This window comes from Erithacus rubecula (genome assembly GCF_903797595.1).
Source record: "Erithacus rubecula genome assembly, chromosome: 8".
In the NCBI taxonomy this organism is placed as follows: Eukaryota; Metazoa; Chordata; class Aves; order Passeriformes; family Muscicapidae; genus Erithacus; species Erithacus rubecula.
In genome coordinates, this window is record NC_136659.1 from 18,507,590 (window position 1) to 18,795,947 (window position 288,358).

Here is a 288,358-nt window from a genome sequence, read left to right on the forward strand (position 1 = left end):
AAAAATGAGGACCTTTGTTCCTTAGGGACAGAGAAAGTGCCAAAGAAATCTGTTTGCAGCCAGGCAAGTACCAAGATCTTTGGTAGTTAGAGATGCAGCTGAGGTAAAGCATACTTGCCCTTACTTTGTGACTGTGTCTCCAGGATACAGGAGGGCACAGGGGCTTCTAGTGTGGACCAGACAGCTGACCAAAGGCCAACTGGAAAGGACAACTGCAATCTGTTTAATCTTTCTCCACTTTCTTCTGCCTTCCAGGTAAATAAAAAAAAACCCTCTCTCATCTTTACATTGTTAAACTCCACCAAACTCCACTGGCCAATTTCTGCAGATGAAATATACCTGGGGTGTTTTGGAAGCTCCTTTACTGTCTCTCTACTAGTCTCACTTGTTCAGTGGCAGTAACCAAAAAAGCACATGATTCCCATATTCTTGCTTCTTGTTCCAGGATGCAGTAATACAATTCCAGGTTGAAAGAGAGAAGTTGTAATATGTCACTAATCAGAAGACCTTAAGGAAACTTTTGGCCACACTGCCAGCTGCATTGTGCAATTCTGGCTCTGTGATTTCTGTTCTGGACCAATTCACGAATCTCCTCAGCTTAATGTTTCTCACATTCATGTGGTCTGGAGACCCACCTTTGATCCAGCCTTCTGGAAATCTGTACTTTAGTTATGAATATGCATTAGATGTTTGGGAATTATATCAACTACGGCTCTCTTTTTCTTAGTTTGAAATTAAGTGGATTTTTAAAAATTTCTTTAAATCATTGGAAGAAAATACTTCACTGGCAAATAATTTCCATTGTTTTAGATACTATGAAATGTGATGTGGCTTATATGAGAAACTTCATGAACTTGGGGCTATTTTCTATTTGTTTGTGTGGTGTTTTTCATGTGTTGTAGAGTTGAAATTAATACTGGTTCTTTGTACAAGATGCATGTTACCTAAAATATGACCTTTTAAAGAAACATCTGCTCACAACACATATATTTGGAAAAAATAAGTGGTGAAGTCCAAATGCACGTTGCTACTGTGAATCCTCATGAAAACAGCTAAATCTACTCTCCCTGAAGTTTGATGGCCTTGATGCAAACTGAAGTGGGCCTTAGGTGAAGGAAATGTCTCAAAAACAGTATCTTTAGAGAGACCCTCCTGCCATTAATAGCCTGTTAAGAAAGGAAGCCTCTAACACACACACACATTGTTGCTTGGTGTAAAACTAAGGTTCAGTTAGAGAAATGAAGCACTTCAGATTGTAGAATACCAAAGTTGGATTAAATCTGAAGAGTTAATTGCTGCAGTTGTGTACTTGTATTATTATCCAGGCAGAGAGACACTCTTTAGTTTTGTATGACATAGATTTGTATGACTCTCCATTTCTCTACCAAAAAATGAGCACAGCTTTAGTATGTTTAAAATGTAGCCTTGCTTTACTATGATTACACAAAAATAACAAAAAAAGCTTGTCATGATAAAGGCATAGGATTTAATGATTAAACTTTAAATGTGAAATTGGAAGCACAGCTTGTAACTTAAAATGTTTTCTATGTGGAAACACCTGGGTTTATCCAAGGACAGATTGACCACAAGATTACTAAATGCCAATGGCAATTACAGCTTTATTGGATAATGCACTGGGCAGATCCTTAGCCTCTGTAAACTGTCCTGGCTCCCAGAGGTTCAGAAGAGACAAATTTACAGATCTGACCCACATTTTCCTATAGTGAATGTATATATGTCTTTTTATTTTCCTTAATCCTCAGCTTTCTATCTTTATCAAGTCATACATCAACCCTGATGTTTCTATCTGTCTCTGAAGAACTGCAAGAGTTTGGACACTAATTTAGACTGAACCTTGGTCAAAAATGAAACCTTTTAATTTTTAACTTCCTTACTTAGCAGGTATCTTTAATAAGTAAGCAGCGTAATTGTTAGTTCTAAATGACACTGCTTTTTTTTTTTTTTTTTACACTGCTAAATTTAACTGCTTTTCTGAGTACTTGCTTAAACTAAAAACCAGGCAAGAAAAGACATCCGAAACTGTGTTTTGAATCAAAAGTGGAGTTGAATGAACAACAGCATTGTCCATGTTTTCTCCCTCTAACCTTCTAACAGACATAGTCTCCATCTTCTTAAACATGCATAATCAACTAAAAGTCCCTAGGTCTAGTTAGGTCAGAAATAATGTGCTGCCAAGAGGAACAACCAACAGAACGATGAGAGAAAGAGATGTGTTGCACCCACATGGGCAATTCTGGGTGTAGTGTGGGAAAGCCTTGAGGAGTTTTTATTCTTGAAGTCTCCAGTCTTGAAGAAGTCCCATTTAATGCTGTCCAGCAGGGCAGGGTCCCTTTAGTTGGATGATGAGGCAACATGGTAAAGTGAGAGGAGAAAATTTTAGATGAAGAAAATAGAGGATAGCATTGTCCAGTGCTGACTCCTTCGTTACTATTATTCAGTAGTAAAATATCTGGGTTTATCAGTTTATAAGTCTCTAAATGTAAATTTTCTCTTGTTAATGCAAAGAATAGTGGGTGGGAAGGACATGACATGCTCACTGTCCATCTCATTTCCACCATTCCTGTTGGAAAATCCTTCTAGCCTCTCACCTATGGGAACTACAGACTTGTAGAAATGGTGATGGTGAATGGGGCAGGGGCACATTTTCTGGCTGCCATCTGTGAGGGGGTGAAACTGGTAGGTGCCTCTCAAAGCTTGCATCCAGGTCACTTCAAACACAGTGACAGAAGACTACACATAGCTCCCAGCCTGGGGTTGCAGCTCCCAAGCACTCTGAGTATTGCTGGACTGTGAACTGCTTTAAACAATTCCTCTTCTAATTAAGTACGGTCAGTCTGTGTGTTGCCTTTGCAGGCACCCATCTGTAGAGATCTGCTTGCTCCTCTCTGAGGATCCCTTCCTTCCCTCCCCATCGGCCTTGTTGGGAGATTAAAGCAGCAGCGGCCCCATACACAAACGCAGCTGGTTCCGTTTGGTCAGCCTGAGCCTTGCTGTGAAACCACGACAAGAATTCCAGTAAGTTGGCAACACTGAAACACAAAGAAAACAACAATAGGAAAAGACCTTCCGTGCAGAAAGGAATGTTTCAGGCACTATTCCCCTACAGTGAAAGGAGAGAGGGTGGGAGGGAGGAGGGAGATTTGAAGAGGGCATGTCTCCCCCTCCCCCGGCAGCTCTGGATCTTGTGATGGAGAGATCTTATCCTCTCTTTGTGATTCAGAGGTGCCAGGAAGCTAATTGAATATTCTGATCTGCCCCCAGTGTTTCTTGTGGCTTGACCCCGGTGCTGTGTCGTACCACTACACCAAACAGCCCTGAACCTGCATAAATCACAACCTTGCAAAAGCCTATGCTCCACATCTTCTCTCCCCACCCCCCCTCTTTGCTATCTTGATAGATAGAAAGCCTTTACGGAAAGGTTTAGAGGGATTAGCGTCCCACAGGACCTGGAGAGAAGTCACAGTCTGCTAATAAGCAGCAACATGTTCCTGTGCAACTTCTGCAGGAGAAGTACAGACACCTCTACTGTTTTATTGAAATTGCAGTCCATGGCAAAAAGAAAACGAGTTAAGGTTTGAAATACTGCTTAAGTTCTTTTGCAGTATCAGCAAAGAGCCACTGCAATATAATGAGCATGGCATGATGCTAATGCAAAAGATATATGGTATTTATAAGGATATCATTAAAATTAATCTTACAGACCCTCTTGGAAGACAAATAGACCTATCATCTCATGGTATGTATGTACAGTAGTCACTGTTGACAGGCATGTGTATGTGTGTACACATATGAAGAAAGAACAGCTTGGCATAACAAAATTTTCTACACGAAAGACTATTTTTGACTAATGCTAACAAAATAATGATTTAACTTAACACATTTTGTATATGATGTTTCTGATCCTGCAGGCAAAGCCTCCAAAATGTTTTTCCTTTTTACCAAGGCTGCATTCCAGCCTGAAGTGTTAGTGTGTCTTTATCTTTTCCCTGTGATCCTACCTACTGCTCTTCCGTTGTTAGTGGGTATATGGCTCCTGAAATGGCAGAAGTGAAACACAAGGAGATATTTCTTTGTGGGCTGCACACACTGTTGGAGAGTTAGAACTAAAGGAGTGTGTCTCTAGCTGATATCTTGAGAATTCACAGCCAAAGCACTTTATCAAATTGGTTTTATCTGCTAAGAAAGTGCAAAAGTTTCATCTCTGCAGTTTTCCTTTCATTGTATTTATGTCAGGAGTACAAAGTTCTAAGCTTTACCTCTGCATTGGTGGGTAGATGCTGGATTTTTTAATCAAAAATACTTTTTTATGTTTGGAGCATGCCTATGGGACACTAAAACCTGTGACATATTTCACTTGCTACCTGCAATTCCCAGAACTACTCAAAATAGATGAGCACATTAAATACAGCACCAATGGACTCTGATACAAAGTCAGCAAAGTGCAGGGTCTTGGAAGCATCTTGGCTATCCTGCGAAGTGTGGAAGGAGGGGCAGAGGCAGCCTGTGGCTGCAGGGCCTGGAGCAGTGCCTGATTCCCTCATGCTGGTTCCGGGGCCGCTGGGTATAAAGAGCTTTATGCAATGTCTGGAGGGTGGGAGTTTATAGAAAACGCGATGTCTCAACAGGCGAACACGCCTTTCTTTTGCTACTAGCAGGATAAGAAAAAGACACCAGGCTCCTTGTGCTGCTGCTGTGCAGATCAGCACCCCGGAGTCCAGGAGGCAGCTTCTGAGGAAGCTGGAGCATCCCAGCCCAGATGGGACCTCACCATCGGATGGATGGAAGAGCAGCAACTGCTTGCAAACTGCTCATACTATTCACTGCATGCATAATGCAGGGCAGTTGCCAAGGTAAGCGCTATGCTTCCAGCCTCTCCGGAATGGGAATTGCACCGCAAGGAGCACACCCCTCCTCAGAGGATTTTTATAAGAAAAAGACCAAAGTGCCTGAAAGTAGAGGGTTTTTCGGATAGCTAGGGGAGACAGTTGGCTCTTTCCAGGAGTCATTTGATGAAGTCGGTTTCTGTTGTGGAAAAGTGGGTAGTGCCTTAAAAGCACTGCAAACACCACCGACTCTTTAACTTCACTTCATCTTGGTTTTAAATTATCCTAGGATGCTTCCTTTGATTGTCTTTCTGGTTTGTACAAACTTTTTTTTTCATAGTTGTGTAAGATAGCAACACACAAATGTGGCTAGATTTTGTGGGACATCTCAGACTTTGCAACTCCATGATCTAAACTCATGGTTTTGCAGAAATGCAAGCAGGCAGGTTTTTCTGTGGGTCCTGATTACTGACTTTGAATAAGGGGAAAAAAAATCATCACCCCAGACTTTTCGCATTTTTTGTTTGTGGTCTTTGTGCCTTTCTTGCTACTGAAATACGGGTGGTTTTACAGAGCAGAGTTCACCTGCATTCCAAGAGCTGGTTTGGTGACCACTAAAATTGTACCTAGAGTTGTTTTTGGTGAGGAGTGCACAGGCTGCAGCACTTGCACGTAGACAGGACGGGCCGGGGGCTGGGGGTTATTCATGGACATGCTTGTGTACGTGTGGTATATGCAGTCATTTTCAGAAGGCTATAAGAAAGAAACAGATGCTTAGTCTGGAGCACAATAAGCTCCCCTCAGTCGGTCTCAGACACAGATTTGAAGTTGAGAGAGGGAGAACTTTTTCCCTGGGCTTTGCTGTTGCTAGGCGACATGGAGGAGCATGTGACTGGCCGGGCAGGCTGGATGCCGCTGCTCGGGGCTAATCTGCTGCTGGCCATGGAGCAGCCGAGTCCCCCGCCGCCTGTGCTGCAGCCCATCTCCCTGCCTGCCCCTTCCTCACGCTCCTCAATTGCCTTGCGTTGCCAATCAAACCTGTCTTGTTGGAGCAAGAGTGGCTGAAGTGCATTTCCTTCACCCCACGTATTGACCTGCAGTCCTGCTGGTTCTGTGTCTGTGTATTACGTGTGGGTTCAAATTGTTAATCTGCTTTCTTTGCTCAACTCTTAGTTTAAGCTCCTTAGACAGAATCAACTAAGTAATTATACAGCAACTGCTGCTTGCAGCTCCCACTTATGAACAGGGAAATAAGAGATAGCTAATGTGCTGGAGACCTGCAAAAACTCCAGCCAAAGAGGTCACACTGGGCAGAATTAATCCTGTGTACTATTATTTTACATTGGATAGAATGGAACCTGCAGTGCAGATCAAAAATTTTTTTTTTTGTTCTACAGCTGCTTGTGGTTGTCCAGAACGTACCTGATAAATGACATGACAGAATAAGCAGAGAGAGGCTTTGAACTAGTATACATAGGTAGTAGAAGTACAGAAAATTTTTACTTTTATGATGTTCCTCCCCCTCTTTCTCCCATTCTCCCCTCCCCCCTTCCTCCACGGTGGTATAACTGTGGAAATCAAACAGTATAATTTTAGTAATGGGTGACTGATACTAGCAAAATACCTGGATATTAGTTTTGCCTATACTATGATTATGATAGTGAAATATTTGGTAACCTTATGTTACAGCTCCTTAAGTGATGAGATCATGTCAGACACTTATTTTAAAATGAAAATTTGGAGAACCATGAAAGCAATCCCAAGCCTTAGAAGGAAAACAGTGAAAATCTTTTATCTTGCCTAATCCTCAGTATTTCCAAAGGTCCTTAACTGATGTATTCTGAGATTTTGGTTGGTAATATGTGAGTGTCCCCAGTATAAGATGGTTGTTTCTAGAAGAATTTCCCCAAATCACTTGCTCAAATGACAGTACTCTTTGTCAATTTGCCTAATTCTAGTTTTACTGAGACTAAACATAGTGCTCATAAACAGAATAAAAATGCTGTGTTTTGTAACTGCCAGCAGCGCAGGGCCTTTTTCTCCAGCCTTTACTCTATAGGTCTTCATGCCTGTGGTGTAATTGTTGTCAGAAAAAAGTGTAGCTGCAATCTAAAAAGTAGTTAAATGAAGGTAGTGTCAAGCAGAAGCATCATGGGACTATTGCTTACGTTTATTTTGAGGGACATCAAAGTGCTTCACACTCAGTTCATAAAACTAGAGACAATGGGTAGATGTTAGTTCACCAAATTGGGTTTGTATACTGAATCTCTGCAATGATAAATCATCAGCTTGATGCATCCCAGGCAAATATGACTAAAATTTGTTACCATTATGAGGTCCCTATTAGTCTGAGAATGAAGGCTATTCTAATAATGAATGCAGAGGTAGTGATAAGATATCACAGAATTCAGAATGAACATTTGCATGATGTGTGGCAAGCCATTAAGAAATAAGTATGGTCAGACCAAGTAGAGAAGAGGTACAGTAGTTCTTTCTGGAAGTCATGGAGAAATATGCTTTTCCATAAAGCACTGTAGGAGTTCAATCTCCAAATTAATAATTCAGTGTTTTTTAGACATTGTGTTCACTCAAAACTTTAATTTGTCTGTAGGATGATGTACAGTGACATTGCTTTGGGCAACAGGTCAGAGTCACTATCCATACTTCCTTGTACAGCACTGCACACTTTTGAATGACAGAGAAACCTCTCTGTAAGATTCTACCCCTGCTAAGACCTAGAGTTTGAAGACTTGAGTACTGGGGACTGAGGATTTGGAAGTAATGAGAAGGGAAAAAGGATGGCAAGAAGTATGAATATACCAATGCAATCCTGACATACAATTTCCTGGGTTTTGTGCATTTCACTGTTCATAATCCTGCGCTAGTACAATTTTCTTGGTTTCTCTTGTACTCACACAAAATCAAGAGCAAAAATTGCACTGAGTGTCCATCTACCTGTTTTAAACTGGTTGACCTCTTGATGCCTGACAATTTAGAAGTATCTGTCAGTGAAACACATTATAGTCTTTTCACATTGTAATGAGTTTTTCTGTGCATTAACAGGAGTTTGGGGCTTTTTTTCCTGGTTCTTTTTAATGAATAGCCCACTTCTAGTATATTTTTTGAATTTTCTTAATAATTCACTCTTTTTCTGTATTCTGTTCAGTAAAGCATATCAGGTATTTGCAAAGTAATCAGCTAAAGCAAAGAATGGGTCAAACCCCAGAATTTTAGTTAAATATTGAAAGCACTGGTTAGATTTAGGGTCTATGCCAAATGCTAGAATTACAGTAAATAATTAAGCTAGAGGAGTGAAGACAAACAGAGGCAGAGCATCCAAGGAGATTTAAACTAAGATAAATGTGTGGTGTGTGTGATGCTTCTATTTCCCTGTAAGACAAACCAAAACCTTCTTTCATAAATTGAGCTGATTGGAAATTTGAGCAATGAAATCCTACTTTAATCCAGATTTACTTGCCATGTGTTTTGCAGGAAATAGCAAAGATTCATTTGGGGGAAAGGTAGAACTGCAATTTCATTGCAGCCTTTTAATTCTTTTCCTTTTGTGCTTCCTAGGTTGACATGAAATCACTTGTACTCTTTGGAGCCTTTCCCCTCCATGCACCTTCTTGCACTCTTAACTTCTCCTTCTTTAATGCTAAACCTGGAGGTGCTTCTGCATCTGAATACTCTTCGTTTTATTTGAGGAGTAAGCAGGCACATTGTAGATGTAGTTTATTTTCTCTATTATTGGATCTATTCAGTCTTCTGCAATACTTATTTTTAGATCTGAGTGGTTGTGATAATTTTTCAGATAGAAATATATAGATATGTAACTTGAATCACACTGTACTATCACTTTTTTATAAGTGGAAGTTGTATCTTTGTAGAGCTTTCAGAGATCTGCTTTAAAACATACTCGAACCATGTAGTACTTTGGATGTTTCAAAGGAAGTTACACTTTCTAGAAGTTGTCATTGTTGAAAAACATTAAAGGTCCCTTCTAACTAAGGATCTGTAGGTTGACTTCTATTTAAAAGGTAGTGGATGTTTTTATTCCACTTTGTCTAACTAGGGGGATAATCATAGTTTGTCAGTTTCTTTTTAATAGTTTATACTGAATGTGGCAGATAAAAGAGCTGTTTTTTAATTATTAAAAATGAAAATTTATATAATTTGTTAATAATATGCTATTCTTAAAAATACCTTGAACTTCTTCTGGATGAAAGAATAAAATGGTTTCTTCTGAGTCATTGCAGTGTAATTCCTTTAATTTCAAAGAAATTACCCTGAGTTGTACTGAACTGAGACAGAAAATTTGATTCAGTGAAGAGTAAACATCTCTTTAAATAGCTTTTTATTGCTTGAGCTCCATTTTGAAGTCAATTTTGTTGTGATAATGTTCATTTTCTTAGCAGCTTTTTTTCCCTTGACACAGTGCATTTATATAACAGTTGAAAAAAAAAATTGTTTAATGCATAAGTATAGAATTGTTAAATGAACTGGATAGCCTTTCATATATTCCTTAAGCTTTTACTGTTGGTTCCAGGGGTTTTAATGTTTTCTTTGTTTTGCAATGCTTAAAGTGGATTAGAGATCAAAGGATCACTGTTACAAGTTTTGTTTTGGATTAGCAAAACGACATATAAAAGTTGACTGAAATGGTTCTATTTCTATGACCTGTTCTATTTTATTGCCTTTGTTTTACAATCAAGAAGCCAGATCTTCAGCAAAAGGCCACTGTTTACAGCAACAGCATGTCTGCCCAATTATTTTCCTGCACAGCCAGGTCATGATACTACACCCTGCTGAGTCAAGCCAGAGAATGGGGAATTGGAATTACCTTTTATGGGGATTGCAAGGTTATGCTTTTATGGACCAAGAAGGCTGGGGCTTTATTTGTGTTCTGTGGTATCTTTAAAAAAAAAATTAAAAAGAGAAGGCATAGCCCACAAAGATATCCCAGGAACTGATACATTCAGTGGTGCATTTAGAATCTAGGTAATGGTTTTTATCTTCAGAAACCATGGTGCACATTATCAACTCAAATAAATATACCATAGAAAGTTCAGTTTACTTTGAGGAAGCATGAGGTCTGCAGAACTGGAATACAGACATATGTGAATAACCCTTCCCAGATTTGTCCTAAAGAAGGAAATCTACCATGGAAAGTTCATATCATTCAGTATCCATTTTGATCTGATCAACCCCTTATCTTACCTTGTCATCTAAGGGTACAGTTTCATGAGAAGTGATGAGCCCTATGGACAGCTAGTTCACTGCTCCTGAGAGCAGGATGCTCACATTCATCTTCCTTCTCTATTCCAATGTCCCATGCCCATGTTGCTGACAACCTTGAGTTGTTGGTACCTTTGTGCCACTGTTCACTGGACCTTCTCTGAGATGCTTTCACTTGGAAACCTGTGGGAAAAATAAACCAAACCTATGCAATTATGGCCTAGGGATCTTAAGCAGCATGAAGAAAGAAAGCCCTGGTAGTTACTGGAGTTCAGAAAAGAAAGGGAACCTTGGCATCATGTACAAGGACAGATGTTGGAAAGAGGGTGAGAAAGAGACACTCCATTTTCCTATGGTAAATCAGTCTGGCCATGCAACCACTGTCTAATGCTACTGCTAAAAACCTGACCATGCTGGTAACGAGAGTAGTCCTACCAGGGCAAGAATGAACAAGTGTTAGTGCTGCTGGAAAGCCTTTTGTAAAGTTGTCTTGAGTAGACAACTTTTTAATTCTTGGCCTATGTAACTTTTTCTAATAGGAGTTAAGAACTCTCAGAGACTTGAGTTCTGTAAGACAGTAGAGGAAGGGAGAGGCCCAAATAATCACCCTGTTAAAGGGAAAAATCTAGTCTTTAAGCAGCCTGTGTGGAGATATTGGCTCTCTGGACAGCAATATAACAGGTGTGCTTGCAATCTTATCCGAGCAGACATTGTGAAAGACTGAATGGAACAGTATTGCTGTGAGGAGGAGATTACAAGTTAAAGGTTGCAGACCTGTAGGCAAATACTTGCAGTCCTCTGAGCAATGTGAATTGTATGTTTTGTGTTACCATTGAGATACTTGGGAGACAGTGCATGCCTTTCCTGGAGTTTTTTGTGCTTGCTTCTGGATGCAAGGACATAGGGTGCAGTACATGTACTTTTCTGTTTCCAAGCACGTAGGAAGCATAGGGCTTAAGCAGCTATACCAGCTAGAGAAGTTCTTCCCTACTATTAACCTCTGTCTCTGGAATATGCTTAGACTAGCTAGCTAATGTAATTTAATTATTTAAAATATTATGCCCAGCAGCCTCTAATGAAGGGAAGTCACAGCAGAATCAAGCATCCTTAAAAGGTCAAAATGGGTGAGTAAATCTGGGAGTTAGAGAGTTTGGATGCTTAAGGAAATTATAGGTAAAATGCTTCCATTGGGAATATTTAGGTCGTTTAAGAGAAAACTATTTTGTGGAGCACATCAGTCCACATTGTTGTTTCAGTTCAGGTGATCCTGGCAGGAGGTGTGGAACTAGATGATCTTTAAGGTCCCTTCAGACTCAAGGCATTCTATGATTTTATGGTCCACCATTTACTCAGGCCTGCATTGACATATGGAATTTCAGGAGGCTTGATAAGGAGTGATCAGCCATTAGCTGCTAACTGAAACAGAGTCACTACTGAGCAAGGGGGAAATGTGATGTGTCAATGCATCCAAAGGAATATATGTACTTCCCAAACTCTTGGGCAGTAGTAAGCAGCATAAGAATGCCTATCTAGGCATGTGTGGCATGTGTTCTATCCATTCTGTACTGACACTTCTGTCCTGCTTTTTTAACCATGTTCCTACGCGTTTAGTTTGCAATGAGTAACTGTTGCACTTTTTGGAATTTGTGCAAAATTACTAGTGCCCTGTGAAGCTTTGGGGCACAGCTTAAATTCCTTGGGTTTTTTTAATTTTTATTTTTAAATCTAGAGTCCTGCTGCTATGATGCTAAAGAATTTTGTTGTGGATATGGGTTCTGTGGTACAAAGACAGAAATAGCTTTCATTTTATGTGGTTACCATGTTTATTATCTGTAAGGGAAAGTAGTTTATTTTTTGCATGGCAGGTTTCATTTTTATTTAATAACTTGTAATATCAAATTATAGCAAGGTTTGTAATTTGACAGTTATATGCTGCATAGCCATTTTCATTCTAGTAATGATAGAGTAAAGAAACACAACATTGACACAATTTCACTGTCACAAACTGCCCAGGAAGGCTCTTACTGAGGCGGATTCCTAGTGCTACAATGACTCATCAGCTTTCAGGGGAGCATGACAGAATTGAATGCAGGTCATCATCTCAGCATGGGGTCTAATTTTGAAAAAAAACCCACTGCACATTGGTTGGAAAATTTATTTTTGAAACAGTACAGGTTTCAAAACAATAAAAGCTTCCTAAGAGTGTTGTTTTATCATCTGCTGCTGCATATCTGACTTTCTCAGTGATATTTACTGTACATGTTCTCTCTAAGTTGTTTAAGCACTTTTCTCTCTCTCCCCTCCACGCCCCTACTTTCCATGCACTGTATAGTTGTAAATACATCCCAGTCTCGAAGATTTTCCTCTTTGGTCATATTCCCCCCCAACTTCTGTTACCCAATTGTTATTCTACAGCAGCCGTGGGGCCATTAGCAAGGTTCATTCTTATGAAAATGCTTGGGATGCTTCCTTCTGTGAGTAACTGAGGCTGTCTTTATTTCTATGGTGTTTGCATGTTCTTCTTCCTCTTTATGTCATATGGTCAATTAGAACAGATTTTTGCATACTTAATGTGCCATTAATGAAAAAGAAGCTGCTAAGATTTAGGAGAGTTGGGATGTGTATACTTCCCTAGAGATTCACAGTGCTTGCTTCACTTCCCTAGCTAACACAATCACAACTGATTTATGTGGATTAAGATACCTAATGTCAAGACAACAGGTTGGGTTATCCAATTGAAGGCAAAACATTTTCTTCACATGCAGTGTTTGAAACATATTTTTATATTGAGAAGGCTAATCTTTCTGCAGCACTGCAAGTATTAGTTCTCTTGAATTTGGCCATACAGCTAATAATTTTACTAAAATCTCTAAGGAGTACAAATAGTTTTTGTTAGTGTCCTCCTGGAAAGTACTTTATATACAGTTTAGATTAAAGAAGGTGTCCAAGTAAAATTAATGGCTTACCCTCAGTTATCACTGGAGTACAAGAAATTTGTCAGTGACTTAAATGAAAGAAGGAACCTGGTCTGTTCAATTTAAAGAATATTTACTTTATCAGTAGGAAGGAGTATCACCTCCTGTCTATTAGAATTAGTCCTTGCTTAAAAGGATTATTTCTTATTCCTGCCTTGTTATGGGACTAAAAAGATAGGAAAAGCTTATTTATTGCTTAAAAAAAGTGAGTTAAAGCAAGATTATAAAGTAACCTAATTTTTATTATTTGTTTGTAGTACTGTATGATGAAAAAGATACATAATAGGGATATGTACTGTTTGTGAGCATGTATGATAATAAACTGTCATGGTTTTAAATTTAGAAAGTTGGGTTTTTTACATTTAGGATGAATGTGAATAATTTTAAAAGATTGAGTGTCTTTTTATTTTTTTCCCCTAGAAAAATTGGTTTGAAAGTGGTAATGTGGAAACCATTGTTATTTTTTTTGGAAAACCAGAGCCTTAAGAAAAAAAAAACTAAAATGGAGATTTGTTTTTTTTTGTTTTTCACTAGAAGGTCCATATGTGGTATATAAAAAAAAATAAAAAAAATAAAAAAAATTATTCTCTCTATTGGTTCAGGCTTAAACTTCAATAAAATAAAATTGAATAGATTTGTTAAGAACTAATTATAAATAATTTCCACTTTTATCAGGCTGTTTGCAATTGCTGCTTTTTCAATTAATAAAACTGCAGTAAGGTAGAGGAGATGAGGATTATGAATATCTTTAATGTTGCTAGGAGGCATTTACAGTGTCATTCCTTTGAACCTGTTGTCTGCAGGAGACCTGAACTCTTTTTTCTTTACAGGAAAGCTTTCAGTAGATTAAAATCCTGAATTTCTTTAATTCTTGGATTTATGTTGTGGCATTAGCATAAATTAATCTATAGTCCTTTTATAACTGTATCAACTGAAAACAAATAGTTATACATTGAATAAAATGATTTTAAGTATTTTTATCAAAGATTTTGCATGTGAGCACTATTAAAATGATATTTGATGTTTTCGTTTTAACAATTGCTTTAGTTGATAAGTATCTGTATGTGCAAGTACATGCAGACATAAAGCATAGAATATAATGTGGATTTTGCTGGGTTTTTTTCCTGCTTGGCAAGTAAAGGCAAACATAAAAATATGCTGATGCTGTAGAGAAACACAGTAGTGTTTCTAACTAAGTCCATAATGAAGGACTATATTTTCACTTTTGTTATTGAATTTTAAAATACTTTAAAAAAAAAAATCGGGGAGTAAAAATTTCAAATGGAGGTATTGGATTTTACCTGTCAGGGTAGAAATTGTTAAATAGTTTGATACCCATCATTGTGCTGAACACAGAATGTGGTTTACTCCAAAATAAGTCCAGCTGGTACTGGTGAAGAACCAGACCTTTTGCTTCATGTTCAGTCCTTTATCATTTCTACCACTGCCCCTTGCCTCCTACCCCCAAATAATGAGACATGCACCTTGTTTCTTGTACTGTCTAATAAACACACCAGCAAAACAGGGTGGGCCTCTCATGTATTGTTACTTTTTTTGAGTGCTAATAGATTAAAAATAGAATAGGAATATGTGTTGGTGAATGGAAGAACAGACCCAACTGAACTCTTGACATCAGTGCACCCCTGGGAGTTAGAGAGCTGTTGTCTTTATGCTGCAAAGTGTCCAGGGCATGGCCCTTTTTGTTACATGATTTTACCGTGCAAGGCACAAGGAGTTCTTAATCAGCTGCTGAGTCTGTAGATGTTATTTCACTAGTAATAATCTTGTAATATGTAATTGGATGATAATTCAGTAGAAGAAATCCTGCATATCCCTTTTAACTGTATATCTGGGACTTCAGTTTTTCTGCGTCAGATTGTCCCTTGACTAATCTTCTGTCTGCCTATCAATCTGTCTATAAAAGTCTTGCAGTCATGTGAATTTTTACTGTCTTTTTGTTGATATTGTCAGCAAAAATTATTTCTTTAATCTAATTTAGAGATATGTATGTACAAAATATGTTTTGTTTTGCAAGGGCTTAAAAACTGGAGGTAAATCTTTTACTGCTTTGTGTAAGACCTATAGATGTTTGTGTGGTCTGTGGTTTTTTAAAATCTGAAGACTTTGTATTAAATCTAATGAAGTTTAAGGAGTGTAGAAAGACTAAAGGTTGAATATCATGCTGAGATATATGAAAGCATAATTTCATTAGACTATATTTTTCTTAACTATTAAATAATATTTGTTCATTCTCCTATTGTAATTGCTAGCAGAAATTTGCTTTTCAGTATCATAGGGCATTATTTGAAAATAAGCTAAGGTTATTTCTAAACTTTGAATTTTGCTTCTTTCTACATTAGTGAGGAGAAACAGAGAAGGAATTTCCAGAGGTTCAGCCTTCCCTCCTTGAGCACTCCAAAACCTTAGGCCGTTTGACATGTAATTAGCTAGGCAAAAATCTGACATCAAAGTGGATGGAAGATGATTCTTCTGGATTCTTTTACCTGCATGGCCTCTAGAGTGGGCTGCTCTGTTTAGGGGCCAAATGGGAGAGTACTCTTTTTTGGAAGCCAGAAAGGGAAAAAAAGGAGCTTTTCACTTATTTTTCTATTTGTAAATTTTGTGTGGCAAAGATGTACAGTCTGTTTGCACTTACTTATTGAAATACTGAAGATGCATTACAAATGTAACTGTTCAGTTGAAAAAAATATTGCCTTGAAGAGCATTACTCTTTTAGATGCAAATAAATCTGTTGAGAGTGTTGATTCCTAAAGTGTAAAGTAATTGCAGCAGTGTAAGTTTGATTTCTGAGTGGACAGTTTGAGAGTGGTACAATCTGCTCTGGGCTTAATACATTCCTCATTACTTTAAATTCTTCATTCAATCTTACGTGCTAACGAAATGTTAGCAGTTCTCAAAGACATCATGAGCACAAGGAAGAAAGAAAGAATGAGAGGTTTTGGCCTATTCTGTGTAGTCAGAATGAGCAGTCATGGCCCTTAATCTGTGGATGACAAATGTAATTCAGATGTGTAGTCAGAATTAAAAGTATGAGGGACTTCAAGGTTAAAATAAAGGCAGCTAGAAAGTATATGAAGAGAATACAAAGGACTGGAACTGCTCAGGAAGGAGCTGCAAGGAGTGAAAAGTAATGCAGAGGGGTGAAGAGTAAGGCTGTTTTCATTCCAAGTCATACATAATATTCTGGTTTTAAAACAAAAGGATTGAATTTTAGCTTTAATTCTGAAACTAAATGTTTCTACACAAAATGAATCCCTGTGGAGGTTGGGAGGGTGTAGTGGTACCTTCCTGTTGAAGGTGGTAGCCCTATGGGTTAAAGCATTGTGCTGTGAAATGTGTGATGCTATTAACTTCTCTCTCTTCTGCTGGAATTCTCTATGACTTAATGTGACATTGAGTAACACTCATTAGTGGTGAGAATGTAGACTACCATTCTCTAGTGGCAGTGGGGTTTGTCTTTAGCAGTGGTCTACCATAGGATTATTCATTCATATGCAGGCAACAACTGATGCAGCAAAATAAGGTGAATAGTGGTAGATGATGCAGTTATTTTTAATAAATTAAAAGTGAATAAAGGTATTTTGTTTAGTTAGTAATGTGCTCAATCTTTCCTCTGATAAAATCACTATGTTGTTCTATTCCAGTGGAAAATGACTACCTGACAATCTTTCTGCAAGAAGCTTTCCCAGAGCTAGTAACATAAGCCTTCTTGTTTTACCTAGGCAAATTCTGAATCTGAAACATCCACTGACAGTGTCTTAGAAGAGAATCCCAGACACAGAGAAAAATATAAATTCAAGTAATCAAGTTAGCATGAAGCCCCAGGATAGTAATTATAACAAGAAGTTTAGAAATAGTGCTTTGGTCTACATTTTTCCAAGCATGTTTCTGATCTTTTCTGTGCAATTTCAGTATTACATTGGTTTATATTAAAGCAAATAAAATATATTTTTTATTTCTTTGGTGTTTTCCTGAATATTAAGCAGCTGAAACAGATTTTACCTTTCAAAATTATATTTGTTAGTGCACAGAGATTCCTAAGGTCTGCCATGCATTTTTGAGCCTGTATTTTAGCAGTGCTTTAATCACAGTCAGAAGACTGAAACTGAATTTTAGTAACAGTAGAGCAACACCAAAAATTCAGTAATTTCTGAAACTTTCAAAAGTCACGCAAATTCTGTTTTATTAGCAAATTCTAAGCATGAAAACGAAGACCGATTACTGTATCACTAGTTTTTAAGCTCAATGTTTATTTCCTTCCTATTTCAGTGTTTGTCAGAGTAAATCTGAATTTCTATGGAAATTATCTCATTACTGTTATTTTTTTGTAATATCTGACTGATATTACAAATATCTGATCTGAATAATGAGCTGCTTTACCATTTATAAAACACCACAAAAATTTATTGAAAAAAAAACCTTCCATAAAATTACTAATGACTAATTCTTCAGTGAATTGAGGCTTCAAATAACACCAAGAAACCAGTGAATACCTCTTGTTTTCTGACAGTTTCTGCTCTTGCTGAAACCCAGGTGCTGCAGGCTCACATTGCATAGAATATACCAAATCTGATTATTGCTGATATGGTTATTTTTCTGTCATTCTGGTTATTTCTCCTGGGTATTTGTAGCAGTAACTTCTTAATCATGTATTTTTTCCCCTGATTACTTTCTCCTTTATCAAAGTTAGAATTGTTTTTGCTCACAGATGAAACACAAGCTTTTTAGAACCTTTGTGAGAAGTGCCCTTGATACTGCAGATCACTTTTACTTCTTTCATATTACTGATTTTCAAAGATTGTTTTTTAAAAATGAATTTACATAATTATCTGCTAGGTAATTTTCTTTGTTGTAAAGATCATAAAAAACAGTGACAATTGAAGTATTAGTCTTTCATAATATTTGTAGGTGTTTCAGAGCTAGGTGACCTAGGTGTAGTTGTTATAGAGAGTAGCAGAATTGTGACTTGCAGGTTTTCTGTTAACATTCAGTTACCATTTCTGGTACTGTGCAAAAACTGCTGTGTTTATACTGCTTTTAAAAAGGTTTATCAGTGTTATCACCTCATTTAAATCACTGTAAGGGTATGTTTAACTGTAAGACCTTAATACAAGATAGGTAAAATAAATTATTGTCATAACATAGTGTTTGAAAGTTTTTTAGCTAGTTATTATTTAGAAATAATATACAAATTGCTCATATTGCTTGTTTATAAGTGTGTTTCATTAAAAATCCTTATCATGTGGATGCAGATTTGATTCTATGTTGTAAATTATTTTTTAAGTGACTATTAATATTTTTGATAGCCATAAAATACTAAATATACAAGAAGATGAAGTAATTGTTTTGCATAGTAATTGCAATTGATAAATGTTGGGTTATATGTTGAGCTTTAACTGCTAATCTCATATGAAAATGTTGCTTTGTAGGGCAAAATTCAGGGAGAGGGCCTGGGATTCCAGAGTGAACTTGTACATTCCTTCAGGGCATTTTTGCAAGGGAGGTTGTTGTGTTTTAAAGGTAGTTGATAAGAGACCTGCACCACCAACCCCAGACCTGCACCACCAACCACCACCATGCATTAGTCTATAGAAGGTATTTGGGTGAACATACTCCTGTACCACTCCGTACCACCATTTATCCAAGTGAAATTTTTGACCATTTGCAGGATACATTATAAATCAGGGTGTCACTACCAGACAATCAGATTTGAACATTCCTTGCATAAAGTAGCTTGCCTATATCCCTGAGGAATACATCACTTAACTATGTTTATGTGACAGTGTTGATATGCCTGGTTTTATATGAAAGTTAGGTAGTGTGTTATTTATGTAATCATGAATTCACAAAATAGGTGGTGGTTCCTTATGTATACTGAGGTTATCTTCTCTGGACAAATCACTCTGAATAATTGAAACATGTAATTTTATTATATGGTCATTAATTAAATCAGGAAACAGGTTGAGTTTTTTTGCTTTTTGGGTTTTTTTGGTTTTTTTTCAGAATTGGACTTTGCTACTACCTCAAGTGTTTTCCGTGTACCCCTCTCTGGGATACTGACAACAGATTAACATGGAACAGAGCTCTGTTGAACCTAATTATATTGTAGCTCATTGTTTTGAGGATCTATAAAACTGTTGCCTCCCTTTTTATGAGGCTGTAGTCGCAAGGAAAGGCCATAAAGGATGCCTTTTCTCTTTGCTACAGACTGGAGATTTCATTAGTTGACTCTAATAAAGGCCTGATCCAGCTGCATTTACACCTAGGAATGAATGCTTCTTTATCAGGTCTTAATCTTCACTGGATCAAGCAGGAGCAAATGACAGCAGGATAGCTTTTGATCTGCCGTAAATGTCTGAAAGCTTCATTTCTTTTAAAATTATTTGCCATTCAAATCTTGACTCAAGACATGCTTTTCTGTACTTCAGAGGAAATATTTTAAGAATGAGAGCTTTTTTAAAAAGTAAAACAAAACTGAGATCTTTCTTTACTTTCAACCAGTTACCACTGGTTTCCACATCAGCTAAGAGGACTATTATTGCGTGTTTTTAAATCCTCATACACTTCGAAGAGCACTAATATTTAGCATGTTTGGCCCTTAGATATAATGTAGAAAATTATGCCCCAACTTTATTTAAAGTCTATGCTGCTTGGGAATTTAAAATTGATATATTCCTGCTAAATAGGCTTCTGTAGTGTGTGTACTCTTGTTTGAATTATTTTTTCCTTTTTTATAACTATAACTTTTTTATAACTTTTCCTTTTTATAACTATTTTTGTTTTATTTGTATAATATACATTGGAGTTTTCTAGCAATTTATTTGGAGATGTTCTGTAATACTTGAAGATGGTTCTTTGCTTTTTTTGTTCGTTTGACTGGGTATATAGAGCTCTTTTATATATATACTTTTAAATATCTTTGTAGTATCTTTTGTATTATGTTTTGCATTATTTTCTCTCCGTGCTGCAAGGCAGTGGATAAACTAGAGTTCTGGATGAACTTGTCTGTTTTTACGTGTCTGTACTGCTGAGCTGTGTGCTGCTGTTTCCCCAGGGTGCGAGCGGGGGCAGTTCCGCTGCAGCAACGGCCGCTGCATTCCTGCGGACTGGAGGTGCGATGGGGCCAGAGACTGCTCGGATGATACGGATGAGGCTGGCTGCCGTAAGTGAGACACATACAGAGCAACTCTTGGTAGTTTAACAAATCAGGAGATTCCAGTGTGCTCAGCTGTACCTATGGTACAAGAATTAATGTTGAATTGGGAAAAAACTACTAGTTGTCATGAGATACTGCAGAATCTGCTTGAGTCATATTCCATGAGCTCATTTGGCTTTGGTACACAGAAAATCAAGTAGTGCTCAGCTTCTAACATGACTAAACTTTTCGTAAAAATCTAACAGTCCAATAATGCAGTTTCATATTATGACTAATGTTCTAAGTAGATGTAGAAATGTGTTCTATTACTGTAGTAATCCTGAATATTGGATGTCTATACAGCTATTAACTGGCATTGCATGTGAAAAATCTTTGGACTGGACAACTAATGGTACCTACTGTGCCCAAAGTGGAGTCATGCTTAGTTGTCTAGAGTTGATTGTGCTATGTCAGCATCTCAGGGACAACAATTTTATTCATATGGACTGTAATATCTGTGCATAAGGATTCTCTCAAGCTGAATGAAAAAGTTGTGAAAACATAGAATTTCGCTCCACAGTCTGTTTTCAGGAACTTGCCTGTATTTTACCTTCTCAGTTCTAGTATCTTTTGAGTCTTGTGGTTTGGTGCAATTATCAGACACTTACAGATTAGGCCAATTTTTGCCCATCAGCTGATAAGGGATTGAGAGTAATTTAGATCTGTTCTCTTTACACTGTTATTATTTCTTTGCTGCTTGACCCACGTAATAATTGGAAGCCATTGACATGGCTTGGCAGTCTGACTTATTGCTTAGCACTTTAGCTCCAAAAGAAACTAGCGTAGTCCTGGGCGAAGAATGCCTTTAAACTGGTTTAACAAAATGGTATTGTCCCACAGCAATAATGAAAATTAAACTTTATTAAAAAAAAATTTACAAAACAATATGTTAATATGCTATGGGTAGTGGCGCACGAGTACCTAGCAAGATTGTTTGAAACTGGTCTGAGGTTAAATTCCTACTAAAAAGTTATTCTTTGGTTCTTGAAGTGGGACTTAAAAAAGTATGCATGAGGTACATGCCTGTAGCATGTGATCAATTTTATCCCTTTAATTAGTTTACTACTGATGTTATCTTGTGCTTTTCAACTCTAAATCTGCAAATTGTTTTTATTTTCTCCCTTGACAATTTGGTTAAATTGACAGTTGTGGTTGCATATCATCCCATGAGCACAAAGTGTTTCAACTTGACCTTCTATTTCTGCAAAAACACAGTCCTGAGAACAGAGATGGTCAAGACCAGAGTCCTGTTTACTGGACTGTTTTGTACTAGGGTTTCTTTCAGGAGTATTAACTAGGGATGGAGTAAGCTGTGACACAGTTTCAAGCATTAATTTTGATCTTTCTCTTTGATGGTTCCCTGTTTGTGTATTTGAAGAGTACAGAGTGGAGCTGGAACAACATTCATCTTGTTCTGACCTTCACTTTTGCCTCGTGAATTCACAGGGAAGAATCATGAGCTTGTTTTGAGAGATCATGTTCTTACAAGGGATAAAGCAACTGAGGTAGAGTGAGAGCAACTGAACAGACCCCTGTGAGACTGGGGAAAGTAGTGTGTCTGTATACAAAAGTGAAAAAAAAAGAGCCAGAGAGCAGTTCAGAACCTGAAAAGTGTTTGGGGTCTCCCTTCTAGAGGAGCTCGTGTCTCCAAGGAGGATATAAGGCTGAAGAATCTATGCAGGAGTTTACTAAGCTAAATTTTGCCTTTGAGCATCTTTTTGTGGGTCCACTTTTCCGTCTCTGGTCTGCCTGTTTTTTTTTTTTTTTATCTGTTAAATGCTTCATGTGTTTCATGGAAATTACAATTCATTGACACTTGCACCTTAGAACTTCTTTTCCCTTATGCAATTGTTTTCTTTGAAAGTGCTTTTGCAGATGTCTGTGAAATGACATTTTTTTTCATTGCTTACATTAGCACAACCTACCTGTGAGGGAAATCAGTTTCAGTGTCAGACTGATGGGGAATGTATTCCACAGTCATGGGTTTGTGATGATGAGGAGGATTGTGAAGATGGCTCAGATGAACATCAACAATGTCGTAAGTATTTTAACTTCCAGTGTTATACCAACTTTGTGAAATAATGTAATTTACATAGCAGCATATTAAGAACAGACGGAAACAAGCCCTCTGTAAATGCAGAAGTCTCTCTAAAGTATTTCTAGAAATAAAGTAATCTGAAGTCTGAAGTAGATAAAATACAGAAAATATGTCTAAAAAGATCTTTCCAGGTCTTGAAATCTGAAAATTGCTTATGTTTCTTTTAATTAAAAAGAGAAAAATATAAAATATAAAGTGTATACTAGTTTTATACTTGATAAAAAATTTAGTAATTTCAGAAATGGTGAAATATACATATTACGGTATCTGCTGTATTCATTGGTTAACAAAATTTACAGCGCATCTCAGAACTATATGTAACAAAACTTAATTATTTTTAGACAACTTTGAAATTTATTTGTATATAAACCAGGAGGAATTATCAGTAATCAGCAAACATTGATAAATATTCTTGTATGATTTTCAGCAATGCTATTTAGTAGCATTATTATTTAATTAATCTATTTAATAAATAGATTATTTAATTAATAGAATTAACAGAGCCATTATTTCTCACACTCAGAGAGGAGAAATATGTATTATCTTGGTGTCTGGTGGGAGTCTAGTCTTTCATTATCATTTGGTCAGCTTAAACTCAGAACATAATTCTGATAAGTATTTAGCTTTAAGCATGCTAAACAGTGTATTACTCATGTCTGAGTTGCTGTTTTCAAGTAAAGTGTTTAGTGTTTGTGCAGTTTAGATCAAGAAAATAATTTAACATCCTAACTTCCAGAGCCATAGGGTTTGCTCTTTTCTTAGTACTGATAGACAAATTAAATATGTTACTCTGGCTTAGAATTTCATGACTAAGCATTTGAAGGGCTCTAAGTGCATGCCACAGTGGTGAGCAGTGAACTGGGGTGATTACTGCACCAAGTTACATTCTCTGCATTGTTGCAAGAGACAAGAGAAAAACTGTAGTGTTCTGAAGGATGGTTTTTCTGCCATTTTTAGTATTTAAAGTTACTCTAAGTGAAGATAAAATTAATTCATTTTCATTTTGATAGTGTGTATAATTTTTTGATAACTTCTTTGAACTGAACAGCTCTGGAGCTACTCACCAACTCCTGGGGAGGTTAAAATGTTCATTTTGAAAGGATTTTGCTTCTTCCAGAATTGGTTTTTGCTTTTGTATCTTGATTCCATCTTCATCCATTGAGGATGGAAAATTTTGAATGATAGATAACTACCTTTTGCTCCCCACCTCCTCTGAGGTGTCAGCACAGCTGCTGGTTATGTTTTAACTAAAGAATCTGTAGATACAAAATGCAAAGTGAGCAACAGCTCTGAGTTTGACTTTGAACTGGGTCACTGTAACATTGTTCACCATGTACTGGTTAATCATGAGTGTCTATGTGCACAGTGGCACTGTGCTGCTGCCATTTTTGAGTCACCTCCTGGTATTTGGACGTTTTGTTCTAACACTATTATCTCAGTGTTTGGGAAAGCTGGAGGAGATTTTTCTCCTTGAAATATTAAAATTTTTTCTTGGGAAAACTGGCTGACAGCTCTGGAAGTCATACATGCAGAAATTTGTTTTACTTTACTATCTGGCTCTGGTTTTTCCTTGTAAGGCTGGTATCCCAGTAGCTGATCTTATTTTGGGAACACTGCTGACAAAAAACGTTATAGAGAACCCCTGTAGAGCAGCAGATGACAAGATGCCAATATATAGACTGGGATGATGTTGAGATACAACGTAAGTTTGAAAGAAACGAATGTGCAGGTGGCAGAGGGAAGGAGAACTTAGTAGGAATCTTGCCCTTCATCCATATCTTTACAGATTTGTTAGTTTACCTAAGAACTGAAAGTGTAGTTTAGTTGTAGTAGAATCAGAGTGAACAGTTTTATGTGGTTTCTTTTTCCTGACAGCTGTCAAGATGAGAGGCATAATCATTCTCAATTCTCTATTAGTTACATATGCAAATTATTCCTGACTGTTGAGGCCCAGGCTGTATTAGTGCCTTACCTCCAGCTCTGCTGTGTTTACATTGTGACATTCCAGTTGACTGAATAACTTGCAATTACTGACATATTTTGACCTAGTAAATAAAATAAGAGAAAACTTTAAATCAGGTGGAATTGGTAATTTAATATTTTAGGCAGAATAATTATAGGGAGGTACTTTTTACCCTAGAGGTCAATTCTTCAGTGGAGAAAAGCAGTGACCTCACAGACTACAGGAGCCCTCCCAGAGCTATGCTGTCAGCTATGTGCTTGTCAAATGTTCTTTCATCCCCTTGAGTACACGAGATATAGGGGGAGAAAGTATTTTACTGATATTTATGAGAAACATGAAGCAGTTAAAGAGGAAGTAAGATAATTTTCCTCGTTAAAAGCCTTGGTCGCTAGGGAGGACTGACTGTGTGCCTGTTTGCTGCAGCGGGGAGGACGTGCTCGAGCCAGCAGTTCACGTGCTCCAATGGACAGTGCATCCCGGGCGCGTACTGGTGCGACCGCGTGCAGGACTGCACCGACGGGACGGACGAAAGGGCCTGCCGTGAGTCTTAATCCCTGCACAGATCGGGTTTCATCTCATCTCTCTCTGCCATTTTAATACATTTGTAAGATTAAAGGGATTGTTGATAGACAGGATGACCACAATATGCTTTTTGTTACGAGAGTTTCATTTCAGATTCTTCTGTGTATTAGAGCTGATGTTCTGATACAGATCTGTTACCACAGAACTGAAGTGCAAACTGCCACCACAGGATCAGGTCATATTGTTTCTCATTGTCTGAAAGATAATTAATATTGCACTGTAGAAAGGCAACCATGTGTAATTGTCTTATGGCTTTGGGACACTCAGAGCTAACTTTACTGAATTTTTAATGTTGCTTTTGCATACTCCATAGGAAATCAGTAGTAGTTATAACCTGTACAGAAAAGCAAAATTTTACTCCAAATGACTTATTTAAGGAGATTTGATCCCTTCAAAAGCATTTTATTCTAAACTGCAGCTTCCTGTGGTGATGATTTAGTTGTACTGTATTCAGATGTGTTGTTTATATTGTGCCAATAAAATGCAGATGGACAAGTAGTTTTTTTCACTCCAACTTCCCCAGAGTTGAGGCTGCCTGTCTGCTGACAGTCTTCCTAAATTCTGGCCTAGATTGAATACTGATGGAAAGGAAAGCTGGCCACAGAATAAAGGCCACGTCTTTCATGATTTTGTCTAATACCTACACAGGAGTGTGTAACAGGCACATCTGTTCATTGTTAGTCTTAAGGAAAAGTTTCATACATCCTGAGTGACATCTAACATGCAAGCTGCTATTCCAGCTATTAGAACGTAGTGTGCCTTTGGGGAACAAACATAACTGTAAACTTCATTTAGAGCCAGACCCAGGGCAGGAGATGGGGAAAGAGGCTGAGGTAGTAATAGATGGACAAAGAAGCAAGAAATGAAATTTTTTTATAGGCTGTGCATAGGGGAAGAAAGGGCATATGCTGTGTAAAGGAAGACTATATGGTCATCCAACTTCCACTGTGGTCACAAGTGGCTAAAATTGTCCCTATGTAGAATGAAAGGGGATTTATGAGTATATGACACTCTGTAATAATATGTCGTTAAATCATCCATCTTGAAATTTTTCATGTGATAGACCCACAACCACTTCTGAAGTCACCAATACAAATGGCTAAAGGCCAAGATCCAAGGTATTCTGTCTCATTGCTGGAAGAATATGTTCTGTAGATTGACATTTTTTTCTCTTAGAGTAAGAAATTAAGTTGGTAACTTAATTTAGCAAATCTGTCACACATGAAAAAAAAATCCTGAAGAAAAGATATCTGTTTTTAAAATGTATTATCAGTGAATTAAAGAACTGGAACTGCTGAGCATCTCTGAGAAACCTGTGAGTAGTCATTGAATACAGTGTGAAATAGCCAGGTGCCATGGTTTGATTGTTATAATCCAGTAAATTTGTATCAGTCTGGGAGTGGAGTCCTAAGGATGATACTTAAAATTCTTTCTTCAAATTAGAAGCTGCTGTGATGTTTGAAAATTGAAGTGCACATTTTATTTCATGTTTAACATTCTCAGCTAGGTAAATTAAAAAGGCAATGAGGAAAGAGCTCTCTGGAAACAACAGTAGCACTCCACTGCTGTGTGGGAAAGGCAGTCATTGCTGCATCAGCAAATAGACCCCATGACTGTTGTGGGGGCAGCACATTTAGCCCCAAGGAGAGGGACTGCCTCCTATCATTCAACAGCCTCTACTCTGGTTTATGAGAGTATGTGTTGACAGTCCCTCTGAGACAGAAGAATGACTGTGACTTGGAACCTTGAAAGTAGGTTGGACTAGTTTAAAGAAATGTGACAGTGCTGAAGACAAAAATTCAAGAATGTAATTACAAGATTCTTGAGGAAGGCTGGTTAATTTTATTGCCTTTTTGTCTTTGCAAGGCTTGGAACTTTCAACAGAAGCCATAAAATAAAATTTACAGTTTGGTGATTAACTGTATAGTACAGATTAGTGTAAGTGATTTTTGGAGCAGATTCTAAGATTTTCTTTGAATGTTCATTTTTTTCCCAGCATTTAGTGTCTTTCCTTTTCCACATTATGTGATATAAACAAATGTAAGAGGAATAGTACTATTTTGGTCTTTTCATTTTTCACTAAATTTCTTTTATTTAATTTGAACTAAAAATCTTCATAAATAAAAATGAAACACTCATGAACAACACAAGAATAAAGCTATTTATAATTGATTTTGGTGTTTCATGGAGCATAAAAAACCCGCAGACTTAGGTCTCTTTACTTATGCTTTGCAATCACTCATCTGTCTGGAAACAGGTTTATATTGTAGGGAAGATAAAGTTTTATTCTTGAATAATTTACATTATTTAAGAAAGTAGTCAAATACAAAATGTGAGTCTGCAATTAAACATGCAAAAAAGAAAAAAGAAGTTTAGAGCCTTAGTCCATTTTATTGCTAATGGGATTAACAGCAAGGGAAAACTACCCATGCAGAGGCTAAGATAAACATCAGAACAATACTTCAGCTACAGGTCATACGAATACTGCACTGAAGCTGTTTTGATTTCATAAAATTATGGCTTTTAATTTTTAAATGCACCTGTCAGGCTGTTTTTTAGCTTTTTTAAAATAGTCAGCAGATAGCAAATACTTTAATTTTAAAACTTTAGAAACATGGAATGAAATGACAGACTATTTGGGGTAGCAAATGCTTTTTGGGAGTAGGCAGCCAGTACTGGTATAATTGTTCTGTTACTACATACTTTATTTCTTTCACTTAAGATAGAATTCTCTCTCATGCCTCAGCTTCATTGTTGAAAAATGAAAATCCCAGCCATGTCCATTTTGCTTTGCTGTGGCAGAATAACCTCTCTGGATACTGCTCTGAGTACTATGCTGAGGCTGTGAGGGAGAAAGGGGCAGTGCTTTAAAGACATATTGTGCCAAGCTAGTGGGCCAAGATACACTGGCTTTTTTATTCTAATTTTGGTGTTGAGTTGCTGCCATAGGTCAGCTGCCTAACTGAATTCCTGCCTCTTGTTTGCTATGCTAAATAGCTGTTGTGGTCAGGAAGTGGGCAGCCAGTTCTGGGATTAATTTGTGGAGTCCAGGGTGAAAGTGAACAAAGATCAAGAACTGAAGAGATCCTGAGGGGTGCAGTCCAAGAAAGAAGAGAAAGGCCATAGTCAGAGACTAATATTCTGGATGTTGGACAAATTACATGTAGCAGCTATAGGAGAAGGGAGAAGTTCAGGCTGAAGGAAGTATCTCCACCAGGAGGAGTGTGGGACAGGGAAGTAGTGAATCTGGAGCAATCTAAGGCAGGCAGCCAAAGGCTGGAGTCTCAGGGATCAAAATCTGCACTTAAGGCCCGGAATGAGGGTCTGGTCTGTCTGCCAGCTCTGAAAGCATCTCTGCTATGAACACTGCCTGGTATCATGGAGCAGCTCTTGGGCTTGGAGTGAGTCTCCCTCCTGGTGTCTCTGGTAGGCTGTGAGCTGTCTGGGCAGTGCTTTAGCCACTGCGAGTGACTCGTGGCAGTGAATCAAACAGTTTTAATTAACTTTATTTTGTAAAATGTTTTTACATGTTGCAGTAAAAGTCACTTGTTAGTAGGAAATTGCCTTTTTTATTTTCCTTTTATTTCTACTGCTTGTAACATGATTTAGGGTTATGCAAGCTTATTCTGCTGACTGTGGGACAGAAATCAGCTTGTGCTAAATCAAATACTAGTTGCAACTATTTCCTGTTGCTGTTTTTTCTGGGTTTATTTCCAGTTTGCAGAACAGGAGTATTAGGCAGAGCTCAAAATAATGTAGGTTTAGCAATTCCTGTTTCAAACATCTTCCATGGGTTTTTTGAAAGGTGCTATTTAAATATGTTTGCAACTGTTGCCCCAAAACAGTTACAAGGAGTAAGATGCTTCATCTATCATTTGTGCTGGTGTTTGCTAGTTATTTATATTTTGCAACTGAAGTTTGATGCAACATGCATCAAGAAGACAGATTGTGTAGAAGTATTTTGACTAAGACAATGCCTGAGAGGAGCAGAGAGAAGAAGAGCTCCCTTTCTTCCCGAGCATTGGAATGAACCTAGATGAAGAACATTCCCCCAACTTTCACAAAGCTCATATTCTCTTCTAGGAATTGTCATGACTATGGAAACATTTCTTCTTTTTAGTTTTCTGTAAAATTAGCCACGGGTTGTGGGAAGAGACAGTAAAGGAAACAGTATTTATGTTGGAGGCTATTGACCATTCAAAACAAGGTGAAAGAAAACAGTGTTTATACTTTTTTCTGTCCCCTCACTTTTCTCTTACTATTGTGTTCATATTGTCTCCTTTCACTCTCTTGTACAGCTATATTCTCAGACCTCCTTAGATGCAAACCACCTACCTTGTTGTCTTTTTAACTCAGAATCTTATCCTTCCTTTAAACCAAGATATTTTGTTGACACTAGATGTATATGACCCATTATAGATTAATTTCATGCTAATATAAAAGATTTTTTATTTCAGACTACCCGAGATGTGAACAGTTATCCTGTGCAAATGGAGCATGTTTTAATGCTAGCCAGCGATGTGATGGCAAAGTTGATTGCAGAGATTCTTCTGATGAAGCCAACTGCAGTAAGTCCCCTGTGCAGAGTGATCCCAACCAAATTTGCTTTATAGACCTTCATTTGGAGTTAAACACTGTGCTTTTCTGACAGATTTTCTGTATGTGTTTCTGTGCTAAAATCTTTTTCAGCACGTGGATGTACCAGTACTCAGTTCCAGTGTGCTAATGGAGAGTGCATCCCACGAGCCTTTATCTGTGACCACGATGATGACTGTGGAGATAGGAGTGATGAAAACTCTTGCAGTATGATGTTTCTTTTTTTTTTCCCTACTTTCTTAACTGTTTACTGAGACCTAGTTCAAGCAGATGGCAGGAAACAGATTGCTTGGCTGTACAGCCATCAAAAGCTAATCACTGTTCTACAAGTACTCTTTTGTATAGAAAGATGAAAATTGCAGTGCTACTTTGATAGAATTTGGCTTTGATGCTAAGTTCCTGGGTATGCCATTATTATTTGAATTTGCTGGATTGAGTGACAGTCTTGTCATTCTTAATACATATAGTTACACTTATGTTGTTGTCATCTTCTTAATTTCAGCATGAACCAAAGGTAATTCATACCTAAATGAGAAGAAACAAGTGTTTGCAATATATACAAAATATGGAACTGCCTAAATTTTTTAGGAGATATAATATATGATCATATATGAGACAATATTGTTATTTTTAACTTTTTAGCCACTTAGAACAGTTAGATTTTCTTACGTTTCTTTTCGTAGCTTATGCAACTTGCAGAGGCAACTTCTTCACTTGCCCGAGTGGCCGTTGCATTCATCAGAGCTGGATTTGTGATGGAGATGCTGATTGTGAGGACAATGAGGATGAAAGAGGATGTGGTAAATACTATTGCTAACTGCCAATGGTATTTTCAGAGGAAGATGACACTATAATGTCACGATCACACAGATGACCTACATCTATGAAATTTGGATCAGTCAAGATGTTCTGAATAAATTTAATTTCTTTTAGAACCTTTGAATTCCACCTCAATTTTTATTTATTTTTTTAACTTTTGCAGTATTTTTGTTGTTGTGTGTATGAGAATTTATGTGATACTGAGTATGATGCAAACTAAGTTTAGCACATAGCAATGCATATATATTTTCTTTATATATTCTCTTTTATATTTTGTTTTGGTTCTTCTGCCAGTGGAGATTTTTCAGGTCATCTGTTAAGACACATGAGGCTTCTAATAACCAAAACCCATTGATTCAAAATGAAATTAACTCAGATCCTGCCAAGATTTGTCATGTGAGAAACAGAAGCTTTAATGAATGAAAGTGTGAATGAAATTTCTTTTTCATTGGCCTTTTCTATGGTGAATATTATTCTCTTTATCCAGACAGCATTTATGGGTTTTGGAACCACAAAATTATAGTTCCATTTCTGGTGAACTGGTTGTTTTAAAGCTAAATGGTATTACTGTTTCTAAAAAAACTAGAAAACTAAAGGTATTCATGTATTGTCTACCCCAGTATCACTGGCATTGTAGTTTGAACATAAAAGAAAGCATGAAAAGTAAATATAGATGGTGTTTCTTTATAGTCTTTTCCAGCTGTGTGCAAGAAACAGAAACTGGATATTGAAGGATAGAGATGCTTTGGGAAGCTGTTACAGAAGAAAGTTTAGTATTTGAAACATACTCTTCATTGTTCTTGTTTTTCTTTCCCACAGAAAGTGGTCACCGTGAGTGCTACCCAGGAGAGTGGGCCTGTCCTGGATCAGGGCATTGCATTCCAATAGGGAAAGTGTGTGATGGAACTGCAGACTGCCCTGAAGGAGAAGATGAAACTAACATCACTGCAGGCAGACACTGCAGTATGTATTAGAATGAAAAGCATACACAGAATAACAGAAACATCAGCATTGACATCTCTTTACATTCACCTTTTGTCTCCTAAACAGTACTGAAATTTTGGAAGCTTACTATTTTCATTGGCACTGTTCTGACTGGATGATCTGAAAGAGGCATATATGCTGCAAAGAAACTATTTATTTTTAAAAATTTGTACATGAAATTTCACAACTAAGGATTTTAACTTGCTCTCCATATCCTAAAATATGTTCAGAAAGTCAGGGAAAGGTGTGCTATATGCATTCTTTGTTTATATATCTATCCCTTTGTGTAAGTATAATGTAATTATTTGTGCTGATCAGGACACAGCATTGAATCCTAAACTTTGACTAATTCACTATAAAGATTAGGATTTTTAAAAAAATTTTTTTACCTAGGATGTCTATTTCTCCAGTTAGTGGTACACTGAATTTTTTCTGTTGGAGGCAATAAGCATGCATAGTTCCTGTTAATTTCACTCTAATCCTACAAATACCAAATCCCTCTGAGGACAAGGACTGGTATATTTTAATTTCTAGGAAGATTAAAATTCCTATTAACAAAATCATGCCTTTTTGAATAGGAGGGCAATAAGGAGATGAAACCTTATTGTAAAAATCACCTCTTTCTTTGCTGAGTGGTTTGGTAGTTATGGCAGATACGAGCTGCATAGCAAGGCATTTAACAGAAGAAACTGAGGAAAAGGAAGATGATGACTTTCAACTTCTCCTTTGTGAAGTGTTTTGCAATCATAACTTACTCAACTGTCCCTGAATTGTTTATTAAATAGTAGTAGAAGGAAAAGGAGAAGTAGGGAATGGAAAAAAAAGAGAGAGAGAAGGAAAGGATAAAGAAGTATTTGTCCATAAACATAATGCAAACAGTATATTCTAATACATTGAAATTATATACATATTCTTCTTAATATAACATAGTAGGGGTTTTTCACATAGAATAGTAAATGATGAGGTTATGTGCCAATAGATGGAGCTCAAGGATATGTTGCTCACAAGTAGGTCTTGTGGATCCAGGGAAAGTTTTGGTGCATTGCATGCAGCTGGCTTTCTCTGGTCACCTTTTTATACAGCAACAGCACTTGCCATTGGTGGTACATATAAGATTGATGCTTATCCTTTAACACTGTTCTAAAAACCTACTAAAAACAGTACCTTCCCTTCTGTGTTCCACGCCTTTGCTTGCATGTATGTATATGAATGTGATTTTGTGGAACTTTGTACATAATTTTCTCTGCAGATTAGTTTTAAGAAGCTGTACCTGAAATTGAAGGCTCACCACAGAAAATATTTCAGCTTTATAACTCTTAATAAGGCAGAAAGCTGTTGTAGTGGTAATAGGTGTGTTTCTGAAATAGTTTGCTTGCCTTTCAGACGTGTCACGCTGCGCTGCGCTGAGCTGCCAGTATCGCTGCCATTCCTCTCCATCAGGAGGGATGTGCTATTGCCCTGCAGGATATATAATAAGTACCAATGACAGTCGCACTTGCATTGGTGAGTCAAGTCCAGGGTTTACAGATATCCAGTACCTTCTCACAACCCATTGGGAAAGTTTGGATTCCAGGAAGGCAAGTTAGTTCGAATGGGGTGGATGTACTGGCAAATAGAAAATCTCAGGAGTCAGCAAATGTGAAAATTTTAGTAGCGCAATGGCAATGTGGTGACACGGAAACAAACCAGAGAGATATCACAAAGACCTCTTTCACTTTGACCTAAAGACATAGTGACAGTATGATTAGGTTTAAAAATATGTATTGTTGCATGGCTGGTTTGTTATAAAAAATTTTTACTGGTCTTTAAGTGTTTACATAGAGTTTATTTCTGCCTCAATGATGTGTGTTGCATGCCTGGAAAAACAGTTAATGATATTGAATTGTTTGTTGGTTTTGGAAAGTGGCTGTATATGAAGACAGCATAACATTGTACTTGAAAATAAAAAGGGTGTTCTGTATTTGCACTGTGGAAAGGTTGTGTCTTCTGTGGGGTTTCAGTATATACATAATTTACATGAAAAAAATATTTGCAAGAATGCAAAGGTAACAGTAAAGCTGCTGTAACTTGGTAGCACAGATAATTTATCTCAGTAGGTGGCAATTGAGTAACTTCAGAATCATGAAAGTTAGCACGGCCTAGTAAAAGAAAAGGGGTAAATAATCTGTTAGGAGTTTTCAACCCAAGCTATGTGTTTGCGCTATTAAAAGTATTTCAGATGCTCAGTCTCTAATGAGATTCTTATATTTTTGAGAATACTGGGCTGTATAAGCTGCAATGGCAGAATGGTTGCTCTTTGTAGAGACAGAGAAATAAGGCACAACGTTTCATCAATTTTTTCATGCTTTTGTGGGAAATACATGAAGGACACATTCCTAAACCTGGTGCAGCCTCAGTGAGTCTTCTGTTGTTTTTTGGTAGCCCTGTAAACCTAGTTATCAGATTCTAGCTTGTAAATCTGAGTCAATGTATTTTGGTTTGCTGAAATCTAGACATATATTTGTAGTCAGAGCAAAACTTGGCGTGAAGGAATGGCTGACAGTCAGTATTGTATAATTCCAGATCCAGTACTCTACCTATATGGTATTTTGCATGCTAAAGGAGCTTTTTCTTGCTGGTTCTGGTGCACAGACAGCTTTTAATTGTAATCAGATACCTGTTAGCATGGTACTAAATCTGAGCTAATAAACAGGGCCTTCAAGTAGGACTTAAAGGCTTAAGCACTGCACTAAAATAAAGGTGGGGCTCACCTTCAGAGTGAGCTTAAATCCAGCCAAGTGTTTGTGTGTGCCAAGTGTAGAGATCCTTTGTAGGAAAAATACTTTGTAGACATATTCTGTATTATGGAAAGTAGACAATGATATCCCTTCAAAGATTTTTCCTTTTCTTCCGGCAGGTGTGGTTTAGATTTTTTTTTTGGTTGGTTGATTGGTTAGTATTTTCCCGGGGGTGGAGGGGGGCAGAAGTATGAGTAGGTCCTTGGGCAGGAAACACAGGTTTTTTGTTATCTGGAAATACAAAACTGAAACGTTGTGGGAAAACATGCATACCCTCTTTCTTCATGCTATAGCTTTGCAATAGATATAAAGCAAGCAGAGAGGACAAGCTTGCAGCTTCTTAATTATGACATAGATTTTTTACAAAGTATTTTTTATAAATATGCCTTATTCCCTTGTCAGATTTTGATGACTGTCAGATGTGGGGTGTCTGTGACCAGCTGTGTGAAGATCGTGTGGGACATCACCAGTGCCACTGTGTGGAAGGTTATTTCCTAGAGCATCACCGGCATTGTCGGGCCAACACTTCAGGTCAGTGTACTTCAAGTGTCTTGTTGAGCAGATAGAACTAGGTAAAATGGGGTTGTTTAATGTCTGTGCCACACAGAACTCCTCGATTTTAACTCTGCCCTTAAGGATTTATGGTTAGGATAGCTTTCAGAATATCAGCAAACGTCAAAACTCTGTTTCTGCTGGCATGTATCAGTTGGTGTTGATTGCCTCATCAGGGTTGCTTCTCCTCTAGTCAACAAATGTCTTTTAGGCTCCATTGCTTTTTCAGCACTCCTGACTTCAGAGTTGGGAGGTTATTGCCAAAGCACTCCTGAACAAAAAAATTCTTGTTTCTGTGAGAGACAGTTTTCTATCATGCTCTCTATGGAACTTAGTGCTGTCAAGGAATCAGGAAACCTCATTTTTTTCTAGAACTGTGCCAGAAGATGGTTTTGCTGAATGGTGAGATCAAACACTTAACTGTGAGAAAAGCCATGGTCTTGGCTTTAAGTGTCCCAGAGTCTGAACTCTGAAGAACACTTGTCTCTCAGAGCATAGTTCCTCATCAGCTGTGACTGCTGCTCCTGACCTCCTGCTCTGTTCTGAAAGCAAGCCCCAGGAAACTCTTTGTGGAGATGTAATGTCCTAACAGGCCTTTGTGTAAGGCAGGTGTTCCTGCCTGTGGAGAATCAGTGGGAATGGGAGTTCCTGCTTGGAATAGCTGATTAGCAGTCTTGTTTCTTAGAAAAGCAAGAGCTTTTCAGTTCCCTTCCCCTTCCTTCTTTCTTCAGCTGCATCTATGGACCAGTCTTCAGCTCACCATTTTCTAAGTATTTCAGTCTTATAAATGGGACAATTTAGTACTTGCTATAAGTCAGTTTCATTGAGTTCATTTTAGCTTTAATAGAAATAGTCTTTTGGTGTTAGCACAGGGGTTTGATAAACTTTGTACCTGATAGGGCTTTAAATAGTATTCCTGCCTCATTTGCTTGAAGTGTACAAACAAAAGGCAAATCACAGCAAGTTGGTACTCACATAGAAACATTTATATAGGTTATAGTCTGAGCATCTATTGAAAACTTTGTGTCTAGTGTGTATAAACCAGTATGTATATATTTCAATGCCCCTTTGCAAAATATGTTGCCTGCAGAGTAATCATATCTCTGTCACCCCTTCTTTCAGCTGGTGTTGCATCAATTATTTTTTCCAATGGCCGTGATTTACTGATTGGAGATCTTTATGGAAGAAATTTGCGTACTTTGGTGCAGTCACAGAATCGTGGGATTGCAGTTGGAGTGGACTTTCACTTTTACCTGCGCAGAATCTTTTGGACAGACACAGTACAAGATAAGGTTGGTAGAAATTTCAAGAAGAATGTATTTCTGTGTACCTGGAAGTAGAGAACTGCAAGAGGCAGAATGTGTTGATAGGCCCTCAGTTTTGAGAGCCAAAGCTGGCTGTATTTTTGTTTTCTAACAAAAAAGCTCCTTGAAATGTTTTATGTTAATGACTGCATTTTTCCACTATACTATTACATGTGACATATTAAACAAAGAATCCTATTATATGGGAATGTCTTGAGCAACTTTTAATTTTACTTGAGATTGAGTCCAAAAAACTAATTAAGAGAAATAGTAGACATTCTTTCAAAACGGAGCAAATTTTTCTTGGTAATTTTTGAAACATGATCATTTAAAATGTACAAGCTGTGTGCCTTCCAAGATGATAAAAATCAGATTTCTTCATCTACTTCAAATGGCAGTGTAATTGAACTTGAATAACAAATATTGACAGTATTTTGTGTAATGAGCCAATATTGTGTTACTTTTTTTTTTTTTTTTTTTTTTTGGGGAGTAATAATTTTATCTTCAAGATACAGTAGAGCAAAGTCATTAAAAGAAGTCTGGAGATTCTTGTGGAAGTTGGCTGGCACCCTTGCTCTTTTTTTCTGTACATAACTTAGGGAAACCAAAGAAAGTCTTAGGTCAAATGCTGAAACTTCATAGTCTTTGTCCTCACATTGATCGTCATGCAGAGTGAAGGAGAATCTGTGACCTGGCTTTGCTAATGCCACTGATGGATCAATTTGGTGTCATTATTCTTCCATTATTCTGAATCTACACATTAGACATGTAATAAAAACTATAGTTCTTACCACAGTGCCATGCTGGTTCTGTAGAAAGAACATTCACTGTGTGGCTGTTAAGTAGGACAAGATTTATATGTGCAGTTTTTGACTTGTTCACTGTTTTGGCATTTTTATTGTGGCTGCAGTAGGTTCCTATTGCTGCACTTGCTTTGTCAGTGGCTGAATGTAGTCAGGGTCAAATCTGCACTTTTATGAGACAGGAGATTTATTCTGTCTTTGTAACAGGTATAAAGAAAAGGTAATATGGGGGTTTTTGCTGCACAGCCCAGGTGGCCAGGACTGCCTTTTTATCTACCCAATATAGTTTAATCCTAATTAATTAATTAAGATTAATTTATCTAATTAAGTCCTAGCTAGAATATCCAGATGAAAACATTTGCATTTAGAATTTTCTTAAATGATGACTATTTCCACCTGATGTCTTAAAATAATGATATTACTGGGGCATTTTTTGGTATTTTTTCTTCTTTTTTAAGAGTAAGACTTAAAGTAAATCAGAAAATTGTGGGTTGTGTTTTGTGTCATCTTTATCTCATTTAGTGTACTGCCAGATAACCTAATGCCCATAAGCTCTTTCATCAACAGGGTTTCCAAAGAACAGAGTAGACAGTTAAGTGGTTATCTTGATTATTGTTACTTGGAACTGAAAAATATTTAAAATGATACAACTCTTTCAGTTCTTATTTTTCTTGCATACATTTACTTGGTAATCTGTATTTTCATTTAAATGCATTCCAAATCTCATGCTGTTGTTCCAAAAAACCAAAAATAATTCTACCTTTTCATATTACCCAGTGTTATAATCACATGATTACTGTATATGTAAAATGATTGTGTTTGGACTTTTTACTTCATGTAGCTCTGAACTTGCTTGTGAAATATTTTATTCTTCTTGAGCAGGATGCTGTTAAAATTAGCCTTAGACAAAAGGGACACAAGCTGAGACCTCCTTTCTGTGAGGATGGACATCTTTTCCTTCATTTAGCTATTTCCCCTTAGTGATGGCTGTAGTAAGAGCTCCCCTCTTGTTTCTGGCCACTGTTGAGAGCTTTACCAAAGTGTGAGCATTTGTTTTCAATCAATAAAAATACTGAGTTTTGCTAGATTCCATTAAAGCAAAAGCACTTTCCTCTTTTTTTATTTATTTATTTTTAAAAAAACCTACTTGCTAAATGGCAAGGCTGTTTTAGTCTGTTATCTTGTCCATTTTGCAGAAATGCTAGTTGAAGGCAAGGCTCCTGCAATTTTTTCATTGGTTTCCAGATTTTTGCAAAAAATCCTAACCTAAGGTAGCCTGTTATGGATTGGTGATCAATGTGATGATAAAAGACAAATTCCACATGACTTGTGATTAGCAAAACATCATGTGGGGACTGACAATGTTTGTATTGTTTTCAGGTTTTTTCTATTAATATTGATGGCTCTGATTTCCAAGAAGTTTTAAATATTTCAGTTGACACACCTGAAAATCTAGCAGTGGATTGGATTAACAATAAACTGTATGTGGTTGAGACCAGTGTGAACAGAATAGATATGGTTAACTTGGATGGAACAAACCGTGTGACTCTTATTGCTGAAAATCTTGGAAATCCTAGAGGAATAGCACTTGATCCAACTGTTGGGTAAGTCATACTTATCAGATAATGGTACACTATATCAGAAATCCCCTTATCCCCATGTAAAAGGAAGACAACTAGGAAACAGCAAGAGGATCATTTTAGAATCAGATATAAAATCTTTTGAACATTTGCATTCTATCCTAACATTATTCTGCACCTTAACTTATGAGAGGACTCTGCAATGCATTAATTCATAATGTGTGGAATCTGTTTCATGGCTGGAGTTGTGTGTATATGAGCATCACTGAAAATGGGACCTGTGGAATTGCCCTGCAGAGGAGTGTTATCCTTAAAGATTTAAGTTGTAATACCATCCACACATCTACTGTCTGAAATAAAGAGATGGAATGAAGCCAGGAAAGTTAGTGTCTCCTAATCCATATGCTTCAGAAGTATATGTGAGCCATGAAAACATGGATCTTCAGAAAATGGGAAGAGGAATTTCATGCAACTTGTAGTCATGGCTGCTGCTTTCATGATGCAACTATTTGTCACTGGTTTATTTCTGGCAGTTAACTTAAGTCTGTGATTTAATAAGGAAAATTAGTATTTCTGAGGTTTTTTGGGTGAAAGCATGCATCTTTATGGATTTATTCTCTAAAAGAAAGTGAAAATTATTTTTGTGCAGAAAGTATAAAGTATGTTTTTGTAGGATGCCAGCTGAGAAACAAATTCTGTTCTGAAAGAGTGTTGGTTTTAATTCTATGTGAAGTGCTGGGGTTTCTTAAGAAATTTCAAGGAAACATGACCTTTTTTTCTTTTTTGTCTCTTTATAGTTATTTGTTTTTCTCAGACTGGGACAGTCTGTCTGGTGATCCTAAAGTGGAAAGGGCTTTCATGGATGGCACAAATCGTCAGGATTTGATAAAAACAAAATTAGGCTGGCCTGCTGGAATAACGCTGGACATTGTATCAAAGAGACTTTACTGGGTTGACAGCCGGTTTGACTACATTGAGACTGTAACTTATGATGGACTTCAAAGGTAGGTGAAATATTATTCCTTGGAGGCTACACTGATTATTTTGTATCCAGTGCAAAAAAAGATTTCTCTAACAAAACAAGATACACAAAGGATGGAAATTACAACATAATTAATGTGATGCACCTCTGTCTCTATGGTATCATGCTCCTTCCAGACATTCTTTAATTCATCATTTTTTTCTCTTTTTAGACCTTGAATGGCTCTTGCCCTTATTTTATAATGTACATTTTACAGTCCACCAGTACAGTACATGTTTTTAGAACATTTGCTTTCTATTATTTTAAAATTATATATATTATTTTCCATCATAATTTTTTTGCATTTTTAATGAAAGAATTTATATGAAATATTCCACTTCAAAACACTAATTTGTGTGATAGGTATTAAATGCTTTTCTTACATTTTATAAATCTTAGCTGTCAAAAATTGTCATCCTTCATGCTATTATAATGCTGGGGAGACTAAATCACAGCATGCAAGAAGGAAGTCCTTGAGTTTTTATGGGACTGTATCTTACAGCATAGTGTTATTTAGAAGCCTGTTTATCTCTGCATCTCTGATTAGTATCAGTTACTCAAACACAAGAGAAAAATATCCCCTTTAGCATACCTTCTATGTATCGACTTCAAAAACAGTCTTCTGCTCATTTGATAGGTCTATTGTTCAATGTATTTTTTCACTTACTGAATTATAAAATTAACATTGGTATCTTTTCTCCTCTTATCTTTACTCACTTGTGTTTTCTTGGAATTTGCTAACACTTTTCCTCTATTTTCACTGCTGTGTCCTGTAGGTTGATGAACTATGTATGTTTAGCTTTATCTCTTCAGTTAATTTGATCTTTTTCATTTGTACTTCAGTGGCTTTGCTGTTGAAACAAAAACCAGTGAACGAATTAAAATATTGTATACTTTCTTCTCTTAATGTTATTGTCTAGGTAATATTTGGTAAATGATTTTAAATTATCTTTATAACAGGAGAACAGTAGCTCATGGAGGTTCACTGGTTCCTCATCCATATGGAATCACTTTATTTGAACACAATGTTTATTTCACTGATTGGACCAAAATGGCAGTGGTGAAAGCTAACAAATTTTCAGAGTCTAACCCTCAAGTGATCTACCAGTCTTCACTGAGACCTTATGGAGTGACAGTTTACCATGCTGCCAGGCAGCCATTTGGTAAGACCATAAGTAGATTATGAAGGGAGATTTAGGAAGTGTGTTATCAACAACTGGTAAAAATTATGAGACTTTTACTTTGCTGTAAGGAACTGCAATTATGATGCATAAGTTTGTATTGTAAAACTGGGCTGATTTTTATCACACAGTTGTTTCATCCAGCTCCTGTAGCTAGTGAACTTTCAAATGCAACATTCAAGAGTAGGGGGAGATTTATAAATAGACTGATACCTGCTAGAGTCAAACCTGTGCATTTGAGTAATATTAGTGTTTAGGACTTTTTTCCTCAACACTCCAATCAATGCAATGAAAAGGCTACCAGCATTCAATTAATTCTGTGAGATATAGTTCTGAAATAGGTCTGTGTGCAAAGACTATAGCCTGTATTATGGCCTTAATGCTATGTGCTGAGTCTCTCTGCATGACCTGAATTCCTGAATGATGGTTACCTCTGATGTGGTTTTGGTGCATTTCACAGTAGAACTGGTGGGGTATGTTTTCCATGTGATGTAACTCTCATATAATGCCCATGATTTATTGTGGATGTTGAAGAAAATCCTGAAAAATGAAGATAAATTATGCCATTTGGTTAATAGAGGAAATTATAATTCTATCTGTATTATTTTCCAGTAAGAAATCCTTGTGGAAGTAATAATGGGGGATGTGAACAGATCTGTGTTCTCAGCCACAAAACAGATAATGATGGCCTAGGTTATCGCTGTAGGTGTATCCTGGGCTTTGACCTACATGTGGATGGACGACACTGTGTTGGTAAGAAAATGCCTTACAATTGTTGGAAGTAATGTTACTCCATTAACTCTAGAGCTGTTTCTGGAGCTTCTTTCATCTCTTCGATAGCTTCAATATACTGAGGACTTTTTGTATATTCACCACAACTCTTTTTGATGCCTTTAAAGTAGTCATTTCTGCTGATGTTCATTTCAAGCCACAACTTAAACTCACCTTCTTTAATGAGGATTTTGAGTTAAATATGGAATATGTGTAGATAGCTGGGCTCTTAATCCTGAAATCAAGCATGAATGCTTGCTAATATACAGATTTTGCATTAGTTTGAAATATAAGCCTGCTTTCCTGTGCAGTAGTATGCAGCTTAGGTTGGTCTCTTCCCTTTGAATACACAGCAAGAATATGAGATTCAGTTTTGGAGCTGTGTGTTTCCATCAGCAATTTTCTGCTTGCTTCTTGAGTGCAGAATTGTCACTGATGCATGTTTGCTATGACTGTCTACTGAGAAAGTGTGTCATATATGCTGTCTATAATCTTAGTATTTGGCCATTCATTTATCTCACTAGCTCAGGTGTTGTTTAGTTTTATGGTGGCTCTACAGAGCCTGTGAGTTATTTTTATAATAGATGGTTATAAAGAGAAGAGTACAGAAGATGATTTCTGCTTCCATAGGTATAATGCTTGATTTAAAAGTGTGTTGGGACCACAGTAACAATGAAAGAGGAATATTTGACCACATCACCTAATATTCTGGATTGGGTTTTGTTTTTCTTCTTCAGTTTTTAGGTCTTGTCAGGACTTAAATCCCTTTTTACTCATTCTTCTTTTTTCTACTTCCAGGCTATTTTTAGTTGTCAAAATAAAACAAAACTTTTCTTAATGCTCAGGCGTCTCCCCTTGTGAATAAGCAAAGTCGTGTCTGGTGTTTCCTTTTGCAGCTGTGCGCCAGTTTTTGCTGTTTTCGTCCCAGATGGCAGTGCGGGGAATCCCATTCAATCTCTCCACCCAGGAAGATGTGATCATACCTGTAACAGGAAGCCCTTCATACTTTGTTGGAATTGACTTCTGTGCTCAGGATGACACCATTTTTTTTTCAGACACAAGTAAAGACATGATCTATAAACAGAAAACTGATGGTTCAGGTGAGAATCATGCTTGGGAATTAGAGTAATTATGGTAAGAAGACTGCAATATATGTTTTTCTAAAAAAAAAAAGTGACAAGTCACGTTGTGAGATACACAGATAAATCTCAGTGTGACTCCAGTAACCTGGAAAATGTTCCTCAAAAAAATGTTTGTACAATTCATATTAAGCTTGTTGAATTTTCTTGTTGTTTGACAAACTTGCTGAATGTATTTGGGAATTGACTATTTGTAGTACTTCTCCCAACTAGTATTTGCCCTCACCAGTCTCATATGCAGGCAAGTATGCCTTTCAGTAGTATGAAACTTTGTTTCTGTTCTAATTTCCCTATCTGGAGAGCAGGATGTTTGCTATGATACTGTAATACAGAAAAAAATTAACTTTGTGAGATTTTTGGAAATTCTATTTGTGCTAGTGTAAAGAATGTTTCTCTCAAATTTATAATGATGATCAAATGTCAGCATATAGTCTTCTGTGCTTGCTTGCTGTCTTAGGTGAGTTTAATGATAGACTGCAGTTGACCATTACTAGGCAAAGAGTAGGTAAATCTGGCTGTTGAGCAAAATGCTGTTACTACATTGACCTTACTGACCTTCATTTTTAAAAGTCTCAGTGTAAACTTAGTGACAGATTTTCCTCTGACCTTTGACTAGTCTTTATTTCCTCTCTTTTGCAGTTGGGCTCCTGGACATACACCTTCTTTGTTCAGAGCAAAGGGCACACCTCCCTCCCCTTGATTATTGGTCTTTATATTAAGTAGCACAGAGGTGGCATTTTTACCAAGGGGCAGCACAAGTTTTGTTAATAGAATACTGCACTCTTGTTATTTCTCCTGTTCCTAAACATTTGCAATTATTTTGTGTGTTATAAATTCTAGGAAGAGAGATATTGACTGCTAATAGAGTGGAAAGTGTTGAAGATTTGGCTTTTGACTGGATCTCAAAGAACCTCTACTGGACAGATCCTCGGTACAGGAGCATTAGTGTGATGAGGCTGGCAGATAAATCCAGGAGAGCTATTGTTCAGAATTTAAATAATCCTCGCTCAATAGTAGTTCATCCTGTTATTGGGTAAGTTTAGATTCTCATTTTAGATGTACAAATGTATGGTTTAAACAGAACTGGTGAGATTAGTCTTACATCTGATGCAGGATTTTTGTTCTTTTCAAAATACCATCTCTTTTCAGTTGTCTTGTCTTTATTTTGTTTGTTTTATTTCAGCCTAGGATTCAGCACCCAGAGGAAAGGGCATAGTGAGAGGGATTCCACTTGGCAGCAGTGCTCAAAAGAACTCTCTTTACGAGAGCTACAGTTTTTCCTTTTACTCCTGTCCATTGATTAAAAGGCAAAAGAACTTGGTTTCTTTGTATCAGAAAGCTGATGTATGTTTCTCATACTTGAAAGATGAAGTTTGCTAAATTGTTTTTAATATACTTTCAATTCTCAGACTGCTAACATTGGTTCTGTAGTTTCATCTCTCAGTATTTCTTTATTTGAAACATATTGGATACTATTGTCTGTATTTGATACAGACCTTATAATATGTGACTCCACACACAAAAATAAAGCCCTGCTTTTCTTTGATGGAAATGCTTACTTTCAAATTCCATACTCTGTGTTCTTTGCCAATGCCAAGACAATATTTCTTTCACAGCATAGTTTGGCTTCGTAATGTCACAATACTGAATTTCTTGATTCTTGGATGTTGATTTTCAGAAGTAACCAAATACACTATTTTGGAAGTAATATCATAAGAAAAATGTTGAACTTGGGTCCTTGGATATCCCAATATGTTTTGTTTGCTGCTTTATAAAATTATTTAACAATTACTTCAAGTCTTTGACTGTAAGCATAAGTCAAATGGATCAGGAAAAAATTCTTTGTTGTATTCATGCTGGAAGATATATTTTTGATTGATTCTACTTCTCTGCCAGTAATTACATGAGAGCTTTAATGATTTAAACCTAATTATGTATATTTTATATCTAAAGGGCCAAAATACTTCCAAATGCCCTGCTAGTTGTATATAAGATAGATATTAATTGTCAGTATCACTGCCAATAGAGGAGAGGGACAACATGAAATGGTATTTTTTAAATTATGTGAAGGATGTGATACAAAGAAAAATGTTAATGCAGTTTCAAATGTTTGCTCTGTTTAATCACATCATATAATTTTTTATGTGTCTTCTGACATGTGTCCTTTCAGGTATATATTCTGGACAGATTGGTTCCGTCCAGCAAAAATCATGAGGGCGTGGAGCGATGGATCCCATGCCTTGCCAATTGTCAATACAACGCTAGGCTGGCCTAATGGCCTCGCCATTGACTGGAGGTAAGGGCAACCCAGAACACAGAGAAGCTTTTTTTGAGCAAACATCTTGCTTCCTTTAAACTGTTAGTGAGTGAAAATAAAGGAGTTATGTGAGATTGCATGCACTGGCACTCTCTTCTTGAAGACCTTATATTTCAATTGGTTGAAAAGCCCTAAAATGTAAGGTTTTCTCAGAATCCCTCCCCACACACCCCAGTAGCTTCTTGTAGGTTTAATATTATTATTTAAGAAAAGGCTTGTGCTTCATAATGGACATAATGTCACTTAAAAATGCATGACATTTTCATTATTTCTAGTTCTCTGAGGTTGTACTGGGTGGATGCTTTTTTTGATAAAATTGAGCATAGCACCTTTGATGGGCTGGACAGACGGACTCTTGAACACATTACTCAGATGACTCACCCCTTTGGCCTTACTATATTTGGAGGTAAGTCTGGCATTGAAAGATATTAGATTTTTCTTTTCATATGGTGATCTGTGAGTTTGTGACATAAAATGACAGAGTTTTTGTAATACTGGTTTTCCCAAAAAATCACTCTTGAAAGCTTCTGCTAAAAATATGTATGTAGTACTTCTTGCTTGTTTTTAGAACTGACTTTAGGAATATTTGCTTTTAAATAATTTTAGACAGGTCAGATAATTAATGTAGTGCAACAAGTCAGATACACTGTACTAATTATAGCTTCCAGGGTGAGCTATTCATGCTAAACAAAGTGAATCACCACTCCAGGGATGGTCAGCATTTCAGGATTTCTAATAATTATACGTAAAGTTTATCACAGGATTTATGTTGTGTCTGAATATATGACCAGTATATGACCCTTTTTGATCATGTATAAAAATATCTTCAAAAATACTCTGAAATTTAGTCTTAATGAGTGACTTAAAAATGGCATGGAATTTGAAATTCTAGTTGGATTTGTTATATGTCAATTTCAGTAACATTTGAAAAGGTGTTCCTAAGTTATGTCTGCCTGTGACTGAAGGCTAACGTTGACAGCATTAAAAGCGGTGAAGGCTTTTTTTTCTTTTTCATGGAACAATTATGAAAAATGGTTAAATTTTCATGAAAAGTTATCTAGGGCTTTTTTTTGATGCTTGATATTTTATGTCATATATAATATATTAAATATTTTTCAAAACAGGTTATGCCTATTTTACTGATTGGAGACTTGGTGGAATAGTTCGAGTGAGGAAGTCTGATGGAGGAGAAATGACAATTATTAGGAGGGGCATTAATAACATTATGCATGTAAAAGCATACGACGCTCATTCCCAAATAGGTGAGCCCCTTTCTTGTACAGAGGGAGGATGTGAAATAGGGAATAAGAGACAAAATGTCAGGAGAGCAGATTTCCAGTTTCAGTTCTATAAATGGCTTCACTGAATCATAATTAACATGCAAGGGAGGCAGCAAAGGCACTTGTGTGTTTCACTGCTTTGTGACTGGATGCAATTTCCCTCTACCCCTTCTGTTACTTAATAACGGAGCAAAATGAAATTATGATTCCATTGTGTTTTGTGTAGTTGTATCACCAACTACAACTTCATACTTCTCCTTTTATGGTAGAAGTTTTAGTTAAACTAAATTATTTATTTAGAGGAATTGGGTAAATGCTTATTAATCAAATTACTATTCTTCAAGTAATTACTATGTATAAATCACTAATTTTTTCTTACTTTGTTAAATTCTATGCAACTCTATGATCTAAGCCAAGGATTTGTTATTGTAGTTAATTTTGTGAAACAGCCAATGCACTCATCAAACATATGATTAAACCTAGGGCTCACTGACTACTTGGTATCCAAAGATTGAATCTGGTTTCACAGCTTTGGTCAGACAGAGGTTCTCATTTGTATAGTATACTTATTTCCAGACAGCTGCAGAAAATTGTCAGAAAACTGGATGAAATTTAATAGCATGTTTTTGGCTTCCATAAACATTTGTGTCATGGAAGCGTGTATGGAATGCAAAACTTCTTTTATGTCACTTCTACTGCTGCTGTTGATGAACTTGATCTTGTTTTGCAGTACGTGCAAAAGCAGGACTTGCTATAGCATTTATTTTCTTAGTTATTATGCATTTTTAATAGTTCCCAAGATGTTATGTGTAGTGTGTATATTGATTTTCTCTGTCACTTTTTAAGGCTCTAACTACTGTAATAGAGGAACAAATCCCAATGGAGACTGCAGCCATTTCTGCTTCCCGGTGCCCAACTTTCAGAGAGTTTGTGGGTGTCCTTATGGCATGAAGCTGGCTTCAAATCAACTGACATGCATTGAAGATCCATCCAATGAGCCACCCACTTTGCAGTGTGGCTCTTACTCATTTTCCTGTGATAATGGAAGATGTGTGCCTCGATACTATCAGTGTGATGGTGTTGATGATTGCCATGATAACAGTGATGAACAAAACTGTGGTTCTTTAAGTAAGTAATCCCTGTAATCTGCAGACAGTGTTCCTGGTTTGCAGTGCAGGAAATTTAGTGAGTCAATAGGGCTTCATTGGAATAAACTCCAATTTTTTAGGGTTGCATCTGTGAACAAATCCTGAAATCTGTCTGGGAGATTGGTTACTATAGAAGTTCCTTTGAATAATTACTTACTTTGGAAATTATATCATAGTAATACAGGATTCAGTACCAGCCACCTAAACAATTCATGCCAATATTTATATCTCACTATTCTCAAAATTCAACTTACAGAGTTACAAAAATTTATTTTCCAAAGGAAAAAAAGCTGTCTTTATTCTTAATTTTTTATAAATTTTGAAGATATTGGAGTATCAATAGCTTGCCTAATTTGGATACATGGAGAGGACAAGCCATTTTAGTAAAGATGAAGACACTTCAAAAAACAACACTATAAGAAAAATAACAAAACCATATACACATTACCTAACCTTCCTCTAAGATTAAAGCAGCACCTTTTATTTCACTTAACATCAGGATAAAAGATTTGTTTTTCATATTTGGCCTATGCTGACTTATTTGTTACATCTGGATTTTAACAGTTAAGTAAATTAAAAGCACATTGGTCCATTTCCTGGTTTTACAGTAAAGAGTCTCGCACAAAATACTTTGTTCAAGTAAATTGAGAGAACAGTGGGATAATCACAGTTGATAAGGCATTAAAGAGAAGATACTGAAGATATTGAAGAGGCTTTTATGACCTACCTGGTGCTTCTTCAGAGTTAATTCTTTTAAATCACAAACAAGAAAACAGGACACAGTAGTAAAATGTACTCCCTAATGCATAGGACTAACTAGTATGACTGAGGTATAAACTTTCTTATTAATGAGCCATTTTAGAATAACTAGAATATATTTTGGGGAAAATATAACCAAATTATTACTCAAAGAAGTTACTTTTCTTGCTATTTAGATTGTTGTGAAGTGCTTAACTGTTGAATTTTTTATTGCTTCCTGCAGTTTAAAAAAAGTTTGTAAGTATTCTGTTCAGTTCTGCACCATGTTGTGTTACAGACATTTTAATTCTAAGCAATGAACACTTTAGAATTTGATATATATTTTAGGCATTCTATAAGTGTAATGAATGTGCTGATAACCATTGCAGGAAAAGCAAGTTTTGGAGGTCTTTATAAATACTTTTTGAATTTTTTTTTTTATTCAGACAATACTTGTGCTTCTTCAGCTTTTACCTGTGCCAGTGGACAGTGTATTCCAGGTCGCTGGCACTGTGATAAACATAATGACTGTTTTGATGGCAGTGATGAATTACATTGTCCTACACAAGGACCCTCTTCATGCCCTGCAAATCAGTTCACCTGTGATAATAGAAGATGCATTCCAAGAATCTGGCTATGTGATACTGATAATGACTGTGGTGATGGCTCAGATGAAAAAAATTGCAGTGAGTATCATGACTATTTGTTATTTTTATAGTCAACTGTGCATATCTACATAAATATATCTGTTGATATAAGGATGATAAATTAAATTGGGGAAAAAACCCTAGTCTCTAAGATTGCTAGTTGCTACACTATATGCTGCAAGTTAGGGATAATGTTTTTCTACTTTCTCAGCAATATGCTGATTCCAAAAGAAAGGAAAGAAGCACATTTGCATTTATTGTCAATCTTAATAGCTTTCACAGGTACTTGTGAACCCAGGCAATTCCAGTGTCCAGACCATCGCTGTATTGACCCGTTCTATGTCTGCGATGGAGACAGAGACTGTATAGATGGTGCTGATGAGCATGACTGCAGTAAGTGTAACTTTCTTTGTTGAAAGCCTCTTTATTGTTTCCTCACACTTGCCCCCAAGTAGTATTTGGTGACCTCATATTACCAGCTCCATGACAGCAGAATGCATAATAAATCTATCCATAAATTAACCCTGCTTGTGATGCTTTTGATCTCTGGGCTGACTGTGGAGGGCTGAAATCTGTTTTCTCTGAATTACAAAGTCACTGCATTTTCTGTATCTCAGGGAAATGATAGTCTTCAGTGGAACTGATACCATATCAGACTTAAGCACTTGTAGGGTAAATCTGGCACAGTCTAGCTCTGTAAAATAAATAACATCCAATATTTTTCAATTTTGTAGTATACAACTGCAGTGCCACAGAGTTTAAATGTCTAAGTGGAGACCAGTGTATCAGCACCTACTACCACTGTGATGGTGTTTTTGACTGTAATGATCATTCAGATGAGGCTGATTGCCGTAAGTATATTGATGCTGAAAGACTTCAGTTATTAAGAGATACTTCTGGAAATTTCCTTTAATCTGCTATGGCAAATTCTGTCCTTGCAATCTTATTATTTTTTTCAGGGAAACTTGTCTTTAAATCATTTTCCTGAGCAGGAATTTCAAACATAGGTTCTAGCACCAGAATATAGTGCAATCATAGAATGGCTTGGGTTGGAAGGAACCTTAAAGATCATCGAATTTCAACCCCCCTACCTTTCACTAGACCAGGTTGATCAAAGCCCCATCCACCTGGTCTTGAACACATCCAGGGATATGGCATCCACGTCTTCTCTGGAAAGCCTGTTCCAGTGCCTCACCATCCTCCCAGTAAAGCATTTATTCCTGAAATCGAATCTAAACCTCTTTTCTTTTGGTTTGAAGTAATTGCTCTTTGTCCTCTAACTACATGCCCTTGTAAAAATTTTCTCCCCATCTTTCAGTACCTGAAGGGAACCTATAAGAAGGGTCACAATAAGTCACCCCTAAGCTTAGTCTTTTCTAGGCTGAACAATTTCAATTCTTTTAGTCTTTTCTTGTAGGAGAGGTGCTCCATTCCTCTAATAATCTTGGAGTAGACTAAGCAGACTGTGCTGGCAAGAGTAGATGGTCTAAGCAAAGAGAATATGCATTCCTTTTGGCTATAACATTTTGTTTTACTTGGCATTTCAGTCTCAGGATTTTAAAGTAAAATTAAGTCTATTGATCTGAAAAACCTGATATTCATGAGAGTTAGACTAAAACTATTTTTTGAGTAATTTTTTACACTAAAATTAGTTAAAATGTTACAACACAGGGTGGTGAAAGAGAAGCTGATTTTCTGTAGCTTTGGAGAGGTACATAGGTATAAATATGTGCTTGCTCAAAGTATGACAATAGTTGAATTGCCTTGTTGGCCAGATTATGAAGTAGGAATTAAATTGGTCACATTTTGAAATGTCATGTAGATTGACTGATTGAGTCTGTGGCCTGATCTAAAAGCAATACAGTTCTTAATAGCACTGTACCTAGTTGTATAAGAGATGAACTGAACATAGTGATGTTGATTCTCTGTCTAAAATTGAAACAGCTTCTGAACTGTTGAATGTCACTGTTCTAGCTACAAGACCACCAGGGATGTGCCACCAGAATGAATTCCAGTGTCAGTCAGATGGCAGCTGTGTTCCTGATAACTGGGAATGTGATGGCCATCTTGATTGTGCAGATGGCTCAGATGAACATCACAGATGTCCTGCCAGAACATGTCCTCCATCACTTTTCCGCTGTGATAATGGCAACTGTGTGTATCGAGCGTGGATCTGTGATGGGGATAACGACTGCAGGGATATGAGTGATGAGAGAGATTGTCCAACTCAACCTTTCCGTTGCCCCAGCTGGCAGTGGCAGTGTCCAGGTCACAGTATCTGTGTGAATCTCAGCAAAGTATGTGATAATTCTGCTGATTGTCCTAATGGAGCTGATGAATCCCCATTGTGCAGTAAGTTACTATTTAGTATCTGCTATAGACTATGTGTTATGTTGTCAGAAAGAAATGGAATATTCAGCATGCTCAATTTAATGTCAAAATGTTTCTAGCAGAAATGTTAATAAGCAGTGTAATTTCAGCTCAAATTTCTAAGTGGAACTTACTTTCAGTGAAAAGACACTACAATGATGACTGAGGAATTAATTTGCTGTGTCCAGTCTTGTGCTCTGAATTCCAGTGTGACTTCCACCGAATTTAGATTTTCATATAACTACATGGGAATGCCCTTTGTGTTCCTGAACACATTCACTAAAGCAGAGTATGCTTTAAATTCAGATGAAATGTGATTCAGTCCTTAATATTCTCTTTTAAATTTTTAACTTCAAGAATCATTATTAAAATCAAGAAGTTAATGCGTAGCCAGAATTTGTCTTTATGTTGATTATGAATTGATTTAAACATAATCTTTTTCTTTCCTTCTTTCCTCCTTCTTCTCTTTAATCAATGCACATTCTCAGATGAACCCCAGCCAGGTATGATTATAAACTATTTAAATTATTATTTATACAGCTTTAGGTTTGGAGTGGTAAATTTTTGTGTATTTCTAGCTATTTTTGAAAAAAAGTTCTTGTATGTACTTTGACAGCCTTCTGTTTGGTGATTGTTTGATGGGATTCAGTACATGTGATGTTGTTACCTGCCTTTATGTGCACTATGTATGTTGTATTTTGTATAAGGACCACAGTCCACTCTCACACTGCATTACTAATGATTCCACAGTCCTTTTAGCAGCAGTCTTAGGCTAATAATGCAATTGTAAAGACTTAAATTTATCATAGGAAACCTTTGTTGACTATTTGCTTATTTCTTTCCCCAACCTAACTTCAGATCAGGAAAGCTGCACTGACAATAATGCTGGCTGCACTCATGAATGTATTCAAGGACCTTTTGGAGCTCAGTGTACCTGTCCTATTGGATATCAGCTTGCAAATGACTCCAAGACCTGTGAAGATATTAATGAATGTGACCCTCCAGGCTTTTGTAGTCAGCACTGTTACAATGAGAGAGGGTCTTTTAGGTGTTACTGTGATGAAGGATACATTCTAGAAGCCAATGGGAGGACTTGTAAAGCAGCAGGTGAGAAACATTGATTTTAGTCTGAAAAATGACAGCAGTGTCTGAAAACTGTCCAGCTTTGTCTCAGTTTGAGAGACAGGTGTCTGCCAATGTGGGAATCTCCCTTGGAAAATATGACCCCCTTCCCTCCAAATTATTATAACTTTGAAAATAAGGGCTTTCAGGCAAAGATTTGTGAAAAGGAATAGCAGTTCTTTATTAATATACAAGCATATGTATATGTGCAACAAGACAAATCAGACCAGGAACCCGGTAGCTGCCTTTTCGGGGCCGCGGGCATTTCCCTTTGGTGCAGCTACAGGCACAGCCCGCAGGGGGCGCTGTGATTCTGGTAGGGCGGTGCTGGTGGTGCTGTGATTCCCTACAGCCTGCAGGGGGCGCTGTGGGGCTGGTGCTGTGATTCCCTGCAGGGGGCGCTGTGGGGCTGGTGCAGTGTCTCCCTGCAGGGGGCGCTGTGGGGCTGGTGCTGTGATTCCCTGCAGGGGGCGCTGTGGGGCTGGTGCTGTGTCTCCCTGCAGGGGGCGCTGTGGGGCTGGTGCTGTGTCTCCCTGCAGGGGGCGCTGTGGGGCTGGTGCTGTGACTCCCTGCAGGGGGCGCTGTGGGGCTGGTGCTGTGACTCCCTGCAGGGGGCGCTGTGGGGCTGGTGCTGTGATTCCCTGCAGCCAGCAGGGGGCGCTGTAGCGCGAGCGCAGCCGCGTCTCCCTCACGGGGTGATGGCGGGGGCTGGAGGGCAGAGTGGGCTGCAGCAGGAACCTGGGAGCAGCAGCTGGAATGGCAGGGATGAGCACACTCCAGAGTAGCAAACGAAAAGTATCACAAACTCTGCAGTTGTAGCAGGAGCCATGGGGGTTTCCTGACATGCAGTAGTGCGGGGTTAGAGTGAAGTGAAAAACCTGGAGCAGTGGCAGAATAACGGTGGGGCTAGGCAGTGGCGGCCCAGCGCTGGAACGCAGCCAGGAGAGGCTCCTTCGGAGGGGGCTCAGGGTGCCAGGTTTCCCCCTGAGGCACACAGGTAGATGGTTGAGTGATAGGGTGTGAATAAGTTCCCAGTCCAACACAGCTGCTCATACAAGCAGAGGCTCACCCACAGTAAGTAAGAAGCAGGAAGGGGCTGGGTGGTGGCAGTGGCAACAGCTCGACCATCCTCCTCCGATGCCAACAGTAAGAGCAAGAACAGCTCAGCCCAGCCCAGCCCATCACCCCCAGCCAAAATCTCGTGGTATTGCTGCCCTTCCCCAGAGAATGCCCCTCTGCTACTAGTGCAGCCAGTTGCACTCATCCCCCTTCTCCTTGGCTGTATCCTTTGTCTCTCTTAAGTACCAGTCGTTACTGTCTCATAGCAACAAATGGGAGAAATTCCCTGTGAGAAAGCAACAAAAGGAAAAATCCTAACCCCCAACACTTTGCCATTATGATATTGTTCTCTTTTAAAAGAGCTAATGTAAAAAGCAACTTAGAGCTATTCAGGGCAGATGACCTTGAGAATTAAAGTTGTCAGCTGAAGGGTTAATTAGAAACTAATATTTCATTGAAATAATATATTTTAATGAACACGGTTATTTTTAGCCTGCAATGGTCAAAAATAATGTTCTGAAGAAAAGCAATGTCAGAGACTTGCAAGTTATAGGCCAGAATTAACTATTCATAAAGTTCAATGCTCATGAAGTATTTAAATCCCAGCCTTTCATAAGGCTTACATGGTCCCTATGCTACACTTTGCTCTTTTGTAAGCAGCAAACATCACTGATATAGCCTAGATGCCAGTTGTTCTCTGTCTCTTATGCAGTACTCTGACAGGGTGGAGGAGCCATATACCCAGTGGAATTTGCCTCTAAAGGTTTCCTTGTTTAGGGATATACTCAGGTTGTGGAAGACCCTTGCATTTTTCCTGCACATAAGCTTGGCTGTTACTAATGGGGAGATTTTTGTAATTTGCTACTCTTTGGTTGTTTTTCAGCATGTTATCTGTGCAACCTAATTACAGCAATCTATAGCTTTCCTGTAATTATTTATTCTCCCCTGTTCTCACATAGTCTAAAGGGGGAAAAAAGATGGGTTACAAAGGAGGGAGACCAGGCTGAGTATATTAATGGGAGGTACCAAAAGCTTTGGGAGTTGTAGGAGTGGTAGATGAAGGGGGTTTATGGAAGAATGAATGTTGGATGTCAGCAAACTGGTTAGATGATAGGGAAGAGGACCTAAGATCCAGATAGGAACTTAGGGAAGTGGAAGTGTGGGAAGTGGAAGGGAAGTGTGTAAAAAGAGTTATGGGGAAAAGCTAAGCTACGTTTAAAAGTCAGCATGGACTGACTGAATATGATACTTTATCTTGGTCTGAGAATTGATTCTAATTTGTCCTTTAAATATGTACATCTAGATACTATGGTTTTGATGCTATAATGTCATGGTAAATTACTCAATGTTTTTTTTCCTCCCAGTTACTCAAATAGCTCATTTAGGTTTTCTTAATTAAAGTCTTAATAGCTCATCTAGGTTTATCTTCATTTCTATTCCTCTGACAGAATCTGGGAATCTTCTTTTGCTGGTGGCAAGTCGTAACCAAATCGTTGTGGATAACATCACTTCTCAGTCACACAGTATTTATTCTCTGATTCGGGATGGGACAAATATTGTGGCTATCGATTTTGATTCAATCACAGATCGTATCTTTTGGTCTGATACAACACAGGATAAAATTTGGAGTGCTTATCAAAATGGGACTGACCGAAAAATAGTAAGTTTCACTGTGTAAGTTTTGTTGTCTTTTATGGAGAGAAAATGAAGACACTGTATCTTCAGTTAACAAAGAGGAAAAGGGAAATCCATATATAGTAAGAAGAGAGATAACACAGATCAAGTGAAACAATTTTGTAAATGCTAAGCTAACATTTCATATAGATGTTTGAAAAAGGAAACTGAATGCTTTTAAGAAGCCCTTTTTAAACATCAAAATACTAGCTCCTTTTCTTATTAGTAAACTCTAATTTCTTCTGTAGACCTGCTGAAGTTAGTAGGAGTTTTAGGTTTATGCTTTGTGATAATTTTGAATATGTACATCATGATTCAATCTGCATAATAGACCTAGAAGATACTTGAAACTTGGTTCATAATTTTCCATATCTATATAAATGCAAAGGGTAAAATTTAATATAATATTTTCTTTTCTCCCCCCTCATCTGCTTTTTTGTTATTACACAGGTGTTCGACAGTGGTGTCACTGTGACTGAAAGTATAGCAGTAGATTGGGTGGGTCGTAACCTTTACTGGACAGACTTTGTTCTGGAAACAATTGAAGTCTCCAAAATGGATGGGAGCCACAGGACTGTGCTGATTAGTGAAAATATAACAAACCCAAGAGGACTAGTCTTAGATCCTAGAATTGAGTAAGATTTTTCAATTTTTTAAAAATTATTTTATGATGTGCCTATTAAAATTTGAGACATGCCCAAATTGTATTGGAATTGTAAATGAGAAGTGGAAGAAACAAAACAATTTAGGTGTTTGCAGAGCTGATTAATATTTCAGGTCATGAGGAATTACTAGTGATATGCTGCTCTGTTTCAGTGTAACGATACGGCTTTTTACCTACAAAAGATTTTCCTACATTTGCTTCCTAGTTAAGTATTAACTCAAAATTGTGATGTATCACTTCAGTTGGTGGTTTACTACAAACTTGACTGTGATTTCCTGTCATATCCCTACCTGCAAAGCCCCAAGTCTAAAATAATTATATGGATTAAAAAGGCACCTTCCCATTTCAGACAGCAAGTGGTATAGGCTTAAAGTGAGGATTTGAACTGTTCATGTACAAAAATTTTACTCTTTTTTTGAGGTCTTCAATGCCTTGAGCTCTGTTTACTGCCAGTTTCACTGCTGTTAAGATTATCAGTGCATACCTGTTAGAGTATAAACCTATATGAAATTATTATGTAGCAACTGGAAAATGAGATTATAATCAACATTAAAAACCAGTGACACCAGTAGCTTCTATATGCTGCTTTATTGACAAATAGAAACAGCAGTAGAAGTAACACAGAAATTTTTAACACAGAACCTACTATAATATCTTAAGTAAGCTTATGTTGCTAAAATAAATTCTTTCAGTATCATTGTGTAGAACTGTTTGTAGAAAGATTGCTTCTATTATTTGGCTAACGACTCTTTATGTAATGTTTCTCAATATGCAGCTAGGTAGGTTTTTTTCCCAGATTGCTAATCTCAAGTTAATTTTTCAGTGCTCATGTAATGTTCTGGACGGACTGGGGCCAAAACCCTCGAATTGAAAAAGCCAGCATGGATGGCAAAATGCGCACAGTGATTATTAATAATAAAATCTACTGGCCCAATGGACTTTCCATTGATTATCCAAATAAACTTCTCTATTTTGCTGATGCTTACCTTGATTATATTGATTTCTGTGATTACAATGGAAACAACAGACGACAGGTGGTTGCAAGTGATCTGGTAAGACATTAATAAGGAACTGTTGTCTTCCCATGTCCCTGCTGATAGTACTTAAAAATATATTATCATTGTCATAGCCTTGGGTGTATTTTTCTTCAAAGTTCTTGAGTGAAGCAGATGTAAAGTATTTTATCTGCTCTCTGCTGCTGGAAAAAAAGAAACTACATATCCTATTCTGTCTCTCAGGAGATCTTCAGTAGGGTCTGGATCTGCATGTAGACTTAGTGCTTTATATCATTCTCATCTGTCCTGTCTGCATGTATGAAATCTGAAGGTGACATCTGACACTGCTACTAGGTTGTACTTTTTCTGTAGGCAAATTTATAACAAAAAGCCTGGAGAAACTTCTGGTGTTTTGTGAGTGATTATTACTATTACACTTGACAGCAGTGAAGGGTTTTGTGCTGCTACTTGCTGTGTGCATCCCTTTTACAGTCTATCTCCCAGTGAAGTGCTGCTGGCAGTTTGTAGCATTGTCCTTGTACCAACACAATAGTGCAGATATTCAGCTGGTACACAGAAACTGGTATCAATAACTGTGAATGTTTTCAATGATTGACTCTTGAGGCTTTCACTTTTGGTTGGAGAGAAAACTAGTGTGAAATAGGAGCCAAGGCAATCTTTCTACTCCTGGTTATCTGAAATCTAGATAAGCCACCTTCTTTGATCCTCTGGTAAATTTTAGGGGAGCTTATCAGGGATGTAGGTTCTTGACAGGTCTGTAATTCTCACTAGACATTTCCTCTTGTGCTCTTGAAAATCTACAGCTGGCTCTTTATCTGTGGGTTCTGCTTTGGGACTGCTTTGTTAATTTCTCATCTCTTAGCCTCACAGGGTCTATATAGTATTCCAGTTTTTTTAAAAATATTTTTTCTCATTATTAATGAATTGTTTTTAGACAATAGATGATATTTCATTTTTTTTTCTGAAAAATGTCATTTGAGACACAGTTGCTTCATTATTTATTTATTTAAAAATTATGCTCACCTCTGTTATTACTTCATTGCAAGCTTTACAGAAGTAAATTGGTGATCAACCTTGCCTTTTTAGATATTGCAGCATCCACATGGCCTAACTGTCTTTGAAGATTTTGTGTACTGGAGTGACCGCTACACTAATCGAGTAATTCGGGCCAATAAATGGCATGGAGGCAACCAGACAGTTATGATTTATAACATTCACCAGCCTTTGGGTCTTGTGGCAGTGCATCCTGTAAAGCAGCCTAATGGTAAGTTTGTCAAAACAATTTTGGTAATTGTAGTGTTGTGCATTGGAACACCAAGAATTAGTCTTTTCAGCAAATGAGTTGGATTAAAGCAAGCAAATAATTCATGCTATTGACTTGCAACTGTTCAATTTGGTGTTAGGGAAAGTAACAACCTAGGCAGCATTTCAGGATGATGACTAGCCAAAAAGAATAAGGACGTAGTATGGGCCATTTTCTCACACTTTGTTCTGAATGTTTATGCAAAACAATTGAAGCTTTTTTGGGAAGCATTTCAATTTTAAAATATTCTCTTTGTGGCATACTAGATTCAATTCCTTGTGCAGTAATAATTCTTTAGGAAAAGATTACTGTCATCAACCTTTTCTGAAAATACTTCTACATTATTTTAGTAAATGAAACAATAATGATAAATAAACCTCTGAGATCTTGTGCAGGTGATTTCTTACTGCTGAAAGACTGTAAAAACCCCTAAATTACTTTGGTTAGGTAGAGATCTTCCATATCAGAAATTTTATTGTTTCATGGCATGACTTGAAGAGTGAGAAGTGTGTTGATATGAATATTATCTTTCAGCTGTAGTTATATTTCTTGTGTATGGAGTGTTTCCAGCTAATAAATATTAAATATTTTTCTTTTTCTCTTCTAAATACACCCCCATGCTAGGGAAGGTGGAGACTTGCAACTGAGAAAGGCTCTAGTATTTTCAGTGCTGGATTTGTTTTGGAACAAAACCTTCCTCAGACATGTTCAGAACTAAAGCCACCTATTCTCACTGCAAATTGTTCAGTTAGCAGGGCATAGCATTAATTTATTTATCATAACTATGATTTAAAAGGTTTTATTTTACAACCCAAGGTTGAAAAAACTTTCTATACTTGGAGAATTTTTTTCTTTTTCTTCATTGTATTTAGTAAAATTTATAATTTTTTATTCTGAATTATTCTATTGTACTTTATGTGGCCTGGCAAAAAAGGAGGGAATAGAGCATTTGCAGAATAGCAAAACATGCTGATGTTGACAAGTGAAGAAATAATTGCGTGCTGATTAAAATTCCAGGAGCAGTGATAAAACTGTCATCCACTCTCCTAGTTTGTAAATAGTTAGATCTCTAACCAGTTTAGATTCTTTAAACTGATGACATGAACAATTTTCTTACAGTTTGAGTTCTGAGTTTATGCCATTATTTTATCATCATGTTAATTTGTTTTCAGTTCTTGTTGGTTTTTATTTTAGTAACAATTGTGTAAATTCCTGGAACTTCCAAGCTTTTTAGACTAAGGTCTGCTGCAATTCCTAAGAATGTACTCAAAATCTGATTTTTGTTTTCTTATGAAGATTACTCATTCTTAAAAATCCTCTTCAGCAGCAGGTTTGTGGAAGTGATTTAGGTTGAATTTTAGTGTATAGTAATAATAGCAGTCAGGAGAAACCTTCAATGTCTTTTTTTTACATTCTAAAACCTTTGATTGAGAGTTTCCAAGTGATCTAAGAAACTTGGCATTGAATTCCCACTATCTTTGAACAAGATGTTACAACTATTTTGTCTTTATAGTTTCCCCAAGAAGTTTCAGCAAATAATTTAAATCCCCCTTTTAAAAGGGTTATTACGATCAAGGACTGCAAATCCCACTGATTTCCCCCGCAGTTAAAAAAAGTTTGAAATGGAGTTTGAAAATTTTTTATGATGCATAAATGTTGCAAAGACCACTATGATAATGTACTGGTTTTCCATGGAAAATTGTATGTTGTTACAAGTATATTGTGTTGCTGTGGTTCTTAGAAATTGTTTCATAATTTTAATTTTTAAAGAAATAGGAAAACTGTCTTAGTTCTGGGTTGTTGTTGTCAATGGCAATAAGACAGAATATTCTCTCTAGTTGCTTATATTGTTATAGTTGCTAATAGTTCCTTTTTTATTTTCAGGTATTAATTCCTGTGCATCGTCCCCCTGTAGCCATCTCTGCTTACTTTCTTCATCTGGACCACTTTTTTATTCCTGTGCTTGCCCTTCAGGATGGATCCTTTCTCCTGATAACAGGAACTGCATGAGAGGTAGGGCAGTAATAATGAGATGATAAAAAAGAGCTGATATTGTGAAATCCATTCATCTCCCAGGCGAAACACATATTTCTGTGGGCTGCTGCTTATGAAATCAGTTTTGACCACTCCAGACAGACTTCATTTAGGACAAATGGAATATACTTGGCCTAAATGTTTGGAGACTGATTTGGGAAAGAACTGAATCAGAGATTCACATTCTTAATTTGGGAAAAATGGGTGAAATTAATTTTCTTATAAGCTCTTTAAAGAAGCCACACGTTAAAATTTCTCACCACAAGGAATGTTGGAATACATATTGAAGGAGCTTAATATCAGTCAAAATGGAAACATACTGTGGTAAATGTGTTCATTGTAAGTATTCAGCCAGGAAACAGGGATTGTAATTGTAAGAATGTCAGGATGCAGGACTGGAAGAGATTTCTGTGGTCACTGAAGTTTGTTTCTTTGCTACCCTTTACTGCGAATCATACGTTGCCTTCCACCAGTCAAGATCCAGTTTTAGATTAATCTGGGTTCTTGCTCCTAAAATTCACTGAACCTCACAATTTTGATATTTGGAAATCTAATTTTCAGTTCAGATGTAGTCTTTTCCCATTTTATGCCCACTTCTCTGCTATTTTTATCCCTCACAATAAATAGCACAAATAGTTCTTGTTTAGCACCGGTAGGCTTTGTTTTATTTATGTTTCTCAGACTGTATATTTATCTTTTTATATTTCTCTTTCTCATCCTGTGTTTTGCTAAGAAGTAATTAATGATCTTTTGGTTTCCTCTAATCAGACAAGATGTTCTTCCTGGTACTTATCACTCTCTTCAGTCTATCTGAACTAATGCATTTTGAAATTCAGATCAAAATTTTTCATCTTCAGCTTTTTCCCTCTCCAATGTAAAAATGTAGTTTGCCAAATGCAGAAGATGTGGAAACACAGCCTAAAATTACATGATTATATGTGATGAAGCTGTAACAGAACTAATCTTTGCAAGCAAAACTTCTATCAAAAAGTACCACTGAATTTTCTTTAGATAGTCCACAGATCTCAGCAATTTGTAAAAGTCATTTAGTCACTTCATTAAAAAGAAGTCACAAAAATTCAAATTAGTGGTAGGCAATTTGTGACTAGAAATTTGACCACATTGCTTTTGTGAGACGAAGTATTCATTACTAGTTTTTCCATAAATCCTACAGATATTAAGTGTGCTTTGGTGCCTCTCTATATAGAAACCTTCAAATCACTGAAATTTAATCGAAATTATCTTTGGGATGAACTAATACTAGAAATCTGTCAGTCAAAAGATCCTTTTCTTTTAAAACTATAAATGTTAAAGGCCAATATCATGTTCTTTGCCCACTTGATACTTAGCAATGTGCTCTTTAAAGGGCTGTATTTCATTCACATTTTTCTTAGTAGCAAGGGAATTACCAATTTATGTAATCTGAAATGAAGTGTGAATTCATTTAATCTATAACAAAATTGGGATTATTATAGAAATCTGCACTTGTTTGATTATATGTTGGCTTATTGAGAGATCATGATAAAAGAAATGTGCTTTGTCACATGCCAGTGATGAAGCACATGTACATGTAGAAGTTGAACCAATTCTGCCACTGAATTGAGCTATTGACATTTCTTATTTTTATTTTTCACATGTTGCAAATTTCCCTGTGTCTGCTTAGGTACAACTGTGGCCCCTTTATTGACAAATGTTCTGTAAGAGAGAAATAGCAATATCTTTCTGAGAAGCACAATTCTTTAAAACTAAGGGGTTTTTTTTCTATTTAGATTTAATTTATACAGTTAAAACAGTATGTCTACAGAAAATGTCTACAGATTTGAGTAATTTAAAAAATGTTTTTGCTGAAGGTCAGAACACCAGAAAAAGTTATAAAAGTTATACTGATTCTTGTCATTGTAAAATATTTTAATCATTGCTAATGATTAATATCCATTCCAATGGCAGAAAGGTTGGAACTAGGTGATCTTCCAACCCAAGCTGGTTTTATGATTATATGTTTACACACAAATAGGCATTTGTAATTTCTTTGCCAATATTTACTGTTATCCTTATCCTTGCTGTCATTGTTGACTTTAATAGGCCAGCACAATCTTACAGAAGAAAGATTAAACTGATTGCCCAGTGTCTCTACAAACAATGATATTGCTGATCTCCACTTACTTAGTTTGCATATTAAATACTACCAATGTCATTGATTCTAGGATTGCACCCTTTTTAGCTTTATATAAGATGAAGAATTGTTTCCTTTGTTCTTACTTTATTTTAAGCCTCATTGCCGGTTGATACAAAAGATGGTAATGTAGCAATCTGGCTTGAAAACAATGGAATTTGTGTATATTAAAATACTATATTAACATGCACGTATTTATTACAGCACTACATTAATATTATATGGACTATAATTTTTGGTGTAAGTTGTATTAAATTTAAGAATTGCAGAAGTTATATTAGTGCCAATCTGATGAAGCTATACAGGTTTTTTGTACCTCTATAGCTCAGCACATTTGCTCTATTTTCCATCATAAGAATGAGGGAAAACCAGGTTGTATAGATTGCATAGGTGTAAAACTTGAAGCAGTAAGTTAGATTTGACAAATACTTCTAGCAGCCAGAGAGAAGTATGGAGAGTAATTTTTGAGAGGTGCAGTGATGCTGTATTTTGTGGTTTTTCATGTCAAAATTTTTACTGCAAAATTTATATTAATTTATTAAACAGCCAGTAAAGAAAATCCAAACCGACCAAATCTTTGCTCTATTATAAAAGAGGAAATTGGTTACTGCTAGCCCAGTTCCCTGTTAAGTGGTATCTTGTGCCTGTGGGAAGAAGAGGCTAGAATTAGTTCTCCAAAGACCAAAGCACAAGGAAGAGGGGAATCTGTGTTCAGGAGATTCTCTTTCACTTGTCCCTGTCAGATGAGAAATGCAGCTGCTGACTCACTCTGCAGCTCTCTTATGCATTTTCCCAGATCACCTGACGTGTTGCCCTTTGTTAACAAGATTTAAGCATAAGGGTACAAGTTTATCTAAAAGTAAATACACCATAAGGGAGTATGTCAGTTCCCTCGGGTATAAAACAAGTAAACAGTACTGTAGTTATATTTAATAGCCATGATCAGCAGTTGCTGCTGTGACATTGTTCCATGCTTGTGGGTCCTGCTTAAAAGGCATTAGAACCCATTACAGGCAGGTCCTGCAGAATCCTCAGAGCTTTGTCTGGCTGGTTCCCCTTCACAGAGATTTGAAAAAGCAGCTGCACTAATATTCTTCTTTTGTCTGGCAGTGAGTGATCCTGCCTTATTTATTTCCTTCTGCTCAGAATTTGCATTGTGATTGCACAATACTGAAACTTAACATGTTACGGCAGTTTCAAAAACTGCTAACCTCATTCCTAGTGAGGGAACAAACCTCTAAGTGTTTCAAAACATATTGAGCCATTCTCAGCATCATGGAATTTTTGGATAGGAAGGGGAAAGCATATCATAATGCCTTTTTCTTGGCCAGAAGCAACTCTGAATTACTCTTTGTTTTCACAGTTGAACACCCTTTCCTTATTGCTGTGAGAGATAATATAATTTATGGAATTTCTCTGAACCCTGATGAGAAGACAAATGATGCTATGGTTCCAATAGCAGGAGTTCAAAATGGTGTTGATGTTGACTTTGATGACTCTGAACAGATGATTTATTGGGCTGAAAATCCAGTAAGTTAGTACTTCTTTTCAAAATATGCACTAAATTAAGACCTTTTTTATTTTATTTTATTTTTTAAAAGTGTTTTGGACTGATGCTGGTAAGAATTTTGGTAAATAGAAAGGAATGAAGTGGAGGGGTTTTTTGTTGTTGTGTCATGGTTTTTTCAACTTATTTTGTTTATTTGGTTTGTTGTTTTCCTAGTACAAGTAAAGAGGCTTCATCTCTGTAAAGCAGTTCTTATTTTTGTCAGCAGAAACATCTGATTGTTTTTTCTGGCTCAGAGACATGAACACGAAATACTGGAAGGCATTGACAGATCCACACTCTCAGCCCTGCTGTGCTATAGTCCACTCTCTCTCTTCTCTTGGCTTAGGGGTCAATTCTGCAAACACAGCCAGAACAGTTCTTCATGGGAGCAGTGCATTGAACACAGTGACACTTAACATTAGGATGAATGTATGTGCATTTAGTCTGAGCACTTAATGAAGTAGCATCATAGAGAGGCATCCTTTTCTTTAAGTAGAAAATGGTTGCAAACTCACAACAATTTCCAGGTGGTACGTATGAGGCTTATAGATTTAAAAATAAATTTTGAATAGATTTAAAATAATATTGATTTCAAATAATTTGTAATAGCTAATTATAATTGTTTCACTAACTGCTTTTATTGCTGGTCACAAACTAAGAAATTTTATGTGTTCCATAAGGCTAACTTGTCACAAAAAAAACCCCCAAACCAAACAACAAAAAACCAAACAAAAACCCCCAAACAAACAAACAAACAAACAACACAAAACCTCACCAACCAAAAAAACCAAAACAAAAAACCAAACCAAAACAAAAGAAACCCATAATTTTTGTGTATGGATACTTCAAAAGGAAAAAAAATCTATGGCAGCCTGTGAGACGGATGTGATAGGATACATATTGATTCACCAATATGTCTTCACCCTTGGAAACTTAAAACCAATTCTTCTTGTCAAGAAAAGCAGTAATTAGGTCTTAGAGAAGGATGATGGTAGATAAGGAGATTTCTGTAATTATGTTTTAACAGAAACAATTCACACAAGCTTGTTATGTTTTATCCACACAAGATTCTTGCATTTTTCCCCAACCTGCCTTCTTTACATCTTGCAACTCTGAAGTAGATACAATTTAAAAAATAACTAATTTTAAAGTGTATTCTATTCCACTCAGAAAGAAATTACAATTTGTTTAATGATTTATACTTTTAAAGTTAGAATATTTAGTTCAATGATGTATTTAAAGAGACCTATTTAAGCAAACCTTTGCTCAAGAAACTACTTAAGTACTTGGGAATCTGTTTCATCTTCCCTTGCAGTCTGAAAAAGTATTCTTGACAGATGTCAGCCAGCAGACACAGCTGACATACACAATGGTGTAGGAGGTCAAGGGCTCATAAATCCATTAACAGCAAGTTAAATCCTGGCAAGTGAAATGACAGGTGCCTTTGCAAGCCGAGTGTTAGATGTTAGCTCTGCTCTAGGTGGGTCTTGACAAAGCCTGACAAATGTGTGCCTCTGGGCTGTGCCTCTTAACTGTGTCTCTGACCTGCAGGCCTCTGTAGATCCCAAACAGAGCTAAGACCAGTGTCAGTCATGGATGATACTCTGAAAAAAGATATTCTCTGGTTTCTGTGCTCCATTTTTTGTTCATGGTTCTGCTCTATCTCTGCCTTGAGCTGTGCTAGCGTTAGGAAAGATTGCAGTATTAAAGAAGTGCTAGTGTAGTTGGAATAGAGAAGTGTTTTCTGGTCTTGGCATTTTTTAACTTTTGTTACTTCTTTTTTTCCAAGGGTGAAATTCACAGAGTGAGGTCAGATGGAGCCAACAGGACAGTGTTTGCTCCTGCAACTGTTATTGGTGCTCCTGTTGGTCTGGCACTGGACTGGATATCTGCAAACCTGTATTACAGTAACCCAGGGACACAGTCAATTGAGGTAATTATTTAAGAGGGACAATAGGAAAATAAGAGCCTAGATTTTTCACTGCTATGTATATAGGTTGAAATATTTATTGAGTGAAAAATTAGATTTATTTTAAAATGCAGTCTGTCTGTAGGAAAATACTTTACAAACTTGAGCAGAAACTTAAATTCGAACATCATCAAAATTATTGAAAGCTGTATATTCTGGACACTTTATTGGTGCATAGATATATTCTGCAAACTTTATTTGTGCATTATTATCTCTTTTTGTTTTCTCCCTACAACTCCTTAGGTTTAGTGTTTAACTTAGTGTTCCAATGCTTAACACACATCATCTCTGGTTACTAGAGTTACCATTGTTACTATCCTTACTTCAAATCAATAATCCCAATGCATTGCCTCTGATAGTAAAGGAATGCTGCCATTCAATGCAGTAAGATCCATTCCCAAATGTTTTGACAATATATTACGTAGTTTTCTGGAGACAAGCAGTCTCGTAGTATGTGAAGGATAAAATTATCATTCAGAATAGGGAAATGGAAGTGAAATAATATATAATAGAGTAATGACTGTGAATAAACCCAGTCATTAGTGTTCTTGTTCCAAAATATAAATGCCTACTATTAAATTAAAAGGCAGTTAATTTGACCAAATGAAATGGGATGCTTCCTAAATCATAATTTCATCAACCCATTCAGGCCTTGAAGGTATTATGGAAATGGAGAGATTAACTGTTTTTGTAGCTAGGATCCTTCCTTGTTATCATAGGCATGTTCCAAGCTGTAAGCAGCTCCTTCAAGGGTTGTGTATTTACGAAGGGAGATGGTTAGAGTACAAGTCAATGTGCTTTTTCTTCATGGTGTTCGAGAAAGTCTTCACAGTTTCAGCTTCGTGTTGATTTAGGCTTCATCCTTGTAATTTAAAAATGTACCATGAATTCCATATTGCATGGTCTGATAAGTTCAATGTTTGCATAGGTCCTGAAGCTGCATGGTGACATAATGTACAGGAAAACACTGATTACCAATGATGGTACCTCTCTGGGAGCTGGCACACCGATTGGTTTGGCAGTTGATCCAGCAAGAGGGTAAATTTCCAAAACTGCTGTTGTATTTGCTCATGAGTGTGTTCTCTGTATTTTTCTTGTTCAGGGTTTTCAGATTTCATCTTGGATTTGACATGGTTTTGTTTCATATTTCTGCAGAATTTATTTACTCTTTTTAAGCTGTAAAAATAAGTGCATAGCTTCCTAAATTATTATATAGATGTTAATTCTCCTTAATTTACAATATACTTGTATAGTACCATTTTTTAATCAAAAAGAATCTCAGAATATTATGACTGTGAAAAAAAATCCTTGAAAATGGCAACCCATAATAAAGAGAAGTCCAAAGTCTTTCTGTAAAATATCTTGCGATGTCTGACTCAAGCCTAGTAGAAAGACATATTACACAGGGAAAAAGGGTACATGTCAAGAAGCACTAAACATAATTTTTCTGCTTGCTCCCAAAAAGAAAAATTTTCCTTTTTTCTGCTCCATCTAGATTTTTTTCTGACTCTATAATTTTTACTGAAAATGGAAATCAAACTCACTCTGAAATGTTGCAGCTATCTGTGAAACAGAATTATTATTCTCCTTTTTTGTTCCAGTCATAATACTCTAGTGCATTTACCTTCTGATGGTATCATGGGACAATGAATGCGAGGTTATGGATTTCTAAAAATTATTTAAGAGGCATTCCTCTCTTTCATGAGAAGCAGGTATTTCTCTTTGTTGAGAGAACAGGCATTCTTCTCTTTCTCAAATAAGCTCTTTTTCATTGTGGTTTGATTCAACATGACCTCTGTTCAGCATGTGATGAAGTATTTGACTGGCAGAGGAATTGGTTTTAAGTATATGCTCAAGTGACTCTGGTCCACTGATTTCTCTTGCCAGTTTTGCTAACAAATCTGATAATGTCTTTTTTAGGAAGTTGTATTGGACAGACCAGGGAACTGACAGTGGAGTCCCAGCAAAGATTGCCAGTGCAAACATGGATGGCTCAGGAATACAAACCCTCTTCACTGGCAACCTGGACCATGTAGAGTTCCTTACCATTGACATTAGGGAACAAAAGTTGTACTGGGCTGTCACAAGCACAGGAATGGTAGGAGATATTTTTTAAATAATTGCTTCTTTACCTGTCTCTGCATCTGTGGTTCACATGAGTGATTCAGTTACTGCAGTTTTTTCTTATAAATGGGAGTTGCAGGACCAAGCAAAATCTGGATAGCTGTTGCTATTAAATACCAAAAGACCAGAAGTCACATACTGCCCACCTTTTCTTCCTACCTTGTACCTACAGATTTCATGCACAGAAGAGATTTTAGTATCATGTGTTGCATTTTAGTTTTATTTTATTTAATTTTATTTTTATTTATTTTATTATAATACTGAACTGTTAATATAGAAAATGTAATCTTAATTTTTAAAATTATTTCTTAGATTGACAGAGGCAATGTGGATGGTACAAATCGTGTAACTCTGGTGGTTCATCTTTCCCATCCCTGGGGAGTTGCTGTGTATGGTACATTTCTGTACTATACTGATCGAGATTATGAAGTAATTGAACGAGTTGACAAGGCCACCGGTGCAAATAAAGTAGTACTGAGAGATAATGTCCCAAGACTGAAGAGCATCCGTGTGTATTACAGAGACAGTGAGTATTTGCTGGAGGGGTGTTTCAGAGTATTCAACTTGCTAAAACTTGAACTTTCCTTAGAGTGTTTGCTCTTTCAAAAGAAATGCTTTGATTTGGCTTTCAGGAAAGTGTCAGAAACATTCTGCCTGGTTTTGGTAAAGAGATGCTCCACCATCTAGTTAAGGCATCTATTGGCTCATATAGTTATACTAAAGTAGTGTTGACTAAGAAAATTTGTTACTTTAGCTTCAAATTTGTTTTATCTGATTGTTGGCCCCATTGATCTTAGATGACAAGAGACCAGTAAACCCATTGCTAACACATCTGTGCCAAGATGTATTATGATTTAGATCTTTATTTTTCTCAGCTGATTGTTAATGCTATACAAGTGTATGAATTTGGGTGTACATCCATGGGTGTTTGTAATTATGCAGCTGAGATTTTTGTTTTGCCATGTATGTCTTTTGCAGATTCTGCTGGTTCCTCAAATGGCTGCAGTAATAATATTGGAGTTTGCCAGCAGCTTTGTCTGCCTGTACCTGGTGGATTATTCTCCTGTGCCTGTGCTACTGGCTTTCAGCTAAATCCTGATAACAGAACCTGTTCCCCATACAGTTCATTTGTAGTTGTTTCTATGCTCTCTGCAATTAAAGGATTTAGTTTAGAGACATCAGATCACTCTGAAGCCATGGTTCCACTGGCAGGAAGAGGTATGTGAATATTATAATAGGAAAAAATCTTGTCACGCCTAGTATTTTGGTGTTTCTTTCTAGCATAGCACGTATTTTAAACAAGTTAGTTTATATAAAAAGTCATTAATTTGCACTTTTCAAATGATTTCAGGGCGAAATGCACTTCATGTGGATGTTCACATGCCTTCTGGTTTCATTTACTGGTGTGACTTCAGTAGCACCGTTTCTTCTCAGAATGCAATACGTAAAATTAAACCTGATGGTTCTTATTTTAGAAATGTTGTTACAAATGGAATAGGACGAAATGGGATCCGTGGCATTGCAATTGACTGGGTAGCAGGTAAGCACAACTGAATTTAGGAGAATGTTATTCTTTACATATTATAAAGTTTTTGGGCTAACATAAACAGATTCTAATGGAACTATTTTGAATGGAAGTACCATGGTTCTAACTTGTGATTTAATGGACTGACTTTAAAAGAAAAAGAAGTAATGAATGTCTCTTATGCTTATATATGTGTGTGGAGGTGAAAGTTTATCAGAGAAGATATATAGAGCCTTTTCTCTCCTGATGCTTTAGTATTTGTCTTAGGGCTCTCTTATTGTCTGTACGTAGCTGTGTACTACCATTGTGTAAACATGTACCAGAGAAGAATGCACAAAACGTGTCTTATGATGTTGTAAATAAGAAAACTTTTCATCTATCTTCAGATTGCTGTGTACACTTATTATAACTTATAATGCAGAAAAAATATTTTATCTTTGAACTGTAATTTCCACATGTGCTCTTCCTGTTCCTATTAAAACATATTAGAGATTAATTCAAATATAAACTCTTCAGAAAGTATTAATCAACAATTGTCATTAATACTTCAGTTTCATATATATATGTACTGTATATCTGTTTTGCTAAAGTTCTTCAGTTGATTGATAGCTTGTTGGGATATGTTTTAGGGTAATCATTTGCTGTAAACACTTAATTTAGTTTCTGTACACAGTCTTGTGCCATAACATGGATTTCATAGTTGTGTGTTTTAAAAGGCAACTGTACTACTGATACCCATGGCAATCCATGAGGATTTAGAAATTAATTGACTACTGTCAGTGTGGCTGTGGTCATTCTAATTCATCAGATTATAGGCAAATACCTTATGCTTCCTACTACTGATGTATTTATGATGGCTATTCAGTTTTTAGTTTGGTGTTTTAGCAGCTTGTGTTTCTCAGGTATTGATGCTAATATTAACTTTCCTTTTTGCTTTTCTGATTTGGTTTGGTTTGGTTTTTTGTATACAGGAAATCTTTATTTTACAAATGCATTCCTGACAGAGACTTTTATAGAAGTTTTGCGTTTAAACACAACTTATCGCCGTGTGCTTCTGAAAACTACCATTGACATGCCAAGGCACATTGTGGTTGACCCAAAAAACAGATATCTCTTCTGGGCAGATTATGGGCAAAATCCAAAGATCGAACGTGCTTTTCTTGACTGCACCAACAGAACGGTTCTTGTGTCTGAGGGCATTGTCACACCTCGTGGGTTGGCCATAGATCACAGCAGTGGCCACATTTACTGGGTGGATGATTCCTTAGATATGATTGCAAGAATTCAGCCCAATGGTGGTGATGTTGAAATTGTACGTTATGGCAGTCGCTATCCTACTCCATATGGTATCACTATCTTTGGCAATTCCATGATCTGGGTGGATCGAAACCTGAAAAAAGTCTTCCAAGCCAGCAAGCAGCCAGGCAATACTGATCAACCCACAGTAATAAGAGATAACATTAATTGGTTAAGGGATGTTACAATTTACAACAGCAATTTCCAGTCACGTTCACCCCTTGATGTCAACAACAATCCTTGTTTGGACAACAATGGAGGTTGTTCTCACCTCTGTTTCGCCCTCCCTGACATTCAGACACCGAAATGTGGTTGTGCCTTTGGAACACTGGGCAGTGATGGAAAGAGATGTTCCATTTCAACAGATGATTACCTGATTTTTGCTCTTGAGAATGCCCTCAGAAGTATCCACCTGGATCCTGAAAACCACAGTCCTCCCTTCCGCACAGTGAATGTGTTAAGAACTGCTGTGGCCCTGGATTTTGACAGCATAAACAACCGAATATATTTTACACAAAGCTATCCTTCAGGAACAGGAAGAATCAGTTATATTAGTATTTACTCAGGAATTGGCTCTCCAACTGTAATTGCATATGGTAAGTGCACTGAAATACGGTACAAAGTAATCAGATGTTTTAAAAAATCACCTGCAGCAGCTACCAATAGCTCAATAGGTATTTTTATGCCAAAGGTCAAGGTCAACCACTTAGTTAAGATGTCTAATAAAATACTCTTTTTTCTTCCTCATTTTTTTCCTTTTCTGAGATTCTTATTTCATCTTGATCCCAAATGAAATGGAAATATAAAACTGGATAGACATTATTCTGTATATAAAATTATACATAATAAATTAAAATTATATGTAATAAATTAATATAATGGAGTGAGGAAGGATTCCTGCTACTTGAAGAATAGCAACCAGAACTTAAATCTGTGTGAGGGAAAGGTCTTTGTAACACTATTGTATACCCAGGTCTGCCTGATTCCCAAGTATTACTATTCCAGGTTTTTAAATGGACAGATTTGCACCGGTACCAATGGCATTTCAAAGAAATCTTTGTTATAGCCACATTATAATAGTTGAAGAGTGCTGCAGTATCTCAGGAGATTATGCTGAGCTTGTGTGTGTTTACTTGCATGTGCCTAAGACCTGGGGACTCCAGACGGCATAGCCTTTGATTGGATCAACAACAGAGTTTACTACAGTGACTACCTCAACCAGACCATCAGCTCGATGGCTGTGGATGGATCAAACCGCACAGTGATCGCCCGGGTGCCGCGGCCGAGGGCCATTGTATTAGATCCCTGCAGAGGGTATGTGTTCCACTTCGCTTTGACTGCAGGTGAAACTACAATTTAGACCTTGACAAAGACTGCCAGACACTTCCTATAACCCTAACCCTTTTTCTGTTGTACTCCTTGAATGCTTCAGAAGTATTCTTGTTTCAGTATCAAAACATTTTTTGAGAGGATGGGGGCATTACATTAGCAGTTATACTGCATTATAATTAAGAAAGATAAGAAAGAGATTAACTGACTTTACTGGACTCACATAGGAGCTGGAAAAAGTTTTGTGAAGTTCACTGCAGTGGACCATAATGATCCCTCTAGAAGACTCCCTTGTCAGTGTGAGCCAAAATAGAGGAAGATCTTTTTCTGTAGTTTTGCAATGCACACTTCAGTGAAGGACACCAGGGTGGAAATATCACTAAAAGCAGAGTTTGTGAGTTTTGTTTTAAAAAAAATATGAAAAAAAATGTTATTTACAGATATATGTACTGGACTGACTGGAGTTCAAATGCAAAGATAGAACGAGCTACACTTGGAGGAAACTTCAGAACACCTATTGTGAGCACAAACTTGGTATGGCCAAATGGTCTTACCCTGGACTATGAAGAACAGCAGCTGTACTGGGCTGATGCAAATCTGTATGTATTGGTAATATGCTTATTTGTTTACATTTGGATAATATTTTAATAGCTCTATTATTTATTTTTCCTAATTTCTTAGCTGGTTTTCAGCATTTCAGTTGAATTTGGTACTTGACATCTATAGAATGAAAGGAGCTACTTAATAGCAATGCAATGTCAAGTTTTAATATTAATATGAAACTACTGTACAATAAGGAGTTATATTATGTCACAGTGTGGATTTTGTTCTCTGCTTTATGCACTTGTACCCGCTTACATGCAATGCAGGACTTTCATAAGTGTCTTCTTCAACAAATACAATCCCAGTACAGGGATTGTACAGTATTCATTGCTCATGGTTAATGCCTGTCACCTGTGGAATTTGGCCTGATATTCTTGCTGTTGCCTACCAGGTAGAGCTCTACCCTTGAATTTATGCCACAGAATTTCTTCCATCAGCAGGAAAGTTTTCAAATTTGGTTTAGTTTTCTAAACATTCAAATTCACCCATAGTCTTAGAGAAACCACTACAACAATCAGACTTTTCCCCTCTGGTTCTTTCAGCATAGAAGTTCTTTTTCAGACTTCTTTGCTGTATCAGAAGAATGTTCTCTGTAATGTAATAAATCCCAGGCCTGTGTCTCTATGGAATCCTCTGGGAAGAAGGTGGCTGTTTGGGTTTATCTGCATGCAGGAGGGCAAGGCACTTGTAATGGGATGTCTATTTTAAGAGGAATTCAGGTTGTCAAATGCAACATACACTTTTCTGTTACAAACTCTAGTTATTGGAGGTAGGGGAGCATAGCAGCATCTAAAATATTGGTGAACTTTACTGAAAAATGCTGCATGTCAGTTACCAGACTAATTAGGGCATGATTTTATACATAAGTTAAAAGACTTTTTTCTTTTAAGATGTAGTAATTTCTTTGTTATTGTAGGCAGAAGATTGAGAGATGCACTCTCACTGGTACAAATCGTGAGGTAATTGTCAGCACTGCTCTGCATCCATTTGCAATGACAGTGTTTGATCAGCACATATATTGGACAGACTGGAACACACGAAGCATTTATAGAGCTAATAAGTATGATGGTTCAGATCAGATTGTAATGATCATGAATCTTCCACAAAGACCAATGGATATTCATGTCTGGGCAAAAAGTAAGCAGCAGCAGTGTCTGAACCCTTGCAACCAGTTCAATGGTGGCTGCAGTCACATCTGTGCACCAGGTAAGCTGTTATGCTTGATGACTGTAAGTTATTACTGTTGCCTGTATTAGAGTTTAGACCATAGCAATTCTAGTCACATGGGGACACGCTGAAATATTTCATAGTGTTCACAAATTTGTAATACCTATTTTATTTATAAGTGCAATCAAAATTATTGCCATTTAAGATCATGGTATTTCACCACACCCAGTTGTGTCTGAGAATCCTCACAAGTAAAAATTACTTCTCTAACTTAAACCAAAGCATTGTTTTCTTGGGTTTAAACTTTCCTTGTATGAGACATAAAGTAAGTGCTGCAGAATATGCTTACCTTCAGAGTATATACACTTAGTGTATACTGATCAGATGTTTCCTACAAGATATTTTAAAAAAATTATGGTTGCTATTCCCTTATTACATAAGTGTTGCAGAGCTGTTTCATGTGTTGTCGATTTTTGGAAGTTTTGATCCTTGACTTGGAAAAAGTCATTCAGTGCCTGTTTTCATTTGTAGCATCTTAAATAACATTAAAAATCCATCTTGCCTGAAAACAACTAAACTTCTCATTAATTTTGAGAAGAGCAGTTTGTCTGTTGCATGATATTGTGAACACCTATCTTGATTTTGTGGGATAAAGTCTCAATGGATATAGCTGTGATATTTGAAAGCATCAGATGCCAACTTGCTGCTACTAAAAAGGCATTTGGACAGCAAGTACTAAGCAAGTACTAAGATATTCCAAATTTTAATCTCAGTTCCTCTAAGGAACTCTGAAATAACTTTCGTGGGTTTTAATACATTTGAATATGCTTAATTGAGATAAAAATCTGGCTAAGTCACCACATTACTATCTAAGTAAACAGATCATATAGGAATTATGAAAATTTCTTTGCCTTTTCCAGTGTTGATGTATAAAACATCAATGTTAAACTTATTTCCTTTTCTTTGTGTCCTGTATTTATTTTTTATCTGTCAAACATAAATTTAGGTCCAGCTGGTGCAGAATGTCAGTGCCCCTCTGAAGGTCGCTGGTATTTAGCCAATAACAGCAAGCACTGTATCGTGGATAATGGTACCAGGTGTGATACTGGTTTCTTCACATGCCTTAATGGACATTGTATCTCTGAGCGCTGGAAATGTGACAATGACAATGATTGTGGTGATGGCAGTGATGAGTTGGAAAGTGTGTGTGGTAAGCATTTAAAATAACCGCTTTAGAAAGTATGCTCTGTCTTGCCTGTTCTGTAGTCTCTGTTACTTTCATGGTTTTATGATCGTGGATCTTATCGCTGTAGTTTGGAAACGAACCCTTGCTTGCTCACAGTATTTGAGATCTGATTGGCTAGTGGTTTGCTTTAGAATCCAGGAGCATTGTAGTATTGAATTTTTGTCCTGTATAGCCAATTTCTAATTTTTTAATTCAAATATGTATTTTACTTTCCATGCAGTCCGTTTTGCAGCTGTGTTTGCCCTGGCAGGTAAAAATATTGTGATTTTACTTGTTACTTTGTCAGAGAACTTAGATTATATTTTATCCACATTTTTTTCTTTTTAATTTTCTGCAGCTTTTCATACTTGTCAGCCAACAGCTTTCACCTGTGGCAATGGGCGCTGCGTGCCCTATCATTACCGCTGCGATCACTACAATGACTGTGGAGATAACAGTGATGAGCTTGGTTGCTTGTTTAGAACCTGTGACTCCAACACAGAATTTACTTGCAATAATGGAAGGTGTATATCTCTTCAGTATGTCTGCAATGGAGTAAACAACTGCTATGACAATGGCACATCAGATGAGAGGAATTGTCGTAAGTTGAGCCTTTATACCTAGTGCCTATTTGAGTCTGACTCTCTAGACAAAGGAAGAGGGAAATGGGGTTTTATGTGAAGAAATCTGACAAAATCAGCAAAAAGGACAAAAGTTTTTAAAATTTACATTACAGGTACTGTTTAGTGTTATTTGAGGCAAATAGAATTGCTAAGTCCTGTTCTGGAACACCCTACATAGTAAATGTTGCTTTAATTAGTCTGCCTTGAAGCAAAAAATGCTCATGCAATATGTAATGTTAATTCTTGTGAGTAATCCATGGTTTACAAAAAGATGATTTCAGATAACTTCGATTCAGGGTTTATATTTTTGCAGGATTAGACTGGAATTTGAAAATGGCTTTTTACTTTGTGACATGCTATATTAATTATAGTATATTAAATAATCAGGAGTGTATATTGTGATCCCATAATAGTACAGTTTAAAATTATATGCCTTGTAGGAGTTATTAGTTATGTTTGATTTCTTTAAGATGTAAACTGTTCAATATTGGCTACTTTTGCAGATCATGAAAATAACAGCATAACAGTATTTGAAATAGCTCTAAAGCACTTTTGCTTTTTTACTCCCTCCTTAAAGCGGAGCGTACGTGCCAGTCTGGTTTTACAAAATGTCAAAGCACAAATATTTGCATTCCTCGAACATATTTGTGTGATGGTGATAATGACTGTGGAGATATGAGTGATGAGAGTCCTACTCACTGTGGTAAGTTAAAGAGAGTTAAGAGGGCCTTTGTTACTTCTCTGATACTTCTCTTATTTATTGTACCGCTCTTTTTTTTTAATGTAACTCCAACTTCTCAAAGCATCTACTTTTGCAATACTAAAGTTATATGTGCACAGTACTATTAGCTTCTAATTATCAAAATAATGCTTTTATAGGATAAAAAAGATGATACATTTTTGCAGAGTTTTAATATAGCATTTGAGGATTGTTCCTTTTGCTTATTTTTTCTGTATTTTTTATTGTTGTACAAGGTGCTTGGAACTTCAGTATTATAGACAGCTATCTTTTTCCATAACTTTAAGATTAGAATATTTTTCCTTTAACTGAATGAATTTGTCTATGGTCTCAAATTTATTTTAACTCTTTCATGTGGTTATGTATGCTTTAACATATGATTCATTGTTCTTTGTAGCTTCCAGTTAGGATATGGAAGTGCGTAGTTTTCAATCAGCCTTAATTACAAACAAGATTGACTTTGCTAGGACATTTTTATTAGGTAGAAGTTAGGTAGTACTTGTCCTATATAAAATATTATGGATCAATTTATAAAACATAATGGATATTTTCTGGTTGGGATTTAGTTTTAATATTGCCTGAGTAGATTATTTTTGCTTTCACACTTTTTCCTAAAGTTATGTGCCTTGAACTAAGCATGCCACAGTTTTTCTAATATTAGTTCAATTTTTGTAGCCAGAATGTGGCCACTTTTATCAATGGGCACCAGTGTGTCAAGAATATGTGGCTATGGGGGAGGTTTGTTCTGCTTGCCAAAGATGTGCTTTGTTCCTTCTACTGTTTATGTCCCTGCTGAATTACTTAAATTGGAAAGTGATGAAGGGCAAGGAACAGGGAGAGAGAGAATGAGAGATGAAAGAAACACCAAGTGTTAATGAGCAATAGTTAACTGTCTTTGATTTCAATCATTAAAGGCACAGGGAAAAGCAAGTTAAAAGACCAGACTGAATTCTTCTGGTGTTTTGAAACCACCAGAGGGTACAGGAAAGTATTGGTGACTACTGAAGAAGTCGTTGAAACCCTCTATACATGCCAGGATCAAGGGGCTTGGCTGAAGTACAGAGAGCACCTGCAGCATACTGAGCTGGAACTACTTAGTGTTATAGTTTGTTCTTCACTGCCATTAAGAAAAAATTCCTACCAGCAAGTGAAGAAAAATTGGTAGGAGGGAAATTCTCTACCATGAGACACTACTTCCTTAGTGCACATTTTGATTTCCTGTTAAGCACTGAGTCTGTTATGCCTGATTTGAGAAATGGAAAAATGAGTACTCTGAAATGTGGTCATTTTCCTGTGCATATATCTCGAATATAAGTGTAGAACATATGTGCAGTTGCTGCATGCAATCCTATTTCCAGGGCAAATTCTGTGAAATACTCACCAGCTGATACATATGCCCAGGGAGGAAAGCCCAATTTTTTGCATTCAAATATCAAGCTAGTTTGTACAATGAGCTTTTTCCAGAGAGGCTGAGAAAAGACATCCTTCCTAGCATAATTTTTTGTTTTTATTTCTTGGGGACTGTATTTTTTTTTTTTTTGTTTGTTTTTAATAACATGGACTCAAAAACAACTTAAGTTGGAATATTAGCAAAATAAGAAGTCGTCATGCCTAGGTATTTTTCTTCCAGTCTCTCTGACTTGTACAAATAGTGAGTTTCGTTGTACATCGGGACGTTGTATTCCTGCTCATTGGTACTGCGATCAAGGAATAGACTGTGCTGACGGCTCTGATGAACCTGCCTCTTGTGGTAAGTCTGCTCTGAGAAGATACAACATGGTGGGTTATAGAAAATCAGTAGTTTGTCTTGTAGGTTAATCCAGACCAGGTGGAAAATAAATATCTTCTGGATTTTATTCACTGTCGCTAATCTGAGTCACTGAGTAATTTGAGTTCTTAATACTTAAAGCTGTGTATGGAATATGAAGGTTTTAGTTGCAACAAATGATTGCTTTTAATGTGATTACTCTTAATGTTTACCCTCCTATTTCTATGAGAATATGATGGTAGTGAATCAAATGGCAAAAAATAGCAAGTATTTTGGTATTAATTTGCATGTAAAAGCAGATGTCATGCTGTACAGAAAGTGTGCATGCATGTTACATTTGGGCAAAAAGGGAATGTGGAGTGCAGGGGGACAGTGTTGATACAGTATGGGTATAGTATTACAGTAAACCCTGTATATACAATAGAAACTGATGGAAATAAGCAGAGGAGTAGGGTAGGACGTGAAAAAACAGCCGTGATCTCCAGGGAAGAAGAGAGGGACTTAACTGAAGTCACTTACAATTGATATTATAGCATAGTTATTATTCTCACTGTAAAAGTCAGAATAACACAGGCAAGATTCTTTTATGGTTTCAGCAGGGCTGGTAGCTCACTTTGCACATTACTGGAGTTGCACTTTTAGCTTAAGAAAATGTTTTGCATCTTAACTATTTGACAATTGAGCTTCAATTTTGCATTTCACTGTCATAAGCTTCTCCCTGAAATACAGTCCTCAGTACATTTCATGGCAGTGCAGGTTAGTTTAACAAGCACAGTGATTGTGTTAATTTTTAAGTGCCCCAAATGCGGACTTGTTCAAGCGACCAGTTCAGATGTGATGATGGCAGATGTATCCCAGCAACGTGGATCTGTGATGGTGATAATGACTGTGGGGACATGAGTGACGAGGATCAAAGGCATAATTGTGGTAGGTGGTTAACACAAGTAGATACTGCATTTGTCCTGCAGGTGTTTTTTAGAAAATAACCAACCCCCAAACTCGCACCCACAGCCAATTTTTCTACCCCGTAAACGCGCACATTAAGCACGAGGTACAATCTCCCTCTACCTTAATTTTCATGATATTGAATCAAAATTGAATGTTTTATTGGTAAAATATCCAACAAAACATTGTTCTAATTTTGCAATTATTCCCCTTTGAATTGTTGAGTTGAAATGGAGATATAATTAACCTGGGTTGTGGGTATGATCTGGGCAGCTAGAGCAGTTTCAGTAGAGATGCTTCCTGGTGATCATGCATTGTATCTTATGCATGTTAATGCATTACCACACGTCTGTGGCTTAATATCTTTAAAAACTAGTGAACAAAGTTAGCATATCTGTTCAGAGGGTGAACAAAGGGAAGGATGTTCCCTAAGCCTGGTCCTAATTCTTTTGAGAACAGCTGGTTATATTTCTAGTCCCTGCCCTTATAGTATTTCTATGTCTGCTTACTGTCTGGAGCACAGAGTGCCTTGAACAAAATAGGAAATAGAGACTGTTCAGTTCCCAGAAAATCTGGCTGGTGAAGCTTATTTGAGAACCCAGTAAGATGCAGATTTCTGTGTGTGTCAGCATTGCCTAAGAAGTTCTTTGGCTCCCAGTCAGCCTCCAGAAAGAGCAATGCACAGTTTTGTACATGAGAAAGTACTGTGCTGTCTATCTCTGCATGTGCAGCAGGACATGGCTCTATTGTGGATTATGGGTGGATATGCAGGCTGTTTGTGTGGGTGATGGAGGAGGGTGTCACATACACAGAATATAACTTGGTTAGTGAATGTACTTTTCCTTCAGCAAACCGCAACTGCACAGCAGCAGAGTTCACTTGTGCCAACAATCGACCCCCGCTCAGGAGGTGCATTCCTCGGGCATGGGTCTGTGATGGTGATGCTGACTGCAGTGATGCTCTTGATGAACACCAGAACTGCACACGAAGATCTTGCACAGAAAATGAGTTTACCTGTAGTAATGGCTTGTGCATCCGTAACGCGTACAGGTTTGTAACTACCCAAGCAGCTATAGAAATTCCCAAAATTGCTTATTGTGAAGGAGCTAATTCAACTTTTTTTTCCACACCATTTAGCTGTAATTAGATCTAGATATTGTAATTAAACTATTTTTCTGCTCTGCACTTGTACATTAGCTTTGACTTGAAAATGCTCTAGAATTTTCTGTTAATATTCCCATTGGTCACCATTAGCACTTAATCCTTCTTAGTTTTACTGGTAGCCTCTCCTGGGGTGATTCTGTCCAGCTGGTAATACATATGGGGAATATTAGCAGGACTCACAGGATCAGGCTGTATAGTATGACCTCAGTTTCTGAAAGTCTTTTCTGTTGGAGCCGAAAATACTGACTTTCTTTGGAAATTGGGAGAGTGTATCTATCCACCTGCCCTGGAGACAGTGATTGCCTCCTTATATTTGAAGAGAGTGTTCATTCTTCTTCAGATGTGATAGGCGGAATGACTGTGGTGACAGCAGTGATGAAAGAGGATGCATCTATGAACCGTGTCAACAGCACCAGTTTACTTGTCAGAATGGGCGCTGCATTTCCAAAGCCTACATCTGTGATGGGGATAATGACTGTGGTGATGAATCTGATGAGCTGGAACATCTCTGTAGCACACCAGAAGCAACCTGCTCTCCCCATCATTTTAAATGTGACAATGGAAACTGCATTGAGCTGGTTAAGGTCTGCAATCGGTTGGATGATTGCTTAGACAACAGCGATGAAAAAGGATGTGGTATGTATAGATTTATTTGTACTGCCTAATTGAAAAATCTTAGGCACCTTTGAAAAAATACACTCATAAGACAATTCTTTAATTCCAATCATATCTATTCCATGGCTGTTCCTCAGACAATAAAATTATAAGAAATGTGTATTTCATTTTATTTTTGCTTTAATTCATACTTACTGTATGCTCTTTTAATTGACTGTGATGATGAGCTAATGATAGAAACAAAATATACATTATTATGCATTGCCCTTTGCATTTCCAAAATATGCTGTAGTCCATACTTTGCACTTGATGTTTTGTGACAGACTTCAGAGGTGGTAGAATAGTTTTATTTTAGATTATGTTGTTTTCTTTTTTCCTTTATTGCAGCTGCCCACATCCACATTCAGCATTTTCAGGGGGGGTAGCAAGGAGAGACAGAGTATATTGGAAAGTGACTGCACTATTACTCTGCTAGCTGGCTCCTTGAATAGAACTCCTTTCCTTCCCCAGGTGTAAATGAATGCAATGACCCTTCAATCAGTGGATGTGATCATGACTGTACAGACACACAGACAAGTTTCTACTGTTCTTGTCATCCTGGATACAAACTTATGTCTGATAAACGGACTTGTGATGATATTGATGAGTGCAATGAAACTCCATCAGTATGTAGCCAGATTTGTGAGAACACAGCTGGCTCCTACATCTGTAAGTGTGCCCCAGGCTATATCCGGGAGCCTGATGGAAAAAGTTGCCGGCAAAATAGTAATATCTCCCCATACCTTATTTTTAGCAACCGTTACTATCTGAGAAATCTCACAGCAGATGGCCAGTCTTACTCTCTCATTTTGCAAGGACTGAGAAATGTGGTGGCACTGGACTTTGACAGGGTGGAAAAGAGGTTATATTGGATTGATGTGGGGAGGAATGTCATTGAACGAATGTTCCTAAATGGGACAAATAAGGAGGCAGTGATAAGTGATGATGTGCCCAACGGGGAAGGTATCGCTGTTGACTGGGTTGGCAGGTAAGAAAATACATTTTTTGTCTTTCTGGGCTACTGAAGAAATGATGTGTAAAGGAGTTTATCTTAGGGGTTTTTTACCCGCTCCCTATGAAATTCCTGATGAGTACTGAAATAGTTTGAGTTGTGGATGCAGTGTTATACATCTGCTCTGAAATTGTTTATCAGCATCTAAAACATACTTAAATTACTCTTATATGCAGTATACAGAAGTTCTGTCAGATTTACTCTCTCATCAGTCATTTGCTAACAGTTGGGATTGGCATGCAGCTTTCACTCTGCATAAGCAAAGTATTGTAATAGGTAACTAGATCCCAGTGAAGTATGTAAGAGTAAGCCTTAATGAAATTTAGCTCCTTTACCAATGTGAAGTTCATGTGTCTTTTGCTCGTAAAAATGCAGCTTTAACTGACACACTCAAACAACATGATCCACATAATTTTCTGTCAGGAGGCCAGCATATGGGTGAGGTAATTGGAAAACACGTCTCATTACAGTCAATTTTTAATAGTCTGCAGTGTTTCAAAAGTAGTCTGATTTACTGCCACAGAACCTCTGTCATTATGCAGTGGCCACTCTGACAGTGGTTTTGCTGTGTTTCATCTTGCCTTCCAAGGGCAGTAATATAAGTATGGAAAGTTTAAATAATATATATAAATAATGGATCAGACTGTAAAACAATAAGAATTGTTCAAAAAGTCACTTTTGGACCGTAATATGTCTATATAACAGTTTTTACTTTTGTAGAACACTTTGTCTCTAAACCTGTTGGTAATTAATGTTGCAAGCAGCTCCAAATGCTTTATGATTCATGGAGAGGTGATGAAGCAAAAGGCAAATTTTAGCTGAAGTGGTCCTACTGCTTCATTTCTGATACAGCTTTTGAATTATTTCAGCTAGCATTAGTTATGTCTTCAGTCAGTTCTTGTTTGGATATTCTGGGCTGGCTGAAGGACAGTACAATGGTTGGATTTTTCTGCTTCTTTTCAGTGCAGAGAAAGGATTAAAAGGTACTATGAGATGTAGGTTGGAGAAGACTATTTTCTTCTCTTCCCTGGTGGGAATGGTACTACTTAGGGTGATGAAGGCAGAATTGTATCTGTCAGGCTGTTTCTGGAATGACACTGTGGGTGCTGGAGCTGACCAGCTCTGCAGAGAATTTCAAAGTATCTCGCTGTTGATCTAATTGAATTTAATGCTTTGCTTTGATGCAGGATTTTAAAAAATTGTTCCTTCTGTTTGTGTGATTTCTTTGCTTACAGTTGTATGTAGTTCCCAGGCAAAGTAATAGAAGTGTTAGAAAATTCTAGGGTGTCAAACTACTTAGGACTTTTCTACCTGTTTGATCAGAGTAGAGGTGGCAGCATGGAACAGTTGAGGATTCTCTGCAATGTCTTACAGCCCTGGTCTTAGTCCATTGCCTGGATGTCTGTTTTCCTGCTCCTGGCCATTGTTGATAGGGCAGAAGAGGAAGAGCAGTTTAGGAACTTGTAGGCAAATGGCATGTTATTACTCAACTGGGCACCTGCAAGTTTGAATTTGGCACGACTGATTGTGATTACAAAGTGAAAAGGGCAGCCTGGAGCATGGTGTCACTGAAGTATATGTTCCTTGTCAATACATTGCTTCTAGGAGAAAAAAAAATTAAAGATGGTGTGAAGCAAAATAAAGGAAAAAATATATATATTTAATAAATGAACTCTAAAATATTTCAGAAAATTGTACTGGGTAGATGCCTACCGAGATTGTCTCTATGTCTCTGAACTTGATGGAAGATTCCGGAAAAAACTGTTGGATCGGTGTGTGGATGCCAACAATACTTTCTGCTTTCAGTATCCCAGAGCAATTGTTGTTCATCCAAAATATGGGTATGATCTTTCAAGAGTCCTTTTCCTTTCTTTTGTGAATAATTTTGCACTGTTCTGAAAATCTGAAGTAAATTTGGGCTGCTTGCATTTAGATTTCTGTGGTGTTAGTTGCAGCTTAGGAAAAACAGTAGCTTGCCTGTTTTGAGTGTATATACATGGCTCTCAGCTACCATTGAAAGTGGAACTTGGTTCTATATGGACTAAAAAGTTCTGATTGCAAGGCTAAAGAGGTTGATAGAAGTGTGTATGGCTTGCTAGATATTGGGGCTGACTGAATTCAATTGTGTTTTCACAATTGTCTGCTGTAGCAGTTAAACTAAATATTAGCTTTCTTCTTTCTCAATCTCTGTTTTAATTCTGTGGCAGGAAATACTGTATTTGAGGCTTGGCTTCTAATATTTACTTAAATAATACTAACTCTAAGTATTCATTTGAACAGACAGATTTACTGGACAGACTGGGCAGATCGAGCCTATATTGGACGAGCTGGCATGGATGGCAAGGAGAAGACTGTGATCATCTCTACAAAGTTAGAATGGCCTAATGGACTTACCATAGATTACACCAACGACAAGCTCTACTGGACTGATGCCCATCTAAATTATATTGAGTATGTACACAGAAAATATTAAAAAAACTGAACGACCACTCATGTCAGAATGTGGTGGGAGAATTTATAGGTGCTGTAAAAAGAATGTGTATTTCTGTCCACTGAATCTTACAGAAAACTCGAGTCAAAATGTCTGGAGTAGTAGATGATATGGATCATTAGATGACACAGTAACCGAGTTGCTACATTAATTGAAAATTGTCAAAAAATTGCAGTGAAAAGGCTCACACTCTGTACTAAAATATGCAACTTCTCTATATCTAGTTATACAGCCTGAACCAAAGCAAAATTGACTATATAGTCCCTATTTTTTAAAATTCTCTTGTTTCTGCTTATAGATAAGAATTGAGCTGTAACTAAACTAGTTATGTGTTATTAAGTTGTATACAAACCTTTAGAAGATGTCTGAAAGTCCATAAGTATGATATGGAATTTCCTGTTGAAAATTGTGATTCTTCTGTCAATCAAGAAAAATTAATACATTGCTTCTAGTACTAGAAAATTCCCACCTAAATAGCAGTAAAAATGAATGATAGTTATGTAACTATTTCAATGATTTTGAGATACATGATACTGAAATACTTTGAAAGCAATAATTTGTATTTATATGAGTGTTCATATTTGTATTCACATTTACATGCGTATTTAAATTCATATTTGTATTCACTTCTATTCTTCTCTTCATTAATTCTTCTGGCAGCCTTTTCTATGATAAAGTATTAAAGATGTCTTTTTAAAAATGTGAGTTAATTATACGTATGTTTCTCTCTGTATTTCATAATTTCCCCATATAGCAAGGTGATAGTAAAAATGTAAAATCTTGTTAAAGATAGCTCAGCCAAGGAAGCTCTAAATCAGAAAGACATGTAAAATTTAGGAATATAGGAAGCTGGTTTTTGTCTTCAGTATTTCGTTATTAACAGTCTGAATCATCTAGGCAAGCTAGTCTCTTCTGTGACAAGAATAACTTGCTTTTAAGGCAATAAATGTGCAAAATTTCATTGTTCCAGCTAATGTGCTTCTACTTCAGTGAATGTCACTCTATTCCATTTATTTCCCTGAAATAACCTGTTCTACTTTCCTCCATAAACTAAAACAGGTTTGCTAAGGATGGTGATCTGTCTTTATGGAATAAAGAAACTGCAATTCTACATTGTATGTTTCTGGTTGCCAATAATGAAGGACCATAAGCATATGTAATATGTGAAGAGAAAAGTTTTAGCATTTATCTGAATGTTTTGCACAAATTTTTCTTTGTGAAGGTACTCTGACCTGGATGGACATCATCGTCACACAGTATATGATGGGACTCTACCTCATCCATTTGCAATAACAGTTTTTGAAGACACAATATATTGGACTGACTGGAACACAAGGACAGTTGAAAAAGGGAATAAATATGATGGATCAGAAAGGACTGTTCTTGTGAATACCACACACAGACCATTTGACATTCATGTTTACCATCCATACAGACAACCATTTGGTGAGGAAACAGAATTAGATTTGTGTTTAGAAGGTCAGCTGTTGTCTGGGGACTAGTTGTAAAGGACCCTGAGTGTACTGAGCTTTTGCTTTTGCTGAGGGGAATAAAATGCAGAGTGTAAATGTAGGCATCTACATTGCATTTATAAATTCCCTTTCTTTGAAAAGCAATAACTGGTAATGCATAATTTTAAATTAGTAAACATCATGGCTTAACAGCATAGATTTCACTATGAAATTACATATTTCTCCTATGAAATGACTGCTTATCTAGGTTTTTGTTTTCAACCTCTTACATTTAAGGTTTCAAAACAGTATTAAAGAAACCTATTGTAGATTGAAACTTTTATGTTCTGGAATTTATGAAGTATGGTAATATTTATTCTTCTGTTTTACCAGTTAATAATCCTTGTGGCACCAATAATGGTGGCTGTTCCCACCTTTGCCTAATAAAAGCTGGTGGTCAGGGGTTTTCCTGTGAATGTCCTGATAACTTCATGGTCATACAGTTTGGCAATACAGCCCACTGCCTTCCAATGTGCTCTAGCACCCAGTTTCTCTGTGCAGACACTGAGAGGTAAGTCCACTGCTCATCATTGCTTTTTCCATGTGTTTTTGAGCACATATTTTACAGTTTAGTCTGTTCAAAAGGGCAGGAAATTAGAGATTCCTTCTGTTCCCATTATGAGTTTGTGATGTGCTTGCAGAGAGAAGACCAGGAAAAGACAGGAAGACAGGTTTTCATTTTGAAAAAGTACTTCTAGGCTGGTTTCTTATGTAGTACTTTTTTTTCTGTTATAGGCATTGCTAATGTAGCAAAGTTTGAATTGTTAGAAACATGTACTTCCAGAAACCATTTCTTGTTGAATTCTCAAATCTGGATTTTTTTTTTTAAATATCCTTTACAATGTGTCTGTTTCTGCCAAATATATATGCTGTCTGCCAGCATATGGCCCAGGAAAGCCATTTAGCTGATGGGAGGGGCACATTTCTAATCCCTTTTACTGAGATAAAGAGCTTTTGTACTGATGTATCACCCTGGAGCCTATGAGGCAGGTGTGCTTATTGGTTTGCCTTTTGAAGCAGTGTTATAATGATAATCCCTAGTGAACTTTTTGTGCTAAAGTTTGGTTTAATTATTGAAATAGTTACCTCATTAAAAATCTTGTTGGAGATTGGTCTAAAAAAATCAGAGAGGATTACCACAAGTAAACATAAAATTACATCCTTATTATTTTCTGTGAACTTCTTTCTAGAGATCTACCAAGATCATCTGTTTATCATCTGTTTCTGGTGACAGTATTCTGGCATATTTTATTAGCATTTGACATATGAAATATAATACATAAAATTCAAAATGTTTTGGATGTTTCAAGAAATGACACTAAGACAAGACTGTCTGTTTTGCTGTGAAAGAATGATTGTACATCTGTAAAAGCATATACTCAACAAAGAGCACACTGTTTTCTCTTTGTAGGTGTATTCCCATCTGGTGGAAATGTGATGGACAGAGGGACTGTCGAGATGGCTCTGATGAGCCCCCAACCTGTCCACACCGGTACTGTCCTGTGGGGCAGTTCCAGTGTAATGATGGGAACTGCACAAGTTCACATTTCTTGTGCAATACCCTGCCAGATTGCCATGACAGATCAGACGAAGATCCTGTACTTTGTGGTATGTTCCAACAAATAAATTGAAGTGTTTTGCTGGTATAAAACACGTAATCAACATATAAATTTCATAATCACTGTCCCTTTTTCAAAGATGACAAGGTGACATAGACAGATGCAGTCTTTTCTAGTCTTGCACCTGCTGGAGCCATTCACCTCAGTGCAAGCAGGGTAGAAGAGAGCAAAAATGTACTATATCAGAACATAAACACTTTCTATACCTTCAAGACAGATTTGCACTGAGGTAAATTACTAGAGCCATTGTGATTATGAACAAACTAAGGCTTCCTAATGCCCAGGTCAGTCTAAGAGGTGTGCTAATTTCCCCTCTATTCTACTTGGTGTGGTGGGACAAAATTATACCACCCTCTGCATTGCACAAAATCTAGTTTATATGGGAAGTTTTGTTTTGGAGAGCTGTATGTGATAGCTTGTGGAATAATGCTACCTCCTTAAAAACCTATGTTATTCCACATACTTATGTCTAATTTTAAAATGTGTATCCTTAGTTCTCTTTTTGTAAATGATGTCCTGGCAGTTGCAAGCAAGTAATATAAAGCAAAGGGGAAAGCAGTGTGGCTATATAACTGATAGTTTCAGTGCCTTCCATTCCAAAGTGATTCTAAGAATGACAGAGTTAAACGAAATGTCAATTTTAACTGAGTTTCACATAGCTAATATTAAGTGTGCCACAGGGGAATTAAAAAAGTAGAATTGTAGCAGCTGTGAAATGCACTTATTTTAACATACTGGGTACAATAAAAATCAGCTTAGGTCTATGTAATTCCTTTTACTTATTATCTCATGAGTGGGAACAGAATCCTTTGATCTAGAACATCAGTGGAAATTATAATACAAGGTTTTCTCTTGAATAGTTTGACAGTGTATACAAAAGAAAGTAGTAGAGTGGAGTACAGTGAGACACAGAACTTCTGGTAGTATAGATAAGCGTTGACTCCCGTTTTCAGAGCTACCCCAGTTTGCCAGCACTGCTGATACCAGCTTTCAGTGCTTTGCCCTTTGGGAATAGAGGCTATACATTTGTAAGTTGTGTAGTTGATACTAGCATGGTCTTCTGCTATGTTTTCTATCATGTTCATTCTTAGAGAGGCAGGATCATCAGGCAATATACACCTAAGCTAATAACATGCCCAAAGCCAAAATGCCAAAATAGTTCTTCTGTGAAGTGAGTGGGAGACCCTACTTCAATCGTATTGTATGCTGGGTTTACTTCCCTCTGCTTTAGGAGAAGGTAGTATGTCTTGCTCCTAGAAAACTGTAGAGCCTTAGTGAGCTTGTCTGAAGATGCCTCCAGAAACTGTGACATGGTGTTAAAAATGTGTACCTTAACTGCTTTAACTGCACAAGTATATGTAACATTTTTTTTTTTTTCTGGCTTTGTTTTTAATTGTTGGTGTAAACATAAAGGCTCAATTGATATAACAGCAGCAGATAATTTCTGTAAATTTCAGTATCCTAATGGTTGATCTGTATGCTTTCAGCTAATCACCAATGTGAAACTCATCAGTGGCAGTGTGCCAACAAACGATGTATCCCAGAAGCCTGGCAGTGTGATAGAGAGGATGACTGTGGTGACAACTCGGATGAAGATAGTGCTCACTGTGCCAGTAGAACCTGTCCCCCAGGCCAATTTAAATGTGACAATGGCCGCTGCATCCCACAGTCCTGGAAGTGTGATGTGGATGACGATTGTGGTGATAATTCTGATGAGCCATTCCATGAATGCAGTAAGCACACAGCTCTAGTAAAATGCCTGCATTGAAGTGCGCCAAAAGCAGCGTGAACCACATTACTTAATTCCCGAGATCAAAAGTTTCTTGAAAAGGAGTGTTTTCTGCAAGCTAATTGCATTCCTGTAGTAAACAGTGTTAGAAAGCACAGAGGCTATGTGATAATTTACTATTTACTTATTCTTGAAGGGGAAAAAGTTTATTCATGCTGGTCAGATTATTAGAAACTGGCAGCAGCTCACTGACTTTCTTGATGCTAGGATTTTCCTATATGCTCTAGCATCTCTATCTGAGCCAATGGACATCTTCAAGAACTTGTGACTAAGTTTTGCCATCTGAGGACAAGCTGCCTCCTCTGGCTCCCAAGTTTTGGGCTATTGCCAGTGTCACCATCTCTGAATAGTTTAGGGAAAAACACGAGTGTGATTTAATCCTGTGATGACATATTGATCATGTTTGTAGCATTTGCAGAATACAAGCAGCATAGATTGGAAAAGAGAGTAAAAGCAGATACATTTAATGCTTTCTCTTTTACAACTGTGAAGTTAGCAGATAGTTCTTTTTATAATTGAAATAATTGACTATAAGTTACCAAAGGTTAGGAGAGGCAGAATAACAAGAACAGTTAATGGCTATGTAACACAATTTATTTTGACCACTGCCTCTTTCAGTGGGACCTGCGTATCGATGTGACAATCACACACAATTCAGCTGTAGAACCAACTACCGTTGTATACCATTGTGGGCAGTGTGCAATGGAAATGATGACTGTAGAGATAACAGTGATGAACAAGGCTGTGGTAAGTTTGAAAAAGATAATTTCAACATAACTTTGTGCCTAAAGTATTTCTACAATTTGTAAACACCCAGATTTTCTGAAAGCCTTCAGTAATAATGTACCTGGGAAAAGACTATGCCAATGTGTGCTGTTTTGTTGGCTAACTGTCTGCTCTGCAGAGGAGATGACTTGCAGTCCTCATGGAGATTTCCGTTGTGACAATCATCGATGTATCCCACTGCGCTGGAAGTGTGATGGAGATGATGACTGTGGAGATAACTCTGATGAGCACAACTGCAGTGAGTTCTTGTTTTATTTTTAATTAAATAGTCCCACTTTTTACTTAAATATCCTTCTATTTCTATTGAGAATAAGGCAGACAGCTATTAAATGCAACCATTCTTTGTTTTATATGGCAATCTGTCTTTTATTTGCTGAAATACCACACTAATATCAATAGGATGCATCTGGTTGCATAAAAACAGTGATCAATCCAGTCGTCACAATAACACAAATTGCTGTTTTCCACTAAGAAGTGGCATTTGAATTTTGTCCTGTGTGCAAATGTAGTATTATACAGTTTCTTAATGATAGGGGATATTTTTTTTTCTGATTTGAATTAAAAACTCCTGTATAATTCTGCTTTGAAACAAAGTCGGCAATGATTTTCCTTTTTTCTGTGTTGAGAGGGACATAGAATATCTACCATATTTAAAGACTATTTGGGGGAATGTTGTTTTAACATAATTTAATTTTAAAGATATTCCCTCATTATCTGCCCACATTACTTTTATCTGGTTCAATGAGGCAGATGTGGATGCTTAACTCTACATCTGGGAAACTTTTCACATTTTTACATTGATTTTAAATGAAGGTCCTCGTGAGTGCACAGAGAGTGAATATCGTTGTGACAATCTGCGCTGCATTCCCTCCCGGTGGATCTGTGACCACGATGATGACTGTGAAGATAATTCAGATGAACGTGACTGTGGTGTGTATTATCTGAATGCTACCTCTTACATGTACAATAATTTTTTCTAATGTGCTAAATTATTCTGCAAAATTATCTTTGATGGGAAGCATCTTTAAAGAAGTAATGTTCACCCTATCATCTTAGTCACTCCCCCAAAAGTACAGAATACCATAGTTTTAGTAGTCTAGGATTTCCCAGCATTTTTTAGAAGATTATTCTCAAAATGTAAAATGTTTATCTGTCTTTGAACAAAAACACATTTCAACAGTTACTTCTGAATCTTTTCAGAGCTGAGAACCTGCCACCCAGGTTATTTCCAGTGTGCTAGTGGACACTGTGTTGCAGAGCGCTTCAGATGTGATGGAAATGCAGACTGCCTTGATTTCTCTGATGAAGCAACTTGTCGTGAGTTAAAAGCTTTGCAATTGGTGCTCATTGTGCTCACTTTCAGAAAGATTTGCACTTTCCCCTATTTTTAAGTGAGATGACTCCTTAGAAATGTAGAATTCTGCGATGCTCAGTGATCTTAGTAAAAATTCAGGATAAGCATAATATTTTGAATCAGCTTTTTAATATAATAATGGGTTGCCATCTCATGCACTGGTTGTAAACACATTCTTAAGGGTAGGAAATGATTGTGTTTACCAAGTCCAGGAGAAGATACATGTGATTCAGTTAAAATTTTTCAGTATCCCATGAACACTGCAAGATTCAAACTGTTTCAGTTTTACCAAACTCTAACAAGGTTTTGTAATGAGATTGTCTTTTATAATAGTCAAAGTAGTGTAAAATGTCCTAAAGTATCAGTGAACCCAAGGGAATAATACACTTTTCCATTTCTCTTTTCCCTTGGTATATTGATCTACTGTGAAAAAAATATCTGTAGCTTGCCTGGATCTACAGTTGCAGCTGTTTTTCCAGAAAGTATTGTTCCCAGTTGGAATGAAAATATTCCCTCTGTGTTCTATCTACATTGACTAACATCAGCTTTTTGCGTGATACTGATGTGTTGGTTCTGACTTACATGTTTCCATGATTTTAGGATTCAGTACTTGGAAGAATTTCTTCCTCTTCATGTTGGTATTAGGGCAGTTTAACACCTGAGCTTTAAGTAAGAAAGGGCATCTGCACAATATTATCTCCATTTTTCTGATGGTAACCATATCTTGTGATGTAGATCACAGCAATTGTCTTTCAGAACCTGAGTTATAAAACATTTTACTGTTCTTAAAGGGAGAATAAAATGTATGAGAAGCCATTAAAAGGGCAAGGGTATGGTTTATTTATATAGGTCAATAGAGTAATATTTTTGGTTTTTCTTTGGTTTAGTTCAGTTCTTTTCACAGTTTTTACAGAATATGTGTGGGGATTTTTTGCTATATCAACATGAGACCTTTTGGAATTGTGCTTCTTCAGTCATTCATGTTTGGTCCCAGTGAGGTTTTTTTTTTGGTACTAGATTTGTCAATAAAAAATAGAAGTAGCATTTGTTAAATTAATTTGTTTTCAAATGCTTGTCTAATTTTTACTATTAATTTAAACCTCAATTAATTACTTGTAGCTGCAAAGAAGTCTTCAGTCCTTGCAGCTTGTTGTTGCTGTACATCTTTGAAGCACCTCATGTAGTATCTTCTATTATGGAGGAAAATGTTTTTAAAAATGGTGTGGGGTTGGACTGAATATTTTTCATGAAAACGTAAATTCTTTACTGTAAATGAAAATGTCATAACTTCCTTTTTTTTTCAGCAACACGGTATCCTAATGGTACATACTGTCCACCCATGCTGTTTGAATGCAAAAACCATGTCTGTATTCAGCCATACTGGAAATGTGATGGGGATAATGATTGTGGAGATAATTCCGATGAAGAACTTCATCTTTGCTGTAAGAGAGAGGAATTCTAGTAAAATTAACAGTATGCTTAATCTCTACATAGAATAGATCAATTAGAAAATAAATTGTCATTACTTGGGATGAGTGCTAAGCATTTTGCTTTACATGCAAGTTGACTCCATTCTCGGACAGTATTTCTCACTGCTTTGCAGATGTTTGTGTATGTGGTTATGAAAGTAGGGAGAAGTATATCAGAGAGATAAGGTCACTATTTCACGTTTTCAAGTTGATTATCAAAAATAAGAATGTCAGTTTGAATTGAAAGATTAATTCAGATTGTGTATATTGTCCCAGGTGCTGAACTTTCAAAGCTATTAGTGTTGTCAGGACAACTATGAAAATACAGCTGAGAAATCCTGACTTGAGGTCTAATAATTAGGTGTTGGAGATGCTACTTAAAATGGTTTTGTCAGTTATGCACTTAAATAACATGTTGGATATCCAGTCAATTTACTTCATAAACAAACCTAGAAACCTCAGTGTTACATGTAGTTAGAGAATTTGTCTTTGGCCACAGATAAGGTATTGTCTTCTGATAAAAAAATATGTAAGGTCTTAACATACTACTACCAAAATGTATAGAAAATACTTTTTGTCTGAATGCCTCCTCACCTTTTGAAGTATACAAAACATAAAAATGTTCCAAGAGAAAAGTGATGTGAATAATTTGTGACCCAATGGCCTGAAGTATCAAAGTGTGAGTGATTGACCTCTGTGCTTTCAGTGGATATTGCTTGTGAATCTCCATTCCGTTTCCGGTGTGAAAACAATCGCTGTATATACAGTCATGAGCTGTGCAACCAGGAGGACGACTGCGGAGATGGAAGTGACGAGAAAGAGGAACACTGTATGTTCACACAAATCTGAGCATCAAATTCAGTAATTTGGATGTGCTTAATATTTAAAAATACCAAAGGAATGTCAAAGTTAACCATAAATAATGAAAACAAGACCTCACTTTGAAAATATGAACTGTGGCTATTGGTACTATGTATTTATAGCTCTCTGTACAAGTAGCAAAAATCGGCAAACATTTGTCTGAAAAGTAAAGACCAAGATGTTCAAAACAATACTGTATTTTCTTATAAGCACCAGCAACATTTTTTCATCTTATTAGGAGCTCCCCTTAAAAGCAGGAAAGAGTTTGACTATATAGTAAAATTGGGATTGGATGGCCAGCTGGGACTTAAAATAAGGAAATGAATACTTCCTGAAGTTGTGGCACTGTTAAGTAGATATTAACAGTCTTTATATTTAGGCACAGACTCTACAGAAGCTCTCTTAACATTCAATAGGTTTTGCCCTCAGATATCTTACATAGTTCTCGCTGACTGTGCAGTACATTTTCAAGTTTAATTATGTTTTTGGTTGCTTAATATTATTTGCTGGCTTTATTGTACAGTTAATAGTTTATAATACATCTGTAATTTCTTGAAGTCTGCAGTACGTGTATGAAGTATATCATTAAAGGATATTAATAAGTTTGCACTGTTAAAAAGAAAGTTTAGTCTACTATTAACACGAAGAATTTTCCTTCTATCTTTTTTATCAAATAGAAAGACTTTTTTCAGTTCATGGAGATGTGACTAGAAATCAGGATGTTACACCCTGGTTATTTATACAGACTTCCAAAGTAGTCTTGTCACTGTTTTACCAGATGGCATCAGCTTCCCCATTAGCAATGGTATCTCTTGGTACTTCATAGTTTAAACGGTGACAGAGGAATATTTCTTTTCTTGATTGTAGGTAGAGAGCCAACACCAAGACCTTGTAAAATTGAGGAATTCAAATGCAGTAATGGAAATTGCATTCCCTTACATTATGTCTGTGACAATTACGATGACTGTGGAGACCATTTTGATGAAATGGGCTGCAGTAAGTAATAATGTCCATAAAATTAAAAATTACAATGCTGTTGAAATAGAATTTTCTGAAACTGAAAGCAAGGAATGTTTTTTCTTGAATAGCATGCTAAGTATTGTTTTTTAATTAGCCTGTGTGAATTTCTTTATATTTTTTAATAAGCCTGTTCTAGGATTATTCAGTTAGCCACGATAATATTTACTGTTTTCATTCTTTCATTATTTTAGTTTATTTTGGTTTAATTCTCTTCTGTTTTAATCCTTTTGTACATGTGTTCCAAAAACATGGCGATGTGCTACTTAGTGACAATAGAGACTTGGCTTAGTGGGCCTTGGCAGTGCTTGGTTTATAGTATAACCTGATGATTTTAAAGATCTTTTCCACCTTGAATGATTCTATCATTCCATGAAATTCAGTGCTCTGAATGCAGTTCTTTTAGGCTTGGAGTATTTATGCATCACAAGAAAAAGGCTTGATCTTGGTTTGAAATGGGTTGCATTAAAGAGGGAAGAAGATCCATCTATTTCAATCATAATTGTAATATACCAACATATGGATTTATTCATGGGCAGATTCTGAACTGATATATGCTGCTCTAGCCCTGTTAAAAATAAAAGTATATTGAAATGCTTCTATTTTCCTTCTTATGGACATGACCACAGAATTCTTTAAGAACCACAAGTCCTTTGCCTGGTCAGCTCTCCCAGATCCTCTGTACAGCATTTATCATATATTTACTAGCATCCATTTAAATGTAAAAGCTCTGACATAACTTTGAGATGAGAGGTATTCCATGGAATCTCAAAAAAACCCCAAACAAAACCATAACTTTTTATGTCAATATATAAACACCTGCGGTGTGGTAATATGAACATACACTTATAATTTCAATTTGTCAGGCTGTGATGGCATCAAGTGAGAGTGTGCCAAATGCTCACTGGTGATTTACAATCCAGCAGACTTGCTAAACACAAATAATTTGGAAGCCTGTAGTGTAGTCCATTTTGAAGCAGCTGATTTAGGTAATATGGCCTAATGCAATGACTCGATGAAAATATAGAAGTATAAAATGGCTATGAAACAGTGTGAAACAGACACTTCCTGATGTCTACTTTCTGCTCTTTGGGGATAAATGTGAATGCAGATCAGATGGTAACATTTGAAACCTTCCCAACATCAAATATCCTCTCTGATAAAAGTAGAATATTTGTGTATGTATGTGTACAATGAACTTATAAACTTACGCTTATACATGTATATGAAATTGAGCTGTTTAAACTTAATTCAATCTGCACTGGAATGTGTATGTAAAAAGAAGATAATTAGCTTAATGTAAAGTCTTTACCACACATCTGTATCTTTTCCTCATGATCTTCTAGTAAGCACTCTTTATCTAAACTATTTATCTTTTTTGCTTATATAACAGATTTCCATTTGTACTCAAGTACATTATGCATATCTAGAGTATATATGAGGCAGTACAATTCTGTGTGAGCTTTCAAAAGTGTTTAATTTTAATTATCTGTTACGGGCTGACTATTATCCCTGACTTGGCTTTTCCATTGTGGGAATGTATTAAAGTGCAGTTCATTCTGTGCAATAGGCTTTAGATTATGTTTGGCATGAACCACATGTCATCTTCTCTCTAGTTTCCACATGTTAATAATGTAGGACATGATATCAATTGAGAATATTTCTTGTTCAGCTGATGAGAAAGATCCATGTTGGCAAAGATAGGAGTTATAATCAAATCTCTTAAATTCTGCAGTTGCTGCAGATTGGTGGTAATGAAGAAAGTAATTTCTGTTAAAGGAAGGTGTGCTTTAATGATTATGGCTCTTTCCCTTACTCTCTTCACTACTTTTTTAGTTGACAACTCTCTTTAACAATGATTACCTTTGTCTTCTAATTTTAGTTAGGAAAAAAGGAAAGGAAACTACCTTCATCTATCTGAAAACTATTTTCAATTGTAGTAACCAATTGAAGTGATTGTAGTAATCAAATCAAGTGATCAAATGACCAAAATTATTATGCCTCCCCTTTATCGCTTCATTTTTTGGTTATAACTGTATAATTTGCTTGCTTTCTATCTTTCTATCTTTCTATGATCTTTCTTTCTATCTTTTAGATCCTGGAACAGAGAGAACTTGTGCAGAAAATATCTGTGAACATAACTGTACCAACCTGACTGAAGGCTTTATCTGTTCCTGTAGGCCAGGGTACAAGGCCAGTGAAACTAACCGCAACTCCTGTGAAGGTATTTTTAATCTTATAAATGTCTTCTCATTGATAAGCGTTCAGGGACCTGTCAACTTACTGCAGGTTATACTCTCCTTCTGTTTTGTTCTCCAACAGACACACTGTAAGGTGTGTTGTGCCTTATTTTTACCCTGGGTTTTATGTAGATAAAATGTCGTGAGGAGTCTTCTCGAAGGCCATGGTTTGTGGTTTTGTGATATAGTACCTTCCTAGTTGGTGTTTCAGTATGTTTTGATGAGAACTCTTCTGCTTGTTTCTCCTAGCTCTCATGAACAATTTGTGTAGTTTTAATAAACATGATCCAAGGCTTCCCTTCCCTTCCCATCCCATCCCGTCCCGTCCCATACTGTTTCTGAGGACTATGTGTCTTGGCTTCAGCATTTAAAGAAGGCTTTACTCTTGCATCTCATTTTAGTCATGACTCATCTTTTATCTTGTCTTATTGATTTAACGCAAAAATACATGATCAAAAATGCATCTCTGAAGATAAATCTATTAAGAAGGGTTGCAGTAATGTAGTTATTGGCAATATGTACTTAAGACATGGTAAACAGCAGATGAGTGAGGAGAAGTTCTGTTTGATAGCAGATGCTGATTTTAAGGATCACTTATTAGGTCACCTATCTTTTAGGGTATGTGGGTAAGGCACAAAACTACTACTTCATGGAGTAAAGATGACCTGCATAGAATCATCAAGATTGAAAGAGGCCTTTAGGAATATCCAGTCCAGCTGTCAACCCAGCACCACCACTGTAATCCCTAAATCACTAAAGCCTCACCCAGCACCAGATGTAGATGCATCTGAAACACCTCCAGGGATGATGACTCCTCCACCTCCCTGGGCAACCTACTCTGATACCTGACCACCCTGACAGTCAAAGTTTTTTTTCTAATATCTAATCTGCATTTCCCCTGTCTCAATATAAGGCCATTTCCTCAGCTCCTCTCACTGCAGGCAGCATAGAGGAGACCGGCTCCCACCTCACTACATTCCTTCAGGGAGTTGTAGAGAGTCATGAGGTAACCCCTGAGACTCCTAAAGACTAAACAAGAAAGAAATCAAGTTTTAGGAATCTTTTCTCTTCTTGTGTCTAGATATCAATGAGTGTGAGATCTATGGAACATGCACCCAGGACTGCAAGAATTCCAAAGGAAGCTATGAATGTTTCTGTGCAGAAGGCTTTAGGTCTGTGGGTGACCAACAAGGGAAACAGTGTGCAGCTGAAGGTATGTTAACTGATAGTGAGATTGATTGCCACCTGTAAAGAGCAAGTGCAGTACAGCAACTTAATGAATGCAATCCTCTCTTTTATAAGTAGACGATAACGAAAACCAAACCTTACTCTGTAAGATAATGTTATCTGTGTACTCCACCTTTTCCATAATCAGTACTAGAAGTGTTCATCTCTGCTTCCAACTGTAAACATTAGAAATAATACCTTGATTTGGATGCCTGCCTTCATGTCTCCTGAAATTTTCTGCAAACAAAAATTTGATTGTCCTGTGCTTGTCATCAGAAGGAAATTAATGTTGCCTATCCCCGAAGTTTAGATTTTTTCAACAAAGTAATGCATCAGAAAAAAAGTTGCATTAAACTGGCATAAATCAAAGGCAATGTGATGACAGGATGCCATTCATTGTTCATGGACTGATGCACACAAACAGAAGGACTTTGGCCCGATTTCACAACAGTCATCGGCTTTTTATCATAGTGCAGCAACTACCATTTGAATTGGCAGAGTTGACTCAGAAAATAATAATAAAAAAAAGAGATGAAGAAAATAGAAAAAAGTGATCATGGAGCAGCATTATATAAAAAACAAGAACAGTAATGTATGTAGAAAAGTAGTTACATTTTAACAGCTTTAAGAGATAAATGATAGAAATATGGTGTGCCTAGTCAAACAGTAAAATCTGCCTGTGACCAAACCTATGTGCTACTTGGAGGTTTTGAAACCTAAAAATTATTTGTAATATGAGAAATGCTACAAGAAAATGAGGTCTGCAGGTTACCCATCCAGAGGCCTAGTTCGGCAAATATTTTTTGCTGAGCGTTAGGCTGAAAACGCAAAAGGACATTTACATTTCAGTTTCTGCCTGGCTGCCTCTGTGCCTGTGTTAGAAATCCAGTTTTTTGATACCCTTCTTCACAGGCTTTATCCAGGAAGCATTTAGACACACCAAGTGTTGAAGGCTAAGTGATAGAAAATAATACAATTGTAGCTGGTGACAATGACATTTGTCGTGCCTAAATTCTATTTCTGTGTATACCCATAACTCCGCCCTGCTTTGTAGTACAATATCACAGCCCTCATAAATGGGGGCCAGATGGGATGTTATTAGGCTAATGCAAAATTAAACTGTGGCCAGGAGAACATTCACCTGAATATGGAGCCATTAGAATTAAAAAACTTTAAGGTAGAACTTGGACATGTCATGGCTTAAGGGACTGGCAATTTATGTGTACTTTCAAAATTGTTTGCTGTATTTTGATGGGTAAAGTGGAACCATGTAGTGTATAGTGGCATTCTGGTTTTGAGACGTGGTGATATGCCAGCAATATGATGTTTAAGAATTGTTAAGGAATTATATCTGCACAAGATCTATGGTAAAAGGAATAATCAGTGGTAAGTATCTCAACTTTTATGACTTTTGCAAAGCCATGAAGTTTGAATAGCTCTGAAGCTTCAGAAGTGGCCCTACATTCCCTCTGTTTCTTGTACAGATACAACTTGTGTAAATCCAATTTAGTTTTAATTAGAAGTTACTTTCATCTTTTTTTTTTTTCAAAAATGAGTAATACATGAAAATAAATTCATGATTGTTTCCCAGGTAATCCTCCATTGTTACTGCTGCCAGATAATGTGCGGATTCGAAGGTACAATATCTCCTCAGAACAGTACTCTGACTATATTGATAACCAGGAGCGCATCCAAGCTCTGGATTATGACTGGGACCCTGAAGGGACAGGCCTGAGTGAGTATGCTCATACTCAACCATGCAATGGTTGTTTTAAGAAGATGCATTTCTGCAGCATGGGTGTTTAATTTACACTGGAAAGCAAAATCAAATTAGATCAACTGGCCAGGTCTCCACTGAATGTGCCTCTCCCCTCTATCCATTCTCTAGCATCCTTATGGTTTCTTTTAATGCTTTCATTTAGTTGAGCTGGATTTTGATCTGGTTCTCCTTCCATTTTAGTGTGAGTTTAGCTGTAGAATTGTGGCTCTTTAGGATTATGCAATAGAGAATTGTTATTAATTAATCCTTTCATTTCCCTTTTGCCTCTGCAGTTCCCAAACCTGGCTCAAATCTTGCAAGAACTAATCATTATACTAAGCAGGAATGGCCAATAAATCCCTCTGTTAACTTATACTTTTGCTTCTTCCTCAGGTTCTCTTTTTTTGCTATTTCCACAGGGCCACTGTCCAGGGCCATACTTGCTCCTTAGGGTTATGAGAGCCTCAATTACTCTCAAAATCATATGTAAAGGTTTCAGAGCTAAGATCCTCTCTTCTTGAAAAATTTGATATATATTTTTTTGATAATCTAGCTCAAGATGAGTTTTGCATATGATGGATGACTTTAGAATTTACACACTAACACAATGGAATTTAATTGAATGGACATCACTTACCTGAATCATAAATAAATGGGGCTGGTAACTTCACACAAGAGTCTCAGAAAAATTAGAATTTTCAACAAATATGTAATTGACTAGACATTTCTCATCTTTTTTTAAGGTATTGTGTACTTCAGCATTCTGGGACAGGGTTCTGAGTTTGGAGCCATCAAACGTGCTTATCTCCCCACATTTGACAGCAGTAGGAACAATCCAACAAAGGAAGTTGACTTGAATCTCAAATACATAGTTAGTCCTGATGGGTTAGCTGTTGACTGGGTTGGAAGGTAAGTACAGTGGAAAGGTAGAAAAATGCTGTATCTTCAATGTGTCGATTAGTGAATTTGATAAAAAATTTGTGCAAAATCCACTTTTTTTTTTCCTTATGGGTTGTCTCTGAATATGTCTACCGTGAAGGTAGTTCAGAACAATGTAGTAAGCTATTCTTGCCCAGACAGCACATTAATAGATGTGCATGTGGCTGACTGCATCACATATTCTGTGCAACTGGCAGATGAGTTGTGCATCAGTAAAGACAGAATACATGAGCCTTCATGTCAGATGGATTCTTCTTCAGTGACTTAGGTACACTCCAGGGAGCAAACTCTTCACTGTTGGAAGGAAAGTAACCCAACCCACAATGGAATTTTATTTTTATCCTTGCTTGTTCCTTACTAATCCTGTGCTATATGAGCAATACCAAAATAGAAGTAGCTCTGAATTTTGATGAATTGATATATTTTCTCAGAAAATGGTTAAGTTTTTGTAATTTTGTTTCAGAGGCTTTTCTTCCTTTTACTGACTGTGGATATTTTTAGACTAAAACATGGTAATTTTTTAAACTTAATCATAGATGTCTTGAGATCACCCTTTTTGTTTACTAACTTGGGGAACAGCTGGGTCAAAGTTGGGCCTGACTCTTGGGAGTGTGACTCTGATATTTATGGTGCCATTTCATCTTGCAATATAACTGTTAGAAGGACTTGGACAGGCATAGCTGTGGTTCGTGTGGTATAATGTTGAGAGGAACCTCATGTTTGTGGATGAACACTATGAAATGGTGTTTGAAGGATTCTGTTGGAAGTTGAATGGACAGAAGTTATAGAGATTAGTCAACCTTCTGAATGCTATTGCAAGATTTTGGGTAAAAAATTATGAGAAAGAGTGAAAAATGGTATAATTTCTTCCAGCAGTTTAGAGATAGGTATATTAGGGTCTGGGCTAGCCCTCAGGTTATTTTGCTGTTTGCTTCATAAACTGGAGGCACCTAGAAAATAAAATTTCTCTGAAGACAAAAGAGTGTCTGAATTCTGTTCACAAATTCATATGGTAATGAGAGCAAGCATGCAGGATATATATCACAAGCATCCTGGTGAGGCTTCAGCTTCATCTTGGTAAGCAACTTCAGCACTTCAAACATAGTGCTGCACTGATTTCAGAACAATGTTGAAATGTATTTTTAAATACCATGTTTAATTATCTGCACATTATGTAAAATGTTACACATGGTTTGAGACACTTAGTATTGCTGCTCATCTGCCAAATAGAAATTACAGTATTTTTTCACATTCCCAGGCCAGCTAGGAGATAATTTATTCTAGCAGAAGACTCCATGTCATTAGTGAGTGCATAATAATGAGTTTGTTTATTATCTAAGGTGTAAAAAAATTATAAAGGCATGATGATAAACAAAATCCAAGGAAGAGTAGACTGAGTGTCCTGTTTATTAGGACTAAAAGCGTTTTTGTCTGTTGTGAGAACAATTTATTCATAAGTATCTCTGTCAGAAGACAAAAGTCTAGAGAGGAGCTGTGAACTAATAAGCTTAATATCTCCAGAGCTGCTGCATAAATTACATGGCAAATGAATTTTTACTAGTAATGAACCTCATAGTCTCCTGAAAAACAGAGTCTTTAAAGATGCTTATTAGCCACTTCTGCTGCTTAAAAACAACAATGAAAGTTTTCAGTAGCCCTTCAATGAAGATTATTTGATAGGGACCAGAGGTAGCTGCAGAAACTTTTTCAGAGGAAAAAAAGGAGTGAGCCAACAGATGACATTTGCTAAATTTACTGTATTTAGGGTCTGTATATTCTATATAAGTTCAGTAGTCAGTGCAGGTTGTTTATATTAATTTTGTCTGAGTTTGATAGAGTTTTTCTTCTTAATTTTTTATTCCTCTGCCAAGTGTAAACTATTTCATTTCGGAATGTTTTGTGTTTTATGTAATTCAGACACCTTTACTGGACTGATGCAGGGACTAATCGCATAGAGGTGGCAAAATTAGATGGACGGTACAGAAAATGGCTTATTTTTTCTCAACTGGATCAACCAGCAGCTATCTCTGTCAATCCAAAACGTGGGTGAGTACTGCAGGATTTACCAGGATTATTTCCAGTACTATTCAAAACCAGAAAAACCCACAGTGTTAAATTTTTCAGGAAAGACTAAAGGAATGTTTCCAGAAACTTCGCCTTACTAACATTGCAAAGTTTGTGAGCATGGGAAAGCGTTTTGGGATTAGGTTTAACATGGATGCCTGTCTTGGTGGCAAGGCCAGATGGTTCAAATAAAAATCTCTTTTCTACATACTGAAACAGGGAAATAGAGGGAATGTCTCTTCATCAGCTCCAAGCAAAGCAGTCATAGCCTCGTCTGTGGGGAAAAGCAATGCAAATGCACTTGTGCATTCAACAGCTGGGCTTGCTGCAGCTTGGATTAAATGATAGATCATGAGATACAGTGTACTCAGTTGGAGTCCAGCGCATAGCTCCCTGAAGTGACATGGGTGCTACAGCTTTGTTCTGATGGGTGTTCTTTTGGTATTTATTGTTCAGTGAACTTTCTGTGACCTTCCCAGTCACATCTGCAAAACATAGGTTGCTGAAAAGCTTTTTTTTTGTTTTCCATGGAACTCCAAAGGATAATCACAGTGACCAAATTCTAAACCGTATCCACGTCTCATTCTGTCCTTTCAGGCTCATGTATTGGACTGACTGGGGAAGGCAGCCAAAGATTGAATGTGCCTGGATGGATGGACAACAAAGACAAACTCTGGTCTCTGAAGACCTTGGCTGGCCAACTGGTCTTTCTATTGATTATTTGAACAATGATAGGATTTATTGGAGTGATTCTAAAGAAAATATAATTGAATCCATGAGACATGATGGGACAGACAGAACCATTGTACTACATGGAGGTAAGAATACTGTGCAATTAATAGTAACCAAGATGTGTGCTAACATGCACGTGGGCTGCACAAGTAGGGCTACATTTGGGAGCTTTCAAACATTAAGTCTTGGTAGTGTTTACTGCTTTATACAGTGATCAATGGCAGACCAGGTTCAGTGATGCATGGTAACTGGACTCCGTGAGTGGAGTTTGGGACCCAAATAGGAGACAATGTGGAAAAATGGATTCTTGCTTTTTATGTATACTATTAATCAGTGTGGGCACTGAGATATGAAGAGATCAGGCACGTGAGGATATAAATATATGATTGCATGTGTCTCAAAATGAAAGCTATAAATAATGTATTTAAGCTGAAGAGCAGCAGTTTTGTCTGTTCTCTTGGAGATTTGCTTGCTGACAGGCTCTTATTTTGTTCCTTTGAGAAGCAGGCAGTCCGTACAGCCTTGATGTCTTTGAAGGCCATTTATATTGGATAGCTAAAGAACGAGGAGAAGTATGGAAGAAGGATAAATTTGGAAGTGGAGAAAAAGTGAAAGTGCTGACCGTAAATCCGTGGCTTACCCAAGTGCGCATCTATCACCAGCACAGATACAATCAATCAGGTGGGTAATCAGGATTCCAGTGAGCCATTTCTTGCTGTGAAATCGAAGTTGGTCTTTTGATAATGTGCCTATTACTAAATGGTAATATTAGTTTCTGAAACCTAAAAATGAAATACAGGCTGATGAATACTTTCTGCACAACCAAAATGAAATCAACAGTAGAACATCACATTTTGAGTTTCTAAGATATCGCCCTGTCATTTCTCTTTTTCCCCTCCCTCATCAGAATAGTCATAATACATATTCATCCTGGCAAAGTGATCATTCAATACTTGTAGTAGTTTGTTCCTGGTGGACCTCAACAGACATTGTGTCTTCCTTAAGAATGTAAGGATATAAGAAAAGGCAGAGAGAAGGTTTTGTTATAAATGTTGGCCCAACTGACTGTGGAATTGCCCTGCCTTACCTCAGGAATATGCTGCATTGCTTCTTCAAAGATTTATCACTTTATCACTTTTTCAGTGCCTAATCCTTGTAAAGATGTCTGCAGCCACCTCTGCTTGCTGAGACCAGGAGGATACACATGCTCATGTCCTCAAGGGACTCGGTTCCTGGAAGGCAGCAGCACAGAATGTGATGCAGGTAGGATCATTTGTCAAACTGGAAATGAAAGAAGCTTTTCTTTAGGAATATAATTGCATTACTGAATTAGAAGTATGGAGGGATAAGCTAACTGATGCAATAGATATTGATAAGTCAGAACATCTGGCTTTTATTCTGTCATCAGTGATTTGTGGTCATCTTGTACATTTCCTTTATGTCTTTTCATGTAATTTGTAAAATGGATATAGGTCTGTCAATCCAACCAGAGCAGACCCAGCTACAAAACTGGTCACATATTCTGATTTTTGTTTTAAAATTTGAAAATATTTTAAGAATGCATTGATTTCAGAACTAAGAATTTTTGACAAATTATTATTGTTAACAAAACAAAATCAGTATCATAGAAACTTAAAGCTTACAGAACTCAAGAGTGTGGACAGAGATAACTTCTGGATAATTATACTCTAGAACACCTTTTAGGCACTAGAATTTCATGCTTCATTATTGCATTGCAAAAACACTCCTCACAGTGCTTCCAGGAGCACAAATCAAATAGAATTTCTCTGCCTTTACTGAGAACAACAAAAATACCACTGCAGGATTTCTATTTATCTTTAGTCAATAGTTTGCATTCTTAGCTTACAGTGGTGTGGGTGGTAGAGTACAAGATGTCCTTGTACTTGTCCTTGGAACATATCTTCAATGCATTGTGATTTGTAACATTTTGTCTGGCATCTTTCCTATGGTAAATCTTCTCTGAATCATATTCTTTTTGCCCTGAAAGAGAAAATGTCATCACTTTTACACTGCCTTACCTCTAAATTACCTTTTCTTAATAATTATTAGTGATTTTTCCTATTGCCATGTGGTATGAGCTGCAGAAAGAGGTTATAGTAATATGTAATAGTGAATGATTGTATGCAATATGTGTTTAAATTGGGAATCAATAACAGTGTTGATGGCATTTGCTAATTGCTGCATGTTGCTCTGGGGACACTGAATTTGATATTCTTTGCTCAAACTGCTTTACATAAAATGTTTGGGAATTAAGAAAACTATGCTTGTGCAGTGACCCAATATAGCTTTTGCACATACATTTAGTTTATTTGGCCCTATTGCAGCTGCTAAGAAACATGCTGTAAAACCTCTGCCTTTCCCTTTTTTTGTACTCAATTTACTTGGAGGGCATTTTACCTGTAAGAAACATTGTACCAACACACTTTCTTCGTCTGGCTGATAACAATACAATGATATATCTCCATCCTCAATCTATAGCCTATAAACATGGCTCAGATCCAGGGCTTTTCCTATGTTAAGTACACTTTTCTGACAGTATATCCTGAGCTCATACTGATGACTAGTATGATTCTTTTCCCCCACTTCATTCAGTATTAGAATAATGCTCTTCCTCCATGTGTGTTTCCATCTGTTGCTTCTCTTCATAAGTAATTGTGTTCCAGTTTGGCCTTCTCTGTGCAACTTCCTGCTGATAGAATGGAAGAGTCTGGACAAAAGAGAAGGCACTGCTTTCTGAATGGAGAGGTTTGAAGGGTGATGTCGGCTGTATTGCATGAAAAAAAGAAAGTGAGCAGGCACAGCTTTTGAGCTGACTATGCCTACACTCTACTAAGTTGTAATGTTCTGAGAAGAGGTTTTGCTTCAATTAATTTAAGCTGATTTGGCAGAAAAAGACTCAAGAGCAACAAGCACGTGGGCTATCAAAACCAAAAATTCTGAAAAGCAGTCTGTGAGTTTACATATGAAAGAATTATAGAGACAAAAAAAAAAAAAAGCATTATTGGTATTACTTAGTTTGTTGAGGATGTCTTGATAATGCATATGTGGCTTCTGAATTTTGCAGCTATTGAAGCCCCTCCCACAATGCCACCAGCTTGCAGGTGCATGAATGGTGGAACATGCTATATGGATGAAAGCAGTCTTCCCAAATGCAAGTAAGTCTGTATATTTTTAGGGTAGTCCTGCCTCAAACTATGCTGGTTTAGTCTCATGAAACAATTAGACTCTTTGAAATCTGTTAGAAACGTTTCAGAAGGTGTCATACATCTGCAGTAGCATCTTTATAACAACTACAGATAACCACATGCATAAAAATATCAACAAATAAGTAATGTAAATGCATCAGTTTGGGGAGAAAAACCCTAGACAAACCCCAAAACAAAAAACCTTAGAAGGCAAACTTCTGAAGAGTCTAATAAAATGCTATACCCCAAAATTGTAACATTGGAAAAGTGGCTCTCAATAAATGTAGCTTGGAACAGCCAGCAGGTGCCACCAATGCTCCACTGAAATGAGACCTTCTGACTCAGCACTTTTTATTTTCACTTTTAGTTCTCTGAATATAGGAGATGTACTATATTTACATCCAGTCAGTGCAATATATAATTACTGAGCATAGAGTTAAAATTTCTGGGTTGTAGCTAAATGTTTCAGAATATAATCATAAAGCTGAAATCCCAAGCTTAATAAAAGCCATTCAGTCAGCTGTCCTTCTTATATTTACAGATGTTCTTATGGATACACTGGGAATTATTGTGAAATGGGATTGTCGAAAGGAGTCCCTCCTGGAACAAGTAAGCTTCTGAATTATATAGCACTTGACATTTGAGCTAAAGAATGTATAATACCTCACCACAATACCTGTTCAGGGTCAGGCTTCTATTTCTCTGAGCTCTTTTTTTACACTGAACTATGCTTGCTTGAATGTTTTCTTGTTCTTCTGTCTTTGACAGCAGCAGTAGCAGTGTTGCTGACAGTCATACTCATCATAATTATTGGAGTGTTAGTGGTTGGAGGCTTTTTTAACTACAGACGGACAGGCTCCCTTTTACCAGCGCTTCCCAAACTACCAAGGTATGTTTCGAAGGCTTTCAGAGCAGGAGTGTTTGTGAACTGGAAATGTGTATTTGTTTCTGAATATTTCTGAAAAGTCAGGTTTTCTTTGCTGTGTGCCCATTCTGGTGGAGTATGGGAAGTGCAGTGTTGCAGCAATTCCAGTGAATTTTTCTTTCCAGGCAATACCATAGCTGATCATTATTGTGTAACAAAGGACGACTGTAAAATTCTCTGACATTCTAAATTAGCTTTTAAATAATGAGTAGTATAGAAGACTGTTTACCAGATCTGAAGCTGCATATTCAGTTCAAAATTATCCAAAAGACCATAGTTAAATGTTTTAATTTTTTATAAAACTTTGACCTGAGATGATTTGAAGAGATCTTTTAACACGGAAAAGCTGTACTCATCTGCAATGCTGAATTCATCTACTTAAAAATATGGCATGTGTGAACTTCTGTTTCCAGCACCTGAGACAATGCCTATACTGTTGACAGTCATACTGTTGAGTGAAAACCAGCTTTGTGAAATGTCATAAAAATATTTGATGTTTTAAATTAAAGGAAGATGAAGGAAACATATTTTAATTTATTTAAAATTAATTTGTTTTAAATATATCAGAATATGATGCTTTGAATATTTTTAGCTTTAAGGAAATTGTGTTTTAAAATGCATAAAGGCACATCTTCATAGTCCTTGCACCAATTTCCCAGTTAGAGCTCTTAAATCAATCTTGATCTTTGCTATTCAACAATGCTTCCCACATAAGTTACGAGACTCTGCAAAAATGAGACATCAGGTTTTTGTCTGTGAGGCTTGATTTGCATTTATTTCTGCCATTAATATGTATTAGTGCTGCCATTGCTCGATCTTTCTTTAAACTCTGAACTTGTACATTTACAGAAGAGTTAACTCAAGCTATAGCTTAGCTGTTGCTTGTAATATGAGACCTGTCCATGTACAGGAATCATAGCTAAGATCTACCTCTTTAAAATTAAAATGTGTACACAATGCACCAGTTGAAGGAAAGAGGTTTAGCACAAGCCAGACCCAGGGAGGACATACAATTGGAAAGATGGCTCCAGCAGTTCTGCCTTCCTTCAAGTTAGGCAAATCTGACAAAATGAAACTAAAGGTTAGCTGTGGAGCAGATTTGTAGTTAGATTTGGGGATATTACACACTCAGATTCCTGTGTGGGAATGTCCTGTATTAGGTTACTGATTTCTATCTTTCACTCCTCTATTATTTTTTAGCCCAACAATGTGCTTTCAGACAATTTTCAATATCATTTGTGAATGTCTAGCATGCACTTGTATTTTTGTGCATGCACTTATGTATTTCATTGACATAATTTGATGTCTACATGAGCACACAAAGGTATTTGGGATGATTCTGAGTGGGCTAACTTAGGTTAAAAACTCATTAAACTAATAAAGAAACACAACTTCTGATGCTAGCTTGCCAAAATTCAAAGTGATAATTATGCTTAGAACAAGTGAAAGAAACCTGTATTAGAAACTCTCTTTCTGTATAATCTCTTCTAACTTTCTTTTTATTTTTGTTTGTTTGGAATTTTTTATAGTTTAAGCAGTCTTGTAAAATCTAATGAAAATGGCAATGGGGTAACTTTCCGATCTGGAGCAGATGTGACTATGGATATAGGAGTCTCTGGCTTTGGGGGAGATTCTGCTATAGACAGAGCGATGCAAATGGTAAGGTTTAGTTCTCAAATAATTTTTAAATAGTGTGCTTTTAATTTAATTAGTAGTTTATAGAAGGGAGCCTTTTATCTATAAAATGATTGCAAAATGAGAAACGTGTTCTAGTAAAAAGTAGTGAACAAAGATTGATAGTTTCCTGAAATAGCTTTTCAGGAAGGCAAGGACAAATATAGGATGTTCTTTAAAATAATGTGAATTTTTCCAACATTTAGATAACAGAAATTATGTCAATTACCCTCTTTCGTCTTTCAACACATTCATGGAATAGAAAGGGAAGGAGAAGACAAGTGACACTGTTGTAGCAGGGAATATTTTAGGATCTTTGTGTTCCATAGAACAGTTTAAAATGTGTAGTTTTCAAAATCAGATTGTATGTTAGAGCATTCAGAGGTAAAACTCAAGCCTAATCACAGGATTCACTATTTTGTGCAATACAGTACAGATTTGACAATTTCTTATTCATGACATTTCAACAAATAAATGGGGGCATCATAAAATGTAACTCTACTTCATCCATATTTTGTTATGCACATCTGAGAAATACCAGATCCCTGTGTTATTCCCATTTACCACAAGAATTACAATGTAGAAATAATTTTTACTTGTAGGAAAAATATCATGGATATGTTTGAATACTTAGCACTTGCTGCTAAGTATAAGGTGGAAACTTCCTAAACTCATGGTGAATAGATATGAAATTAAACAGCTAAAGAAGATAAGCTCCTGGTATAAATATATGACCTTTGCCTAGATGAAGAAACACAGTCTTTGTTAAAATTAGGCAGCTTGTGTAACAAAACGTCCACATGAACATCTTGGTAAACACTGAAAAAATAGCTTTATGCTTGTATATTACCCCAGATCTTTTTCAAGCACAAAGAACTTCACCATACTTGGCATTTTCTGGCTCAATTCCAACATACTGAAGTTCAAGCAACGCTGTTTATACATTGCCAATAACAGATCTGGATCCAGACTCTACTTACATGGTGTTAGTTCTTACTGTTTTTTTAGAGTATAAATAAAAAATTGTTATGTTCACTGAGAAATAATTCAAAGGGTTTAGTGTACAGCAGTGAAGAACTGTGGGATGTGCCTCCTAAAATTTTAACATCATATATACATGAATAGATGTTGGATATTTTTCAGTGGTGCTATTCTTAGTCAATCAAGTTTGAGGAAGCTGACAAGACTTTACTGTGCTACAAAAAAGCCATATTCTGGTAGCAAAAAGCATGAATCCATGTGGCATGAAGCAGTGGTTTGTGAAAATGAGGCAGGTTTAAGGAGCTAGCTGCTGTTGTATTCCTGTGCTATTCCTTTCTTGTTCTGTCATGAGGCTGTGTCAAAGAGCAGAACAAGTGAGTCTGGGTGGGGTATTGTTTTCATTATCCTCCTACCTGATGTAACTCATCTGACATAAGTAAGGCAACATATTTACTGCTTTGTCTCAAGAAATACAGCAATCTCCTTGCTGAGACAAATGAATGATCCCCATTCTTTTATTTATCAGCTACTGATTATTAATTTGTATGTCATTTTGAAGTCTCTAAATTAAAATATTTATTTGGATATTATTTTTCCTTTGATATCTCTTCTTCTACCTGTTGAAGTTATGATGTGTGAAAGTTGCCTTTCCTCATCATAAAATACTTTGAGTCAAGTATTGAAGTGTGTGTATGGGTTTTTGTCCATCTAGGAAATGAGGTAATGCAATAATCTGTAGTCCAGGCTGCTAAATCAGGGAATAAAAGTAAATTGATTTTGTGATTTTAACAGATGCTAGGTTTTGCCTATGTGAAAGTAAACATGTGTTGTTTCTCAAGATGAAGAGTTTAACTACACATTAATTCCTAGGAGTATGGAGATGTTTATTCCACTGCAGTTTTTGGGTTTTTTCTCCATAGAATGAAAACTTTGCAGTGGAGTCGGGGAAGCAACCAATCACATTTGAAAATCCAATGTACACAACCAGAGATGGTGGATCCAGCACAGCTGGTGCAGTTACGGTCATTCGGCCAACACTTGTAAGATGAATTTTGCCTTGACTTTCACCTTTCATTTTCCCTTATGACCACCTTTTCTTCTTTGAAGAATGTTGATTTTCTTTCTTCTCCTACAGGTAGCAGCAGCTGGTAGTGAGGAAAATGAAAATTTCGAAAATCCTGTGTATTCTTCTGTGATATCTACTAGCCCAAAGGAAACCCCTCAGAGTACAGATGTACCTCCGGTAAGAAATAAAAATACTCTAAGGATGCCTTGTTTATTTTCTGCTCCAGATCAGAAAAATGGAATTGTTAGGGAAGCTGCAGTCAACTTATAGTAGTTCCTTGTCCTTCAATAATTGTGCTTGTGTTGTTTTCAAGACAGTTTTTTCCTCTTTGATGTGCCTGTCTGTATGATAGGCTTCCATGAAATTCCATTAAAATAGTAATTTTTGTTGCCTAGCCTTTTGTGAATACTTCTTTAGCTGAAATAACTTGGTTATATAGGAAAAAAAGAAATTTGTTTTCCATGCTTAGAATTACAACATAGTGATGTAAGAACACCCATCTGAAGTTAGTGAGGTAGCAATCAATACAAGTGAAATCCAACACTGTTACTGGCAGTTTCCTGAGAAGTTTTCAGAAAAATGTATATAGTTCTGATAATTTTTATGTTTCAGGAATCAAAGTGGAGTTTCTTCAAGAGAAAAAAGAAACAAAACACTAATTTTGAAAACCCAATATATGCAGAGGTATTGTTTTTATTATATAATTCTGTTCTACAGCTAATGTACTGCTGGACTTTGTTCCTGCTTTCATAGGATAAAGATTATTGGTAGATTCTGCTGCTATGTGGAACAGCACAGTAATTCCAGTCCAGGTTAGGGACTGAAGTGGTGGTGACCAGTTACCAAATGTCATGCACAATGAGATGTTGAGTAGGCTCAGCTCAGGCAGCACAGCTGCTCCTGACATTAAGCATTAAAGTAGAAGTTTCAGTGTATGGAATAAGTTTCTGGTATTGTATTGACTCAGCTGTACTATCTGCGGTGAAATTAGTATTTCATTTTGTTACAGATGGTGTTTTGCAGAAATAGTTTATACCATGAAGTTTGACTTTAAAAATATTTATTTGCTGTTTCTGAAAGTTAATGTGGGATGTATTGTATATTAGAATATAAGATTTGATTTTATGATTATTGTTTCAGATGGAAAAGGAGCAGCAACAGGACACAGAAAATGTCCCTACCCATTCTCCTTCACTGCCTCCCAAGATTATTCTGAAACGAGACCAACCACTGGCTTACACAGCAACAGAGGATACATTTAAAGACACGGCCAATCTTGTTAAAGAGGACTCTGTGGTATAACTAGGTAACTCATTTAGGGAAAATTAGACACATCCATTTGCACAAATATTTTTTATAAACAGAAGAGTAAGGTTCACATTCAAATGCTTTATAAAAATATATACATCTCTTAGCCAGCGGCTGGAGATGTATGTTGAAACTATGCCTTGTTTTTTGACAAATGCCAATTTCTATTTTTATGAACAATTATCGTGATGTACTATATGTATATCTTTGCACTGAAGCTGTCTGAAAGTAATGTTATAAATATATTGTACATTTGTAAATTTTTTTAAGATTATCTTTTTCAGTGATGTTGCTAGTAGAAATTTGTATGGAATCGGTCATATATTTAGGGCTAAATTAATTATATAAATGCTTAAAACTAAAAAAAAAGAACCAAACAAGGCAAATGTAGAAACATTACTGATTTACAGGGTCTTTAGAGTGTATCTTTTATAACAGCACCTTTTAAAACTTCTACTGGTGCTCTGGGCATCTTTGCCACCTATTTTATATAGTACTGTATATAAAAATGGGTATCTCTTTATCTTGTGTTCAACAAAAGATGAAAGAGTCAATGCAGCATTATTGTGCTGAATAGTTACCTGTGCAAAATGTTGCTCTTACAATGTTTTAATTACCTGAGATAATTTCCACTCAATCTGTAAGACACATAGTTTTCCTCTAGGTTCCAATTAACACAATTCCATTAGTAGTATTCCTATGAAGACTGGATATATTTAGATTTTAGTGCCACAACTAGTTAATGAGCTTTTCTCTTGCTCATTAATGGAATACCTCTGTTCTTGGCTGGAGTCTCTGGAACTAATTTTTACTGTGAAGTTGCTAGGTTTCTGTAACAGCTTATTTCCAAACAGCAAAATATGAAAGATATTGGTTCATTTCAGAAATTCTTCAGGGTTTTTTTTTAATGTGAAAATTTAATTTTATTGACTATTTATTTCCTGAGGTGGATATTAATAGAAAGGGAAACAATTTCTACTAATGCAGTCTTTGTAGTTGTCTGGTTGTTCCTGTAACCCTCCATCAGAATATACTATTGATTTTTTAGCTCTTCTATTAATTAGCCAAGATAGTTTTCACAACAGGAACCATTTGAGAAAACTCTGATTACAGGACCATGTTCTTCAGCATTCCTGGCTAGCTCCTCATGTAAAAGATTCCTGAAGTTATAATCATTGAGACTTTTGCTATTTGATTGTTTTATATCTAAATTCTCAAAATATATACTACTTCTAATTAGAATGCTTGTAATTACATTGTAACATACTCTGATTAAAAAAGCCAACTGGAAAATGATGCTGCTGAATAAGTCTAATAAACATATTATTTTATCACATTCTTATTCCATAATTTGTCTCGAGGCTCTATGTACTTTTTTCAGTTGTGGAGACTTCAGTGCACTCTGAAATGAAAACTACAATGATTTAGATGAAGTCAAATAAGAATAGTGCTTACTGCTTCACACAACTGTCTAAAGTTCTTCATGTAAGAGGTTGTCTTGATACTGACAATTGATCTGTAAGTGTGCCCTATTACACATATTCAATAGACTGGCCTTTGAAACAGTAGGAAACTCCTACTATTGAGAGACTGACAATCAAGGTGGTATGGACATAAGTGATTAAAACCTTATTTCAATTAACTTTCATATCTGATGTCAGAATGTGATGCTTTGGGTTTTTTTGTTCTTTAAGCACATTATGTGTTTTTAAAAGCATTTTTTTCTGAGTGCATTAATGTAGAAAATTACTTAGAGTCTGCAACACAGCTGACACATCTGTAAGGATTTCTTTGAGATGCAAGGAGCTATTCTTAAGGAAAGGATTCACGAGATTTTTTAATGGGACTGATCCTTCCAAAAGACTTGCCTGCAGTTGCATATCACGAGAAGGAGTGACAGTTTTGGGAATAGTCTTTTTCAACTCAAAGGTTTGAAACCAACATTGGTGAAGACTGCTAATATGTCAGCCAAGTATCAGAAATACCTTTTTATTTTTTTTCCCTGTAATAATTTAAATTTTCCAGATATGGAAGAAAACAGTCCCTGGCTTACTCTGTGGATAGGTAATATGTAAGTTTGGTTGTTTAGCATGTCTTAGATTCCTAAGCTTCAACTGGGATTCTTCCTTTCAGTAGCATAGATACTGTGTACCCTTCTGATTATGTAAAATTTAGGGTTTGGTACTTTATACAACAGAAGTTTTAGATTATACTCATAACTTCACTTTTCCCTTGTATTCTTTTTCCTTTATCAGGACAGTCCCTGCTTGAATTCTTAAATTTTGGACTCCTGTTTCAAAGAAAGCTGATTTTTAGAGGTTTCAACAACTGTCTGTAATCTGCAACTGTAGAGTTGATAAATTATACCATTAATTTTTTCATGTACATTCTCTTTAGAGCTGCAAGGCCAGATAGAAAGATTTCTCTCTCAGCAGGTATTTATTATGAAAGGAAGTAAAATAAATTTATTCTTGAAGCCATTTGCTAAAGAATTGAAATTCAATGAAATACTTAAATGTTACTAACACTTTTTACATACTGTCCTTTTTTTGCCCATTGCAAACACACACACACATGCCCTCTCACATACAGTGATGAAACTTCTTTTCTTATGTTTGGAGTTCTGATCTGCACATGGTATTTTTTTAAGCGTAATTGAATTTCACATTAATGATTAATCACCATCACAGCACTTCAGCAAATAAGACCTTTACCCCTTCAATTTTAATATCTCTTGGAGCACTAATTTGTAAGCCTCTGCCCAACAGCTTGAGAGATACAGTGTACAAAAGGCACAGTAGCCTCAGCTTATGTTTTGCCACTCTGAATGCGCTCTGTACAACTGAAAGAATTTACTATAACCCACACGAATGACCTATTTCATCTGATAAATGAAATAATGTTCCTTTTAACTTGCAGAACACACTGAGGATGAAACATACACGAATGCATATTGTTTTTGTATATTCCCCATAAACTCTATTAATATTAGGAAGGAAGTTAAAATATGCGTTTTGATACTCTGGTTGCATAAAACTGTGGAGATTTGATTTTCCCTAGAATTGCATATCTGTAAAATTACTTGTGTTTTTTTTCTGCAGAATTCAATAATCAAGGGTTCAGATACTATAATTGTAATTTCTGGAATATGCTGCAATAGCTGGACTTTGTTATTATTTGACTTCATGTCTTGTGTGAAAAGTATTAACTAGCTTTGCAGCTGAAGATTTTATGAATGCAGATCCTATAGGGGCATAATTTTTTGAGCAACAGCCTCCAAAAACATGCTGGATTTACAAGCCTGCCTGTGAACTCAGAATTTCAGGTAAGATGGGTTGAGGGATGGAGAGTGTCTTCTGAAAAGTATTTTAACAGTCCTGTAACTGGTAGAGAAAAGGACATCTAGTTTTGATAGGATAAACATTTATTTCTGCACAGATGATACTGTTCTAATACTATACATTAATTAGAACTCCACGAACTGATCTCCTGCTCCCTGCTGGAGCTGGAAATGTAATGTGCAACAGCATATCAGACAAACAGCTTGGGGCATAGGAGAGAAACAGCCAGAAGAACTTTGCATCCCATCCAGCTCTGTATCGTGTCCTGGGGTACTTTGCTATCAGGGCATGTTCCATGCATTTTATGACATTAGAAATATCATAGTCACACAGTCTTTCCACTGATGATCTTTGGGCTTTTATATCTGTAAACAAAAACATAATCCTGAAAGCATTTATATGCAACATCTCTGTGAGATTGTTCTTTATATCCAAAAGTTTGGCTACAGCTTTAGGCTTGCTTTAAACTACTGTCTTGAGTGCTGAGAGCAGTATAGCAAAGCAGAGACAATAAAGGCTGCAACACCCAGAAGTCCAATAAGCAAAAGCCTCCCTGGCCTATACTGTGAACCAGATGTTCCAAACAGTATGTGCTGTGTCACACTGCACTGACTTTTCAGATATCACTAAGCAACAAATGTAGCTTATCGTCATAGCAGCTCATTCCCACTGGGCATCCTACCTGTAAGTATTCAGGGACTAAGAAATGCAGCATGACCTCATATCTCACTAGTCTCATGTGTGAGCTAATATCTCAGGTCTCATCTAACATACACATAGTAAAGAACAGTCAGTGATGGGTCCTTAATGAGCATTAACAATGTCTAGTAAATGTTCACAGAGTCACAGATAGACTGATGTTGAAAGAGACCTCTGGCGCCAAGCCCCACTACTTAAGCTGGGTCACCTAGATCAGGCTACCCAGGACATGTCCAGATTGTTTTGAATATCTCCAAAGATGGGGACTCCACAACTGCCCTGGGCAACCTGTGCTCGTCCTCAGTCACCCTCTCACTGAAATGTTCAGCAGGAACATCCTGTGTTTCAGTGTGTGCCCATTGCCTTGAGTCCTATCCCTAGATGGCACTATAAAGAATTTGGATCTGCTGTCTTTACAGCCTCATTTCAAGTATTTGTATATGTTAATGTAATATGTTAATAATATCCCCCTGAGCTTTCATACAATCCCTTTTCTACTTACATTCAATTAAGTATTTTTCTCCATAGGAATCCCTGATCTCAGGAGTCAATCTGTTCCAAAGTTTGAAGAGGTGTTTCTCAATGATATCTGAATTAACTTCTTCTGCCTTAAAGAAACCATGCTCAACAATGCTTACTTTCACTCCAAAATGCTGCATTTCTATCCTGAAGAAAAAAAGAAATAAAAATCTCTCTGACCATCCAATAATGGCACAACTATGAATCTTAAGTAAATTGACAATCTGCCACATTAATATTTGAGACTTTGATTCTTATCTTTGTATATCAGAATTATTTTGAAATGTTCAAATTAGCTTCATAACTAATTTGTTACTTGTTCTGTAAAAGCAGAGCAGACACTGAGGGGAAAAAAAGCAAGTATATTCACAACTCTCTGGGTTGTTTATGTTAGACTAATGCAAAGGATGTAGCAGCTAGGTGCATCTCACTTGTGTTATCATACTAAAACTTATGACAATTTCATATGCTGTTGCACCATTTTAGTTCACAGCAACAGCAGATTATTAAAGTGTCTGAGAAAAAGTAAAAGTGAAAAAAAAATTGGATTAGAACTTTATCCTATGGTTAAATGGCTATGATTAAATTATTAAATATTAAAGCAATAAAGGTTAATGGATTTCCTTGCAGTGTGGTTCTCTCTATGTAATTTCAAATTGCAGTGCAACTCCTTTGGGGTGAAAATGGCGCCTTTGTCTCACTGGGGAGCTCAAGAGACAGGCAGCCGTGTTCTACAGTGTGTAAGGGAATGAACCACATGTACATTAGCCATTAATTTCTATTTCTTTGGGGTATATGCTTTCTTTAAGTAAGTACTCATAATGGTTTGAAATTAGCTTTCCTAGTCGTTCTGACTTGTGAAGACTTGACTCACTGGGCTGGGCTTTTGCTTTCTAGAAGCAGTACAGTACAACTGGTTTCAGCAGAGGGTGCTCAGCTTAATTTTCTGAAGTTACAATTACCTTTGGTAGTGTGGTTGCTGTCTGGAATCGCCCAGCTCAGATTGTTGTGGAGAGTTAGAGCAAAACATACAGGCAAGCATAACTTGCTCAAGAAACTGGATCTATGACCAGGCTATATTTTTGGTTTACTTTCAGGTATGCACTGGATTCACATGCCACATGAAATCTGCACACTAACAACTTGTCTAGGAAATGAAATTTTCAAAGTGCAGTTCCTGAGTCTGTCCATAGTACTGGAGACTTAAATCTTAAAAATGTGACCAGCCCTCTTATTTTCCTTTTCCCCTTTAGGTAAGATTTCTAGAGAAGAATCAAAGTGGGCAAACATACACTCACCCTTCCTCAGCATGCCTGGAATCTGTTGTAGGATTCATGCATGAGTTCCTGGCTACTCACCGCAAGGTGTCAGAGAAAGCTTCCATGCCCCATTTGGACAGACTGTAGCCACCGCCTACAAAAGCCATGAGACCTTTGGCATTCATTAGATTGACAACTCTTCCCTCAGCTTTTTTCAGAAGTGGCAGAAGCTTGAGTGTGATTTCAATCAATCCCAGCAGGCTAACATCCAGGACTGAATGGAAGTCTTCAATCCTCAGCCAGTCAGTGGGTCCTGCAGGTGCTGTTCCTTCAGCATTGCTCACCAAGCCAAAAAGCCCTAGGAGAAATGCAGAATTATTTATTTCAGTGTATGGCAATCTCTTACCCTGGAGTATCATGTGCATTGGGAACCAAGCACACAGTCTGCAAAAGCTTCAGTCAGATGAATACAGTTATCTGGGGTTTATTTGGATGATCTGCTTTGTATACCTGGTAAAATTTGCTGAAGAGCATGGGTAAAGTGTTAAAGGGAAACTATTTTGTTTGGAGATGTGGGCTGCCATGCTGGGCTTTATTATCCAGATCCACTCAAGTATGTAGGCTCCTAATAGACTTGTATTCTTGTGAAAATCAAATAGTCTTCATGGAAGTGGAGAGACTGATATTTCTGGTTTGGGGTCTAAAGGTCTGAACCAAATGTATGGAATTAGTCAGTGTTTCTAAAGATACTAGCTTAGCCCTGTGTATTGATAATAGTGCTTTACTACCTTTATAAATTACTTGAGGAACTTTAGATAAATAGTGACGTTTCCAAGAGTTTGCTGAGGACAGCCTGTGCCTGAGGGGAGAGGCCGAAAGTCCAGCACTCAGCCTCCATAAAGAGTCCCACACATTTGAAGTGAAAGCACTGGCAGTGGCTATCCTGGCTGAGATCCTGTGGCTTTCTACATGTTGGGAGCAAGAGCCTACTGGAGGGGGTAAGTACTAGTAATTTTGTTAAACTTGCTCTCAATCTCTGCATTCAAGAATGGTCTGTAATACTTATGATGAGGCCAAAAGCCTTTTACAAACTTTAAGGAGAAAGTGCTATGGTAGAAAATATGTTTTACTGAACTTGCTCTCAATCTCTGCATTCAAGAATGGTCTGTAATACTTATGATGAGGCCAAAAGCCTTTTACAAACTTTAAGGAGAAAGTGCTATGGTAGAAAATATGTTTTGCTGTTTTAGCATAAATAATAATAAGCCTATTGAATAGTTGGTATAACTGTGTGTTACAACTGGTAGTACAGAGCTGTGGTTCCCTTTGGTAGCCTTTAGTCTGAACTCTCAGTGCTGATAAATGTATATTGCCACAGTTGAGTATAGTTACCATGCAGATTTTTTTAGCACCCTTTGCCAAATCCATCACTGAAATCCCATAGGTATCCAAGGGGAAGATCTTCCTCTTTACAAGAGTGCTCAGAGATGTATGATAAGGGGTAGTGAGAGCTACCTATGTAGCAACTCCACGAAAACTGCCTGAAATTGCAAGTGCTTAACTGTTACAGTCAGTGCAATTGTTGAGTACAGTGCAAATGTCAGACTAATCCAGCCACACAAAAATATACTCTTCTCTTTAATAGATGAGGGCTGCAGAGGCCCTGAATTAACAGTTTTTAATTGAGTGGGCTAAATTTATAAAGAAAATTTTCTGGTACCAGTTAGTACCTTCCTTCCACTGACATTCTTCCACTACACCAGAAAGAGTTTAAAAAACACCTGGGATAATCTGGTTTTAACAGAGTGAGTAAGTAGATTTTTAGGCATCCTGTTGGTGAAAGCAATGGGCAGCATTGCTGGAGACAATATCTTTGAACTGAGAAATGACAGAACTAAGGAATGTGCTTCATCAGTAAGATTAAAAATGTTTCTGCAGTGAGTAGAGAGGTAACAGAAGTTTTAGCTAGACCAGATTTGGTTATATTGAATCATCTTTCTGAGAAGTTGCCTTGTCACTTACCCTTGCCAGCTGTCTGTTCAGTCACAAACACCACAGCCCTGGCAATGCTGTTGGAGTCTGCTAAGTTCAAATTCACTGTCTTCAGTGAGAGTGAAGAGCAGGACTGTAGCTCTTGGCTTCCTTTTTCGGTGGCACATGCAGCAATGACACAAAATCCCTTTTTGTCAAGCCATTTAGCCAGTGAGTTCCCAAGTCCAGTGTCACAGCCTGTTATGAAGACATGCTTTCCGTTCAGATTTCTCACTCTGTATCTGTCTCTGATGATCCAGTAAATGGTAAGAGAAAGTATGGAAGCCAAAATTGCTATGTGCAGTGAGTCTGAAACTGAGAGCTACAAGCAAATAAGTTAATTTAGAAGTGCAATGAAGCAAATGTGCTCAGCCAACCCTCCAACTTCCTGAGACACAGCTCCTGTAAAGGGCTTTGTTTCTGGTTGCAGCCCTTCCAGACCACTGTATGTTAGGAGAGAGCAGGAATAGGAGCTTTGGCACAACCAGGATCAGGGATAATGTGCGCCTTGACAAAATCTTCCATACCTTTCTTTTCAATAGATTTTTGATGTTTTCAAGCTTTGCTGACCAGACTTTCTAGTAAGCTCTGTCCTTTAAGGACATTTTAGACAGAAAGGAATGACCTTATCGGTTCTGAAAGTTGTTTTTTTTTGGTGGACATTGGTTATTATTTATGCTAATACCAAAGAGAGAAATTCCCTGGGGAAAAGGGTGATTCTCTTTGACCTACTTGCGTGATGCTACCCAGGCTGCTTTTCTAATCTGTAACAGTAAGTAGTGACCCCAAGAACAACCCAAGAGAAGTGTAAGCTGCGGTCGTGGATCTGATGACTAATTAATGGGGCTTGTGTTGTGTGACAGTGAGTGATTTGCTCTCTGCCCTTTAGACAAGGTAAACTTTGGGGCAGTGCCTGAGTCTTCTGACACTTGTTGCCTGTTTACCAGTGACACACAGCACAGCAGAGCATACTATATGGGAAGTGTGTTTGTATAAAGAAATGTGCAAATGCATGTAGGTATCACTCTGTTGGAGCCTTCTCCCACTATGTGTTCTGCTAGATTACATCATTACTGCTGGAAGGAGCCTGGGGTCAGGACTGAGAGAAACAGTCTCAGTTAAAGCTTTCTTTCAAGAAAATTCTCTAATTCTGTGAATGTGCAATGTTATCCAAAATATCTCTTTTTTGTTAATTGTGAAGTTATACAAAAGCCAAAAAACAGCCCAAACCTGGCTTCCAAGATCATATCGATTTTTAAAAAGCTGCACGGAGTGGCAAACAGTGCATTTCCAGAGAAAATGTCAGCATGATATTTCAAGAGTATTGATGTATCTTCATAAATATTACATTTGGATTAATAATGTAGTCAGTAAATAGCTAAAGGCAAATTCTATTTTCCATCAAACTTTGATATTTGCCTGGCAAATTGAGAATTTGTGTATTAGAACTTGGATTTTGTGCCTACACATGTGCCATTATAAAAGCAATTGATTTTAGAGAAAAGCAATATGACTGCATTGAAAGCCCTCTAACATCCCTAGATGACTGCAAAGTTCAGCATCCCTCTGCTTGTCTGCACTAAAGGAAACAAGCACATAGACCCTGTATTGAAGGAGGGTATTAATGATTTACTTCTACAGAAGTTTGCTTACACCAAAGAATTTCAGACTGGGGTGAAGTCTGGGGCCTGTGTGTGCTTTGGATTCCTTCACCCCCCACTTTGCAGGCAGTGCAAAACTCCAGAAGTCAGGGCTCTGCAATGGGTAGAATGACCTGCCAGGCATCCTGAGGAAGAACTACAAATGGGAAATTTAGGCACTGTGGTTCTTCAGAATGAGCATTCACATAACACACAGTGGAAGATTTAGATATATCAGGAAGCACACAGAAAGATCATCCAACAGCTCTCCAGAGTCACCCTTCCATAGCCACAAACCTCTAGTTTTCAGTTAATTAATTGAACAAATTGGCCGGCACAAAACATCAGATCTCTTACTATTAGGTGAACTATTCTGCACATGCAGAGCTTTGCACTTCTGTTTCATGGAAAAGGAGTGCTTATTTGTATGCGGTGTAAATATGTGACAATTTGTTTTGTTGGTCAACAGATAATTTAAGATCTTTAGTAATATGTTATCTGAAAAGAAATACACCTCTAAACTCTACTACACAACATTTTGTAGGGAGATGAATGTTGTCTGGTACAGTAAGTTTTAAGCATGATTGTATCTTCTTTGTATGGCTTGCACTTCATATTTTAACCACAGCATCATAAAAGCCCCAGGAAAACAAAACCATTTAAATTCTTAGGTCACCAAAGCAGTATTTGAAAATTGGAGCAAGGAAAGATTCCACATGTTAGGAAAAGCATTTCTGTGTTAGCATTTTATTCTGACCTTGTAGGTGCTAGGATAAACAACAACTGTTAAATTTACTCTAGAAAGGAAGGGACTGCATAATCTCTTGTCTGTGCACTAGAAAACAAATGCTTACCTCTCTTAGATATCCTGCAAATGCATATAATAGGTACTGCTCACTATAACAATAGACACAGGTTCTACTCACATTCTGGAGAAACATCTGCAAGCTCGGTCTTTATCTCCAGGTGCTCATGAGTTGCCTTCACCAGTTATTTATTTCCAGTGTCAAAACATAGAAACAGCCCAATTTGCTCATAAAGTTGAGTGCCAAGACCTGCATGTTGGTTTGAAAAAAATAAAAATCTCATAAATTCTATGTCTAGTAGTACTTTCCTAACTGATGCACATCAGCTATTGCTAATGACTTGTACTGTGATCTCTGTCTATTTTTGGGATGTACTTGGTATTAATCTTCTGGCTAGGCTCTATGCCTACCTCACCTACCTATGTTTTATAGGCATTGCTGGCTATATATAGTGATTTAAAGAGCTTGGGGGACTGTCAAGGCTGATTAAGGAGAACTAATCTACTGAGCTGAAAGAACTGATCTGTGCTTTGTCTTGAAATCAGCAAGAGTTCTTCTGTTGATTTAATAGAGCTTGCTTCAGGCCTCACCCTTTTCTCTTTCATATGAATGATGCTACTGTTGATGTGACTTAATCTCTTAAGATACCTCTTTAAATTACTTTTACTAGTCTAGGGGAAGTTTTTTGATTCTAAGAACAAACTAATTTCAAGATTTCTCAAATAAATGCTCAAATACTACAAACTGTATAAACAGAATCTCTACAGTTTGAATGCCACAGATGCTACCATATGATTGCTGGGTGTCTTGTTTGTTTTATCTTTGGCCTGGTGTCTGGTGGGAACTTCTGATCCAGCTCTGAGTACTACTGCATAAACATGGCTGCAGAATTTCTTTTCCCTTCACATATCTCTTCACTGACAGTGCTGTGCTGTGCTGTGCCAGGTGCTGCAGCAAGAGAGGAGACTTGGGCAAAGACCGTTCTCAACAGCAAAATGAATGAATAAGCTTTTTCATTAAAATTTATTTGAAACTAACTGAATGAGTAGGAAACTAAAACTGAGGAAACCAAGTAAAGTGGTAGAGCTGGAAGTAATCTTGCCCAGTTGAGTGCATGATGGCAGTGGCAGCTTGTCCCAGACTAACTGATGACACATGGTCTGGCTGGTCCCTGACAAGAGCTGAAGAGTTATTAGTTCATCCCCTGCATGGTGGACAGCTCTTCCCCCCAGTTTCTTTTCCTGCTCCCCATGGCTTGGGCCTGGAAATTTTTGCTTCTTTTTCCCCTCTTGGGTGCCCCAAGCTGTGGTATTGGTTGTTACTGTATTTTCAGTGCCTTGGGGCAGTCAGGAGGGGGTGCATCTTGCTGAAGATGTGGGGTTCGACGGGTGGCTGGCAAAAATCTCCTCTCCAGGACAAGCCTGGTGGAAGTGCCTGCATAGCCCTGTCTGGCCTGATTCTAATGACAGGCTCTCTCTGTGGCTGGAATGATTGCAGAGCAGTGCTGCACCAGCATGCAAAGCCTGGCACAGGGAAACACTGCTCAGCCAGTGTCAGGTCAGGGGTCCTGCTACTGTGGGCAGCAATCCTTTGCCATGCAAGTGTAGGAGAAAAATATAAAAGGAGTCTCTCCTTCACTACCACTGTTTTTTTCCCTCAGCAAACTGCTTTTGAACTGCAGAAAGTTATTTCAGAAAGTTGAATAGAATCTTCTTAGCGTCTCAAAAAACACTAAAATGGGGAATTTTCCCAATAAGTTCCCTTCTTCACAGAGTATCCTCGGACTCTGAGAACATAGCATGTGGGGGACCTTACTGGAAAATAAATCATATAAGCAAAATGTGAGCTCTATTCATAGCTTTCTGTTAGCTGGGCATGAGACAGGCTTTTCTCTGCAGAAAGGAGACCTTGGCTGTCTGATTTCCTATTGATTCCTTAGGGATATTTTGTAATGAAATCCCTGACTCTTAGAAAGGAATAAGTGCCTTACCTGAACTGTAATACTGGGGAAGGAAATTTGGTTTTCCAGGGAAAAGAAAGAAGCTAGAGTTATTCCTGATGGACAGGTGAAGGTGTTGTAGCGCACAGTTGTGACTCTGATAAGCAAACCAAAACCAGGTTCTGTGGATGCAATCCCCCAGGACATTCTGACCTTGTGGATGTTATGGCTCTTCCCCCATGAGATGTCCCTTCTAGTCCTTAAAAACCATGTCTAAATATGTTTTCACCTGTCTCATACAGCCTTGTGAACAGATCAGATTTTGCTACTCATAGCACTGAACACTATGGTTTGCATTTTTACAGAATCACTGACTTCTTTTGCTGGCATTTGAGCAAATGAAGTGTCTGGTCCCAAGAGAGTAAAATGTCAGCAGAATCTGGTCCTCCATACAATGAGAAGTAATACCTTTAGGCAACTGATATATTTTCCCGCATTTATAATTTAAATAATTTATTTACAGCTAGTCTGCCCAGTTTTAAATCCTGTTATATTTTCTTATGAATATTAACATTTGCAGTGATAGTGTCTCACAGTAACTGATGGTATACTTGTGGTCTGACAGGGACTGAATTCAACCAAATGAACTTTAATTTCTAAAGATAAAGATCAGACTAGGTGCTGTCATTTCAGTTTCTTTGTTTTCCTAATCAATCTTTTTAACTGAAAAATCTTGGTGAAGAAAAGAGAAGTTTTAGCTTCTAGTAAGCCTCTGTGTGAAACAAGAATTCCAAGGATCAAAAGACAAACAGCCACTGCTCCAATAGTCTTGGCAAGTGTCTATTTCACAGGTCCTGAACAGCAGCTTCATCACTGGAGTTAGCAGAATATAGGGACTTGATTTCTGTTTGATTTCTAAATAAATAAACAGACAATAATAACATAAAAACACATTGAGCACATTGATTACATCAGCAGATAAAAGTTTTTCTGTTTGGGAGTTCGCTCAAAACTACATGCCAACATGAATAATTAATCTTTAACTGAGATTTGCATAAACCTTTCTAGACCAAATATGTGTGGATAGTCATATTGTGGTGCAGATACATTTAAGATTAGCCTTTCATATGACAGTATTTCCAACAAGTCAGAATGGTGAGGAGATATAATGCTAGTTTGCAAGGCTTTCTCAGTGAGAAATGCATTACTTCTTTTGACAAAAATGTCTGGAAATTGCCTCACCTTTTTGAAAATACTCCTTTACATATTGCATTGTATATCAGGGAGAAGCTTGCTCCTAAAAACCTCTTTCTCTTTTGTAATCTTTGCTGGATTACATAATGCTGTTTTTAACAGTTTGGGTTGAACACAACAAACGTTTACTCCAAAAGCTTTCACATCTTTCCTGAAGGCAGCCCAATGATTTAATTGCTTTAGACATTATTATTATTATTATTTATACTGTTGGATTTTTTGCTGTACTAACATTTCTATTTCTGTCTTTATACAGCACTCAGCCCACAGATACATCAAGCTTTAATCATGTTTGTGAACTTTCAGCTTGTTATCCATAAATGAAAGGGGCGTGAGCTATCTTATCTGCTTCCCAGAGTGAGAATGTGCATGTACAGTAGCTGACACTGTATTTTAGATCCCAGTTCTCAATGCAGTAAATCATTAGTTATCTGACTTGTCTGAAGGACTGGCTGGCTGCCTAAATGCAAGTATGTGGAGCCAATTTGCATATCTTAGGAAATCCCTTCTTAAGAGAAGACCTCTGGCTGGTGGTAGGGCTTCTCCTGGCCCCATTTGGTATCTATCAGTCCTAGGTAAGTGTTTTGATATCCAAAATGGTACTACACATTTTTAGACACACAAGTTGCTCTTGTCTGTGTTACAAGAAGCCACGATGGTAGTCCCCAGAATAAGTTTGCTGTGTTCTCTAGACATTTGTAACAATTATGATAATTAAGAGAAAACTCTTCAGAGAAGAAAACTTAGACAGAAGTTATTGTCATACAATAACTCATGGTATGTATTTTTCTAGATGGGTGGGTATGAGACATTTCTAGGTGAACTTTTCATGTTGTGAAGACATCTCAGTTTGAAATTGATTTGGATTGATTTGGAAAACATTTCTGAGCCCTCAGAAATTTGGGGGAAGAGGGAAAATATAAAAATGTAAACCAGCTTGTATCAGCTCTTAGAGTTCAGTGAACCACTGAACTCACAATTTGTGGCTTTGCTCACAATTTTTTGAGGGGGAAAAAGAATAATTTTTGGCCTGAAAACAAGCATAATTAAAATAAAAGCAATTTTTCAAGTTATAAGCAATTTTATGAAGAGATCAAATGTCAAATGCAGATTCGAATTTAGCAATAAGTATAATTGGTACTATGGCACATCATAATGGACCAGATTTAAGACTCAGATTTAGTAGAATCCACCCAGTAGGATCTTGGGCCTTTGCAAGGTCTACTGCAGTACTGCTCCTGCTGAAATCAGTTAGCACCAGAAACAGCAGCAGCATCTTATCTTTCACAACTTGTTGGGTCAGACATATGGGATTTTTCTGGCTTTCAGATTTTTGCAAGTAATATTCCAAAACAGTTACATTTAGATTTGTTCAGTAGAGTGAATTTGTAATTTTGCTTTTGATATAACGACTGATAACTTAGAAGTAATTAATTACATGCATTCAAATTTTAAAACAAAACTACACTTGTTAAGTGGAATTTATTTTATTTGTTCCCTAGCTGGGTAACACAGCATGGGAGGTACTGAGCACTTGTGCCAAAACCCAGATAAGCATGTGAGTGTAAACAGCCCCAATAAAGATTCCAGGAACTGGATTTCTGTTCTGACAACGATGTGTTGATAACCCTGACTTTTTGAGCACATTCCCAAATATTTATCTACCACTAGCTAGATGTATAAAACATCCCACTAGTGAGATTTTCTTTCATGAAAGGTAACAAATACACACTTGTTAAATATCAAGTAAAATAAGCTGTGGATCTGGCATATTTTGAAGAAAACTCTCCTGCCTTTTTTTTCTTGAGCAGAAAATTGAGAATTGGTGATGTGAGACTGAGGCCACAAACAGGCAACAAAAAGTCAAACAAAGCAAGCCGGACCCAGAACTTTTCCCATTGCAGTGGATACTGAAGTAATGCTACCCAGAAAAATGTTTTACTTTACTGCAACCTTTGGTTGCCAATGCTGAACTCTCAGGAAAGAAGGGAGCAAATACTGCCTCTGCCTGTGAAGCAATAAATTTTCACCACTAGGCTGTGGGAGTTTGCCTGTGGTCTCTGAGCACAGGAAGAAAGGTGCAGGTTGGAGCACTTTACCTGCTGAACTGAGGCTGAGGCTGTGTGAAAACATCGATACTGCAAAATACGTTTGGGAAGAGCCTCCTATCTGGGATTATACTCCAATTGATTTAGTAGTGAATCTATAAGTAATTATTGATGATGGATTAAATCCTGCTTAAAGAAAAAATTCAGTTATACTTCTCTATGAGCACTCTTGGCCCAGAAAACAGGAGATGTCTAATGCAATCAACTAAAAAAAATTATTTAAATAGATTTAAAGGAGTACAGAACTTTTTAGAAACTCCTTATGGACAATCCATCTCTTGCAAGGCAAGATGCAATGAAGTTGCACTTACTATGGTCAAATTCTCCTCTGGCTAAGCTTAATTTAAAAGGAAATGGCATGTTTTTAAGAGGAACAGGATCACTGCTTTTATTTTCTGCTCATACATCTGCTTTCTGCTCTGACATAGCAGGTTCAAGATATCTCCATTTTTACTGCAAGCCCTATGGCTGCTCAAGGTGGTTTACATAAATAAGTATGCTGGTGAAATGCAGCTTCTTGTGCTGGCTGAAAGTTACCCAGCATATTGCAAAAGTTGCAGGGAGATGCTAGTTTTTATTGCTTTACTTCCTCAGCAGCATCAGTAGTGAAGAAAGTATAAAAGTGATTAGGTAACTGCCTTGCCTGTATAGCATTTCAGAGTTTCTTTAAGTCAAGGAAATTTTTCTCTTGGCATATATATGCATAAAGAAAAGACCCATTACACAGGCAGGCTTTTCTTCTCTTGCAAATCTTATTAAAATTACCATTTCCCTTATCTCTTATCTGCTTGGAGTTGTCATATTCCTTTGCTGAAGCCTTTGTTTGCCTGCAGCTGTCTTGCAGTCTGGGTAGTCCTTGGCTGTTGTTTTTCAGAGCCAGGGCCAGGCTTGCTTCTGGAAGCTGTGTAGAGACCTGCCTCCCTTGGCACAGAGGGATCCTTGTTCTCCTGGAGTCCTGCCACCCACCCCTACCTGTCCTGAGGCTTTGGTCACACCAGAGAGCCACACCATGTGTCTGCTAATGCTTGTGCAGGGCCATGGCAGCAACCCAGGGTCAGACACACTCTGAGAATAGTCACTCTAGAGAAGGAGGCAGAACTGTATTTCATCACACTCTACATCAGCTAGAACGTACATTAGTAAATCAATATTAAAAAAACAGAGTTTTGGCTTGATCTGTAATCTGGTCAATAAACAAAAATAAAAGCCAATTTAGCTATGCTGAAGGAAAAGGCCTATTTTTGTCATGACAACAAATATGTCTACAAACATGGGACTTAAACTGATCTCTGTGGGCTTTAATCTGTGGGTGGAACATTGCATCAAATTAATAAAAGTGCTGTAGTTACAAGATTTTCAGTTAGAGTTCTTTTCACAGTCTGTTTTATTTCCAGTGTGCTAGGGAGACTGACAGGTCCAGCCTGTCTGCAGCCATCCAACTTTGCAATGATAAAGATCTACCTGCATTATTTTATAGAGGCCACAAACCAAAATGAAAAAACAAAAAAACTCATCAAGAAAAATTATATTTTTCTGTAGTTTTCAGGAGAGGGAGTGATAAGAAGTGTTCTGTGAGAAGCCCCAAAGGCATTTGTTTGGTGGCATTCAAGAGTGATTGGGAAGGCTGAGGCACAGGGAGAGGCAGGTTCACATGGACATGCCAGCTTCTGACAGGAACAGGGCAGGTGACCTGAGGGGCTGCTTACCTGGAGCATGGGGCAGGCACTCTGATAGATGTCTTTCTAAAATAATTATTTATTTTAACATGTTGAGTTACCTAATTTGGATATAAAAGTTGTAGTTTGATTTTTTTAAATTATTTTTAATTTGTAGTGAAAAGTTTGAAAGCCATGTGGTGAGGGGCAATCTTAGAAAACAAAGCTTTTGAGCAAGTTTTAAATCTGAATTTAGCTTAATCTCTGAACCAGTTATCATGTTATTCAGCTTATGTTGCTATGTATGGTGGGGACAAAAGTGTACAAAATTGTCTGGCAAATAAAGTTGCTGATAAAATAATGCTATAAAAATTCTTCCTGTGCATTCAACTGTGAGTTGTTTTCAAGAGAAATGTCTGGTCTCCTCATGTTTTCCAAGTGCCCTGACTTTGTTGTGAGATCGCACTAGTCAAATTTAAACACTCCATTAGATGTCAATGAACTGAAAACATTGTGACCGCATGGTCACTGACCCAGGTGCAAATAGCCAATGCCCAATTGAAAGATTCATTTCTGGCAAACAGGTTAAAATAATGAAAATATACTGGAAAATGGTTGGGAGCTTCACTGACTAATTGAATAGCGTCCTTGCAATTCGTTTATGATCCTATGCTTTTTCACAACCACGGGTGAGTAACAATTAATCCTGTTTATTATTTCAGAGTTAACTGATGACACTTTGTGAACTGAAAGGTATTTGTATTCTTTCCTTTGGGACAATTTAAGCTAAGTGCTTCATTTCCTGTGCACAGTTAATGGGGTTTTTTTGTTGGTTTTGTTTGTTTATTTGTTTGTTTTTGTGGGCATTTTTTAGGGTTTTTTTATGAGGATGTTTGAAGAACAAGACATTTAAGTTCCATTTTGAAGCAAGATATGTCTTTCTGCATAAATGCTATCACTAATGTATGAGGAACCTAACTTTAGAGAAACATGAAGGATAGTGCTTTCAGAACCAATTTGAATTGTTATTTTTCTCCACCCTTTTATGTTAAATAAATATATTAACTGAATAAAGAGATGATTTGAAATAGATTTCTAAGGGATTTGGATCAGGTCCTAATGTTACTCCATTTACAGGATGTTTTCCTTTGTTAGCATTTTTCAAGTATTATTTATTTAAATCTGGATTTTGAGTTACTCAGATTTTTGTATCTCAAAAATCCAGCAACTGCACTGTAACTGGCTAGAGTAAGATGCTATTTCATTTGTGTGCAGTTCATTTTCTGCTACTAGGTTGCATTTTGCACACATATGGGTACTATTGCCTTCTATTTTCTCTAATTTATATTATCTTGATTGTAAATGCAGATCAGCAACAGTATCTTTCAAGATGTTTTAAGTGATCCCAGTTAAACATCCAAACCCTGAGAAGGGTTATTTTAACAACCTAATATGGCATGTTAATGTGCTGTACTAATCCATTTAAGTAAGCTAATGAATTATCCCTATGGAAGAAGACAGTATTTGGTGTGTTGAGCTTTAGAAAAAAATAGGAAAAATGTTTCCTTTCAGAAATGTGGGGCAGTCATAATTTTATTGGAAAAGTAGCACTATTCCAGAAAATTTATCACTAGCAAATCTTTGCAACTAGAATTCTTATTCAAGTCTATCAATCATTGGGATTTTTTCCACCTTTCCTGTTACTTCAAACTGTATCAGCATTCGGGGTTAAAAAATGCTATAATTATCAATTACAAAATTGAGAAAGGTTTGTTAAAATGAAATAAGAACAGTTGAACTATGCTATCTAAATGCTTAATATGCTTAAAATGAGAGGTTGTGAGTGTTTTATACAGACATATAATCATCCAAATATTGATACTTTCAGATACTTGTTGTTACTTCCAGAATTAAATGCCTTGGGATACATTACATTAAACAAAGATTTGGATGAGATCACACTGGTCATACACAAGGATATATTTGGGGACGACTTCTGCAGCATTTTCCCCTGGGTGCATCCTGGATGCCAGGCTTTCCTGGCAGATTTTGCCTCACAAAAGTGCTTTAACAAAAAGCTATTAACTTTGTCCTCATTTCTTTTCATGTGTGATATCTGCTCAGCCTGTCAGTGTGACTATAGGAATAGAACTGTCCAGAGGAGCAGCTCTGGTAGCCAAGAGCAGTGGGAGTGCAGCTGGTGATGATGATGCAGATGTTGATGCAGCCTTGGGGCTCCCACCATTCTCCCTTTTTTTGTTCCCCTGTTGTCCTCTGTCATGGTCCTTCCAGCCATTGCCATCTGGGACAGCAGAAGGCAGGGGCAGGTCCTGCTACTGCCTTTTGACTGAAGCAGGATCTGCCCTGTTAATGTCTCAGCCTCTAAGCTACCTTCCCAGATGCCAGCTCATTTCAGCTCAGCCATCCCTGGGGACAGGGCTGTTTGCTGGGAGCTGCCAAGCTCTGCAGGGCAGCCTCTGTTGGAGGCAGAGGCACTGAAGCCTCAGGGGCCTTGTGCTCAGGGGTGAGCTGGCCACTCTCAGAGGTGTTTTTCTACTCTGCACTTTCACTGAGTCCATGACATCTGTCCTGTTATGACTTGTGTTGTAATCAGTGCTATTGTCCTGAGATCATGAGGGCAAAGGGGGAGTTTAACATAATGTTGTTTTATGTTCACAGACAAATGTATTCTGATATACTTTTTCTCCCAATCCCCACACCCCATCTCTTTTCAGGACTTTTGGTTGAAGTAAATAATCATCATGTCTGACCCAGTAGTTCTGCGTAGCATCAAGAGATTGGGAGAGGATAATTATGCTTTTGACTCGGATGGCAAATGTAAGAAGTTTATTTTTCAGTCACCTCCTTACATTATAAAGGATGTAAAATAGGTGGTGGGTGGCCTAAGTGAAGCAAGTAGTCTACAGAATGCAAAGCAAATTGTCTATGGGATAAACAGTGTTATATGGTACCTGCTGTTATAGGTATGCTCCTCCCAAAACAATTTTTCTGTAAAAAATATAATAATCCCTACTCATGGACAATCTTTACAGGTAAATTAACATGTTCAAGGTATCTATGTAGGTTTTTATAATCAGTACTTTGTTGTATAAGTAAAAGGCTTCTATTGAAGAAAAAAACTTAAAAAATGCTGTCTTTCAGTTTCTTCCAGCAACCACTCACATTTGCAGTCATGCACGTATTAGGCAGAATTCTTATGAGCTAATTCTAAGATCTTAACTAATGCCAAGATCTGTATTCCCTCTTCTTATCAGAGTTGTCCTTTTTTCATTTTTCCTTTGCAACATGCATTTTTACATTTCGGCAGTCCAAATATAGGAAGAGTCAAGGAGAAACATGAAGAGAAATATTTTGAGTTATCTTTGTAAGACCTGAGAAAAGCCAAAAAAAGAGAGGCTGTTAAATATTTACACAAATCATAAAGTATAAAGGAAAGCAAAAGAGTAGCCTGCAATGGAAGCTAAACATCAGTGCAGACTAAGGGGATATGGGCAACTTCTGGAACAGAAAACTGCTCATCGCTTCGATACACTTACTTTGAACTCCCAGGTTGCTATGACTTACCTTGCTGGTTTGAGGAGTTGTTTTTTATCTGCCTGATTGTTTTACACACTTGTTGCTTTTACCCGTTATGAGATTTTGGCAAAAGGTTATCTACTGGCAAAAGACTATTATTCTTTTGACAACTGGCCAACTTGGGCCTATCAAGTGAAGTTGCGTCCGGTTTCTTGGTTTCCTTGGAAATACACTCTCTTTTCTGCTCTGGACCTACCCTTGAATACCACACTTGTAAGTGTAGTTAAGAGACAGATCTATTTGGGAATTTTTTGAGTCAATTTTTCATCACTTGACTCTCAAAAGGAACTTTTTCATTGTGTGTTCTCACCTCAACAGTAAACGCTCAAATTCTTGCCAATGTTTTTCAACTTTTCATTGAGTCTCTGCTTCTTTTTTTTCCCAACTGTAAAATTTCTTTCTTAAATCCCTTTATTCCTCTTTCAAAATTTTTGGGTGCATTCAAAGACAACTACAGCTTTTTTCCTTTTGGGTTAATAAAGTCTTTTATATTCCTTACATTCTTTTCTTTTCTATGAACATCATGTTCTGACCTCTTTTTCTACTTTTTCAGTTTTCACAGTGTGAACTGTTGCTCATCTTTTTTTTTTTTTTTCAGTCAAATTAACATAACTCCAAATTCTTCTCCTGCCTAAAAAACTGCTGGTCCATAGGAGCTGGCCTGCAATTCCTTGCACTGTTGAATAACACTGGTATACTCATTTCCTTCTTCAAACTAATAGATTAGGGATTTTTCACATTTGGAGAGCACTTGTTTTGCTCTCATAATTAATGACTCAGAGAGCTTTTTCACTGGGCCCTTGTTTCTCACATTTTCCTTCCAGTGGGCATTTCCTTTATTTCTTGCCAAATGCTTTGCATTACCAGCCTATAGAAGAAGATTTCTCTGAACCTTAATTTTTCTGATAAACCTTAAAGAATCTTCCAGAAATGGTTTCAAACCACTACTGTTGTTACTTGCCGCCAAACTTAAAATAACCAGATATATTCTTTCTTCACAAAAGAAAGGTTTTCTAACTCCAAATGGTACTTTGTAATAACAGTTTTACAAATTAGAACTTTTCTGAAAAATGTCTGTATTTTTTGGGATACATGTACCCTTATTGAAATAATATTTTTTTTACCATTCCAAAACAACAGAGGGCAAAATCAAACCACTAGAGTAATTGCAAACTAGAGCCAAATAAAGTTATCTTATTAACCCCAAAAAGGAGATGCATCAGCTATTCCCTCAGTTCCAAACTCAGATAGTTTCCATCTAACATTGGGTTCTTGAGAAATACAAGACCCTGGAGGTAATGGAAAAACCTTCTTCCCCTGGGTAGCAAAATGATAGAGGCAAAATTTGTGGTTACAGCAACTTCTTTGTACCTTCTGTGAATAGTGAGGCAAACTTCCTCTGTGTCTGCTCTGTGAAGTAGCCCTGTGCATGCTCAGGGATGAGTCACTAGATGTGAAGAAAGGAAGGCAGAGGTTGAAATGAAAACTGTGGTTCTGAATTTAATGTTAAACTGGCAAGTGTATCATAATTGAGCAAAGTGCATATGCTCAGTGCCCTTAGGTTATCCAAATTGTGTTGTAGTACAAAAGTAACTCTTTATTCATTGTCATGTCAAGTGATGTACTAAAAATATTTTCTACATCAGACCTTCTGATGACACTTCTTTGGGGCCCCTGATAGCTGTGCTTTATTATGTCTTCCACAGCATCTTTTGTAAGGAGGCTAAATCCAGATCTTTTCTGGGGACTAAGTAATTGTTCTACGACTTAATTATATCTTGTAGTATGATTCCATTTCTCTAAGCTATGGTTCCTTAGACAATGTCTCAAGAGCAGACATCAGTGTGACAAATTCATCCTACCCTCCAAGACCACAACTGCTCATCTTCCACAGGATTTGCAGTCTTTAAGGAGTGAAGAGCTAGCACTTCTCCTTTCAGGGAGCAGGCATGGAGTGAGCATTAGCTTAGTATCCTTAAGGAGGCAGTGCCCAAGACAACTAGTTGAGTATTAGAAAACAGCTGGCAATGAAAATTACTTTTGGCAAATGTCCTGAATAATGCTTTTAATGTTCTTAATTCTGGCTATATGTATTGTGGGAATAAGATGTTTTTAACTCAGAAATTATCAGGTCCCATGGAGTTCTAGAGTTTATGTTTCACATGTCTACAGAAGGTTATGTACTTTATCAATAATCATTAACTAGACTGTGCATTTATTTTCCCTCACAGGTAACAGCTTCAAGAAACCAGAGTAAGTCATGTACATGATGGAACAATCAATATTTCTACAAATCAAAGACATTAATGTCATCAGATCAAATTGGTGGAATATTTTCTTTTTTTAAAAAGAGCTGTTGTCTAATGGTTGAACTGCATTATTTGATACAACTGAAACAGGTAGACCAAAGCAGTCCCAGAAACTTCTAAAAACATAAATTCCACAATATTATCTTCCTTCTGAAAATGTTTTTGAGATTCAAATTTATCTTTCTTCAGTGTTTTTAGTTTGATAAATTACTTTTTCAGGAATTTTAATCAAACTTGATTAATTTCTCTTAAAACTTAACTGTGAGATTTCAGAACAAAAGTAATTATCTCAGATACTAAGATTTAAATGTAGAATTCTTCATAGTTAAAAGCTGGGGCGATTTAGAGAAGTTGACCTTCAAATATTATCAGAGATCTGATTGGAATTAAGAGCCTCCTCCTTCCTAGACCTTTGGACAGCTCTGTAACACGCTGGACAATATGTTATAATTTGAGCCAGCTCTTCCTGACACAGTGTACCCAGTCTGGGAGCTACCACTTGAACAGGAAACCAGAGTACCTCCTAATTTTTCCCGTTGTCAGTTTGCCCATCTAAGAGAGCACCAGCCCAGTATTAGAAGTCTGCCACATCTTTCAACACCGAAACACAAGTTCTGTTGGACTTTCACATGTTACACACATGTGATCTATACATACCTGAAGGAAAGTTTCCTTTAGGCTTTCTAGGATCTGGTGTCTGAAAACAGTTTATGAAAAATATAGCTTGAATATTTTCCTTTATTAAAAGCCAAACCAATCCACCACAAATAGATTATCCCTACTCATCCATCACTGAATGTACACAGCTGATGATGATTTCTTGCTATGGGAACAAGAATTTTCTCTGTCTTAAAGGAAGGATTAACCAACAATTTGGGCAGTAGGTTCTTCTTTAGCTGACCTCAAAGAACCCACAATCCGCTTTATATGAGTGTGTTGAGGAGCTGCTTATGGAACAAAGTATAAACCTTTAGAGAATTTTAACCTAGCCTCCATTCTAGTCTCTGTCTAAAATTTCAAAGAACCCTCAAATCACTGGTTCCAAAGAAATCTGAAAGAAACAGCTTGTCTCTTAAAATCCTGGGCAAAATGTCTCAAATAAAATGCAACTTCACAGAAATAACCAAGAGAGAAGAAGTAATAATGCAAAATCTTATCCTTTTTGCCAGAAATTTTTATGCATATGAAGAACCTTTTATAGAGAAGAAAAGTGAAAAGTGAGTTAAGTTCAATTTTTTTATACTTTATAGAACAAAAAAGTAATAAAATGCAAGTTTATAATTTTATGTTTTCTGTTGTTGAAGGTCATCAAAGAAGAAAGAAAACAATGTTCGTGTTGGCTTCTTTCAGCTGGTAATGAAAGCACTTTCTATAAATATTTGATGTGTATTGTGTTGCAGAATAAGTGACAACAACCAATAATGTTTTGGGGCTTAGCTGTGACTAAACTGAACTTTTAAGGATTAAATCTTTTGGCCTGAAATTCTACCAATAAAATTCAGTGAAAATTCAATAGAACCCCTTGTCATCTTTTCAGTTTGGTGTCAAAATTGTCCATTAACTGTCCATTCTTTTTGGAAGGAGGGACCTTTTTTTTATTTCTCTTTTGTGTTCACTGGTTTTCCCTTTATTGTCTTTGCCCTAATGTCTCTTTCCATATATGCTGTAAATTTCCACTCTTTCTTTTCTAAGACACATTATAGCACCTGCAGAACCTGGGCAGGTTCTTCAGCAGGCTATGATTCCTCTTGGCACTCCTATTTTAAAATGTATAGCATTTGATACTGATATTCTATATGGACAGTTTAATCTATATATTTACACCTGACTTCACCAAGGTTCAGATTTCATACAATCATTACAAAGGCAACTTAAATCACTGTATCTTTGCTGAGCTACCTGTGTGAAAACTCTTTTCTATACATTTCTCTCAGATTTAGAGCCAATTCACAGATGCCTGGCTCAGCCAACACGTTAGGATTTTAACTATGGCAACTTGCTCTGAGATGTTTAGTTGGTTTTCTACCACAGCACCTCAGACTTTTGAGAAATTGGCTAACTATTCAGAGGCTCTACATAATGCCCTATGACTTTTTACTCCCTTCGCTCTGTCTCCACTGGAAATCTGCATAGCAGACTATATATATGAATTATAGTTACTATTCTAAATTTCTTACCTACTTTCTGGAATGATGATAATGCAGAATGATATTGAGCTATTAATTTTATATGATAATACATTCATTCACATGTTAAAAGGAAGCTCAAAATAATTTATGAGGCTGTAATTACAGATGTAATTAGATTAGATTGGACAGAGATATATTTTTTTTCTATATTGAAGATAATTCAGAAATTTAAAGAGAATGGGTTTTTTTTTTTGATCCACCTAATTAATCATTACACAACCAGTATGAAGACTGCCTCTCAGCAGAGACCTTTTTTTTTCTTCCCTCTAGTTTCGATTTTCATCATCTACAGAGATTTTAATGATGGTTGCTGGTAGTTTGTGTGCTATTGTTCATGGAGTAGCCCAACCAGCTGTGTTGCTTGTGTTTGGTGCAATGGCAGATACATTTATTGAATATGACATTGAAATGCAAGAGCTGAGAGACCCAAACAAGACATGTGTAAATAACACCATAGCATGGATTAATGGCACTATTCATCAGAATGAAAAGAACGCCACAATAAGATGTGGGTAAGTAATGGATGGATTTGTTTCTTTCCCATTGTTATCATAGCTTGTCAGAGAATACATAGCTACTGAAGGTCCAGTCCACCCTTTAAATCTTACATTTCTATTCAGAAGGCAGAAAAGAGGCATGGTTCTTGTTACATAGTCCTGTTTCTGAGCTGGCAATATTATCTGGAGGGACAGAAGGTCTTCCAGTTATAGTCGTCAGCAAGAATATTGTTTGATTATGATTGCTGTCATTGCACATATATATGTTACATATCTGAGTTCATTAATCTATTTTCTCTGATTACATGTAGGTAATGACTTCTGGTCATTCTCGTCAGGACTTAATTACCTGTAGGTTCCTGCTGATTTCTGAGCAAGTTACCTTCCACCTGGTGTAAATCTAACTTGAGAAACCATAAGACTAGAAACCTGTGAGAAACTTATACCAGTATTACTCCTTTTTTCTTTTTTTTTTTCCTTTTACTTTTTTTCAGGCTGCTGGATATTGAACAAGAAATGACCAGGTTTGCAGGATACTATGCAGGAATTGGTTGTGGCATACTTGTGTTAGGATACCTCCAAGTCAGTATTTTGTTTTCTATTTTGATTTGAAAGTTTGAATCACTAAATAATCTAGTTTATAATAATTATATTGGTTTTAATTGCTTATCTACTTATTTCAGCAAAACAAATGCTCTCATTCTATTTCTGAAATATGTTATCTCTGGCAGTCTGAGAGCTCCTTGATTTGTACATGCATAGCATTGTAAAAGGATGAATTTTACCCACACCACAAGCAATACTTGCTCAAGTGTGGCTACTATGGAATCCCCATGTCACCCATAAATAACAGCTGAAGAGCATGCAGATTCCCAGTAGGCATCTCAGCTGTGTTGAGCCCTGTTTCTGTTACAGAGATATTACAAAGCAATACTAGTGTAAAACTAATGTTGGAGAAGAATCATACCCTACATATTCTGTAGTAATTGTTCAGTCCTTATGACTGAGGTGAGTCAAAAGCTTGGATGATTTCTTCATAGTCTGCTGAAGGGCTTTAGAACCTTTTTATAATTGCAAAAATGACTTGTCAATCTCCTTTCTGAAAACTATCCAAGAATTTTGCTGTGGTAGGATCACTGTCATCCATGTATTGCTTGCAGTTGTAGATACAAAAAAATTTATCCATACGGCATTTATGTAACAGTATAAGTAATTTAACTCACCTCTCCTCCCATCCTATCAGAACTGAGACAAATGCTTGATCCAGAGGCTATATAAAATTGTTGGATTATTTAAAGATCAAAACAGCTATCATGTCTACATAGCCAGAATGTATTTTTACCTGAATAGTAATTTTTATCAATAGCCTTTCCCATTCTAGCCAGATTGCTTTTTCTGATTTTTACTGCAATTTTCAGCTGTTTTGTGCTTTTCCCAGATCTGCTTTTGGGTTATGTCTGCAGCTCGTCAGATACAGAAAATCAGGAAAGCTTATTTCAGGAAAATAATGCGAATGGATATAGGCTGGTTTGACTGTACATCTGTTGGAGAACTGAACACCCGAATTTCTGAGTAAGTAATCTAAGAAACTCATATGCTACAGAAAACATTTTGCAATTCCTTCCAAACACTTCAGAGTGCCAATAATCAGGCATGTGACAAACACCTTTTAGTAGAAATACAGCTATGTTCATGGAAGCATCAACCAGACTGATTTGTTCTCTCATCTTTGAACTAAGTACCATAACTGTTGAACCACAATTATTTCCCTTTCATGCCTTGTCTGACAGCAAATGCGTGTGTATGTGGGTTGGATGGGTTTTGGGGTGGGTTTTTTTCCAGCTTGTCCTCTCCTCTCTTTTTCTTTTGTGCCCAGTCCTTTCAGAGTGATCTGTAATTTGGCTGCCAGTGCACTCTCTCTGAATCAGCTGGGGCATGGTAGAAAGAGCCAGCTAGTGAATGAGTCTGCTGCCAGAACAACATTTCCTGGGAAAGGACAGTATCTTCTCTGCAGTATTCATGCCTAAAAGCCTTCTCCATTGCAAAGACATCAGGTTATCTCACTATACTGCAGGATCTTTGTATGGGGTGATGGTGAAGAAATATGAATGAGGATGGGCCCTCTCCAGTGAAAAGCAACTAACCCAAATGTGGCCAAGACACAAACAAAAGTTATGCTCACCACTCTTTTGATTTTTGTTGCTGTTTTCCAGTGATGTTAACAAAATTAATGAGGCTATTGCTGATCAAGTAGCAATCTTCATCCAGCGCGTAACCACCTTTGTGTGTGGATTCCTACTGGGATTTGTCAGTGGCTGGAAACTGACCTTGGTTATCATTGCAGTCAGCCCTCTGCTTGGGGTTGGAGCAGCTCTCTATGGCTTGGTAAGTGAATTGTGAAAGGTTCATGTTGAGCAATAATGAGTAAGAAAGATCAGGCAGAAAGCTATGAGGATTGGTGAAGCTGATTACACCCCTTTAAAGTCAGGAGAGGCAGATTATGGTCCCAGTAGCGCTGAGGGAGCAGGGAGGAATGGAGGGAGGAGTTCAATAGAGGGGAGGGCTTTGCTGTCACTTTGTTTTCTGATTCCCAGAATAATAAATCCTGCCTCTAAGAGGGGAGTGTAAACATACCTTCTTGAGGGTCCTGTGGATGGGTATTGATGCTGAGACCAGAAGCTGGCCTTTACCTTTCTCAATTACTACACACCTGCTTTAGATGGCTACAAGATACAGGTCTTTATTTCTCTATGTAAACCAGTGACTTTTATGGGTGATAAGTTTCAGAGACATAAAATGATTGTAAACAACTACTCAAACTTAACTCAAACTGTCCCTGCTCCCAGAAGCTGCTGCACCTTCTCCCAGTTGTTCCTGTTCTGCTTCTCCATCCACTTCCTAAAAACTTCCTGTCACTGGACAGGGAAGTACAGTTAAAAGGGAAACTGCAGGATCCTCTGCCCTCTTACCTCCTCTCCCATGCTCAGCAGGGCTGGGTCATTCCTGCTCATCCTCTTCATTCTTGTTGGGTTCAACCCTCTGGCAATCTCATTTCTTTCACATCAGAAACTGCTTGCTATCATTTTGCTATCAAACATCTAATGTAACTGTGATTAATTTCTTGTCTTCGAGCTCTCCTTTAGCAGCTTGTGCTGGTTGCAAGTAGCTGACATGAATAATGACTCATGAAGTGGGAGAGCAGAAGCTTGGCAAGGAATAAAATAAAACTAAAAATGTTTTTCCTTAATTTGTGATTTCCTTCTGATCTTATTCCATTTAAGCTTGCAATTTTCTCTCTTTTCATTCTTATTTCTCTGTACCCATCTCTTTCCAGTCACATACCTACTGTTAAGTTTATCCTCATTATGTGCCTTTCCCGTCCAAGTCTTTGTTTTCAACCATGAAGAACACAGACCCAAGATCAATCTGGCCTGGTTTCCTGTCTTCAAAAGGGACTAATAGATGCATGGGATGGGGTATTTGGAAAGAGGAAGCAAAGAATGACACATTGCACTTTGTAATGATATCTCATTCCCAAGTCAGTGTGGTATCTCTGCGTAGAATTGTAAATAACTACATTTTCTTCCATTAATCCGAGCATTTTTTTGACCCAAAGTAAGCTTTTGGTATCCAGTGAGCTCTTGGTTGCTGTGTAGGGACCTGTTTGGTATCAGCCCACAAAACAAAGCACAATGGTGGGCAACATCTGTTTTTATCCACCCCCACCACTACAGTTACCTCTTCTTCCTGACACTGGGATCTACCACTGTGGTTAAAGGGCTGCTCCTGGCACTTCAGCTCCCCCTTCCTCCCACTGTGCACAAACCCTTAGTCTGCATCTGCTTCAGCCTAGTTAGAGCAGAGAGAGAGAGGGAGGGAGGCAGGGAAAGCAGGAAGTGTCAGCTGCTCTTTCTAGCTACTTGGAGCAGAAAGCTGCTGCAAAACATATGTTACAAAGGTGGATGCCCTGGCACTACAAGACCTAAATGTTTGGGTGCACAGCATGCCCAGTAAAAGCCTGCTGGGAGTGCAGAGGTGAGCCAGTGCAGAGCAGCCAGCACAGAGGTATAGCCAGCACTGCTCATCACTCTCCTTTTCTGTACCTGCAGTTCAGGTGTAACCAGCACTGCTTATGCTTTTGTAGGCTGTGGCAAAACTAACAGGCCGAGAATTGAAGGCTTATGCAAAAGCTGGAGCTGTGGCTGATGAAGTGCTCTCATCCATCAGAACAGTGGCTGCTTTTGGTGGAGAGAAGAAAGAAGTTGAAAGGTTTGTTTGAACGAACTCTAAGGTCTCTGATTTCTTTTTCCTGAAGCAATGTAATGCTGTAATGCACATCACATTCATAGCAATTATACAACTATGATTTATTAGCTTTGAAACTTATATGCATGTATGTTTCAGAAATTTAGGCTTCAAGTAATTTTATAATTTTATTCAAGTAATTTTATAATTCAGTCTATCAGTGAAATAAAGCATCAGCAATATTATCTTCAATTCATGTTTACTTGTAGGAACATTCTGTTAAATTTTCTCAAAAATATCTGTCTGATATATCACTTTTGCAGCACATGAAAAATTTTGAGTACTTTCAAGCCAAGTAGGAGAATTAGTTTCATCAGGACACATTTTTTCTGCAAATTTCTCTTAAATTCTATGAAAACATAACATGGCTGTAGGATGTGCTCTGGTTCTGTTGGCCAAATTCTCAAATCCTGTGTTAATCTGCTAAAACTCCAAATCCTATGGTGAGATATCTGAAGTGTGTTTTTTCTTGTGCTTATTACACTAGAGTAGACAAGAATTTCATGATCTGGGAGCATTTCTGGTTTCAGCAGTGATCTCTCACTTCAGAGTGATTCTGTATCAACCCTATGTGTGGACATTCTGCTGAGTCACCAAAGGTGCCTCATTTGGTCTTGGCTCATTTTGAAATTTCTGTCAAATTGAGTTAATTCTGTCTTTGTTTCCTCTCTTTCTACAGATATGATAAGAACTTGGTGTTTGCTCAGCACTGGGGAATTAGAAAAGGAATGATAATGGGATTATTCTCTGGTTACATGTGGTTTATAATTTTCCTAAGTTATGCATTAGCCTTTTGGTATGGCTCTAAACTTGTCCTTGAAGAAGATGAATATTCACCTGGCACTCTTCTGCAGGTACTCTTCTGGACTGTTCTTTAAAATAATAATTCTGGAACACATATCTGTTCTGGTATCTGGTGGCTACATGGTAATAAATATTATGTATGTCTTTTAAAGATCATTACTCACTATACATATAAGATAACTGGATAAGATAAAAAAAAAAATTAAAGTATTTTGAATATTGCCTATGGTGATCAGAATAATGCTTTCATTTGACAGCCCACTACACAATTCAGAGGCCCCAAACTAGCTTTTCATGGGTCAGCATGGGACTTCTGTGATTTTGGCTTCTCTGAAGAATTTTATGATGAAAAATATTGTGATAAAGAGACACCTAACCAAATAATCTTGTCATGTCTAATCTCTCATGAACGCTTTGTGTTCCTTTGAGAAACCATTTCCTGTTGTTTTGTTTTTACAAAGGCCATGTAAACACGGATGCAGATAATAACACACCTGGCTGTGGCTCCTGCAGTGTGTTACAAACCCACACTAACCTACATGGCACTCATGCATTCACTGCTGCACAGTAGGTGCTTTAGACACCACTGGCCTCAATGCAACAAAGCCAGCATCTACAGGTATTTTGGCTAGTTGCTTAAGCCAGGACTGCCCAAATGGCAGACTCCAGTCCAAACCCAGAACAACTTTTCCTGAACTTTAGTAAGCTCTGGATATTCTGATGAGACATCTGCTTTTACTCCTTCTCTGCCTGTTGCACATCATGAGAGTTCCCAGCCACCTGCAGCATGCAGTGCAAAACTTCCTGCTAAATGGAGCTAGGCAAATTATCCTGAGAACATTGTAAACCTGAGTCATTCTGTTCAAGGAGGAAATAATTTGCACCTGCTCTCAATACCTGTAGTTGATATGAGGTAGTGCTGTGAAAAACAAAGTGAGCAATTTCCTTGCCTTGCTCATGTAGTCCAGTGCTACCAAGACACAAATGGCAAACAGTGGGGAGTGACCCTGTAGCTGTCAACAGAGGGTCTCTCTTATGCTCCCCTTCTTCACAGCTTGCAGTCATCTTTCTGCTACTTCATATTTTCTACCATACACTTCTAGTTTGGCAGGGGCAGGAGGGGGTATTTCTAGATACAAAACATTGAAATATGCTTTTTCTGCTCTCATAAAAAAGACATAAATTTAACTCCTAAACTTAAACAACCTGCCATACTGCATTGAGATGTACTAAGTATTGCCTTCCCTTCCTTTTCTGCCAGGTGCACAGAACATGCTCCTTCATGTTCATGATGGACTCTGACAGGCATAGAACACTCTTGGTTTGAAACTCACAAGAAAAATAGTAGTAAAGCTGAGTGTAAATGTGTGGCATGGTCTCTACATCCCAGCCTAGACATTTGCAGTGTACAGTATGTGTTCTGTAGATTCCTCCACTTTAGCTATAGGGATGTTCCCAGTAAACTTCATTATACTGCAAAGGAGAACTGAATCCTATGTGCTGTTATTTCTTTCTCAACAGTGCTGTTTCCTAGTACATTTTGCCCCATTCATCATGAGTTCTGTTTGTGTTGTATCCAAAAGCTTAGCTGGGTCCTTGATTGCTTCTTAGTAGAATTTTCAGGCAAGCTAGAGCAAACGATTACATACCAGGCATAACATTCCATGTCTCCTCATGTGCAAGGTGAATGTTCAAGCTAGCACCCACAACAAAACAACAAAATGGACCAAAAGCCCACACCAAAGACATTATCCAACCCTTATAACCTGTTCTGGCAGAACTCTTCTATAACTAAAAAACTAAGGAGAAGTAAAACACAGTCTTTATCAGTGTTGGTTGGCATCAACTCTTATAGTTCATTTCTCTGTGAGACAGAGAAAATACATTCTCTATAGCTTATACCTCCTTCAAAAGCAAGTTTTGTGAGTATTGGATGAAACAGGAACTGCAATATACAAAGGTTGTAATACTGTGTTTTAAGCTTCTTTCTATTTTTGCTTACTGGTAAAATGCATCCCTGAAATAATCTACTTCCCACCAACATTTCCTTGTTTCCAGGAAAAGGCATCCAGTCAAACTGAGATGGCTTAAAAATACAACAGTGACATCTTAGTAAATACCTAGATGCATACTTTTTTAGGCAAAGACAAGTACAAGTTGATTTACTTCAGCCTCAAGTAGAGCTGTGAAAGACAGTGAAAATACATTCTGAATTGCATTTCTTTCTTGTTGGCTAATAATGCTCATATAATAAATCACTGCAGTTCAGCAGATGCATGAGAAGTCATAAAGCTCCTGTAGTCTGGTTTGCCTTTCTAAGGTGTAAGCTATAATAAAAGGTGATGGCATATTTTGTTAACTCTTTTTTCCACCTCTTCAGGTTTTCTTTGGTGTTTTAGTAGGAGCATTAAATCTTGGCCAGGCATCTCCCTGTCTGGAAGCCTTTGCCACAGGTCGTGGGGCTGCAACAAACATTTTTGAGACTATAGATAAAGTAAGTAATGCATTTCTAAGCTGTATTAATTTGTAGTGCAAAAATAATTAAATAAGCCCCAGGTGGTGGTACTAGTTTTATCTACTGTGTAAATGAGGAAAAACGAGTCTGATTAAGGAAGAACTGACTGTGCAATAGAAAAGTCTAATGGGATGCACATGGGTTCAAAGACCACATTAAACAGATTTCTTAAGTGGCCTCATTTTGAGCTCTAAAGCTTTACCTCGGCTGCTGCTGTTCCTTGTTCTCATTTCTCCTTACATGCAATTACTTATCAGTGCTGGCCCATGGAAGGTGTACTGGCAGGCAGTAATAGTCTGCAATCAAACTTGCAGCAACCATCCCATAGCTCCCAGCCTCCAGATGGCATCAAATGGTGTGGCTCCCTTGGCATTATGGTGAAGGTGGCCTCTGTCACCTGTCCTAGAGCTACCCTGAGCAAAAATGGGACCAAATGAAACAGGCACTGGCTATGCAGCTGTCATAAATGTTAATCACAGTATTATCTAAACAAATACTTGAAATAAGGTTGTATAAGAGACCCTGAGGCACCACTGAAATTTACTGATTCCTTTCTTGAGGATTCCTTTCTATAGCTTTATAAATTTATTGGTTGGAAAAGAACTGTTGATTTCTGAAAATATGTATTATCTCTATTCACTGACAAGCTTTATTGTGCTGAAAGCTGTGTAAACACATTAAAATGCTGCTTGTCCTCTACAGAGTACATAAGGATATGATAATGCTAGCAGTTTTTAGTAACCCTTCAAACTTCTGCAATAATGATAAAACATACAGATTTCATAAGCTAAAGCTCCAAAATGAACTGAAAATAGAGATGAATTAGGGATGTGTTTTTCTGAGAAAAAATTTAAAATTGTATAGAGTTGCAACAGTAAGGATTGATCACAATATTCAAGATAAGGCTGAGTCATGTAACCTAAGGGTAAAAAAACCAAACCAACGTCAGATTTCATCTGTCTAGAGAAAGGGTGACAAAATTAGATCCATCTGCTTGCCACATTTGTACATTTGTGATTAGACAGTGCAAGCATAACTCTGCCCTGGCACTAAGCCTAGTCATGTTGAGGATCCCATTTGCAGGATCAATGAAACTTCTTCATAGATTATTATCTGAATTTAAGTAAGTTATATTCCTAAAGAGCAACCAATAGTGTAGCTGTTCTTAACATCTTAGAACATACATATTTTTCATTTTAACTTTCCTTTCAATCTGTTAGGCTATATAAAAGACCATGAACATTTCAGTTATCAAATATTCATTGCTGTAGTTTTAATTTACTGTCTGTGTTCCATACTTCAGAAATCTATCCTTAGAAAGTTTTATTTCTTTGTGATTCCTCAAATTTCTCTTAGTTCTCTCTCTGCTCATGTCTAGCAGTCCGCAATATACCCAAGACCTGCCAAAAGTATGTAAAACCCAAAGCACTTAGGAAAACTTCAGTATTTTAGCTCTTAGGACTGGGTGCACAAGGATGGATGTTTTAATTGCCAAGTGGTGAGGCCTGAAGATTTCCAGCAATGGATTGGTTGTTCAGTGCTGTGAGAGAATGTTTTTGATTGAGGTAGTGCCATTTCATTCTTGAGGAGCTGGCTAAACTAGCCTCAATCAGTCAGCTAATCAGTTCCAGCAAAAACTACCTGAAATGGTTGTCTGTGGTATTTGCAGTAAGCCTACAATGAGAAGAGGGTGCATCCTTCTTGTCTGTGCTACCTGCCAGTGACAACACCCCCATCACTCTGGCCCTCAGTTCCATCATGTCCCTTGCCTGCTATCCCTGGGGCAGAGTCTGCAGCTGGCTCAGTGCAGCCAAGTGCTGTTCAAACACAAGTGCCATGGCTTTGCATGGTATTGGGAATATTTACCTACTGCAGTACTGCTGACTGTTTAACAGCAAATAAATAACTCAATACATTTCATCCTAGGAACCCACCATTGACTGCATGTCAGAAGATGGCTACAAGCTGGAAAAAGTACGAGGTGAAATTGAATTTCATAATGTAACATTCAATTATCCATCCAGACCAGACGTAAAGGTAATTATTCATCACCTGTCCTGTGAAGACAATTATTGCAAACAAGTAAAATATCCTAGATCTACCAGCAATTTCTAGATTTTCAGTAGATATTGTTTTCCAGAAGTCAGACCCTTTGTTTAAAAGTAGACTGAATAATCCTTCCACTAAAGTGTTCTTCTGCTTATCATTTGGCTTATTTTACCATTCTGATATATCCACATATTCCTTGCTGCTGAGCATAAATTCCCAGTAATTACAGGCAAATCCACCTGTGTACAGCTTCTCTTATAATCAATGATGCCCTTGTATCAATGTATGAGATAGAACACAAAGTAATAAACTGAATAGTGCAAGAAGATTTTATAAAACACTTCCCTTACCCTGGGGATGCACCATGTGACCCATTAAAATACTAGGAAAAGGACAGGAGTGTAGGCTGTATATCCCACTACTTCTCTACTCCTGTGTTTGAATTGACCTATTCTCTTGGAAAAGCGTATTATTGAGCAAGCATATTAGTGCCATCACTTCTAAAGATGGAAGCACATGCTGTATCAGATTTTTCTACAGAATTTCACTGTAACATTCTTAATATTTATGGTTTAACACACATTCACAATACACACACAGTGCTCTTTAAAAGGAATATCATTTACAAAGTTCTCTAGTGTCATTACCTTGACTAGTTCTTAATAATGAACAACAGGAACAATGAAAGGTCACAATCTGCCTTCCTGTTGTAGAAATGAGTGCTCTGCATCTACAAAGTCTTCAAACAGTGTAAAAATATGTGGCTTTCTTTATGCTCTTTCTTCATAATACTTTTCTGTATTTTGTAAAATTACTTTGAATCTTTAAGGTACACAATATACTTACTTGGTTGTATGATTGTGGGAGAATTAAAATAGACTTGTTTGTTTTTTTTTTTTTTCCTGTCCAGATTTTGGATAACCTTAATATGGTGATTAATGCAGGGGAGACAACAGCTTTTGTTGGAGCTAGTGGAGCTGGAAAAAGTACAACAATACAGCTCATCCAGCGTTTCTATGACCCCACTGAAGGCATGGTGAGTGTCCCAGCCTAGAATGTGTTTCTCTGGCCCCAGAAACTGAAAGAATGGCATAGTTTCTTCTCCAAGGTGGGAAGGAAAACTACTAATTTCCTTTTCATTTCTTCTTTTTTTTTTTTCCTTCCAATTATTTTTTAAATTAGTGAAATATCTGCCTGCACATTTCTTTTATAAGCCTATGCTTAATAGTCTTATAGAAATAATTATGTGAAAGAGCAAACTGTTAGGAGAAAATAAAAATGTGGTGATAAATTTGTGTAAAAAATGGTATCTATAGAAGTGATAATTCAGGAGTGATAAGTGTTTTCTGCAAACACAGTATTGGTCACTTAAACATTAACCCTTAATATCACTTAAGTATATGCAATTACTACTTAGTAATAGCTTGGCTAAGAATATGAATTTGATCTATTCAAAATTTAATTCCATTTATGTGTTCCTATATCAAATAGGAATGCACAATCACATACATGTTGACCTGTATTTGAAGAAAGAAACAAATTATGTAAATAACTTAATCATCACTTTCATGATTACTTTTCACCTTTTAAAATTGATTTTATTTCTGATGCCAAGCAGAAATGGGAGATAAAATCAAAGAGCCCAGCTCTAAGAGCCAGTATTACTGCCACTGCTTTGCTGCCTTCTGTATCTGAAAGCTGATTTTTCTGCTGGTCATGGAAACACAGCATGACAGACCCTTCACTTCCACTGTGTTTTTCTTTGTCTCTGAAGTGGAGGGGACAATGTCCCTGAGTTTTTGCCTAATTTTGTGTCCATGTTCTAATTGCAGATTACACTGGATGGCCATGACATTCGCTCGCTGAACATCCAGTGGCTGCGCTCACAGATTGGCATTGTTGAACAGGAGCCAGTGCTCTTTGCCACCACGATCGCAGAGAACATTCGCTACGGGCGGGATGAGGCGACCATGGAGGACATAATCAAAGCAGCCAAACAGGCCAATGCTTACAATTTCATCATGGCTTTACCACAGGTATGCTCTGCCTTGGAAAGTGTTTGGCAGAATTTGATAAGAAAAAAGAATCTTTATTTCCTTTTGTCCCTCTTAGTGTGCAGCAATTTGTGCTCAAGTGGTAAGGCAGAAGATTAATAAAGATAGGAGGCAACAATCTTTCCTTTGACTACAGTTATGTAGCTCTTAGTACATTTATGGCACCAAGTTACAAAAGTAAACACCCTCCCCCCGCCCCCCCCCCCCAAAATAAAATTCTGAGAAGAATTAGGTCCTCAGGAATCATTTACACAACATTCAATATCATGGTAATGATCATAGCATGATTTAAAAATTTGTATTTTTCATGCATTGGAGGTCTTTTTCTGTTCAGCCCAAAAGCAATTTAGAGCCCAGCCTCTCACTAGCTAGAATTTGTTATTTCCTCTGTGTGTACTCCTGCTCACAAACTCTCCTCCTTGTATAAGCTCTGTAAGCCAGCTGGAGGTTCCTTCTTCTCCAGTTTCTTCCCTAATGATGACAGGTCTTCAATCATTCCTCCTTACAAAGCCCAAATTGCATATTATTGAGCTCTACTTTTCTATAATGTTATTTTGCCAAGTAGCTTCTGAAAATGACATGTTACAATAGTGAATGTTATTGACATGATTCAAGTATCATTAACTAATATTAGTACATTCTCTTTATCCTCCATCTATGCATTTCCCGGCTTCCAGGAAACTATTCACTGAAAGGCTGTTTAATGGCCCCTATTTATTTCATGGAAATGGAGGAATAAAAGAGATTTAGCTCTAAGTGAATATAATTATCCTGTCTCTCAATATGCCAGGCTTTATGTGTTTATTTAATTCTCTACCTGAACCTGATGCCACCAGAGTATGGTATCCATGAATCACAGACACAGCGTTCATGAGTCACAGGTCATCAGCAGACAAGGCCAGCTCACAGCTCTGCTTTTGAGTCATCTGATCGAGAGGGAGTGGGTGATCCAGTTCAGCTTTTGCTGATATAGCTGTTTCAAGCTGAACCAGAACATTTCACCTTTTTAACCAGTGCACGCTTTTGGTGTGAGGTTGAAAACCTGGTTCTGGCAAAATGATCTGGTACATTAGGAAGAAAGTTATTTCATCTGTTTCCCTTTGTATCTGCTGCAATAACAATGTTTTTGTTTCAAGTCTACTCCAAGGACAAATCTGAGACATTTTACCAATACCTTCACCAGAAGCTTAACAGGCTTTTTTCCCTGATCTAATTTTCACTTTTTTCCTTCACACAGCAATTTGACACTCATGTTGGAGAGGGTGGAAGCCAGATGAGTGGAGGTCAAAAACAGAGGATAGCTATTGCTCGAGCTCTAGTGCGAAACCCCAAAATCCTGCTCCTGGATATGGCTACGTCAGCACTGGATAATGAAAGTGAAGCGGTTGTCCAGGAAGCACTTCATAAGGTTTGCTACAGTATAGCAAAAATCAGACTCCAAAGGGCAGAAATTATTTATAATGCACTCTGCAGAGGGTGCTACTGAATTGCTACAAATCAGTGAGAAGTGTTTCTTAATAACTGTTTCACAAGTTCAAGTAGAACCTTAGTATTATGGACTGAGAATAATTTTTTCTTACCTTTGCACATCAACAGAAACCTATAGCTCCCTTTGCCCAGAAAGGGATGCTTCTCTGTAGGCTGTGGATGGAGCTGAAGGCAAAGTGAGCTGAGCCCACTAGAAGGACTCCCGTTAATTTGAGGAGCCTCTAGACTGCACAGCTCCCTGGCAGCATTTCAGTGTGCTGTGCTGGGAGTGGGGCTGTTGTTGTCTCCCCAGGCTCGCCTCGGGCGCACTGCCATCTCCATCGCTCACCGCCTGTCCGCCATCAAAGCCGCCGACGTCATCGTCGGGTTCGAGCACGGCAGGGCTGTAGAGAGAGGAACTCACGAGGAACTCCTGCAGAGGAAAGGGGTTTATTTCATGTTGGTGACCCTACAAAGCAAAGGAGATACAGCACCTCACAGAGAAGAAACAGAAAGTAAGTATTTTGTTTTCTTTTATAAAATAATTTTAAATACCACTGAATGCAGATTTTTTTTTTTTCTTTTAATAGGGACTAGTAGCTGTTTTTTTCTTCTGCTTTTATGGCTGAATTTTCATAGAAGTAATACATTGATTGCCCTGGCCAAAGGGGTTTTGCTGCATATGCACTGAAAGACCTTCCTAATATAAGTCTGAAACATTAGTTCTGGCCTGCAATACCCATCATTTCATAGCTCCACCAAGTGCCAAAATTCCAGTTCTGCTGCATTTGGAATTCAGGCATATTACAGACTATGCTGAAATTATCCTATTTGTTTTGCTAGAGACAGATTTGAATCAAAGCTTCTGGAAATTAAGGTCTAATAGAATGATCCATTGTAGTTTTGTGAAGCATACGTTGCATATGATTATCTTGAAATAAGAGAGCAATTGCAGAGTTAAAATAATTGAAAATGCTCTAGCAGTCCCACCTAAAATGAGATGGTCCTTGGGCTAATATTCAGTTAATTTCATCATGTCAAATACTAATATAAAACTTGTGAAATATGTAGGTTGTGTAGCAAGGTTATATTGCACCCTTTGCCTTCTATGAAGTATTACATTTATAACTTAGAGACTATGCACCTTTTTGCAAAGCCACAGTGTATTTAGGTTGTATTCAATTTTAGCACTAACTTCAGTGCTCTATATACTGTATTTTGCAGCAGCAGAGGATAATGTGGTTGAGCCAAATCTTGAGAATGTCCAGTCATTCAGCAGGGGAAGCTATCAGGCCAGTTTGCGGTGAGTCTTTAAAATGGTTGTACATCTCAATGTTTCCAGACTCTCTCAATGTTTCTACTTCATCCCACTATTCCAAAATCCCAATAGTGCTAACAAATCAGTTTTCTGTGTGCTGTGCAAAAGAGGGTTGAAGGGCTGCAAGCATTTTACTGAGATAGAGTTCTCTTGGAAAAAATAGCTTGAGTAATAATGGTTAAATAGCAAGGCTCTTAATTTTGGTCCTTTCTACCCATAGTACCTTGCCCAATTTTTATCTACTCTGTTAATGTTCTGGTTTTGATATTACTAACATACAGCCTTAGTTGTAATATCTAATGCATTTTCAGTCCAGCCATTTGAAAATTTATTTGCTGTGCAATTACTTGAAAAATCAATGCTATCTACAAGGACATTTTTATTATGGCTTGCACTTGATGAAAGTTAAAAGATTTTACAGCCAGACTGTCTTGTAGCTAGACATTTACTATTTCTTCTAGATAAGTCCATGTCAGGCATATGCAAATGAACACATCTCCTACATTACAGAGGAGATGTTAAAAAACATTTACCTATGTTTTGTCAGAGAGAGAGGTGGTTTGTTTCAGCATCCTGTTTTGCTGAACTGAATTACTAGTAGTGATTTGTAAATCACTGGTAACAGAGATTTGACTTGGTGTCTTAATAACTTATGCAGAGGTAGTAGGACACACCACAGTTTTACTTAACAAATACACAGTGCGTTGTCCATCTAAGACAATGTCTGAGTGGTGTAAGTGGAATATAATTTTGAAAAGTATTTGTCCCAGTTGGTGAGGTATTTTCTTTCCAAGAAGTTGAGAACATATTAAAGAAAGAAAAAGTCTGTGGGATTCCTATGAATTGCTTCAATGCATTCTGATTTAGTTGATATGAAAATTATACCTGTTTTGCAAGGCAATCATTGTTTTTACTGAGCTGTAAAGAACAGGCCATTTCTGTTCTCTTTGCAGAGCTTCACTCCGGCAGCGCTCAAGATCCCAGCTCTCTAATGTGGTCCCTGACCATCCACTGTCTATTGGAGGAGATCCTGCAGAGTCTTCCTATCTTACGCCATCTTATGGAGAGGATGGAGAAGCAAAAAAGGTCAGATCCAATAGATTGTAATGAAATTTCCAACTGAACAGGTTATATTACTCATTAGTGATCAATGTAGCTATAGCTTGTGCTTGTAGCTTAGGAGCTCTTGGCAAGTATATCTTGATCATTTTCTCTCAAATAAAACTACGGCTTCAATTGTTTATTTCTGTATAAACCCTAGGCTACATTTTGGTAGCTGTTTTGATTATTGGTCCATATAAAACTTTCAGCAGAGAAATTTTGCTATTTGCTCTCTACCTGTTGGTAAATTGATATATGCTGTAGATTTAGTTGAAAGACATACATTTATAGAAGCTGAATTAAGTGACAAAAACCAAACTGCTCAGTCTGTGAAATGTAATTAATGGGCACTCAGTGATACAAATAGCACTGCTTCTTGTTCAGTAAATAATAAATTTACATTCACCTAAAAATCATCTGGAGACTTATGCAGAGAGACACCCTCACTGCAGCCTAACCCAGAATCATTTCACAGTTAATGTCCTCATGCAATCAACGGGCATAGAAAGTAAAGGTCAGAAGGCCTTAAAATTACAGAGAATATGTAGGAATATGCACAATGGGTTTCCAAAGTGCCTATGAAGCTCACTGCATCAATTTGCATGGCTGCAGTTGTTCAGTGTAGAGAGCAGCAAATAGAAGTTACCCTTCTTGCTATTGCCAAGCCTCTTCTGTGGATCAATAGAGGGCTTGAGTGCTGCCACTCTGGCACCAGCTCAGAAAAAAGAGAAAATACAAGACACTTCCACCCACTCCTCCCTGCATATTTCCAAAAGATAGGTCTTCACAGTGTCTCTTTTGTCTGGCTGTTTCTAGTCATATGAATTGAGGGAGATGAGCAGGGCTGAGCACACTTAGTGTTACAAAAACTCTGCACAAATCAAACTGCAGGGTAAGTTATAATTTGGTGATGAATATTCTGCCCTTACTGGGCATAATTATGGGAATTCAGCATACAGTCTGAGGATATTTCACAGAAGGGAGGCATAATTACCATGTAAAAAGCCCGAATCCAGCTATCATTCTCTAATTTCTCTTGTTTTAATTATATCACATACCTGTTAATTTGATGCAGTCTGATCAGTGTGGTCACTCATAATCCTTAAAAATAATATTTAAGATATTGAATGAGTGACAGAAAAATCTGTGTGTGAGGAGAGAATTTAAATTTTGGCACTGGGTATTTCATCACACTTTGGAGACGGCTGAAAGGGAATAGCCTGAGTTTCAGTGGCAGGAAGTCTTAAACTGGTTGTAAATAACCTCTGCAGCTGAAAAATTAGAGCTGCAAAAGGTATGAATCTCTTTTTACCCATGGTAAAGGTAGTTGTTTATTTAACCCTTTTGTTAAGTAAACTTGACTTATTAGGGCCACAAAAGAGTTCCAGATATCTCTGCCCTTCCCATCCAAAGTTACAGCAGCTGTTTGGGCCACTAGTTTATCAAACCAGGCTAACTATTTTATCTCACTGTCAAAGGGAGAGCACCACTGACAGAATGTGTTTACTTCAGAAAGCCAACCTGTTTTTTAGGAATCTGTTGTGGAAGAAGATGCCAAGCCTGTACCATTCACCAGAATTTTGAAATACAATGCCTCAGAATGGCCATACCTGGTGCTTGGATCTCTGGCAGCAGCTGTGAATGGAGCCGTCAATCCACTCTATGCATTGTTATTCAGTCAGATTCTTGGGGTATGTTATGGTAACATGTTATTTTAAGGTGTATTTTAGCTCTGAAATACAGGAGAGTGAATGTATTATGCACAATTTGACATGTTTTGGCAAATCTTTAGATCTCATCAAGCAAATGGGGTTAACTTTACCTATAAACAATTATTCAGTAGAGATACAAATATCACTGTCATCAAACTATCATTAGAGCTCTTTAAAGGGGTAAGCTTATCAGCATTTGCTATGTCTTCTTCATTATCTCTTTTGTTAATTTTCCAGGAACTGTTGGGAATGGGTTTCTATACTTGCATACAGTTTATTCTAGATGAGACAAAATGCACCTCACATGCAGATGCAGTGGAGAGAGACACATGCAAAGGTCATTCTCCGCAGAATTTTATTTTACATATTTCAGGCACCTTTTTGCTGCCTGCTCCCAGCAGAATGTCCAGGGAGAGGTAGATAATTGTACCTGGGTTCACAGCCACCAGCAAAGCGTAGGCTTGCATCAACAGGTTTGGAAGCAGGAAGTAGGAATATGCTTTAAACATTGACATTCACTAAAAGATATAATATTATCCAAATCCACTGCCTCTGTTGAAACTTGTCAAGTTCAGCCATGAGTGTTGCGGTGATAGAAAAAGGATTCTTTGCCTTTTGTGTAAAAGCTTTCTGAGGAAATGCTTCCAAGTTGGTGGGAAACTGGAGGGGCATGCCTGAAGATACTCAGTGCTGCTCTGATCGGTGCCTAGGAAAGTGTCCTAAATTTTCAAGAATTAGGCTAAAGAAAACTGAGGTTGAGTTGGGATCCAAACATGAATTACTGAATGTAGGGTGGATTTCCTTAAGGGGATAGGAGCAGCTGCAGATCATCGTATGTGGTTTTTTTTCTTCCTATGACAGATTAAAAAGAGACCTGGTGATTTTTTTTTCTTTAAAACAAAGATTCATCTAAGACAGTAATATACTTGCTCCTGGTAAGACAGCATGGTGTTGGAACAGCTCTTAGCTTGAAACACTGAGGGCTGCTATGATATTATTGTTTTGGTATCTGCAAGATTTGTTGCCCAGGGACTGATGTACAAAGTTAAAATACTTGAAGTGAACTTCCTGTTAGAGAACAGCTATTTCTTTTTCTTAGATTCATGCTCTATTTCCTTTCTATTACTTTGAGGTATGGCTTATTTCAAACAAAAAATAACATGGGTTGACCTTTTAAGACCAGTACTTAAGCTTATTTTAATGTAATTTTGTAGCTGTAATGAAAATTCTTTCACTTTCTACTGCTAAATACCTTGAAGAATTTTGGCTGGTTTTGTTATAGGCAGGTGAATGCCTAAGTTACTTTTAATAGTAAAATCTTACAGATAATAATAAAATAATAAGCTATCTTGCAGATAAGATTGAGAGATTAGACAATTTATAGTAATTTAATTCTAGCTGTGAAATCCAGTGAGCATTAATTTAAGATTAGTGGAGAAGTACAAATGTGAGCTTTGACCTCTATCTGGAAACAGCAGAAATAGTTCAGATAAAGAATTTCAGATAGGTAATCTCCTCTGGTTGAACAGAATCACTAAAGGATAAATTTGGACCACCTCTTTAGCAGCAGCCCACAACATTGGCAGGTATTAAAAAAGACTAGACTTTAAAAAATGGAAATACCACAGAGATTGGTACTGAATGGGGTGGAGGGGCTCCCCTTTTAGCACTAATGCTTTTCCTCAAGTGCCCAGCAGTACCTTAACTTTGTATCCACACTCCTTCAGGAAAACACTGGGTTCCTCTTGGAGCCTACTCATGGCAGCTGCAGCATCTGTAATGTCATGCAGGAAGTTACACTGGGGTATAATTATTTACAGCCTTTCTTTTGTACAGCCCAATAAAGTTGCAATTGGCCCAGAGCAAAGAGGAGGTAAGATGCTGCCACACCATTGCTTTGTTGCTGTGCTGTTTATTACACATCTCTTCTCTGGTTATCATTGCTTACAGTGGAGGGTGAGTGTTAATTTATAACCAGGGATAGGGCACAAATAGGACTAGTGTGTGCAGACACCAAGTATACTGAACTTATTGGTTAAAAGGAGTAAAATGCATTATGTTTTAGTCCAGGCTTACCGTAAGAAAAATAAGGAATTGAACCTTTGCAGGGGGTGAGGGACAACTCTGTGTTCTGGCTTTGGTTGCAGGATGGGTTTCTGCACTTGGCAATTGGGAGTCAAGAACAAACATCATACATGGCAAAACTGATGTTTCTATTTATTTCTTTTCAAAGACCTTCTCCATTCTTGATGAAGAAAAGCAAAGAAACCAGATCAATGGTGTCTGTGTGCTGTTTGTCTTAGTCGGAGTTGTTTCATTTTTCACACAGTTTCTACAGGTAATAGCAGTCCAATTTAGCAATACATATTTTTGGGTTTGCACCCTTTCTTGGTGGGTATCTCTCTCTGCTCAGTCCTTATTTATTCTCATGTACTCCAGGGATACACCTTTGCCAAGTCTGGTGAGCTGCTTACAAGAAGGTTAAGGAAAATTGGTTTCCAGGCTATGCTTGGGCAAGACATTGGTTGGTTTGATGACCGGAAGAACAGCCCCGGTGCTTTGACTACCAGACTTGCAACAGATGCCTCACAGGTCCAAGGGGTAAGAGCTGGCACCTTATGAATCATTTCACTATAGGCACTGATTGAAGGCCTATTTTGACAGGTTGTCAAAGAAATTAGCAACCATACAACCAGCCAGATCAGTGTAAATCAGGTTTTGGTAAGCCAATTAAGCTATTTCTATTCATCACAGACTGCTGCCATGGAACCAATAGTAGTATATGGTATATCCTGAAAGTACAAACAAGAACTCAAAAATCAATGAAATACAGACCCACAATGGAATGGGAAGGAACACCCAGTGCAGAAGTTTGATTTTCTGTTCCTTTCTGGAGATGAATTTGCTTTTTGCCACAATGTTAAATCTTTATTTCAAAAACATGTCAAAATAGTATGTTAGTGACAGTTATTAATAACCATATTTTCCAGTTTTCAGCACGGTATTGTGCATGTTGTGGCAATTTTGATCTAAACTGACAACCCACTTGAAAAACCAATCTGCAGTACTGGCTGGTGCTCCAGCTGGGAATCCTGCAGCCAGTGTCAGTGTTCGAGAAAGCAAGACACTAGCTGCATGCATCGCGCTCCTTAGCGGCTGAGGGTTAAATTATGCACAGCTATATATGTTCCCTATCTGAACTGATCCTTTGGTAGAAGTGAGTCACATGCCATTTTGCTGAGCTGCAGTGCAAGCAATTTTCTAGGAACAAGGAAGGAGATGTACAGATTTCTTTTGTTGCAAAAATTGTCATGTTTCAGCTTGACTGAAGATTTTAAGTTAGTTTTAAAAAACTGTTAACAGGGGTTTTAGAGAAGGTTTCCAAAAGCCCTGTCAGCAGCAATTTCCACAGAATCAGAGAAACCTGCTGCAAACCTCAGAGGCACTTAGAGGGTATCTTTTAATTGAAATAAATAAACCTGTAAACCTCTGACTGACCCGTTCAATAGCCTCCAAAGGGACATTTTTCTTTGAAGCACAGCAGTGCCCTGCACCCTTCACTGCCTGACACAAATCTTACTACAGGTCAGAGGAGGAGGAGATGATGAGCATTTTGTACTGCCAAGTTCATACCCTGCAAATGAGTTTGACTGAAAATCATCAAGGAAAACAAATGTGCATTTTAATTCTAATATACAGCAATATAGTTCCTATTTGGGGTGCTGTTTACTGCTGTGAAAGAAAATTACTTTTGATATATAAGACTACTAGAAAGAATAGTGTTGTTGAAGTACATAAGGAACAAATGCATTCAATAAAGATGATGTCAAAGCTGTATTTAATCTTTTTTCCTTAATAAAGGGATAGGCAGAAATACAACTTTGTTTCATTCCTTTTCAGTGATGTTGCTTACTGATTTTAGCACAGCTGAGGCTTTGTTGTTAATAGCTAAGTTATAAAATGGTCCTAAGTTATAAAATGGTTGATTATTTTTATCTACATGGATAAATGTAGAGGCTAAACAATGTATATAGATAAGTGATTCTGCAGGTAACCAAGGCAACAGATTTCAATAGCTAGATTGTCTTTCTCACAATCAGTAGAAACAATTTTCTGAATTCTTAGTGGAAAATTTGGTGGATCAAAAGAATATTGGACATTTGCAGTTCTCCTCTTGATCCAATCAATTTTAAAGAGTATATTCCAGTGCAGTCAGTAGCTGTTAGAGCCTTATGTTATTTTAATTTACAGTTTTCGAAAATTTAGTAGGAAGGTTTGTTTAATTCATTTTTGATGTACAAATCAATCATGTCTGTTTCTTTCTTTCAAAGGCAACTGGATCGCAGATAGGAATGATTGTCAATTCCCTTACGAACATTGGGGTGGCCATGATCATTGCCTTCTACTTCAGCTGGAAACTGAGTTTGGTAATAATGTGTTTCCTGCCATTTTTGGCTTTATCTGGAGCTGTGCAGGCTAAAATGCTGACTGGATTTGCCTCGCAGGACAAAAAAGCACTGGAAGCTACTGGACGGGTAATGTTATTTAAATACTGATTTATATTTGTAGTCATGAGTAGATGAAAAATTAATCTTTAGGGACCACCAGTAATTCAAATGTCATGAAACTGGCAATGCTTTGTGAATAAGTTGCAATATTTCAGCTTGTTAAACCATTGAAACAGCATTGGGAACTCCCCAACCACAAAACCACTTGCTGCATGGAATGTGACTAACCTTGCAAAAGTTATTGGACTGCAGTGGTGGACACAGATCTCTCAGTTGTCCAGTTCATCTTTGTTGGGTTTTATTTAAACACCCATTTGCTGATGCCCTGTGAATAAGCTGTCCTCAGAAAGCAGTGATACTTATTCACCTAGAAATGCTCACACCTGAGAATGGGGCACTGAACCACAAATCAGTATGTGGATTTTAGAGAGGACAGTTTTGGTGGGTTTTACCAGCCTAAGAATTAACTCTTAGCCCTTCCCATCTTAAGAATTAGGTCCTGACCAATTGCCCTCACCCAGAATGGTTAATTATTTACAAAAGTCTTAAATCAAAATACTTCTTGATAAGGAAACTTCACTAATGAGTCAAGGCAACAGCTCTTATTAAATGGAACAACCCAGCGGCTGTGATGAAGAAGATACTCAATGCTTCAGCAGTTTTGGTGATGATTGATTATGTCTGGTGTTATTTTCTAACTTATTTGCCAGCACTGCATCCAAATGCTAAAAACACTGAATTCTTCCACAGTGATTGCTCATCAGCCATGCTAAACATGGAAAAAGTCTGCACAACCCAATTCACAGTACCTATTATCTGCTCCTTCATATTGAATGATAATGCAAGACGTTGATTCTCAGTTTGGGTCAGGAACAAAAAAACAACCTGAAATTCTGAAAAGGGACTTCTTATTGTCTACATTCAGATATTTTCCTACATGCTGAAAACATTCATAAGTTATAATACCACACTTCTTCCCAAAGGAATGTGTTACATTATTAAGCTACTGTCAAAGTCTAAGCAAATTACAGCATTTGAAAACAATTTCTTAACACAATTACTTGAGACTAAAAGGGTGAAATTAGGACAAAACAAGCCATCAATTTACTTCTGTAGATGAAATTATGGTACTCTTTTTTTGGGACATAAACCCAAATTCTGACTGGCAATAAATTACAACATGAAGCCTACAATTAATAAAAGTTCCACACAAGTTTCTGTGGGGATTATCTCATAATTTCCTGTATTGCATATTTCTATGTGCATAGGCAAGTATTTGCTTACTCTTTGCCTATATACAAGGTAAAAATCTTGGAAGTTGTGTCACTGAAGATTTACATGTTCCATCTCATCAGTCTTTTGGATATCTGAGAGGGAGGGAGGGAGTGTGAGCAGGTGAGGAAACCCAGTCAATTCGAGTGGCTTCAGTTTATGAAACAGAAGTTGGGGAGGCTATCCCTTTTAACTCCTTCTCTGACTAATGCTAAAAGTAACACAATTCTAAAATAAACATATTTAATTCATAAATCCGTGGAACCAAAGAAGTTCCTAAAACAGTCTTTCCTTTTGTGGGTTTCACATTTATTCACATTATGTGAAATAAGTCACCAGTGAGACCATGTGCTTTATTCTCTATGAGTGCTTACAGTAACAGCCCCAGTGGAGCAGGCAGAAATTTGCTCTCAAGGAAATCAATAGATGATTGATTGTAGAAAAGGTTTTCTTTTTAGGCTGTCTGATGTTTGGGCCAGTATATATCATGTCTGAATAAATTTATATATGTCTGAATAAATTTATATATTTCATCAGTGTCCTGAGTTCATGAAGAACCAGGCACTCTACTTTTCCAAGTAAAAATTAAGAGCTTTTACCTATTTTTTTTCCTCCCCAGATTGCCAGTGAAGCTCTCTCTAACATCAGAACAGTAGCTGGGATAGGAAAAGAGAAAATGTTTATCAACAATTTTGAGAAGCACCTGGATATGCCCTACAGAGCTGCAATCAAAAAAGCACATGTGTATGGAGTCTGCTTTGGCTTTGCCCAGAGCATTGTGTTCATTGCCAACTCCGTTTCTTACCGATATGGGGGATTTCTTGTCGACCATGAAGGACTCCATTACAGCTTTGTGTTCAGGTGAGAGCCTGCCCAGGGCCACAAACAGATCTCTAAAAGTTCTGGACACAGTGTGGTGTTCAGTTTCCTGATGGCTTCCCAAGAATGACTGTCCCCCCTTTCCCACAGGGTGATCTCTGCTATTGTCACCAGTGGAACTGCTCTGGGGAGGGCTTCTTCCTATACCCCAAACTATGCCAAAGCCAAGACATCTGCTGCACGTTTCTTTCAACTGGTTGATCGGATTCCTAAAATCAGTGTTTACAGTGAAAAAGGGGAAAAATGGGTAAGAGTGGTAATTTGTGACATCAATCAGCTCACTACAGGCATGGATGTTGCACAAATGATTTAGGAATCAATGAGGATCAATGCATTACAAGAAGGTTATGCTGATTGTAAAATTTTTATTTGTCTTCGCTCTTTTGCAAGCAAGCTCTGTGCTAGACAGAAAAAGTAATATAAAGTTGGCCATTAGTAATTTGACAGTGTAAAATTCCTGTAAATTGGAATGGAACTGATTTGGGTGACTCACAGAACAGCAAGGTCTTATTCCTGCTGTACAGTTCATGACAAACCTACTGTTTTAGTAGGTTTTCATGACTACTGCTGTTTCATAATAGAGGTTTTTCCATTCACATTCAACAGCTGGAGGGGGGGGGGGGTTGTTCATGAGGAGGCAAAGAACTGTTGAGTCAGACAAAATGAAAATGCTCCATTTCTGGTGAATTGAAAATTCAGACCCAGAAAATTGAAATTATTTATTTGATACACAGTGTCTATATTAAAATGAAAAATGTGCCTGTTTGCAAGGTAATGCCATTTCCAATTTATGCCTTTGGCCACTGCCATGCAGGGAAGTGTAAGAAGAGAAATAGTGTTATGACTAATACCTTCACCTCTACGACAGCTACTCCAGTATGGTTTTTTTCCCTTTTCCTGAGATAATTTCATTAAGTGCAAATGTCATATTTTAAAGCAAAAGATGCAAGAATGGATCTGAGGAAGAGTTGTCTTATACTTTACAATTCAGGGTTGAGCCTGAGTTCATTGTTACTTTTTCCTTTTTCTTTTCACCAGGATGATTTCAAAGGAAGCATTGAATTTCTTAATTGTAAATTCACATACCCTTCTCGGCCTGATATTCAGGTCCTGAAAGGACTCTCTATATCTGTCAAGCCTGGACAGACTTTGGCATTTGTTGGAAGTAGTGGCTGTGGTAAGAGCACCAGTGTCCAACTTCTGGAGCGTTTCTATGACCCTGAGAAAGGAAGTGTGGTAAGCAAAAAAAATGGTGTTTCTGTGTAGTGACTCATACATGTGCAGTTTGAGGCTTCATCTCCTTCTCAAAAGGACAGATGTGGATTATTTGGACAGTTCCCAAGTATTATCCCAAACATTCTCAGACAAGATCACAGAACTACATGTCTCACGTGCACTCTCATGCATTATGTGACCATAGGCATTTGTCTTGCTAGTTTCTGTAAGAGACACACAAATGTGTGATGCTTATTATGAGAGCACAAGCAAAATCAAGTCTGAATGGAGTAACAAAGAGCCTAGAACTTGTCTAGATTTAACTTGCTTCAATTACTGATAGCTTAAAAAGCTTTTTTATGTTTTCTTAATGTAAATACTTACCCATCCAGATTGATTTATCTTTTTTCTGGAAAAAATCTGTGTGGTCATCACTACGTCAGGAAGACAATAAAGCATGTGCCTAACCTTAAGCAATTAAATAGTTCACTAGGACTTCTGCTGAGCAAATGATCTAGTACATTTCGTGGTAGGGATCAAAACCATACCACAAAATACAGATCATGCACGAAGGAGTCAGAGATGACCAATTCAACCATTCACTTTAAATCAGCTGTGTTTCTATTTTAATGATATGGTTAAATAATTTAGTTTTATTATATTTATTTGTGTGTATATATATATATAATTACATACATATATATATTATGTACTTATTTATTAACTACTTAGATGTTGCAAGCTATTGTTTCATAATGATGTTTCAAGTTTCCTCCCATTTCCTTGTAGTTAATAGATGGGCATGACTCTAAGAACGTAAACGTGCAGTTTCTTAGATCAAAAATTGGAATAGTGTCACAGGAGCCTGTGCTATTTGACTGCAGCATTGCTGACAATATCAAATACGGCAGCAACACAAAAGAGGCAACGATGGACAAAGTCATAGAAGCAGCCCAGAAGGCTCAACTGCATGACTTTGTCATGTCTCTGCCTAATGTAAGTACCCACGAGGCCTTGGCTGCTCAGTGTTCACTGCAGCAGGAGTTGCTCTGAAGCACAGCTTGGAAACCTCACTCCAAACATGTTTTCTGCTGTATGTTGTTTCTGCATTCCCAGGTTCTGCAAGTGGTCAGCAGTGGTCGCCTTTCTTGCCTCTCTCCTGCTCTTTCTTTAGGCTGTGTACTGGTGCACCTGAATAAAATACTCCTTTTGTATATTTTTTCAGAAATATGAAACTAATGTTGGGGCTCAGGGGTCCCAGCTGTCTCGTGGGCAAAAGCAACGCATTGCCATAGCAAGGGCCATCATACGAGACCCTAAAATTTTATTGCTGGATGAAGCTACATCTGCCTTAGATACGGAAAGTGAAAAGGTAAATGCACAGTGATAATCAATAAGGCAAATTCAATACAATGGCCTACAACACACATTACCTTTTCTGTTCTATAGATATGCCAACATACTCTACTACATGATTGCACATTATTCCACATTGTGAATTCAGCACTTTCACCTTAAATGGTTTTTCCAAGAAGTGCAGGAGGTACAGCTGTAAGAAAAAGCAGCCAGCCCCAAGTGCTCTCAAACTACCTATGAGAGGCAACACTTTTTCAGAAATGTTTGAATTGCCTGGATTTCAACATTCAGTTGACATTTAGCATGTCAGCAGAGTAAAGGCTTAATTCAAGTATTAATTTCTACCTCTGTCAATGTTTAGCTGTCCCTTGTTTGTACTGCTGGTAAACAGAGTTCATGACCCAGCTAAGCACATAAATATCAGAAGCTCTGATTTAGTCTCACTGTCCCTTTTACAAGTGTTGCACAATACGGTTAATTAGTCTGAAGCAATTAGGTTCCTCCAGCTCTGAGCCCTGTTCAATTTGCACATTTTTATTCTGACACTTTGTCTGTTGCCTTTAGACTGTGCAGGCAGCATTGGATAAAGCCAGAGAAGGGCGCACCTGCATCGTCATCGCCCACCGCTTGTCCACCATCCAGAACGCCGACATCATTGCTGTCATGTCACAAGGACTCATCATTGAAAGGGGCACTCACGATGAACTGATGGCCATGGAAGGAGCCTACTGGAAGCTTGTTACTACTGGAGCCCCAATCAGCTGAATTACTGTGATTCTAAATTTGAAAGATTTCTGTAAGCAAGTACTTTGTGGTAGATATGCGTATGCTGGTGCTCCATTCTGCTACAGAGTGAGTGCTCTGCAATACAGTGAGATATGTGGAACCCTGAATGTATGTAGCTGTCTGCGTCAAGCACACTTGTCCGACACGTGCAAGGCAGTAAGTAAGCACTGGCTGATGCATTCAGGAAGTAGCTTACCCACTGATAAGGGAAAAAGAGCCTGAAACTGGGAAAGATCTTTTCTGGTGATCTGGGGAACTGCCGCTATCTGCAGTGAGACTGCACAGTCTTGTTATGCCTAAATTAGCAATCAAGGAAGACTCTGGTCTTATGGAAACTGCTCTTTCTCTAGGTAAGCTGAATGAGTGAAAACAACCCTTTGAATGATGCTGTACATCTGAAGGGATCAAATCTGTCCTAACATTTTGTCTACAGACAATTACAGCAGAGGCCCTTCTTGTGCATACAGAAGCCCCACTCTTTCACCTGCTGTACCACAAGTCCGTGTTGCTTTTGGGGAGGCTGGGCTTCTTTTGCATGCACCTGCAGCACTGCCAGAGCTGTGCCCCTTCAACAAACCAGTCAATACTTACAAATAACGCAGCTCCACAAAAGTAAGGAAGGAAACCAAGGGAAGGAACAAAAGCTGGTGAGAATAATTTCCTAGCCCACCACTCTCCAGCTAACACTCATCACTCTAATTAGCTGTCAAAAAGATTTTTGAATAGGAATAAGTGCCTTGGCTAAATTAATGTAAAATTCTATTAATCATCAGTTATTTAAACCATTTCTATTGAAATGGTGATGGATAGGTTCTTTTTTCCACAAGGTAACACAATCATGAGTGAAGGTATTAAAAATAGGAATAATTAGCTCTTTGTATGAAATGCAAAGTTGATAAACAGAACAACATTATTATCAGAAATGACAAAGGTCAGGAAGGAATTTCTTTTGGGAGAAACTTGTATCTGTCACAGTTTATTATTAGATTTACTGCAAGTTTCACTAAAATATGTTATTGGTTATTATCTGCAGCATAACAGGACTGTTTCCTTTAGTGACTGGGAGAAAAGCAGATAGAAAAAAAAAATATAGATTACAGTTTCAATATTTAAATACTGATTTTAGAAAAAACCAGAGAATAAACTGGAAAAGCCATTCTCCATGTCCTAAAATGTGCACCTGGGCTGGGTGGGGGAATGGGCAGGCAAGTTTCCACTTACTTTATAAGAAGTCACACCACTTCTTATAAAATACTGCAACTCTACCAGTACTTAAATAGAGCTGTAATGGCAAAAGGTTTATTAGGATACATCCCATAATTCCATGTAGCAAAACCCATGTTCAGCTTTTATACAACTCCATTAACAGAATCACTGCCACATACCCTATTGAACTCCCACAGCCAGCACTGAAATGGCAATTTCTCTAAGGAAGTCTATTTCAAGTCTTAACTGAAAAGTAGAACAAAAAGCTGCATTATTTGCTTTAATCTTTTTAGCCTTTTTACATTTCAGAGCAATAAATAGTTTGATGGCTCACAACTGAAACTATTAAAAGAGTGACTATCAATAACCTGCAGATATATGTATATGATATTCAATTAATATTATTATTTAAGGCCACAGAAAAAGGTGGCTCTTCATTAAAAATTGCAATGACTGTATACTTATTTCATAATTCTTTTTCTTAAAGGACAATATTTTTCTGACCCAAATTAAATTAATAAATTGTATTTTTTTACTGGATTTTGTGTTCTAGCACTTCTTCTCTTAGGCTTCAGCTAAGCATGAGTGTCTTGCATCAGCAAGCAAGTACCATGTCTGTGACAAGGGTCTGCTGAGAAGGCCAACTCAAGGACATCAACCCCTGCCTGCACAGCTGCCTGCTGTCTCCCTACAGGAGCATGACCCCAGCTGGGTGGTAGTGCTGCTGCTCTTCAATGTAACATCATCCTCTTTTCAGGCAGCTGGGAAGCACCCAGAGTTAAATTTTGGGAAGGGTGTTACTCCAACAGAATGCACCCACTGTGTACATAAACAGTTGCATGCTCTTTGATGCTACCTCCTGACACTTTGTACCTACTTGCTGTTGACAGCCAATGGATTAAAAAAACCTCTGGTACCTGCGACAAGGGATTGGATTACAGGGCATGAGCAGCACATCTTGATGGAATGCTCAGTGCAGAGCTGGACTGGTCTTGCTGTTGCAGCTGCCTCACCAGTAAAATGTCCCAGTCCTGGGGCTTGGTGACAATATTCCTGAACCATTCCAAAGTAATTTACTTACATCTTTCAAGCCAGACCTGAGTTATTAGTCTTGACAGTAGTTGGTGTCATTTGGTGCCTCCTGCTGTATGCTCCTCTGCATGGTCCATGGGCAGCTATAACCACGATACTGTTTTGGGATAGCACTTGATCTGCAAATACAGCTCCTGCTCCAGCTAAACTCCTCGGGGTAGGAACTGCACATCTGGGCCCAGAGTGCTTCCACCAGGAAGGTTAAACAGGGAATGGGGAGGATATAATGAAAAGCTGCGTGGTAGCAAGAATGCTGTGAACTGAACATAATGACAAATTGTCAGCTAGTTTGCATGAAGAGCAAGGGACAGCTTCATTTTATATAAGTCCTGGCTCATGAGAATGTTTCTGCAGAGAGGTGGAAGTACTTTTGGAAAAGCACTATCCCAATGCTATTATGGGCATCTCTAAGCAAATAATTATTTGGACATCTCTAAGTCAGTAACAAAAGATTCAATTCCTCCTGGGATCCTACTAGGAGGAGCAAGGGGATCAGTCATACAGTTTCCATCCTCTTTAATATATAGGAAAACCCTAATTCAAAAAGTTTGTGGCCCAAACTTAGCTCAGTCCTGCAAGTGTATATGTACTGCATCTGTTCCATATATTAACAATTTAAACAACTGCAAAGGCCTGGTGAAATTACAGCATAAATGTTTAACAATTTGAGCTCTTAGTAAGGTCACATAGTCTATTTAAATAAGGGCTGAACTGTAATTTTCAGCTGCAATAAATTTACTGAAGCCTGAGTAAGGGATATGCAGCCTTATTTCACCGCAACAACTAAATGCCTGGCTCCTAAATTTTCAATTCTAATTCTATCAAAATATCAAGATTCTATCTTGATACTTTTCTATCCCACAACTTTGGAAAAGGCTAACTGAAGATTTGGGAGCCCTCTCTGGAAATTCTTTAAGCAGTTAGACAGATCTCCATACCACAACACACTCAGCTACTCAGAAAGTGTTTTATAGCTACATTATCAGTCAGTTAATTTCTGAAGTTACTACTAAAATCGCATTAAATTTTTTCAGGTTTCCCACTATTCTTTGATTTATTAATGTTTTAATAGTTGAAGAAAAATTAAGAGGTGGATGGGACAGAAAGATGTTCTATATCTTTTTCTCTAAAGAACTGAAATTACATAATTAATTAATAGGACACTCCAGAAAGCGAGAGCCCACGTATTCCTGTGTCTGTGCAGATCTTACAAGAGTACTGCAGATTGCCAGTTGTCATTCTACATTTATGGTTACGTCTTCCCCACGAGAAGCACCAAGATTCTTTAGCAGTGGTGGGAAACAAAGACTCTCACATGATTAGAAACCTAGAAATGTGATCTCTATCCATAACTCCCAGCTTAAAACTGCCACTAAATCCACATGCTGCTGTGAGAACTTTGGACAGCTCTGCATGAGGACCCCCCCCACTGCTGGCTAGGAGGAGCCAGGAACAGAACAATAACTCGACGAACCTGCTACTGTTCTGTGAAGCCTCTGTAGATCGTCTCACTGATAGGGAATAACAAAGCACACAGCAACTTAATCACAGCTGAAATCTTTGTCATAGCTGTCTTTGCTCTTCATTGTTTGTGTCTAGTCCCATTAACTTAATAATTTTGCTTAAGGAGTCACAATTATAGAAAAGAGTGGTTTTAGGTCAGTTGCTGTGGGCAAAAGAGTTCAAAGAACCATTAGAGAAAATATCAGGAGATGTACAAAGCAGAATACTCCTCAGACTGTTAAAAGCAGATGATTAATTTTCTTAAGTCATGGTTGTCTTACTAGGCTCTTAATTAAGGATGCCTGTTTCAGATTTGCTTCTGTAAGTTGTATCTTGTTCATTCCCAAAGGCCAACATCCAACTATTCATCTTGTTTACCCAAGTAAGTAAGATTCTTTCAATTGTCTCCTACCTAATTGGAAGTCTAGAAGCAATATCATGTTTACATCTTCTAAGCCTTATTGCTTTCAGATCACACATATGCAGCCCTCATTACTGGTATTATAGTCTTGCATACTGAGGCTCTATATATAGCTTTTATATTGGGTATTTGGGATGGTATCACCAAAATATTGCTTAAAGATTGTGCACTGAAAGGGAATATACAATAGATGTCCAAATAATGAATAAAATTGAAAGTATTCCCCTTTGCCTATTTAGAACATCCATTTTATACAGGAAACATACATTTAACATATCAATTACTTGTGTGCTTAGTTAAACAAAGCTGACAAGAATATAAACTTGAAGTGATGGTCTGCAACCAAATTTTCATGATTTACACAACTACTAACAGTGATTCAGGCTTGTGACTGCTGATCTGAGAGAATTAGCAGAGAATTACCTTTGCAATACAGAGGCATGAACAATATTCTTGAGGTCATATACTGATATAATTTAATTATTGATAACATTTTTCATTTGTTGCTCTGTGTAGATGTACGGAATCCAAAGATTTTTTACACCATATTTATGCATTTCCCTATCAAAGGTGTGATCTGTATCATTCATGATTCATGTGACCACTTTTAAAAAGTAAAAATGACAAAACCCACACAGTAATGCAAAAATATATTCTACAGAGTCCAATGGAAATAAACTTTTTTTCTCATCTGACTTAATCAGAAGCTGGTTTGCTCAGGAAGCTCAATAAATTAAATCTAAAGCCGTGTTTATAACTATGCTGGCCTTTTTCACAGTGCCTGGGTACACCCCCATAGTCGTAGGGATGTGATACTGTCACACCATTATGTAGAGGTTTAACACACAATATCTATATATAAAAAACAAAATACTGAGTATCACTATGTACAACTGATGCTTGAAGCTTTATCTAGCTAGAGATGGGCAGAACTAAAAGACCACCATATAGCTAAATAAAGATGGTTAATTATACTTTAAAACTTTGTTATAACCCAGAGTATTGGGCCATTTCTAACCATACTGCAGTGCGCTTGCAATATTTCTAGGAATAAAATCAGCAACTAATATTTCTGAGCTGCCAAAGTCATTTTTGAGTGTACTGATTTTGGATGTACTGGTTACTTACCAGGAGTACATCAAAGATGCAGTGGCATCCCCTCGGCTTAAATGAATTAGCAAAACTGCCTTTGCGGAGGGATCTTGAACAGTTCACATCCATCCCCACATTGCTAACCATTCTGAAACTTTACCTAATTAAGTTTCTTTGCAGTTGTCCTCATTAGCGAGTGGACACAGTACGGAACCAAGGCAACCACAGTCAGAGGCATAGCTGCACTCTTACAAAAAGAGAGAATGTAGAACAAATACTCAGTATGAGTAGGTATCTTAACAAAATTATACAGCTGCAGTGTAGCTAAAGAAGCAGCTACACACAGTATGCGAAAACTTATCCTGCAGCTATTTTTACCTTTGCAGCTTGTGATGAACATTTCAGAATTAATTCCAAGACCTAAACCAAAGAGTGCACCTAAGTTCCTCACCAGTCCAGCAAATGGAGTAGTGTCAATGTTTATCCAGTCTGGGTTGGCACACCACTTCTTGGCCTTTGGAACAGACCATAGCAAGTCAATATCAAGAAGCTTGAGGGATAGATAAAAGCCAAGAGCAAAGATGAAAAGAAACAAGTTTGTCTTGATGTACATTCTCAAGCTTGCTGTTTGAATAGCAGGGGTGTGCTCAAATGCTTCTGCCACAAGAATGCCTGTGGATTAGAAACTCAGTGTTACACATTTGTACTTTGAAGAATAATTTTCTACAGTGTCCCAGTGGAATTTGATTTTTGAGGACATAAGAATATATCTATGTAACAAATACCTACGTGTGTGTCTACATCTCTATTATATATATTTATATATACACATATACACACACAATTTACCACTTTTGCAGTACATTACAAAGCCTTTCCTTCCACTCAAAACTTCCACTTTGGAAAAAAAACCAAAACACCTAAATGCCAAGCACTACATGGTTTTGAGATGAAGTATACCTTAAGGCCTGATTGCATGTCCCAGATGATAACCTATCAAATATTAGGTGTAACCTGGAACATTCCTTTTCCAAAAGAGTCCCTCACTCAAAGACTGGCTTCAGCAATGCAACTCCAGTTCCCACACAGGCTTTGAGTATTGAAGCAAAAGACACAGAACACACACAGAACTTATCTTCTCTTGTACTTATTTTATCCTGGTTGTGAAGAGGGAAAGCTGTTAGCCAGGGCTGCCCAGGATGCACTGCATTCATGAAAGAGAACCTTCTTAATGTGCTGGTCACCCTCCTTAAAATCAGATAGCTACCAGAGATACTGCTCATAGTTTGGACTCTGAATAACAATTTATAATATGCTTATAATGAAAAATATGCTTTAGCATCTTAAATCACTCAGGGGAGTTTGTCCTGCTATTTACCTTTTTATTCTGCCCCAGGTCTCTGCATTTGTCCACAATGAACACATGCTACTTTGCACCTGGACACCATTTGAAGTGACCCAAATAACACTCTCCTGAGAGAAAAGATCACAGCCATGTAGGAGCAACTTCCTCTCTGATCTCTTCCACACAGGCAGCAGCACAGTTAAAGATCAGGTGCAGCCAGTACAAAGCAGTCAGAGCTAGTCTAAAGCAGTGTGGGCACAATACAGACAGCATCAACTGGCAGGTTGACAAGGGTTCACTCCCTACACTGTGAAATACATAGGCAGCAGGTAACATTCTACCTCACAAATTTTACCTTCAAACTATTACCAAATCCCCAGTTTTCTAGAGAGTGGAGAGCACCACTGAGGCTGCAAGATGAGTCCAGCTGCTAAAAATCTCTTGTCTTCTCTCATTTTAAAAGAAATTTTGCATGTAAGTTAAAAAGAAAAGACAAAATAGCAGCATTACCAGCAAATACTCCAAGAACAACTTGATGAGGGAAATGTGTTGCTATGAATACTCTTGAGATGCACACACTGATCTGGATAATCCAAAAAATACTCCAGAGGAATGACCATGTTAGCCTAAAAGGGAAAAGGATGATGCTTAAAAATTAAGACAAGGAATTTCATCCACTTATTTACCCCAAGCCCCATCATGTAAGGCTCATACTTTTACCAGCAGAGGTTTACTAAGTAGAACAGTTTAGAATCAAATGATTAAAGAGTTGAAGTCAGTATTAAAACATTATCAAGAATGGTTACAGGAACAGATCTCAGAAGTTTCAGGTCCAAGACATCTCTGTGGTATAACTGATGAAAGTCAATGGCAGATTAAATTAGGACTAATATCTTAAACATCTCTCATCATGAAATCATAACTATATGCAAAAGCTCAATTCTTTCATTACTAAGTTCACACAGTGTGAAAGTAACCTTGTTAGCCTTAAAAAGAGCAGCCACCAAAGCAACTGCAGGAATTTCCCACAGAGCTGAGCAACACATTGCAGTGAATTTCATCAACATTATGTGCACTTGCTTTAAAATGGGTGAAGAACGACCATCAAAGCAGTAAATTTATGTACTAACCAAAAAAATCCAATACATAGTGACAATTATAGAATTAAAAATTTCCAGCACTGAAGATTTAAGACTGATTCAAAGCTATTGTATGCAATGTCTGTAAGTTGATAAATACCAGCTGGTACAAACAGATAAATCCTCTTAATATACTTTTTCTTCAGCTGAAGTAGATCATAATAAAGGTTTGTTGGCTCTTTTACAAAATAGACCAAACTGTGAATGTTAGTTTAATTTAAATCCATTAAAAACCTAGCATTATATATAAAGAAATATCTGAATATAATGAGTTGGAATCATGGAAAGACACTGACCTGTGAAGGGTAACAGCTGATTTATGTTTCCATCTAACTGTGTAGCTAAGTGCTGCTGTGACCATTACATACCAGACACAGGATGATCCCATGGCATGTCCAGATGGGCTTCCTAGTAAAAACAAAAAGGAAATATTCAACTCAAGAATGAAGACTGTGACATCTGTCATACATAAAATGTCCACTGGTTACAGTTACTCAAGCACCTAATAATTTAGAAGGGAAAGGGCTAATAAAGGCTGAAAGAATGTGAACTGCTTCTCAAAAGTTAATTTTTGCCATATGAATTTTTCAGAAGGTTCATCTATAGGGAATCCTTAATACTTGTCTGAAATAAGAAAGGTGACAGCTTCATCATTTTATATTGGTATGAGTTAGAAACTTGATAGGAAAACATAGCATGTTCCCATTACTTGGACTGAAAAATTTAAAAAAGCATCCAGGACTTTCTAAGAGATGTAGCATGGAATGTAGAAGTTATGTATGAGAATCGCATGAGAAAAATTTTGAATGAGCCTCCCCCTAATTAACTGGAGCAATAGAAATTTAGCTCTTTCTAACATTCTAAACCAAAGTACCAGTATAACTTCAGATAATCCTTCCAAGCTGACTTTTATCTGCTTCTGCAATTATCATTATGTTAACGATTGAGAGCTGTGTCTCATTAGCAATATTACAATCCAGGTAATTAACATTTTGAGTAGTTTTGTAATAATTTTAGAAATGTATATGAAGCACAGAAAAAATGTCTTTATGCTTTACATTGCTTAATTTTATACATTTTATTCTGTACAATATCAACCAGATTAAAAGCAGATTGTCAATGAAAATTGCACATGAAATGATGCACTAATTGCTGTACCCACAGGTAGAGCACACAGTAGTCTACCTACAGTACTCTATAACAGGGAACACTGTCTCATAAAGACAACAACAGTGATTTCTTTTTAGTCCAGGTTACAATAATATAGGTGTAATTTTTAAAATTTAAAAAGTAAAATTTTAATTTTACTGGAAGCAATATGAAGCCATAGAGAAGTTCCTACAACTGCAAAAATCACCAAACAACAAGGTATGCTAGCACGATGCAAGGGAAGTGATTTCTAAAATTACTCTGTCACTTCCTTTCTCGTGTTCACCAGATTTACGTTCAACAAATCAAAATAGGGAAAGAGAAAATTAGATCATTGGAATCTGTAAATCTTGGACCTTTACATCTTGGCTTTCTGTGGAGATGAAAGAGAAGAGACAGAGTTATTTCACCATCAAAAGAAATAATTTTGGCTTGAGAATGTGTTATGAACCAGCACTATCTAGTAGTGTGTAGAGTAAAAGAATATTTCAGGGAAGGAGCAAAGCAGTAATGTCTAGGCAGGACAAGCAGAATGATTTCTGACTCCCTGCATTCATTATTGCTATTCTGCTTGGCAGTACCTTTAAAGTTATTTGGCAGTACCTTTAAAGTTATTCTACCAGCTCTTTTGATAATTTCCTAAGAGATGTGCACTCCTGAACCTCAAAATGGAACAAATGTCACTGATTAGGAAACAGTAATGTTGTATGTCAGCAGTGGAAATGCTCTTTGTTATCATCTAGTAAAAATATTTCATAGCTCATCTGCAAATTACTTACTCAAAACAGCATAATTCCACCTTAAAGTTTATGTTTATAAAGTTTAAAGAATAGCAGAGAAAAAAATGGCTGCAGGGTTTTAGTTCAGTTAATTCCAGAAGTACAAACCCAAATTCAGGTCCTAAACAGTTTGCCATGTGTCATATTAACAGTTCCCTCAGTTTTCCCTTTTGCTGAGGCATGGAGTTTGGGGTTCATGCTATCCTAGCAGTATTTGGATCTACTTTTCTCATGTCCATGTCTGCTTCTCTAATCTTTTAATACAAACTGCTATTTAAAAAGTGTGTGAAGTACCATGTAAGCTCACACAATGATTGTGTGCACATAACAGCTGCACTGCCTGCACCTCCTCTTGCTAATGAGAAACAGGTCAGTGACAGTCTTAATGGCCCAGCGTAAGTCTGGGGGTGGGAAAAAATGTGGTCATTATAAGTGCAAAGAAGAAATCAATATGACAGTTGCACCCACTGGACAGAAATAGGAATGACCTTTCAGAAAGACAGTAACAAGAAGAAACGCCTTCTGGTTCAATGAATCAAAAAGAAACACACTGACTGTGACCTGAGCCAGGGCTCGGATCTGCACAGCACTGAATGGGCTCAGTTCTGAAGGCTTTTGATAAGATCTGAAGGACTTTAATACTTTGTGTTAGGTCCCAAATGAAATAACTTGAAAGAGACTGCAGATCACATGACGACCAGGCATTATTAAGTGGTGCCTCTTACAAAGGCTTAAGCTTCTTGCTCCTAATTACAATGGGATGTAATGCAGGATATTGTTAACAAAATACAGCTATGCAAACTCCTTAAACGCTTTCAATGGCATCAACAAGATGCAAAGCACAGAATTTCCACAGTATTTTCTTGCATAACAAATTAAAATAAATTCAGTTAGTTCAAAGCAAGTTCATCTTATTGCACATATTAGGGTTGCACAAGTTCGTTTAGCTTCATCAGTGTTGCATTAGATTTCCATAGAAAAGATAATGAGACATAAAAAATGAAAATATATTGAAAAGGTACATTTCAAAAGTATTTTTCCCCATATATTTGTACACATACTCCCACACACACATTCACTGCCAGTGTCTGGTTCTGTTTTTTTCCCATTAGCGATACATTATGTAATATATTGCTGAGACTATTATTTACACTGAACCACCTACTTCGTTTTTGGAGTTTGAATATTTATTACAACAGTGAACAAGCCCTCAAACTCAACAGCCCTGGGCTCTGTCTTGGAACACATTAAACAATGCATTTTACAAGTTTCATGAAAATTTCCTTCCAATAAGCCAGCTCATTCTAGTAGTAGTTATTTTTGAAGCAAGTCCCCCTCCCTTGCATCTTTTAAAGGCAATGAAGGAAATATTCTTGTTATACAGCAAATACCTACCTATTGCATTTCTTCCTTTTCCTCTACTTGTTATTTTTGTGCTATTTTATACATGAGCTCTGAGATTTGTGTATCATATAAGACCTTCTTAAGTCCCATTCTCTCCCCTTTGAAGCTGCTATCCCTATCAAATGTACCAAGGTAATCTCCAGCATTCCTTACCTGGTCCAGTTTCACATGTTATAGGAAACTGTTCAAGGCATGGGCTTGACTGATTAGGATAAATCATTGTTTCTTGCACCCACCAGTAAGGGCGATGGCCAAATAAAATCCTGACAAAAAATAAAATAAAATGAAGCAGAAATTAAATGAAAATATTTTTACATAAGAAGATCTCAGCAAAGCATGATAAATAATCTTACAAAGAATATGAAGAGATATTTCCAAAGCTATTCTATGATAGTTCTACAGGTTCTTCTCATCTTATTATAATGCTATTTCAAACATATCTTAGATATTTTCATTGTGAATCCCTATTTTATAATTACCAGGGAAAACATACTAGTACATTATTCACATAAAGTTTTCTAAACTTGATGCACATATAGTAACTATTATTAAAAATACCAAATTTTGAAACAAATCCAACTTCTTACCATTTAAATATGAGGTTGAACCAATCACCAATGACTGCCACCCATATCATTTTAGTACCAACCACTTGGTTGAGCTGAAACCAAAGAGGAAAATAAATTGAAAATATATTCCGGGGATCACCAACATGTGACATAAAATTAAGGAAATCCTGGTAAGCCCTGTAGTCCCTCTGTAAATGCTGAATGATAAGCACTCCATTGCTGTGAAGGAGATCCATATTAATGAATTAAACTGTACTTGAAATATAGTAAAGTTCCTTTAATATTAAGTTTCTAGTGACAGAGAATGAGAATCATGGAGGGGAGCTATTAAAAAAGTGAGAGAAGGTGACTGACCTTGCCTTTATATCATATTGGTGTGATGCACCCAGCCACTCCTGAAACACGTGGCTCCAAATCTCCAGGAAAGCATGAGTCTGTTAGCACTGAAAGCTTTTTTGTTTGCAAATGTTAATTGTGGAAGCTAAGTGAAATACATGCTGAGCAGCAACAAATTGTGGGGAAAGTTTCATTGAAACACGTGTGAGTCATGCAATCCTCTGTATGAACAGTTGGAACATGTTTGCTTAAATTTTTTCACAGTTCATTTCTCTGCAGGATGGACATTAGTAATGTACTTCATTAAGTGTTGCCTGTATGAAGGATAGAAATAATACACAAATTACTGATCTTTGCAGAACTGCCACTGAAGCTCTACATCTCACTTTGAAACAGAACTTGGCTGCACCTTATACTTAGCACAACACATTTTTTCAGTCAGGGAAAATGCAACGAGCATCCATATATCAAACACACTGTAGAGCTCTAGATTTATTTTTAAAGCAACAATGTTCTCAAAATACTGAAAAACAATTGTTTCCTTCCTACAAGACACCTGTTAGTCCAGGGCCCAATGCAGATGATGCTCAGCCTCAGCCATGTCTCAGTACTGCCTTTCTTGGGCATTGCTTACATGATGCCAGTCCTATGCCCCTCTGCCAGAAGGAGCTGAAGCCACCCAGCCTGACAGAAACGAGACCTGCTTTGCAAACCAGAGCAAGGTGGGGAACAGATCATCAGGAGTATTTCCCTGAACTATTCCCAAGTGAAGCACAGTGGCTCTCCAGAGCAAACAGCCAAGAGCAAACAGTCTACCACACAGCAGGAGTTTAAAAGATTACAGCACACAATATATTAGCATATCAGATTTATCAATATTAGTACTAATAACTGCAGCATAGAATATTATGTTCATTTGAGGTGGCTCCATGAAAAGAACATTTTCTACAAGAGATTAAATGGATACTAAAAGTCTGATGATACCAACTTCTGATATTATCAGAGGAAAACTTCAAGCTCTTTATCAGGCTCTAATATTCTGATGTATTCATATCTTCTATCAAATAATTATCTGTGCATCTGCAGCAGTGTGAGTCAGAATACAAAAGCAGCTCTATATATGTACTGCACACTTCCCTAATACTCTTTCCATGCACTTCAAGCTAAATTGCACAAGCTGTGGAGACAAAGATATGAACTAAAAGGGGCTTAATGGCTTAAGAGGGCTTCATGTTGTGTGGTCAGGGAAGTCACATGGAAACATTAAGTAGATTCAACAAATACAGCATGACAATTAAATGGACATAGAATATTTCTCTTTTTGACACAATCTCACATTTACTTTAATTACTCTCATTTACTTCAGCTATTAATAGTTTGGTTTCAATAATTTTTTAGCAGATTTAAATCCTATATATTTATTGCTACCAATTGCATTAAGCCATATACAAAACCTTAAAGTTAAAAGTTTCTATGCACCGCTTCTGAATAAATACAATATTTTTCTATATACTAACTGAATTATTTACTTCAACTAGTGTTATGTGATTTCAAGGAAACCCTTGAAATTTAAAATTTCAGGATATTTAAACAAAAAATATTTCCTAGTTTTTTAGCTGAAAATATTTAAGGAGGTTTTTTTCCTGCTAAATTGTATACCTTACTGTTTTTCAGTGTGCAGCAAGGCAACTCTCATAGAAATGAATGGATGGAATTAATTTCCTCTCTCCCCAAGACCATACTTGTTTAGAAATCTCTTTCTAATCATTCTTTATACCTTATTGCTAAAGACAATATTCTTCTGCTACATTTTTTTACTGCAAAAGTATTTTGCCTTTAAAGATAAGCAAGACTTACCATAACAATAAAAAATCACTTTTACACATGTCTGGGTTTAGTATGCAAAAATGTAAAAAATCTTAGGTCTTCCTCTGTTTCTCATTCTAGTTTAGCAAGATCAGTTTTCTTCAAACATGAGTGCAAACACCAGATCAGTTTACAGCTTAATAACAGACATCTTACTTCTAGTACTTGGTTAAAAGAGCAACAACTATAATGAAGCTAAGTCTAAACAACTATTGTTCTATTAGGAATATATATTTTGCAGTACATAAGCTTCCATCAGGATACACATCCTCCTACCAAGTAATGAAATAGATCATTTTACTGTCCCCCTTTAACGGCATCACTGTTAGTCAATGGTATCCAAAACATCGCCTCTGACGCAGGATGTGCAGAAGCATTGTAATAAATTTTTGCATGTTTGCTTTTTCTATAAATTCAAACCACCCTCCCATGTTATCTATGCACTAGGACAGCGATGCATCTGCCCAGGCTGAGCTCTTCTTCAGACAGAACCCCTCAGGCACACTTTGGCTCTCCAGAAACTTTGTAAATTTAATGTTTGAATATATGTCTTGGCAATGTTTCAATAAAGTAACCTCTTTTTGTATAAATGCTGAAGACCTCCTGATAATAATTTTCAGGATTTTGCTGCTGATTCTCATGTTTAGATAAAAAGATAAGCACCTTAGACATAATAAAGACTAACAGCAAGAGAAAAGGATTTCATTTTCTCCTACGTTCTTTCTGAGTGTTTCAGAAGCTCCTACATCCTCACCTTAGAGATATCAGAGCAGTCATGTTTATAAAGGACATTTAAAAAACCTCAGCAAACCCACAATCTACAAAACAGACACCATGGAAGTTTTGGAACAGGTTAGCATGTTTCTGTGGGAGAAGCAGTTTTCACTGTGTCTGGAATCACTCATGATCCCGCTCCATCCAAGAGGAAATCAGTAACTGACATGCAGTAATATCTTGTCCTGCCTGTTACATTACACAACCAATAACAGTCTGAGACACTAAAGACTTTTCAAGCTGTAATAACCAGCCAAGATGGTGAAAAATATCTTGAAATACTATATTTAATGATTTGTTTGACAAAGGAAAAACACTACCTCAATAGACCTTCCTTCACTCCTCTATTCAAAGCACTGCAAAAAACTTCTGTAATCTCCTGAGTGCTTCAAAGTCACTTGAGATAATACATTAAATAAAACTATTTGCTGCATTTTAGTATGGGGAATTTCAGGGAGACCAAATGGTCTATAAAAATGGCCAGAAATTGCAGGCAAATAAGTTTCTAAATTGAAGCTTGCTCTTGTTTTGATATTGGAGAGCCAAGGTTTAGCCTTCATATAAATTACTTCTTAGTTCAAAGCAAAAACCTTTAGAATGCTATCTGTTCATATACTTTTTAATTTATTGATAATTCCTTGATTTGTTATGTTTTCCAAGGCACACAAAATCACAGACCTTTATATATACATGTACATAAAATGTAAAAACAAGAGTCATGCTGATGATCCACTGAAGGGAGGATAAAATGTTTACAGCTGCCTTGCACCTCCATATTAGAGCAAATATTACGTAACAGTCAACAGATGCTGTTAAGTGTTTGCAAGGGAGGGAAAAGCCATCAAAGCAAATATTTTTTGAAACACTGTTAATGGAGGCCTATGTACTGGGCCTAACTTTCTGGAACATTATGCTTTGTTAATTGAACAATAACATTAATTTCCACATCAGTATTTCCATTGACACTGGACCAAGTACATGGATTAACAAGCAATTTACTAAGTTCACCAGCAGACACTGTATACAACAGCTGACAGGTGTTTTCTCAGGTGTGAATGTTTTCTAAGTGGAACACACAGAAGATAGATACACCTTAATTTTTTAATTAGGAAGAGAAGAATATTTCAAGAAGCTTGTGCCCTCTCTCTCACTCATTTTTAACTTTCCTTCTTACCTCATGCCCTTGAGCATTCCTCATTGGACCCAGGCTTCTTTAGGATTGAACTGACCAATAGAAGTTTAGCAATAGTTAACATGACCCAGTCTGCTTCTCTTCATTCTGCCACCTTAATCTGATCTTTCCTAATTAGTATAGTCATTACTCTTTACTATAAAGCTAAGCACACAAAGGCAACAAAACTAACCTGTGCACTGTAACAATAACCATATCTGCCAGATCTTAATACTTGTTTACATTAGTAATGCAACTATATTTCATTCTGTTTATAAGTGCAACTGTATAAATGATACAAATAATCCATGGGACACAATTCTGGCATGCCTATGAAAAAGTCACATCTAAGGAATTTTACTTATTTTAAGTATGAAGAGCTAGCTTTCAGAAATTAGAAGAAACATAAAGAGGATAAAAATTCCTTCAAGTTCCATGAGCTGCAGGCAGAAATGGAACTGAACTCATTAGGGCAACAATCTCTAACCCATGTTTTCAATTCTCTTTCCAATAAGATTCCCAGCCAGAGTTATTGTGCATTGGCTGCCAGCATTTCTATCTATGGAGCCTCTTTGATCAGATTCAGTAGAAGACTGAAGAAGCCTCTGACCTGCACTAGTTTGGGCCATGAGGCCACATTCCTGTTTGTAGTGGGCAAAACCAGTCAGTTTGAACTGAAAACTAGGACTCGTTGGCATGACTGTGCTTCCCTGAAACACACACTTGGTAAACTGATGGTGGACAGTAGTGGGAAAGGTTGAGGATAGGTTATAGTACAGTGCATGTCTCTCAAAACCTCTAAATCAATTGGAAAAGAGATCAATTAAAGGATGGATTCTGCCAGGAAATGTCACAGGCTATATTTAGTCTTTGGTGGGTGAAAGTGTAAAAGAAAGGAACAGGACTACTGAAATCTAGAAAAACTTCACTGACGACCTAACATTTTTGAGCTAGTGCCAGCTACTGTGCAGTGAATCCATTATCTGTGTTAACAAAAGGATTCAGAAGAGACCAGCTGTAGAACCCACCAAAAGATTACGGATTAGAAAATAAGACTTGTTTAGATTACTTTAACTTGTATTTACTCAACTCCAGGGCCTGGGAAAACTATTCAAAAAGTTGTGAGGTCAAATAACAAAGGCTAATGACATCAGGGGCAACACTGAAACTTATATACTAACAGCATGCACTTGGCTAGGCAAGAAATGTTCCTAAACAAAAAAAATCCATAAGGTATAGGTCCATAGTGCCCAAATTCATACATGGCTAGGTAATCATCATTGGACCAGCATGGCCTCAGTACATTTAAGTGTAAAGCAGGTAAGAAACAGGGGTCTATTAGTTCTAGGAATGATGCTGAGGAAACTGTGAAATCTGGAGAACAGCATGCCCAAGTCAGATGATACAGGAATACAGTGGGGTAGAAATGTTCATAGAAGTCTATAGAAGAGTAATGGAACTAATAGTTGGTGGTTCCAGCACAGACTTTGTTATGCATTGCACTGGTGGAAGATAGACATTAATACTTTTAGATAGCAATCCTCAAAGCCAGACTAAATATACATGAATCTGTGTTTATCTAAATAGCACTGGCATTAAAAAAAAAAAAAAAAAAAAAAAAAAAAAAAAAAAAAAAAAAAAAGAAAAGAGTAATTCATTAGCTACGGTAACAAAATTCTTAAAAGTAGCTTTGATAATAAACTGAAGGCTGCTACCTTGGATGACAAACTAGTGTTTATCAAGAGCTATGAGGGAATATAAACGACTGGAGAATCACCAGTCACACTGTCATAAAGAGCAAATTCACTCTGGCAGAGGTTTATGGCAAATGTTTGGTACAGGCAGGGCTACTGTATGGTGGTTTTGTTCACATCAAAAAGGACTGCAATTATCCCTGCAGGTCAGTCTCCCGACAGAACGAGCTTCATCCACATTCTTGAGAGAATTCAGGCTGCGGGAATTAAAAGGCAATTGGGAAACTCACAAAATTAAAGATGGGTCACCACAAGTGCGTTCCGTGAGTAAACCAGACATTGGAAAGAGGCTGTGGCTTCAGAGGAGCGTAAGTGAGCCGAGTTGTTTGTTCAGCACGGAGCAGGCTGCCTCCTTCCACCACCGCGGCAGGCAGCCCCTCCACACCAGCAGACCCGGACAAAGCACCCCAACGAGCACTCTCCGACGGGAACGGGCGGGACTCACGGCGGGCGGGACTCACGGCACCGGCCCCGCCCGGCCCGCCCCTCCATGGCGGCCGCGCCCCTCACGGCGGCCCCGCCTCGCGCTCATTACCGCAGCAACGGTCCGGCGGGCCCGCGGCGCGCTCAGCCAATCAGCGGCGCGCTTGCTGCGGGGCGGGCGGGAGCGGCCGTTGGTGGCGGGAAGCGGCGCGGCTCGGACGCGGTGGGTGCGGGCCCGGGCCCGGGCCCGGGAGCAGCGCGGGGCGGCTCCGGCGGGCGGAGAGGGGGCGGCGGGACCCCGGCGGCGGCCGCGGGGCCTCCCCTGGCCGCGGTAGCCGAGCGCTGGGAGAGTTGCGAGGGAAACGCGGCTCCCGCTGAGCCAATAGTAACAACAAAAACAACTTGCGCAAGAGGTTTGAACGACAGCGCGGGGCGGTAAGACCAGCCCTGAGCGCTTGTCCGGAGTTACCCTGCTGCCTGTCCTGACGCTGCGTCTGATCTCTTACAGGTTTGGTACAGCACTATGGGCAATGCACAGGAGGAAGATGAAGTAACGCTCCTTGAAAGAGATATGAAGGAGTTTTGGATCCAGCTTAAAATCAGTCATGGCACTGAACAGAGAAATCAGACTACAGCGCTGAGAGATTTGTACAAGGAGACTGTAGAGGCTCTTACAGGTAAAGAAGCTCTATGCTCCTATTAACTCTGTTTTTTGCAAGTTGTCATCAGACTTCTTCAGATAACTTAAGTAACTTTCCCTTACAGAGAAATGGTCCAAGAAGCTGAAAGAGGAGGACCTGACCAAAGACAAAATTCGGGAGTATAAAAATGGTACAGTTATTTATTGTGTCCAACCTTTATAAAATTAACTTAATACAGCTGAATAGTATGTTTAACTTTACATTTTAAAAGGTAAATAATAACATCAGAATGAAGACAGAATTAAACCCAAACATAATCAGTAGGTTACAATGTAAATTTACAATGTAAGTTTCAAGTCAAAAGCAATTTGTTGAAAAACTCATTGATGATGCAAAAATATAAAAGTTTTCTGCACAGAGTGTAAGTATTTAAAACAACAGAGTATCAGAATTTTCTGACTGGAGTAGGAAAAGTAAATTTAATGGCTTAGTAAAGCTAAGTATTGTGATGTTATTTATGCCTTTTCCATGTCACTGTTATTAGCCTAGGGCTAACTTGTCTGAATTTTGTAAACTTCAGAATATCAGATAGAAATTATTGCAGCTGTCATATCAGTCAGTGTTTTCATTCTTGGCTTTCTTCATTATCTGTGGTAGCCACCATCTTCATGCTTTGAAGATGTGTATAGTGCTGGCACCACAAACAAATTTAATCTGATTAAAGTATCAGAACAGCTCCACACTTTGTAGATTCTCTTAGTAGTAGCTTTCCTCTTAAGCTTTCTTTTGATGGTCCTGGTATAGTTAAGCTGACTTCTCTCTGCAGCTAAGGTAGCATTTATTCCACTGTGTTTTATTCATATAAATATTTTCAAACTACTTAAGTTCTAAATAGCAGAGACCTACTTAATCAACTGTATATGTTCATACTTTCTTACCTCCTTTCAGAGATTCTCCAGCAGAGCAAATATATAGCAGAAAAGGAAGAGCAGTTGGCAGAAATAAAATCAAAGCTGAATCAAGAAGAAGAGCAGCAGCAGAACTTGACTGACATCATCCAAGGGCTTAAAGAAGAGTTGAGGAAGAAAATGGAAAGTAAGTAAGAAAGGGATAATAAGTAAATTTTCTTAATTGAAAAGGGTTGTTTTCATCACTTGCTCTTTATGGCTTTTCTACTGTTGTAAACGGTTTTTTTATGTGCTTGTTTTGCCTTTGATACTTACGATGGATTTTAAAATTCTAGTAAAATCTTCTAAAAATAAAGCTGCCAAGGAGAAAGTGGAACAATTGAGCAAGATTACAGCATTGTTTAAAGAGCATCTTGGATTGGAGATGCGTAGAATACACGGTAGGTTTCTGTAGTTCTGATACAATGGGATTCATGTTGTGTTGTGCAGTGAAGAGCACATAGCTTACACACCTAATCAGTTGGCTTAGTCCAGCTACTACAATTGTCCCCTAAATAGCAAAATTACTAAAATGCATTTGCCTTGCAAAGAGACCAGGGTTGCTTAATTTGTCAGTGTTATAAGAATATTAATTGAAACTAACATTGTATTGTGATTTTTAGTCATCATTGTGACTCTGCAGTGTATTGTGATTTTTAGTCATCATTGTGACTCTGCAGCAGAGGTTAATGGTGCTAATTAATTCCATTTGTGTTTATTTTAGATGAGCAATTACAGTTTATATTCAGACACATTGACCACAAAAATCCTGACAAGCCATATATATGTACACTTCACATAAATGAACAAGGGGACTATGAAGGTATGTGAATTTTGAATACTTAAATAAGAGGAGTGAATCTGATGCCTGTATTTCAAAAAAGGCGTGGAGTAAACTGCAGTTTAGTTGTAATATTTTATCTTCCAGTTTCTGAATGAAAATCTTGCAATGGTAATACTGTTTCTTTAATTATGTTTATCTTGTTAACTTACATGAAAATACAATTGCTTATCTTAACTGGCCTCCATTTGTGGAGATGCTGTTTACTTTGTATCAAGCAAAGCAGGAGAAGGAGGATATACAGAATAAGGATGCTTCAGAGCAACAAAATGGTTTAGGAATGTGTTTCAGTTTTTGAGTAGGCTATGGATTCCTGGGAATTGCTCTAACAACTCAGGTAGGAGCACAGCTCTGAGTTGGAGGTCAGTAAATCAAAAAACCCATTAAGTTTTTTGAGGCTTTCTCTTTGTTGAACTCAAAAATAATGCAGGTGGAAGCTAAACATAAAAAGACAGCAAACTACATTAGTATTTAGTAGGTGTGGAAAAACACTGATATTGGTTTTTCTTGGTTTTTTTTTTTTTTTAATAGTCTAATCTTTTGCAAATTTGTGTCATTTTAGTGACTTCCTGTACTCCTCCTCTGGACTGTATTGCAGAGTTACAACTCAAACTGAGAGAAACTAACAATTTTTCTGCATTTGTTGCCAACATCAGAAAATCTTTCACTGCTTTATCATATAAACAGTCTGCATGAAACTACTTTGTACCTCTCTTTTTAGCAGTAGAGCACTCTTTTTTCCTTCCTGTGGGTGAAATGGTGTATTTTATCCATGTCTGACTCTTAATTTCTAAATAAAGATAATGAAAGCAGTATTTTAGTCCACTGTTATCTAGATACATTTTGGATCATTCTTCAAATAACAGGATAGCCAACTACTGCCTTAACTGAATGTCTCTGGGTATGTAAATTTTGATCCATTACATGCAATAATGAAGTAATGATTTGTGGTTTTGATTATCCCCCTGGGATAGCAAATAAAGTACCTTCTATAGTTTGTGTATCTTTTCCAAAATGTGGTTGAAATAGGCCTGAAACCTATTTAAAAAAGGAAGCTTAGAACATACTTCAGTTACTTGTGTCATAGGTCATTGTCTTGATTTTTACCCTAACTTGTACTCTGTAGTGTTAGACTTTCTATTCATGCATCTAAATGGTTGGTTTTTTTCTGATCTGTTAAACTTTATCATTGGAAATCTTTTGACAAGGCAAAGCCTGAAGTATAATATATTAAAGTATGAAGTAGAGTGGTGACAGATAAATCATGTGTGTATTTTGAATCTCATCAAGAAGACTAACACTACCACAGGGCTCAGCTTTGATTTAAAATACTCTTTTTCTATCTTGTAAAGTGTTTTTGTTTTTACAGAATATTTAAAAGGACTGTTTTAACAAGAAAGAAAATGCTTCATCTGATAATATACCATGGTTCAAATGAAGTCTTCACTAAGTTCAAGAAGATCTAGAAATTCTAGTGAATCAAAAGCTATAGTAAGACCTAGTAGGCATGTTTAAATCTGGTGAGCAGATCTTATCTGATCAGCTATTCCTAGTACAGTTGGGAATGTTTCCCACTCAGATGTGAACTGTATTCTAAATTACTTCATTTGTCTAAGCTTAACTATGTAGCTTGATGGACTACACCTCTCATCTTCTAGGACTGCAACTTAAAAAAAAAAGTAAAAGAGATAATCTTCCATTTCTTCTTCCCTATAGGGAATAATTTGCTGTTTTCTAAGTAGTGTATAATTTTCCTTGGTGTGCCCTATTGATTTTTTTTTCTTATGTTACAGCCAGATAGACACAAAGAGCAGTAAGAAGGGTAAAGGTACCAACTGATTACACTGCAATTTTGGAATAGAACAGCAGCAGAGAATTACTAAGCACTGTTATAATAACATCTCAGATAAAAAAAAAAAAAATCCACAGTTTCTGCTTTGTCCTTTAACTCTCTGTCCTCTGTAGGAATTCTGTAACTAGCACTGGGATGAAGAGGCAAGGGATGGGAACCTGATTTCAAGAGTCTCATTGTTCATTAGTGGATTTGCTTCCTTTTCAATCAGATTACAGGAATATTTAAGTTGCAGATATTTCTTTCAACTAATTGCTTCTACCACTAAAAGAATGCTGTAGGCATTTTTATGCATGTCAGTAGACTAGCCAGGAGTTAGAAAAAATGTATTGAGCCAGCTCTGCACTTCCTGCTTGTGTCATCTCTCTGAGGCATTATGCCTGCTGTTGGTGTCTCTTCTTTTAGAGAAGCCCTTCCCTTCTGGCTTTTCACTAATGGCACTGCTCTTATATCCAGAATGACTATTCATTTTGAAGCATACCCTTGGCTTTTCACTAATGCCATTGCCCTCTATCCAGAATGACTATTCATTTTGAAGCATACCCTTGGCTTTTCACTAATGCCATTGCCCTCTATCCAGAATGACTATTCATTTTGAAGCATACCCTTGCCCTACTTCTATCTGTGCCAAGCATCTCTGAGCTGCTCTGAAAGTAAGCTTCAGCATGCTCAGCCAAATAGTTTACAGCTGTTGTATGAAAGCAAAAAGACAGGCAAAACACACCCACCTCATTTCCATGATTTCAAATGGTGCTGTTTAATCACTAAGGGTGTATGTGTTGCTCAGACACCCTCTGTAACACGTGATTTGATCATCACACAAGAAGGAAACTGAAATGCCTTGAGTGATGAAGGATGTTCAAACTTGGTGCCATTGTCTTGTTAATCCCAGGCATGAGTAGTTAGTTGGTGACAAAATGAATTTGTCACAATTACTATACACAGAACATAAATATGTGACAACTACTTTATTGAAATATATATTCTTAGAAATCATTTGCTAGAGAAAGTGATGTGCCTGGTTATAAATGTCCTGTCCATATGCCTAAATGAAGAAGTTTGAAATATTTATTGTGTATAATATAAACCTTTACAACTCCTTTTGGAGCTAGAATAATGTACCTGCTTGTATTTGTCAGAGCAAATCTGAGATCTTATTTCCATTAAAACCGAGCCAGGCATTTCAAAAATGGGTTAAAGCTAGAAAAGTGTATACAATAGATTTGCTTCTTTACATTCTAAAATACCAGTAAAACTGGTCTGTGAGTTCCATGAAATGGCCTCATTCTAGTGGAATATCTGTCTTGACATTTCAAAACCTTTGTTTTGAATGTGCTCATAGTGCCTGTAGAACACCACACACCTGGATAATTTGGAGTTTTCTATTTGTTATGAAGCTGCATAATGTAGTGATATGTAATAGTAAAGACAACTAAGATAACACAATAGACTGACCCAACAGATACTGTTATTGGGAACCTGGTGTGCTGGATGGTACACAGATACAGAATGAAATGCCCCAAAGAGCAGATGGGAAAGCTCTTGAGCTCAAAAGCAACATGCAGCCTAGGGGCTGTGACACACAATCAGCTAATGCTGGTGCTCCATTTATTAGCAGGATCTTAATGCAGATTTTAATGAAGGTCAGTAAAGGCTTTTTTCATAAATCAGTTTGCTCAATGCTGAACATTGCTTTCCCTTTCAAAGTGCAACTTAACTACCAATGGTCAAGTCTGAAATGTATGGGCTATGAATTAATGCTGACCATACAGCAAACTGCTGATGTACTGGTGCTCAGCAACTTATCAAATTTATCTCGTGTTGTAAAAATCTGTTGGGAAAGTGTTGAATGTATGTGATTCTGGAAATACACTACAAATTTAAAGACTGCTGGGAAGACAAAGTAATATTAAATGCTAATGGCATGTGTATTAAATGTATTTAATCACTATTGTTTGTATGCTGGCTGGAGGTCAGATTTGTAGATCAATCAAATTACTGTGAGAGTCTTTCTGGCTAATAGAACAGTTTTTTTACACACCTATTCAAACAAGAGTGGAGGTGGCTACTCTTGGATGTTGTTAGGTATATTTTGAAAAGCAAACAAGTATTGGCTACACTTGTGAAACAAAAAGACATGGAAGTGATGCTGTGCTTGTGTCATACTGTCTTCTATAATGTGTCAATAAACTGAATTTATTCAGTACCTTGAAATTGTCTTAATTAGTTTTGTCATTGTAATACTGTAACATTGCTGTGAACTCACTTGTGATTTATAACTTTTTAAAAGCCGTATGGAACTTGACATAACAAACATATGCACACATAAATCAGTCCCATAGGCAGGAGTATGTTTTTTAACTGTGTGAATAAGCTATACTGAATGATTGTGGTATTAGTCTTAACCTTTTTGAAAGCAATAGTTGCAATTCAGTTATATGAGACATTACTGCTAAAACAGGATTGTATGTCTGAAGGGTTGGGAGGAATGGCTCTGAGTGCCAGACAGTGACACTCCATTCTTTTTATCCATATTATCCCTAATCACTCTGACAGCTCTACACACAAAGAACCCTTTAGAGTCTTGAGCTTATTTATAAATAAGTTGTTGCAGCAGAAGTACAGGCAATGAAGCCTGATTTCCTATAGATCTGGGGTTTGTCCTTAAACAGTGCCATTCTTTTTATTGCAATATCTCAGCTCTTCTTTACAGTCTAAGGATCAGAGCCATTGAACCACTCCTGAGTTATGCCAGTTTGGCTCCTGCTTTGCTCCTGCTAAAGGTGCAGGGCACCAGTTGCACCCTGCCTACCCTTTGTCCAGTGGATTGATCTGTAGTTCTCTTACCTGCCTGCTGACTAAGTACATTATAAGGACAGGGATAACTGCAACACAGTATCTCCCTTTCAAATTTGGACTAATTGAGCCACACATTCAAAAGTTTTTGGGGAGACTGACAGAAGCTAAAAATAGTGTTTAGTCATGCGAGTGTGTGGTGGTTTTCATATTATATTTTATATATATATAGTTATGCACTGAAATGATTCATTGAAATAAGATACCATTAGCATCAGTGTGATTTTCTTCCTGTTCAGTCACAGCATGTTTAACAGTGCTAATTGCTACTGACTCACCCGTTTTGTGACTGATGGATAACTCTCTACATGGAAATACACTCTTTGACTGACTTGCCTCAATGGATTATTTTGCACTGGCTACTGGATCATGGGCTCAATTCTTCATTATCCATTATCTTCTACACCACAGCTTCAGCTGGAATAACTGGCTGGGCAGAGAAACAGGTCTGTTAGAACACAAGTGATGTATCATTATTTTGATTCAGAAGCATGCTACACTTCACATTGATGGCAATTGCAATTCCCATAAAGGAATCCAGACTTTTAGAGAAGACTGCATACATTAACCTTTTGGCTAAGTGAGGAATAGCTTGAAGTGATAGGTGACCTTGTGGGTGGTTTACTAGCTAAGTTACAGCACAATAGATTAATGTAAGTGCTTACCTCATAGATTAAAACCAGGCAAATGAATACTTAACTTCCCATGCAAAGCTAAAGAAATTTGCTTGTCTAAACTCCATGTATGGCACAACCTCACAATGGAAAGACAATGCAGTAATTGTATTTTTTTTAGTATTATATTAGCATGACTTACTGGCCAGTATTTTCCTACACTTACTGCAAAGGTAGATAAGCCATTGGATAAACTTGTGTTTCTAAAGAAAAGAGGAAAATCCTCTTCTGGCATGCAATTCTCAACACTGTCAACTGCAACTTTGCAGCAACCTGTCATTTTAGGCTACAACCTTCTTTAAGGTTAATCTACAATTCTGAAAGACTGCTTGGGACTGTAGTACACTAGGGATCACCTTTACTAAATGTTGTGCTAATGGCATCCCATTGAATCAAAATATAAAATTTGCAGTTGATGTGAATGCAATTTTTATAAGATGGTTTACTATTCCCAACTGCTCCTGCTGTTTCCCTTTACTGTTAGCAACCCATTCTTCTCCCAAATAATACAGTTAGCAATCTATAATAGTTACCTGTCAAATTTTACAGAGGAGTTCTTCTATGCTAAACATTAGCTCTCTTTGGGCTGGGTGCTTGGACAAGTTGCAAGAGTAGTGCAGACCAAGGAAAACACTGTCTGTATCTCATAGAAAAAATAAGAAAACAAAAACTACATTTCTAATACTTATGTTTATTATGAAAGTGTCTCCAAATTAAAATAGCCCACAATACTGGTTGGTTCCAGAGATTTTATGAGGAATAATTGTTCTCTGTATTAGAAAAAAACCCCAAACCCAGTCAAATAAAAGACAAAATAACTCCCAAAGTTTCACACAATAACTAAACATTGAAAGGACTTCTAGCTAGTGCATCACTGTATCCAGAACAGTGGAGTTCCTACACATCACATTTCTGAAAGAGTTGCCCAAGCACAGGATTGTCATGAAAACACAGGTGAAAATGTGTCATCTGCCTCACTCTGACTTGCAGCAGTCAACATGCACAGTATGCTAAGAGACTGTGTAAAGTTAAATCCCAGAACAGAAAACAGTTGAAGCTCAGCAGAAGCCATAAAATGTGTTTTGTTGCACCCATTTAAACTTATGTAAGACAATATTTCTTGCCTTTTTTCTGTCATGTGTGATCACTGACATGACTCCCAAAACATCCTTTCATGGTATTTCCTCCAGTTTTTTAATTGAAAGAAATTTTAAAGATTGAGAATTCTGTAGAGACACACTCAAACACTGTGTTTTCATTGCAACTATAATCAGAAATCTTTAAAGGCAATACATGTACACCACCTTTCCAAACCTCCACTAGAGCTTTTCAAAAGAAAAGAGAAAAAACAATAACATTGTCTTACTGAAGTTCCCATTAGGTCTCTGTTCCAAATCAAAACCAGTCAAAACAAGTAATACAAACTGGTTTTGCTTCATGGTTTAAAGGCAACTGTAGTTTGCAGAACACTGAAGTTAGGCCTAAGAGGGTCTACCTTACAGGAAGGGTAAAAAGTATTTAATACTCCTCTCCCACAAATGTCACAGGAAGTAGACAATAGGAGACATACAAAAATGAGTTGTAGCAAAGAGATTAAAAAAATACCAAAGCATCAGCTGTATAAAACCAATGGTAGCCCATATTCCTCTGAGATACAGAAGGCTGTGGTAATGAGAAAATGAATGAAATGGGCATTAGGCTTCCTACTAGAGCAGTCTGTAAAACACTGAGTGTCTCAATCAACCAGCACTGATCATCAGTGACATGTGCTGCAGGGTCACGGCTTTCACCCTCATGTCCTGTTCAGAACCAGAAAGTGATTTTCACCTGAATCAGATACAGATTTAAGACAAGAATCACTTAACTGTAAGCAAAGCTTTAGTGCATGTACTTGGGTCTCAGAAAAAGCATTTGGCATTGGCAATCACATGGTCACAGAATGGTCACAGGCTGAGTCAGGAGATAAGAACCTGCGACACCTGTACCAATTCTGCTGGAATCATTAAATAACAGATAGAAAAAACTACAAAAGGGCAACAAGGAAACAGCATGGGGCACTTTGGTATTTTAAAACTAGCACTACTTAACATTGATCAAAACCCAAAAGACTCCAATGTCCACCCTTGTTGTTTGATCAGGTATTTTTACCATTTTCTGCAATGTTGTTCATTATGAAAAACAACCAAACAAAACAAACAACCTACCATGTATTCTTCTTTTGATACAAAATATGCCAATATAGGAAACAGTACACAAAGGGAAACCTGAATCTTATTTTACCATAATCTGGGCTGTCTAGGAGAGAAGACAAATTCTTACTATTTACTAATAAACCCTATTTTCCTCATTTTTCTACTTTGACATCTCAACCACTGTGTCATGTACTGTACTATAAACAAGGAGCATAGAACTCAAAGACAGAGGTTATAGAGTACAAACTCTCATTTCTAGAATTTCTAAATGACAATTCTACGAAAGGTGTGAATATACAGAACCTTTTAAGGTCTCACATTTACCATGAACCATGCGAATAATTTCAGTTAATATTCTAAATATGTGCAATTAACCTCTAAATACCTGATGACCTCCAAATGCACCTTGCAAAGCTCTTCATCAGAAAAACAAATAAGTTCAAATGAAAGAGGAAACAATTGCATGGCATTTTCTCTGCAGAGGGGAAGATAAAGCCAAAGTTTTTGCACCCATTAGTTAAAATGATGAATTAAAGCACACTGCCATGTCTGATCACTAAATCACTTGGTTCTTCCTGCTAGAGACAGAAAAAAAGTGTGAATTAATAATTTTTATGATAAACCTCTAGCCTGAAAGATCAGTCATTGTTTAGCAAAGGTTAGTGAAGTTCTTAAGGCTTCCTCTTAGCCTATTTCCCCAAATGTGTCATTTGAATCTCTTACGTCACTTACTTCCCAGACATATCTGCATGAAGTTTATCCTAGACTGCTAAGAACAGACTCCACAAAGCCAGGATTTTAAGGAAGAAGTACATCATTGGGTTTTAGCTGAATCAAGGTAACTGCATACATGCTTTAGCATATCACAGATGCAACTTAAAGTTCAAAGGAAGTTTCAATCCCAGATGCACCTTTTAACAGTAAGGGATCAAGGGACCTTGACAGGCTTGAGGAGGGTTGATGGAAACCTCATGAAGTTCAAGCAAGCCAAGTGCAAAGTCCTACTCCTGCATTATACCAGTCCCAGGCACTCCTACAGGTTGGGTGGAGAAGTGATTGAGAGCAACTCTGGAGAGACTTGGGGGTGATGGTTGATGAAAAACTCAACATGAGCCATCAGTGTGCACTCGCAGCCCAGAAAGCCAAATGTATCCTGGCCTGCATCCACAGGAGAGTGGACAGCAGGGCAGGGAAGGGGATTCTGGCCCTCTGCTCTCATGAGACTCCACCCAGAGCACTGCAGCCAGGTCTGGTGTCCCTAACATAAGAAGGACATGGAACTGTTGGAGCACATCCAGAGAAGGGCCATTAAGTTAATAAGAGTATTGGAACAAAGAGGAGTAAAGTTCAGGTTAGCTATTAGAAAGAAATTCTTTACTTCAGGAATGGTAAGATACTGAACAACTTGTCCAGGGAAGCTGTGGATGCCCCAACCCTGGCAGTGTTCAAGGCCAGGCTGGATAAGGTCTTCAGCAACCTGGTCTAGTGTGAAGTGTCCCTGCTCATGGCAGGGGGGTTGGGACTAGATGATCTTCAATGTCCTTTCCAACCCTTAACATTCTATGATTCTATCATACCCTAACAGCATATGTAACGATGGTAAATCATGTCAAGGGTTGTAGCCTTGACCCTACATCTGAATGAACATTACAGAGCATTGCTGAAGAGGATCAACAGGGACTAAAGGCCTCTGGCACAGAGATTGTTGTTGGGGATTTCTCTGTGCCCTGGTATCACCAACATTGCAGCATATGGTCTATGTTGGGCATGTTGACAGTTCACAGCAACACTCTGTTCTTATGTGAGATAAAATATTTTGCCAGAATGTCATTTTTTAACCATTTTGCAGAAGGGAAATGGTTCAGTGGAGGTAGTAATCAACACCACAAAAGAGGTGTATTTAAACTGATATTGTCCATTACAATTTTAGCAGGTCAGATTTCACAAATTATAATCTTAATTTAATATATCCCAGGATGTTTTTATTTTAAAATCTTGGCATCATCTTTATAGTACTTACTACACAGCTGCAAACACCATGGATAGGATACTTTCTATTGCAATCAGCATATTTTGACATGCATAACCTGCCCTGCAGTAACTAAGAAATCAAATGCACAGGAGACAGATGAAAAAAATTAGAGGCAGAGAAACTTTCTGGGGAGAAGGAGATTTAAGTAAGGCTCTCTTGCTCCCTTAGATGTACTTATGGACATATAAACTATGCAGCTGCTGGATTACAGGATAATCTGGCTTTTTGAAAAGATGTTCTGTGGGTAGTAGAACTGACAGATCTTTTCTGATTTACAATTTCTGACTTTTCTTGCCTTTATTCTTTAGTAAGTTGAGGTACTATTTCCACTGATGCCATTCCAACCTTGCTTTTAGCACATTTCCTTCCTAACACACAGACCTCTTTTTTCCTAATACATAGGAGTTTCTATAGATAATAGAAGTTTTAGAAGTTTTCAAGAGTGATCAGTAGAATAGGACAAATCTGTTTTCAAAAGAAAGAAGTGACAGCACAACTTTCTTCAATGAAGTCTGTATAAAATAGTCTTTAAGCATATTTTATGGCATCAGAAACCATGTATATTTTACTATTTGCATAGGTGGAAGGAATCAGAAATTACCTCAGCTCAAGTTTCCAGGTGAACACAGCACTCCAATCCCTTTGTATATAGAAGACATGCTTAAGATTTTTTTCCTGGTTTGTTCCTTCCTTTATTTTTGTAACTTATATATATATGTGTGTGTATGACTGTATATGCGTATATATACACACACACACACAATATATATGTGTATATGTGTATGTATATGTATGTAAGTCTTTGGTCTACAAGCACATTGGTTCTGTGTGCACACACAATACTGTTGAGCAGTAGGTTGCATAGAGTCTGTTACCCAAGAGCCCTGCCTACTTTTGGCACTGCTGTTACAAATCACAGAAGAGCACCCTGCAAGAGCTGTATGATCCTCAGCATCCTTAGCATCTAACTTTGATCTAGAGACTGGAAGAAGTACGCATATAATGCTCATAAAGATGTTTACTTAGGGTGTTACTTTGTCTTCTTTGGGATACTATTTTTAAATCTTGGATGAAAAAGGAATGCAAAATTATTTTACAGATGCCCCCTAATTTTATTTGTAGAGGTGATGAAATACTGCTGAGCATTCAAAGTTTGCTGTGGATTATGTGAAGTGAATTTTGCTCAAGTTTTCACACATTTAAAATAAATTAATTCTAGTAATGTATGACCTTCTGCCTCCTCTCTTTTCATCCTGCCAAGGAAGTAGCAATAATTTTGAGAACAATACCTAGACTGACTGTGTCCAAGGAAGAAATTGACTTTTCATCTGCTGTTTTTTTCCATTACACCTCTGCTCTCAATCAGGTGAACATGCAAGAACAGTTTCAGGAGTTAAGTCTGGATTCAGAATGGTGCATTTGAAGAAACACCTTTTTACATGGAATTTATGCAAAAAACTAAAATCTGTAGAGGTCAAAAATTGAAAGGCCAAAAAAAAGGTAAGAATGAATTTATCCTAAGTGCTGACAACAATGCTTTTGGGTATTTGCACAACAAATCAAGTCTACTTCTAATGCAATTAGCCACCAAATTGAATTTTAAATTACGCTAAAATAATATCCCACAATTACCACGTTTTTTTTTTTCCCAAATTATTTTTGAGGAACAGTAACTGTGATTTGATAAGCAATTTCAAAACCAGTATTTTAAAACACAAAGATAGCAAAAATATCTGAAGCAGATCTAAAATCTATAAAGCTATGTTCTATCTTACTGTAAGTAACAAACCAAGCAACTATTACTTATAGCAGATTCAGCAAAAGCAAGAGGGATGGACAGAAGAGATCTGAGCATGATGCTCTCCATTACTGAGAATCCAAGACACGAAGTTTGAGAATGGATATTCCCTTTTGTCCAGAAGTTCCCAAAAGAATAAAAAATAAATAATATTTCGGACAGTACAAGTGAAAAATACTGCTCCCATTGTGTCAGTTACATACACATACAGCATGCCTACATACACAGAATGGTGTGCTGTCTTCATTCACAAACAGGAAATATGGCAGTGCGCTATCAGAATGATTTGATACTCCTAATTTTTTTCTGATGCTGAAATACATGAATAAACCGCATTCACATAATTTACTTCCAGTAGCAAACAGTTCATTCTGTTGGTGTCTCATGACTGAGCTGCAGGATCAGTGCTCCTCTGAGGAAGTGGCAGCAGTAAGATACCCGTTTGTCCCATTGGCCCCGCTGGTCCCGTTGGTGGTGACAGTGCTGTGCGGGGCCTTTGAGCGAGGTACTGTTTCTTCCTCATCTGAGCTGGACTCAACATCACTTCGGGCATCCTTTGCTACCTGTAGAATGTGGACAAGAAGTAGGCAGGATGTGACTGTAAGGAAACAACTCAGCTTTTTGGTTCCAGAGAATCAGAGAATTCACATATTTTTTCAATTTGAGCTTTGAAGGCAATCTCAGCTCTGGCACACTTCTGTGCCTTTGCCTGCCTGCGCTCACTTCAAACACAGATGTCTGCACATACATACACCACGTGCAAAGGCAGGGTGAGAGCTCAGCTCTGGTGCACTGAGGGTAGAATGGCAAAATGCTCAAGGCAAAGGGTTTTGCAATAACTGAAGACAACAGTTACCGCAACATAAACAATCCAAGCTCCCAAATTCAGCCTAGGCTCAGTCCCTCTGCCCTCCTACTAACTACAACTTAATTTCCTGTCTTCAATTGGAGTGGTGCTCTTTGACCTGGTAATACAAAATGTTCTACCCAACTTCCTTATCTCCCAACTCACTGGAGACCACATGTCTCTAGGGAACAATGCTGTGTGCTTGGAGAAGGAGACATCAGTATGCTTGAAATAAAACTTCAGTCTCTAACTTCAGACAAGTGGTGAGAATGGCACTTGCAAAACTGGACACAGTCCAGTTCAGTCCCTAACACAGAAGTCACAGTTCAACTGTGTGCCCCACTGTGTCACTGGAAAGATGTTTCAGAAACAGATGGACCTTAGTTTCTAGGGATTTCCTGCTAATTTTCAGCTGACTTCTTTGAAAAATCTTGAAAATCTCCAAAGCTAGCAAGAATCCACCAGATGTAATACAAAAATCCAGCATCAACAGAAAGAGGTCTGAAGTTTAACCTGCATGCAGCTCTAAGGTTGCCATTTTACACCTGTTTCTACTCCTGTTTGTATAGCTGAGCATCCCAATTTCTTCATGATCAGTCCACACTGTGCTGGTTGCCACAACTGGGCAATTATAGCTGACTTTACTACAGCAAACAGACATAAAAGGGGGAAACATGCATAGTGAGTCTTTTTCCTGAAGAACAAAAAAGCACTTAAGAACTGGGCCACTTTGTGTAAATTTTTGTTTACAGTAATCCTCCTCTCCTCTGGAAAGTCTTCATGAGAATTCCACTCTCATCTCAGAAAGAGCCATTTGCCTTTGGGGCTCCCAGTGTCATTCTTGCAGTATCACAGTACCTGAGTGACACTATTCTGCTTGGAACAGCAGAAAAACACTTCCCATATAGTTTCCAATAAGTAAAGTTTTTAATGTCAATGTCTTGCAAGCCCACAATCCTGACACCTGGGAAACTGGACTTCAGCTGAGGTCAGAAATTTAGTTCCATAATTTAGAGAGCTTCAATTAATAGGTCACTTCAGTGTCTTTCATATAAAGGGACTTTTATATTGCACCTGGTGGGAGTACAGAAATACACTTAGAATTAGATCCTTATCAGACAGAAGAGAATGGTCTTAGTACACCTGGTCACTGTGTTTCTGCAAGTGTCTAACTCAGCTCTAACTCTGTACAATCTCAGTTTTCTCCTGAATTGTTAGAACTACAGGTGAAGGATTTACAGTCTCAAGTGTGTGTCCTGAATGCTGACAGAACAGATGCTTATCCTGCTGAGATATATATATATAAAATTATATGTATGCACACACACACACTTATCTATCTATCTATGAAAAAAGGGTGCAGCATAAGAGCACACAAATACTACACAGAGTGGGTTTGAATGGTTTTGGGTGATGCATAGCCTATAAGTAAAAAACAGCCTTTAAAGATAGTCTTTACTTAAATATATAAATACAAACAATGATAAATACCAAGCAGAAACTACAAATTAATAGAACTAAACCAACCCAAACTACAAATACCAGTGTTGTCAGAATAAATCTTTTGCATAGTAAATGTAAAGAAACTTACATGCAAGGGGTTCCACTTCCCAGTCTTCCAGCACAGCACAAGGGAAAGGATAAACAAGCAGAGTAAGAGATAGTAGGAAGCAGTCTTTGAAGTCACTTTGAAGGTATAATTCAGACAGGATAGGTGAGGATAATAATTGCTTAAAGCAGTGAAGACTAAAGCATGGCTTCCAGGCAAAATACAGCTTGTGAATGCACTGTCTTTCACAGACTGAGTGGCAGATTTTGGGCTCTGCCAGTGCGTGGCTGAGCTCTCCAGTACATTCATAGAAAGCAATTTTCTGGAGAACAATCCCGTTCACTTTGGGTAAGTCCCACCAATGCACTCTGCTCTTTAAGGGCAAAGTGTCCTGACTTTACAAGATCTGTAAGGATTCTACCATCAGCACATAAGCCCTGTGTCTGCACAGCAACTGTGGGTTGGTGTTTCTGGGAGTGACATCTTCCTGTCAAGTGTACCAGCGATAGCAAGACAGTAAATTCTAGCCCAAACAGTCTTGCTCTGGGAATACTAGAAATAGCTCTTTGCAACACCTCATTAATACCAAAACCCAGAAAAGGCTGTGATCTGTAACTTTGCTACTAGCAAAGGCAGCAGAATTTCACTTTGCTATCACTTCCAGCTGTGAAATTAACATTTTGCTAACAGCTATTGTAATGAAGTGCAGCCCCAAGAAAAGAGTTTACTTGTTGGGTTTCTTTCATCTGATTTCCCTATGTAGTTTAGTTCAGTGTACCACCTTGTGAAGAAAGAAGTGCAGAAGCACATATAAAGGCAATCACTATACAGAGTATTATTAACTTATCTGACAGTCAGGAGGGGGAAAAGTTTCCCAGAAAGGAAAGAAGAGTTTATCTAAAACAAGAGTGTCTTCAGTAGCATGTTATGGATCAGGAAAAAAACCTAAACCAAACAAAATGTGACATGTATTGATAATGAAAAACTTTAAATCATGAAACAGAACCATGCTGTCTTACCTTGCCCTTTGAAATAGCTCTGTAGGCTGCCTTTATGATTAGGTAAGACCAAAAACAGTGCAGAGTTTGAAGAACTATAAGCAGCACATTGAGGACCCATAAGGCAGGAAAATTTCCCAGAGCTTCATACAGTTCAAACAACGTCGTATTTAATATCCTAGGAAAAAAAAGGAACAGAAAAGTAGTAACACTTTTCTTAAGCCAACAATCTCAAAGAAGTTATTTTTAAATCAAAAGTACTTAATTAGATGGGATCCACAGGGACAGTTGGTTTTCAAACTAATAGTGACTTGGACTGAATAACACAATTGTCTCCAGAGAGAAACAACATCAAAATGTTGCTTTCAATATTTAACTTGATTTGTAAGCATTGCGTACAGGAAACAAAGATCCTCAGTGTGCATTTCTTCTCTTCATCTATAGAGCTAGCAGGTGTTGGCTGACTCAAGTAACTCCTTCCCTGATTGGTAACAAAAATTACTGTTTTCCATGTTTTTGAAATAAAGTTATTTCATCTCAACTGACTCCAGGAGGGGTTTGGTGCCCTCATTATTAGCGACTTTTTGCACAAAATTCTATTTGCATACCACTTATGTACAACCAAGTGAGAGGCTTAGCAGTTACAGATAGGACAGGTGGACAATGGAGCAGTGAGGGATGGGAGACCTTATTGCACTTATAAAAACTTATATAAACACTGGGATAAACTTTTTTAGTAGGGCATAAAACAATGGCTAATGGTTTTAAGCTAAAGAGGGTAGATTCAGACTAGATCTAAAGAAGAGGATTTTTACAATGAGAGTGCTAAAACACTGGATGAGATTGCTCAGAGATGTTGTAGATTCCCCACCCCTGCAAACATTCAAGGTGAGACTGGGCAGGGCTCTGAGCAACTGGGTCTAGATGACGATGCAATCCAAATCATTCTATGATTCTAAGAAAACCAGGCAGTTCTAGACATCTGAACCAAATTTTTGAGAATATGAATTTCAGATGCAGGCAGTAAACTGATGTTCTAGTGACTTTTGAAGCTTTGTGAATACATCACTAACTTTCTGCCCAAACACTGTGCCACATCAGGTGATTTCAATCCATCTTAGTAAACAGCCTGAGAGCAGAGTGGAGAACAGACAATAGAAACAATGGCATTTTAAAAAACAAATAATAATCTAGGAATGGCTGTTAATCGGGGGAGAAAAATAAATCAATATAAGGATTTGCCAACCTTCATCCATTTTCCTTGCTGATGCAGAAATTCATTTAAAACTCCACTGCCTTTCTGTTCTTTCCTGCTTGTTTTAAATAACCCATCCCCGCCAGTCACTAGATGGCGCGTTCAGCCCGGCCAACATCCCGGGAAGGGGATGGCACCGGGACCGTGTACCGGGACACTACACCCCGGGAAGGGGATGGCACCGGGACCGTGTACCGGGACACTACACCCCGGGAAGGGGATGGCACCGGGACCGTGTACCGGGACACTACACCCCGGGAAGGGGATGGCACTGGGACCGTGTACCGGGACACTACACCCCGGGAAGGGGTTGGCACCGGGACCGTGTACCGGGACACTACACCCCGGGAAGGGGGTGGCACCGGGACCGTGTACCGGGACACTACACCCTGGGAAGGGGATGGCACCGGGACCGTGTACCGGGACACTACACCCCGGGAAGGGGGTGGCACCGGGACCGTGTACCGGGACCCTACATCCCGGGAAGGGGATGGCACCGGGACCGTGTACCGGGACACTACATCCCGGGAAGGGGATGGCACCGGGACCCTGCACAGGCTCCAGAGCAGCACACAGCTCAGCGGAGAAGTTATGGACAGTGGTCTCAGCTTTTTAATAAACAACCACATTTGCCACAACCTATTCCAGAAACATAAAACCAGTTCAAGTAGTACTAACATGAAATATGTACAGACAACAAATCCAGATTAAAACATTTAGTGGTAATGATTTATGTGTGTAACACCACTGGTCAAAAGTCAACCACTGATACCTAATACACTGGCCTTAACACTGTAGGGGTATTTCACAGTACTTTTACCTTTTTATTTTTGCCTTATACTGCAGAAGTTGATGTTTTATAACTTTCCTACAGCTGTATTTTTACACTGTCTTCTGTTTATGGTGTGAACACCAGAAAAAGACAGTGTTTTTCAGTTTTCAAAGCTCCATCATATTATTGCTTCTGTTGGGTAGAACTCTTCAGTCTCAGCTTTGTGCAATTTGTTCTGCCAGTGGTAGCTCTATTTGTCAGAGTAACACCCCACTTTATAGTTCAAGGGGACACTCATCATACCAAAACAGAGGTGAAGTCAGCACCATTCTGCTTCACCAGTGCTTACTGCAGTTCTAACCATAACATTAAATTCAAACTTGAAATCAACAACTCCTATATATAAGTTAACATTGTTTACACTCAACTATCTTTATGTCTAAAATTTAAATGCTACAGGATTGTAAATGAAGCTTCTGCAGTTTTCTGTTTCTATTTTTATTAACTGGACTAAATTAATCTCTGGGGACTTCCACAGAAGTCAAGTAAAAAAAGTAGCATTACAGATGAACTAGTCCACTCTTGCAGAAGTCAGGAAGGAAACAAGGCCAAAAGGAGTGCTTTCAGTACCAAAAGCAGTTGTATGTGAAAATTACTCATATGTTGTGTATTAGATAGGAAAATAAACCTCAATGAAAAAGCAGATTTGTTTCTAATCTGTTCATGTCTAGCAAACTAAGGACAGGACTGGAATTCTCCATTAAAGCTGCAAAAAGGATCTCATTAATTGCTCAGCAGTACTAAGAGGGTTCAGTGGTCTGATGTGCAGGCTAGGTGTTCACATGGAGCTAAGTTTATGTCTAAGCACCTACAGAGCAGAAGCTGAGTGAACAACACAGAAAACAACAGAAAAAATGGAGGTAAGCAAATAAACTCTCAAAATAAATAATCATTTCACATTAAAAGTCTGAAATGGGAAGAAAAGTCATAAGGTTATGAGTCAGAGTATATAGAGAAATTTTACTTGTAGAGACTGAGGAAGAAGGGGAGGGAAGACAGGTTAGACCACGTTCCATCAATTTCACTGCTGCAAGTATTCAGTGGAAGCATTTTAATCAGCTACACAGATAATAGGAACTGGAAATAGCATGAAAACGGATTACATGGAGGAGAAAGTGCCTATAAAATGTACATGCAAATAAATCTTAGATTCAAATACTCAGAAAAGCACTTAAATCTGTAAACACTCTTGCTGGGACTTTTCAAAGCTCTCCAGTGGTTAAATTCCAGCTTTTCAAAATGAATGGTAGAAACTTTGATTCTTGGACATCTGACTTGAAACTGACTCAAGCTGGACTTGATCTCACAGGGGAAAATTACTTTAAGCTACAAGTGCTCTATCTTTCTGAAAACTTTTGTCAGCATTTCTCAGATCTTTGCAATTTGAAAGCTAGCTTCTGCTTTCAAAAATAATTTCTGGACTGCTTTTTTTTTGAGCCCCTGGAAGAATTTGATAGCTGGAGAACACAACACAATTTCATGGAAGGCATTCTTCCCTCGTTAAATGCATCCCAAGGAGGATTGTGCACCTGGCTATGCAAAGAACTCAGTTTAGAATCTTGAGTTAAGCAGTATGGCTGATGAAATAAAAAATAATTTCACCACTTAAGATCCAATCTACTCTTACAGAAATCTGTGGTATTTTTTCAGGAACAGTGCCACAGTATCTGAGCCACTGGGAGAGATAATCCTGCACTTACTGTACAACTACTCTAATTAAACACTCAGAATAAAATGAACACATCTTCAACAACTACTAAACAATCTCCTGCAACACATCAACAGTAACACAGGTTTTTCCTCCAGTCTCTAACTTTTTATCTAGGCAGTGAAGCAGTACTTGGGGCACTAGAGGCAACAGATCTACACTGACTCATTTACATTACACTCCCTTCCCACAGCTTAGTGGGCCCAAATCCAGGCTCTTGGGTATCAGCTACTAATTCTTGGCAAGTTGATCCCTTGTCTTGCACCAAGGATGAAACCAAAACCTGGAGATGAAGGGAGACAAAGAAAGAGAGGAATGGGTGTAAGAGTAAAATCCTTATTGTCTGAGAACTGACAAAAATGTGATGTGTTTGCTTCTGAAAGGATCCTGAGAGGAATAAAAAGAGGTGAAAAGGAGGATCATGTGGAAGGAGTATGTATTCTTCCAGACAAACAAGAAATTAGTTATAAACTGCAGAATGATGCATAGCAGGATGATGGGCACTATCATCAAATCCAATGGGAGCAGAAACTGTGCAGCTGAAATTACTGCTACTGCAAGTTGTCTTCTCTTCTGCAGCAGTGTCTAGTGACCAACATATTCTGCTGCAACATGCTGAATTAAAGTCACTTCACTAACACAGCACAATAGACAAAAGTCTTAGATATGACCAAGGACAGCACAATATGATACCAGCTTGTCTAAATAATTCAGAATAAATGTTTTTATCTCCATTATGTGTACATTAGACAACAGTATTCTATATTGCACCATAACATTTGTATTGGGACACCTTTCAATACATTGCCAAGAAAATAGGTAATTACATTTATGTAATTATGTAGTTACATTAATTATCCCATTTAGTGCAAATAACTCAACAGTACTCCTACCAGCAATGCTTTAAAGTTTCTGCCTTTTTGGTAATTTTTCCTTTAAAAAACCAAACAATGGCACTTATTCTGCCCCCAAAACATAGTAGGTTATTCTTCATTATACATGGTAAAAAGTGACTATGATCATAGAATAATGAGTCAGGAGTTCTAAATTGTGGATTTAGCTGCTCTATTAACTTATGTGATCTAAGAAATTTTTGAATTTCTTTACACAGTTCAGTTTTTATTAAAGATGGGCACAAAGTATTGGCCACATAAAGATGCTGTGAGAATTATTACTTTGTTTATAGAACACTGTGGACTAGTGGACTTCCTTAACAGATGCTGTAAAACTGACAGGTAGAAAAAAATATTGCTGAGATTCACAGATAAATTAAGAGCAGTAGAGTATGAGAGGAGATGTATATGCACATGTTGATCAGCCACAGGATGATAGATCAGATACATTTTATCAGTTCATCTCTGGGATTTAGACCTTGACTGAAATTTAATAGGACTTCACATCCCAGGCTGCCCTAGTTACTTTTAATAACAGTGCTACAAAACAGATCTTACATACAGATGTTTCTGCATGAGACTTCAAATGAGTTAAACAGTTTTTTACCTGAGAGGTGTATGGAATCACACACAAAACAGTCATCCAATTAAGGAAACTTTGGTTTATAGCACTCCATGTACTGGAGTCCTCAAGCTGCAGTGCAGCTAAATATTTAATTATAGCAAATCCAGTACATAAAGGGCTATACTGCCAAGTTTTTAATCTGAGTTTCAGCTTGGCCAGCTGCTGTGTCTATATCACTGTTCTGCTTCTTGGTTCTTGCTGAGTGGGAGAACAAGCTTGTTTCCCTTTTCAGATCCTGCTGCCTCTTACATTTTCAGCTCTCCAGAGTATCAGTGCATGGCAAATACAAGAGGAGTAGCAGAGACCCACTGTGCACAGAGAAGAGTCAGATGAATCAGTCACCCACACAGAAGCAATGAAGAAGGGAAAGAAGGACTGAGGGAGAGAGAGAAAGAGAGAGAGAGAGATGATCTTTCAACAGCATCTCAGACTGATTCATCAGATTGTTTGGCTGGTGATGCTCATTACCCTTCTTCTTTTAGAGAGCTGACGAAAGATCTCTGCAAAATGCAGTGACAGAAAGAATATAAACTATTGAGTCAGTATTCAGAGTAACATTAAATCCACACGCTTCAATTTTATCAATGAGGTCACCACCACATGGCATTCTGCTCACCCACAGCAGCCCTGCATCAGAGGATTTCCTGACATGGTACTAATACATGCTCTGCTGCTGTGGAGATGGGTGGCTCCTGTCCTAGTACTAATCAGGAACAATACATCTTGGCAGAAATTACAGCCTTGCCACTGAGACTGTGTTATTTTAAGCCCCATGTGCAGATCAATAGGATTTCCAATTACTTAACTAAAATAATGGAGCAGGCAGGAAATTATTCATGTTTGATGTATGTAGAAGAGACCTGATCAAGTTGAGACTTGGTTTCAGCTGTGCTTTTTACTCAATTCCTTCTCATCAGCAGTTACTGTCCATTACCTGATTTTGCAGCCACTGGTATGAATAGTGGCATTTACACTCTTGTGGATAGAAAAAAACCCAAAGATACAAGGTCGTATACACTTTCACAATCCAAACTCAAACCTCAGAAGAGTCCTTCATAGACATCAGGATATGGAGAGAGCTCAAATTTCCTAGCAGAATGCAATTCTACTCAGTAAGATATGGTATCAGTAATGTGTTATGGCAAAATGTTTGTGTAAAGGCCCATGATAATAAATCACAGGTACTGAAGAACTATGTTAAGCTAAGAATGACACTTCCAAATCTGAAAATCTTCAGGCACATATAAGACTCATGGTTCCCAAAGAGGAAAAGCATTTTTTGTAAATTATAGTTTCCAATCTTTGCAATACACAGTATCAGAGTATAAATAAGCCATCCTTCTGCCCCTTTCCGCTGACTAAAAATAAGTGCAGTTGTGTTTACCTATATGCCACATCAATGTCTGTGAAATCATCCCTAAACAGTTTTCAGTTTAATCCCATTTTCTTAATAATTACTGATACTTTATACTTTCAGAGACAATATGGGTCAAACTCTGCCATTGTGCAATACTGATGAAACCTATAGAATGTGCTCATTGACATGGGGGCTGGGTTTCTCCCAGGGTGTTCAGCCCCAGTGACTTCCTCCTAGCTGAACACAAATGAGGTACCAACTCCATCATGGCTGTTGATCATGGTGTTCAAAAGTCATTTACTATTTCAAGCTGCTAAGTTAACTTACTCTCCTGCTTTTGCAGAGCTATGATTTTTACATCCCACACACATCAGAAGCTTGCAGTAGCATTGTTCTGCTTTTGTATTGACTCTGTAGCACCACAAAATATGTGCCAGTAACAGCAAACCCTGGTGCTAAAAATATCTCTAAAAGAGAAGAGAGAAGAGGCAGAATGTTTGCACAAGCTACCCGAGCTGATTTCAAGTGGCTAAGATGTCTGGCCACAAAAAAACACCCATGCTGCTTCTCTTGCCCTGATACATTTATGCTTGCCAGAATAATTCTGAGCATGCAAGTGCCACTGCACAGGTATCTGTCCTGTTTCCAACTGGAGCACAGGTTTTAGACTGGACAGTTTTCTTAATAAAAAAAGAAGTAAGAACACAAGCGAGTAGACTATCCTTGAAACAGAAAGCATTATTATAGCCACAAAGTAACGTCTGTAGAAACTAAAAATTAGGATAAGAATAGTTTTGGAAGTCTGATGAAATTTTTTTTATATATTTTTTTCCTGCTGGGATCACATGAAAATTTTAAAAACAGCAACACTGAGCAAATGCCACTTTTTGTTATTCACACTGGAAGCCCATAATGGTGAATGACACCTCTAACCTTTCAATTTCTTATAGCTTCCCTGTAAATAGCTGATCAGTGTTAAGCTGGTACTCCAAAGATTTCATCCTTGTTTCTTGGAAAACTCCAGAGGCCTGAGTTCACAAATGCTGTAAAAAAATTGAGGAAATAAAATAACTAGGCATTGGAAAGGATAACATCTGACAATGTTTTGTCAGAACCAGATGGGATGACATTATATACACTCTGCTAAAGAGCTAAGACAAAAGTTGTGAGTAAATTTATAGAAACTTAGTTAATTAAACCTTCTTTTTAACCCATAAATTGAATTCTATTAATTCTTTGAATATACTATTGTTATTTTGCCAAAACCTTGCTATTAAATGCTCTTGATAAACTGATTGATTATAAATTGCCTGCTGAAACTACAAACAGACTGAAATGTAAGCACATCAGATAATTTTTGCTAGTTCTATAGCATCCACTCCATGACAGTATGAATAGCATTAGGAATCAAGTATCAAAATCATAATTTATTATTTTGGTATCTGCTACCCACAAACAACTTATGATTGTGCTCTGGTTTAGACAATATTCTGAGCAAAATGAGCTTGAGACAGTGTCAGAAGATATTATTTTATAAAAAAGTTATTTTATTATGCTAGCTAGGCTAGAAAGATTTACAATCCAACAAGAGTAACTAAAATCATTGCAAAACAACTATGTTAATTCAGGGTGCAGACAAGGTCTGGGCACCTGGGATTCATCTGGCTACCTGAATTCCTACTATGTGAAGTACCTAACCAGGTTCTTGCTCTGACTACTGCCTGCATATTGCTTTGGCACTGTAGGGTGATTCTAAGGGTAGGTTGGAGCTTTCTGTTTTACCGGTATGCTCAGAGGAGTGAAGCAGGGTGATTCTGCTGGGGTCCACACAATACAAGTACTCCAAGGACCATTCAGGAGAAAATGTGCCAGGAAAGAAAACCAGCATGAAAGACAACAGTTCAACTTCACTGCTTGATAAGAGCTGTACAAACCCAGTCAATATCAGCTAAAGAACAAAAACCAGGAAAAAGAGAGGGTCAGCAAATCTTTGTAGTAGCTGCTTCTCATGAGGGTTCTGCACTACCCCATTTGCTCAGAGAGAAGCTGATTCCAGGATAAATTAGGGACAGGGCTATGTCCCACACTAGTGCTCAGCCAATGGTGGAACTCAGGAGGAGCTGCTCTGCCAGTCATGCAGAGATGACTGCAAGTCTGGTAACAAGTAACTAAGGTTCATTACAGCTCACCAGAAGGGAAGTTAATTGTAGAATTGTTAATTGTAGAATCACACCAGGCTTGTCTGGTTCATGCAGATACTCACTGCCACGTAAAGGCAATTAGATATCAGCCATGAGCCAGGCTGTGTGTACAGTCATGAACAAGCTTTAAAAATGAAAGAATAGCAAGGAACAAAGTTGTTTTTCTGAAGATTGGCTGACCCATACATACATAAGGTACATTGGCACCAAAACCTCATTTAGCATTTAGATGAGGAGACACACACCTGGAACAGCTTTGAATTTTAACAGTGAGAATTATTTTTTCCATTTTTTTCCCCAGAATATTTCCAGACAGACTCACAAATAGAAGATCCAGCTAAGATGGCATCAAACAAGACTATACCAAAGCCAATACAAGACTATAATCAAAGTGGTTGACTGTCCATCTTCACAGCTTTTAATGTGATACAATACTCTGGACACTGACAGTGTATGAAGAGATCAAGAACAGAAGGGCATACATAATACAGACCACCTGGAATATAGCAAATTTGAGAACTTGGGGGACAGCATATGCAGAATATAACCTCTGTCCTTTGAAATCTGCTTCAATCATTTAAATCTGCACCGTTAAGGCACTATTTTACATTTTTCAGAGCATTCATGTAATATGTCCATGCTAAGACTCTCAAGTCACATGAATGCCAAGGCTGCTTCTTGTGTCCTCACCTTTTGATAGCAGTACTTGTCAGCAACACTTCCCTGAAACACAGGTTTTTACCTCCCAGACAATATAACTCATTATAAAATTAATCAAAACAAGTGAAAAACTCAGGAAAACTGCATGCTAGTAACAAGTCAGAGCAATTTTAAAGAGCCTGAATTTAACTGGCTTGGTGCCTTAACCTGGTAAATAAATATAAAGTGAGAATTTGAAGTAACTGCTTTATCAAGTCTGATTAGACTAGCCAAGGGCTCACATATTTTATATTAATTTTTTGGTTGAGATTGCTTTCATTCTTCCTACAATCCTGTATCACCTGAGAAGGCAACATGCTCCCCCTGACTCATGGAGAGTTGTGTTCTATGTTGTAATTTGCTAGAACAGTGATTATGTACAAGTGGGAGAATTTCACAAGCAAAATGTCTTGTCAGTGAAAATAGCAGCTTTACTCCTACATTCACTTAGCAGCAGGAGGCAGAAAGTATCCTGGGGTTTTTGAATTATTGCTGAAATGAACTCCAGATGCCTGCAGAAAGACTGCTAAATACGTACCTAATTGCCAGATCCTTTTGTCTTAGCCCCGCTGTTAAACATCCTTCAAACAACAACATTTGCTACATTCTGAATTCTTTACTGTCACCTTTATGCAAAATTAAATGGCACTTGTGCAAGTGGCAGCACAAGAGCCCAGCAGTGCTTCGGAAGTGACCTCTCTGGAAGCCTGTCTGGGGTATTCACCTTCCTGCACGGGGGAAGTTTTCTTATAAATTACATCCTTGCTTTAACAGTACATGCACACGATTTTATACCTCACAGCTTTCATGCTAGAAGAATTTGCATATTTATGTAATATTAATCAGGCACCAAATTTTGCTGTTTTAAACTTCCAGCAAAGGAGAGCAGAACTATACTTCCTGGCCTGCTGCCACTCCAGTGAGTCATCTTTGCTGACATGCAAACTTGCAGGGTTGAAGATTCAGAATTGCTGTTTCATAGAGGAAAAGGATTTGGGAGACACAAGCTCATGTATCCCATGGTTCATCCCTCCTAAATCTGACTCCCACATGCATTGCCTACAGTACAGCTGAGAACAATGAAACTGCCTCTGGCTGTATCTAAGGGTAACCATTAGGAATACATACATCAAGGCTTTGGTCTTAATTGGAAATAAAATGGTCTTAAAAAATTAAAGATCATATATAACACATTAAACTATTTGCATATTCAAATAAATAAATGTATTTTTCATTGATTAAGGGATACGCTGGTTTGAGCTGGCACAAATGTAGTTTTCTTCATGGTAGATAGTGCAGGGCTCTATTCTGGATTTTGCTGGAAACAGTGTTGGTAATTCCAGGATGTTTCTGTTCTTGCTGAGCAGTGATCACACAGAGCAAAAGCATTTTCTGCTGCTCACACAGCCCTCAGTGAACAGAATGGAGGTGCACAAGGCATTAGAAGGGGACACAGCTGGGACAGCTGCCCCCAGGGACACTCCACACTGTATGGTGTTTCCCAGGTCACCATTACACATAGAGAGCCCTGCTGTCCTGGAGATGGATGAACACCTACCTGCCAGCCCACAGGAAGAAGTGGATGAAAGCCTTGTTTGATTTTGCTTGTGTGCACACTTATTGCCTTAACCTACTGAACTGGTTTTATTTCAGCTCATGAGTTGTCTCACTTCTACCCTCCTGATTCTCTCCCCCATCTCACTGGTGGGAAGTGAAAGAGCAGCTTCGTGAGGCTTTGTTGGCAGCTGGGGTTAAACCATGAAAAGGCAGAGGGATCATCAGTCACTCTGGCTGTGACAGGGAGTACACAGCACTGTCAGCTGCTGCAATCCTGTCAATGGAAAATCCCTGGCTCAGTTTTCCTTACACTCTCCCTTCATGCATTTCTATACTGATAATACACATTTTGAGCTTTCTCTTTTCTGTGCTAAAAAGTCCTGCCAGTCTCAACCTTTCCTCATGTGAGAAGTGCTCCAGTCCCCTGATCAATCTTGGTGACTGTTTGCTGGTCTGTCTCCAGTAGCTTTGTGCCTCCCTGATACCAGGGCCCAGAACTGGACACAGTGCTCTGCACGTGGCCTCACCAGGCTGGTAGAAAGGCAGAGTCACTGTCAGCCTGCTGCCCACACCCCCCTAATGCAGCCCAGGGTACCACCAGCCTTTGTTACCACAAGGGCACAGAACTGGCTCATGTTCACCTTGGTGTCCACTGGAACCCCAGTTCCTCTGTGCAAGGCTGCTTTCCTGGTGACCAGCCCTCAGAAAATACTGGTGCAGGGCTCTGCACTGCTTTTGCTGAACTTCTGAGGTTCCTGTTGGCTCTATCTCCAGCCTGTTGAGGTTCCTTCCCTTTGGATGGCAGCACATCCCTGTGGTGTATCAGTCATTCCTCACAGGTTGGAAACATGAACAAACTTGCTGAGGGTGCACTCTGCCCAATCATCCAGTAATAATGTAATTACAAGCCAGTAATTTCATCATAGGTTATCAGGTTGGCCAAGTATGATTTCCCCTTTCCAAACCCATGCAGTCCTCATCTGACTGAGCCTTCCCTGAAGCACAGTCATGTACTGCAGTCTCCAGTGGTAGAAATACACTGCTGAAATTGGATCCTTCCTCCATTCCTCAGTATAAAACAGAAATCAAGGGAGAGGTGAAATCCTATGAGCAGAAATGCCACCATTTTTCCTATCTAAGATTATGGAAGTAGAAAACTAGCATATTCCATTTACAGAAATTCAGTGAACGGCCCAGCTGGCTTCAAGGAAGGACTGAGGAAGTGAAGCAAAACTGCTTAAGAAAGAAAAAATTGCTCCTTGAAGAAAATAAGTGTTTCTACACATGTAGTTTGTGAGTCTATCCATTTTCATGTTTTGTCATGTTTGTTCATCAACTCAAATCACAGTAGGGACCAGGCATTATGATAACATCTTTGGAGTCATCAATTGCTAAATGAGACTTTTATGTTGTAGGATTAAGAAGAGCTGATGACACAGCTCCCTAAGAGTATCTTGGTCTTACCCTGTTTGCATTAACAAAATCACAAAGAGATATCAGTTGAAAGGTTTGGAAAAGAAACTGTAGCAGGGAGGTTGACATTGGCATCTGTAAACCCTCTGTATATCTGAATAAGGAGCTCGGTGGTAATCTAAACTCTGCAAAGGGTACAATTTCTGGCATTCTTGGTGCTTCCCAAGAACAAAACTGTCATTGTTATCTTCTGATGCAAGACCTCTTTTACTTTCCTAGAAATATACATATCTGTACTAGTTCTGTTTATAAGAAAGAAAGGATTAAGAATAGAAAAGAGCCAAGGCAAACACCTTCTCTTAGCCCTCTTCATATAAAATGAAGAGGTTGCAGAAAAACTTCAACACATTTTTACCATGAAGAACATCCAAGTGTTGCCTAAATAGCCACCTGCCCTCTGGATGAAAGAGATCCTAGCTAAAGACTCAAACATTTATGTTCAATCTGTGTGCATGCATGTCTGTGTGCCTACAAGACAGTGTGAGCACATGCAAGCAGCTGACTGTCTGGGAACACATGAGATTACAGTAAGAGCTGTGAAACCACCTAGACATGTGTTACACAGCTGCCCCAGGAACCCCAGCTCAAAGCAGAGGGGGAAAAGGAGTAGCCTGCAGTACTGCAATCTGTAATTGCATGGCAATAACATCCTTATACCAATTTCAGCAGGTCAGACTTTACTGATTCCACTGTGCTTTTCTTTAAGCTGCAAGTGTTCTTGAAGCATGTACTGAAAGCTATTGAGAATATCCTAGCTTCAAGCTTAGCTGCTGGTCGGTTTTTTTGGTGACTAATAATTTTCATTTTCCTTTCATTTCTTGCCAACACAGCCAGCCATCTGCTAGTCTGAAGCTATGCTGTCTCCAACCCACTTCTACCTTAAAACCAGCAGAAGCCCCAGATGTTTCTAATCTCACACACAGTAAACAAAATGGCACTCTAGCAAATAGGCTATTTCAGCACCTGGTTATGTCTGAAATTCTCCCTGGTGCTTTGGGAAACAGAGTAATGGCAATGAATCATGTTCAATTATAACATTGTTACTTCCTAATTTGTTTGGTCCCTAGTGTTTGAAGGAAACAATGTCCTTACTCACCATAAGGGATATATGCCAAGCCTACTGACAATGAAGACAACGGCAAATGTAAGGAACAGAAGGTCACTCAGTTTTTGACACTTGCAATAGTTTGCCATTTTGGCAGCCTGCAAAAGAAAAAGATGTCTTTTTACTTCCATGAGGACAACTGAGTTCTCTTGTACTGTGTATAAGCTGTAAGAAAAAGAAATCAAATTTTAATGAAATCATAACATTTTCACTGGGCCACCTCACAGCGATCTTTGAACTCCCTCCACCAAGCAGCTGGAAAATATCCTCTTTGGAAAAAAAGAAATCAGACTTCATAAAACTAGAGTATGTATTTAATTTATTTATTTCGCATTCAATTTCATTTTTGAGATTCTACAATTTCAGATTCGCAAAACCCTTCTAAACCTTTTATTGAACCCCAGTGTGTTTGTAGTGTCTTTGTCTCCAAACTTTACACCTGCTTGTGTCTCACCTTTGTATTTTCAGCATCCATCTACCTTCCATGTACCCCACACTCTCTGACCTTCTAGTAGCAGCTATACATAAACTTTGTCTCAATTCCTCCAGCACACCCCATACACCACCTTTTTTTAAAGCATCTCTTCTTCCTTTTCTGCCTATACAGAATAGTTTCCACCTCAAAGATTACAATCCTCCCTTTCAAGTCTCTTTCCAAGGCTCTCTTTTCAGCTCCTGCTTTCCAACTTGTTGCCTTATGCTTATATTTACATGTTTTTCTCACTTTTTTTCATGCAGTCTTCTGACTCCTTCCCAGTGAAGGACTCACTAATTCATTACTCTTCTCTGAAACTGCTCATTAAAACACTGATCTTCTCAGAAGTTTCTTTATCTTTTTCTCCCAGAAGAACATGGTATATAGAGAAGGAAGCTTGTTTTAAGATGTGTGTGCTGCTTCCACAGTGTTAATATGTGCAGTTAATTATTTTAAAATAACATCTGCTTTGAGATAGGCACAATCTTTCTTCACACTTTCTGTCAAATGTATCCAGAGAGTCCACTTAAGTCACTGGGAGTCCATTCAAAGCTCTGTTCTGAGGTGACCTGCATCCAGCTCCCAATATCCCACAAGATACTTGTGCAGGTTTTCCAGAGTACTAAGAGGGAGCAAAATTACCACAACTATGCATACAGAATATGATTCTGAATGCAGAATTCAAAACAGAGAAACAGATAATCTGGATGCCAAAACCAAACCCACACTTTTGGATGTTACCCAATTTCTGCAATGTTCCCACTAAAAACCTGAACATAAAGAATATTTCTCACTAAAGAAACCAAGTCAGGAAGCTCCAAGAACATAAGGAAAGCCACCAATGCTGTGAGGAAAACATAACCCTTCTGAGTCAACTCTATTTTCTAGAGGACACAAATGAATTCCCCAGTAGTTTGTACTCACAGCCTAGTTTCAAGGAAAAGAGAACACTTTGGTGCCAACATACAAAGAAGAAGCATTACTAACTTCCTTGCTTTTCAGATGACAGAAAAATCAGTCCAGGAATTCTGGATGTATTTCCATGGTGGCAGTCTAAAAAACTGGTTTCATAGGGCACCAAGCTGATATTACAATAGCAACTTGTAGTAGTATCGTGTCATTTCTCAAAAATAATACAACTATTGGGACACTGGTTCTCAAATAACAAGCAATAATAATTCTACAAATTATAGTGGTAAAGAAAGACCACAAAAAAAAAGAGGAGTGAATATGTTGTTGTTGGATGGAATTTAGCCACCTAAGACAATAGAACACAATTTTCTGAGTTTAAAAACTGTGACAACAACTGAGTAACATAGCACTACATATTCCTGAAAATAGTACTATGGCTCTTCCATACTTCCAGATACTTTAAGACCTGTGGAAAAAATCTTACCTCCAGTACTCTCACCAATGCACACCAGATTTTGCAATGAGAATAACAAAAAATGCTGCTTTCCAGCTTTCCAATGGATGTGTTTCACTATGAAATGGTAGATGGAAAGAGTCTAGTGGCCTCCAGAAACAGCTTTTCATTTTTACAAATATGTAATAGGTAACACAGGTCAGGGGGACAACTGACCCATCATGACAAGCTATTTAACCAACTTCTTTTTTCCAGTTTGGCAGTTTTCTTCCTCTGCACTGACTTTCCCCTCAGTAATGTCAGGAGTATGCAAGAGTCCATCTTCTCTTATAAGGCACCAGAGTTGTGACCCACTGCCCTGGCAGAAATTCCAGTCAAACCAGATTGAAGAACTGACTAGAAAGGCCACTTAAGTATGTGCCCATGAGGAAGCATATCTGGTCAATGTTTGCAACTCCAGTGAGAATGCCAACAATTAATTCCTCTTTGTCTTAGTAAATGGACAGAGGGTGAAGTTTTAGCTAGCCTAGTACAGCTGCTCTCCAGTGTTTTTATAGTTCTACAGACACTGGTCTGATCTAGAATAAACATCTTTAAGCACTTCTTTCTGGTGGTGAGAAAAGAGGAATGAAGAAAGTTTAGGTGAAGTCACAGCCAGCTATACACATTGCTAAAACAGAAAAACAAACTTGCAAAGATGTAATTATTTTTATCACAAAAAATCCACATTCTCTTTTGATTTTTATCTCAGGCAGCATGTGCCTTCTGTATTATAAAAGATTAAAAAATAAAACCATATTTACAGCACTACTGAATCAGAATGGCAGAATCTTGGTTTTGCAATAGGTGACTCATGCAGTGAGTCTATATTCTTGCATAACAGGTATCCTTGCAGATACTTGAATAAAAAATAATTTCAGACAAAATAGTTATTAACTTTGGAGGAGAGTTCAGAGACAGCCAAATTCCAGGATGACCCAGAGCTACCCAGTAACGGATGCAGAAAAAGGATGACAACATCTCTAAGTTGCCACGATGGAAGTTGCAGATCATATTGCCTTAAAAGAATTTCAATCATCCTTTCTTCTCCAAACACAACTGCTTAGTGTTGGTACTGGGATCCAGAGGCATGGGAGCCTGGAAAATCAGAGGTGAGCTCACTGGCCACGCCCAAATAAGCCACTGCATTGTCCAACATCCTCTGCCCAGCAAAGCAGAGCAGAAACACACCATGAAACCTTGATTCTTTTGGAGACAGGGTTATTGCTGTCATGGTTTAAGACCCAAGTGACCCACTTTCACCACTTCCCAGATTTTGCAACTTCAGCTTTTGATTTTACCACGTTATATTTAACAAGTATTGCAAGTAACCCTCTCTGGCATGCAATGCATTACCAGCCTCTGCTCTGTACAAGCAACATATCAAGGGATAAACCAGCCTGAAATCAGAAGCAAGTGCTGCTACCAGTGCAAGATATTTAAGCAAGGAAATACACCATATTAATCACCATTACCACCTTGAACTGGCTTAGGAAACACTTGTTCTGCACAGCAAAAAGATTCTACCTGCTGACAGGATGACATAAGAATTATCTCACCTCTAGGACAATATCAGCCACGTCATGGAGACATAAGATCAAGGTTCCCACTCGTGTCAAATTGGTTATATATGAGAAGGTAATCAAGGTGACTGCTACAATGTGATGTGTAAACATGATTCCAAAATCCTAGAGCAGCAGAAGCAAGGAAAAGACACAAAAACAAAAAAAAAAAAACAATGAAGCAAACTGATATTCTGTACTTATATTAAAAAATTCTGTTACTTAAATCCAGCATTATATTTGTATCCATTTATATTATATCCAGCCCTCCAGAATTAAGGCCTCTGTCACCCACATATGTTTAACATGTCACACTCACTGACTGAACTGTCAACTGGCCATTGAGCATTAGTGCCACTGAAGGGCAAAATAACATCTTCATGGTTTATATTACACATCAACAAGGAAAGGGAAAGATCTGCAAAATATATGCAATCTAAACTGCTTCCACTGAAACAAAAAAATCAGTTCTGTGCCTTTCTTTACCAAGAAAAGTGTCTTTGAAGAAAGAAATCTAGTATCCAAATTTAGCCAAATATAATGTAATTTTCTAGAATCAAAACTCAGTATTCAAGAAAATTAGCAGCTACAGAACATTTTATTCTTGGAATGAGTGAACTGTCATTCAAAAAAGAAAAAAAAAAATAAAGCCACAGAAGCTCCAGGAATTGCCAAATGCTTGGACATAAAAGGTGTGAATACACAGAAAGGTCTCCTAGACCTTTTACAAACCTGTTAAAACACAGTGTAGACATTTTATACATTCCTTTAAATGTACCTGTCAAATATTTTTCTATCAAAAATACATTAGGTATCCAGGAAGCATGCAAATAAACCTTACTGCTCTTAAGTTTCATCAGGTACTGGTGAAACTAACCAAATTCCCTAATTCTTTTTTTAAGTGTTTTACAAAACAGAAGTATGGGAAACTGGAAAAAGATGATAAAACACCAATTCATACTAGGTTCCAGTATTTGAAAATGAACACTCTTAAGGGAGAATATCATTACAGCAACAAAGCAGATATTTATGAAGCTAAAAGCATGGCATTATAAAACTGTAGAAGTTGATACACAGTTCACTGACTTAATGCCAATAGTAGGTTTGTGAAGCAGTCAAGTTTGCTCACACCTCCAGTCAGGCAAAGACAATCTGGTGGAATTTGTAACACCTAAATAAAGATTAACAAGTATTTGAAAGTCAAAAAAACCCTGGAAGTAATTTTTGAAGTCATCAGTTTGCTATTAGGGAAGAATAAAATGGAGATGGAAAATAGCAAGTAAAAAACCAGTGCTGGAGTTAGGCCAGTGCTGAGGGCTGCTGCTTCAGCAAGGACACACTGCACCTCTCCCTTCAGAGAAACCCAACTACATGGAAAAAAGCACTTGGCTGAATGCCTGCAGTGCACAAGACTGATTGGGCACTTCTGACCATCCCAGAATACAATGCAGCCACTGCTGCTGAATTTAAAGTATCTAAAATGATAACCAAAACTTAGATAAAAATATTCCTTTCACTGTAACATGAAAACATCAACAACTTACTCAGGTTGAGACCTGTTAATCTACTCCATACATGTCAATTGTGAAATATTACAATAGCATCTGATATTAGCTGGCAAATTTCCTGCTTCCTGTTAAACAGATCCCTATTTCATATGGGCACCATTCCACACACTGCATATTGGGTGTATTACAAGGTTTCCATATTTTTTTTAAATGAAGCCTTCTTTTAAGAGAGAACTACTATGGTGTTGCAAGAACTTGTTTCTCTGTCAAGATAATGAAAGGTTTTTGACTTGCTATTACTGCACTGCAGATGTTGTGCTCCTGCTCTCTGCTGGACACTGCACTTTCTCAGACACAGCAGGTGCTTGAGACACCACTTGGATCTGGTGCTCTGGGCTCAAGCATTGCAGAGCTGGGGCTGGGTGCTCTTGGCTGTTAGTGATCCACTTCCCCACCTCCGTGTCCCATCCTATTTCCACAGCAGGTTGCCCTAAAGTTTTTCAATAACAACTCATTTATATATAACTAAGAAACAGATCTGGCCCCTGCAGCTTAATATATTAGTCAATATTACTCTTGATTTAAATTCATCTCCACATCATACAGCTCCCTTGAGCATTGTTTCTCTCTATCTTGGTTTGTGAAACAGGGAAGTTACACCCACTTCAAGCTCAGAATGTTTAGCATCAACAGACAATGCAAGCAAGCGATTTATATTCATCATAAGTATTCATTGTAAATAGGTTGTTTAATTTACAATTTATCCTCTCATATGGATTTAAATTGTGTGGATGCTTTCTTGAGATTTCTACCTCTGGAATAACCTGGAAATCCCAATAGAAGAGTGTGTTTCTATACAGGTAGCTCTGGCATAGGACTGCCAGGAATACACTGTGGTTCTAACAACCATGTAAGTTTATTCAGGTCCTAATCCATCCTTCATTTAGTCTTTTAAGAGCTATGGTCCTGCTAAAATTCTAATAAACAGGAATTTTTACATTAGCATAGCCTACAATAATTTATTTAAATGACAGCTGAGGGAAGGCCATACAGATATTACAAAATCCTTACAAATTAAAAAAAAAAATATTTTGAAACATTAAAGCCCCTGCAAGAATAGCTCAATTGACTGTTATTACAGAGTTACTGTTGTGCTGTTTGTTCTGCTATGGACTAAGATACTCCTCAGAGGAGAGACTTGGAATATGGAGCAGATTGCAACTAATTCTGGAAAAATATTTCTATTTGGACAGAGTCTTGTTTTTTTTCATTAACAATCTTCTAATAGCAAAGGTCACTTGCATGACTGCAAGAGTAAAATTTAAATATCACTTTTTAGTATTAAATGTTTTTGCTGTCCTTTTGTAGAAAAAAACCTGAAAGCCTGCATTGATCTCACAAAGTGATATTGTAAATTTATACTGTGAACCCTTATGAGGCAGTCTTACTCTTTTCTTGGCATTTAATTGTTTAACTCTTAGAAGAAACAGTACATCTACCAGACACTACCTGTTCAATTCCATTCAAGTCACTGCATGAAAGCAGAAGGTTCTTTTGGCTTCTGCTATTTGCCCTTCGATATTTTCTCCAGGATCCTCTTTCCATGTGCAGAAAAACCTCTCATTATAGTAAACAAGGAACAGAGGAAGACAATACCAGTTTCTCAGTGATTAATATCTGCAAGAGCTGAACACTAGAAACAACTGTATTTACAGTTCATTGTACATTTAATACAAGTATTCCTCCAGTAAAGAAGGATATGTTAAAGCTTAAAGCTTTTGGTGCTTTTAATCTCATTCTTCTTACCTTTCTTTTAACATCAATGAATTGAGAAAACATTAAGGACCAGTAGAATGACAATTCAACCATGTAGTAGTAATGAAGGTCAGGCATCAGTGGCTGAAAGATGGAGATGAGAAAAGGTTAATAGAGTTTAATTGACATTACAGACAGCTGCAGTCTATAGTCTATAGTCTGTGTTTAATCACAGGGGATTATTGAATTATACATAAGCATCCTATGTAAAAAAAAAAAACAATATTATGGTTGCCTCTTTCAAACTTTAATGCCTCTGGAAAAATAAAGTTCCCTGACATACTCTCTTCTAATGTTTTAGCCCTGACAATACTGTAATCCAAAAATTATGTTGCTCATTTGGAACCCAGAGCAAACCAAATTCTGAGTATTCCTAAGTATGTTTTGAAAGTTTACTTGAAACATCTTGCTATATATCCATAATGTGGGTTTAAAGCATAGCAAAAACAACAATGCTACAGTAGACTAGAAAAAATAAATTAATGCCAGTATATAATATCATCAGCTCATGATGAAAATGTGGGCTTTGAGCAGGGCTCTCTAAAACAGAAATGTGTACTTTTGAAGAATTTAACCATTTTCTGGGGACATACTAACATTTGGAAAGAAAAAAATAAAATAAAATTCTCTGGAGCTTTTGGAATTTAATGTGTGGAATTGAGCTATATTCATCTTTCCCATCTTGAACTCCAGCAAGATGAGAAGAATCTAGTAATGTTATAAAATGCTGAGTAGCCCATTCACACGAACATACTGAAACAAAGCTCCACCATAATAAAAACAGAGCTCTGCAGAAATGTCATGCTTGTTTTTAGACAGCACTGTAACTTTTACCTGATATGGATACCCACTCCAGCACTGCCTCGTATTCCACAGCCAGGGTGTCTGAAAGAAAGAAAAAGCAAAACAAAGGTCTGTACACAGCACTTTGTGCTATGTTAAGTGTATATATTTAATACCAGTGAAGTAAAAAATATATGAACAGCTTAGAATTCATGTAAGGCAGTGCACATCATACATTTACAGCACTAAATGCTTCCCCTAGATCACAGTTTTTCAATAAATCTCACTGCCTGAGAAAAGGCATGTTCTTGTTTCCACCATCAGGTGGAGCAGCTCAGCTCAGGCAAACCATCATACCAAACTCATCCAAAATAAAATAGGTGAGTGTCAAAGGAAGAAAACAGACACTAGGCAGAATGTTAAAGCCCCAGACTGAGAATCAGACTAGGTAAAAAATTATTTTTGGATATATCCTTTAATGAAAAAGAAGATTAAATAAAATTTTCACACCCATACCCCCCAGTGCTCCTGTAATGTAAAGAATAATTCCCACAGTAACCTGAAAGGTACACCAACATTTGAAGCAACAGATCTCCTCCAGTTTCTGGTATATCTCTCTCAAGGATGCTGTAAGAATGAGTCCATCCTAACTTATCCTTCCCTCCATTAGAAATAATTTCTTCATGGAACCAATAAATTGGTCCAAACATCTCCACAGTATTTACTATGCTATATATGTTCCCCTCATTTAATGCAATTAAAAACAAAAAACAAAAATAAAATAAAATAAAGTTTTTGGAAACAGCCATAGCACCTCTGCAAGACAATATAAAGAATCTAAAATATTTCTCCCTGACAGCTGCCTAAATTAGATCCACACAAATACTCTAGGATAATTCATAGTTTTAGCCAGGTTTGAAAAGCTGTAACTGTCTTTCATATCATATTCAACAAAAGATAAGAAATGCTTCCTACCCAATTATTTTGCTGCCTAAATTACAGGTTCTAGCAAAAAATGCATATTTTTCTCTTTCAAATATTATGACATCTTAAGCTTCTTCATAGAGATGCTTGCTGCAGATAGAACTACAGATAGAGAGGTTTACGCACAATTAAAATGCTGATTGCTAAATAAAATAGGCCTTACTTGATGAACCTATAACCACAAAGCCCTAAAGGGCATCACAACTGACAAATGTAATATATGCATTAAGCCTCAAAGACCAATACAGCAGAACATATGCCCCTTCTGAGCCACAGAAGGATCAGAAAGCCATGCTGCCATCTCAGCCAAAGTGCTTCTGAGCAGCTCTTTGCAAACCTAATGGATCCTCTGCGGGCAAGAGCACTTAAAATAGCAGGGCTCCCACACCACCTTCTTACCCTTCTTTTCTCCCCAGACTCTACCCCCCGTGACATGCCTTGGCATCTCTGAGTTGCTCTTAACAGCAGCAGGGCACTGTGGTTATGCTTGTCCTGGAGGGTTTTAGGGAAGAGGTAGAGCAGGAGCTTGGTTTAAGCACAGCCTTCCTCTCTGACCTCCACAATGAGCCCTACACTGCACTCAACACCTACATGTAAACCACTGTTAGAGTTGGACCAAGGAGAACCTTATTTAGTCCTCTGTGAATCTCACAACTGTGGAATATTCTGTAGAGGCTTCAGCAGGAAGCAACAATCTTAAAAAGCTCACATGGTCTGCAGTGTGAGACCTAAAACCTTTAGTGAAAGGTGGATTAATTGTAAGGGACCTAAGGCCAACATTCCAGAGTTCAAGTGAGTCTTGTGTGTGCTCATAGGACATGTCTGCAAACTTCCTCACAACAGGCAAGCTCACCATGAAGTAGAGCACAGCTCTGACTGGAAGTCCTGTGATGGATGAGAAGGAAAAGTCAGTGACTTGGCTCCCCAATAGATTCTTTTTTGATGAACATAAAAACATGCTTCTGTATTTGCCACCTGCTGAATATCCAATTTTCATTCTACTTCTTATTCTTGGTATATAGTGTCTGAGGAAGGGAGGGACATGAGGGGATTGGAGAAGAAAGGAAATACAAAGATCCTCCTAACAAAAAGCCCCCCTCTTTAAGCTGGAAACATAATACTATAAACTTCAGTACCAATTATGCCAGGCACAGAGCAGCAGCCCTACAATGCTGACACCCTGCCTTACAGAACATAAACAAGTTCAGATGGAAACTGAAGCTTTATCACACTTAGGTGCAGTGCCAAATGAATGCAATAACAGTGAGAGAGGATGTAAACAGCTGTTCAATCTGTTGAGATTTACAGTATTAAAGAACAAATCACCATAATTCCCTTACAGCAATATATGTTAAAAACTCCAACAAATCTCTCTCCAACTCTGTGATTAAATAGAGTAATTTTAAAGAATTCCTTCAGAAATAAAACTTCTCTTGAGACAAGAGAATGACTGAGGATTTTGTATAAAAATCCCCCAAAAACCCTTCCAAAATTATCTCTGATGTTGCATGCTTAGCTGGAAGCTTTGGGTTGTTTTGTATCCATTGCCTCATTCACTTATCTCTAGATAAAGTATCTAACTGGCCCCTGGCTTTCTGAAAGCACTAAGAAGTGAAAATCTCCAGGTCTTGATCAAAATGCTTCTAGTATCTAGCATGTGAAAGGTCAGTTTTGATAGTAAATGGAGAAAAAAAACCCAGTACAATAAAAACCTTCCCATTTATGAGTATCACAAAAAGCTGTTATGCACCTGATTTAGTCATGACCACGAAGGCATGGTGTAGCTCCCAAAGGGGCTTTTCCAAAATTCTTAGGTAAGTAAGAAAATTTTTCTGACTTTTCCACCAAATGAAGAAATCCGGCTGCTGGTTTTACCAGAATCCAGCATGTAAAAAGCCAGGAACATCATGACCAAATCCCCACATTTCACTAGAGCCAATTTATGTTCAAAACATATTTCAAATCAAAATAAGACATCCTTAGTCCAAAACCAGAAGATTTTAAGTTGCTTTTGAAATTAGAGAGCTTTTGAACCTGTAAAACAAAACCAACACAATACAGAGCATTCACTGTGCACATGTTCACTACTCTGCCAAGATTTTTATCTGGCTCGGTTAATGTGTTTGAATAGAATTTTGTATCATTTGTCTCTGACAGGTACAAGCAATATTAAGTGGAACGGAAATTAGCACTATTAATTACAGTCAAGATAATGCATATTTCGAGCAAAGCTCTACTGATCTCATGTTTTGGGGCAGATATAGGCAAAGATGTCAAAGATGTCTCACTGCATTCGTACTTATATTCATCAAGTTGCAGCAGGCCCTTGCTCTTCACAGAAACAAGTGGTACAAAGTAAGGCCAGGAGATTTCCTCTTCATTAGTGCTCACTTAGCCCCCAAAACGCTGAGTGCAATTTGCCTTTACCCCAGGAGCAAACGCCCACTGCCTGATAGACGTGTACAGTGCAGGACAGCCATGCAGCTGCCTTCTCCCAGCACAGACAGATCAGCAGCTCCTGCTCACAGGGACAGACCCCTTGGGTGCCCCGAGCTTCACAGCTCATCTGCCCAAGAATGCAACTGCAACAGCAGAGGAGGAGACCACCAGCTTTCTGTTCACTGCAAAATGCAGCAACATTTAACACCTTTCACACATTTTTATTATCCAGAAACTGAAAGCCTTTTAATCAACAATGCCTTTCATAACATTAGCAGAAGGAGAAATATTCATAATGAACAGGTTTTTTGGGGTGCTGGCTAGTAGATTTTTTGGTTAGGTTTTGTTTTGCTAGCTCGTTTTGGTTTTGTGCATTTCTATTTGCTTAAATTAAATAGTATCTCAAAGCTCATTTTCCCCCCAATTATGGCTAGGGATTATAGCAATTTTTTTCTTTTTCAATGTATTAATAAACGTTCCTCTTACACATCACTTGGCTGAATAAGCACTTGCTTATAGGTGAATTGAATTGCTCAATTTCTTTTTTTTCCTGCAACACCTTAATCCTCTTAGCATAGTAGGCTGGATGGCTGCTGACATTAGAAAGAAAGTTAAGACTACCAGACAACACAAAAAACATCCTTCCTTACTTTCCTCTGCCAGGTGCTCTATGTTCTACCATTATGTTCTACTCCATCCATGTATGGAAGACCCAAGAGATGTTAGTCTTTTAGATACATATTCCACAATGATCTGGGCTTCCTTCCCCATCTTTTTACTTGGCTCAATTAAGATCAGCATAACTGTGGACTACTGCAGCCTTTTACTCTTAAGGAGCATATATCTATGAAAATATTTGCTTTTGCATATAATGTACAAACAAATACATTCTTTTCCCTCTTAATTAGAGAAAAACTCATTGGTATTAATTGTTGTAAAACAAGTCACCATTTTACAAGTTACAGAAAGTGACCTTCCCCCCCGCCCCCATTATAAATATTTTGCAGTTTCTTTCTCTCCAGTAGAAAGAAAATAAAACTCCTCCTCATTTGTCTTGATTTTCAGCAAATTTGTCAAGCAACAACCAGAACTTTCTGAGTCAGCTTTTCAAAGTTTCTACCATCTTCCACTAAGTCTGCCTGGCCTCCAAGGACTTCAGATTTATGTCTTGGAAACTCTCTGATTTCCTACAGATGTGTGCTTTTTCCTACTATCCTCTGAAAAACTGCCCTGAATATAGCAACATCCCTTGTTACTGTTGTATTTGTTTTGCTACTACTTGAGAATTTTTCATACTCAAGTTTCAATGATTCAGTTTGCAGTCTCTACTGGTCCTGCACGACAGGCTCAGGGCACAACCTTAGCAGCCAATGATGCCAAAGCACAGGCTGAGCCATGCAATGAACTGACACTGCATCAGCACTGCAGGTCACCTACACATCAGAATTATCTGTGCTTCCCTCCATCCACAAAATCACCAGGTTCTGACAAATTTTGTTCCCATGCTGGGAACAAACAGAACTCAGCAAAACAACAAAATCCATGGCTACTGTTTTGCATCAATTTGTGCATGTTCTTCCTTCCAGTGACTGTTAATTTGGTTTAGGATGCAGTTGCTTCTCACACCAGGAATAGAATGTTCATAAATCCTTCACAGATCCAAGCAGTCATTGGTATTTCTTGGCATAGCTAACTACAGCAGTGAAGACAATATGACACACTGTCAGTGAATCTCCTGAGGTTCTTTTTTCATATATTGTGACTAAGCAAGCTGTTTTAAGTTTCTGCAGAACTGCTTTTTGGTTTTTTCTCCAGAGTTTAGTTCTTTGTGTCTGTAGAAAAAAGGTTTCAGGGGAAAAAATGCTTCTGCAATGAAGAGTGCTCAGTGTTTCCTCTCAGCAATCTGCACTGTTGACTTCCAAACATAATTAAAAATTATACTCCTGTTAATGGGAAACTGTAAAATATGGAAGAACTTATAAAGGCTAAGATTAATAACAATCACTGGAAGATACACTTGACATTCAAATGCAAATATATGTCAGCCCAAAAAAAAAGTTTTAGAAAAAATATGAATTCAGGTTTTGATATATTTACATAAAATGATATTTGGAAAGGCAGACTAAGCTCCATGCACACGTCCACTTTTCTCTTTAAAAATATTATATATAGAGATCTGGAACTTATGTCTTGTCTCAATAGAAATTTACTTTCAACTTACAGCTTAGGTGGAAAATGAAGCTGGCAAAAGGAACTGATAATTAGAAGGGTCCTGATATTGATCAACACAATGCACTGAGCAGAACTGAAGAACACTCCAGACAGAGAAATTGGTGACTGTAGCATCTCCTCCCCCTCCTCTCCCAGACAAGCCCAGCTGAGCTGAGTGGCTAGTGGTGCTACAACATTTTAGAGCAGCTGGAGGTCTATATAAATATTACAGGAGCTGGGCTAAAGTTCCCAGAAACTCAATGTATTTTGTAGTTCCTCAATCTACACTGCAATAACTGTGCATAAAAAGTAGAGGACACATTCACCCAAGCACTCCAGATGCCTGACAGCCCTTTGATGAAGCAAAGCAGCTGAACACCCATTAGTTTTACAGCTGCCTTCTATTTTTGATCACAATGCCAGACCACATCAATTAGCCTAGCATTTGCATCTAAGAGGATATTTGTGGATTTACTTTATTTAAAAAGGCAACACATAACTGCACATCCGGAATGAGTTTGTTAAGAGAGAATACTGAAGTTTACACTTGAAAAACCTTATCTTGGTAGGAGGGAGACCTGCATAAAATTAAACCTTTAAGAGACCAGGAAAAATTTTAAGATCAAATCATTAATAAAAAATAAGGCACTTCAACCCTTATTGATCATTGCAGAGCAGCATGATTTCAGACTACTTCTAATTTCCCTGCAGGATGCAGCTTCAACAAAGCTCTAGGGTTTCCAGTGCTCTGATAATATGGTTACTCAAAGGCATACAGGAGAGTGGGTAATAATTAAACTCATTATTACACATCTTCTTTCTGTAATTATGTTCCTATCTGTGGCTGCTCTGCCAGAGGAGTGCATGTGTCTGATTCTGCCAGCCACTGCCTTCCAACAGCATGTGTTGATGGCAAGTGTTTACCAGATTCATTGTACTCCTGATGCTGAGTTTTGGAAATCCTTAGGAAGCTGCTTTCCTTTGCAGGATTCACCATGTCTTGCTTCACTGACATATAATATGTTCTACCATTGCATGCAGTCCACAAAGGGAGACAGAGTCAATTTTTAATAATAAGAGCAACTCCATACCGAGGTAAGCACCAAGTTAAAACTTCATGCCTAAACCCAGATGTTAAGATTGTGGTATTTATGAACCTACACTGCCTACTGGAAAAACAGTGTATAAAGAAAAGCAAACAAAAGCCCCAACTGATGTGTTTTGCTGTACTTCCATAGAGGCACATTGTAGCAAGATCTCAAAATCATCCCTGACAGTCTCTCTCATACTGTATTTTCCTTTAACAGAAAGACAGAAGGGGCAAATGTTAATTAATATAAAAACACAGTTTGCAAGGAATTCTTTCCTGATCAGTTCTGAGTCAGTGCCCACAATAACATTTCCTTCTCTAAAGCAAAAAAAGAAAGCCAAAATAATTTCCCAAAATGTCTAAATCTACATAATTCCTCTCCTGCTGAGAAAGTGCAAAGACACATGCCTTTTGTTGTTTCCATTTGTCATCTGCTGGTGGATCTATTCTGACATAACCAGCAGTTCTCTGCAATTCATCTATTCAAACAACTAGCAATAAGACTGACTGGTAGGGATGGGAACAGGGGAACGATCATAAATTGCACATTATTTTGTTTCATAAATTGCAAATTTGTATTAAGTTTTAGTACAAAGCCATAAATAGTAAATTTTTCCCACTGCAAAAAACCTAAAGTATCTGGGCAAGAGGAAAATTTTCTCTTCCTCATCTGCCTCAGCCTACAATTCCTGGGGACAGGACAAAAATCTCTGTTGAAACTCCATAAATTGCCTGTGAGATAACAGCAGTTAAAGAATAGAAGCAAAACTCTGTATTAGATTCAAGTTTACAGCACTATTTTCCCATGCTAACCTGGCGTTGTTCAATAGCCAGTAGCAAGATCATCAATAGGCAGAAGTGAGAAAGCTCTAAAAAGTGTGACAGGGTAACATTGGAAGGGAATATAACAGGAAAAAACCCCAAAAGGTCATTGATAATGTATTTATTTATTACCAAGATTTTTTTTCTCTACTACTTAAAGATAAAATGAAACAGCTTACTGGCTTTGAAGCACTTACGGTATAAAAATACATATTGTTCTACAGGTTTTACTCATTTAATTGGAAATATGATAAGACCCTGAAAAAATTTCAGTCTTTCTCAAAGTCGGGCATCCATGAAAATGAATACTGTGCAGAGGGCAAAATTAGCAAGCAGTCCAGAGGGGCCATGAGGAGTGGCAGCCCCACGTTCGCTGCCCGCACAGCAGCGCAATGCGCCCGCAGCAGAGATGCTGCGTGTGGCTCAGCACCAGCTGAACGCGCCTAACTGATGATTACATAGCATTTACTTACTGCTCTGATGTTATTAAATACCCCCAGCTGGATTCAAAACAGATAAAGTGAAATTCAATTCTAGATGTATTTTTTAAATTAGTGTGTTGCTTTTCTTTCCCATGATTATGCAAAATTTGTCCCTGCTGTCTGCACTTCAAAGTCCTGTTATCATCAGTGTCCTGTTACTGAATTAGGATACCATTGATATTGTCCTTTTTCTTTCAAAAACCTTCAGATTCCTTTCAGCCACAAATAAATTCTGCCAGCTTGCTTAGTTTTGTCATCTTTTGCCTGATCCAGTTATTATCTTAATTTCCAGCATCTTATATGGTGAATTACTTCCTATGCTGACTTGCTTTCTCTTACAAAGCCTCATTGTCCAAAATGCATTCATTTTCCAAAATGCATTCATTTTCCTTGTTGATGTACACCAAGGTGCTGCAGTCATTTAAAACTAAGTTTCTACAGTAGCTTTGATCTTTCCCACAGCATGACTCATGATTTATATCTCAAGCATCCAAAACACTCTTATAATCTCTCCTAAATGCCCTCAACAATTTTTATGCCCTTTTGAAGGTATATCTAAAACAAATTCTTTTTCCATGAGATGGCATCTAACTATGGTCTTCCTGGAAACCTTTTCCACTTGTGATGTTTATTTAAAAATGTAATGGCATTTCCCCTTTCTCACAATAGCATTCTTCAAAAGATGCTGGAGCACGAGTATTCTTTCTTGGTCACTCAGTGAGTTAGAAATTGTTTTATTTATCACCTAATGTTCAGCCCTGCTTTCATGGAAAGGAAAAGGACTATAATTTGATTTTAACATCCAAAATTATTTTAGCTTAAAAATTTTCAGCACTTACAGAAACTCAGCAATTGGTTTTACAAGTAAAAAATAAAAAAGGTAATAAAATCCTCCAGAGAATCCAAATCAATTTTAAAGCAAGCATAATCTGCCAAAGGCAAGCTTCACTTCCTCCCTTAGTGGCCTACGTATCACATTATCCCTCTGTTAATAGCGCAGTAAAATATCAAATATCAGCATTGTGTTAAAAGGGCTCCACAGTGGCCTCTGGCATTCTTCATTTAAATGAGAATATTTATCCAGCATTGGGCAAATAAGCTCAGTGAACAAAAGGAATTACAAGGCTTCAGTAACAGATAATATAACAACCTTTCGGGAAGAACATGGGAAGGAAACGTCACAACAGATGCAGACTACAGCAGAAAAAGTGTTCAATATAATGCCTGCTTCAACTGATTCAAGAACAAAGGAGACATTAAGGGCTCTGGAGGTAAACCCTCTGCTTCCCAGCTTTTGCCATGATGTTGTTGTCTCGAGTCAGTTCTGATTTAAACCAAGGTGGTAGGAATTTTCCAGATTCAGGCTTTTGTACCTCAGTGTTACAACCAGAAAAAAATTAGTCTGCTTTAAAGAGTCTTTATTCTATGAATCAGACTATGAGACATAATCCCAACAGTAGTATGAAATTTTCCAAGATGCTGCATTTCTCGTATTGTTCTGCTCCACAAAATATCCAGCAGCATTCATTTCATGAAAAAGTAGATGAAGCAGGTATGGCAAGAGAAGATGGAAACAATAAATTAAATACTGACTAGTCTCATGCAGGTCATTTTTTTCTGCTCCAAATGATGTAACATGCAATGGGTTCCACAAATAGCTTTCCAATAGCTGAGGAACTTTTATGCCAAAATCAAGTCTGTCCTACTGTTACAAAAACTGAAAACCGTCAAGAGCACTGGACATTTTGAATACAGTGGGTTAATTTTATGAAGTGGCCACGCATAACAATCATTATTTTCTTCATCTAAGGTTAACAATCTCAATAATAGGTGAGCTGTAATACAGAAACCATGTCAATCACCAGCCAGCACTTTACTGACAAGTCCTCTTTTTTCTATTTCAAATTATGGTGGTCTGACCTTAGGCTCAAAAATTCTGGAGTACAAGCAATCTGAAATGGCATTCACAAATTCTACACGACTCTCTCTGGGCTGTGACATGTGCATGTATCACTGCTGCTATTTTATCCCAAAAAGAGGCAAAGAACAAGTCAACTCAGCCAACCAGCAGAATGCAACATTCTCCCAAAAATGCATGAAGCCAGTTTCTCTCCATGTGCACACAGAAACCGTGGGCTACTAACAGAATATCTCCTGCTGCCACACAGAAACTCACTGGCTCAGGGGTTAGTGCACACATGAGGATAAGCACTTCATTTTTCTCATTTGAAACATCAAGAAAGAGGAACTTTCATAATAGAGGAAGTGGAGCTCTACCTGTGGGGATTTTCCCTTCATACTACCCTGCCATTTTCCATTTGCCTTCCATACATTTATGTCCCTTGAGTAGGCTTTTGGAGTCAAATTTACACTTCAACGTGGCTTTCCCTGCTCTTTTGCAAGCTACATGTACCACTAGAAATTGTAACTACCCACCAGTAGACAGTTCTCAGCTCTTCAGTAGCTGATGACTCATTCTGAAGGACACTCAATCAGCTGCATACATACAGAAGCTTGTTGCACCCAGCATTTTTTAAATATAGCCACAGCATACTCATATCATCTGCCTTTCTTCAACACTAAATTTGAAAAATAGCAAGATTTGTTTATCCAGGCAGACGTTTCTTTTCCCAGTAGAATACCCACATGCAACCTCAGGTTTCCAAGTCTGAGTATATACTTCAGAAGACTTGCAGAAAATTAATCCTCTTCTGTGAGTTTGTAATTCTCATGGGCAATTAACAGAAGGAAATTAAATGTAAAAGGCTAAATATGTCACCTGGAAGCTTTGCTTCCATATGCTTGCAAAGATTTTTCATTTTATAGCATTATACAGGCACTGCTTAGCACTAAGGATGAACAAGCAAGAAACTAGCCAATCCTAAACTCTTTGCTCTGTTTCTTTATCACCAAAGATAATGATATTTTTTCCATTTAATTGGAGCACAGTCAGACCATTAACTCTTAATGAGCAAAGCCACCATTTATTTAACTACAAATATTACTGAGGAAAACAAAAACATCTCATTCCTATGTTAATGATAAGCAAAGCAGTCAGTTTAATGACACTGGAACTTAATGTCTTGTTGATGTCACTAGTGATGTGGTGCTCTGCAAAGAAGTGTTTTGCAGACATGCAAATTAAACAAATGGTTGATCTGAAAAATCTCAGTTTAATTCAGAAAGGGAAGAATTTGCATATACATGACCAAGTGGAAATATAATTGGTTACTTATCTTTTATGCTTCAAATATTAGTGATTTAAAAAGACACAAAGAATGCTGTAGTGAATGCTGGCTTTGGTACTTCGGTGTCAAAACATCTCATTTAGAAGTCTGAAAACTAAGATGGGATGGTCACACCTAGCATTTGCCATTTTACCAAGAATGAAGGCAATGAGGATTAGATGGAAAGGTGAATGCTTCACACTAAATGATTTTGTGGGCCACCCACTCACTCTGCAGTCACAAATAATTTAAACCCGCTCTAGGAAACAGTGAAGACTGGAGCTGGCAGCAGGTAACAAGTGGACAACTTCAACTCTTAGCCTACAATTACACTGATTCTCTCTTCTCATAAAGTATCAGAAATGACACAGGTGACTTCAAACCCTGATTATGACGACCTATTTAATCCCCTCAGTGCATTAGCAATCACACTGCAGGGCATGTTCTGAAACACACAGTGCTATGGGATCGAGTGATCATACACAATGTTAATGGATGAAGTACACATAAAATGTAAGAGTTCAAGGAGGCAGAGGGAGAATGTAATTGCATGCTGCTCTGGCCCACACTCCCCTGAGGCTGACTACAGCTAAACAGCTGAGAATAGCTCTGATGTGCCCTCCCTACACATCATTATTCCTGCTCACACCAAGCTGCCTTGCACCTGGGACAGCCTCAAGAACTACAGACATAAAAAAGATAAGTTCAACCTCTTTTACTTACAAAGCACCAGAGACATTCAGGATACATTTTCTTGTGTCAAATTTTTGACCAGAGCTAAGATTATGTGAACACACTGAGTGCACACATTCCCCTAATTTCACCTCCTAAAATTACAGGAATATGGCCCGACTTCCACACAAGCTATGAGAACTAGTCACACTGCAAAAACAGTTTTCACCACAAATCCAAATTACTCTCTATTGCAGGGTTAACAGACCTGTGTCAAAGTACTTAGAAGCTTTCAATACCTTTTCTTTTTAAATCACCTGAAACACAGCACTGATGGGAAATTCCACAGAAATTTTCTTCCACAGTGAATTCGACAAAGAATAGGCAAAGAAACGTTTGCTTTCTTTTTCTAAAACACTTATGCATTTTGTTTGTCAGTAAAAAGTAACCTCTGTCAGAAGCATTTAAACAAGGATGATGGTGAAATTGAGATTAACACTTCGGTAAGCCTGACTACCAGCATAATGCTTATAATGAAAAAGAATCAAGTGAACTGGGCATGTTGCGATGCCTTTTTTCCTTTAAAACCCCATTAAATATTGGTAAGAACTTATATTCCTTAGCAATGCTAGTAGCAAAGCACTTCATGAATGCAAATTAAATTTTAATTTTCACTCCTCATGAACATAGACTTTATGCCTAGGCTTTATATTATACCTGCACAAGACTTCAAGTCTGTGATACGTTATGAAAGCATAATAATATAAGTGCCTACCTTTTTCAGGAACCGTACTCCATAGGTAAATATATAAAGGTAAAATGTAAATCTCCACCTGCAAAAGGTACAAGAGATTAACTCTAGGATACCAGATTTACATATTTTACAATTCAACACATGATTTCTTATTTCACCAACAAGCCACCTCACCCTGGTTACATTAACAGAAGTTGAAACAAAATTTTGATCTAGTTTTCTACAACTTTTGTTATCAAGCATTGTGCTCATTTGCCAGCTTTTTCTGGCCTCTCATTAGCTCTCTGAAAATACTTGTTAATTTTATCTAAACAGGGAGAAAAATCCTCACATGTTTTCAGGAATAATTAAGTTTTTAAAAGTTTAATGAAAACTAGCAGGACAGTGGAGCAGAGAGGACAATTTATCCATCTATTGCAGGAAAATTTCTCTTATTAGACACCAGGAAAAAGATAATAAGAAATTTTATTAAGACTTCAACAGATGACTTTGGGAGTACTGCATGTCAAATAGACTCTTTAGTAAAGAAAGCATTATTCACAATGAGCTGGAAATTCACTTGGCAGATTCCAGCACTTCACACTTGGTTCATACATCCCTTGAAAAAAATTATCTACATTTTCCCAAATGCACTCAGAATAATTGCTGAGCTTCTGGATTTTCTTTTCAGATAGAGGTAAACTGGAAGCTAAGAATAGGATGTCATGGAAAATAAGAGAAACCACCAGGAGATTTAATACAAAACCATTCTCTCCTCTATCTTTCTTAGTCTTCAAGAAAAGAAGACAGACACAGTAACTCACTTATGAAAGATGTACTGGAAGTCTAAGGAAATAAAATCATAATGTTGTGCAGTATAAATTCTTTGGGGAATTCCTGTTGGGTATTTTTTTCCCCAAGGGTTGGACTGATTACACACACATGCTTAATATAAACACCAGAGAAGTAATATTCATAACATTTATAGCAGGATGAGATTTAGCTACCTTAGTGTGAAGCAATGCTGCAACGTGAATCATCTTCAATGACATATTTTACAGCACTTACAACTTTCTCTCCACTGGCAAAACTATTAGCTTCCAGTTAATTGGCAGTGGAGTGCTTTCAAACATTACTGGAATGGTTACAAAATGGAAAATGTTCCTACGTAAAACAAGGTTAATCCAAACCTTTCTCTTCAAAGCTACTTTTACAAGTATTTAGAAAGACAGTTGTGTCATACATAAATAACCCTCTGACAATTTGAGGAGAGTGCAAGAACATCAGTGAGATTTGAAGTGTGATACTTCACCTGAACAGAAACTCTGTTTTTCACTTTGCACAAAGTGCCCTGCGTGAAAGAACTTAGGTAGCTTAAATCCAGCAAACCTGGATGACAGCACTTGAAGCCAAGTGTTCTGAAAGACCTCATCTGTTGGCTTGCAATAAGATTTATGAGGTTCACTTTGGCCCTCCACTAAAAGACTTCCAAACTGAACCAAGCTTGCACCTGGTGCGCTCAAACTCTGAGTAAGGGAGATCAAAAGGTTTGCATATGGATCTTCTGGCAAATTCTTCAGGTTGTGCTGCTGCTTACCAGCCCAGTGCTTCAAACATGAATGTGACACACTGCAGCAAAAAAAAATCAAGCTAAAAAGTGACTCTTTCACATGAGAAAAATAAATTCTTTTCTAATGTAGTTTTAAAAGGAATGCTGTAGAGTCCCACAAAGGTGCAGCAGCAGATCTGACTGCTCTTGTCCTACATTTGAATGCACTCCCAATACAGAGCACAGTCAGTTTTTTAACCTCTCAAGCCTTTTAACTTTGAGCTGCTAATGAAATTTTAAAGATGCTTCAGCACAATACAGAACATCTAAAAAGATGGAAAAGTTGGAGAGCCTCCACCAACTAACCTGATATACCCCACGGTATGCTCAATTCAGCAAAAACTATTTAAGTGCCCACTTGAGCAAGCACTTCACTGATTTCATGCATATGTCCTGTCAGGTTCCCTTAATCGTACCAATGAAATTTTGTCTTTCAAATTCTCCTCTGAATTTTTGCTCTGAAATGTGAAATTAAACTTCAGTTAACAAAAAAAAAAAAAAAAAAAAAAAATTTGATCAAGCAGTGTTCAAGCAAAGCATGCCCCACTCGGTACTTTTTGCAGAGCTCACCACGTGGGGTTCACTCTCTGTCAGGAAGATGCCATCCTCCCCCCAGATCTGCTATCCAGCTGAGTGAACTCAGCATGGATACTCTCCTAGGAAAAATGGATACTTCTCCCTAGGGCAAGGATGAAGAGGCATAAGGCTTCTACTCCTGCAGTTTTCCCTTTTTTCCACTTCTTTTGCAGGAAGACTGAGTGGCCAGGCTGTGAACACTGGCACTCCTGCAGAACTATGCAGAATGCACCTTGCAGTGCACAGCTTATGGTTCTGATGTCAAACCAGGGTCTGCTGCTCAGCAATGGTGTGCAAGGATCCAAAGCTATCCAACTGCTGACAACAAAACATCAAACATAGTAAATGCAAAATCTTAAAAACACAAAAGCCATTATGCTTCCAGAATTGTAGCTGTTATTTACAGAGATACCTTTGCCATTGGCTTGCTATAGTCAGGGTCACAAACAGCAATGTAAGAATGCCACACTTCAAAACAGTTAATATTAAAAAAACCTCATCGTATTTAGCAACTAGTCATAGGCTCATCACATTGTCTGCCAGTTGAAGAAACTGGCTCTCTGGCTCTGAAAATTATTTGCAAATAAACGGCAGATGTCTGAAGTTTTCAATGGAAATACACTTCAGTAAAATGTCAGATTTGCTGTTCTCCATCATCCACTGCTCAACTTCGGCAGTGGCTGACACACCTCTGGGCTCAGGCTTTGGGCTGAAAGTCAAACTGAGCCTCATGCAAACAGCACAGCTGCAGGTCTTGGTTCTGGAGATGAGAAGCCTTGAACTACCATGGCACAGCTTCTTCTCCATTTTAATCCCCAGTCTGAATGGGGATTAAAAACATGTAGCTACACAAACATGTAGCGGGCTATGGAATCATTAGCTGGGACTGAAAACTACTTTTAGCTGCAATTGTTTCCTTTGGCTGTGAAAAGTTCATTCACTGTGAGAGTCCTCAAAGAAGCATTTCTGAGGTTGAGTTTAAACTGTATTCAATGTTTATTTCTTTTAAATGGGAAGGATCACTAAATTTCACACATGTTCATTGTGACTTAAAGCAGTCTATGTTGTATCCTCAAATTGCATTTTTCTGCTCTCCCAAAGACAGTACAACAGCCTTCAACTTTCTGATTCACTCAAGAAGACTTAATCCAATTAATGGTGCTTCTGACATAGCCAGAGGTATACATTCCTTCTAGATGACTACCTCTAAAGACAAATATTTATAGAGGATGATCCTAAAAAACAATGGACTCTGAAATTCTAGATCAATTTATTAGTATTTGTGACATTGTCTACTGATCTATTACACTCCAACTTTAAGTTAAAACCAAAACTAAACACAAGAAAGAGCAACCCTTTTCCCCTAAACCAGCAAAAAGTTCCCCTAAATATACTATTTTTAGGCAATAAATCATGTAAAAATGCAAGACAGAGCACTGAAAAACAATGCCTAATCCATCCAATAAATAGCAGCTCATACAGTACACTCCACTAAATCTCTACTTATCTTCAATCCTGGTACCTAGTCTCATATAAGGCTGCATGTATGTCTGTATGGTTGAAGGAAGCAGCTCCAGTGTTCCAACTTTCTGCCTCCCCAGATTTCTATAATGATAATTTGCTGCACTTTCACAAAGCCTGACAGGTGTAAGCAGATATAAAAAATGTTAATTAAAAATAATATACAAGTAAATAAATAAATGAATGAATAAAATCTTCTTGCCTCTTTTGGCATGGTATTGCTGTTAAGTCAGTCTGGACCATGCAAATGGTAAACAGTTCCTGCACTATGGTTAAGCAGATGTTATATGAGGAAGAAGGCAGTTATGCACAACTCAGTGAGATGTGCAAAACAGCAGGTATGATAAATTGAGAACACCATATTGCTTTCCTCTTCAATCTTCTGGATTAAGACCTGACTGTCATCTGATTTTTCTCTTGGTTGCAGTTTGAATCAGTTATTTAATATTTAGTATTACAGTGCCACTTGAGACCAGTCCTGTCCTAAATCCGTATGCTCAAAATGCAGCTCTGCAAGTCTTAAGAGCAAAATTTAGTAGTGCAGAAAAGAGGAAGGAAAACATGGTACTAAATTTTGAAGTGATGCAGTTTTATAAATAATAAAGTGTGTTTATATAATTAAGCCAGAAGATATGCATAATACAAAAGGTGTTTGGGTAACTCATTCTAGGTTACAGTTTCTGTTTAATGGTTATGCAACTGTTTTCTTCTGAGGGCTACATAAAATAAAGTACTGATAAGACCTCAGAGATCTATGATCATTGCCAAACCCTACCCTACAAAGAGATCTGGAAAAGCTCATGGGAAGCACACACAGAGAAACCACATGCACCATCTCTTGTGGTCTGATCAGCAGAACCGTTTTCCCATCAATGATGTTCAATGCAAACAGCTGATGAGTCTTGGAGAGAGAAACCAAGTCAAAAGCCTTCCTCACATGGACCTCTGCTCTCCATTCTCACTAATGATCTCACAAGCCACCTGCTTTCAGACACAACAGCTGTTACTGTCCCACTCTTTTACAGTTCTAGAGGAATGAAAACTTGAATCTTCCAGACTGCATTTAAAGTTTACCTAGCAATGTTGTCCTAGCCATGACAGCCGATATATTTGTACACATAAGGCACCTTTGTGACAGGTAACTTTGTTAGACCAACTTGCATTACCTGGTTTCTTTTGTTCCTATGCTGAACGCTACTATCCTGTGGCACTATGTGTGCCCCAGGGTGTTTTTTAGCCTTCTAAAGCAGAAGCTGAACCCTTAGGAGTATTCTTTGTGAGGCAGGCTAGGTGTCAGTGTGGTTTCCCCATTTCCCTGAGGAAGCTGCCTGGCTGTGCTTCGATCCACGCAGCACACACCAAGCTTGTGCACAGCAACCACTCACCCTCTGATTACATGGGCAGAGATCAGTCTGCCAGGGAGGGCAAAAACTGTGCAACAACATTAATACAAGGGAGAAGAGAGAAGTAAGGATTTGCAGTGTATAAAATAAAATTCACGAATTGCTGTGTATAAAATAACATCTTACTGCCACTTAACTCTTCAGTGTTACAAGCCACTTGTCTCCAGTGTTTGCCAACTTCATTTAAAGCTGAGGCTGACTGAAGACAGCAGTTTGTCTCTTCCACAATAAACTAGACAATTTGAGGTGCACAGAACACAAGGAAGCAGTAGCTACTGCTGTCTTTTCAGTTTTCTTCCAGTTGTCCTAAATGTTACATTGTAACCATAATTTTGGATTTATGTTCACATTAACTAGAACTTAGGGAGGAATTATTTAATTTCCATAATATAAGACAATGGTGAGCACATGCCCACAAGAGAATGGAAACTTAGTTAATTATAACCTTGCTTAATGTACAATGATAATGTTAAGTGATGGTGTCTTTGTAGGATGAGCACATGAGTTAATTTAAATTTATTAATTGTGTTAAAAACTGTGTCACAGAAGACAGTAAGGGCAGGGAATTCAGAGTTTTAAGTAATCCAATTTGAGGGAAGAGGGAATTTCATAAGATGCAAAATAATAAGTGCTTAAAGCACTAAAGTCTAAAAATACAGTGAGAACATTATGAGTACATGGCACGGAGATCTTTGCCTATCTGCTCCAGCAGCATAGTAGGGAAAGAGGGCTGGCAACTCCTGATACAACCAACGTAGTAATTTCCCCCTAATATCATGTTTGGGCAGCAAGAAGTCCTGAGGCCAAACTTAAAATAAAAAAATGGTAATCACAGACCAGATTCATATGTGGGTATGGCAGACAGTACGAGAGGAATCATGGGGGAAACTGCCAGCCTTGCCCAATACTGGGGGTCTGCTTCATATGAGCCCTGAGCTAACTGGAGCCTTTTGTGCAGCATACTATGGAGTTGCAAGAAATCCACCTCCATCTTCCCCTTCTCCAGATGATTCAACTTTTTAATGCAGCAGGATTGGAGAGCAACAAGAGCAGACCCAGACCCAGTATTTTTCTATTCCAAATTAAAAAATGATAGAAAGAATGAGATAAAGAGTATAAACAGAGCCACAAGTGCAGCTGTTTGGTAGAAAAGCATCCATTCACTCAGCCTATGTTAATCTAAGCCCTTGTGTTAGAGCTGGCAGGAGGAAGGGATCCACTCAGAGCACCACATGGCACAACATGCACTGCTCCACCACACCATGTGCTCCCACCCTCTGATATCAGGAGCAGCCAGGTGGCTGAAGCTGCTTCCCCCACTTCTCTCCTCCATCACATCCAAACCTGAGCTTTCACCATGGATACAAGTACTGCCCATGCTTCCCTGGTTTCCATTCTGTTACTTATCTGCATACACACCCTCCACAACAAACAGAACTCCAGCAAGCTTATGACCCACAACGGGAAAAATCTGAGTGATGAGGACCCTATGTTTGCATGCAGGGTAACCTTTAACCCAGAGAATATGGTGGGTTACCCTACAAAACAGCTGTACAGCCAGCTGTCTGGCAGGCAAATCAGAGGCCAAGGAAGCAGAGCTCAGGGAGGTAGCCTTTTCTGCTTACTGGATCTACAATGGTAGTCTGTGCTGCTGAATTACAGCTTGAGCCAGCCTGTGCAATATGCCTAACACAGATGTTCCAAGAGGCAAAGCTGAAGGCATAAACCCACAGCAAACCACGCTGTAGCAGCTGGGCTTGATTGCCCAGAGTCTGTGCTGGAAATGTGAGTGCTGGGCAAGCTGTGTGTTGGAGAGGAGGTACATGGAAGATGTTTACTATTGATTTATAAAAGAACAAGTGTTACAGAAGAATTAAAATTTCTGTGTTCTCACAACTTTAAAATTTGGACAATTTGCCAACTTATTTGTGTGGCCAGGAACTCAAGCTACAAGTTACTATCCATTATGTTACTCAAGGCAACCAGTACTGTCTTACTCTCTCTTGGAGAAGGGAGGCCATCAGTGAACCAGTGCTGAATGACATCATACAAAACCATGTATTTACACAAAATAAAAGGTTCCATCAATGCTTTTCTGCACTGACTTCACACTGACTCTAAGCCACTTCATGGCTTAGAGAGTAGCAGACAAAGGAATCAGTAACATGCAGAACCATTGAGTGCTACTCTTGTGGAGTAACATTTCACCCTGATGTAAAACAGACCAGGATTTCTGTCTTGTTTTTACACAGTCAAACATGACTCCAGGCCTTTTTTGCATTGCTCCAATTTCCCTGACATGAGTCTCAGTATAAATGTCTCATGCACTTTTACCTTCTATAGAGGCCTTGCATTCAAGCACATGTCTTCAGTGATCTTACTAGACATAATTCTCTTAAGAGAGTCATAGGTCCTTGAATGTATAAGCTTGGGAGCCTAAATGCAACTCCTATAATACTATAGCAAAATGGCAGTATTTTACATACTTACTGTAGATAACAATTGCCAGATCATCTTTGTTACTCTGCACTTTGGTTACTGCTTGTTAGCAATTAAGAGTCTCCTTTCTCAACTCCCCTACCACCTGAAGCTATAATAAACACCTCTTGCACTCAGCAAAGTCACACTTCCCTGTTCTGGAACAATTTCACAGACTCCAACTCCCTTCACATTTCACTGAACACCTAATGTCCTCCATCCACAAGCTGCCTCACAAATCTGACTCTGCCAACACTTGAGCTCCCACCCCCTACTTGCCCTTCATATCAGAATCCATTTATCAACACAATATAAAATATCTGATTGCCCAAGTAACAGCAATTCCTCTTCCATGGAAAACAGCAAAGGAAAACAAGGGAGATAGTGTAATCCTGTGGCCACTGAAGAGTAACTATCATACTTGCCACAGAGAATGCAGTGACTTCACAGACCCATCCCCCCTTCACTTTTCTGGTCATGAGCACTCGCTAGTCCTTCATTCCATGTAGTACTGGAGTAGTTGACAAATCAGAATTAAATGGACCCAAAGTCCCATCTCCCACGTTTTTTTTCCTCTCAGAAGCATGTTAGAAGCTGGTTTATGAGAGCCTGATGTTATTTAAAATTCAGAGCAAAAAAGCCTATTTATTTTCTGGTGCTTTACAGCTCAACACAAAGCACAGACTGATTAATTCTTTCATGCATTTTGTTAAGATTTGTATCAGCACCGTTCAGAATTTCAACAGCCAAACAGCTGTCTTCATTTCTTACCCTTGTACAGTTATTTTCCCAGTACAACTTTGTAGGAGAGAATTACTCTGCTAGTTGAGAAAAACAGTATGCCCAAGAAGTTGCAAACAGCCCATAAAATTTTCACACAAATGCAGCTAACAAGCAAAAAAACCCACCAGTTTGTATTTCTCTATATCTGTGCACATACATGTGTGCACACACACATATACAGTCACAGATAGAGAAAATCTTCCTCCAAAGCAACATGCATAAACAAAATTTCAACTCCTTAGGAAAAACAATGTCTAGCTAAGATATGAGACAGAGGCTCTCTGCTACATCAAAACTAAAGACACCCTACTTACAGACACTTTAGTATGCAAGCTTCTTCCAGAGAATAAAGAGGGGGAAAAATAGATCTTTGGCTCTTCAGTCAGTACATTTCCATGTTTTCACATGCAGAATGTTGCATAAACTCAAAACATCTCTCTTGGCCATATGTTTCTTCCAGCCACTCCTTAGAAACTTTATAAATGTATCTAATAAATAGCTTGCTTTAGTGCAGATAGCTGTAGGACAGACAAGTCATCAGCCTGATGACATTCCAAAATCCCAGGCTAGCAACTTATGGCATCACAGGTTCTTTCCCTTCGCTCTGGACAAGGGGGGAGCACAGAATGCTAAGTCTTTCTATACTAAGTCTTTGAGAAAAACCAGACATGCCTACACACTAGTAGTATGAGCTGAAACAACACATTGAAACTGGGAAGACACTGGAAGTGGTTTGGGAATCACTACTGCATTGGCTGGCACATCAAACATTAACAAAGACATTCTTGGATCCTGTATTCTGTCTGGCAATAAGCAAAGTAATATTCCTGATGTTAGGCTGTGCCATAGGGACAGAGAGAAAAGAATAAAAAAACCCCAACAGAAATACATGGAAGTAGAAAAGCCCATTTTTACACTCAGTTGACCACTTTGTTTGCTCCTTTATGCATCTTGGATCTTTCAAATTGAAGAAAGGAGCGCAAATTGTGTAAATTCACAAAACTGAAAAGCTACAGACAGATTATTCCCTATGCAGCTAATATAGCCGGCCAAGTGCCTGAGCTCTGCAATTTGAGGACATAACAGGTGCACACTTTTCCTAGTGACTACAAACTGTGACTAACTCCAGGTTTCATGCCAGAATCACCAAATCCTTGGGGTAAGGACTGACTCTCTAGTAACATAATACTCAGTGCTGCATTTATTACCTTCTGATTGGATCATTAATCACCACCTGGTGATTATATACATTAATTACCACCTAGTGAAATTATCTATTTCATATTTCATATAAATACTTATCACCATAACATCTGAAAGCTTAAGAAGGTATGTAATATCAGTGATGCCTCACCACTAGGGTCTCTATGGCTCCAATAGTCAAATTTTATCTTCTCTTTCAGACTGACAGACATAACTCTATGGTATGAATATTGGTTAAGGTTCCTGAAAAAGTAATTTATTTTCACTACAATGCTGTGACACAAACAGTATCTATAAACAGGAGATTTTATTACTGCCTTTTTCTTCATAAAACCATCATTTGCCCATGGCCTGAATATCTGACCAAGACTGGCAGCAAAGGAATTATTCCATTTCGGAAAAAAACAACAAAACCAACAAACCCCCCCCTCCACAAAAAAAACCAAATGAACAAACAAACTAAAAAAAAACAACAAACAAACAAAAATCAAAACAACAAGAACAAACAAAACACCAAACAAACAAAAAACCAAAATCCCAAATTACAAAACCAAACCAAACAAACAAACAAACCCACAAAACAACAAAAAATACACAAAACCAAAACAAAACTCAAAAAACCCCAAGCAACTCCTCCCCCCTCCAGAAGCAGTATAGATTTTGGAATTTCTCTGCAGTCTGTTTATGACCAGAATTGTGATTGCTTGAAAGCAAGGGAAGGGTTAGACAAAGTGAAAAATCTGTGAAATAAGAATCCAGGAATGAAGTTACTGGCATAGTGTGTTTGGGGCTGGATCTTTGGTGTCATTCATCTCAGGCAAGTGTGTTTATCATTAAATTTCACTCTTAGGTTTTGTCACATTGAAGGTACTCTACCTTAGATAGTACCCACGCTATTCATTTGCAGGAAAGATAAAGCAGTCAAAAATGGCCTACAGCCTTTCTGGCATAGCTCCTCTTCCCTTTCATCATGGAAAAGCCACTCTGGGCCCAAGGAACACTTTGTTTAGCAGTAAATTGAATCATCTCCATGTAAAAAGAGTTGGGGTTCTTAAGCAGATCCACATTTGTTGTGGGTTCTTTCACTTTTCTTCCCAAGCCACAGTCAATCAGTGGTGTTGCCAGCAAAATTAAAGCCTTCTCTGGAGGGACAACAGCAGCTCAGCAGTATGAAGGTGTAGGCAAAGATAATTTTGTTTGCTCTGCTCTCGCTTATTACATAAGGGTGCATTTCATTCTGTCGAAACTTCCCACTTGCACCTGAATTACTGGAGACTGGAGTGCTCCCCTTCCCATGACTGCTGTGGGAACATGTACTTTAGGTAGCTCAGAGCTTCAAAGCAGCTGCCACACACAGTCACAGTATCTGAAAAGCCACCCCATTAACTCAATAGCTATGAAAAGGCTACAGACCTCATACGAAAGGATTTCTTCAATCAAAACTTTCTGAAGTAACTCAGTGCTCTGACGGACACATTTAATTAAACAACACTAACACCCACACTGAAGGGACAAAAGGGTAACCCTGGGTTCCCAGTGGTAGTCTGACTATGTGCCAATGACTTTGTCCAAGATGCATGAGGTCAGCTGGTGGCACACAGTCCACCACTGGAAATGCTCCCAGGGCAAGGCACACACAATTGTTTGGCTAACACCACATTCCCACAGCACTACATACATGTAGAAATGGACAGGCAGCTCCCACTGCACCTCTTGCAAACCATGAACAGACAAAACCTGAAGTATCCACCTATTCTTTATGCCATCTTGCTTCTTTTTGGATAATTTTCATCGTTACTATTAAGCACTTATTGCAGGAATGCCAAACACTTCCTTCTAAACAAAGCTGGCACTATATTTTGTCAGCACTTTACTACAGCTTGACCTTGTCTTCCAGTCTGCATTCATTCACAGATGCCATTTGTATCCTATTTTGATAATGTATGCCACAAAGGAGCAAATTCAGCACTCATTACTATCCTATCCATGCCAGTACTTCACGGTATGCTTAAATTTTTCTACCTGTAGGTTCACCCAAATATGCTTGCACCAGTGCAAGAGAGCAAGGTCCTTCAGCTGAGTTACAGAGGAAGCAAAATATACCACTCAAATAATGCTAGCTCTAAGGCTAATAGAGCAATAATTTTTCCCAAAACTTCACAAACAACAAGTTAACAACTACAACCCTTGCAGGAAAAAAAGGTTGTTCCTCACTGATCTCAAAAATTAGTAACTCTAAGGCAGCAGCTGCTGGTGACAAAATGACCAGGTCTATCCATAATCTCATCATGCTTTGATTTATTAAACATTAAGGAAGGAGGATTTTAGCTGCAAATACCAAAGAAAGGATTTAAGCATTCTGATGCTTAAGTTCTTCTGTTTAATAAAGGGCAATCATCTTTAGGCGATTTATCTTGTCTTCTTTGTATTTAACTACCCCACTGCCTTTCATCTTTAATCCTCCATCTCAGATCTCCATCAGATTGTATGGCTAAAGGTAGTGCAGCAAGGACAGCATACTAACACCAGGTGATTTGCCTTAAAGAATCAGGCTGGTGCTCTGATAGTGTAGAATCACAACAACACGATTTCTGGAAGCTTTTGACCACTGGAAATACCAAAAAGTACAATCTGACAACTCCAGGAGACTGAAGATAATTTTTCTCATTAGTTTAATTCTACTAATTTGTATAATTTTCTAACTGTCTAAAAAAGTACCTGTGAAAAACAAAGGGGGAAACTGATGAGAACACAGGTTCAACAGGACTCAAGAACAGAACATGCATCCTTACATGCTCTCACAGAACTTCCTAAGGGTGCTGGGTTTTTCCTGGTTGCGTCTTTGTCGAAACCAACGCTGAATGCTGCGTACATCCCAGTCCAGCTGCTTGGAGAGGCCTTCCAGCCTCTTCTCATCTGGATGCTACAAAACAGAGAAGCAAAAAAATTATTTTCTTGCTCAACTGCATTGACATTTCAAATTCAGAACCACTGTAATTGACTCTTGCCTTCTTACCAAGATACATGGATACACAGAAATATGTTCACAGAAATCTCTACTGGCGGATTCCCATCAGAATACATTTACAATGATAATTATTAACCTAGAAGGACAGATGCTGTAATATGAAGGTCCATTCTAATAAAAACTTTAAAGGGACAATGGGATCAAAACTTGCTTGGAAGTGAAGCTTAGCAGCCATAAAACACAATGCATTTCAGGAGCAGTGGCTCTCACAAACACCCCACTGCCTGCCACACACTAATACCTGTTCCACTCTCCTACATCAGTATCTTTGACCTATCAACTGTTGCACTAAGGAAGATGGTTTGACTCACACAGACAGAAGATAAATCCCATGTTTGTGCATGATAATGTTAAAAAACAAGATTGTTAAACAAAATGACAACTTCAAAAGGAAAATCACCTAGACAACAGGGAGAGAGAATTGTTTTTTGTAAAACTAAGTACACACAAATATTGTCCAAAGCAGAAAATGTGTAAGTTTCATACCGTTAGGATGGCTGCAAACCAGTACAGGGGTAAGGCAAAAGAAAATGAGTCTGTCCTTAATTTGAAGAGCAGTACAGGATGACTCTCCAATCATACAGCAATTCTACATGCCTAGTAAAGCATATGTATTATTTATATATATCTCCTGATCACATGGTTTTTTAAATAAACAGAAAAATGGACAATCTGTTTTCTGGAACTTTGGATTTATTTCTGCAAGTCAGTTACATATATTGAATGAAGTACAAGAGCTCATACAACAAAGAGCTTTAAATTTTTAATTGTTGCAAGATATAAACCAGCAAAACTCTTGTTAGGCTGAAGTTTTGTTTATCAGCCTCCAGGAAAACACAGGGAAGAGAGGGAAATAAAAGGGTGAGACAAGAGAAGGTTGAAGTATTTGCCATCCATCTCAATAAAGTTTTTCAGTTAACCAAAGTATCTACTAGTTTTTCAATGGAACATTAAGAAAAGCAGTTTCTGTAACCTTAGAAAAATGAAATGTTTGATGTAGCTCTTGGGAATTTGACTAGAGAGAACTGCTGTATAGGATTCAAAAAAGGCAGGTAGCTAGACTGGAGAGCAGCTACCAGATTGCTGCAGGAAAGCAGATACTTTTGTCTGGGGCTTTTCACACTCACAGGAATTTCAGGCCCTGTGTCAGACTACCAGATTTTATGAGGAAATATTAGAAACAAAAAAACAACTCCACAACAAACAAACCCCAACCATTCTTCCTTCAGTTGAGTCTGTGTGAGAGTATATCCTGCAGCTTTCACAAACAGGGCACATGCAGTTTCCTCCTTGAAAACAGGACAAAAGTCACAGCAAGTGCCATAGTGATCTCTGGATAGAGTAGGACACACAAGCAAGACAGATCCACAGCAGATTTCACTGCCTGTGACACTGAACCAAATTTTCCTCTTTTTGACTTTAATACTCCCTGAATTTTACACTGGTGCAAAGCTGCAGCCTGGAGCCAAGATGGGATTGGAAAGCTCCTGCAGAAAAATCTGGGATGCATGAAAAGCATGGACAGAACCACAAACAGGTTGAGATGTCATATGGTGAGAGATGCAGAGACATATATGTAAGTTGAGGGGGAAAATCTTGTACAAAAAAGGTATGCAAGCTGTAAATAAAACATTATTCAGAGAGTTTCTTTCACTTTTCTATGTTTTCTCCTGTAGCTGGGACACCAGCAAGGCCTTTCCCTAAAAGGAGTAGCTTTGAAGTTTCATGGAAAACTCAGTATCAATATTACTGGCTCCTGATGAGCCCTTTTTGTTCCAAAAACCCCAACCATTTTGCAAAAATTGATACAAAATAAATAAGAAGCAGAAACAGATAAGAAGCGAAAAAACCTACGTGGCCATATGGCACCTACAAAGTGTTTCTGTGACAATTTTTTTTTTATTGAAAGCTTACAGGAGACATCACAAAGGGATACACAACTGCTCAAGCTGCCATATTAATGATATCCCCAATATTTGAATTTATTTTGAAGTGTAAAAATGCAGCACTGCATTTATCTGTCAGCTTTGCTTTGTTCAGGCATAGTTTACAGTGCCACATCCTACTTCATAAGGTAAGTACTTTAGTTAGACACACTACCTTTGTAATAGCTGTGAAAACCTTTTCCAGGATAGCATTAGGTTGAGCTTTCTGTGGTCCATTGGCTTGGACTTTAAGGCCTAAGGCACATGGTTTAGCAATGAACCTGTAAGAAACAGAAAAATGAGAGAAGAAAACAGGTGAAATCCTTCTGTTATTTACTTCATTACTGTTATTAATAAATGGCATGTGGTAATGGGCAAACATTATAACCCTGCCAACAAAAACAATACTTAGTTTTACAGCTCAAAAGCAAGCTCCACATAGGCAATTACATTGCAAAGTAAGGAACATCACATTGAAGGATGAAAGGAACTCCATGGAACACATGAAACAAAGATTTCCTTTCATGTTGTGAAGAAAGAGATTAGAACAAAAGCATGAGAGGAATGCCTCCTAGACAAGCACTGACTAAAGAAAGGAGCAGGGCAGCTTGTAGAGATGAGGAGCATACAATATTATCCTCCAAACACAGCCTGTTTAAAAATCAGTTTCCAAAGTAGTTACTGCCTCAGGACTCCTTTGGCACAATGGAATTTCAGAATCCTGAAAGGCAGCAAGCACTTAAGCTGCCCAGTCAATACCATTTTCTAAAAGCATAAAATTTATATGTTAGAAGGACACAAGCAATACTCTTCTGCTTAAGTATGAGGCTGTTCAAAGTCCTAACATCAATCCATAAGTTCTCTGAGACATTTTAGAGTTGAATTGCATAGTTTATATTACATATACTCAAAGACCACCACTCTACTCATGAAAACTTAAATTATTTGTAAGTATGAGTTTAAATCTGGAATTCCCATGAAAGATAAAACCTCTGTATAGGAATCACATCCACAGCTGAACACTATGAACTTCTGCCATCCTTGAACTATGTAACTCATGATTTCACTCAAAAGGCTTGTTTCCCAAAACTTCATTTGGAAACAAGGACCAAAACAACACTTGGTACAAGTAGTTCCACTTTTATCCAGCTGAATGACCACAAGCTATAAAAAATCCTGGAATTCTTACCCACACACGAGCCCCATTTTCAGCACTGTCATGAACTACAACTGCTGTTTCTGATGTGTTTAAGACAGCACAGCTGATTAAAGGGAATTAAGTCCTAGGCAATGTTATGGTAGTTACAGTAATAGCATTTGGTAAAGAAAGATGGGTGATGCCAGACCACCCTGTTTTCCTGGAAAATAATTCTTGGTACACGTGAAAAACAATAATAATGTTAGGTCACTGACTGAGAGTTGGAAGACACATATTCAAAAACACATGAAATTTACCAGTGATCTTACTATTTGTTCCTAGCGTGCTACAGAAGAAAAGAACTCTTGATGCTCTACAGCATCAACCAAATTAAAAGTATTGCATCAGGTGTAAATTCCCTGCCTTAGAGTTAAGAGCTTTGATGAATCCAGTTTCAACACTAAATTCAAGAAGGCACTCTAGTCTTCTGCTCATGAAAGAGAAGCATGTTAGTTCTGCACGTTAGATGGAAATACAGCTTAATCAAGCCACATTGGAAACTTACATGTTAGTTAAAGTATAAGCTGACAAAATAAGTGAGAATCATATTCTTAAGTTCAATACAGACATAACCAAACCAGTGCTGGTCATTGCTGCTAGCTGATAACCTAAAAGATAGCTGAATAAGCCAATGGAATTTGATTTCAGAAATTTACTTTATTAAGGAATTCTGAAACACTTCATCATGTAACAACAGATATTAGCATCTATGTTCTTGTTTCGTATCAAAAAGATGAAAAGTAGCCAGAAATTCAAGTCTTCATTCTTGAAGATAATTTAAAGACAATAATAACAATTTCCTGAAGAGTAAGCATAGAGCCAGACAAGAGTCAATCCTGAAAGAGACAATAAAGGCGATGTCAATCAGTGTTAAAGCTAATTTTACAAAGTCATAAAAGGAAACATTTAAAAGGAGAGGGGCAGGGGAAGGCTGTAGGCAAAGCAAAAGCAAATAAAAGAAATAGAAGACAACTGCAGCATCTTTATGCATTCATAGAGAAATCCAAGCTCAGCCTCCACCACCAACAGTAAGACCAAGAAACAGTCATTAAATAAACACAAAAAGTCAAAATAAAAATAGTTTCAGATGGATTTTCGGTGCACTTGTTAAGTCAGTCTCCTCTGAAATAAGGCATGATTTGGGAGTTTTCTGTTTATTTGGAAGGTATGGGGGGGGGTTTATTTGTTTGCTTGGGGGGTTTGCTGTTGTTTTGCTTGTTTGTTGTTCTTTTGATAAAATACGTCTTCCAACTTCTGTTTTGCTTTCTCCTTCTCTGGAGTGAAGGAACGTGATTTATCTCCAATAGAAAGGCAGTTTCCTAAACATGCTAATTTAAAAGAAGAAAAAAGACAAAAAGACAAAAAGTCCCAGCTAGAAAAAAAAAAGTCAACAAGAAGTAATTCCAACAAGTTTCACACCGAGTTGATCTTTCTTTAAATCTAAGCAAACCAGCTGGGTTTGCTTAAATGACATTCTTAAAATGACATGTCATGTTAATGAATAGCCTAGGTAAATCCAGGACAAAACACTGACCCAGTGGGGTTTTTTTAACCTTAAAATTGTAATATTGACGTTATACCCATTAATCCAAAGAAAAAAATTTTGTAAACACAAACATGAGCTTTTCTGCCTTTGTTGCTTATGTTTCTCACATGCATGGGAGGAATGGGCACGTGACTTAGAGCTTGTCCACAGTACACAGCTGCAAGACACTGGATTATCTTGGCCAGCTATGTCATTGATGAAGGGACAGGGAAAGCTACAAAATACCCACAAAAGTCCGATTAGGACACTCAAGAGAAAACAATTTTAACTGAAATATTTTATACACCTGCAATACTGAGCAGGTTTGACCACCAATTCAATGTGGTCAAACATTGTTTCTCCATGTGATTACTTTTGGTAGAACTTGTAAAATGTCATATTTTTTTTGTTTTTCATACAAAAACTTAATGAAATCAAGATATACATTATAGTATAAAAATTGTTTTTGAAGGTTACAATAATAGACTTCAAAGTAGTTTAAAATAGAGCTCATTTAATATGGTCCCAAATTTCATAGGTGTCATAAAAAGAATCATTAACATGATACTCTTCTGTAATAATTTATACTGATGCATAAGCAAAAAACCAAAATTAATGTTTGATTCATGTACAAAATATGAGTGTTTTGCCAAATGCTGCAATTCTTAAAAGCACTGTTCATTTTTTCCATTTCTGCTAACACTGTGGTATTCAATTCTCTAAACAGTCTTAGTGAAACCCATGGGACTATTTATTGCATGAGGTACTGCAATTAAGAGGGAGTAACTATTGAGAAAGAGTAAGGAGAGTGGAATTGAGTATATTGCCAGCTTTTCTCTTTAAAACATGGACATCTGAAAAAACACCACACTAATATCTCTTTTTCAATGGATTTCAGTACAGCTGAATAGAAAGCTGGTATTTAGTTATGCAGAAATTCAAGGACAAACATTTTGCTGAGCATGGCCCCATCTATTCTTACAACAGTGCATTTACAACAGCAAGGCATCCTACCCCAGCCTGATCTTAGGGGATCAGCTTTTCTCTAGAAAATGGGTCAAAAGCCCTTTGCAAAATGATGCCCCACCTTTGCCAGGGTATAAAAAGAAACACCATTTTCACCACAAAAGTCTCAATTTAAACAAGTACCATTTTGGGTTTCCCCAGTCATGCACAACTATTTGATTAGGGAGACAACGATCCCACCTGATCACCAATGCTGAGGAAAACAAGACCCCAAACCTGCCAGAATTCGTTTGAAATGTTACCCCTCACAATCCTTGGAGGATGGTGTGCATTTGCAATTGCAAAATCTGTGTTAAATAAATGAGAATTTTTAAGTATCACATGAAGGATGAGAAGAAAAGGGGTTTTTAAAAATTTTTCTTGCTATAAATAATAAACATATAATATATAATAAATATATAATACATATAACCTTTGCCCTGAATCTGGCCAGACACAGATACAGAACTCTTTAGTAATCTGGGGCACTGGGAATGTGCCTGTAGGGCCCTTTGGTAAAACATGAATGTAGTGTTTTCACACCAGCAGGTCATCTGCTGTTTCTGAGCTGACCAGAGTAGCTGCCCTGTAGCAAATTCATGTCTGACATTTTCTCAGCAGCTCTGAAGATATTTAAACCACCACAGATCCCACAGTAGGTAAATAGGGATTACAGGTTCAGGATTTTTTAAAAAAGCCTTAAAGGCCTGCAAGAATTAACAAGGCTTTCTAAAGACAGCCAAAAAAACCCAGAAAAGCCAACAACCAACCAAAAATTAAGCTACCAGGGCTAATGAATATTAGATTAATGTAACTCATACTCTTTTTAACATATGGAAAGAAAATGACGGCTTCTTCTAAACCATCAATTTAAGAAACACTAGTCTTAAAATAATTGACAGTGCAAGGTAATGTTAACCAATTATTTTTGCAAAAGGATAAGATTATCCATTCAACAGAACCAGAATCAAAACAAGAGTGGTTGATACAGGTGTTTTGTACTTCTGCACTTAAAACTGGCATATCTAAGATAAGTGACCATCAGAGGGAAGGACCTGCAAGAGTCTTGCCAGGTCCCAAACCCACCAATAACTGGCAAAGTAAATTGAGATTTTTTTTTCACTTTGATACATTTAATCCCACAAATTAGTGAAACTTTTTTTTTTCCCTTGCAGTATTTTAAGCACAGAAAATTCCTTCCCTCATTTGAGCAACTTTATTTTGTCGCCAACTTCAATACAGAAGCCCACTCAGAAATTTTCATTAGTGAAAGTGAGAAAAGCTAAGCCAGAGCATATTTCACACTTTCCTAAAAAATCTTGGTTAATCACAGCTTAAATCAGTCCCTTTTGTCATTCATTTTTTTCAAAAGCAGGTCACATTATGGACCAACAGACACAACTAATGGCCTGTTATTACATACCATCCATCCCCTAATTAACAATCTATTTTCTGAGAAGATACCTCAGCATGGCGTAAAGGATCTGCACAAAATCACCCTGGAGACTGCTCCTACATGACCTTTGCTAACAGATAAAAAATACCATGAAGCAAACAGGCAGGACCTTAGCTATGAAGTCCCCATGTAGCCTGAGAATATGCAGGGTTTTTTTAGCCTTTCCTGTCCACAAAAACATTTGAGTTGATTACTTGTCAATGCACAATGAGAGCCAACTCTCCTTTTCCTGTGCTGAGGATGCATAAATGTAGAGTAATTAGAAAAAACTGAAGTGAATGTTAAGGTGCAGCACATCTCTGAGTCATCCCAAATATACCTAGAGGATCTCCAGAGGTCCCTTCCCACCACAACCATTCCATGATAACAAACTCCAGTTAAGGTTCTGATTACATTACATTACATATAGTATCTGTGAAACAGGTAAAAACTCTCAATACACTGGCATAGTTCAAGTGGTGCTTGCATAAAAGTCTGCTCATGTTGCTAACACCAGCCAGCTGTGAGATCCAAAACACCCTAAAAACCAAACAAATAGCAAACTATTCCTTGCCAATCAAATATGTCCATAAAATCTCATAGGTTTTTACCAGTACACTTACAAATATCAGGGAAAGCAGTTAAAACAGCAGAAATTCCTCTCTGTGCTAAAGATGTACACAAATCTGTTTTAAGGAGTCTGGCTCTTTTTTTGAAAGAGTGATGCAGAGCAAATTTTCCCAGCTCATCTACTTTATGCTCACTAAACACAGATTATTCCAGGGATTTATGATTACAATTGTCTAACTTGTTGGACATTACTTGCTGGTTTTAAACAGAAACAATCTAAATTTGCTCTAAGGATGAGTAAAAGCAGAAGAGGCTTGCTTCTGAGCAGATGCTCAACCAATTCACTGCCACAAAAACAATTACTGAATTTGTTTTTTTATTTTGGTATAGCTAACCTACTTAACTCAGAAGTTACTTGTACAAGCAATAACTAAAACAAAACATTCAAAACCCCTCACAAACCCAAAAAATCTTAATAGTCCTAGAACAAATTCAGCACATAAACAGAGCTGTCACTTCAGTATACCTCTCCCAGCAGTGGTTTTGGCTTTGTGTTTCACAACAGCTTACATTACAGAGGAGATAATACTGTACAATGTCTGAAGAACAGCCAGGGGTCTTAATGGAGGAAATCTCATCCAAAATGTACGTACACAGCAAAGTTAACTTCACTGAAAATTTCTGGATGTGCTGATATAGGTCAGAACTCCCACAATGAAACCTTTTCAAAGGAGAGAACCTGTCTGCCCAAGCAAAAAGCCAAGCACACAACTCTGTCAGTAGGATACTCTGTGAAAAGGCTCTTAAGAGCAGCTCAGAGGGCAGTGTCAGGGACAGCACAGAGCCAACCCTTCCAGAGGGACCAATTCCAAACCCTGCTGAAATGACTTCAGAAAAGCACACATAGGCACCTGCCTTTCAGCTCAGATGTTCAATGCTTTTCCTTCTCTTCTCTCCTCTCCTCTTTCTTCTCTCTTCTCATAGAGATGCATTAGCAATTATTCTCACACTAGCATCATCATCCCAGATGTCATACTAAATTAGAAAAACTAAATGCTATACGGTGCAATCCACATGTGTTTCCAAAAAACAAAAGCTATGGTAAAAAGTAGCTGTGTAAAACAACAGACTTGGTATCTATATTTCAGCTTTCAGACTTACTGGTTATTACAGAGTGAAACCACATAATTTTAAGTAAATTAAACAAATTATCCTTATTACTCAACAGCAGTATTAGGAAATGCTTTGTCTTAGCAGAGTTATTCTTAAGAAACACAACTGATATGATTGACATATATCCTTCAATCACTGTAAGACTGTTTCATCTTTGCAGTGGATTTCTCACATTTATATTGTTCTGCCTTTTCAACTGAACATCTAAAACCACATTTCCTCATGGTGCAAATTTTAAAATACTCCCATTTTCTGGAGATTTTGATCCAATAACAAAAACCATGACCAGTAATATTTGGCTTGAGTTACCTTTGCTTACCTGCTAGCTCCCATTACAAGCTGCACACCAGACCCCACTGATCATTGACCCAATTCCAGACCCTGATCCCACATTCTGCTAAACCTCTGTGCCCCACAATGTTGGAAAATCTATTTAATCCTTTCTCCAGGTTAGTTCATAAGGGGACTGACTCATGCAGGAGTGTTTGGCCACCAATATGGGACCACCCCAGCCCAGCCTCTACCAGCAGTAGCTGGTAGAGCTCCAGTTGCTTTTTCAGTTAATATATTACTATAAAAATGGGAAACAAATAAGGCCAGCACTTTACAAACAGAAGTAGTCCTGTTTTCCAAATATGGAAGCATTTTTTTAAAAATATACGTGTGCATAAAGTTATAAGCATTTCAGTCTCTCCTTAAACTCTAAGACTGAAGTCAGGGGGAACTACATGCTCCAGAATAGCAACAAGCACTGCACAAATGTAGACAAAGGTCATAAATAAATATTTTTGCAGCCAGCTGTCTAATGCTTTCTTTCTTTGTAATCTCTAAAAATAAAGTTTAGTCACTCTGTAACTTTCCAAGCACAGATCAGGGAGAGTGAGAAAGAATGGAAGGGGAGATGGACTCCAGTCCCCCCATCTCTCACACACAATAGCTTCTCTCAGCTGCCCTCCACCAGCATCACCAAGGCTGTAGAAGGTATGGACAATGCAATTCTGACGGTATCACTCTCACCCTTTTTGCACTAAAATCAGAACACACGAGTCAGGGTAAATGGTAAATTCAGTCTCCAAAATTGTAGCCCACTGCTAAAGGTCAGTGGAGACAAAAATATTCTCCCAACTTCTAGAAAGTTGTGGCTTAGGGACTTTTTAGACCAAAAAAGGCATCTTTGCACGTAGCAGTCCCCAAAGAGCTGACCCTTCTCCCCAAGCTGCACTAGTAGCTCATTGAGCCTGTGAAAACTTTCCACAGTCTATGGCAGAGCTCTCCAATGTAAATTCAGGCTCTGTGAAACATTCCACTTCATTTTGAATTAATTGCTGGCCAATTTTAGTTTTGCTTTTTTATTTCTTGGACTGGGTAAAAACGAACAATCAATCCCAAAGCATCCTTTGTCACTCCTGACACCATAGATTTTGTACTCCTCTCTGCCACCTTCTAACATACAGAACTGATACATGGCTTCATTTCATTTCAGCAAGTGTGAGACAACCAAAGCAAAGAACCAACCACAAAACATCTACACATGAAAAAACACACGATCCAAATGGGATTTAATGCTGGACAGGGAAAAGGGCAGGAAGACAGCACAGAAATAACTGAAAGACTGATAAATTATTTTTGAAATTGCAGTAGATTACCCTAATACAATGACACTGTTCTGCTGCTCCAGACCCTGCAGCATTACTTTATCTTTTATTTATTTGCATTTATTTATTATCAATTAATGAACATTGTCATCACACTACCTGGAAGTGGCATAAACTTAAGGTCCTGAAACAAAAGCACACACAACAAAGGATTTCAATATTTGTAAGCTTTTTCTTTGTCCTTGTGTGAGTTCAGCTTCTGTACTGCTGGTGGGCTGTCAGGGTATATGATGGAGAGAATTTCAATATGTGCCTCAATCTTACAGGCAAACCACTACTTCTGGTGCAAATCCTATTTCTCTCCCTACCTCAGGAGGTAGGACATGTTTCAGGAGTTTTCCTGCTCTGAGTAGAGTGCTCACACTAAATCTTTATTCTGTTTCCTTTGAAGAGGGAATAGGTCATGGACACCTCCCTGCAGGATGGTTGTACTTCTGTAAGTACTTGAAATAGAGATGGTTGGTTTGACTTAGAGGTCAACCTTTGATTCCAAGAGCTAGGTCATAAAATCCTCAAATCTTTTGCAGGAGCTTCAAGAGGAACCAATTTTCATTCTGGCTGGCAGGTATTAATCACAAAAAATGATCACAATAATATTCATTCACTGTATTTTCTGTATGTATATGAACACAAATACGTATGTACACTGAAACAAGCATACATATATAAAGCATATGTAATGGCATATATTTTTATAAATTTGTGCATGCCTACATTTAATATATGTGTGTATACAATCAAACTTCAGCATAGTGTCTGACTACTAAAATACAAGAATTAGAGCCTCATTTCTTTCCAGACACTTTACACGAACTCAGAACAAAACACAGCTCCTATCTGGTACAAAAACCTAGTTCCTCAGTTTATTTATAATCAGCTACCAATACAAAAAGATAAGAGATAAATGTAGATAAATAGGAAATCTATTCATAAAAAAGCATACAGTCAAAGAACACAATCTATTATTTTCCCTGTTTTATCCTTAAATTGGTGTTACTTAAGAAAATAAGGACTGTTCAAAATTTGCAGACAGAATTAAGCAGGCTGGTTCAACCTGCCCAGGTATCACACTGTAAGCACAGGCAACCACCTGAGGTGCTTGGGCTTCCTCTCCCTCACTTGCCCCTTTTTGCCACTTTTACTGCAGCCACAGAAGAAGCATATTCAGGCTTCAAGAGACTGAAGACTATCACTGCACACTACTCCAGAAGAGCATGGAGTTTTCAGCTGGAATAGTGATCTGATGCAATTCACCCCATCAACACAGCATCACTAAACTGAGACACTGGCAAACCTGAAGTTGAACTCACTAGATGCTCAAGCCAAATCATCACAGGACTATATTCAGATTCTGCTTTGGAAATCTGATTTCGTATTTCTTACAAAGCATTCTTTTGAAAAAATGGTATAAAAAACCATATTAGGATACTCAAAGGATAATTCAAAGGCTTACTATATTTTTTCCCGAAAGAAGTGCTACAGCATAAGATTTATTAAAATACCTATACAAGTGTTCACATCTGAAATCTCAAAAACCAGCTCAGATGCTCCCCTTTTGAGAAGTAGTTTCCACCTGCATTGTATGATCCTTGAATGATCAAAACATTCAGCAAAGACAAAAAGCAACTAGGCCTCACTAGCTTCCAGTTTTTCCTGTACATTTTCACCTTTCTATTCTATTACTGAATATTCTTAAAGCTTTCTTGTTTGATTGCCAACTCAGCAGGACACTCTTTCAAAAAGGCAGGGAAGCAATCTGGAAGGCAGCTGCAGCTCTGTATGCAGAAGTGCAGAACACCCAGCCCTTTAAAAGAGTTTACTGACCCTGTGACCCTACCTTGGGAAGTTGAGGAAACTACTGCCCACCAGAGTGCAGGAAGTACTACACTGCAGTGTTTGAAATGCAGAGCCTTCTGTTTTCTGCCATCCGCACTAAGGCTGTCCCGAAGCAAAACCTGCCATCAGAGGCAAACAATGAGTCTTGCACACAAAAATCTCAAAACACAGCTGACAGGAATCTCATTGTACTCCTAATGCATGATAAACAATTAGTGATCGGACAAAACAGTGCAAGAACAAATCCCATTAACAAATAATAGGATTTGTTAGCGGATCACCCAAACGACACTTTGGAAACAACTCCCTGGGCTGCTGCAGCCAGAAACCACAGCCAGGGAAGGGAGCTGTGCCACAGGATGCACAGCTCCAGCCATCTAGAGGAGCTCACTGTGCAACAACAATGCTGGCACCCTGGTTTTGACAGCATTTGAACATGCTGCAGCATGTGTCAAGTGAAAGTAAAGAAGCAATCTCATATCTTGGGTATTTCAGAATTATTTACACTTAGGATTCATACTCAAGTGTATTTTCTACATCAAAACACACAAGAAAGTGTTGCAATCATTCTTTTAGTTCATTACAAGATTTTTGTCAGTAACTTAGCACACTATGGTTTCAAATGACACCTGACTACAGGGCACCTGACTAAAACATGGTTCCCTAATATAAACACCCACCCATGGTAATATAAACACCCACCTCAACCAGAAGATGTTGAAGAAAAAAAAGAATTGGGCAGGTGGCTACTTGAGAAAACCTGACTTGACACTGTAACATTGTCCCCCAGTGGTTGCTATTCGATGCCACAACTAAGTGATGCTAAGATAGTAGCAGAAAAAGAGTCTTTTTACTATTAAGAGTTTGAAAGAAAGAAGTAGGGTGCCTCATGCTGAAAACTAGACAGAGTACCTATTTGCCCTGGCTGGTCACAAACTACATGTAAGATAATACCTACTCAAAACCTGCAAGTGGCAAGTATTTGTTACTGTTTGTATTCCTGTTTAGGATGCCATAAGCCTTTTTATCTCCTTTGGACTATTAGAACTGTCTTGCTTATTTGTTTTTAAACACAGCACAGTACATGCTGCTTGTGATAAAAACCAAAACTGGGAACCCATATGAGTTATATCATTATAGAAGATTTTTACACAATTGTAGATCGTCAGTTATATTATTTTAATGTCAAGAAACATAATTTCTAACTAATTTCTTAGTTATCAAATAACTCTTGTTTTAGAGTTTAACCAAGAAGGAAAAAACCTGCCCTTAAAACAAGCTGTGATGGCAATGTCTGGGTGCAGTTTGAGCAAAGCAGCAGTGTACATGCTTGTGAGGGCACATGTGAAGCTCGCCCGACCACCAAAACCCTCCCAGCAGAACATAAGACACAAACACACTGCCTTGTTGGGAATCAGCTCTGCCACAGATCTTCAGAGCTCTTCCCACTGCTCTGGGTAGTGCAGTAAACTGAGCATTCTGGTGTGCATGGACAATTATGAGGCAGTTCAGCCAAAAAAGCACAAAGCCTATCCAGAATGTTATCTAGTTTGTTCATCTGACAACTCAAATGGAAGCGACAGCCAGTCTCTCACCCAGCTGGGTTAGAGATTAGCCATGTGTAATATTGCTGCACTTGAACTGTGGAGTGCTGTACACTTGGCAAGAGGACAAAGAAAGGAGGAGATGGAATAGGGAGGAGAAATAACCAGGCAGGAGTTACTGCAGGACTCATTTAGAAGTCTTTCCCATGACAGTCTATTTGCACAGGCAAATCCTGATGTTACAAACTTATATCCCCCCATATTAACTTGGCCAGTGTGGTGCCAAGACCCTCACACTCCTCTGTTGCATACACTCCAAACCACTCAGTTAAGTATCTGCATAGTGCCTGAACTGCAACAAGGCTTTGCAAGCACTGAGCACATGGTAATTACCAACTTCACAGAGAATCACAGACCAAACTCTGTCTTCCCTTTCCTTGAGAACAAATTAAACATGATGTCTACATCCAAGATACATGACCAAGTACCTCAGCCCAAGACCATAGCTTAGAGCAGGACTGGGAATGTCAGGCCAGCAGACACAATGACAAAGAAGGATACTCAGAGCAGCTTCTGTGAGCAGGCACCTCCCTTCATCTCTTGGGGCTGACAGTCATTTTCTTGACATGCATGTCAGTCATCATCCCCTAAAGAAATGCTACTGACACAGCCTGGTTCCAAAAAAGCGTGGCTGCTGACTCCACCAGCTACAGCCAGGCACACAAAGAAAAGCAAAAGTCTTCGGAATACCCTGGACTATGGCACAATCCCAAAGTTTCCTTTAGAATTGGAAACAGTGATGAAATTATTCCATTGCATAGCTTCTATGTACAAGGATATCCTTCCAGCTTCAGAGAGAAGCACTTGCAAACCAAAGTGGGGAGGAAGAAGAAGGACTGACAAATGGTGCTTCACCAAAATCACAGCAGCATGTATCCATTTCCAAGCCTAATGCAGGGCAATATTGTTGACTGACACACAGGCTGGCCACGGGAGGAGCTCCCATGAAGCCTACAGAACTTCCCCTGGTCTGTGCTCTCCCCCCATCACTGCAATCCCCTCCTTGCCAACTGCAAACGCTAGTCCCTTTTCAATAGCATCTCCAGCTGGCACAAACCAACACCAGAGCCACAGTCAGTGCCACAAGGGAGCAGAGATCACAAGCAAAGAGCAAGAAACTGCAAAGCAGCATAAAGCCATATTCCAGGGCCATTGCCTACAGCACAATGAAAGAGAGCCTCCAGGCAGAGAGAGAGGAAGCCAGGCTGTAACCAGCAAGGACGAGTTTATGCAATCTCCTGATACTGTTTCAGCTGTATCTCACAGCAGCTTCAGGAACAGAAGTCAGTTTCCTGGTTTTCAGTTGGTTATGGTTTTCCTGCAGCAGATGCATGAGGCCCTAAAACCAAATCAGTTATTAAGAAATGCAGAACAGGTAAAAAATCCCTTGTTGGCCAACATCAGAGCAATGTGTTCAGTTAACCAAGCACTCTAGAAGGAATATGTGATCAAAAGGAAGAAAAACATTACACATAAACCTATCCAGCAACTGAATATCCCCCTTCAAATGTCTGTTGTAATGTTTATTCAGAGCATCTGGAGGATCAAAGCTCTGGTCAAAGCCTGTCATGAATCCCCATGCTGCTGCAGAATTTAGTACTAATCCCTGGTGCTTCACTGCTAAATAAGGAACGAAAAATAAACAAACAAGCAAACCAAGCAAAGGCCAGGGCAAGTGGTATAAATAGATATAAGATGGCCAAATTATTAGTTTAGAGATGTTATAAAAAATTTTAAAACAAAAGTCTTTCAGCCTCCTTTAGCTTTGTGTGCAAAGCAGTACCACATAACTCCTATGCAAGGAGGGAGTGTATTTCCCATATGTAGTAATTCTGCAGGCAGGACAAAAAACCAAGCATGTAATGTCATGCAGGAGAAGATAAAGCAGCAGGGCAGAAAGCAGCAAACCCCACAGCAACCACCAGAAATAGGTGCCTTCCCTTATTTCCTCACCACACATGCATATTTCATGACACTATATACAACTATGACAAAATTTTACATTTTAAGAAACCAAACTGGAACATTCAAAATCAATGCAGCTGTTCACACACAGAAAAAAAAATAAAAGCTCTTCTAAAGCAGCAGATTTATAATTGAGTCTGTCTGCACAGCCATGCAGATAGAAAAAACTAGGTCAAATCTTTTGCTAGTCAACCTCACTGCCATTCCTCCCCAGCCCTCCTCCCCTTTAGATTTCAGCAGTTATAGAAGAAATCAATTAACAGACCTGTCATGCAGGTCTTGAGTTGCTTATGCCTGGTACATATCGGGGCGGGGGGTCATCTGTGCAACTACAGATGGAAGGGGGGAAAATTAAATCATTACAGTCTTTCCTATTCACAAATCCTAATCCTAGAGCACATGTACTCAATGCTACTAGGGTCCATTAGCAATCAAATAAATGATGCATGTCAGAAAATAGATGTAGAAGGAAAGGGGCAAGATATGGACAAATATAGGCTAGAAAGAGGCAAAAATAGAGGAACTGCTGTGCTTTCACTTTCGCTGTGCTTGCAGCAAAACCATAATAGCATCTGCTGCTTTTAATGACATCTTGCTAGTGTATTTTGTACAGCTTCATGGTGAACAGTTTTAGAAATCTCATAAATATCTCCATTTTGACACTAGAGAGTTCAAAGAGAAACTATAATACCAGGTTTATATCTACTTATCACCCTCTGTATGTTTAAACAATTCTTGTCTGGAGAAAAGGACTCGCACATGGGAATTCACATATTCACTGTCACAAAAGCAGGTTTTTAAGTCTTCAGAAAACATAGGGACCAAGTTAGTGCCATTTCAGCTTACTCATTTTTATTAATTTCTCTCCTGTAGCAGAGACAGAAGAGATTCTATTTTACTATCACAAAAGAAAGCCATTTTGTATCAGACAAATACTAAAATTACTCTTGAACCCTACTTCCACCACATGCAATATGCTACCTGACAAGTTCTTGCAAGAAGGCAAAGAAATCAACTTCCTGACTTACTGCAGTGATGGCCAACCTAACTGGTTTGGCAAGCCACATACCACACCCTCCATGCCAATGCCACAGGACATTCATTGACTGACAGCTGAAGGCTGGGGTGGACCAGTCCCAACTCTTACTGGCAAGCACCTCCTCTAACCATGTGGTGACAGCAGTCTTGTGTGCTGCTGCTGTTGCTCCCTTCCATGTGAGGAGGATGGGACAGCAGCCAGGGGACTCCACTTGTGGGAGAGCAAGTGCTGCGGGCAGAGGGCAGGGTGCTGCTGTTAGCCAGGGGTGCCTTGCTCATTTGCTTTGATGAAAAAGAATGACCCTTGTGGGATGTGACACGTGCAGATCTGGGTGGCAAAATTCACAACCAGTCTTGAGCCATTTTAGTTCAAATCAATGGAAACCATAATTTCACTTTCCACACAGGTACTATGCAGAATTTCTATTGAACTGCTAAAGTCTTTTTCTCTCACTAGGAAACCCAGGACTACCACAGACCACTTAGAAAAGCCATTTGGAGCATAGTATACAGCTGAGTAGCAGACTACACAGACTGCATCCCAAATTCTAGAATGTGCACAGGGAGCCTTTGTCTTTGATCTTTTTTTTTTTTTACTTTTACCGTTCCTGCCTTTGGCTAAATTCCTTTGAAGCTAAGGCTACGCTACACGTAACTCATCTAAACCAGCCCCATGTAGCCCTTGTTTCTGAGTAGTATCTTATCTACAGCAGTTACAGCTGAATCTTCATTGTCTTGAATAATTTTTCACCCTTAACTCAGAAAGCCATAAACAATTATTGCCTTAGTACCTTAGATAAAAATCGATCAAAATCCTGAGGAAACGTTTGGGCTCTCTTTTTTGGGCTGATTGATTCAAGTTTGTTTCATTAGGTTTTTTGACAGTGATACATTTAGAGGGGAGAAGCATTTTGGATCTGAACCCAGAAAGACATTAGGAATTTGAGCTCTCTGTTGAATGTATACTGGATCAGAAGGCAAGCAAAGAAATGGCAGTGATGGAATTCTTCAGGTAGATACAAGGAGCTGACAAAGTAAGACAGAAATAACAAACATTTGTAAGAGAAATGCGAAACTAAAAATATTCTGCAACCGCTACATCGTCAGGTAGCAACATTTGGCATATTTACTCAGTTTTGAAGCTTGTACTTTAATGCTCAGTATTTCTCCTTGAGTTGTGCTCATGCATAATGGTCTAAAACAGATCTTTTGCTTCTAGAAAAATGCAAAGCTCATTTTATGTAATTTTGTCATTTGTGGTAAGATAGTATGACTGTATTTACCTAAAATATATTTCCTTCATTTATCTTCCATTTTAAATACTGTCCCAGAATGAGAAACACTGAGATTGAAAAGGTGCTTTTTCACTATCCTATTCAATTGATAAATTCTAAAATAACTTGAGAAACTTCATTTGCATTAGTATGGTTTCTTGTTCCACAAATCAATCAGAAACTGGTGCTTCTCTTTAACAATATCTAGCACATCAACACTGTCAGCTAGGTTTGTTTCCTATATGATGCTAAGTTTATTTTTACTTCTAACATACTGGCCAAAATTAAAAAAATTAAGATGGAAATTACTTTTTCCTTAATTAATTTAAAAAGCTGCTCAAACTAATGTTTTATAGAATTTAACAATAGCTCTCAAGAACATTCATGTTTTAAGTAAAGAATGTGAATTTTTTCAATTGTTTAAATGCCTTCTGTTAGATCATTAATGTATCTTATGACTGATAGTCTACTGACAAACTTAACCGAAGATCTCATTTAAGAAATAAGTGTTTCTCAATAAGAAAGTAAAATTTGCAGATTTTTATTCCCTAAGTCTGTTATTGGGAAAATATCTATGAATCTTTCAGAGAACAGCTCTTGTCCTTTATTGGGTTCTTGCCATAATGAACATCTGCTCAGTCTATAAATTAATTGCTGAAAACATCTTGTGCTTCCAGAAGATCCAGGCAATCATAACTGTTCTGGGTTACTAGAGAACATTACCATTTTTCTCACACACACAGGCACACATCTCCCCTTACAAACCATATAACAAGAACAATTATTTGGCATTATTCTTAATGTCATAAAAGAAACTTTTAGTGCTAATCAAGTCATGAGAGGAGCACACTAGTAGGTTGCCCAGATGATTTAAGCAGTTCTTTTGTACTGTGATAGCTTAAGAACATGAAGGATGCCTTGCCTAGTTGATCAGAAATGTTCCTTATCTTAAAAATCAAGAATCCTTTTATCAGTCCTGGTCTGCCAACAGCAGAGTTCGTCAGGCAGTTGCAATGGCAAAGAAAAGTCCACTTTAGACAACTCATTGCAAATAACAATATTTCTCTTTCTTGCAAAGGCTAGGTCATTAACCAGGGTTCTAGTGAATTACAAAGTTCCAATCTATCACTAAGATCTTCCAGAAATAACAGTACCTACATTTTCCAACCAAACCTAGAAGGTTATTATTGACTTAATTTGGAAAGAGAAGAAAGGGTGCTGTCCCTCCCAAATAAGAGATTTCTAGATGTCAGCAGAAGAGATAAATAGATACCAGTCCATAATCATTTTGGGTCACATGACCCAGCTGGCATCTCTGAGTTATCATCTGTCTTCATTAAAGGTTTTGCAAGAAGGTGGAGGTGGTGCCTGGGCATGCTACATCTCTCCACGTGGGACAGGACTGCAAAGATACAAACATTGCAGCTTTCTTAGTGCCAAAAAAAGTGCCAAAATTTTAATTCTTCTGAAGAACTTTCAGGTCTGTTTGATTAAAAACTTGAGGAAGACAAGAAATATACACATCAAGCCATCAAGCCTCTTCCTTGCTTAGGATATGTGTTCTCATACATCTTTGAATTTAGAAGTGTATCTGAAGGGAATAGTTGCAAACACGTTGTTTCTGGGGACACAAACAAACGGGCATGCCTGGTTACACCACATTCCACCCAAGTGCACAGACTTGCACCATAGTCACGTTTTCCCCACACACAATGTATCTTTAGTCCCACTCCCCTCTCCCACACTCCAGAAAACACCTGTGTGCTCCTTCCAATTTTACTTCTCTGCCCCATTCCCACCTCTGGTCCTCACCTGTCCACTCACAATTTTTACCTAGCAAGTACAGGAAGAGTTTGGTGAGTAATTAGTTCTCAAAACTTTAAATTCCAAGTAAGCAACAGAAGTGTCAAGATACTGAAGAGCAGCAGATTGTCACACCACAAGTCATGTGGTTGCTGCACTGCATCTCCACAAAAATTATCCACATTACTCACACTCATGAGGGGGTTGACTTGTCGTGATCTGTCATCCGAGATGCAAATATTTATTGATAGCGCTGAAGTACTCCAGCTTCTGCTTTTATTACTCATTCTTTTAACACTGTTAATAGGTTTTGGAATGCCAAATTCACTGAACTTGTTCTGCAGGCAAGACTAAAACTTCTATTTTATCATTATTTTGTTTATGCTATAAATAATCCAGGTGCAGAACCAAAATCTAAACCTAGAACTACGAACTGAGAGCTGAAGCACACTCCACCAGTGTGCTATTGTCATAAATAAAGCCTAACAGTGAAAAGTCCTTCATTAAAATTACAACAATTACAAGAGAATAACTTTGTTAAGTACTTTTTATTTTGTGTCCTAGATACCATTCAGGTGTTCAAAAGCGTTATTAAAATCCATACTTTTAATGAGCTACAAAATTTTTTTTTTTCTAGCCAAATAAAAGGATACATCTCTTTGGTATAGAGCACTGCCACACACAGCAGCCCTCGACTCCCAGGTCTTCATGTCAAGCATTATCCCATGCTTAATGCTGAACAGCATCAGCATTTCTTTCTGCAGGTTTTCCATTTTTACACAGCCTTATTAGACACAGGCAGGGATGCAGTCATGGTATAATTGTTCAGACCTTTCTCAACTGTTCATTCATTAAGTTCAGTTTATAGACCTGCATCAGAAAACACCCTTTCAAAACAGGCAAATAATTAACTTTACCATTACTATTGTTGCTATTACTATGCTTTCAATACAGTTTTTGAGGTAAGAAATGAGAAAGGAAAATGTGTATGACTTTTCTGGGCACATTGTAAATGGACAGTAAAGCAAGGTGATATTCACCAAAATTAAGATAGTCTAACAGCTTGCATTTTGATACCATGAAGAGCTTCTTTTCTCTTAAGCAATAAACTAGAAAATTTCCAGGCAAGACAACATTCAAGAAGGTGTTAAGTAAAAAATGTTGACTCTCTAGTGGCTGTTAGAGGTTAGAGCTGTTAAGTACCTATTTTCAAGATCTGAGTACTCTAAAACAGATTTCTGGTAAAGATTCCCACAAGCCCTGCATGTTTTGCAGTTAATTTCATCTTCTTCCAGATCTGCCCGTGTCAAACCAGGAATGGGACTGATTAATGCTACTCCTTTAGAAGTCAAGGCTTCATACAGTTGAGGGCCACTGCCAATCAACTGAGACCTTATACATGTAAGTCTTATATAAGAGAGGGGGAGAAAATTATCCCATAAAACTGCAGTGTGAAGGTGAAATTTTCCATCTTCCTGCTTCTGCTCTATCCTCACATACCCCAGACACATTCTGAAATTATTTTAGGACAGAAGCAACTGCACCTGTAAAACTAGAGTAAACTGTCCAAGGGGAAAAGAGCTTAAGAGTTCAGCAAGATGGCACACTCTGCATTAAGTTCTAAAAACTTTTTGCTATCTGTGATAATTCTCACTATAACATATGAAAACTTTTCAGTAGCAATAAGCAGTTACTGTAGTTATGCTCATATGATAAAAAAAGGATCCCAGGCCACATAATAGATAACTCAAAATAATCAGCAGAAAACACAACACTAAGTCTTAGTCCTCTACTTGATTATAATATTCAAATTTAGACCTCCTGAGGGCAGGGGTCTCACTCTTTAACAGCATAACCCATAACACAACATCAACAGCAAAAAACAGACTAGAGTAATTTTTATTACTCTCCCACAGGCCAGAAGTGTGGAGGGCCAGGAGGATGCAAAGGCCACGCCTGTGATAAAGTTTCCTGGTTGGTAACCACTCTTCTGTAGGCAAAGCTGAGAGGGAACATTTGCCAAGCCTTCAACTGAAGAAAGCCCAGTGAATGGAAGCTGGAAGAAAATACAGGGTGGATCCAATTAATGCACTGTTCATTATGCAAGTGTACTTATTCAGAGGCCTCTTTATGTCAGTCAGTGTAAACAAATACCTGCAGCACTACCAGGCAAGCCAAAAAAAGCCTTGTTGTGAAGCAGAGTGGAAGACTTGTTGAGACAGCCATGGACTGACTTGTAATGACAGTCATCATTACAAACTATTTTAATATCAACATGTACACACACCCCACTGTACTCTCAAAATCACAAAAGCATCACATGTGGAACAAACATCATCATCATAAGGATGACACTTTTTCTGTTTGTTTGTCCTCAGAGCTCTTAATAGCTGCTTATATTGTTACTCTGGAAATTACTACAGTTTACATAGAATATCTGGGTTCACATTAAACTACCTGTCACATGGACTGACAGCAATGCATTGCAGCACACTGCCTGCTAGGGCAACACCTGAATATTACTTCCAGGCCACTCTATACATGTAGACAGGAGCTACAACCACAGAACAGATGTATCAAACCTTGCTCTCCACTAGAAAACATCTTTGTGCAAGAGCAGAACTGAGGCAGGACACAGGAAAGCTGCCCACAAGGTGCATATCAGCAACCTGCCACTGAGCAGCAGGCTCAGTCTTCAGTCACTATTAGAGATGTTCTCCTTAAAGGGACTGGAGAAAGGAGTAGCAAGGCTAGCACATAGTCCCTTACATCTGCTCCATCACCCTACAGCATGTAGGAGCACTTCATACTCTGAAAAAAGAGCAAGTCATTCTAGTTGACATCAAATGTTAATCAACCTCTTGTGTGAGGATTTTCAGACAAAATTAATACTTTTTGGCTGTACACTACTAGTATACTACTACATACTACTAGTCCTGAAAAAATAGAAGAGGCAGGAAAACGCGGCAGTTAGTCAAGGAAAGAAAAATGAAATGCAAAAACAAATTATATATTTATATATACATGTATATATAGGTATTGAGATAGAATTGTTTCTGCTTCCTAATTACTAAACCAGCAACCTAATTATTAGGTAAGATTACTATTTTACTAAAACTCCACAGTTATATGTGACCATGCATAATGTCATAAAATTTCTGATCTTTCACAGAAGCTATATGCTGATAAAAGACCAGAACTCAGCAAAAGTTGATTTCTAATTTATACTGCCAGAACAGACTCAGGAAATTTGAGCAAATAAATAATATTTAAGCGTAATACAGACCCTCAAATCAGTTCAATCACCCTCAAAGAAATTGTAATTTACACCTCTTGCAGACCTTACTATACAAAAATAATCTGACAAGACTGTGTGACAAAACTCTCTCTATATGCTTGTACTACAGTTTCACAAAAATAATGCTCTTTTTAGATTAAAATTCATCTAGGCAAACAAATGCTAACGTTGGAAGACCAACAACCAGCCTGATGTATAGACTCCAGGATGTTTCACAGCAAACTCGATGAAGCCACTGGGATGGGAGCATGAAAACCTCTGACCCTTATTTTTTCATGTATGACTTAGGATTTACCAGTCCATGTGCATCAGGCAGGCCTAAAGCTTTGCAAGAGATTCACAGGAGCCCCAAGTGAAGTTAATGCAAGTCTGAAAAAGAAGACAAGATGTAAGTGGTAATGTTTGGTTACCAAAGACTTTTTATATATGAAGATGAAGCTAATCTCACTTTTTATTTGAAATTTCTACAGTGTGAACAAAAAGAAAAATTAAGATGTTGGATACTACTGCCTTGGCTCTTCATTCCAGCAAGTCTTCCCCCAGACAGAAACCCACCATCATAAATAAACAAAAAAGTGAAACAAAGTCCACAATAACAGCTTCCTATTGTGGTCAAGGCCCCAAGTCAGCTATGGATATTCAAGGGAAGCAAGGTCTTTTGCATATTGTACACAAAACAGTGGATATGCAGGACTGAAATGAAAGAATCACTTCATGGACCACATAGCTGGCAACATCCTTGCTTTGACAGATAGCTCCTCTCCATACACAGTTTCTCAATGTGCTGTGCTCTAGTCTGAGAGCTGGAAGAGGATGACAGATTATTTAGCAGATGTCATTTTCTTAGTCAATGACCTTGGGTTATTTTCAAACCATTGAAAAAAAATTCCTGTTATAGACATAGGACTTTACAGAAAGAAAATGTGAAAGAAGAGATGGTTTGCTCCTAATAAACATGTGAAGCATTTTGAGATGAGGATGACCAACACATTGTTTTCACACCAAACTGAGAAAGTCTTGATAAAATTAGGATCAGCTTGAAACCCTCGAGAACTCTTAAAAATAAGTGCAAAAGCAGATGCTTTAAAGTAAATTTGAAGTTTCTTTCCTTTGAGGCAATTTACTTAAGAGATTTCTTATTAATGTTTAAAGCTCTAAATCACTCTGGTGTTACACCTGAATTATTCCCATCAGGAAACAAGGTAAAACACAAGGAATACTTATGTGATGGTTACAAGTGGCTGAGTTCTCTTCAAACCTTGGAGTCAGCTCTCAATAGAAAAGCAAGCAAGAAGTAGTGCTCTATTTCTGCTAGTGCACTTCCCATCTTGGCAACTGAAGGTAAATGTCAGGCTAGAGATTCAAACTCTTGCCATGACTAAAAAATCATCAGACTATTTTCAAGAAAATGAACCCGTTAAGAGGTTTTTTTTTCCTCCAATATAACACTAAACAAACAGAAAAACACAATAAACTTCCTGTGTATTATGCATGATACAAACTGTTAACCCTGGTGAAGAATGTGTGATTCTGGAGGCTGGCAATGCTATAGAGATCTCATTTTTAACTCTACATCCTTGTCTTGTAACCAAACCCATTTATCAGGGTTGGCTGAAAGTCAGGACATCTGTTCCTGATGAAATTTTGACATTTCTAACTTTCCATTGCATTCCAAACTGGAAGAAAGCCAAGTATTTTTCAGGTTTCCTATAAATGCTCTAGAAAGTAACAATTCCAGATTAGCACACATGACAGTACCTCTAATTAGCAGGAAAGATATGTTTCTTGTGTCAAATATCAAACTGCTTCATTTTCACCCCAAAAAGTGACATTTTGAAATATCTAATTTTCTAGAGCAGTCAATATTTTACATTCACTCCTTACAACTATTTTTTGATTACATGATACTAAAAATAAAATAGAAAAAAAGCACATTGCATCAGAGTGATATGATGTCACTGTGGTATATAAATTACCCTCTGTCACACACATACACAAATATATTTTCAACTGTGTATTCTATTACCAAAAAATTAGTGAATGTGAAACTAAAGATTGGCTTCTCTCTTTTTCCCCCCTAAGTCTGATTTGCTCTTAATATCCTTAACAAAAAGGGAATAAAAACTTTTCCAGTAAGGCATGTGATTACTGCTTTCTGTCATCTAAGTACTCCTTTCCATGATTTTTTTCAAATCCAAAATTATCTTACAGATATTTCAGTATTGAAAAGAAACAACTTAAGTGGAACAAAACTAAAATTATCCTGAAAATGGCCTGCTATAATCAAATTTCATGCTGCAGAAGACTCAAAGCATTGATCCTAGAAGGGAATAGAATGTGTTTATTTCAAAGCAACTCAGACTTCATTTTGGGTACCCATAAAGTAATTCCTGCCTTAGGTATAAGAGGTCAACATCAATTTCTCAATTTACATCTCATCACACCAAACTACAATAAAACCAAAAGATCCATCCTACCAAAAATGGAAAATCCGTATGTCCACTCAATCAAATGTTATGTGTTCTGCCCTAATTTTCTTCTATAGAAAGAACTTCAACTTAATCCTCTCCAATTCAGTTTTCCAACACAGTTTACAAACTTGATGCAGACACAGGTCTCAGGAGCGCCCTGGAGCCCTGCACTGATGTCATTCAGTAAGGTCTGTGATTTCACATCATCGCCAAGGTTGAAAGAGACCTCTGGAGATCACCAAGTCCACTGGATGGTCAATCAGTGCAGGACTATGCCCATGTTTTTTAAGTACATCCACAACTGGAGACTCCACAGCCTCTTTGGGTAACCAGTGTTTCACCACCATCCCAAGTAAAAGTTTGCTTAAACAAAATTTCCTGCATGTCAATTGCTTGCTGGTCTTGTCCTTTCACTGTACACCATTAAGAATCTCTGCCCACCAGCACTCCCAGGACTCCATCTACAGTTCAATTTGTCACCATAACAATGCAATCACTGTTAATTTAGTACAAGTGTTGTAAGACTGGGAAATGTTTGGCGCTGGAACTGTTCACATTTTCAGGCTACTCTCTTATCATATCAGTTCTCACCCTTCTCTCATACTACTGTGTGGGAAAACTTGACAGATAAGAATCAACCACTCAATTACCACTCAATTATTGCTTCAATATACACACAACACGTTTCTGCTTGTGGTCTAACCACCTGTTTTTCTTTTACTCAACAATTTCTTTCATGATGCCCATAAAAGGAATTAATTGTACCCTGCTGGACCTGACCATCTCATCCATCAGCATGCTTTGGACAACCAGAAGTATTGAATCAGGAAGTTTGAGAAAAGCTAATGGACAAACGCAGAAAAGTTGTCAACAGGCACATATTCATGACCCACTCATTTCCTAGACCTTTGTTTTCAACAGAAACAACTGGTCTTACCAGTTCCAAGGGTGATTCTGGTCTTGACAAAGCTCTGGTCTCATGTGCTATAGCAGAGCTCAGGAGAGCCACAATCCTGATAGTAAACTGATGAGAGGCTGGAGTGCTCCAGCTCCCCAGCTGCACAGGTCTCCTTCTGGTTGAGAAGTGCTACCTGAGTTCACCCACCACCCCAAAAAATTTCTGAGCTCACTTTCATTTCGTGAAGATTTAATTTTGTCTGCTCTGTCACATTGTAATGCCCACTGGTTTAGACCAGCATTCCACATTTATGCTGCCCACTTACGATGTTTCAGCAGTTGCCATATCAAGGCTAATTTCTGTGCATGTTAAGGAACATAACCTGTTTGAGCAGTCCCCTGAATAAAGGCACACCAAGCAGTCTATCTCCAACTATGGAGGCAACTGCATCTCATCAGTACATCACACAGTCACAACAGACACAAGGAAAAGCAAGCACAAGGGATATTACAATGCACCACTCTGATCTTCCTTTCACATTACGTCTGTGATCAGAAACTCTTTTGAGTAAGCTCTTTACTTTGAGCTATAGAGCACAGTCTTACTTCCAAATAAGCAACTCCCTGCCACTGCAGGAAAGCATCTCTCATTAGCCCAGGCAGTTTAGCTCGTTTGTACCATTTCAAGGGTAGACAGTATTGGTATAAAAGCACTTCTCATAGCTTAAAGTCAAACACCATGGGAAAGTAAAAACTGAGAGTAGCCTTCGCTTCCAGTCTCTTCTCAGTGAAAAGATAGGAGTCCCATGGACATAGTCACAGTCCCAATGAAAGTTCAGGTATCTGAACTTTCTCTATGTCATATAGACATAGAATGAATTCAGGCAGGAAAAACAGTGAAAAGAGATCCCAATGCTGAAGTGAGGATTTCAGCATCATTTCTATTAAGCCTTTTTCTCTTTCTGCTTGTGGAACTAAAAATACTAAGTTTATCTCAGAGGATGGCAAATGGGCAGTGAATTGATTTGATGACACCACATGCTACGTTATTTCACTACTGATAAAAATAGAGCTACTAGCTTTTGCAAATGATAGATAAACACTACTGCAAGCACAAATACTCAAATAGCCTCAAGAATGCAAGATTTTTATGCCAATGAACACATTCCAAGCTTTAACCTCTGTGCAATAGGGTTCACAACGCCAGGTAGATTTATTTTTTTAATATAGTACTATAGGTTATTGACCTCATCCATACAGGAGAAACCAATGCAGTGAAGATATTATTAGAATTATTAGAAGAAATCTTCTGCTGCACTTGCACTGAGGAAAAAATGCAAGTGGTTTAGAGATTAATTTAGCTTTATGCAAGTGGTTTAGAGATTAACTTAGCTTTAACTATCCTAGTGTGACCTGTGGGTGCAAAGAAGGCTTTTCATCACTTCAGACCAAACTTTAATGTGCATCATTAATAATATTAAAATGAACTTTAGGTTAGTGAACCTGAAAGATATTTCATTAATACAAGGCAGTCTGGAGACCCTTACCATTTCATTCCTGTAAAAAAATCCCACTGATACTACATGTCCAAGGGAGTACAAAAATCAATTTGTATGTACACACTACACACCAGAAATACTTGTAAGACTGCATATATTGTCATCCAAATGAATTTTTATAGTTAGCAAAAATATATACATATACATGCCCAGACAATCATTGCATCACATCACCCAGATCCGCTAGGAATTCTACTGTGTCATACTAAATGAAAATCAGCTGAAGTTACCTTTGAGATTGAATTATCATTACAAAAATAAATTTTCATATAAAAGCCATGAATTTCCACATGCTCAATGTCTACAGTATCTTGATGGGAGTAATAGTAAATGATGTGGCTGGCTCAGCTCAAGTCAGTGCAGCTGGAGGGCTGCTGCTATATATAATCAAGCTATCTCTGACCTTATGAGCCATTCTATCAACTGCAGAATATCAGCATCACCTTTGAGAACTGCTCCCCATCACAGCCAGATTACAATAGAAGCAGTATAAGCTTAGTTTGCTGATTCATGGAGTGATTTCATGAAATAAATTTGCAACTACAATGTAAACGTGAAATATTAGTAACTTCAATAGATGAGCCAAGTGTAAAGACTAATTGACTCAGAAGATTGTTGGACCACATCAGAAATCTGTTAAGTCAGGAATCCATTTGGAGGATTCCATCAACTTCTGCCTTGAGAGAAGTGTCTAAAACCAAAGTGTTATCCTCTTGCTTTGTGTCCAACAAGAACACAGACTGCTAAGTGAATACTGTTCTTGTATAAGACACACTCCTCACAGAGGATATGATTAGGAGTTCAGGAAAGGATGCTGCTTCTGAGCAGTGAGCTCTAGCACAGAGGGAGAAGAGCCATGTTATCCCATAAACAAAATAAGAAAAATTGTATTTGCCCAGAATAACAGGTATTTCTTTATTTTTTAGGCCAATCAAAACTACAATACCATGCTATTAGTAAGACCAGTTTCAATTCAGCTTTAACCTTTCTCATACTAGAACTGGAAAGGATCCAGGAAGACAGAGACATATTATTGAGCACTTATATTACCTGAAGGCATTGTATAGAACAGAGGGTGTCCTTAATTGCTTACATGCCTTTAAAAAACATTGTAAGACACACAAAACGGATATATACTATGGGGAAATACATTCCCACATTACTCACTGCACCACCATCTTCCAAATTACTAGGTAACACTATCCTTGTGCTTAGCTATTATAGTTTTCTAAAACGTACTTTGTGTTTAAAGAAAGAGATGAATGAGAAGGAAGGGAAAAGAGAAAAGGCTGTTAAAGTATGTCAACATCTTTTTACATCCATAACTACGACAAGCTCAGCAGACACATGCACTAAAGCTCAAAGCTATGAGATTATACCTCAGACCAAACCTTATTTCAGAGCACCCATCATCATCAGACTCTCTTGCTGAGGCAGTTGAACATATAAATAATGTTCTAATCTACCTTTTCCTTTCATTTAAGAGGACTTGTAAGGGATAGCAGGACAAGGAAATTAATAAAAAGTAACTCATTTGAAAAGAGGAAAAAAATCAAGAAGTGTCTAGATTATTTTCTTGGCTTGGTTAGCAGATTCACCAAACCATGAACAAACAACAACAACAAAAATCCCTGTAGGATTAACTCTGTAAATAGTACGTGTATATGCAAAGAATAAAATTTCCAAGTTCTATCATTTCAATTCCACCTGCAAGTACGTAGATACAAATACATACGTATATAGAATATAAACATATATATCACCTTGCAGCATTTTAAGTTGTATCCTCCAAACACCTCAAGAACTTTGTAAGCAAAGATATGTGAAGTCCAACTCCCTTAAACTGTATTTCTTACTATTGTGAGGATTCATGAAGTTAGTAACCCTTCCTGTGAAGCAGAGGAATAAACTCCAGCAGCCTAGCAGTCAGCTGCTTTGAAGCAGTCTGAAAATAATGGATATCAAACACATAATCAGATTCTTAACACCTTGTGTCTGCTTAGATAGCAGTGTACAGAATTACAAGAGCACCTGTATTAGAGTTAAGGTATTAAAAAAAAAAAATAGAATACATTGATGTTACAGTACTACAGTACAGTCATAGATCTAAAATAAACCTGCAAGTTTTTCAAATGGGTTACAGAACCTATATTTATTTTTTCTTTAGCTGCTACCTTTGCAACTGCTAAACATTTGCAAGAGCATGTTGCAGGATGCAGCACATTCATCAGTCATCCACAACTTGAGTTAAAAAAAACCCCCACATTTTAACAGAGAGAAGAAAGAAAAAAAAATCAATTTCAAAGATATTCCTCTCTTCCCCTTCTCAGTCATGCATAATTGCAGACCTTTAATTGATGATGTGCCAGAAGGATTTCTGTAGCTCCCAACAATCAAAGCACAGAAATCTGAAAAAAACTAATTAACAATAGGTAATAATAAAGCTGGATCATTCCTCCACTCAAATCCATGCACAATCCCCGTACTTTCATCAGGTCCAGTTGCTTTTGCTCAGCCTGCTTTGGTAAAATGCTATACGTGAAAAATCACTGTTGCACCATGCTGCATGGATTAATCCCACACAAAACAGCCTGATCCTACTCTCACAGTGCAGTTTTGAAACTGATTTTCATTTTAAAAGGAAAAAAACACATGCCTAAGTAATTGTTAATAAAACATCTTTGGAGGTCTCTCACCTACAATCAGGTTAGCAGAACACATTTCCAGATATAAATTTCAAAATCAGTCTAATGAATATAAGAGAATTTTTAAAATACTGGTTTTCTCATCCGTATGTATAATTCTTAAAAACAGAATTCATTGTAAAATTAAACATTTTTAATTATGAAGAAAAACAAGAGTAAGTGGATACAAAACGACTACATAATCAGAGTAGCTTCTATGATAACAACAGCCACATCAGTATTAGCAGAAATGTGAGTTAAACTTGAGGCTGAAACAATCTCTCGATGAACTGTCCCTCCATCAAGACACAGTCCTGCTCTGATGCATTCTGCAGTTCAAATGACAAGACATGCAATATCATGCACCCACTTTCAACACTCAAAAGTACACATCATACTGATTGCAAAAAAATTTTAATTATTTGACATAATCTAAATACTTGTATTCATTTCTCCAGTTGTAACTATATTGCAATTGTTTCAATTAACTTTTCACAACCTCAGATTTTCAGTCAGATGGCAACTTTTTCTGTGTTGTTTAGTAAATCTGTAAAGCAACGCAGAAGACAACAGCCCACGACAGCTTATTTTTCAAAACAAATATGGTCCTCTCAACCAAGCAAGGAATACAGGCGAGTTCTAACCAGGGAGAGGGAATATTAGGAATTTTGAAATGGTACCTGGCAGATCAGCTGTATTATCATTTTTGAAGTATCTTTACAGCCCTTCTCTGGCATGTAATAACTACCGGTCCTCCTGTAACTCCCTTGACTACCCTAACAGCATGCCTAAGAAGACAAGGCTGAAAACACGTAGGTGCTGGCATAAGGAATGGTTCTTTTGTTCTCAGCTGCTGAGGAGCAGCACCTCTGTCAAGCGGCGCAGCAGCGTGCTCCAGTGAGCACCCACTGGGCTGCAGCTGCCCCTGCCCAGCGCCGCACGGCACCGCTCACACAGAACACGGCCCCTGCTCACCCAGCGCTAGTCCGGCGCCTTGTGATTAACTATACGTATATACGTGTTTATCTATTTGTGAAACGTGGTTCATGAGTTCAGCAGCCTCGAAGAACGGTGAGTGTGGTTCAGGGATGAACAGCGTCTGGCGCGTTTCATCACTGAGCTTCCACATCCTGGCAGCCCCCGGAGTGTTCCGATGCTCGACAAGGACCGCTCACTGATACCATCTGTCACGCAGACCCCTGCGCTGGCCCAGGCTGCGCTCACCAAGAACTGTCCCTTCCCACCTGAGTCCCCACGCCGAACCCGCCGCCGCTCCGGGCACCCGCCGCGGGCTTGGCTGCGGAGAGCGGCCCTGCGCCGGGGCACGGGCAAACTCTCCTGCCGGGACCGCTCCTCTCGCCGAGCTCCCGTGAGGGGGGCGGACTGGACCCCGGCGGGGTCGGGCAGGCGGCCCGACCCGCACAGGTGCCGGAGGGCCCTTCTCCCCGCCCGCCGCGGCCGGCGCAGGTGGCGGGAGGGCTGCGCCCATTCCCGGGCAGATCTCGCCTCCTAGTGCCCGCGCCGGGCCGCGCCGCAGGCAGCGGGAACGGCGCGCCGCTGCCTCTCGAACCCCTCCACCTTCCTGCATCGGGCCCGCTACGTGACCGACCGAGGGCAGGGATAAGGCAAGGGCCCGGTGAGGCCGGCAGAAGCGGCGGCGGGGACAGACGCTGGGCTGACAAGGCTCCCCGGCTGCCCTTGGGCCCGCCCAGCCAAGCCCGGCGCGGCGCTCGGCGCTCGGCGTTACCTTTCGAAGAGCAGCCGGATCATGAAGATGCAGAAGGCCAGGGGGAAGGCGAGGTAGAGGTCCTCCGCCTGTGGGAAGGTGGCTTCCTCCGTGCTCTGCAGGTCCGCCCAGGTGACGTTGTGCGGCAGCCAGAACCGCTCGTTCCAGAACCAGGCGAGGATCCCTGCCATCTTTGCTTTGTCTGCCGCGGCGCCCCTCGCTCCGCTCCGCTCCGCCCGCGGCGAGGCGCGTGTGAGCGGCCGCCGGGAAAGAGGAGGATGGAGGCGTGTGTCAGCCCCGCAGCCGCGGATGATGCTGCCGAGCGCCGCCGTGCAGGTTCCCCGCCCGGCGGGGGCAGCGGCCGCCCCGCCTGTCACACGGCCGCGCGGCACCCATTGGCTCCCGCCCGCGCCCGCCGCCGCCCGGGGCCCCGCCGGGCGCTCCGGAGCCGCCTTCCCCGCCCCTTTCCCCTGCCGAAAGACCGCGCCGTAGCCTGAAACCCAAGTGGCGCGACCCGAGCAAGAGACCCTGTCCCGGGGGCACTCCCCGCGGCCGAGGATGGCGGCAGCAGCGCTGCACCCACCGGGCGCAGTCTCCTCCTCAGCGCCGGCCCGGGCCCCGCCGCCCCGGCCGCTCCGCTCCGTGTCACCCCCCGCGCTTTCGCCGCCCGGCCGGGTCCCGGCAGCCTGGAAGGGCTGTGGCCCGATTGGAGTAGACGGGTGGCAGCAGTGAAAAGCCCTCTCTGAGCCCTGCACGGGCCGGGGTCGGCTCCGCAGTCCGCTCCCCGAGAGTGACTCCTGCCCCGGCCCTCTCGGCTGCGGTGTTTCACCGGGATCGGGACTGTCCCACACGGAAGGACCCGCAAACATTTAAGGACTTCACTCTGACCTTTGCGGGTACAACAATCAGGTGTACATATGGCATGTAAAAGCATCAGAAAGCACACGACTCATCAGCAACAGGATTGAGGTTAGGACTTCAGTTTTGCACTCCTGGCTAAGGAAAACCTTTTTTGTTTTACATAATTTTTTACCTCTGATTCCTTATCTCATTGCCATGTCTTGCTAGAGATAAGTTGTGAGAGGAAAACTACAATTGATTCCACTAAACTTTACAGCAGGCTTTAGTATAGCTATAGTCACAGACTACATGTGGTAGTCTTGACACAAACAAAATTAATTGAAGTAGTAGCCCCTGTAACATCACTGTTTTTCTGCCCGCCTTAGTTTATTTTAGATGGCTTCTGTTTTCTTCACTGTATCATTATACTTTCCATCAGGCCATAGAATACTGAGACACAGACCTCTGCACGTGCCATACTTCAGAGTTTTATCATCCTGCTTTTATGTTTTATGCTAACTTGCTCTTTTCACCCCACTGGCTCTATTTGCCCTTCCTGAAAAATTAATTGCACAGGTCCTTATGTCTGTGCTGACATTTCTGTGCTGAATAAAATCATAAATCAATCACAATGCTGTGGAAAATGCCACATCAATTTAAAGGAAGCAAACAACTTCTGTATGTGGAGATAATTTCCATCTAGGACATTTCAGGGAAGTTTCAGGAAATACTTTGGCAGGATGGCTGATGAGCCATGCAGGTAAATCTGCCAGTGAATGTTTCTGTTTTATTGATGAGACAATTTCCTAAGTGTCTGTGTTATTATTCAAATTCAGTTCTTGTGGTTGCTTCTCAGGGAGAGAGTACAGACACCTAGTCCTTCAAATTGTCTGGAAAAAAGTGTGAGTTCTAGCACCACTGGCAGGTCTGCCTGGCCCCATCTCTTCCTTCACTTTGTGTCAGGATTCTTCTCTGATGTGAGCTGTCAAAATCCAGGGCTTTGCTCTAATTTCAGTTCAGAGGAAAGCAGACCATTAGTTCCACACCCCTAATGGAGCTTTCCTCACATAAAAATAAGATTTTTCTGAACGCAAGAAAACATTTCTTCACTCAAATAGTCAAGACTCCTTTCATCCAGTACCAAAAAATTGCATATCCTTCTTCCTTCCAACTTCTCTGCCTTGTTCTCACAGTCAGACTCCACCCCTCTCCCAGCTGACCTAGAGCACCCCTAGAATTTCCCCTGGGAGCATATTTTTCAGCACATTCTCACAAATACCTGAGCTGGCTCCTGCACATACTCCTACTCCTCTCAAATCATCCAGATCACTCCATTTTCTGAATGGACATGCATAAGTGAGTTTTAAATGGAGGCATGAGGGCACCTCCCTAGAATGACATCATCTTTGAAATCTGATTAAAAATTATTTAGATATCATTTTAATATCTATAAATACACAGATAACCATTTACTTCATTAATAATTGTGCTTGAGGCAGAGGTATTTTTAATCAGAAAATCGGTGTCAATATCCCACAGCTGAAGGTGACCTGTCTCTTTGCAGCCTATTTCAATATTCCAATCAGTTTAGAAGTACATTCAATATTTATGTCTCATTCCAATAAAGTAGTTATTTCCAGTCAGTACTGAGACTCACAGGTACTACATAGCTTTGCTTATGTACAGACAAAGGAAAGATCTTTGCAAAATGAACCTAGCAACAGTAATAATGTGATGATGCATAAGAGGTTAATTCCTGATGAACAATAAGTGTAATTGACTTTTGTGTCAGACTAAAATTATGTTAGGACAATAGATCTGTAGGCATATCTGAAAATGAATGACAGTTTGGAGGGATGACCAATTAAAAGCTTTTAATTGAATTTAAACTGTAGCAGTGGCCAAGATATGACTATGGAATAAGAATGTCTGAATATTGTGCTTTGAAGGGTGATATTGCCACATTTTTTTTCTTTCCTGTCCCCTAAAGTTATAATATCACAAAATGGAGCCCAGAATTTTAAAAACTGTGGTTTCATATGTGGTCTCATATCTTAAAGGAACTTACTCCAAGATAGTGGTAAAACTTGGCTGTAAAAGAAGGTGAAGTGCTGAAACTAAGACTGGTTCCTCAAAAACCCAGCCTGGGCACTTTGTAATTACTAACAAGAGATAGTAATAGCTAAAGAGAAAGAGATACACAGATTCCCCAAAAGTTACTGAATTTATGTTACTATTCCAAAAAGGAGAAGACTGACAGCTTACACATTGCTAGTTCAAGACCTTGAGCCATGTTGCTGACCACCTGGAGGAGTTTGTCTACCAAAACAAAACAAAAAAAAAAAAAAAAAAAAAAAAAAAAAACTGCAGAAAAAAACCTCTTGATTTTAAAGGATTGCAGGAGATTTGAAAGCAATAAGCCAATTTTTTTTTTTTTCATCTCATTTAGTCTACTGTATTTCTGGAGTAGCATCAGGCTTGCACATAGGCAACTGTGATAAGACTCTGGACCAGTCCTTTTAATGAACTGGGTAGTACAGGTGCCAATAACACAATCCACTGAGATTTCTTGTTATTCAAATCTGAACTGCATTGTTCCTAAGCAGAAGAGGTGGCTACAGTTGATATTTATAAAAGCATTGGTGCCAGTCTCATTTCCAGAGGTCAGTATCATTAGGCTGCTAATGATGTGTCAAGCAGAAGGACCAAGAATTGCCTGGGTGTTGTATGGCTGCTCTGTGCCCTCCTGGGGAAGATGAAGGACCATGGGCACAGGGGAAGTGGCAGTGCAAGTCATGCCAATGAGCTGTCATTCTTCTAACATGTCTTCTACCTGCTGGTCCTGGCAGTTTTGTGCTCCCTTCTAGCTTCTTGTGCTACTAGTTTTGCCAGCTTTTCTAATAATTTCACCTAAGAATCCCACTAACAGAGCAGCAGTCTTCATTACAAAAGCTGTGTCACATCAGTCCTGCCTCCTGTGTGGGGTTGTATTGCTTTGAAGAGACCAGTCTGGCTTTACCCAATTGCCAAACAACATGCCCTGAATTCAAATCACTAGCAGAGCTCTGTGTAATAGCACTTAAAGTACAGCAATACAGAGGTGTCCCGAGGTTACATCAATTCTCAGCCTTCCAAATGTTTTATCTTGGCAGACAAGTGAGTTTTGTCACTTGGAAAGACAAGCCATGGTAATTAGTTTGGCTGCCTGGAAAGATACATGGACAAATAGCCCTAGCTGAAAGAAAGGTTTACAAGACTTGGGAAGGTTTTTGCTTTGTGCTGGGCTCCAATTAAAGTCAAGAGCTAAAGCAGAACTGCCCAATGAGGATGATTTAGGAGGAGAGGAGGAAGCAGGGATTGCCTGAGTCAGTATGTCTCCATGCTTCATTTGTCTTCATTGTTCACTTTAATTTGGCTTCCTGCTCTAGATTTCTATAGAAAGTCTGCCAAAATGTATGTCCTAATTATGATATCATCATAGTTCATGTGATTGCAATGTTGCTTAACTGCCCAAATATATTCTACACTGAACTAGGCTTACTCAAACTACAGAAGAGTAGTCAGAGTCTTTCATACCAATTTTAAATAAATCATCCTGAAAAAAACCTTGTAATGAAGTTTGCATAACTGAGTAAAGACAGGCAGCTGGAAAAAGTGCTGGTTTTATCTTAAACTAGATACACTGTGTCACATTTCAAGTTGCCCTTCAGAAACACCTACTTCATGCCTATTTGTGTGGCCAGGTTTGGATTATAGAGTCACATTAAAATTAGCTTAGTAAAGGACCTGTAATTTTACATAGAAAGGATCTTTCACACCTGCATGATATCAAAATTTCCTCTATACTGTGTGCATCTTGTTTCCCCAGCATCCAGACATGCTTTGTTGGACTGCAGACTTTCAGTAGCCATTGTCTGCAATGCTCAGTGAAATCTGGGCTCTGACAAACCACACTGCTGTGCCCAATGAACATGCAATCTGGAGTCTGTGCCAGCTTTGTGTCAGCTGTGAAGGGACAGACAATACCTGACTCTCCATGCAATGAGAGATCTAATCTAGCATAAAAAGTCAGCTACTACAATGCTGACCTGTCATATCATTTACAGGGAATTCGCATTGTCAGTGTGAACTTCTGTGAGATCAGTACCTCCCATCTCATGGCTGCAAACTGTGTTCCAGTCCTGGCAGCCTGGGAGTCATTTGCTGTCTTATTAAGCCACAGGCCTGAAAACTCCAGAAATTACTGTCAGAACTAAATTTCCTTATTTTCTAGTCATTTTCAGACAGCTTCCAAGGTAATTACATTCTGCCCAGAGAAACATTCACCTAGTCATCTCAGATTTTTCTTCAAAGCTCATTTAACATCACTGTCACAATGTCATCTGGTAGTTACTTGGTAATAGTTTGTGTTCATATCTGAATGAAGCCAGTGCTGTGTAGTGTTTGGTTTTAAGACCCATCTAGATGTAAATTATATTTCCCTAGGAGCTAGGGGACAGTTAACAGGAGGGAAATAAATCTGTATTTTCTTACCACAGATTTAAACATCTTCCTTATGAGTTTCATTATACTTTTGTCACAGCTGTACAGAATTTTATTTTCACCCAAATTATACATTTGGATTGACTGAAAATATTGCTAAATTAATGCTGAATTGATTAAATTAGCATTTTGTGTTTCACAAATTATCACATGTATATTCCGACATTTTTAAACCAAAGCATCCATTTTTTATTTCATAATGAAATTGCAAGAATAAGGTTATTTCTTTTTTTATGTGACTTGGAAGTAAAATATAAATCAAAGGACTGGGTAAAATTAGACACACAATAATTGATACAAGTTTATCTTTAAAGCTCTAGATAGTAATTAAAGATTCCCTTAGCTATACTGATTGTGTCAAAATTCTCAAGATTATAGGTCACACACTATTGCACTTAAATCAGTTAAGTGGAAAAGATATCAGAAAGCTGAAGGGATAACTCAATGGGCCACACTCCCTGGTGGTGGCACTGTTCATGCTCTGTGGGGAACATGTCCTGTAAATACAGCCCCAACTCCACAAATGAAAGCTGACCATCTTTTCTCCTCCCTCTGATACAGACCACAGCTATTATGGGCACTGACACAGTAGATTAGTTAGGCATGGCTTTAAGCATTTTCTGAGTTGGAAGTATAATACTCTATTTCTGTTTTCTCTGGACTTGAGAAGAGGCAAAACCAGAGAACAACATTCTTTCCCCAACTTTGTTTCAACCCCAGAATGTGTTTTCTCTTTTACAAGTTCATGGGGGATAGCTAATCAACAGAAAAAATGAGAGTACCTTTATCCCAGCTATGAAAAAGGGGTTGTTTTTATTCCTCCCATGAAAAGAAAAAGCACCAAAAAACTTTGTCTGTTGGGTCATGTGTGTAGGTACTGTATTATTACACAAAACATTATATATACACCCTGATTTAAATGTTGCATTTAGTCTTTGACCAGCGTCATCATTTTACCTCTTCCTGTGGGAACACTCCTCCAATTAGTGACTGCAGCCCATTTGTATTCTTCAGAGCCTTTGTCTCCCTCTTGATACCCAAAGCTGCCATCCACCCTCCAAATCAGCTGGTCAGCCCAGGCTAAATCTGCTTTGTGTCCAGGCACAGCAACATGAACACAGAAGCTAAGTCTGTTCAGGGATTTATCTTTCCTTCAATTTATTCACATTCACAGTGCCATTTTTGGGATAAATAGTGGTTTAGCTGTTTAGTATTTTTGACAAAAAAGGTATAAGGATTTATAAATGTGAGTTCCAGCACCAGGAGGCAAGATGAGGTAGTTGTTCACCCTCACATGGTCTTGCTGTGTACAGAAATAGGAAGAAATAGGAAGCCTGCACAGATAATGTAATATAAATATGAGTAAAAATAAGAAAGTTGCTTTGTGCAATAGCCCAGTAGGTCTTCTCATCTCGAAGGAAAGATCTAGAGGAATCCAAATGAATTTGTCCTGAGATCCAAGACAACTAAATTAAATAGGAGTACTCTGAACCAATAAAATGAAGGTAGCTGAACTTATCAATTAACACTGGGAGACTTTCCTTAAAAAAAATCCCCAAAGTTTCAGTCAATGCAATGATTTTCTTGGAAAGGATATTCCCTAGGAGGAAAAAATGGTATAACTTATTTAAATCATAATCTTTTAACTAGCATTCTTATCACTGTCATTATTTGCTATTGTTTATCAATAAAAGAGACTTTCATTTACTAAAACCCTAAGTAATTAAACCTCAGGAAAAAAAATGCTGCTTCTAGAAATAAGAAATCATCACAGAAACAAATGAAATAATGCAAACCACAATGCACTCGTTTCTAACTGTGCACTTAGGATATCAGCAGAGGATGAAGATGCAGCTGACTTGGCATCAAAGTATTGGCAGGGGGAGTAGGAAAGGGAGTTACAGGGACAGTTTGAATAAGCTAAATACTATCTTCCTTTATCCTGTTGCACCTTCCAGTGGATTTGATCACCAAGTACAGCTTATTTTTGTTCTGCCCTCGGGAAGAGAAACACTGACATTATTACAGCTGAACCCACATCTCTTCAGTGAGGTCAGTGTGCTCCAGTCTTGCCACAATCAGTTAAGATTCTTCAGTCTTCTGTTTTGGAGCTCAATTTGGGCTGGTCAAGGTGTGCTGTTGCCCTTACAAATGGGGAACAGAGCAGCTGCCTCAGTTGTGGAATAAGATGTGCCTGCACCATAGCTAACTTTTTCAGGGAATGATGGAGCAAGGCAGGCAGTGTTGTCCTGTAGCTATATGATTTCATAAAAAACTCTTCATGTGAGCTGTAGTTAAGCAGAGTGAGACACACAGAGCTGCATTGAATTCCAAAATATACCACCCCCCACCCCCAGCAATTTGCCTGTCTTTAAGTAAACACCATTTACTTAAAAGACATTAATGCTGTATTATGTTTTTCAAGTCCTCTAGAGGACAGCTTGGGGGTCAGGCTACTGCACAATGGGGAGAGGAAGGGCACAGTTCTACCATTTTAATGAAAATATTGTGTGGTTTCTACATTGAGTTTTCAGTGAAAAGTGAAATAAAAACTCTCTGGCATGTTATTTTCAGTCAAATGCTGTGCCTTCCTGCTACGTGAGTGTTTATATCCTGTTTGAAGTCAATCAGCAGGTACAGTCACAAGACAACTGCTATAATCCTCTGCTTGCTCCAGTATGTATGCAAG

At 38.0% G+C, this 288,358-nt stretch overlaps 6 protein-coding genes and 1 long non-coding RNA gene across 17 annotated transcripts; 3 read left to right on the plus strand and 4 right to left on the minus strand.

Annotated features, from left to right (window-relative positions):
• Positions 1–4,438: 4,438 nt before the first annotated feature.
• LRP2 (LDL receptor related protein 2) lies at positions 4,439–114,029 on the plus strand. Its single transcript, XM_079310628.1, is given in 82 exon segments — positions 4,439–4,607; positions 4,609–4,676; positions 4,679–4,751; positions 4,753–4,871; positions 20,133–20,240; positions 22,189–22,311; positions 24,758–24,874; positions 29,374–29,484; positions 29,606–29,719; positions 30,196–30,312; positions 31,151–31,294; positions 32,699–32,818; positions 34,495–34,623; positions 35,767–35,936; positions 38,132–38,355; positions 39,129–39,335; positions 40,313–40,515; positions 41,146–41,286; positions 42,201–42,404; positions 43,284–43,476; positions 44,614–44,739; positions 45,036–45,166; positions 45,885–46,022; positions 46,887–47,168; positions 48,373–48,612; positions 48,847–48,966; positions 49,308–49,424; positions 50,548–50,925; positions 51,802–52,050; positions 54,573–54,784; positions 55,249–55,433; positions 56,286–56,514; positions 57,565–57,742; positions 59,666–59,794; positions 63,352–63,518; positions 65,327–65,470; positions 66,435–66,544; positions 67,427–67,604; positions 67,943–68,156; positions 68,609–68,848; positions 68,982–69,170; positions 70,127–71,047; positions 71,600–71,765; positions 72,221–72,379; positions 73,300–73,589; positions 74,557–74,760; positions 75,134–75,376; positions 75,976–76,101; positions 77,768–77,887; positions 78,701–78,832; positions 79,699–79,900; positions 80,355–80,650; positions 81,140–81,656; positions 83,369–83,521; positions 83,961–84,131; positions 85,394–85,617; positions 86,016–86,193; positions 87,094–87,290; positions 88,789–89,034; positions 89,709–89,837; positions 89,995–90,114; positions 90,690–90,806; positions 91,077–91,193; positions 92,535–92,672; positions 93,406–93,528; positions 94,428–94,556; positions 96,673–96,801; positions 97,899–98,030; positions 99,636–99,779; positions 100,547–100,712; positions 102,660–102,788; positions 103,404–103,624; positions 104,043–104,219; positions 104,682–104,801; positions 106,624–106,714; positions 107,286–107,353; positions 107,513–107,633; positions 109,199–109,328; positions 111,245–111,364; positions 111,460–111,567; positions 112,003–112,074; positions 112,531–114,029. Coding segments are annotated over 82 exon segments (14,196 nt in total). The 5' UTR covers positions 4,439–4,560; the 3' UTR covers positions 112,693–114,029.
• Positions 114,030–116,153: 2,124 nt separating this feature from the next.
• On the minus strand, positions 116,154–123,243 carry DHRS9 (dehydrogenase/reductase 9; the record flags this gene model as incomplete). The annotated part of the gene is made up of 5 exons (XM_079311270.1): positions 123,114–123,243; positions 120,539–120,869; positions 118,616–118,874; positions 117,241–117,404; positions 116,154–116,404 (listed from the first exon to the last, which is right to left on the minus strand). Exons 1-5 carry the CDS (start codon positions 123,126–123,128, stop codon positions 116,154–116,156), a joined length of 1,020 nt encoding a protein of 339 aa, XP_079167396.1. The 5' UTR covers positions 123,129–123,243.
• A 3,323-nt stretch (positions 123,244–126,566) lies between these two features.
• On the plus strand, positions 126,567–167,626 carry ABCB11 (ATP binding cassette subfamily B member 11). 4 transcript variants are annotated; one of them, XM_079311202.1, is made up of 30 exons: positions 126,567–126,761; positions 130,672–130,702; positions 132,685–132,787; positions 135,778–135,799; positions 137,025–137,072; positions 137,160–137,208; positions 138,315–138,556; positions 139,036–139,123; positions 139,980–140,113; positions 140,755–140,926; positions 142,686–142,810; positions 143,526–143,700; positions 146,031–146,144; positions 148,092–148,202; positions 149,125–149,250; positions 150,047–150,250; positions 151,506–151,676; positions 152,049–152,250; positions 152,960–153,038; positions 154,007–154,139; positions 155,687–155,845; positions 158,100–158,204; positions 158,306–158,467; positions 160,198–160,401; positions 162,266–162,507; positions 162,616–162,772; positions 163,564–163,761; positions 164,530–164,736; positions 164,966–165,112; positions 165,661–167,626. In XM_079311202.1, exons 3-30 carry the CDS (start codon positions 132,712–132,714, stop codon positions 165,859–165,861), a joined length of 4,053 nt encoding a protein of 1,350 aa, XP_079167328.1. In that variant the 5' UTR covers positions 126,567–126,761; positions 130,672–130,702; positions 132,685–132,711; the 3' UTR covers positions 165,862–167,626. The 4 variants fall into 4 exon arrangements, with proteins under 4 accessions (XP_079167328.1, XP_079167330.1, XP_079167329.1 ...); XM_079311204.1 differs by having other exon boundaries at positions 152,963–153,038; XM_079311203.1 differs by lacking the exons at positions 126,567–126,761; positions 130,672–130,702 and adding an exon at positions 130,485–130,638.
• A 2,710-nt stretch (positions 167,627–170,336) lies between these two features.
• On the minus strand, positions 170,337–183,913 carry G6PC2 (glucose-6-phosphatase catalytic subunit 2; the record flags this gene model as incomplete). 5 transcript variants are annotated; one of them, XM_079311212.1, is made up of 7 exons in its annotated part: positions 170,337–171,443; positions 171,648–171,868; positions 173,052–173,167; positions 173,977–174,088; positions 177,166–177,275; positions 177,600–177,673; positions 183,713–183,913. In XM_079311212.1, 6 exons carry the CDS (start codon positions 177,647–177,649, stop codon positions 171,357–171,359), a joined length of 696 nt encoding a protein of 231 aa, XP_079167338.1. In that variant the 3' UTR covers positions 170,337–171,356. The 5 variants fall into 5 exon arrangements, with proteins under 5 accessions (XP_079167338.1, XP_079167336.1, XP_079167337.1 ...); XM_079311210.1 differs by having other exon boundaries at positions 170,337–171,868; positions 183,713–183,892; XM_079311211.1 differs by having other exon boundaries at positions 170,337–171,868; positions 183,600–183,892.
• A 99-nt stretch (positions 183,914–184,012) lies between these two features.
• SPC25 (SPC25 component of NDC80 kinetochore complex) lies at positions 184,013–187,149 on the plus strand. Of its 3 annotated transcripts, none has more exons than XM_079311382.1 (7): positions 184,013–184,128; positions 184,414–184,582; positions 184,671–184,736; positions 185,495–185,641; positions 185,790–185,894; positions 186,218–186,316; positions 186,897–187,149. In XM_079311382.1, the coding sequence occupies exons 2-7, from the start codon at positions 184,429–184,431 to the stop codon at positions 187,028–187,030; spliced, it is 705 nt and encodes a 234-aa protein (XP_079167508.1). In that variant the 5' UTR covers positions 184,013–184,128; positions 184,414–184,428; the 3' UTR covers positions 187,031–187,149. The 3 variants fall into 3 exon arrangements, with proteins under 3 accessions (XP_079167508.1, XP_079167507.1, XP_079167509.1); XM_079311381.1 differs by lacking the exon at positions 184,013–184,128 and adding an exon at positions 184,175–184,340; XM_079311383.1 differs by lacking the exons at positions 184,013–184,128; positions 184,671–184,736 and adding an exon at positions 184,188–184,340.
• A 5,238-nt stretch (positions 187,150–192,387) lies between these two features.
• Positions 192,388–280,860, minus strand: CERS6 (ceramide synthase 6). 2 transcript variants are annotated; one of them, XM_079311822.1, is made up of 11 exons: positions 280,309–280,860; positions 249,747–249,852; positions 247,411–247,541; positions 235,088–235,145; positions 222,437–222,487; positions 221,594–221,686; positions 218,277–218,405; positions 214,829–214,935; positions 201,154–201,310; positions 200,177–200,200; positions 192,388–198,301 (listed from the first exon to the last, which is right to left on the minus strand). In XM_079311822.1, exons 1-11 carry the CDS (start codon positions 280,476–280,478, stop codon positions 198,140–198,142), a joined length of 1,188 nt encoding a protein of 395 aa, XP_079167948.1. In that variant the 5' UTR covers positions 280,479–280,860; the 3' UTR covers positions 192,388–198,139. The 2 variants fall into 2 exon arrangements, with proteins under 2 accessions (XP_079167948.1, XP_079167949.1); XM_079311823.1 differs by lacking the exon at positions 200,177–200,200 and having other exon boundaries at positions 280,309–280,857.
• LOC306804785 lies at positions 269,570–279,485 on the minus strand. The gene is made up of 4 exons (XR_013775001.1): positions 279,429–279,485; positions 279,242–279,349; positions 271,246–271,319; positions 269,570–269,708 (listed from the first exon to the last, which is right to left on the minus strand). It is a non-coding gene; the product is annotated as an uncharacterized lncRNA (long non-coding RNA).
• Positions 280,861–288,358: the final 7,498 nt, after the last annotated feature.

Excerpts from the sequence above, each read along its gene's own strand:
- ABCB11 (XM_079311202.1), top strand. The coding sequence starts at position 132,712 with ATGTCTGACCCAGTAGTTCTGCGTAGCATCAAGAGATTGGGAGAGGAT. Across the intron at positions 137,073-137,159 it reads ATAGAGAAGAAAAGTGAAAA|GTCATCAAAGAAGAAAGAAA; the intron begins GTGAGTTAAGTT and ends CTGTTGTTGAAG. Across the intron at positions 146,145-148,091 it reads TTTTTGAGACTATAGATAAA|GAACCCACCATTGACTGCAT; the intron begins GTAAGTAATGCA and ends ATTTCATCCTAG.
- SPC25 (XM_079311382.1), top strand. The coding sequence starts at position 184,429 with ATGGGCAATGCACAGGAGGAAGATGAAGTAACGCTCCTTGAAAGAGAT. Across the intron at positions 185,642-185,789 it reads GTTGAGGAAGAAAATGGAAA|TAAAATCTTCTAAAAATAAA; the intron begins GTAAGTAAGAAA and ends TTAAAATTCTAG. Across the intron at positions 186,317-186,896 it reads TGAACAAGGGGACTATGAAG|TGACTTCCTGTACTCCTCCT; the intron begins GTATGTGAATTT and ends GTGTCATTTTAG.
- CERS6 (XM_079311822.1), bottom strand. The coding sequence starts at position 280,478 with ATGGCAGGGATCCTCGCCTGGTTCTGGAACGAGCGGTTCTGGCTGCCG. Across the intron at positions 249,853-280,308 it reads ATCCGGCTGCTCTTCGAAAG|GTTCATTGCTAAACCATGTG; the intron begins GTAACGCCGAGC and ends TGTTTCTTACAG. Across the intron at positions 235,146-247,410 it reads AGGAAGTTCTGTGAGAGCAT|GTGGAGATTTACATTTTACC; the intron begins GTAAGGATGCAT and ends TACCTTTTGCAG.